Source organism: Cheilinus undulatus, linkage group 5 (assembly GCF_018320785.1).
Source record: "Cheilinus undulatus linkage group 5, ASM1832078v1, whole genome shotgun sequence".
Taxonomy (NCBI): domain Eukaryota; kingdom Metazoa; phylum Chordata; class Actinopteri; order Labriformes; family Labridae; genus Cheilinus; species Cheilinus undulatus.
This window is the reverse complement of record NC_054869.1, coordinates 16,823,748-17,067,540: the sequence shown is the minus strand read 5'-3', so window position 1 is coordinate 17,067,540 and position 243,793 is coordinate 16,823,748. Positions and strand designations below refer to the sequence as shown.

The following is a 243,793-nucleotide window of genomic DNA, read 5'->3' as shown; positions in this document are numbered from 1 at the left end:
TAAAATATGTGTGTCAGAGAAGATATAAATCAACCGAATTACCTCTTCAGAGCAGTTCCGTTTACGTTAGATGGCTTACGTTAGCTAGTTGGCGTTAGCTAACGTTAACTACCTAGTTAGTATTATTAGCTAATGATTCAGTCGGACACAAACAAAGTCATGACGTGTTTTTGCCAAGTGGTTTTGAGTGAAATCATTAACTTTGGATTTCAAAAAAGAATAAACCTTTCAGGCCATTTTAACGAGGAAATCTTATCAAAACTGTATTTAAATACAATGATGATAAGTTAGCTATTAGTAGGCTAAACTAGCTAACCTAAAAGTAGTGCGCTCAAGTTAAACTTCTTTAATTGTGGCTTTATTGTTTACTTTATTCGACGATTACTCATGTGTAAATTAAAGAAATATCAAACTTGTCCTCCATAAATTTTAAAAACAGCAGTTTAATGCGTGACAATACATTAATCTCGATTAAATAAATTGATATTTTAAATGATGAATTGTTAAGGAACTAGCAGTTATACTGTTTTAAATAGAGTGAACTTGCCAAGTACTTAGGGGTATTCTCATTGATTTCACAATTTCAGTATTACTCATAACAGTTATAATTTACCTTGCATACTTATGAGTCTAATACTTACATGCTGTAGATGATACAGTAATTCCAGTCTAATACCGTAACTCCATTTATTATGGATGAATTTGTGTTTTCTCAGCTTGCTGCCACTACTGTGAACCCAATTATTTATCAAACTCAGCATAAACACATGGTTTAATTGCAATGCAGACAGAAGTGAGCGCACTTTGCAGTAATGGATTTTATTGGATCTGACCTCACTTTTATTTGTGTCCGTAAATTCCTTTAAATCAGATTAAGTGGGGCAGTATACATTGGGTTTAGACTCAGCACACAGCCTTGAGCTGAGCGTCAGCATCTACGGAGGAGGAAACAATGACATCAGATAGAGAAGGAGAGGGAGTTGGGGGAGGGAAGGAGACAGAGTGAGAAAACTGCTGTATTCCAGCAGGCTCACTAGGTACAAATGGAAACAGACTTATATAACTCCATCCTGAGCATTTCTTCTTTTCTCATAGTAGGTGTGTTGATGCCTAGACAGTCCAGAAGGATAATGGATATATAACTGATGTCTGTTAATTATATTATGAACTCTTTTAGGGCCCCCTGAGTGATATAAGATTTGTACTCCACTAAAACCACACCTACATTTAAGAATGCAGTTAGCAGCATAGACAGCACAGCAAAATACCAGCAGATAGGAAAAATGGCTCTCTGAGCAGTGACTTTGATTCAGATTAGAGATAAAAATGTTGGCTGAAATAATTTTCCATCCTCTGTGTGTGTGCTATGATTCAGCAGGTCCACCACAGCTCAGTCATCTGGCACTTTTGGACTGGAGCCACTGGTCTGATTGAGCACAGATGTAGAAACATGCAGCACCAAGATTCTTTTGGAGGCATCCTAACTTTATTGACCCAGAACTAAAATCCCCAATCTTTGATTACCAAACAATATTTCATTAATGCACTCTTGACTTGTGTTATAGTAACACAATTTAAGGGAAGCAGATTATGTTTCATGACATGTATTTTGTGTCTCTGATTACAGTTGAAGCAGACTGTGGATACCTAATCTGCAACTAGTCTTTCAAAAGCATCTATGCAGCTTGCCAATATTGGTTCCCACCCCAGATAATGAAGCAAGAGGGGGCCTTTGAGGGCCATATAAAACTAAAAAACAATAAAGAATTAATTCAAATTCCTTAGGGCTTTGTAAATTGAAACGGGATTGTAATCTAAAAGCAACAGATAGCTGGAAGTGTTTTCTAAAATGTTACAAAACTGATTAGTCGTTGTCAGGTTCAATTCCACACGATATGATCCACCTTATAAATATTGTAGCACTTGCACACTAAATTCATGCTTTGTGATAGCGCTGGTCCTGTTAGTCAGAGATGTGTCAAAGTGCGCACTCTAGTGGTGGAATCGGAGAAAAAAAGGAAAAACCGAAGGCCCAGTCGATTCAGAACCTCAAACTGTATTGACATAATTTTTTAGCTCTCTAAAATGGCAATAAAACCCATATCTACACCATTTCTTACAGTCCTAAAAGAGGAAACCCACACAGCCCCAAGCTGCTGAATAAAAGGAAATCAAACAGAATTTAGATTAGTTAGAAAGATATGACTAATAACTTCTGTTGGCTTCATATAATTTTGGACATTTTAAATAACCAAAAACAATATTTAATGGGTAAATAGAAACACATATAACAATAAGTTGGCCAAGATACATGTGTGTTTTTTCTCCATTAAATTGAATTAACTGAAGAAGTTGAACTGTATATCAGAATGGGATCAAATTTAAACAGAACGGTCATGAAATCATGAGTGACGTTGTGCTCATAGCGTTTTGTTTATTTTGAATCCCGCATTTCTGTTACATTGTTTTGCTATCTCTTGTGTACTTGCTGATTTTTATGTGTGTTAAATACAATAAAAGGACAGACATTGCAGATGGCTTGGCTGTTAGGTGCTGCAGTGCACAGCACTGGTTTGCTTGCACTAAAATCTAAAAAAGGGCATTTTTAAGCTTTCCCAGCCCCTTACAGCTGCGGTATAATACATTTTTTAGACAAATGCCCTTAAAAACAACCTTAAAACTCAAGGATTTCCAGCATCCATGCCAACACTGTAGAATTCTCTTCACAAATAAAAAAAATGGCAATTAGGAAAGCTCAGCTTAATAAGAGAATCCTCCCAGGTTAAGTCTGATAAACATCAGTACACAGAAATGTTTCATCTTTACATTATATTTACAGTATACCTCTAATGTTACATTTTAAAAGTGAAATAAGGTTTCATAATTATGAACTTGATTCAGTAAGAAAAAAAAAGTTCGGTGATACCACAAAAGAGATCCATTAGCTTTTAAACAGTATTTATTTAGCTTTCTCCATACAATACATTTAATGTACAACAGCACATACTGTATTCTGAAATTACTCTCAGTATAAAATAGGGCTTCTACAATCAAGGTACAGTCATAAAATGCTCTGAGGGACATGATGCAACGGCGACAGTAAAACACCTTTATATAAAGCGCAGGATCTTGAGAGAAGTGATTGTATTTGCAGAGCTGCTGAACTTCACACCACACCTCTCAGAGCATCCGACATCCTGCAAGAACCCGTCTTCGTGTTATTTTTTTCTCTTGGTTCTGGTTTTATAACTGAGGAGATTCTAAATGATGATCAGCGCATAAGAAAGAGATCTATAAGATCCGCAGGAAATATAACTTTTGGTAATATGAGAGGAACAAATCAATTTGGATAATGATTATATACTAAGGTCAAAGCATACACCGCATTATGACTGCTAATCAAGCCTATTTCTTTACAATCATATATGAAACTGTTTGTTTGTGACTGTAGCTGTAAAGATTGGATTGTTTCTCAGGGTTTTCCTGGACATCAAACACTTAAACACAGCAAAAGTATACTGTACTATCACTGAAGCCACATGAAAACCAGCTTATCCAAACATCAGCCAATTAAAGATCATTTGAAAAAGGACGTTTTTAATCTGCAGATGTGCATCAGAGCGCATGTGGGCATATATAGTATCTATAAATGTGTCTTTAAATAGAGTACATTTAACATTGACCAGCTTTTGTGTTAGTTTGCCATTACATAGTGCTTTGGGTGTTGAATATACATTACATAACATGTCCAATTAGTATGAGAGAAGGCCTAGGTAGAAGGAAACATAGAAAGAGTCTGACTGAGAGGAGAGAGAAAGAAGAGATTTGTCTCAAGTTTTGAGGTAAGCAATGTGTTTCAGTATAATGCCCTACAGACAATCATACAGTTACAATCATTAATTCTCTATATACAAACTTCCTGATTTACATACACTGTACTGCTCCTCAGTTTAAAATTTCAGAAAACTAAATGTAAGATCATATCCATGGTGCAATTTATCTTTTCAGAGCAAGGAGGGGACTTAATGAAGCGAGCTTAATGAGGCAGGGTTAATGAACGTTATGGCTATTGAAGATGGCCTGTTTCCTCTTGCATACGTCACACATACTATCAAATATCTACAACAGTGCAAATTTTTCTGTTTAGTCAAAACACTTGCAAACAATCAGCTAAACTACATCAGCTCACTGAAGTAATGTTGGAGAAGGAAATGGCAGAGTACAACTAGATGCTGACATAGAAAATGTACATGCCTGGGGATTTGTATGTGTATATCCATGAGAGCATGTTTTCAGGGGTCACATCTATTCTGTTTACATGAATGGAGGAAGTTGATCGTGGCACGGTGCCTGAAATGACAAAAATAAAAAAGAAGCTTGGACCAACTAGCACTCTCTTTTAACATGGCTCCACTGGATGTAGGCACCGTTTTGACCAATACCTTCTCAGAATACAAACTGAATTCAAAAAGACATCAAGCTCATCCCACATCTCTCCAAACAAACGCTGCGCCACCTTACTGTGTCTACGGAAGGAGACTTAATGCAAATAGGAAATAAATGTGCTATAGTAGTAACAGTTTGCGCACTCGTCAACACTACGGACTGTAACTGAGACATGACATCAACAAGCTTTACGAAGAGGAGGAGGCTATAAGATGCTACAGTACTAGTGCTACCTGAACATGCTACAGATTGAGACTACGACGATGGGAGACGGTTTCACATTAGCACAGTGCAGGAACCAGCTTTGCTGAGGAGCTCTACCCATTCTGAAACCAGCTGTGTGTGTTTTTTTTAAAGCAAACCAAAGAGTGTGTTCCTTCACAAGAAATCTTTAGAAATGTTATGTACCATTTTTAAATGACTGAAGTACCGCCTGTGCAGCTTGATGGATCAAGTACTTAGTAAAGCTGGCTTATTGTGTGCAGAGGAAAGCACCCCATCTGTAGTCAGTTCCTGTCATACAACACACACACACACACACACACAAACACGCACTCACACTCACACCCAAACACATTCATTTACACAAGCGCACAAACCCTGAAGTTAGGAACGATTTCTATCGTCACACAGCACTATTGTTTTGATTATCATTGAGTAGGAGCTGGGATTGCATACTGTACCATACATCTCCGAGGAGAGGCACCCTTCATCAATTTCAACTCATTCATTTAATTTCACACACACTCACACACACACTGGAATAAATCTGAACTGGTCAAAAAAACGTACAATCACATGCTTTATAACGGAATGTAGAGAAAGCTCATACCAGACCTTCAACTTTAGCCGGGATCAAACAGACGCACGCTCTGTTCAAAAGCATCCGCTCGTCTCTTAACACAAAAATTACGAAGTCAGACGATTTTCAGAAGTTATTTTGTAACAATCCACCTCACAGGCACCCACCAATCAGCTTTACAACTATCATCTGAAGTGCTTTGACACATAACTGTTGAGTTATCTCTGCTTCAGAATAGACTAAAATAGTTATTTTTAAATTATTCAAAATATAATCCCCCACGTAGGAGCTCTGAACCTAATCTATCTGACACCATGAGTACACCAACACTTGGCTACATTTCCATGCATCTGAACTGAGTGTCCTTTCAACTTTCACAATAATATAAATCATTCAGCCTCTAAAAGAGAATGCAAAGAGATCAGACCTTTAAAGAAAGCTGTATTCAAAGTCTTCTGTGTAAGGACTTTAAGATCTACCTCAAGGAGCAGTTTCTGCTCCCTGCTCAAAATATTCAGCGGGTTATCTATCCATCACTCATGCTAATAGCAAATATGCTCCTGTGTAGCTTAAACCAGCTTAATTTCTCACATCAACACAAAGTCAACACAGCGTTTAACAATAAGTCTGACAAGGCAGCCCTTAGCTTGCATTATGAGCCGTTAGCACTCACATGTAAATTAGCTGTATCATGAGAAAGAGACAAAACATTGAGCAAATTGAGAAGCTTCACCATGCCGCGTTCCCACCACTACAACGCTAACACACTCACAAAGAGATCATAGGGACACAAGCATGTGTGTTTTGGACTTCTAGGCAGGTAGAGTTTGACCACAAGAATTTGGCAGCTATTGATTTGGCTACTAAATCCAGAGAAAAGTGCAAACATTCACTTTCTTGCTGTTTTTGTGACATCTTGTGTTTCTGACCTGCACTACATCTTTATATCTGAATGGTCTTTGTTTAAAAAAAATCATTGAATTAAAATTAAAAAAAAGAAACACAAAACAAATAGAACTCTGAGATACCCCTTAGCTTAATCTGATCAAAGTGCAGCACTCCAGCATCAGTGGAAGGAGTGGAAGTGTTCAAACAGGTTCAGATAGCAGATCCTGGATCAGGGTCTGTTGGGGTTTTATGTCTCTGAGAGTAAGCCACGCACTCATACTGTAATACGTATACTCAAAAACAGGATTTCTAGCACACAGACACTCATACATACACACGCACTCATACAGAGTCTAGCTTAGATGAGTCTGGCCTCTCCCTCCATGTCTGGCGGTAGATCACACACTCCTGTGAAGTGCATCTCCTTCCCCTTGCTTCCCGTCCCAGCTCTTGCCCCTCGTTCCCCCAGGCTGGGAGACGACTGCTGGGCCTGAGGATCTGGAGACGTCCCACGGGGGATTCCACCTGCCCGCCTCTCTTTCAGGAAGACCTCTAGTCGGCGCAGCATCTGTTTGGGGTTCTTTTTGGCAAACAGCTCCACCTCTGAGGGGTTAGAAAAAACAGAAACTGTGGGACTCGTGCCGGGACGACAATCTGTGTGTAAGTCTGTTTATGCAATTTGACCATTGAGGTAACAAACAGTGACTCATTTTTTTAAAGGAATAGTACCTCTTTCTGAAATATACATTTTCCTGCTCTGTGTAAGCTGAAAACGGACCCTTCTCTACGCTCGGCCTCCTTTGGTTACTATTGCCTGTCTAGCTTTCACATCTGACATATTGAATATGGAGTTTTCCAATGTATAAAGTAAGGAGTATTCTGAAGAAAAAAAAAAACATCACATTTCTATAAAAACAGTGTTTGGAAATATCAGAGAAGTAGTGTGAGCAGAGTTTACGTTAGCCAGTATTTAGCTGGAGGACTACAGACAGCTTAGCAACAGAAACATGAAGCAGCAGCCGTGAGCTGGTGTTCAGCTGCCTGAAGACCCATCGACTAGAGCAATGGTTCTCAACAGGTGGGTTGGGACCCAAAGATGGGTTTGCATAGCTCTTTCAAGTGGGTCACGAAATATGTGCCAGAAAAAAACGTGATAAAAATTCTATGTATGGAAACCCTCAGTGGACATACGGTAAAATCAGACATGTATTCTGTAGGCTTTTCCATAGCAATGGCCACAATTTTCGTTAAAGGGGCTCTATGTAAGATTTTTGCTTTAAAATGTCCCACTTTTGAGTATATAATGGGGTGTACTTTATCCCGATGTGAAGAATGAGGCTCTTTATGTCTTCCTTGTTTGCCTGTATAAGCCTGTGGAGTCATTTCTCTGTGAAGAACTCGGGCCGAATTTTCCGCGAAATCTCAACAGAAGTGATGTCGGGTACTACATAATGCGCGCACCCCCTTGCTCTGTTTATACCTGACAACGGCGTGTTGAATGGAGAAGAGAGAAACGGAATGGAGAAGGCTGCTTCCACGAGTAAACGACCGGCTAGCTCAGCACAAACACCCACACAAACTCTGTGAAAACATAAAAAACTGAGATAGTTTTATCTGCTGAAGCCCATCAAGCTAAAAGAGAGTGTGACTGACACAGGAGGAAATCGAGGGTAAATATTGGTGGAGCATTTGAGAAATGGAGGGAGCATCACTCGGCGCTTGGGATAAGTACAGATCCAGAGATGGCTGTCTTTCTGTTAAAAAGGTTAGGCATCACTCCGGACCATGAAATACAATGTAGTGTTTTATGTTCTATAAACCATATGCTACATCATGTTAGCTTGCTTACGAAGATGCTATCCAAACAACAAGAACATCACATTGCTCATTTAGTGTTTTCCGAATAATATTGCATCTTTTTCTTGCTTCCTGGCACTGGACTCAACTTACTGAGTTTATGTTTTGATACTTAGTTCATAAAATATCTTCAAAACATAATTTCAGCCAACTGATATCCTCAATCGAGGCACCATTATCAGAGCTAAGCAATGTTAGCCCTGTTGCTTCTGCTCAACACCTCAACTTCACTTAGCTCCTCTGTATACATGATGCAGGTAAATCACCTTGGTCTGCATGTGTATCAGCTGATAAACAGGAGGCTCGTTCATGAGCAAGGAGCACGCTGTCGTGGACAAGCAACACAATATTGTTGTAATTTGCCTAATGGCTGGCGGTGTTGCTAACGCTGACATTTTTCTAAATCTTGCATAGAGCCCCTTTAAATAAATTCAAGTGGTTGAAATTTGTACAAAACTTGGGTTGCGATTTCTTTTAAGGAGGTGGTGGGTCCTGATGCTCCACCAGTTGAGAGCCTGGTGGAGAAGAGCACAGCACCGGTCTATCCACAGTGGACGGGTTAGGGTTAGGGTTAGGGTTTATTTGAAATGCTGAGTTTTAACGTTGTGTCTAACATGTCAGAAAAGTGAAAAAAATCAACACCCCTCTCTAAACAATCGGAGTATCAGCTGGCAGATTTGCCAGTCTCGTAAACACACCACTTCAGCAGACTAGCTTCTGCTAAAAGCTTGATATCCTCCATGCTTGTTTATGGTTGCTAACATAGGATTAGACAGTGGCCGTAGTAGTAGCAGACTTAGCAAAGGGCCAGTTGTCCGTTGTCTACCTTTCAAGCATGAAAAAAACACTGAATATTGGCGTGCAGATGGCCTGGTAGTGAGGTCACACGCCATGTACATGGGCGGCCCAGGCTCAAGTCAGGGCTGAGGCTCTTTTACTGCATGTCATTCCCCACTCTCTCATCCCTGTTTCCAGCTCTATCCTCTGTCCTATCTCTCAAATAAAGGCAAGAAGATCCCAATTTTTTTTTAATCCCCCAAATTTTTCCAGTCTTAGAGGTGAGCTGTCTCTGAATTTCTCACACTGATGTTACCATGAATTTTTCCTGCCAGCTCCTGAGTAAAATTTCCCTGTGAACTTGGGGTCTTATACAGACTGCCTGTTCAATATATTTACAACCCTTTGACTTTTTGCCTTCACTATAATTAGAACTGAGGTCTCAATATAAACGCAAAAACTGTCACTATTGAGACTGATTCTGTCTAGGGCTGGGCAATTAATCGAAAATGAGATTAAATCGCAATATGGCCTGCTGTAATTTTCAAATCACAGAAAGTGCAATATTTCTTTGACCTGAAATTTGAGTCAAAATACTAGTTTTAACTTTTCATTTCAGCAGAGATGTTATGCATGACATATCATGCAATCATTCAGGTGCCATTTTTTTTAGAGTAGTCTGCAAAAAATCCTAACCCCCTCATTTTTGTACTTTTTTCTTATTAAATATAATAATGACAAGGTTGACTTAACTAAACTAAAAGACAGATAAAAGGCTAACCCTGCTACAATGGGGGGTGGATCCTTTGACTGCTTAAAAAATAAAACAAACTGTAGGTTTTTTTTTTCACCTTTTAGTACAAAGCCAGAGTCAACAATGGTCTTCTGTTGGGTCTTCCACAGTTGGTACAGGTGCAGATACGTGGCAACATAGAACTCATTCAGCACACCAACCACTTGCTGACGACGATTGCACTCCCTTATCAGACAGAAGACAAATAGAAATGTTTGGATTAGAAAACACAAACATATGACCTCAAGAAGGTGCTGTAAAATAGAGTAAAAAAACATGAGTGACTCACTTGGACAAGGCTTCCTCTCTGAGTACTTGCAGAGCGATGCGGGTCATGTTGATTGACATCACACTGAAAGGAAAGTTCTGAAACAGAAAAAAAAGAGGATATTTAGGTCCATGAGGATCACCTAAACAGGCTACGAGAACATGTCCTGAAACATGCTCGCCTTGTAGTCGACCTTATTAATCCCTGGGGGGAAATTCTCTTTTTGCTCTAGTTCCCTCTGCAGGGAGGATGGAGGTCAGGGTCAACTACAAAGCAGCACGCCTGGAGAGGGAGGGGGTTTCAGTTGCTCTTTGAAAGATCAGTGAAATCTGAGCCTTGGCTCTGTTGTCCAAAATTACCCTAAACATAAAACACACCTCCAAAACACAGGCATGCAGGCACATTTTTGCTCTTTTTAGTCAAACCTGCGTTGGGTGTTGTGATAACTTGTAGATGTCTCTGGCCAGCGGCAAAGTCTCTGGGTCCATGACAAAGTAAAGAGTGTGCATCAGTCCCAGGAAACCAGTGCCACGTAGGTCAGTGGCTGGATCTGTACCTGTAGAGCACAAAACAAAACAACACAAAGGGTAAATGTCTTTCACTGGTTTTGGTGGTCTCACAGAATCTAAGAACTTGTTTTCCTTTCAAACAATTATTTCTGATATATCTATGGCACAGAGGGGCTTTAGGAAAGTTTGTTTTAATACGTGTTTTGCTTTTTTTCCTTTTGTTCTAAGAAGCCAGCAATAGCAGATAAACAACACATACAGCATTGACATTAGCTAGTGAACTTAACAGTAAAATCTGCTATTTGTGGACTTAAGAGAGCTGTAGTTCGGCATATTAATACCAACAGATCATAAACACTGTATGAAAATAGTGTGGTAGTATACAGGAGTCTCACCCTGAAAGCCGATGTTTTCCCAGTGTGTCCCGAAGCGAGGACAATCCAGCCTGCTGCCAATCAGCCTCTTGTAAATGGTCTGGAGGACACGCATGTGGATTGACTGACTGTTGTCCACATGGCCTATGGAAACACACATAAATACTCAAGTTAAAGTCATTGATCTATTTGTGAGTTTCACACCTGGTGCTATGATTCCAAACTAACACATACACTGTGCGATAGCAAAGACCAGATCCCTCTCCTCCAGGAGCTCCCTGTGCAGTCGTGGAGGTCCAAACAGGAAGTGTGTGATGGCAGCGAGACCTGTCCTGCGTATGGTTGGCTGGATGTTCTTCTACAGATGGATGTGGAAATGGAAAACAATGTGGTGTCAAAATGATAGAACACATGGCCAGTACAACTGTAATGCTAATACACTTAAACTGATGGTTTCAAAACTTGATTAAATATATGTTGATGAGAACACACGATTATTGCAGTTAAAGGGATACTTCAACATTTTGGCAAATTTGCCCATTGCCATAATTTCTATAGTCTTAGTAATAGGTTTTTTTTGTTGGTTGTCGGTGCAAGCTGTTTCTAGATCTGGGGGGACCGATATACCAGCTACAAAGCTAACACTATGGAAGCAGGTATTTTATGCTTTCCCTCATCAAACTCATCAAATACACAATCCAACAACTCCAAAACTCTCTGCTGGACAAGTAGTGACCTGTACATTCACCACGCTATGAAATAATAACGTATAATTATGTAACATTACGACACATGAAGCAAATACTCTGAACTATTTCTTAGTAAACCACTGGGCGGAGTGACACAGTGCAGCAGCCATGTCTGGAGTGTAGTTCCGGCTTTGCATTCAACGTTCCATGATTATTTCATAGCGTGGTGAATGTGCAGGTCACAACTTGTCCACGAGAGAGTTTTGGAGTTGTGATTGTGTATTTGATGAGTTTGATGAGGGAAAGCAAAAAACACCGTCTGCTTCCATAGCGTCAGCTGTGCAGCTGGTATATCGGTCCCCCAAGATCTAGAAACAGCTTGCACCGACAACTAACGGAAACGAACCTCTTACTAAGACTATAGGAATTATGGCAATAGGCGAATTTGCCAAAATGTTGAAGTATCCCTTTAATCTGTTATTTATGTCTGGACTAAGCAAAAGGGCCTTTGAGGATTTTATTCAATGTATATTCCTGCCTTTTGAGCCCCTTATTCACTCTTGGCTTCACTGTCAAGTGACCTTACTTAACATCCTGCATCTGTTTCACAATAAAATGCTGAAATATTCCCTTCCTATGGCTCTCAAGTCTTGCCTATGTTCCTTATGTTAAAACACAAAGAACAGCAGCAAGATACATTACTTATGCACATGTCAAGACAGCCAAGATTTTTTTTAATCGAATGGCATCAAATAGTCTAAAAGTTCGCTGAAAGCTTTAGTTTTATTTAACTGCATCAAAAAGATGTGGACTCAAGCCTTTAGAAGTAGGTAAAATTTACAACAAATACATGCACAATGAAATACTTTTGCTTTTTTACATAAAATGTTTGTTCCGATCTTTTGTGATGAATTCATCATATGTATTGTGTTCATTGAAACTGGTCATATAATAGCTAGGAGTTTTCAACTAACTCTGCAATCTACAGTTTAAATTACATAAAACATCAGAGGATGTGTATTTTTTCTAAATTCCTCATGCGAATACAAATATCCAGCAAATTGCCCCCTCTGCTCTTATATGAGACCCTGCCATTATTGAAATATGAGCTTTGATTTGAGAATTATTGGTTTGCTGCATTCCATACCAGCAAGTCCCCGAGGTCTGTGGTCTGAAAGTACTGCAGGGCTTCATTGAAGGAGATGAGCTGTGTTGGGTTTGAATCCTCAGTGAGAGCTGGGATATGTACAAAAAAACCCCAAAACAAAACAAGTAAGCAACTTGGGTTAAAGAAAAACTCTAGTTTTGATGCAAACAGGGGAAACAGAGTGTCCCATCTGACCTGGTTGAACATTCTCCAGAGCCTCCCACTCCTGTCTGGCCTTTTCCAAATCCTCGTCTTCCTCTATGGGGAAAAGTTGAAAAAATACAATAAGAAAGTCAAACACTTTACAGCAGTTGCCCCAGAAGCACTGACAGGGGATGAGAAGCTACTTAGCCATAAGTGCAATGGCGGACACTCTTTCTGTGCATCCTGTCATAAATCATCCCTGTCTAACAGACCTGCTCAGTGCCACTGAGACCCTGTGCATCCTCCAAGCATGCAACTTGCACTCCTGAGGGAGGATTTATCTGCAACAGTCGCCTGGTATCTAGGATATAACCTCAAACTCCTAGGGGATGAGTGTGTGGGAGAAATAAGGGGTTGTATGACAGTATGTGTGCATTACCTTCAGGCTTAGGCTGGTCACCTCCAGCTGCCAGGGTCTGCAGGAGACCGTTCTGCTTCAGTGCTGAAATCTGGACAGTGAACAAATTATTATAGTAGCATACTAAATTCAAGCAGCGGCATGTTGGCTTAAATAAACTTAAAAAATGAAATAACCGGCAGGGATCTGAGTGGTGCGCTGCCGTTGGTGTGATCCTTGACATTATGACTGGGTATCAGTCCGTTCATGAGCTAAGAAGTTAAAAGATTAAAAAAACAAGAGTTATATCTTCATAACTGTCCAGAAAAAACAAATGGCTCTAGATCAGGAAGAGTTATTTTTAGCTGTACTCACAGGCTTATGGTTGGAGTGTCCATTGGTGATTTCCTCTAATGGTTTACATTCATGAGACAAACCGTTCAGGCCCTAAAAGGACAACAGAAACACAGAGCAGATGTTTCAGATATGTACAGAATGTGCAATGCTTGAGTTATAATCATTTTGTTAGTTCTGGCATCAGAGAAATCTAAACTCATATTATAAAGCCAAAGCCAAAGAAATCTGAGAGTTTTCCCTGGAGTTGCATCCTTGCAAATCACTTCACTTTTTCAAACTTAGTAGGATACTTCCTGTGTGGGTTTTGCAGACTTGCCCCCAGTTGAGGATAATTGAGTCTGCCATGTTATGTTGCATCCAGCTAGGAAAGGGGACATACTTATCCAACTGTTTACAAAAGAAGCAAAACACAAGGCTAAAGGCCAGAGAGAAGAAGTAATGTTGCGGCTAGAGGACCAAGCCAGGGATAAGGGAAGTGCCCTGTCAGCTGCCACCATGGCAACATCCCAAGCAAGCCAGAGCAGAGATTACAGCTAAAGCAGAGGCAGCACGGTTGACCTTAGGCCTTAAGTTAAACACATGTGACAGGACTGCTTACACAAATAAGCTCTTAAATGTTAAATATTGTACCACAGGGTGAAAAAGGAAGGGAAAAGTCCCCACCTTTATGTTTAGACAGCACCTAGTTTCATTTTGTTGAACAACACAGCAGGGCTCACTTTGTTTTAATGGTGTTAAGTTGCTGTAAACCAAAACACTCGAATGAGATTACGAATTAGAAACTTAAAAGACCAAAGGTGAAAAAGTGTTACCTCAGTGTGAGCTGGGACATCAATGTCTTCCTCCATTGCATATGAGTGTTGGCTGGCGAAGGGTGTTCCTTATCCTGGCCTCTAAAGGCTTCTGTAGTCACCCACTGAGACGGGCTGAGGAGCTGATGCAAGGGTCATCATGATGTCTGTAGTGCACATTTGTAGTGACTGCAAGTTTCTTTGCCTCCCTTCTTTTCTCTTCATATAAACAGAGAAATCAGTTTCCACAGTCACCAGCAGGATTTCACTAAACTGTCATTCGATCTAGCTGTACAGACCATATTCCTCTTTTTGTGTAATAGCGATGATTCTGTGACTTTGTCGGCAGCCCAGTTGTATAGCTTCTTAAAAGTCAAGCAAAGCGTGTACAATGACGGGAATATGCAGGTATCAGTCTACAAGAGCTGACAGGAGGAAACTACTATCCATCAACACACAGGTTCCTTGGAAACCTGCCTCCCTCCTCTTCTCCACGGATCTGCTTGGCTGTTGATTTCACCCCTCAGCCCCGTCAAAAAAGCACAGAAGCTGGATAAGGACATTGCTTTTCAGGGCTGGGCTCTCCTTGTACGAGACAAATCATCACTTTGGCACTCAAAACAAACCCAGTACAGTTGTTGTTGAATTTACACGCACCACAGCTTTGTTATGTCTTCAGCCTCACGTGAAACAGATGTACATGTGTAGAGTGAAAAGTGGAGGTGTGCAATGAGATGTGGGTCATAGATGAAGTTCTTGTACAGCCAGGGTCTTGGGAAGGGGCTGTTCATATGTACACAATATCTGCAAACATAAGAAAGACATTTTTAAATTTCACATGGCTGACAAAAATATCACAAGATTTTCTTGTAAGTTTATAATTACATAGATTGTAACCTGACTGCAAAATGAGGGTATATACAGAAAATATGACATTACATTTAATACTATATATGACCTTTATAAAGACCCTCTAACATTTTAAGACCCTATACCATCTTCAATTTCTATTCCATTACATCAACAACACAGTTATGTATTTGTATTGTGCTAAGGGTTGGATAAAAATGTGACAACATAAAACAAGTTATAGCTCACTATAGTTAAGTTACATTAATTTTGATAATTTAACTCTGTAAGTCTGGGTGCACTGGGAATTTACCCAGTGTATAAGCTTTATAAGCTAAAACAAAATATAAGGGAGATATCTGTAAACTTTCCACTGACAGAATTAATGCCTCATAGTCTTGCATTTAAGACTCTTTATTACTTTTTAAAAGCCTTAATTTTCGCTTAATTGATTTATCAACGTTGAACACTTTTTAAGACACCATGAAAATGTTACACCTTGTCTTAGTGCTGGGCAATTATCTGGTTTCAGGTTCTATTATTATTTTGGCATCCCATGATCATTAAATTTATGATAATCATGATTAAACAATAACTGTGCCACATGCTGTGCCAAAGTCTTTTGCCCACTGTTTCTGTGTGGTTAATGTTTCAGTGCATGTTGATGTATTTTAGCCACACGAGTGCACTGGCATTACTCCAAAATCGTTAATTGAATCAATTTGTTATTACTAAATAAAATTATGTCAATTGATTTATACTATTTTGACAAATTTATTTTCATGTATTTTTTAATTTATATATGCAAGGAATGCAAGATGTTGTAAACTCCATATGTAATGCTTAAGGATGCAAAATTATGTTTTCTTAGGCTGGCATCTGATGAGCTGGTATTTACAGATTCATTTTTGCCCATACAAATATATAAATGTAGTTCAGACCTAAAACTTCAGTCCTTAAAAAACGCACAGTTTAAAGCATGAGGCTGAACAAAGAAAGACTTCAGCTGACATGGGTCTGTTGGTCCTGCCTAAAACTGTTACTGTGTGGTTAATGTGTCAGTGTATGTTGTTGTATTTTAGCCACAAGAGAGCATTGGCACTGCATCAGAATCATTCATTTAATGAGTTTGATATTTCTAAATAACATTATTTCTACAGATTTATACTCTGGACAAATTTATATTCTCGTATTGCTCATTTATGTATGCAAAGGTTGCAAATGTTGTAAGCTCCATAAGTAATGGTTAAGGATGCATGATAAAGTTTTTAGGCCGGTATGTGACATGCCAATATTTAGAAATTAATTTTTGTAGAAACTGATATCTACACCTATACATAAATATAGTTCGGACCTAAAACTTCAGTGCTCAAAAACACACTTTCAAGTTTACAGCATTAGGCTAAACAAAGAAAAAAAGACTCCAGCTGTCATGGGTCTGTAGTTCCTGCCTAAGACTCCACAAATGTATTATTACAGATGACCCATATTTGCAGCTTATGTAGACCAGCATTTATAGCTGATTTATCAGCTGTAAATATCAGCAGAAATCTTCATATCTGCCAAAACGGATGATAAACTTTCAAGCTCATTTCTAACAAAACTGACAACTGAAATATCATGCATCCCTGTTAACTGTGTTTAATTACAGTCATTTTCATATTAATCAAAATAATAATGATTACTATTGTTTGCCATGATGGAGCAAGAGTCCCTTGTGTTGCCTTTGCATATTACTTTTTGCAGAACCAAAACTCAGCAGTATAGAAAATTAGTACCAGTATGTTTTACTTTAAAAAAGTATTTTGTACTTTAAACACATTAAAATTGACATTGTAGATATTCGTATTCATTTTTTCAGATACACAATTTTAAATTAAGTTTCATTATCATTCATAGAGTAACTGAGTTTGGACCGTCTCATTCATTGGTATATTTTTGAGTAAAAAATAGTACAAGAAATTGCACGAAAAGGAGCTCCATTAATGAATAGTTTCCTGCAGATTTCTTGCAATTTGTTAAAACGCATACATCTGACTTTTAGGGGTTAGTCCACTGTGAATAGAGTACTGTTTAAGGACTATTTGATGGCGTCGTTAAAAAAAACCCATTACGATTTATGACTTTTACTTGTAATTAAGTGCTTTTACACAGCAGTGTGGGTACTTATCCTCAAGTAACCCACATTAAATAACAATGTTATAGTCAACAGAACATAAAACAATTAAAATACCACGACTATTTTACAGAATCTTTCGAGAGAGTGTTTTCTTTCTGATGACAGCTTTCGCCTGTAACATAGCGCCGCTGTGACAGCTACAGTAGCAGCTAGCCAACATTATCTGTAGCAACCGACAGGCTAGCAATATGTCAGCTAGCAACCCCGCAGGCACAAAGACGCAGCTTCAGCTTGTCCTCAAACTGACAATGCAACGTCCACGTATTTTACATGCAAGGCAGACAAGATTCACCGCAAACACCGAAACTATTTGTGTCAAAAGTATCGTGAGCAATCAAAGAGTTAAGACCAAGCCAACAAGAGAAAAGCCAGCTGTCAGGCTAACTAACGGGCTAGCAGTAGCTCTATTGAACTGTAACGGGGATGGAGTCGGTGCCCAAATCCGACAGCTCCACACGGACTAATCTGCTTCTGTCAGTGCGATTTCATAAAAACACTATGAAACGTGGCGTGCTGTGGCCTGTCCAATAATATAATTCGATATAAAGCGTTTTTAAAAAGTACCTCAGTTTCTGACTGTTTCTCCCTCCAATCTCAGCTTCCCTTCCCCCGTCCAGTGGCCACGGTAATTTTCAAGTGCATCTTGGGAATTGTGGTTTCCTGTCAGACCTTAGCTTCATTACGTCATTGCATTCAGATATTGTAGGCTGAGAGAGCAGGGAGCCTGTGTGACCTCCTTTTGTGCATCTCCCATCAACAAAGACTCTGTTCTTTTCCTGACAAGAAAAATAGGCTACTTTACATCCTTTTCCCTAAACCAGATCATGCATTATATTTGATAAAATGGTCTGAAGCCTATATAAAGATTTTATTTGGACCTTTAATGTGTTTGGTGGCCCCTGCAAACTGCAAGAATCTGCCTGCTTTTTTTTCCCAGACAAAAAGAGGCTGATGTTTGGAGTTGAATTTCATTCAAGGACACACGGTTGGATATTGGATGGAAAAAAGAAACACAAATGTAATCAAGTCTGTCATCAGTGCCAGGGATTCAATATGACTGCCAGATAGTTTGTTTTGTCTTCCTGGATAATTTTCCATGTCCCAACCCCAAATTTCTCCGCTCCTCACTTTAGACAAATAATGAAACTAGATCTCCAAGTGGCTATGACCCTCCTCACATCTGCTTATGTTCAGATTTTTAGGGATTTCAAGCAGATGTCAATTATTACCCACCAGAACATTCTTTAACGGAAGAAAAATGTTTGTTTTGTGTTACACAAACCAGGACTTGGAGCTATTCTGCTGAAGCTTGTTTTATTTCGAGAACACTGGAGTCAGAATCAACAAAACTGGGCATGGCTTTCATAGGCCTAAACTCTCAAAATGCTGATTAGAAACAGTGGAAAACAGCTTCTGCGGGTCTCTACTTCTTGTTTTCCTTCCAAAATCTTTTTTCAGGTCTGATGTGTGCTTTAATAACAAGATTCTGCAGTTGTGCTGGCGAGTATCTTGAAGCCTAGTTAACCAAGTCAAACAGAGAGAGAAAACTGCAGTGCATCCAAGAAAACGAGCTGTTACAAAACCTTTTGGATCGATTAAATCCACACAAGATAGGAAAAAATGTTACACAACTCAATAATGGAGGACAGATTTCCTGTTTGGGATGAAATCCATCGTTACTTGATCTTAGGGAATGTGCTGCTGGCTCACACTGAGCTGCCTCGCTCACTGCTGGGCTGCTCACACATCTGAATGGCCAAACACCTGCTCGCCCTGGCAAAGTTTCAGTCCGAAAACCCATCAAGGAGGAGAAAGACATTTTTTATGAACGACAGCTTTCATGGTTTCAAAAAAAGAACCTTATAATTTTCCCTTCCCTTCCTCCATTATGAATGGGAAACATTGTAGGCCTATTTACAAGATAAGTTTGAGCTTTTGAGTTTGTAAAATGTGTTGTGACTGAGTCAAAATGAGCCAAAAATATTTTTGAAAGCTTTTATTTGAGTTCTTATTCTTCAGGAAAAAGACAGAGTAATCATTCTCCTAACTAACAGAACATTATACTTATCGAGACATAAATAAATGACAATCATGAACTATTTTGGCAGTCATTGAAATGTAATGCATGTGCACGACGTCAATAAATAAAACAGAAATAAAAGTGCTATCTCACAGCAGAGGGAGAGAGACAATAAAGGGGCTGTTATCAGAAGGAAACAATGTGCAGTTTGTTACGTTTGTTTACTACTCACACTAACTCAGCATGTCCGGAGTGATCTGGATGAATGTTTGTAATAAAAACTCTAATTTTCTAATCAAAGGGGTAATATTAATACGGTTCTGACAATAGAAACCTACATCAGGTTTTCCTGAAATCTCAGACAAGCTCAAACATCTGATCTACGTCATACTCTCCATCTTTTTGATTTTTTTCTTAAGTAGGGGTTGCTTGTCTGCCACCATTGAGCCAAAGCTCAAGAACCATTTTGTGTCAGCAGGCATGAGCCATCTCCATGGAAACGGTATTAGCCATCCTTTGCCTTAGGTGGTTGGCAAAGTCTACCTGCGTCTGAGAGAGGACTTTATTTATGATCGTCTTTGGGATCCAGCCCTGCAGAGGACAAAACTGATTACATAAAATTCATTTTTAAGCAGTTTTAATGTCAACTTTCTGAGTCAGAGCATGCATTTACCTTTAGATCTATATTTAGCAACCAGGTGAACTTGGTCTTATTCGGATCATCGGCACAGGGTTTCATTACTATACAGGTGGGCCCATTCTCCGCTCTGAAGAATGTAAGAATCAGAGTACATCAGCATTAGACTGGAGGTTACACAAGTAACTAACTGCTATATGTCCATAATTTCACTCTTAACATAAACACATGCAAAAAAAAAATCACAACTATTTTAGCTTCCTTCAGGGGTGTCACTGGGATTGAGAGACAGGGGGGGCTTAGCCCCAAGGGTTGCAGGTGATGTGCAGTTTTGTTTATCACAAAATCAGACCACTGGAGACCACACACTTGCCGACCTGCCAACGACCTCATGTGATCACGTGACTTCAAAAGAAAAACACAGATGTCTGTCGATAACCTCTTGCTGTCCCTCCACAGTAACCTGTCCTGGTATGTGTTACAGTTGCTGCCAAAAACATCAAACTAGGAAAAGAACCAGGATGAAATCCTAGCTGAAAACATATCGTTGTGTTCAGTTTGAGAGAAAAGTATATACTATTTGGCTGCTTGCACTCAGTGGTGTTGTGGGTATTCTGTTGGGGGCATTACAACCTAGAATTCTACATATCAAATATGTGGGATTTTTCTGATTTTAGGTTTGGGAGGTTAGAATTTCAAAACCCCTCTCTGTCTTCTTTCAGGCTGTTCATGCTTTCTAAATAAAACTGCTTTAGTTCTGCCTGCCACTGAAGTTTGTCTATGTGTCTGAAGACAGTCTTCATTGAACATAAAGTAACATAATGGTATGGTCCATTACTTTATTAATTTATTCACTGTTTTTACTATCAGTATTGTTGTGTTGGGGGGGCCTTGGGAACAGTTTCAGCTGCTTTAGCTGCCCCAAAAAAAGGCCTAACAACGTCCATGGTTTTTGTTCTGACTCACCTGACCACCCCTCTCTGCTCGGGCATCTTTGGATGCTGTGTGGACATCCCAGCCAGGAAGCAGGCAGAGCCTCGTCGCTTGGCACAGCGGACGCTTACGAAGTCCCTCGGTCCCACCACGTTGCCAGGGGTCTCTGCAGACACCTCATGGGTAACCATAGTGTCTGTGCCGATCTTTTGTAGGATCTGTGGGCTCAAAATTGTTCAGTTTTACCAGCATGCTTTACATGTTTTTCTTCTGCGGTGTAAATTTTCAAAAAGCAGGGTCAAAAGGGCCTTGTTACACGACTGATGCTGTGTCTGTCTCACCTTAACCTGTTTGACGTTAGGGTTCCACTCGCCCATCTGTTCCATATTTCCCACCAGCTCTTGGTAAAGGTTGTCAGGATGCTGCTCCAGCATCACTTCCAGCTTGAAAACCTTCCCGATGTCAGGCAGCGTCTTACTCAGGACTTTGTCTCCATTTGCCTGAGAACAGGTGTAAAGAAGCACAAATTTACTTCAAACTTTTGATCAATTATACACAAATAAAACACATTAGTTGCAACTTTTCAGTTACTCACAGCCACAGTTTCGATGGTCCAGCCATCCTGATTGCTGAGGATGCTGATGGCTTTCTGCAGAGCATTCTCACCCTGCTTCACATAAGACATCTCTTCCTCGTTGTACCCCTGCTCCTCTTCAATACGAGAACCTAAAGAAAAGGAGCACAAGTAGCAAAATAACTAGACAGTTTCTTCTTTCTTCTGTGCAGTTTAAACTACCAAATTGTGTTTCTACTTCATCTTTATGCATAAGGCTTAAACGATCTTGTTCTTACTGAGGAGGGAGCTTCGTCTGCGGACTTGGCTGATCCAGTTACTGGGGCCTGGACCTGCCAGTCTGTTCAGCTCATGGTGAATGGCCACCAAGGCGTTCTTTCTCAAACCTGGAAACACAAAGCACACATCAACAACAAATCCATTTAATGCATAAACAGTTATTCAGTTTCATTTTTTAATAATTCATGCAACTACTTAAACGTAGGCTTCCATAAAGAAAATGTGATTTTTCAAGCATTAAGTCAAGCAGGGAGAAAATTAGGCCAAGCGAGAGAGCTCAATGTAAGTGGAAACAGGACTCACTCACCTGTCATGTTCCTCATGTGCCGGTAGGAGATGCCAGCGCACAGTTTGAAGGTTGCAGGCAGCATTTTTTTTCTATTGAGGGAGATTTAGAGAGAAATAAGACTGTAGAAGAAAGTCAATCACAGATGTTAAGAATCTTGGCTGAGCTGTAGATCTTTTAGGAAGACGAGGATAAGAACGGCTTTAGAGCGCAGTGCTGTGGAGAGGACTTTGGTTTTCTTTCTGAGGATGCCTGAAAGCATCTGTAAATATATAAGAGCTCTGCCTACAAGGCCGCAGCGATATCACCTACTAGATAAACACACACACATCGCCTCACTCATCCAAAGGCCATGTTGCCAAGGTTGCCTGGCGGACATGGCGAGCATGTCTCAGACTCTCACAAACACTGTGTCAGATAACGTTCAGTGCCTGAGCCCCCCCCTACACACACACACACTATTAAACACTTAAAAACACACACTTACACAAACTTTCCCATCCCAGTGATGTTCAGTGATGACAGCAGCCATCAGAGAGGTCAATGGGAAAGACCCTGAGTGATTCACCCAGTTTATCACGGTCGCAAAAAGGAGGTCAAACATTTCACACTGTTAAGCTTGTTTCTTCCGTTTTGACTGTTATAGTAGTATGGTGTAGAGCACTGGTTTCCAACTGGTGGGTCGGGACCCAAAAGTGGGCCACTGAGCCCTTTCAGTGGGTCCCGTATGTGTTCCTGGAAAAATGCACCATGAATCTGTTTTAAAACGTTGCTTTTCTTGTCATGTCTCTTTTATTTGCCAAATTTTCTACTATATGAAGTCAAAATTGTAGTATTTTTTATTAAATACAGCTAATTAGTTGAAAAATAACAGAAATTATGGTCCAAATTTCTGACTGTGTGGCGATGCAACAAATTTCCTGTTTTAGATTTAATTTTTTTTAAATTCGACTTTGATAAACAAAATACGGCATTCGTAAAATAACCACATCACAAAAAAATACTAAGCAACATTTCAAAAATAAAACAGAATAAAGGGCCAGAAGTCTATTCCAAATAATATAATGTAAAGCCCTTTTTCAAGAATTGGTTATGCAAACAGTGGCTAGCTTTAGCTTCATTATCTTGAACTAAAGCTAACCTAGCTGCGCTGGTTATGTAGTTAATATTACTATGCAAGCATATGTAGCTATGTTACCTTTGGCAAATGTCACCAATGCTAATGTAGCTACTTCAGCTACATAGGTAATGTAGCTATGTAGCTACCATAGCTCATTACCTCCGCCAAGGGGGTTATGTGATCGGCAGGGTTTGTTAGTTTGTTAGCAACATAACTCAAAAAGTCATGGATGGATTTTGATGAAATTTTCAGGAAATTTCAGAAATGGCATAAGGAAAAACTGATTAGATTTTGGGAGTGATCCGGATCACCGTCTGGATCCAGGAATTTTTTAAAGGATTCTTCACTATTGGGAGATTGGCGGAGGTCTGCGCTCTCCAAGTGCTTTTCTAGTTTAGCTGTATCTTTTTTCTGTCTGTGTTTAGAGAGGTGGACAGTGCATAGAATTCGAAACAGAGATGAGAGAGTGGGGAGAGACATGCAGGAAAGAAGCCATAGACTCAAACTTGGGCCACCCACATATGTGAGACACATCTTAAACCACTAGGCCATCTGTGCCCTGGCTTGTTTAGTTTTAGCAAAGGAAACATAAGCTAACATAGCTTCGATAACTAGCTAAAATGTGGGTTTATGAGATTTGCAAACCTGTAAAAGGTGTACAGTCTTAAGCTACATTACTAAGGTAAGGTAACTTTGTTGGCTACAAGAAGTGTTCCTTTAAGCACACTGTTTATTCGGCTTGATTAAATGTTTTGTGGGTCAGGTTTTTTACTTTAACTTTTGGTGCCATGACCCTTTCCTTAACCCTTACTCCTAACCCTGACCGGAAGTTTCATCTGGTTTTATTTTGAATATTTCAGTGAGTATTTCCTGACAGAGGCGGAGTCTCACAGTAGTGGTCAGCAAAACACAGCATCTGAGACCTCTGTCAGCAGCCAGACTGTCTTTTTTTATGAACTTTCTTGGGACTCTCACTTTGATTTCCAATAGAGGGGTTAATTTCAGCTGTTCAACATTAAAGGACTGTTAATTTTTTTTTTTTTAATTATTTTACTGTTGCTCTTTGTTTAGGGTGTTGGCTTTAGTTATCACCTAATCACAATGCTTTGGCATGCTGTAAATTTTGTGAGTCAATAACAGCTGTTAGACACAAGAGACAGCATCGTAACAAAAACTGCATTAAAATTGTTCTTCCCTGATTGGTCATTTACAGCAGCTGTTAGGAGTTGAATGCTTTCCTGGAGTTATTGACCATTTGTACAGTGCCCTTGTCAAACAAACTTCATACAGAAACCTGCATAGAACACATTTTGAACAAGAACGCTTGAAATGTAAGAATCAGATGCCTGAAAATAATTTTATAAAGTGTAAAACAGCACTTTCCATAACAGTGTCTTCTTGTGACAAAAGCACAAAAGCACAGCATGGGCTAACACAAACACTGGTGTTACAGTTTAAAATGTGACTCAGTTTATGTGTGACTTTTAACTGAATGAGATGCTGAAAACAGAAAGAGTTCTGAATGCCTCTTTGTGTAGATTTCCATTACACCGCTTTCCACATCATTAAGCAAATGACATTTTTCTCTTATTTTCCTAAATATCAATGCAAATGTCAGTCAGAGTATTTTTCAAGTCATCAGCCGTTAGAGCATAATACAGATGTTTTTGAACAAACTTCATAATGATAACCGTTTTCTTTTTAAAAATAAAAACCTCAAAATGCATTGTTCCACATTATTAAGCACGACAGAGTTTGAAAACATTTTATGGGTTAAAAAGAACTGAAAATGGTCATTTTTTTTTAATTTACAGCATTAGGAGGTCATATTTACTGAAATCAAAATCTATTTCAATCAAAAACATCTTAACAGGCCAATTTTCATGTTAACATAGGAGCCCTTCTTTTATATCACCCTCACTATTCTTGCATCCATTGAACTTGTGAGTTTTTTGAGAGTTTCTGCTTGAATTTCTTTGCAAGATGTCAGAATATCCTCCCAGAGCTGCTGTTTTGATGTGAACTGCCTCCCACCCTCATAGATCTTTAGCTTGAGGATGCTCCAAAGGTTCTCAATAGGGTTGAGGTCAGGGGAGGATGGGGGCCACACCATGAGTTTCTCCCCTTTTATGCCCATAGCAGCCAATGACACAGAGGTATTCTTTGCAGCATGAGATGTAGCATTGTCATGCATGAAGAAAATTTTGATACAGAAGGAACTGCTCTTCTTTTTTACCATGGAAGAAAGTGGTCAGTAAGAACTCTATATACTTTGCAGAGGTCATTTTCACACCTTCAGGGACCCTAAAGGGGCCTACAAGCCCTCTCCTCATGAATCCGGCCCAAAACAGGACTCCACCCCCTCCTTGCTGACGTCGCAGCCTTTTTGGGACATGGTGGCCATCCACCAACCATCCACTACTCCTTCATCTGGACCATCCAGGGTGGCATGGCACTCATCAGTCAACAAGACTGTTTGAAAATGAGTCTTCATGTGTTTCTGGGCCAACTGCAACCGTTTCTGCTTGTGAGCACTGGATCGGGCGGGGGAATAGTTGATTTATGCACGACTTCAAGCCTCTGGAGGATCCTACACCTTGAGGTTGGTGGGACTCCAGAGGCACCAGAAGCTTCAAATACCTGTTTGCTGCTTTGTAATGGCAATTTAGCATCTGCTCTCTTAATCTGATGAATTTGTCTGTCAGAAACCTTCCTCATTATGCCTTTATCTGCAGGAACCCATCTGTAATCTGAATCAGCCACAAATTCCTTCACAGTGTGATGATCATGATTAATCTTTCATGAAATATCTAGTGTTTTTATTCCTTGTCCAAGGCATTACACTATTTGACAGTTTTTGGCAGCAGAGATCCTTTTTCTTTCCTATATTGCTTGAAATCTGTGGCCTGCTTAATAATGTGGAACATGTGGAACAGTGCATTTTGAGATTTTTATAAAAAAAAAAAACAGTTATCATTATGAAGTTTGTTCAAAAACATTTGAATTATGCTCTAACGGCTGATGACTTGAAAAATACTCTGACTGTCATTTGCATTAACATTTAGGAAAATAAGAGAAAAATGTCGTTTGCTTAACAATGTGGAAAGCAAATGAGCCCAACTATTGAAATCATTTAAATAGCTGAGCTCACTGCCTTAATGGGAAAAAAATCAATTAAAAACGTTTTATCATTTTGAATTAGTGTTTGATATTTCGATGTTTTCTTGATACATTAAAACAGATAGAAAACAGGGCTTTGCAATAGAATTAAGATATAAAAAAAATGTACCCTTCAGTGCTTTAATATTGTTCTAAAGCAGCGCCATAATATTTTCCACTGCGGTCAGACTTGTCAAACACATCAAAATTCATAAACCCAACATCCAAACATCGGCCTCCTGACTCTGCTTCAGCTCCTCTGTCAGTGACATTGAGTCACACTCTGTAGTTTTTCCTAAAGGTTTACTTCACTGTCAAACGGCACACTGTTTTATCAAGTCACCAACATGTTTTAACAACCTTGCCTAGAGTGTTCAAGCAAAATCCAAACTATCTAAGAGCAATATTGCCTCAGTGAGTTACATGTCAGACGGGCTCACCGAGTCAACACTGCTCATGGAAAGAGTCAGCGGGCCATCTGATATCTGCTCCCTGAGAAAACAGGAACAGATGAATAATTCCCAAAGTAACACTGAAGTTACCTTAACCTGCAACCTTGTGGTACTCCAGCCCTCTACAAGGTGAGTCCACTCATAATATATGAGAACACACAGACCCAGTACTATCTGACCCATTACTCAGCCACAGTGGAAGGACCACACGCCCACATCTCATACGCTCTGACACGCTCCTTTTTATGAGACGAAAAATCAGGAGCCAAAGTGGGTCATATGTCTGTTTCTAATGACTCCCATTTGACAAAAGCAGCTTCATGCTTTAATGAACCACAGTCCTCTGGCGTTTCTCATGCTGATCCTGGACTGGTCTGGGTTTAATGTTTCAAGAATGTACTTTTTTTTTAAAGCTTCTGGAAAGTAAAGTTGTTCTGTACAAGAACTGTGCTTTTGATTTCACTCAAAAGGATTAACCGCTACAAGCTGATGTGTATCGTTATTATACAATTCTAGGTTTGTTTGTTGATTTGATTTTGATGAAATATAATGTAGTTGCTACTGAGCTGGATGTGAAAAGAAGTTTGACTCAAGCAATAGAAGTTTATGTCCATAGCTTCTTTTCAGATGCTCCTGTTGCAGTGGTCACATTTTCTCCAGATTTTTTTGCCAGAGACATTTTTGTTCCATGATGTGAATCCAACTTTTTTTAGGCATTCATGGCCTTTATTGCTTAATAGTCATGTCCCATCCATTAACTATCTTTAATGCTTATCCTGTGCAGGGTCATATTCACCCACATACTCACAACTCTGGGCAAATTTAAGGGTCGTCAGTTAACCTAGCAAGCATGTCTTTGGACTGGGAGAGGAAGCTCAGGTGTGCAAAAGGAGAACATGACAACTCTGCACAGAGAGGTCATGTTTGGATGGCCAAGCTAAATGAATACTCTTGTCCATAAATTCTCTGCAGTAATCTTGGTAGTGCACATTTTGTACAGGGAAGTTTATAAAGTGTGTTTGGAAAGTGTTATGGTGTAAAACACGACCAAGTTTAAGCGGTGACTTTCAAATGAATGTTGATAGCTTATGAATGCCTTCTTGTGGAGTTTTCCAGTAAATGCATGTCTGATGAGTGTATTTTGATACTTTAATAAAAAAAAAAAAAAACTTCTTGCTGTTCTAAAATAATAATGATAGGAATTGCATGTAACTCTTCGTTTCTTGGTGCTTATCTCAATCAGAATTTGAAACAATGTTTTCTTGGTTCTATGGGTTGGGCAATGGAAATAATGTCATGGAATCCTTATCTTTTTACTAATTATATTCAGTTTTATGCAGAATTTCTGCCATATAAGTAATGTTCTACATGTTGTTTGCATTTGTTGTTTGTACGGGCTTATTAATTAGCAGGTGGATGATTGTTCACTTTATTTTTTTTATCTATTTATACCAGCATTTCTTAACCTTTTATCAGTCATGGCATTCTTAAAAATTCTGAAAAATCTCATGTAACCCTTGTCTAACTGTAGTGATAGAAATGAGCTTCATACATCCCTATGATTGCCAAAGGATTCATGTAGTAATAGAGTTAACCAAAAGTCGTGTACTGACATGCCTTTAGTTGCCATAGTTCACATTATTCCTCAGTAGCTGCACATGTGCACCTCAGTCGCTGTGACAGACAGAACAAAGGCTCTGCCCTTTCCCAAACACTTAGTATGGAAGGTTTTCCAGATGGATGTGTGAAACAAATCCATCTGGTGTGCTCTTTCTTTAGCATGCAACTCTAAAACAACAAATGAATATGAATGCAATCATTCCTTCACTACTTCCTGACCTCTGCAAGCCAAACAACTGATCAGCTTAATGATGTAGACAGATTTCCTCTTTTTGCCATCCAGTTTTTATGTGTTTACTCAGTTATGGATGCTACGTTAAATGAAGTGAATTGCAATTACACCCTTAAAATACACTCAAAAGAAAAATTACTGATACTGAACACACGAAACAAAGCTACAGTATGGCTGCTAAATGTATTTTAACTCCTGGCACACTCTGGTTTTGTTTTTAACTTGTCTTGTGTTTTTTTTTTTATTTTAAGGGTTTTAGTAAAGTTCTAGTTTATAGCATTTAAAAATGCTGTTAAACTTGGAAATATCCTCTTGACTTTAGAATGCAATTTACACAAGTTTGTTTTAATCAGGTTTCACAGATTTTTTTTTCCATACAGTAAACTGTGAATTTGATCTCATTAGTAACATTAGAGCCATATTAAATGTCTCTTCAGGACCATTTTTAGAACCTGTGAAGTTTTAAAATGCCTGTATAACTTGACTAATGAGTAATAACACTACTCATACATAAAGATGAGGTGTTTTCCTAAAATAATTTATTCAAAATAACCAGCACTACAGCCTGACAGTTACATGTACAGTGCCCTTAAAGGGACACTGGTGGAAAAATATATATTCTGGTAGGCATGCAAGACTTTTTCATGCTTATGAGATACTGTATGTGGGCTCACCAGAAAGTTTGCTCCCAAGAAATGTTCTCATGCTCACCAGAAATGATCTTGTGAGTACAAGACAGTTTCCTGTAAGTGTGTCACAGTTTTGCACGTGCACCAGAAAATTATATTTTTACTATTTTCAGCTCATGTCCCTTATGGGGCCCTGCATGTATGCCTCCGCAACTTACAGAAAATGGATGAGTCCAGTGATGGATAATGGTTAAAAGTTGGGCTGTTTCTGTGGTAGTGTGATTCGTAGTGATCTTAAAGGCAAGCAGTAAAAGTGAGGCCCAATGACCTTGACCTTTGACCCTCAAAATCTAGTCAGATCCTCCCAAAGTCAAAGTGGACATTTGTGCAAAGTCACAAGCAAGCAGTCTTATGACCTTGACCTTACATCTATTCAGACCATTTGTGCAAAGTTGAAGAATATCTCCTAAAGCATTCTTGAGTTGGATGTACAATCCAAAAACATGCAGTAAAGCTTACGGCCTCAGCTACAGCTAGCACATAGGCATACACATCTACTAAAAATCTGTCTTCATGTACTTTTATTTCAAGCTGCTTTTTGTGGTTTATCATTCTGTATCTGATATCTGTAACAGTGGTGAGAATAAAAAAGATCTCAATCATTTCCATAAACAGAAAGTGCTCTGTGGACCGATGAGGCGTAAATAAAGAGACAGTCATACTGTGGAGTACTCAAACTATAGCACAGAGTTTATTGGGACTTGAAAGACACAGTGGGTCTGGCTTTCACATGCACTCAGCACTTTTCTGTACATCACATTAAGAAGGAGAATTCCCCTAATTGACCCTCTCCTCACCATCATTTACCATCCTTCCCCTCATTTCCCTTCCAACAAACTGTGCGAGACTGTGTGTGTCTGTGTTGATGTGTTCCCCGGCGAAACAAACAGAGCATGACAGTCAGAGAATAAACAAAGTGCTGATGTCTGTGTGAGCATTGTCTGGGAGATCGTACTAACAAGGAGGCACTTCAGTCTGATTCAGTTTTTTTTCCTTTTTCATATTAGTACATACAGAAAGAAAAAAAAAACAGGCTTAATGTGAGATTTGTGAGGATGATTAAAATTACTGCATGGACTAACTCAGAAACAGAAAATGTCACATTCTTGAAACAAGCGAAGAAGACTGAGCTCTTCTTCCCTTTAGACTGGCTGTGCTGCGAGAAGGCCACGTCTCTTTGTGGTGTTTCTCCCGCTTCCTCCTCGCTCTCTCCTACATGATGTGGATTAAAAAAGATTCAGAAAACATCCACTTTAGATACCCTGTGTCTTTGATAACTGTTGAGGAAGACCCTTTAGGTTTGTGAGGCATTTTGAAGAGCAGAGTAACTGTAAAGGGGGCAACATAGAAAAGACAACCATGGCTATGCAGCAATATCTTTTACATGGAAAAGGCATTTTGGGAGAACAAGACCACTTTAGTTAGGGATGTAGAAAACAAGAGGCGTTTGACAATACAGTTACAATAATGTGCCTTAAAGATCAGAGGTAAAAACATTTCTCATTTGGTGAAGAAACAGCAAGACAGCATTTGAAATTGTGCAACTTGTAAGTCAGGCTGAGTGCATGTGTTCTCCACTATCCATCCACTGTATTCGTGCGGCGGCCATTTTCCTCCAGCACTGAGGGCGTGAAGCTCAAAGGCTGTAGCAATGTTAGAATAAATAAAAAAAGTGAATCTGGGGGGAGAAATGTTGCCACTGGTAGTTTTCTAACTGATCAGCGACTGAAAAGACAACGTTCTGTGATTATCCAGAGGGACATGAAGCAAAATAATACAACTAGCCTACAATAGCATTCAACAAATCCCTAGCTAGCTTATCCACAAAGTAGCTAATGTTAAAAAATGCACGAGGGTTTAAGCTCAAAACCTCATGCTGTCTGATACTGTGACGGTATTTCCAGGTTTGAAAACTGTGAACACATAAAACCCATTCTAGAGAAATATGTCAGATCAGCTAGCATTAGCATAATAACTTCCTAGCTTCCTTTAAGATGACCTCAGTAGCCTTTACTACTGTATCACATAGTGCTTTTAAATGTTAATTTTACACCTGTTTTTTTATTAAATGAAAAGCCAAAGTAGTGAACATAATGAGGGATTTTGAATCATATTTCAGGGTTAGCCAACAAAAAACTCAGGTAGCAGCTAAGTCAAGCAGCTTAGCATGCAGCCACTTCAGCTAATGTAATGTAAGCTAGCTAACAAAAAGGAATGGTTCCTGAATCTTTTAGTGTATTCCTGGTTTGCAAATGCAAATAACTGAGTAAAAGTTGAAATATTGCGGACATTAAGAGCTTTTTGATTGAGTTAAAAAATAATCAGCACTTCATATTAAGAATCAGCTACAATAGCTGTTTACCAATACCTGATTAATGTTACAGTTAGCTTGCTAACCTCAAGCAGACGTAACTGTTAACCACAAATGATCACTTTTATCTTAAAATGTGGTTGTTTTATTCACCTTATCCCTAGCCTCCATGATACTCTGCGTGGTGCGACTTCTAATCCTTTCTCTCTAAACAGGACTTTGCTTTGTAACATATGCTATTCCTGGTTGTTGGAGCATTTTAGAGATTAAAACATAAATGTCATCTCTTACTACTCAAACAGGATATTATTCTCCAACTTCTACTGGAGAGAGAAAAATGGAGAAAATACCTCAGATAACATACACAAGAATATTTAGCTAGCTTTATTAGCTGTGTAACAGTATTTGCACGGTAATGGGGCATGATCATGTTGCACTCCATGTTAAAAGAGTTGCAACATGACCATTATACTATAAAGATGCTGTAGAGCCCAGCAAGACATTTAACATTTCTCCCTTTAGGAAGCAGAGTTTTCTGAGATTCTTATTTCACCAACCAGTTCCTCTTAAAACAAATGAATGATACCAATATCCTTGATTCACTTGGTCATCTCCTCAGTTCAGTAAATTTCAGCTTCAGTATAAAGAATTTATATTAAACCAATATTGACAGAATCAAATCTCGATGACTGTCAGCTGTTGGTGACAAAACATGTTGCCGTTGTATGAAGCTATATGAAACTACAATGCATTTTTAACAATATCGTTTCAAATGTGAACAGTAAAAAGGTACATATAAGGTACATAAGTGTCTATATCAGTTTGGAAGATTTAAATGGGAAATTTACTTTCAGAACCAGAGCTGCCAAAAAAAGTGGGCAGGCACTGTTGAGCTCCATGATCACCAATGCTCCCATACTGCTCCAATTTGCAAAGACGTTCCTGTACATGATTTCCCTAATTCTCATTTTAAGGCAGCATTACTCTCCACGACTCCTTCAGTTCTTGACCAGTCAAAAAGCAGCTGAATGATTTTCATATTAATGTCAATTTATAGGGTTTTAAACCTGCAATTAAGCAGTGCAACATAACATTTGAGCTTCCTACCCTGACTTTGACTCAAGGAAAATGGTGGCCATGGGATTAATGTGAATGGAGGCTGTGCGGTAAAACTGAGCAAATAAACAAAAGAAGAGATTTCTGGTTCTGTACAGCATATTACAATTTTTTCCCCACATAATGTCAAATATAAAGTTACACTGTAAACTGAGGGAGACTGGGAGTCTGTGTGTTGTATACAATGATGATGTAGATGGAATAAGGTATGCAGAAGCTATTAGGGATACAGCTGTCCATACTTACACTTGTCCATGCAATGATAACACAATACAATTCTCACAATTCTGTCTGAGCATGTCTATCTGAGTGTGTAATGAATGTGTGCTTTAAGCAGTATGACGTGTCTGCAGGCTCATATAAAGAGAAAGGATCACACACTCTGACCCTCCTGTGGTTCTAAACAACAGCCTTCAAAAACCAAGAAATCAACATGACAATAGTATCACAAAAACTAAGCTGTAATCTTTGGCCTGAGTGTTCGCAAGGCAATGTATATAATGTGTTGAGGTTGTCGAGGTGATTTGTTTTGAATGTTTAGGAGTGATCTGAGGTATGGGAGGTGGAAATATAGAGAAAGAAAAAGTATAAGGAAGAGTTGTAGACACTTGTAGAAGATGTGGATGTACAGATGAAGAGATACTGGTAGAAGATAAAGGCCAGAAAGTAAGAAGGACTGGAAAACAGTGGAAAAGAAATTCCTTGTCTGGCAAAAAAAGAAAAAATCGCCAAGACTCCATCTTCCATTCCCTGTGGTGGTCTTCATTTTACAGTGGATCCCCTGAATATTAGCTTGTTTTCTATCCTTTTCCTGTTTTCTTCAACGTCAGTGGCTCTGTTCTGAAGTCCAACGATCCTGAGGGTAAGTAAAGTTTGTCCAAATATTTCCAAACGTCTCTGCAACATTGATCATCCCAATACAAATGTCCAAGGTCTCAGGGCCCGGTCACCCCCCCACCCCCCCGGGGCTGACCATTTAGGCTCTTAGACAGGCTGTCTCCGGCTGCTGCTCAGGTCCCAGCTGTGAACCAATCAGCAGCGGGGAAGCCCCTTGGAGTTCCTTCCCTTTGTGTGTGTGTGTGGCTCCCACGCTGTCACTGTGCCACTAGGGGGCAGAGTTGGACATGGAGTCCACAGAGTTTACACTGGAAGACTGCACGCGGCTGTGGGAAATAGACACCTCTGGGTGCTGAAAGAGAGGAGAGGATTTTTAAGAATTTATCTTATTCATACATGGATGTAGGGGTGTAGAGGCATGTTTGTCTGTTCACTTACATGCCTCCTGAAAATCCTGTCCAGCAGGCTGCGTCTGGGCGGCTCTGGTGGCTGATTCCAGTCCAGATCCGGAGGTCTCGTCCCAGGAGGCCCAAATACATTCAAATCTCTGAAGCACTCAGTTTCTATCATCTAGATGTGAGGAGAGGGGAGAACGAGAGATGAAAGGAAAGGAAAGGAAAGGAAAAGAAAGGAAAGGGAAAGGAAAAAGAGAAGGGAAAAGGAGATAATATAAGATTAATATGAGGAGTGGAGAGAAATGGTGGAAAGGAAAGAAGAGGACAAAAAGAGATGTGTTACAATACATCAAGGAAAGAGATTGAGGGAGGAAGATTGAATAATAAGACAAAGGAAGAGGAAGGAAAAAGACAAAATAACAAAGGAGGAGATTTAAAAGGAAAGAAAAGAAAGGGAGACAAAATAAAAAAGGAAAGGAAATTAAATCACAGGAAAGAAATGAGGATAGCAGGGATTAGAAGAGAAGAGAGATAGAGGAGATAAAAAATAAGAAGAGGAATAGAGGAAAGGAGAAGACAGGAAAGAGATGAGTTACAAGAAATTTCAGCAGATGATTGAATTTGAAAAAAAAGGAGAGGAGAAGAGGAAAAAGGAAGAGCAGGAAATACAAGAGAAATTGGAATACGCTCAGAAGAAGAAGGAAAAAGAGGAAATAAAATAGGAGATAAATTACAATTAAAAAAATTAGAGGAGATAAAGTAAATAGAAAAAAGAAGGAATGAAAGGGAGATAGGAGGAATAAAAGGAAAGAGATTAAATAAGAGGGAAAAAGAGAAGGTAAAAAAGAAAAAAAACATGAAAAAGAGAGCAGATTTGGTGAACTTTGGTGAGCCAGTTCTCCCAGCAGTTAAACAAACTGCACCGGGCGTTTAAAAATGTCATATTAAGTGCACATGATTACCTCATTCTGCCATGGGATGGAAACACTGCCTGTAGCAAATTTGGAGTAGAAGTCATTGTCAGTTTGGTCCAAATTGACTCCCTTGACTGTGGAGAACTGCTCTATGTCCAAAACGTCCTTACAGTACACGGCCCGAGGCTAGGAGAGGGCAGAGAAGAAGGAATTAGAGGAAAATAGTGATGGGAGTTCAGTTTGTCTTAATGGTGAATTTATAATCATGGAGCTGCAGTTGCTGTTCTTGATAAGCATATTTTTTCTGCATAACCCATTTTGAAAGACTGGTTGGCATAAAAGATTGAAACAAAAGGATTTTTAGAAGACTTTCAGAGCATGTTTTTGCAGAGGGATTGATTTTTCAGGAGTATAAATTACTCACATCAGGCACAAAGGGAGGCTTCACTATTCCAGCCTCCAGCCTCTTGAAGTTGATGTTTTTGAAGAACGAGTGGGCCTTGACGCCCGCTGCTCCGTCCGCATGGCACCCCAGCCTCTGCTTCGGGTCTTTGGTCAGCAGCTGGGTGAGCAGCAGCAGAGATGAGTCATCAAATTATTCATCATTCCTCCATCTCTCCCCATCCACACACACATACACCTTTTTATTTTTCCATCAAACAATCACCATTCTGCAGATGGCCTTTGTGTCCTCTGTAAACTTGTCGTTGTACTCCTCCTCCTCTTCCTGCACCCTCCTCTCTACCTCCTCCCGCTTAACTCGCTCTTTGCGGGCGCGGAAGGGCGATCGTCCAGCAGTCATCTCGTAAACGAGGCAGCCCAGCCCCCACCAGTCAGGACTCATGGCATACTTTTCATTGTTTATCACCTCTGGAGCTGGAGAGAGAAACAATGAAAGTGCGTTCATAAATAGCTGATTGTAATGAGAAATTCACTCATGATAATGTTTATTGAAGTTTTTCTTACCCATGTAGCCCACAGTCCCCACTCTGCCTCTGATGAGCTCTCCTTCAGGCACCTTGATGGCCAGGCCCAGGTCAGAGATACGGATGTGTCCTGCAGCGTACCAGTGGAGAACATGTTAGCATGAGACATTAAAATTATTCAAATTTCACCAGATTTTAAAGTCGTGTGAAGAACGAAAATTAAAATGTTGCAAAGCATGAAAGAGAAACATGAGTCGAATGCTCACCATTGTCATCTAATAGGATATTCTCTGGTTTTAGATCCCTACAAAAACACAGCAAAAAGTCAAACAAGTCTTTCATATTGAAAATTTAAAACCTGATTAAATGCAATAAAATACAATAAGAAGTCTGATTACATGCAGCTAGAAAAAAACATATATTGTATTCGTTCTACTAAAATTTGACTGTTTAAATGCACATAAACACGTTAGTTCAACTGAAACTGTATGAAAATGAATTTCTCAAAGTGGGACTTACACACATAGATAATGCAATTGCAAAGTGATTTAGTCTTGTATCTATACATCTCAGTCAGACTGGACTGGACTAGTTCTGCACATGAGCAACAGTTTTTGCACAGAGTTTGACCCGGAAGATCAACAGCAATAAATGCTCAATGTAGTAGGAGTCGTGTTATCATCTACCTTTGCTGTCTGAATATTATCAGACACTAGAATATGGCATTCATCTCATTTTGTGCCAAAAGTGAAGACGAGAGTGTGTACAAAATGCAAAGTTTGTTCAGGTTTTCAACATACAACCAGTTAGCTGCTTGCTAACTTGATAGCAAGGTCAACTGGAAGATGTTCTGTGCATGCTCTTTAGTCTTCTTGTGCGATTTGACCTGAAAGTTTTATAGAATAAATGCTATGCGTCACAAAAGCTGAACTGCTGTCTGTTGTCAGATATCACCAATAGTTGTAGGGACAGTGTGCATTGCATTTGTGCAAAAAGCAGTGAGTAAAAGCAGTACATTTTGTCCATAACTTGTCTAGTTGACATAAAACATTAGCTGCTTGCCAAGTGGAGGAAAATCCATAGTAGCTAGCTAAAATTGAGCATGACAGGAGTTGGACATGCTCCTATCATGCTCAATCTTGCTGTGCATGTTCAACAAGAACAAGGACAGCAGTCTGGTTACATCGCCTAAGGCCAGTCACACACTACATGATTTTTAAATGTGAAATGGTTTTAAAACCGTGGGAGAACACAGATATAAGGACAATTTCAAAAGACTTTCCATCTTTAATCCTCTGAACGCACACACTAGACGACTCAGCCAGACTGTCAGATCACTAGGGACGACACACCTGCCGACATGCCAACGACCTCGATGATCATGTGACTTCAGAAAAAAAACAAAGATGTCTGTCGATACCCTCTTGCTGTTCCTCCACAACAGGCTGCCCTGGCATGTGTTACAGGTGAAGCAAAAATCATTAAACATGGGAAAGATGGGATGAAATCCTGGCTGGAATTAAGTTAAATCTGTGTTTATGGTTGTGAGTGGTGAAAGTACGTATGATATGGTTATGATGCCACCCCATCTGCTCACTCTCATCGGTTGTTGTGGGTACTCTGTCAGAGGCACTACAACCTAGAATCATAAATATTAAATGTGTTTGATATTTACGATTCAGGGTTTTGGAGGCTACGATTTGATTTGGAGCGGTAAAACAATCGTGTTGACACCACACACAAGGATTTATCCGGCAAACAGTCGTTTGCAACAAGGCTCCTCTCAGGATGCACCCCCATGATCGTTGGGGGAGGAAAACCTTGCCCCAAATCGGGCTTAAAATCCTGTAGTGTGTGGCCGGCCTAACTCAGCTATAACCCTCAAATTCCACATATTCAGTCTCTCAGCTATCTGCAGGCAAACTGCACTCTGGAGCAAACGGCTTTTTCTCTAGTCAGTCTTTGCAGTTCTACTGAATACAATCTGGTCCATCTGTAGCGCTTGCCACAAATGCCACTCTGCTCGGAGGCTGCTGCAAAAACGTGTTGATCCACACAGAGCAGATCGACCCAAACAAGAGGAAGAATGTGCAAAGCATCCTGTCAACTTCAAAATACAACACAATGCACAAGCTTCTGAATGTAAAGCTCATCACTATATCATCATTACATCCCGCACAGGCCATTAGCTAGTCAGAGGGTCAAAGAAGAAAAACAAGTGAAGTGAACAATAACATCATACAGGCAAAGTAATCTGTTGTTTAAATGCTATACCCTTGCAAACTCATAGTTTTCCTATTATCGTCTCCTGATGCTCAGGGCACCTTGAGCTCTTCAGATACGCATCCATCCAGGGTGTGCCATTTGTCACAGAAAACACTGAACAGAAAGTACTGCAGACAGAGTTTGTAGAATTTGCAGGCAACTATAGCCTGACTATCCCATGCATGTAGCCAGTCTTACCTGTAGACGATGGACTCCATGTGCAAATGCTCGAGTCCACAGCAGATCTGAGCAGCGTAAAATTGGACTCGGTCCTTCTCGAAGCCTGGTGTTCCCATGTTGTAGATGTGAAACTTCAGGTCTCCGCCATTCATGATGGTCAGCACCAGACACAGAGCGTCTTTGGTCTCATATGCATACGCTAAGCTCACCTGGCAGAAGAGAACATAGCAGAAGGTGTTAGTGGAGAATCAGACATGAGAGCTGATTAAACTCTTTACATTATGTGAACTCACAACAAATCTACTGTTGACTTTCTCTAAAATCTGCTTCTCGTTGAGAGCCATGGACTCTCCTTTCCTCTTCTTTATCCGCTTCTTCTCCAGCTTCTTGCAGGCGTACATCTTCCCCGTAGCTCGGACCTGGCAGGCACACACCTGAGAGGAAAAACAAAGGCTTATTTTTAAATATATCTGTTCATTCAAGGCACAATTCTTCAATCATTATCAAAAACGGCATCTCTCACCTCTCCGAATCCCCCTTTCCCTAGTACTCGGTACTGTCTGAACGTGTCCTTTGTGACTGGTTGCCTGACAGAACACAGACACAGCAGATCCCATTAATAGATGCTCATGTAGTATCGATTAGGATGGAGATATTATCTGCAGAACTCAATACCATCCTGAGTCTGTTTCCTGTACAGAGGGTGGGGCCTTTTGTAAGCAATTTTACTTTCCAGACACGGATACAATCAGGGCTGCTCTGAAACTGCTCTGAAAGCCTGCTGTTTACTTCCAGCTGACTCTGTGCACTCTGCATAAAATATGTTCCTGTCTGCAGCCATCAGGAGCCTCTTAGGAAAGTCTGATCCTTTAAAGTCAAGTTTCTCATCTGTATATTGATTTGTATCTTTTTAAACGCTTTAATTTTTCTACATTCAGTTTAACACTACTATTACTATGTACTTCCTAGATAAAACGTGTCTTTCTCTTCACTACATCATCGCCATTTATGCAATAAAATAATATATAATCATTTATCTGACAAGCAAGGCATTCAAAGCAGTCTCTCAGCTATTTTCATTTATTCAATATGCATACAGTGGCTATAAAAAAGTCTACACACCCCTGTTGAAATGCCACGTTTTTGTGATTTAAAAAAATAATAATAAAATACCTTTTCCACCCTTAATTTGACCATGCAATGGTCAGTTTAAAGGTGAATTGCATAATTTGACATGCAATTCAGTTGCAAACAAAATCATTTAGGGGGAACTAGTAAAATAAAAAAGTAATAATACTTTATTAACGCACCTTATTATTTCTTTACAGCATTTGTTCTTTTTGGAGATCTGGCTGGGCCATCCCAAATCTTTTATCTTCTTCTGGTCAGAAGAAGATAAAAGATTTCCAGATTTGGATTTACGCCTTGGGTCATTGTTACACAATGAGGTGAAACTCCTGTAGTACATCATCAGCTTTCTAGCAGAAACCTGAATGTTTTGTGCCAAAACTGACGGGTTTTTGTAACTGTTCATAAATCCTTCCACCTGAACTAAAACCCCAGCTCTAGCTGAAAAAAGACAGCCCTGAGTGTAAATGAAAACGTAACAAAAAAGGTAGAATTTCAGGTAAACCGCTGTTTTGAACAGACATGGTTTTTAACCACTTGATTTAGCAAAACTTGAAGTCAGAATGGAAAATGTCTTCAAAGGTTGAAGAATTCCAGGAATAAAAAGAAATGAATCTATTCTATGAATCTCAACTGAAATCAGGACAGAAAAAAAATCAAAATCACAGAGAAACATCTTACATAAAATTCCACTGACACAACTCATGTTCGTACCTCTCCAGCACCTTCCACTGCAGGAATCGGTCATAGTACATGCTCTTCTGGTAGTCTGAGAATGGATCTCCACTCAGGTAGTCATGTACAGCTCTGCTCCCACACACAGCACACAAAAATACACACAACACACACACACAATCAAAACGCCAGGCACAGAGAGTTAACAGCTGATACAAGATAAAAATCACATAACAATATCTGTGCTTATGCAATATGTAAAAAGAAGAAAGTTCAGGCAAAGAGAGAGCAGGGGGGTTGTACCGCAAGGCGAGCTCAGCATACCCAGCTGTCTTTGGGTCCGTGGGCTCAGCAAAGCTCTAGTTAAAGGTATTGGTGCTGTAAAGCTGGATATGAACTTTGTTAATTCAGGCTTTCTGCTTGAGGCTGTCTGTGCGTGCCAAAATCAAAGTGGAACTTAAACACATTTTTTGACGCTTCCAGAAAGAGGAAAAATAACCAAACAAATAACCAGACAAAAATTATCAATATATTTAAAATAAAATCAGCAATGGTTCAAGCATTAAGTAATTCCTGATATAATTCTTGCAATGTTGATCATTTTGAGTTTGGTTTAATAAATAACCCCCATAAACCAAAAACATATTTTTTTACCTCACATTTTATGAATTTAATCATCGTTCGTGGGCCAGATTGGGAGCTTTGGGGGGGCCGGATTTGGCCCCTGGGCCGTCAGTTGATGATCACTGTCCTGCGCTGATTTTAAAACATGAATCTGACTCTTTTCACTCACTTACCATGGTGATGTAGCCAGATTAAAAGACACAGAAAACTCTGACTCTAAACAACAGTCCAGGCTTTTCCCCCCCAAAAAAAGGTGAGCATCCAACAGACAGGTAAGAGGACATTAAAAATTAATAGAGAACTCACTTAGAGCAGTTGCTGAAGATCTCCTTACATGGACTGAGCTTGAGGTTCTCTCTGCACTGGTCTGCAAAAGCCTCCGCTATGTCGACATGCTGAGGTGACTACATCAACACATGTAAACACAGTGACATATGTGCACACGCGCATCAATACATTTCTTTTTATTATACACATCAGGCTACAGAGAAGCATACATCCGTGCTCATAGAGTCATAGATACACAGCATTAGTGAAGGGTGTAACATTACTGTCTATGTGTAACATTTCAACATAAATATAAAGACTAAATGTTTTCAGCTACACGCTTGAGAAGAGCTGTAATTCAATTTTAGAAATAAATAAATAAGAATGAATCTCACTTGTTTTGAGAGAAAGGTCTGGATGATCTCTTCCCCTCTGCTTTTTCTTTTTTCATCGGGTGTCACCTCATAGTCTTCCTATACAACAAAATAAATCACATCATTAACAACATCCCACACAGTGTTATCATTATCAACAGATGACTTTGGCGCTCTGTGTTTAACTCATCAGGATCACAGATAGTATCAGAGGAAGGATTTATCCTCCTAGTTTCAAACACTAGCCAAGCCAGGGGGCGGCAGTACTGGATGCAAAAAAGCACAGTCATGTAAATAAGATGTTTTATACAATTTTGTATATAATCTTAGTTGATTTATGCCCTCACTCAACATTTTTAATAGTTTACATGCTGAGTAGCCAAATTACAGTCTTCTGCCATACAATGTTTTTTTGTGTCTTGTGATTAACTTCAGTGCATGGGCTATATGTGACTGAAAATTCAATCAGCATTTTTACATGCAGTAATAAAAAGTTACTTATCGTCTTAGGCTGGCTAGAACTGGACTTTTAAAATACATGTAAACATGTTAGTCCTGCTGAAATGGTACTAAATTGTATTTCTTGGAGTCAGACTAACATATCTACATAATGGGGTTAGAGGACTGGCCTCAGTATTCTGTGCATGCTCCACAGCCTCTGTGCTGGGCTCTGACCCAGAAGTCAAACAGAATAAATGCCAAGCGTATCAGAAGTTGTGTTGTTGTCTGCCTTCAAATATCACCATGAGACAGAAGGATAACACGAACTCCCTTTTGATAGAAAAGTAAAGCTTGGGGCATGTACAAAATTTGAAAGCTACAAAGTTGTTCCATATTTTCACTATCTGCCTTACTAGACAGCTAAGCTACTTGCCAACTTGTGAGCATGATTATTCTGAAGAAAGTCCGATGGTAACTACACTATACTGACAAAAGTATTACTGAATTCAGGTGTTTCAATCAGACCTGTTGCCACTGGTGTATAAAATCAAGCACCTAGCTATGCAGACTCCATCCTGAAGAGCCCAGTGACTTCAAGGCTGGTCCTGTGATGGATGCCACCTTTGCAATAAGATGTTTCATGAAATTTCCTCCCTGCTGGATATTCCACAGTCAAGACATTTTGGTGTAATGGTCAGGGATACCAATACTTTTGTCCATGTGATGGACAAAAGTAATGTGGCTAAAAATAGATTTTCCCTGGTGTTTGCAAATACGGAACGTGGTCTTGTTGAAGATCCTAATGAAGTCATGATGGTAGGAAGGCATAACTGTTATGTAAACGTACTGATAATGACCGGTCAGCCTGGATAAAAATGGAGCATTGTGAATGGAGGCTGTCTATTAACAAAGAAACACACAAAAAACAAACAAAATATGACATAACCAATATGATAAACAGCAAATGCCTCTCCAGGCCTTCAAAGCAGTAGTCTGCTGACCAATAGGTGATGTTACTGTTGCTGCTTTCACTTCTTTTATACAGTCTTTGGTAACAATCCAGATGAACTCTAGTAAAACATGGCTATGTATTTGTGGGTGCAACATTTTCTCTGGAAGAGCTTGTGCATCTCTACCAAAATTATGTAATGAAAAAGTTGAATTACAATGAACTGACCTTTAAAGTAAATAGGAGAATTTGCATCATAAAAACTAAGAAAAAAAAAAAAAACAACACAACATTTTGGTGACCTAGCGCTTAAGTCCGCATTAGTCCTCCAAGCAGGGGGTTGAGGTTTAAATTTGACTGCTCTTTTTCCTCCTTTCCCTTTCTTTTATTCTCAATTTCTGATTTCCTGCCCTGTTCTCCATCCGATACAACTAAAGCCTGATTTATGCTTCTGTGTCGCGTCGATGGCGTAGCTACGCGTAGCCCTCTGGACCCCTATGCCATAGCCTGACGCACACCTCAAAAAAATCCTAACTATGTGTCACGGCGACGCGGACCGCAAGGGCTGTGATTGGTCCGCTCAAAATGTCATTTCCAACAGTTGCTTTTTCTGGTCCTGCAACACCGCCATTTTTAAAGTTTTTGTGGAGCGGTGCGAGTGTTTAAACGACGGATGAAGTCGAAGAGAGAATAATCAAGGAGATTAGGAAATATGACCACCTTTACAACTCCTCCTCCTCCACCTCGGTCGCCATTGTTTACTGTGACCGTAAGATAAACAAGGATTCGGATGTGACCCTTCTGAAACCGCATACACACACAGCCACACCCCCCTAGCAGCATGGCGGTGAAATGCAGAGCAACGTGTTCCCTCGACAGAGAACTTCGAATACGCCGTTGACGTGACGAAGAAGCATAAATCAGGCTTAAGGCCAGTCTTACACCACACAGCTTTTCCTCCAATTTCAAAGTCAAATGTATTCGATATTGTCGTAAGTCTTAAGTCTGGTCGTAAGCAAATAGTGTTTCTCAGTGACACGACTGTCGTCCACGACCAATTGGAGCCAGTGTTGTGCGTAACCACATTAATTCACTTAATTCTTTAAAATATGAATGTGAGATCAGTCTAGAGCCGGTGAATGTTCACGCCGAAGTCAAGAGATTGAAACATTTTTCTGCTCAGAGCTGCAGTCAGATCTCTGCACCTGTGTGTTTCTGTGCCTTGTCTGTCAATTCATTCCAGGCTGACATGACAGATACAGTAAACCGCCAGTGGGATTTTCGAGTAAAAGCCTAATCAGTTTGTGTCTGTGGTGAGACAACTTGGGTTTTTTTACAGTACTTTTATTCTGAAGTGTTTCCGGGATAGTTCCTCAGTTATTGCAGTGACATGCAAAGTTGCTTCAGTGTTTAACTTTCCTTTGTTTCTACTCGGTGTTAATATTTAAACACATTGGATTATAAGAGATATTAACTCTAATGCGATCGCTTTCTACATCTTGTTCTTTGCTCAAAAAATGTTGTGAATTTCCACTAGATGCATGATGGGAAATAAACTCAAAAGGAATTCTATTCTCATCTTGTAGTTATTGACCACCAGTCTTTGCAAAATCTTAGTCTGAGACTAAAAACTCAATGGCTTGCGGACAAATTGTCTTTAGATTTGCGAGGGTCTCGGGTGTCAGTCTTTTTAGAGTCTTTCAAGAGTTTTTGCAAAGTCCTCTGGTGTAAGGCTGACATAAGGTATGATAGCCCAAAAATTTGAAATTTTTAGGTTTGTTGTCTATCAAACTAAGGCATTATAGTCCCAAGTGGAATGGATTATGTTTTGCCACTAGCTTGCTAACTAAAGCTAGCTGCTTTGTGCGGGGCTGTCAACCAATGGCAGGTTGGTTCGTCATCACGTCGGTCTTAGTAGCGCATGGAGAGAAAAAGAGCCTGTGATGTGGCCCTCTGTGTCACAGTTATTTCGATATTTATCAGTAAAACTCATAATAATTAGCAGGAAAAACAACTTCAATGTCACAGGGAGGCTGTACATTATGATTCTATTTGTTGAGCCTTGTTCAGAATTCACTGTGGGGCTTCAAGAGTGGGCAAGTTTTCCATTGCACAGTCAGTCCAGAAAGTTTACACTGGTACTGGATCAGTAATCCGTATCGGCTGATACCCAATGCTTTGGTTATCAGAATCGGTAAGGAAAAATGGTACCATCTCTACAGTATAAATGATACAATATAGAATATGGTAAGAATGATATGATACGCGATGAATTATATGATACAGTAATATGACAAAATACAATGTGAATGACATGATATAATACACCATTATGCTATATTGTCATTATACTTTAGTGCACTATAACAATACGATAAAATTAAAATGTCTTTCTCCCAAAAAACATGAAAAAACAAAGCCCTGTGTCTTACTCCCATTTTAACGATAAAGTAAGATCCAAAATGTTTGTTTCTCTGAAGATTTCTTTTTTAGTCTGTAAAGTTAAAAACAGAAATAAAGATTTGCCTCACAGGGTTTTTACAATCAGTACACATCATCCTCCACAGGAAGTGTGAAAAGATAAAAGAAACAATACCAACTTAATAAATCAGTCAAGAGACTGCCTTTATTTAGATAGGATAGCTGAAGAGAGACAGTAAATATGGGGAAAGACAGCGGGGAAGACATGCACTAAACAGTGCCAAGACTGGGAATCCATCCCGTGACCAGTATGTGGAGGACTACCACTATGTATATGGATGCCTGTTCTACCCACTGAGCTAAACTGACGCCCCTCCTTCTGCTTTACAACTAAAAAAAAATCTGAATTCCTAATTATATCAGAGTCTGTCACTGAAAAGAAAAAAAATCAGACTTTCTCGTATGATTTTGCTGATGGAGTAGCTCTTGTGTAGTGTCAGCGTGGAAACACACATTCTGTCACTCTCTCACTCACACATATGCCGCTCCTGGCTCCGTGTCTGAATGCACATCAACACAAACAGGTTTGGCTGTTAAACACTGGACATATTGGACATCTCTCTGACAGCGCTCTGACGCATTTCATATCCAGCACTTTTAACTTCTCACAGAATTAAAGAAAAAAAAAAAAAAAAAAAAGAAAAAGAGGGGGGTGGCAACATGGCGCCCAGGCTGCACGCTGGCTCTACTCTTTCTATCAGCAGCCTTTTTCCAGCATGGTCCTGGGTTGCCTGGCAGCAGCACAGTAAACACGGTGGGATTCCTTGAGGTCCTGGAGTGTCACAGTGTGTCACACCAGCGTCACCAGATTTCCACTACAAAACACACACAGACACTCTCATGTATGTATACAGTACATACACACAAACATAAGTCAGGAGATTAGGGGAACATAAAAAGCCACAGCGTCATGGACTCTACAGAACAAAGGCTGAAGAAGTGCAGGGATAAATGTACTCATAAAGTGTGGGATCATGTCAGTGTATAAAACAGGAGGAAAATAGCAGAGTTCATTTAACTAAGACTATAAATGTTAATCAACTACCTTTTTCAATAAGGAATTAGAGAGTAAGACTCACTTAAAATAGATCTTTGATTATAAAATTGATGAAGCTAAGTTTAGTTTTTTGTTAGCATGATTAAAATGTTAGTGCTGGACTATTAGATGTTGAAAATCCATTATATTTTCTGAACTGTGAATATAATCTGTAAAAAACAGAACAGGGGTTGGATAAAGAGCATTTATACACTCATTGATCTACACTCAGTATCCCATCATGACAAAATGAAAACAGAATTTAACATTTTTTTCAAATTTCTTAAAGATAAAAACTTAAATATCACATTTACAAAAGTATTCAGACCATTTGCAGAAACATTTTCAAAACTCGCCCCCCATTTCTGCCCATCTTTGCTGAGACGTTTCTACACCTCTATTGGAGTCAACCTTTAGTAAATCAGATTTACTGGACATCATTTTGAAAGACACAGCTCTCAAAGAAGGCCTCAAAGCTGAGAATGCGTATCAGAGCAAAAACCAAGCCATGAGGTCAAAGGAACTGCCTGCAGAGCTCAGAGACAAGATTGCTGCAAGGGACGGATCTTGTAACCTTGCAAAGCGGATGTATCTGCCGGCCTCCATCTCTTTCATCAACAAATCCATCTTGAAAAACTCCAATCTGCACCGTTTCTGCTGAACTGAACACTGTTTGCACCAACAGCTCAAATTTTCATAGCAAAGAATACCACTGAAAGTTATTCATGACAGAAAAGATGTTTTTGCTCTTCTCCCGACCTGCCTTGGCATGAGTTTGCGATTGTCACTGGTGGGTTGAGTTGTTCTGTAAGCAGGTTTATACAGTGGCTGCTACCGCTGAAGCATTTAGCTCAATGCAGCAGTATAAAAGCGCCTGTTTTATCAGAATTAATCCACATTACTTCATGAAAACAAGAGCAAAGAGTCACACTCAAAGCTTCTCCTGACGGAGAAGACATTTTCACTCTTCTCCTGACTGGCTTTGGCATAGGTTTTATCCACACTACAACCCACTGTTCATTTACTACGGCAGGGTTTGCCGTCAGTTTGTTGCAGAGCTGCTCATTCCTTTAACGTCATTTTGTCTTATTGCTCTGATTGGCTGGCCATAAATGTGACAGACAGAAAAATTGTCCAATCACCTTCTGAGAATTTTTTCAAGAACTCCTGCCCTTCCCAAACACTTTGTTTGGGATGAATGTGAAATGTATCCATGCTATGGATATATAAATCCCTTTATCTGGTGTGTCAGGTTACATATCTGGGGAAAGCTTAAAAAAATCTGCTGCACTTAATGAGAATACAAATGAATTTTTTCGACTGCAGCATCAGGCTGCAACATCAGAATATTGAAAAAAGTGAAGGGAGTCTGAATACCTTGTTTTTTCTTCTGTTTATTTTTAAGTGATTAAAGTATTGATGGTGCATTAATATAAATGTTTTACATTTGTATTCATTTTACAAAATAGCTTATTAAAATAGTTCAAAGAATTGTTTTGACTAAAAGTAAAGACTAAAATGTCAGAACTTTTTTTGACTAAAACTGGACTAAAACTTTAACGTGTGAAAATGACTTAAATCTGACTTACACTAAAAGGCATATTAATATAAAGACTTACAGATATAGTTAAAATCAGCATGTACATTTTATTTATTCCTTAGATATTTAGATCTATAGGGGTTTAACAGAGAACATAGACAGAAAAAAGATAAATTGTGACTGCTGCCAAGTGTTGATTAACTGAGCCTTTGTTGTGAGGGGCTCTGGAGAAATTACACACAAACACACACATGCAGTAAATGAGCTGTCTGAATCCCACCCTTTGCCGGTGGGGGGTCAGCCAAAGGGGAAAAGAAGACGCCCTCTTAGCCTTTCGGACGCAGCAGGGATCCAACTCACAAATTCACACAAAATCATATGCGCACACACACACCGTTTAATGATGTAAGAGGAACCACTTGAACCCTGAGCACATTCTCCCTCTCAAACGCACCAAAACATAACGGTCTTGCTCATGCTGCTTAGTTTTCTTTGACATAAAACTGAGTTTCCTGTTTCACCAGAAATTAAACATTGTGACTTCAGAGTTTCTTTTGGCCTCGTAACGTCGCAGGACTCACATGTTATTTAATCACTTGAAATATAAGCACCTGCCTGCCTGTAATCAGCCTCTGGCCTGCTTTATTGTCAGTACAGTGGCGAGTGTAAAGCTCAACGCCGAGTGTGGCCTCACACTTTGTCACATGGATCCCAGAATTACCGCCAACATGTGTTTGGGATGAACGCGTGTGGGTGATTTTTGGTCACTTTTGGGGCTGGGTGGCTGAAGGGGGGGTGAAAAAGGGAGGGAAGGGGGGTGTTGGGATTGGAGGGGTTTGCTGTGGGAAACAATGCTGTCCTTTCTGCTCCGTCACATGCCCCCACAGATATTCTGGGCATAGATAAAGACTTAAATGTGTCATGTGGGAGGTATTCGTCTAGACTCAGAGAGAAAGATTGGAAAGGGGGGGGACAACCAGCCAGGGTGGGGGGTTGGGGGTAGGATCTGGCTGTTGAATAATCACTACTCAGTTTAATTGTCTCCTCTGGCTGCATGACCTAGCAGCACCCGGGTACATTCAAACTATGCTGTAATGAAAGTGAGTGCTGCAGAAAAGGGGATGACTGTTGTCTAAAGCAGCATTTTTCCAGGGGAAGAAAATACACAGGGTTTGAATCAGAGGTGTAAAGTTAAAAGGTATTAATGCTCTGTTATAGTACTAAAGTAAAGTTTTACTCCAAAAGAGCCTAGTTTTGACAGTCAGTCCTTTTTGATCCATCATTTTAAATTATGTTATTTATAAATTTCCCATCCACTGTGGTTGTAATCAGTGGCTAGTATTAGATTATGTTGTTTGTAGTAAAAATCAAGACCAGAACATTTATTTCAGTCACTGCCGGAGGGATGACATACAGATACCAGGTTACTGTGCTCAAGTAGATTCTTCATTCTAGTCTTCTGTGTTTTGCTTGAGTATTTCTAAATTTCGATTTTCATACACTACATTTTAACACAAATGTCTGCTATAACTCCTTACATTTTCTAAACAGGCTGGTCATCAGTCATTCCATCCAGGCAGGTTTATTTTAGTACATCTGAAGAAACAAGGTATTATTTTTCATAGGGATGCCTTTGTTATTTTTTTTGCAGCTGATATCAGTTATCACCTATAAGTGAGATTGGCTGATACCGATTGCTGTATTTGCAATTGTCCTGTACCGCCACACTTCGGTGCATGCAGTCACATGATGAATGGAACTGTACAACTTTTAATATGCTGTTTACCAACAACTATGCGACAGTGTCACAGCACACTACATTAAACATAAATATGATACCTTAAAAGTTTCTAAGATGCATGTATTTTATTCTCATTTTTACATTCTATCAATTCATTCTGAAGATATCAGACTATTCATTACTGTGTTGCTTTTAATGTTGCATCTTTTTATCTGGTTGTCCTCTTTCCTCAATAACAAGAAGGATCAAACTGTAAGCGCCTTACACATGGAGTAGAAGCTCATAAAGCTCACATTGTTGCAAGATTGGTTCATGTGAAAATAAAACCTCATGACATACTTGTGTTTACTGCTTTAAACGCATCAAAACTTTTACTCCTGTTTTTATGTTACAATAAAATATTTAATTTTATCTAAATCACTTAATTTTTAGTTGAAACATTGTTTAAATGAATCTCAACTGTACAGGAAAACAGATGCAGTTAGAAATAGGAAAAAAAGTACCCAGCTGTGATTAAGTGACTAGTTAGCTCTTTGGCTGACAGCTGATGCTTATGGAAAACCCGGCTTATGCAGTCCACAACAGCCTTTTACCGACTTTAACAGAGCAAAAGCTATTGAATTGTTTATAAAGCCTATTTCGCACATAAGCTATCATTAAGGCTACAATTCAGCACCATTTATTGTATGAATTAGCCTTTAATAGGAGGGTGTCTATCCAAATGTATAACCAAATCTATAAGAATTTTTAAATTTGCTGAAAAGAAAATGCAATTTTGTACTGCAGCAGAAGAAAAGGTTTCAATGCTATGTTGCAATATGGCCAATGGCCTTTATTGTAGAAGCCATTGCAGAAATCAAACAAACTGCAGAAATGGTGACTTTTGGAAAAGTACTAGTAACAGCCCAGCTGTATCGTTAATTTCGTAGACTAAATCTATGAGTAAAACTATTCGTCAGCCACTTTTTATACCAAGAGAAAGACGAAACTAACACTAGCTAAAAATAGATCTTTGATGACTCTAAGTTTGACTACAAGTAAGTTTAGTTTTTGTCAAGGAGATTAAAAACAGTTTTAATTTTCATGTGACATTCAAAATCCATGATATTTCTCCACCAATGGTAAAGCCATCAATACACGACATATCTGTAGCTCTTCTGCCTCTGCATAGATGACACTATTATGATTTGGCACCAAATTCAGTTAAATAAAATAGAAAGAAAAAAACTGTTAGACATCACTAAAATGCAGCTAAAACTAAAGAACAGGTTAATCTAGAGAGTGAGACTAAGACTAAAAATAAAAACAGCTGTCAAAATTAACACAGCCCAGCTGCTAATTTAAGTGTTAATCCAAGGATGTTACTGTTTTTCTACTAAATGTATATTCCCAACATGCAGCATTTCTAGAAAGTTTTTATGTGCCAAGTAAAAATGTCTATGGTGGATGAAAACCCCACTTAAGCATTTAAGGGAAAACATAATTTTCCGACAAGGTCAAATGTAACATCATATAATGACATTTCTGTGAAGTTATGGAGGTCTTAACTTCCTCAAACCTCATAAATAGCTTTACAGGGTCACTGTTTTATCCACTGTAATAGCTTTTTACCATCCACAGTGCTTCTCTTCCTTGTAAGGGTTGATGTCATAATACCGAGTGAACAACAGAGCAGTTATATTCAGACACAAACACTGGGCTCTCTACTTCTTATATGACTCAGCCAGAGAAATCAAAAGATTAACAGACCAACTGTTCATAAGTGTCGGTGAATGCTCAATTAGGGCTAAAGTGCTTTGATCATAAAGAATAACATGACTTAAAATAGTGATTAAGGTGTATTAAAGGAGGAAAGGGGGGTTATTGATCACTTTAATGGGGAGATATTCCAGGATACTGAACTGAAAACTTCTGATAAAGGATGCACAATCATGTGCATGTGTTTGTTTGCTTACCATTGCGTCCAGCAGCTGGATGCATCGCTGCAGTTTGATTCTCGTCTCACAGAAAAGACGAAAGAGAAGCTGTCCAATTGGCTGTTTCTCACAGATGCTGACATAATCCTTCTCTGCAGAAATAAAAGCACACAAACTTTAAAACGTGCTCCTTTTTTTAACATCTGCAGACATACAGATGAGAACACAGAGATACGTACCGATGCAGTTTCCCACCTCAGTGCACTGGCTTATGTGGGGGAACCGGAGGATCTCTTTCCATTTCTTACTCCTTCCTTTTCGCTTTCCTCCTCCACCTGTGGCCACAGAGACAAACCAGATGGTGAAAATGTCATGAAAAAAACTCAAAGTTGTCAAAGTTTATTTTCATCAGACAGGAGTAAATGGAGGCCTAACGGCTAAAAGGGGTTGTAGCAAAGGGGGGGTTGTGAGTGGGCTCCCCCTGAATGAAATGATAGTCTCCATGTGTATATATAATTCATAGATTACGTCTCACTTCCTCTGTAAAAACTTCCTCTCTCTTCTCACTGAGGAGCTTTCTTGAAAGTGGAACAGTGTGTGTGTTTGTGTCCACACAGACAGAAAGCCTATTCTGACCCGATCGGTTCCCATCAGAACCCGGGATTTTGCCAGACTGGATTCCTCAACTCTGAATAATTGTGCATCAGCTCCCTGCAGCAACACCATTATACACAAAAATCACTTCAACTATTTTATATTCCTAAAAACTCTCTTCTATTTGACCAGATTTCCAGCCTAACTTAAATCAAAAATCCTCTCTTTCCTCTGTTCACCAGATAAAATTTAACGCAACAGTTAAAGCATATTTCTCTGTTTTTCCTCCTTCTAGGGTTGCTGCTCTCTACGTCATGTTCGTCCTGGTTTGATTTTTTTTTCCTCAAATGCGAGGACTGCTCTAATGAACTGACAGGGATTTCCTTTAACCACTCTCTGCGGTGGAAACATGCTGCAAGCGGCTCACCCCATGTGAGAGGCAACATTGAGAGCATGAGAGCGGGAGCAGCAATGACAAGCAGACATCTTTAAGTAATAACCCAGGAATGCGAGAGGCACTACGTCATGCTGGCGCCTGTGAGTGAAAGCTTTAACAGTTTTCCCATCAATCCTCCTGCATCACTCCCTCGCTCTTCACTCCCCTGAAATATATATCTTAATCTTAAAATAATGTCTCCTTTGTAATCTTTAACGACACACTTCCAGACACTTTCTGAGCGTACAGATCAAAGTCTCAAACTGGCACCTTTTGTGGGATATTAGACGTCATACAGAGTGAATTTATTACTCATAATGATATCATGACAAAAGGCCAGGGTGAAGCAGCTGCATCAAAGTTATTGTCACGAATGATGAATATGGGGACTGTTTTTTTTTTTTCTCATTTTCAAAGACCATTGCTTTGGCAAACTGCCAGCTCTTTCTTGTGGTGAACACTTGGACATTAACTTTGTTGAATATGCTGACTGTGCCAAAGTCCCACGAGCTTCATCTTTTTCTTTTAGATCTTTGCCACCAGAGCCAACGGCAGACACATTTACAGACACAAGTGAATGTCTTTTTATTTTTTTACTCTTTTATTGGTTCCATTTGCATGGACAGGTAGATAGGTAGCACAAGGTCATACAGTATTTTACTGTAAGTAAATTATTATTTGTTTTACTTTCTTGTCATTGACCAAAGGGTGACAGTAATGAAAAACAGTGTCTTTAAACTGAAACAAAGCCCCCTCAAACTGATCATGTAGTCAAGTCAGACTTTGCCAACCAAAGTGAAGTTGCCTCTTAAATGGATGTGGTATCAGATTTCGGTCAACTTACAAAGTAGAGCTTTTTCTTTAAGTTGGCTAAAAACACCATCAGCTACAGTTTGACTTTTTCTAAAGCTAATTTTAAAAAATGTAACGTTGCATTTAACATACTCTAGATCAGTGGTTTTCACATGCGTTGCCCACTGGGCTCTGGGCACCCGGTATGCAGTGAACTGGATCAGGTGTGGGAAAGCGCACCAGGTACTCGTAAAAGTGCAGCTGCTGCTCCCATCCTTACTCTCCTGTGCACCTCTGCATTAGATACACAATCTTGCCAACGATACCCACAGATGTACCAAAGAGAAGTTGCCACAAAGGGGCCGGTCGTCGCCTCTGGCCGTCAGTCAAAATCCAGGCATCAGTCGAGTATAGTAAGACTGGAAGGACCAAGGACCCAAAGACTGACTTTTGTCCACATGCCTAGATGCTGGGAACACCACACTGTCTTGCTTAGTGAACCCATCACCCAATGAGCGAATACGGGTCCGCGGTTGATCTCAGCCTCACAGTCAGCGGATCGATGGATTACACCACCAAGGTAGGGGAACTGCTCTACAGCTTCCATGCTCTTATCATTCACAAACACAAATTCAATGGCAGCATCAAAGGCAAATGGCCCAGGAGATGTGAATTCCCAATGCTTCAGCCTCCTCACTAAAGCAAGTTAAGATCTATAGTCACCACGAATATCATACCATCATCAGTAAAGTCCAGATAAGTGATCTGAACATTGCCAAATGACCCTCCACAGTCAGCTGCCTGCCCCATTACTGATACAGGTGCCACATAATATGTACAATCCATACAAAGAGACCTTTGCAATACCCTTTGCTGTAAATCAGCACACTCTTTGTCGAGAGCACCCCTTGTCCCAGGTGGGAAGTTACTAACTATGAGGATAACTTCACTAATGGTACAGAAGTGTCTAAAGTAAAAAAACCAACAATAATCCATCAGATGCATAAGCAAAGGACTCAAAGCAGTGATCACTCTACATTTGGGAAAATGATCTAGTTGTGATTTTTTTCCCCAGTATTGCAATTGCAATTTGATATGCAATTATTTCTTAAATTCCTTATATTATGTTTTTTTTCCCCAACAAACACAAGCAATAAATCATTCGATATTTTAACCAACACAATATTAGATAAAACTAGAGCCTAACAATTTTGAAAAATATCTGTGATGATTTTGACTCATATTGCAAATTGGAAGGGAATTGATGTTTTGAAGGGAGTTATAATCATTATGTCATTCTCATATTTAATAAGACAAACATACAAAAAAGTAGGATTTTTTTAGACTATTCTAAAAAATAACCTTGGAATGACTGCAAGATCTGTAATGCATAACATCTCTGCTGCAAAAAAAGCTTTAAACTGCTATTTGACACAAATTTCAGGTTACAGGAATATTGTACCTTTTGCGATTTGATAATTGCAGCAGGCTATATTGTGATTTAATCTAATTTTCGATTAATTACCCAGCCCTACTAAAAAGGGCAGAACTTACATAAATTGACAGTTGCTTTGCACTGTTGTATGGTTTCCCAAACTCTCCAATACTTTTTAGTAGCATCTTGTCTCCCTGCTTACAACTGTCTCTGGATTACAACTTCTCTCCTTGTTTTGACAAAAAGCCACAGACAAAGAAGCAGGTACACAATCGCCTTGAAATCCTCCATTGATGTTGTATTTGGCCTCAGTTATTTCATACAGCATTGCTTTGACGACCCCGATTATACTGGGGAGGTTCTACCAAAGTACTCACTATAATGGAAAATGCAGTGCCTGGTATTAAAACCAAGAAGAGCTGAGCCAGTACCACATATGAAACCAAAACCTTTCTGCCTAGTTTGGCAGAAATGCTAAAGAGTGTAAACTTGTAAAAACGAACACAAGGAAGCACATAGCTGATAATGTTAGCTGTAACCATCATATAGTGCTGTGGATGTGCTTGGCCCAATGTGGCTTTTCAGCCTAAATTTATTTAATAATTAGTAAAACATGCCAATAACTGTATCTGACTTTAGAGTTTGCAGGAGGCTTTATTGTAACTCCAGGCCTGGTATGTTTTTAGATAAAGGCCCCTGCGTCACACAGCAGACCCACACTGCCTGGTAGACATATCAGCGCAGACAAACGCAAAGCATGAATGTATTAATAACTCAAGTCAAAATATCCCCTAAGAGAATCATTAGCTCCCAGCACCTGCTCCTCATCAACATTACTGTAGACCAAACAAGCTATTAAGAGGCACACTTCCTTATTTAAGCACCAGTTGTTCTATGAAAACACTTAATATGTAGAGTTTTTCTCCACAACAAAACGTCAGTGTGTCTCTGTGTGGTCCAACGTTTTTAATCTCTTTTTCATACAAACATGACGTCTGCCAAAAACCACAGAGAGCGCAGAAGGTCATTCCCCAGGGGTCCATCGTGCTAAAAATGAACGTTACAGTAAGGCGTTTGTGGATAAAAGCGCCCACCAAATGGCACAGATTTCCTGTGAAGGGTCAACTTCATGTCAGATAATTGTACCAAACTTCGTCACTCCACCCAGGCATTCAACTTCTACACAATGAGACAACCACAAATAATGAAGTTCCTTATTTTTTCTTTTGTGTCCTGTTTTCTTTCCTTCCCTCTGCTTTCAACGTATTTATTTTTCATTTTCTCTGAATCCGCGTCTCCCCCTTCCCGCGCCTTCTTGTAACTCATCTCCCCCGCCATCACCTTCCCCTCTGACTCCATTTCCTGTAATCAAGCATGTTTTTTTTTTTTTTTTTGACTTAGTTGAGGATTTTCTGTCACCATCACCTACATCATCATGACTCAACCCTCTTTGTTTTAGGGTTGCATAAGGTCACAGTGTCACAGCATTAGAGAACACTGTCGTAGATCCATGGGTCCTTCCAATCTGGGTTTGACACCTGAAACAAAGTTACACTATATCTTCTTTTCTTTATTGGAGATAGTTTTAAAACATCTTTATTTTATACTTTCTTATCCAATTATCAATCTCACAAATGCTCAGTTTTTTCTAACAGTAAAGACTGTTTCATTAAAGGTCCTGTTTGGAACTTTTGCTTGGGTAATGCGTTATCTCGTTGCTGATTTTTTCAGGTACATGTGTAAGTTGTATTTTTTCAAAATGCAAATGAATCACTCAATAAGAAAGCTTGTGCCAGAAGAAGTCTAAAGGCTTCGCTTTGGCTGTTTGACTACCCTGTGACTTCACATCGAGTATGCAGTGTGATCCAAATCAGAGTAAACAATTTAATGTGTGGATGAAATCCCAGAATTAATGCCAGATTAGCGAGGACTTTTAAATGTGAAAAAGAGCACACTAGTCATTCTGGCTCCCAGAGGAGCTCGCCAGCCAGCCATCACGCTTCAAGAAATAAGAAAACCCACACTGATGCACTTAAAAAAATATATTATTTATATATGTATAAATAACTAAATGGATGTATTAAAGATTAAACATATTCATTCTTACTGTTGTTTAAATTTTACTTACAGTCTGCAAATTATTTTATCGGAATATGTCAATGCAGAGATGACAGGCTTTTTAGTAGTAAATCCCATACCAACTTTGCTTAGTATGCAGTATATACAGGTGCATCTCAAAAAATTGGATAATCATGTAAAAGTTCATTCTTCCCTATGAATTACTTCAAAATTTTAAAACTGCATTAATGGCATATTTTACTCGTACAAAGTAAACACATCACAGACTTTTTAGTTTTAATCTTGATGATAACAGCTTACAGCTCATAAAAAAATCCCTTATCTCATAATATTATAATACAGTGAAAAAGTCTAATTTGCAAAGGTTTCCAGAGCCTTCATTTTCTCACTCTGGTTTAGTACACACAACCACAATCATGGAGGAGACTGATGACCTGGCAAATGTCCAGAAGAAAATCACCGGCGCGCTCCACAAGGAGAGTGAGCCACAGAAGGCCACTGCTGGAAGAGCAGGCTGTTCATAGAGTTGACTGGAAGAGAACAACGTGGAAAGAAAAGATGCACAAGCAACAAGGTTGAGCTCAGCCCTCAGACGGTTGTCAAACAAAGCAGATTCAAGAACTAAAGTGAGCTTCACAAGGAGAGCTGAGGTTGGAGTCAGTGGATCAAGAGCCTCCACACCGGCAGGCCCAGGAAACAGACTACAAGTATTGCGTTTCTAGTGTCGAGCCAATCCTGAACCACAGATAATGTAAGAACTTCTCACCTGGGCTTAGGAGAAAATGAACTGAACTGCTGCTCAGTGGTCCAAAGTCCTGTTTTGAGATGAATGTAAATTTTTAATTTCTTTTGGAAATCAAGGTCCCAGAGTCTGGAGGAAGATCAGAGAGGCACAGAGTCCACATTGCTTGAAGCTCACTGTTTCAGTTTCCATAGTCAGTGATGGTTTGGGGAGAACCAGAAACTGGTTTGCTGACCATGGTGTTACTGTCTTTGGTTGACAAGCCAACTGGTCTGACCTGAACCCCGTAGATAATGTCTGGGGGAATGTGAAGAGGAAGATGAAAGACACCAGACTCAACAATACAGACAGGCTGAAGGCTGCTATCAGAGCAACATGGGCTGCATAACACCCCAGCAGTGCCACAGCCTGATTGGCTCCATGCCACATCACATTGATGCAAAAATTGGTGCAAAATGAGCTCCACCAATTACTGAGTTTATAACTGTGCTTAATTTTCCAGAAGGTCAACATTTCCTTATAATAGATAATTTTTTGGACTGATGTTTTGTGATATTCTAATATTTTGAGATGGTGGATTTTTGGGAGCTGCAAGCCGTAATCATCAAGATTAAAAATTTCTTGAAACATTTATCTTTTTATGTGATTAATCTAGAATTTATGGAAGTTTCACTTCTTGAATTAAATCACAGAAAAAAATAACTTCTATCATGATCAGTTTTTTTAGATGCATCTGTAAGTAGTATTTGGTCTTGGGCGCAGCCTTCTCTCGACACCTACTCTGCAGCAGCTTTAACAGGCACATTAAGAATCAATCAATCATGTTGCTGGTTATATTGTTTGCTTTAGGTAGGTCATATAGAGACATCAGTTTCAGCCTGTTTCACAACCAGTCAAAAACTCTCCACAGGAACTTTAAGAGTTTAAGAGTAAGACCTGAATTGGCCAAATATATCATAGTGTGATTGTGTGAAAAATTAGTGAAGATAAAGAAACTGCCTTATGATCTCTGACCAGTAGCCCTGGCAATGTGTTTAATTTGTCCAGCTGTAACTAACAGGACTGTTTACAGGCAGGAGACTGAGTAATAGCAGAGGCCTGCTGGCTGCAGAGACCTTAACATCCATACACGAACACACCCTGCTGCTTTGACAAACATGCAAATATTATGCAGAAATTATCTTCACAAAAAACACTTATTTATCTAGATGAACTGAGATATCTCCTGTGTGGTTTCAGTGTTTTTGATATGTCTGATTTCTGTGACCTCAAATACAGCCTAAAATACCGTGGTGCTGTTGCTGATGTTGTTTTTGACTGGGTATGTTTCCGTCATGAGAGGAAATATAAAAACTTGACGTTCTTATTATCATGATAGCAATATTTTTTCATTACCATTTTGTCTTATTTTTCTTCTATTTCTTTTTTTCCTGTGATAACGAGTATATTACAGTGGAGACAGCAGTCTGCAGTAGGCCTACTCCACTCTTTTAGGTTGGTATGCTTAGTACCCCTAAAAAAGAGCGCCATAAAATAGGAAGGTACAAATCAGTTATTTTGGTACCTTACCTGACTTTGACAATGGAAATAAATAATTGTGTACCCAATTGAACCAGACCACTTGGTGGAAATACAGCTTAAATCTACTCAGGGCTGGTTATCCCAGTTCCTTTTACTCAAAATTGTGTGGTTTAAGCCATTGTTACAGTCGTTAATAAAGTTTTTATAATCAGAATTAAACACTGAAATAGCTCAGTGTAGCCCAGACAGATGTTAAAACAAACTTTAATGATCCCGTCTGACATTTGTCTGGTTAATACAAACACAGTAATATTTATTTTACCTTATTATAGCACTACGTTTTCACAGTCCACAATCTTCTGTGAAGATTAAACCTGATTATTAGCAGAAAGAGTAGACTCTGACTGACCAGCAGACAGTTGCATTGCTGGTGACCGTTGTGCATCTGCTCTCTGAGGGGGAAATCTTCTGCCAGGATGTAGCAAACTAGGCTGAGGGGAAGTTTATATAAGGATTGTAAATATCAACATAAAAGGAAGCAGAGCAGTTTTGGAGTCATGATATAAAGCTGCAGGACATTTGTTTTATGTCACATCTCTGACTCTTGGTTCCTGTTTAACAAATCCGTGATTCTAAAAGCATGAAAAGGCTCATAAATGCTGTCCATGAATGTTCCTGTCCTTCCTCTCTCATGTTTTTATTTCTCTGTCTCTCATGGTCTGTCACTTACACATGAGTAGAAGTATGCACTGCTCTGTGGAGCACGCTGCACACAGGAACTTGTCAGTCTAATTTGTTCCATGAGGGTGGTGTGATTGCCGCCCTTTATTTATGGTTCTGCTAAGCAGCTCTGACATCATCAAGGCATGTCAAGTGAAGCAAAAATAAGGTCAAGGGGGGGAATGACATCCGTCTGGCGTGGCACCAGGGGGTTACCAGCATCCCACACCTCTGTGTATGCTAGTGGGCTCTGCAGTGACCTCTCTCTAGTAATGTCCTCATGCTCAATTTAACCGACTTGGGGCTGCTCTGCAGGGCTTGTCCATCCGCACATTCAGAACAGCCCTGCTTAGCTGACACACACAGAAGGATCCAAGTCTTTAACCAGTTTGTAGCTCTCTCACACACATTAACACTCTTTGGTTTTGAACACCTCCACTTACACTGTCACTCCAGACATGCTTTCAGAGCTGCTGTGGACAACCAGTCGAAACCACATCCTGAATCTCACGCTGTGCATCTGGCATGTATGTAACAAGAACATCTGCAGCAGAAAGAGAGATGTGAGTGCTGGAGCAGGCGAGAGCTGTGAGTTTGTGCTATTGTCTACACCTACACGCTGCAAAATGTGAGATTTTTTTTTTTTGGTCCATTTCTGTGACTCTTAACACTCATACACCTCCCTGTGCCAGAAAAAATATCATGCCTGTTCACAAACAACCGATTATTTCTTTGTGATTATCCAACTCTCGCTTATTCTCACATCACCTCCTTTGTCTGATGTGTTAAATGTCGGGATCACGGTTGAGTCACACCGCGGTGGTCAGCGAGGTATCAACACAAACAAGCCAAATGATGATACAAATGCCTTTCTTCTTCTTCCTTTGCTCTCACAATGCCAAACTGTTCAATACTTCACATTTATTTGCATCAGAGATGCAGATATGGGCTGGTGTTTCTGCATATGCAAAGCACAAGCCTTGAATACATAGTAAAATTACCAAAGACAAGAAGTTTGCATTGGCTCTGTCAGTAAAATCCTGCCTGTCTGCTGCCATTCTTAATGGCACATCGCCTTGATTCATGACAAGAACCGCAAAGTAATGGAGACTATAAACAAATAAACCTCATAAACACAAAGAAGTGCCATCCAACTCCTTGGACAATGTTAACTGATTTTCATTTTAGCCCTAATTGTGAATATTTCCAATGTAAATATTTCTCAAAGACCCCTATTTTCTTTTTTGTCTTTTATTTACATTTCCCTTTTTGAAGCCTCCCAGCAAAACAATTTCCAGTGTTTGTGCCTGTAAAATTGAACTGAATCGCCAAAAGATGTCATTAAACATCTATGGAAATATATCAGAACTTTTCAGATTACCCTTTAGCTTTGTAACCTTACAGGGCCAATGGGTTGTCCAGATACCATGTCTGCCATGCCGGCCTGATCTTAGGATTGATGGATCAGTTAGGGTCATTTGAGGGTAAAGTAGAAGTAGCTACAATTGTGGTTTGGTTGTACTGCAAGTCGGTAAACACAGGCTGCTGGTGAGGGGACTAGCTTAGATGGTTTTTTATTTTATCAGAACTAGACAATATTTCTTTATTAACTCCTTGAGTCCTATGCTATTTCTTAACCATTTCATCTTACCTGGTCTTATCGTCTTACAAAAGCTTTTAAAACATCAGCCTTGTAGTGCACAGTCAATCTCTAAACCAGTGGTTTTCTGACTATTTTTGTCCAAGGCACACCTGAGATTGAGCCAAAATCTCAAAGCACCCCATATGCATGTCCATGCAAATGGCCTCTCTAAACTTGGTATGGTATCTTCAGTTGCTGTATAGTTGTAGTAGTGCTGCATGGCTGTACAAATTCCCAAGAAACACCTAGACTTGTCTCTTGCCACACCATTTGAGAACCATGCTCTAAACAGCCTTTTTTCAGGACAACCTGGGCTTTAAGTATGAGCAATACCACCTGGATTTTTTAAAAGTTATGGGACTATAAAGACAAAAGAAAAAAACTAAACAGAAACTCAAAGATTTTGTGTGTGACACACAGTAAACAAAACTGACTGAAGCTTTTATGCAAAAACTTGTTCCCCCATATCTTTGAGACCAAAGGAAAAAATAATCATTCTATGAAAAAGTCTACGCCCCAGAAAGTTGCCCAAGTTCCAGTCTTGCTAGAAAAACCTCTCTAAGCGCTACAAAGGCATGGATGGCACCATTAGAACAGCCCAACGGTAGGCTGCAAGAGGAATAAAAAAGTGGCGATGATTTATGGTTCAAAGGTTATTGAACTTAATGCAACCTGTGTCCATTAAGGTAAGACAACCCTTTATTTATTCCACAATGGGGAAATTTGCAGTGTTACAGCAGCAAGGAGGATAGAAGCACACAACACACCATGCACACAGTGCACACTAGGTTATAAACAATAAGTCATATACGACAACTTCAGTCTCAGAGGGTAAAATGAAAATCAAAGAACCACAATGAAAGTTTTTTTAGAAAGTATGTTTTTTGCTCTTCTCCTACTGGCCTCAGCATGAGTTTGATTCACCAATTGGCTCCACTGATAGGGAACAATGATACTTGCTTACCAGTGCTGAGCATGCCCACTATGTTGTGAGTCTTGTCACTCTGATTGGCTTGTTACAAATGTGAAAGACAGATCCTTTGTTAAATCAATTCTGACATTTTTTTCCAAAGGCTCTACCTTTCTTAAACACCGTATGGACTGCTGCCCACATGGGATGTGAAATATACAATACAATGGGTATATGAAACAACCTATCTTGCATGTCAAGTTATTGGCTTCAGTTGTAAGTCAAGACGAAAAATAGGTAGCTTAACACAAATTATATTAACTGCATCTAACAGCAATATTACTATACTGCCATATTTGTTAATAATAGTTTTCTCGGTTTTAACTTAATCCTAGCTGCAAATACTAATACTGCATTGTTCTGTTTTCTATCAGTCATAGCAGTTGCTAATTTTGGACATACTGTTGCCCTCATCAATAAAGTTATAGCAATGTCCAACAAAAAAGGAGCTAGGTTTATGGTTTATAAATTTGTCTTTCATCTGGTGTTTTGTTGTTTCTCTTGTCGCTCTCCTCTTCTTGCTTCACTCCACCCCTACCCCTCCTTCTAGCTCTTTCCAACCCCAGTGTAGCCTCAGCAGAGATCTGTCAACATGAGTCTGGTCTGTTTACAGTCCTGCCTTAAATTAACAATGGTTTATTATAACAGGGCATATTCATTTATGTAATATTAATGATTAACACTGATCTAATACAATAGGCCACGACAGAGAGTACTTTCTGGACCTGCCCTCTTTGTAAAGTGTCTTGAGATAACTTTGGTTATGGTTTGGTGCTATACAAACAAAGATTGATTGATATTTCTTAAGCTTAAAATGTATTTATGTACAAGATCAGTACTGAAGCACTGACACAAATACTACAAGTTGCTTCATAAAGTTTCTTTTGAAGCTTATTAAGAAGGGGCACTGTTTTACCTGCACGTGAAACACTTGTTATTCTAAGGAGGCCATTTAAGGGTAAGCCTCGAGGTTCTCCGTGTCTGTGCGTGTGGTCGTGTGCCACAGGAAGTCTTGGGAAATACTGCCCAGTCCTGAGCAGACGGGAGGACTATAGCAGGAAGAAGCTCTTTGTTGCCCTGTTCCATCATGATGTCATGTCGCTCTCTCTGCTTCCAGCCTAGGGCTGGGCAATTAATCGCAATATGGCCTGCTGCAATTTTTAAATAGCAGTTTAATATTTCTTTAACCTGAAATTTGACAGAATGCCAGTTTGAAACATCTTTTTGCAGCAGCAGCATGCAGAGACTTTATGCATGACACATTATGCATACATTGAAGTTTCTTTTTTGGATTTTTTTTTTTTATGTATGCATTTTTCTTTTTCAAAACAAGAATAACAAAGAAATTATCATCCCCTTCTATATAACAATTGATATCAGGCTTAAATTGTGTGAGCCAAAATCACAATTAGATTGTTTTTTGACATTGTTTATCCCTAGTTTAATTAATCTAATATTTCACTGGTTATAATAAAATATGATTGACTGTGTTTCTTGAACAACACATAAGATGAGGAACCTAAAAATAACTGCATAATAAATTGCAATCACAGTATTGGGGGAAAAATGGCATTAAGATTATTTTTGAAAATCGTTCAGCCCTAGTCCAGCCACCTTTTTACTGTCCTGAGCGAGCCTCCCCGTCCACGTATCATAACGGGATGATCCGCCTGTAACATCTGCTATCTTACTCAGAGCAAACATGTGTGACGTATGCCTCTTACCTGGCTGAACTCAGCTATTCTTTTGGCTTCTGGAGGGGATGCCACATGTTAAAGCACTTAATGAGGGGTCATAAACTTCAAATCAGTCATAGACAATAAAAAGGAGATCTTATCAGGCTTATTGATGCTGAAGCACAGCTGTGAGGGCGCTTGTCCACAATAACAACTGCATGGCATGGTTGTTTTTAGCATAAAATATATATACAATAATGTGTTTAGACTAAAACAGTCGCTCACGGCTAATTTAGCAGAAAGCAGAAAGAAGAAATACACAAGTGTGAGTATTTTCCTGTCTTTATGTCCTTGTAAACATTACTGCTATAAATAGCACCTAACCCAAGGGCAAGAGCGATGTGTTGATACAAAGTGAGGTGGTCAAACCGGTCCATGACCTCAGAGCTGGGGAGCTGAGACAGTCGTCACCAGCGTAACTGTCTCTTCATAAATGAACAGCTGTGTGCAGGAAGACACTCGCATGAGAGGGCAGAAGTCTCTCAACAGCAGGGTACACTCCTTGTCCGGGAAGAGTCATGTGCCACAAGTTTCCTGTGCTATAAATATATAAAATAAGGAATGTGAGAGGGGGAAACATTCAATAGAGCGAAATTATATAACCAGGCTGTCTGATCAAAGCGCACACACAGATAAACAGAGAGCACGCTGGGTAATATGGGCTGTTTGTTCATCCATAAAGATCCAGGAGGACAGAGCATAGTCCACATAAGGCTTTCTGTAATAGGACGCTCCGGCATGGTGTTAGCGTGTTTGTTCACCTCCATAAATGTTTTGATAGGGCGAACATTATGGCAATGTAATCCTCAATCTCCGTGGGGGTGATTATATTCCTTCTAGCTCACAGTGAAACTGCAGCTACGTCACCAGTGAGCAAACATGGAGGGAAGCGCCTCCAATGAAAACAAGAGGTCCAACTGATCAGGCTGATGGAGCACATGGACAGTATTGAACTCTCACACATACACACAGCACAGAAGGTTATCCAGTAAATTGGGCTAAAGTGATTACATTGCCTTTCTCAAGCTGTTTCGATGCTCTCTGGCTGAGCTCCATTTCCTTTTTGTCCTCAAACACACACTCTCTTCATGAAGATGTTTGTTCCACGTCTTGCTCCTGTGCTGACATTCCCCACGCCTTTGTCCCGGTTGTGGCAACATCCCTTGAAAGACAAAAAAAAGTACTGGAGAGCTCTTACGTGAGCTGAAGTGCTCAGGGAAAGCTGCTGTTTCAGCTTTTACCCTATTTGTTGTGTTTTCTGGGCAACTTTGATCTTAATCCGGGGAACATTTTGTTTTAGTTTTTGTCCCGCTCTAGACACTTTGAAAGAAGGCCTCAAGAAACAGAAGCTGTTGTTTTAGTTTTATACTTATCTAAATATTTGATATCACGCGGTCTTTGTTTACTCTCAAGATTCAGTTTCTTCAAGCTACAGTACACTGCCATTAAGATGTTATGGTGGCCTGTGTAGGACAAGTCCTACAATTAAAAACACAACAGTTGTTGTGAAGCAAGTATATTTTAATGGGCAAAGGGCCTTCTATCAATGCTAAGTAACATATCTTTTAACATCATTGTGGGATTTTCCTGTCAGCAGTGAACTGTTTCACTGGTTACATGAAAAAAACTTAATCCTGAAGATAAATCTATGTTGAATTGATGAGCTGTTGTAGCAGGTAGACATACAAAAAGTAGCAACTTTCGGTTCCTGTATTTTAAGTTGTGGAACTAGTTGTGTTGGCAGAGACAACTAGCCTAATTGTTTAAATATCAAAAAACGATCTCTCTTTACAAGATGTCGTCTACAAATGAATTCTGGACTCTTTTTTAAAATGTTTTTTAAAGTAATGTTGCTGCTGTGCTATGTTTTAGAATCCTGTGATCATCTTGTAGGGTTGCAGACAGCCATGCTGATATCAAGTACAGTAGCACTCCCTCTCGTGTAATTAATAAAGTAAATCATTAATATTTTAAAAAGTATTTTTTTTTTCACTTTATCCATTTTATTTTTTTTTAATTTGGTGATCACTTTTAGCACAAGGCCACAAGGAACATCAGCACACTCCCTCTTGTGTGATATTACTTAAATGAAGTACAAATAAGATTTATTCAAGTTTTTCTTTCTTAGTCTTGTTGATTTTGTTATTTTTGTGATCCACTTTAGCACAGGACCAGAGAAACATCACAGCTATGCTGATATTCAGTACAGTAGCACTCTCTCTCATGTAATATTGCATAAATATGACAAAAAAGGTATATTTTATGAAACCCATATTTTTTTCTTTTGTTAATACTATTGAAATTGTATATATTTTTAAATAGGAAGAGGCCAGAAAAAGAAATAGACTAATTTTGAGTGGTTTTTGTTTTTTTTCGTGTGCATATCATTAAATTTACAAATATTTGAATGCATCTGTATATGCATGCAGACTGGAGATGGTTGCTTTTTCTTTATTCATCATCATTTCTTACACTTTAAAGTATTTCAGGGACTGAAATTTTGTGATTTTTTCATCCTCAAACTTAAAATTGTGTTTTAAGGACTTATGTTGTAGTTTCCGAACAAAATTTGAATATCGCTAGCTGCTAGAATAAATTTGTAAATATCAGTGTATCAGACATTGTAAATTCTTCTCTGTCTGCGATAAAAAAATTAGAAATCTCAGGTGCAATAACAATGTAAAAAATAGTTTTCATGCTAGCAGAATAATTTTGTGCAATAACAAGCGAAAAACATCTCATGAGTTGAAAATATATCATGTTTACAGCAATATTTTTCTGTATTTAAAAGTATGGGTCTTTTTGTACAGTGTAAATTCCTGACTGTACATTTGTTCAATTGTAAAGACATCTATTCATGAACTTGCAGCTTCTGCCAAAAATTATAATTCACACTTAGCTTTGCTTATTCAAAATAATTAATTCTTTTGTCTTTGTCCAGTTATGCTTTATTTGTTAATGAGCAAATAAAATAAGTGAAAATGTACATTTACATAACATTGATTTTAAAATATATTCAATGAGCTTGTTTGAGTGTGCATGAGTTTGTGTATATGTGCTGAAAAACTGCACAGTCTCACATTTAGCTCCTCATACAGCAGGCATCATGAGAGAACTTTACAAGACGTAGTATTGATTATTCCATGATTAATGCACATCAAATATTCATTGTTCCATTAAAAAAAGGAATGACTGTAAGTCAAAGCTCCTGAAGCACATCTCAGGCCTTAAAGTGCATCAAGACACAATAAAACCCTGCTTAAGTAATCACCTTTATGTCTGACATGCTGGAAAAAAAAGAGATCATCAGTTTGGCTTCAACTGCATTCCCGGAGTGCTTTACTGACAGCCGTTTCAAATGCACATTATTCTGCTTCCACTTTCCCTCAGCCCACCTTGTCTACTTCTACTTCAGATAATTATCTCCTATATATCCCAGAATTCCACTCGACAGCCCCCAGAGAACAGGCGTGAACTTGTTGCATCCAGCTGAGTTATGTATACTGTATGTGTGGGTAGAAGCAGCAATAACAATAGAGATAGTAAGAGCCAGAGAGCTGAATTTTTCCACTCAAGAAAAAATGAGTCACACTCCCACTCAAAACACAGTGAGCCTTGTGGCGCGTTGTCGATGGAGAAATTGGTATCTCAGCTTTTCTTTGCTTTATTCGTCCATGTATATCTGCTGATAGAAGATGAGGAATCAAATAAAACGATTTTATTTTCACATTTAATAGAAGACGATAAGTAGGAAGGTGCTAATCTTATTTTTAACTCCTGGGCATGCCAACATATGCGGCTTTTTTTTAAAATATTACTTAAGATATTTCATTTGAAGTTGTTTAATTGAAAATATAACACAAACAATCAGGTCTGTTTAAGTCAGGCAAATCAAAACCATTACTATTTAAGAAGATTTAAGAAAGCTTTTCATACATCACTATGATGACAAGGAACAGTCTGCGTGCATCTGTTCTGTGCCCGAGAACATTTGACCTTTGACCCCACAGACACCAACCTGAGGAATTTCATTTTTCAATCTCCGCTTGAACCCACAATCTCATTCTTTCAGTCATTATACTGAGTTCATGATCATAGGTGAGGGTTGGACCAAAGATCGACTGGTAAATCGAAAGCTTTGCCTTCTGGCTTAGCTCCCCCTTTACCAGGGGTGGACTGGCCATCTGGCATACCGGGCATCGCCCCGCTGGGCCGTCAACCCAACGTGGGCCGGTCCGGTCTGCTACAAATTTTTTTTTTTTTTTTTTTGACATGGCCTATCAGGCGGCCTATGTGTGGCGGTGCAAGTTTCTTCTGTTTGCTAACTTTGCTAACTAGCCAGGAAAAATCCAAATGGACAGGAAGAAAAAACGCCCGGATGGCACTGAGAAACAGCGGACCAAAAAGCTAAAATCTCTTGAGGTTGAGGCTGCTAAATGTGCAAAATTGACAGACCTATTTGGTGCCGTTGTCAACAACCCAGCAGCAGCGGGTGCAGCTGTGCCAGGAGACGAGTGAGGAGGGGGTCAGACTCAGCAGTGGGAGCTGGTGGTGATAAAGTCCGTGATCGGTGATGATGAGCGAGTGGAGGCAGACATGGTAAGTAACGTTAGCCTGGGGCTGACACAAATAATCGACCAAATGCCTGATGTTGGCCAATGCCTGATAATCAGCCGGACCAATAATTGGTCGACCTCTAATTTCACTATATTTGTCTGTGTCCTCACCTCTTCCAAAGGGAAGAGGTGAGTAACTTTTTTCTGATTATTAATCCTATAAATCCATCAGGTTAATCATCATAAACTGCATATATTTTCGTTCCATACAACATTTCAGTGTCTTTTGCCATCTGTTGATGCATAGATTTAATAAATAGTTGCTTTTATTGTAGTTCACTTAACTTTATGAAAAGTAAAGCTAACTTGGTGTTGTTGGTTTTCTGTTTTTTAACCAGAGTAAAAGGTGATCAACAAGACGGAGTATCTCACCGTCGCTGCATCATTCATCCTTATCAAAAGAGGACCCAGAATCCTGCTGGTTACACAAACGCTAATATCTACCTGCTGAAATTCTGTCAAATTCAGACCTAAAGAAGGGACACTGCACTTAAGGTGGTATAAAATGCTTAGTAAAATGTTTTCTGTTGTAAACCAATAAACTAGACAGAGTAAAATGTTGAGCTTTATTGGTAAACATACATTATGCAAGGAATCCCCACATTTATTTAAACTTCCCTATGTAAAACACAAATGTCCATGCAAAAATGAATGGAAATTAATCCAATAGTTGTACAGATGGTTCCTGAATGATTTTCAATTTTCAGTGAAACTCAATGAGCTTAAAGTCACTGGAATGGAAATGCTTTTTCAGCAACCCAGACTACAGGCTCTTGCAGACTTAGAAAGAACACCTGCTTTTAAAATCGAAGTGAATCACCTCAAATAAAAGCGTTTAATATGAGATTTTTAAGAGATGTTCCTGAAAAGAAGACATGCAGCAGGCTTTGATGGCAGAATTTCTTTCCCTTACTCTCATTTTTGGTACCCTGTAGACAAGAGGGCTATTTCCCTCTGGAGTATTTTACTTTCCCTCCATTATGGCTCTTCACACAACAACAGTCTGCAGCATTATGTCATGGCCCCGTCCTTTCAGAGGGGTCCTGAGGGGAGGAGCTCTACAGGTTTCCGTTTTTGTTTGAGCAGAAATGAGAGAGAAAGAGAAAGTCTGGTGTGTGACACCAGAATCAAAGGGTCTACTGTAGAAAATTCACAGTGGCATTAGCATTAGCTGACAGCTGGAGGACCAGGCAGAACAACAAAGACCTTTGTAGTTTAGCAAACAGGTTATTCGGTGCATTTCACTTAAATGTTGTTACTTCTCTTTACAGCAGCTCCTCAGACCTGCTGAGACTTGCTGTGGCATCACATGACAAAGAAGCTCCCCCCTCCTCTCTGCATGGGAAGACACTGTGCACAGTCAGAGCTGACACCAATCACTTCTGCTGACAAATACCTTACCCCTGTTATTGCCAGCTGTTACCTTGTATCATGCACAGCTTATAGCTGATCAGTTAGGCTGTAGTGTTTTATGTATCAAAACATCTTCAGATATCTACAAGTCTGGTCTGAACATAACATGACCCAGTCGTGTCTTGATATAATCTAAATCAGGGTCTCTGTCATGGCTGCTGCAGTTTGAATGATCACAAATGATTTGATTCCTCATGTTTTAGTATAAGTCTTGTCAGGCTTTCTATGTGGATTCTCACCTTTAGGTTTAAAAGCACTAAAACAGGACCAGTGTTTATGAAAAGCCATATAATTCTGAGAATGTGAGATTACTGCACAGCACAAACCTATTTTAATATTGACAAAAAAACAGAGGCCCAGTAAATGACTGCTTTGTGAGTCGTTACACTATGCAGCTGACACTAACAACTATTTTTAGGATTCGATTTATGACAGTTTACTCAACCTGTCAATCAGGAGTTTGAGGTCTAGTCCTCACATAGGTGGATGTATCTTTTGGCCCTCTGTACACACTCAGGCTGAGTTCAGTGAGGACCACTTTGTTAAGAAACAGATGCGATTTGAGGCTATAAATATTTATCTATTAGCAGTTATTAATTAGCACTTATGCTGTTACTGTTTTTTGGAGGTGTGGCTGTTCTAGGATCCCCCTGCCCTTCAACAAGCCTACATGGAAAGCATTAAGAAGGAGGAGCACACATGCGTAATATTCCTATGGTGGTAAGGAAAGTCTGAGGCAGGGAGAGAAGGAGCAAAACTCAGAGCAGGGCAGGCATCATTGTAAACAGCATGACAATGATCAAGCCAGGTGTAGAAAAAAGGAGTAGCTGGGGTGGAGGAGGGTTGCAAGAGGAGCCTGCAGAGAGAGCAGCTGAGCGTAACCATGCAAAAGCAGCATGAGAGTGATTAGCCAATAGTATGGTTAGAGCAAATCAGCTGGCCGTCAGCTGATGAAGGCTTGTGTTATTATGGCAGCGCTTGACTCCGTGGCCTCACGGAAGTAATGCTATATGCTCAATTTTTGGTCACTAAAACGCATTTTTTGGAAAACTCCTGCCAGGGTGAAAGATTGTAGAACATCTCTGCATATTGTTTATAGCTAGATGGGGGAACAGAAATCTTCTGTGCACAAAGTGTGCACTGAGTTATTTTGTGATGTGTAGTGTTATTGCTTTCCTTAACATAGCAATGGCAGACATAGCTAAACCTGTGCTGGTGTTAATGTTGAAGACTTTTTACTTGCTTACACATAAACACACAGTTACTCTCCGACTATGTCGAGGAAGACAGACACCTGAATGGACTACAGATTCACTGCTGTTCCATACAACACTTCAAAGACACAAACCCCAACCCCAACTTTGGGGTTATGGACAAGATCTGGTTTGGGTGGGTGGGACAACTTTGAATGGCAAGAACATTTTTGCATGTCAAGGACATTGTTGCTGTCTGAATAAGCTGATTCGTCCACACAGTTGAAAGAAAAGGACAGACAACTGTCTACATTACATGTAACAATGTAATGCAGTGAACTAGGAGCAGGTGAAGTCACCTAAGATTCAACAATATGGTTGCTGTTCAAGTCAAAGACACTGTCTGCATTTTGGATTGGAGTTGAAAAGGAGTAACCACTTCTGGCAGGAGAGCCCTGGCCACACTCGGCCTTTTGGCAACATCCTACCTGCATGAGATAGGATGTTCTGCTGTTGCCTCAATCAGACAAAATACAGATCTAACCTGGACATTGAAAATGAACTGGGAGTGGCACCCTGACAGCTGATCTGACTCGAGAAGATCTATAGCACACAAGCCCACAATAGTCACAGGAATGACTGCAGGAATTCAGCGTAGAAATCTTACCATACCTTCAAACAGGCTCTTGGCTATTTATAATTTATCTGAAGTAGATGAGGTGTGAATCCTGTTGAGGATTCTTTAAACAAGCCTGGCCCTTTATTGCCATAAAGCTTTTGTAGTGACAACATAAACATCAAATTATGGGATCTGCCAAAGTACCAATGCGGCAGTTAATTTTCATCCTGATCTGGTCAATACGATTCCTAGATCCCTAGTGCCAAATATTGATATTCTAATTTTAAAAAATAAATATGATGCTCTGCACAGATTGCCCTGCCAATATGACTCACTGTGTCACTACTTCATGACTTCTCATGGTGGTTTTTAGGGCATGAATGAAAGTTACATGAACTGAAGTTAAATAGCCAAAGAAGAGGAAGACAGAGGTAAGAGTAGAAGTGAGATCATGCCAGAAAGTGGTAAATGTACTTGGACTTGACTCTGAGCTTGTATAGCACTTTTTCTCGTTGTCTGACTACTCAAAGTGGTTTTCACAACCTCTGTCAACATGTGACCGTAGGAGCTGGGGATGGAACCCACAACCTTTCTTTTAAGAGACGACAGACTCTTCCTACCGAGCCACTGTAAAAGGCATATACAGTTGCAAGAAAAAGTATGTGAACCCTTTGGGATGTCTTGGATTTCTGCATAAATTGGTCAGAAAATGTGTTCTGATCTTCATCTAAGCCAGAACAATAGACAAACAGTATGCTTAAACTAATACCGCACAAAAAATGATATGATTTAATGTTTTTATTGAACAAAATGTAAACATTCACGGTGCAGGGTGGAAAAAGTATGTGAACCATTTGATTTAATAACTGGTTGACCCTCCTTTGGCAGCAATAACCTCAACCAAACGTTTCCTGTATTTGCAGATCAGACCTGCACAATGGCATCTCAATGGGGTTGAGGTCAGGACTCTGACTGGGCCACTCCAGAAGGCGTATTTTCTTCTGTTGAAGCCATTCTGTTGTTGATTTACTTCTATGCTTTGGGTTGTTGTCCTGTTGCATCACCCATCCTTTGTTGAGCTTCAGTTGGTGGACAGATGGTCTTAAGTTTTCCTGCAAAATGTTGTGATAAACTCAGGAATTCATTTTTCTGTCAATGACAGCAATCCGTCCAGGCCCTAAGGCAGCAAAGCAGCCCCAAACCATGATGGCTCCTCCACCATATTTCACAGTTGGGATGAGGTTTTGATGTTGGTGTGCTGTGGCTTTTTTTCTCTACACATAGCTAACGTGTGTTCCTTCCAACCAACTCAATTTTGGTTTCATCTGTCTACAGAATATTTTGCCAGTAGTGCTGTGGAACATCCAGGTGCACTTGTGCAAACTTCAAACGTGCAGCAATGTTTTTTTGGACAGCAGTGGCTTCCTCAGTGGTGTCCTCCCATGAACTCCATTCTTGTTTAATGTTTTACTTATTGTAGATTTGTCAACACAAATGTTAGCATGTGCCAGAGATTTCTGTAAGTCTTTAGCTGACACTCTAGGATTCTTCTTCACCTCATTGAGCATTCTGCGCTGTGCTCTTGCAGTCATCTTTACAGGACGATCACGCCTAGGGAGAGTAGCAACAGCGCTGAACTTTCTCCATTTGTAGACAGTCTGTCTTGCCATGGACACATGAACATCAAGGCTTTTAGAGATACTTTTGTAACCCTTTCCAGCTTCATGCAAGTCAACAATTCTTGATCGCAGGTCTTCTGAGAGCTCTTTTTGTGCAAGGCATGGTTCACACCAGGCAATGCTTCTTGAGAACAGCAAACTCAAAACTGGTGTGTGTTTTTTATAGGGCAGGGTATCTTTAACCAACACATCCAACCTCATCACATTGACTGGACTCCAGGTTGGCTGACTCCTGGCTCCAATTAGCTCTTGGAGAAGTCATTAGCCTAGGGGTTCAAATACTTTATCCACCCTGCACTGTGAATGTTTACATGTTTTGTTCAATAAAAACATTGAAACATACAATATTTTGTGTGGTATTAGTTTAAGCAGACTGTTTGTCTATTGTTGTAATTGTTGTGACTTAGATGAAGATCAGAACACAATTTATGACCAATTTATGCAGAAATCCAAGACATCCCAAAGGGTTCACGTACTTTTTCTTGCAACTGTACATGGAATTTACACAAAATTGTAGTGAATAAAAACAATTACTCTGTACTTTACCTTTATAGGGGAGTTTTAAATCTTTCAGATAATCAGATATTGTGATGTGTCATCAAATGACTGTTTCAGTGTATCAATTATAAAAGGAAATGGGCTATTATTTTGGGTATTAATTGGGTGTAGGTTTTTTGTAACCCTGTGATTCCCACCCTTTTGACTAAACAAAAGGCCATCTTCCAATAGTTATCATCAGTTAGCTGGAAAAATACATCCATTAGTACTCAGGTCACCCTACAGTTCTGCAGTATATATTTCAGTGTCATTTATAATGTCCTGTTTGAACTGTAGGAACACTTCCTTGTGCTGATTTTTACACCCAACTGTGACAAAAGGGGCTTTCTAATGTTTTTTTTTCTTGCGCAACTACAACCTGCAAAAACACGACAGGCTGAAAGTGAAAGCCAGCGGGCATCGGGGTGGAATTCAGGCTAGTAGCCCAAACTAAATACCCCGGCTCTGGTACCGCAATTCAAGAAAGGCATCTGGATGCAGCGATGCAGTTTTTCCCCCTTACTCTCATTCACTTGGACAGCCGATGACGTTCGCTCGCCTGGCTTGGAATCTGCAACTGCTGCCAGAAAGAGTTGTGAATGGGGAGGCAGTTAGACACACACATTTAACAAGCTCAGGGTCTACTGCACTGATGTTGCTCTCGTCATCGTGGCTGGGTTCAGGTTACACTTAAACAAAGGAATTCACCCCCCACCCCTCATCTGCTATACACACATGAATCTACAGAGTGCCCTGGTATTACATATGCTCACTTACTCAACCTATAAGTTAGATAATGTTAAAAAAAAACTGCTAATAACAAATTCTACTCAAACAAGCAGCCACATCAGGCAAGAATAAGTTGGTGGAGCTTCTTCTTGATCTGTTGATTTACCCCTGATTTCCTCTGCTGACATGCTGATAAGACAGCAGAGCTTTTAACATCGGCATTTCCTGCTGCTTGGACGCTGCTAACAGGACTGTAGAGCTGTCAGATGATACTCAGATGACCACGCTGGAGATCAGGGTGTTTCATTTCACCACATACTCATCATCCATAAAGTATCTTCTGCAGAGAGCAGCTCCACAGGAAGATAGAGCTCGGATGGCAGGAGCCCACTCAGTTTGTTATGTAACGATCAATTTGATTAAATAGCTTATGGGCTGCATCTGACTGAAAGTGTATAATACCATTTGGCTTTATGTAAGACAGCGGTCACACAAGGATATGGTTCAATATGATCAGAGCAGCTTCTTTTTTTTTCTACAGGACTAAAGGTGATTGGTATTTTCCACTCTGTGATTAAAATGAAACAGCAAATTGGTAGTCAATCCTTTTTGAGCCACATAATTGTATAGTCTCTATCTCTTCTCTCAATCAATGGCTATTTTTAATAAGATATTTACTGCAGTAAAACCTCAGATGAGTAGTGTCTGATCAGTATGCACAGAGGTAAGACGGACAAATGCTTGGTTACTGTAAAGTAGATTCTCTCAAATATCAACCATTTGAATGATAGTGACTGTTTCTCAACAGATTTCCTCTGCCATTTGACTCACAGCATCACCTCTTCATGATTTGTCTTGGTGGTGCTTGGGGTATGATTTAAGGAAACAAACTCAGGGTAATTGAACAAAGAAGTTGCAAGCTTGCAAGAAGTTGCAAGAAGAAGTTGCAGAAGTTGAGGTGTGATAGCAGTAAAACTGACACTAAAGGCACACTCATTTAAACAGCGGTGCAGTGTTATCCAACCCAAACTACGTAAAATAAGCCACAATGAGAGTAAAGTTGCTGTCATGTTGTCTGTACATTTCTCCATTGATGTGCCTCTTCTGGGGCTTTTCCACTACGGCTTTTGGCCGAGCCAAACCAAGCCGTGCTGATTTGCACTTCCATCACCAGTTCGGCCGCGCCGAGCCACGTTCAAATGGCCCTGCTCATGAGTAGGGCCAAAGAAGGCCAGCCTCACCTTCTAGTGCGCCACGCTGATGTCAAAGCGCTTGACGGGGTCTGATTTGCTGGGGAGATTTACCCCCTCTGTTACTGATAACCTCTCCATGATAACTTTTCTCCCCACGGGAGAAACGTTTTATCCCTGCCTCTGTCCACAACTCTGTTACAGCGCTGTCAGCATTCACTGTATGACTTAAATATTTATGACACAATACAGTGCTCATACTACAGTCGGATAGTTGTGCATGGCTTCTCACACTTATGAGTGAAATCAGGAAGGACCAGGCGCAGATCCAGGAATACACCTTTTTCTGCACCTACTAATAACCAAAGTTTGACCCTGTCCCCTTCTTATAGACGATACTAGACTTGAAAAATAAAATGCTGGAGATGTAAAAAACGTAAAAACAATGTAAAGTCATTCAGATCAGACAGTGTAGAGAGATTGAGGAGGGCTCAAAGCACTTCGTCATCAGCTCTAGATGTGCCCTCAAACGGGTAGCTCGGCTGTTGTGGAAAAGCAAACCCCCTGCTGCGCTGGGCTGCCATGCCGAGTCAAACCAAGTCGAGCCGAGCCGCGCCACGTAATGGAAAAGTCCCATTTAAGAATGTACTTTTTGTAAACTGTGTGTCATATTACGACGTGATGACAAATCTGTGCTGAGGCCAAGTTTGGCTTGGAGTACTGAGCGTATGCTTCAGTACGGTCCAGGGCAACTGGCTCTAGTGTGCCCTTTAATTTCCATATACTCCGTCTGCAGTAATCTACATTTCAAGCACTACCTGAATGAAATCTCTCCCTTTCCAGTCCATCTTTTGCAGTTCCCCTACATCACTCCACTCTGCTTCATTCATGGAACAGATTACCAGCACATATCAGAGACAGTAAAAAATATGTAACATTTAAAAAGAAACGTAAACTTTGGTTGAAAACAAACCAGTCATGTAATCATTCATAATGTACGTCCCCTCTTCTACTGCTTGCTTCTGAGGGCTTTGATGTATCCTGCTTTTAGATAACTTTCTTTTTGTGAGTTATTTGTTACATCCATCTTGTTTGTTAAAACTGTCTGTTTTCTGTGTATGGTCTTGTGAATTGTGCAGTGAGATGTCCCGTTATTTTGATCTGTTTTCTGCTTCTTTTGTAATAACCTGCCTTAGGACAATGGAAGAAATTTAGCTATTGTGCTAATTCCAGCATATTTACATTGACGTGTATTGCAAAAATGTTGATTGATGTGCACTGTCCTAATAAATGAATAAGTAAATAAATAATAAGCAATCGAGATACATGCTTGGTCTATTTGTGGCAGTGGCTGCCAATTTAACCATTGGCATCCCTAATTTGACACCCCACATCCTTTCTAGAAGACATAAACCTTTGATAGAAGTCGAACTATTATTGGCATTGCCGATTATTGAGACCAGTCTTTGGAAATATTGATTATCAGTTTTTGTTTCACCGATAATCAATGACTTTAATTTATGCAAGGTGTGTCTTCCCAACTGCTTTACGTTCACTCTCCACAGTCTCACCGAATGTCCTGCATACAACACACTCTGACCAGCGAGATGTCACAGGAGTACTGAGCAATCAACACTTTAGCTTGGGTGCCAATGACACAGCCATCGTATGGCATCACTTCCTGTTTTCCTGCTACTGCTGTGTTGCTTTGAGCTGTTTCTCATGCTAACAGAGCTAAGGCAAACATTTTTATTTTCCTTAATTTTTTCCTGATCATGCCATTTTACTTTTGCCACATAATATACATTGTAGGACAAAATAAATGCATATCTGTTCAAAAGATCAGTCTCATGAAATACTGATAATTGCCATCCGTATTGACTCTGAAAAAACAATATCAGTAAACCCTTACTTTCTCATGCACTCATCAATGCAAGAAATGCAAGAAAAATAAATCAACAGCACATCAACCTCATAAAGGCAAAGTAATCAGTTGTTTATATATTATTTCTCATAGTTCTCCCATGATCTTATGATCTTTCCAGCTGCTGCACATCCCTCGAGAATCAAATCCAGTGGGCGAGGGCACGCAACACTGCAAGCCCAGAATGCAGCACAGGAGGTGAATGTGGAGTTTGGCGATTAGAGCGCCCTAAAGCTCTTTTCACACATGCTATTCTGGAACTTACCTCAAATTCTTAGGGTGATCTAGCCAGAAAATTTCCTGACTAGATATTTCACTTTCCCCCTCCCACCAGGAAATTTTCCTGCCTGTCAGGAAATGGGAGGTTAAAAAATAAAAGGGTGCTGGCAGGAAAATTCTAGGGTAGAATTTGGGTGAGATTTTTAGCTTTTAGTCTTCACACTTGGAGCTAACTCAGGTACATTTCCAGGAGTTTTGTAAAAGTATGAATAGGGCTAGCAGTGAAAAGATGCATCAATCATACACTTTACCTACTTTAGGGCATTTATTATATATTGGATGATTTTCTGGCAATATATCAATGATCACAGAATTGCTAAATTGTGATATCATTATTAAGGGCCGCATATCATATCTTACGCTACCGTACAGTATAGCATTGAATCGTATTTCTCAACATATTGTAAGTTACTCTTTGATTCCCTCCCTGAATTCTGTTCTATTAAGTTGCTATTTTTTATTGTCAGACCATTTTATTACTCCTACCCACTACTTTGGAAATATGTCAATGCATTTGAGGAGTATTATTGATCTCACTCATTTGTATCATTGTGTGACTCTGCATCATTAAGACTAATTATAGCATAAAGAGGAGAACTACTTGGGGTTTCCATCTGTGCACATCTAGCAGAACAGACGAGACAAAAGAACTGCATTTTGAAGACTTATCAAGACAAAATACACTGGAAAGAAACTTGAGAAATGGCTTTGAGTTGATGTGATGTTTGCAACCAGAAGGGAGAACTTGTAGCGGCATGCAGAGTGAAACAGCAAACCAGTTTTCTGATAGCAGCCTTTTCTTCTCTGTTCTTTTTTTTTTTGTATTTAGCAAAAAAAGGGACAAGTTTCACAATTAATTATTTTTACTGTTATACTATGAACCACTTGTTATTAAAGCAGATGAATTACTACTGCTGCTTTTACTGGAGCCTTTTCACAAAATATTTTCCACTACATCTTGAGAAAAAAAATATTTGTTCTTTTGCCACCTCTGCAGATCACTCACGGCTGACACAAAAGGCTCGGAGTGCGATATAAGGTTGGCATCAGTGGTTTAGGTCCTGGCTCAGCGATATCAACAGCTTTTTATTTCTAAAATTCCTTGACATTCATTTTTTTCCTGATCCAGTGCGTGTGAAGACACTGGCATAAAACATGGCAAAGATCTTTGTGTAAACTGGGCCTTCCTGTTGTGTGTTTTGGGAGCGTTGGACAGAGGATCCATCCCTTTTGCTTCAGCTGCAGCTTGAGACACACTTGCATAAACAAACAGGAATAAACACTCTTAATTTGCTCCATTCACGTTCTCTCCCTTTGGTAGTGACCTAAAATGAGCCCTTGTGTACTATCCTGTACTCCTCTATACATGTGAGTGAGAAGCAGCACACGGGGATCTGAACAGTCTCTGGCACGGGGCCTGTAAGATAAAACCCCATGATCAAGTCGGCTGAAAGAACACAAAACCAGTAACACACTCACAACAATCTGAAACATGTTCCAACGTGTGCGGGGCAACAACTCGACTGTTGCTCTGCTGTCTGGGTTTGTAGGGCCATTTATCAGGCTGCTGAGAAAGTTGTGCCTTAGCCATCAACTCAAAGAGCCATCTCATCCTTTAATGTGAGGCTGTAAAAGGCCCTTTTCTCTCCCACACACAGTCGGTGCAGGCCCTGGATGAGCACCAATAGAGCAGCTGGGACAAGCAAGATCTGTCATGGGTCATTAGTTGCTCTTATTAATTCATGAGGCTTAATTCAGCTGGCCCAGTCGTGCTCTGCTCACATAAAACAAGCATCCAGATTGACCCACAGGCGAGTGCGTCTTGCGTACAGGGCTTGACAGCATATCAGCTTCCTGGTTCACTTGGTTATTCCATTAATTCCCATTAAAGCTCTCTGCAGCTTGTTTCATAAAGTATGTCATCATTGTGAGATAAATGGAAGGAGCTGCCAGTCTTCTCCTGCGTCACTCTGCAACTCCACCGAGACACATGAAACCACGCACTCCCTGCAATCAAACATGTGGATTCAATTGTGAGTGTGTACATGTTTGACACACCACAAGACTGGAGCTACCTAGAATTAGAGCTTGTTAAAATTACACCATTCATCCTGGGAAACCCAAGCTTGGCATGGGAACAGCTTTTCAAGGAAATATGCAGGTGGAGAATTTGGTACCTAAACCTGCCCAGGATCCCTCAGAAGACATGAAGAGAAGAGGTCTAACTGTGTTTTATGTACCTGTAGGCCCTTAAAAAGCTGTTAATGACACTTTCCAGCCATTTATTTCAAACTATGCAGCCTAACCGCATCTGGCCTCCCAGACACAGCACCGTTTCTGCACTGATAGCAGTCTCTCTGTGTACAGGCCTCTTACATTGATTTCAACACTAGTCACGTCATCAGATCACCGTGTAAATGCCAGCCAGCCTACACTCATTTATTGCCTCTGTGAAAAGAGTTATCCCCTGTCTCAGTGTGTGCCTCAGCATGTATAATGTTGCGAAAGAGCGCATTCATTTGCACAGACAGCGAAAGCGGATGTAGGAGGCAGATACCCCCACCACCTCTTGCATATGTGGGGGGGAACGCGTCTGATCTGTCAAAATCAGCGACAATCTACTGATCCTAAAGATCAAATTGAGGTTGATTGAATCACGCTCATTGAGACGTGTTCATGTAGGCTGTGATATTGCATAAGACCCTCCTGCTCTGTTGCATCTGTAGGGTTTACCTGCTGAGACGTACAGTCCGCAGGCTACCTACTGCCGTCATCACTACGATTATTCCCACCTCTTCTGCATTTCGAGCGCAAAATGTGTCACATCCAAGCCCACGTCTTGTTCACTTTAAGCATCTTTATGTGTCAACTTACCCTCTCTTGCTTTGAGCAGTACAGTGTTGGCTACAATGTTCTCCAGCTCCATCAAAAAATCCTAAAAACAGAGGTTTTCGGTACACAAGCGCCCGCAGCAGGAACGTCCGTCGGCTTGTTCGGTGGGGTTTCTCTTCACTCCTCGTCGCTGTGCGAGCGGTTTTCACTCACATCAAAGTCGCGTTGGATAAAACAGGATGTCATAGGTTGTCTTGCAATGTAAGCTGGGCATGGTTCTTGTTGTGAGCTGGAAGTGCAGCGCTGCATTTCTACTCCAGTCCCCCCATAACCGTTCCATGCGTAATTAGGCTGCGGGTTTCCTCCGATGCAGTAAAATATTCAAGTCACAGGGCAGCGATGTTTTCAAACCGGGTCCTTTCAACGGATTCTTTACAGCGGAACACCAGGATACTACCAGCTTTACATTACAGCAGCAGGGGTTGGCTGAGCGCACCAGAGAGGACATCAGCGCGCCCCCCTCCCCGGTTGGTGCGTAATCAAAATGGGCTGGGCCTCTCTGGCACATCTGCGTCAAGCACGCGACACACGCAACTCCACCGGAAATGAGCTGAAGCTTTCAGCAAAGTAAAAGCAAACTGCTAGCATTTTTCCTGCAGCGCCTGTTGCACAATAGAAATACTCATGCACCAGCTAGTCTAGACATATTATATTTCTGTGTCCTTTTGTTGAAGCTGTTATTGCTCCTGAAAGGTCTTCCTATGTTCATGTTTATACATAGCTGAAAGATTAGATTTAGAGGCAGATTACTGAACGGGCCAACCAGGCAACACTCCAGAGGCTCAAGGGATCAGGAGTCATCTTGTCCAAAACCTCTGGTTTGTGTGCCTGTTTTTTTAGGCTAAATAATATACATTAAAGATCTACAGTAAACACAACATACTCATTCTCCAGTGAGGAAGTGCTCAGTGTAGATACCCCTAAGTCCTTCATACTGTCACCACACAAACACCACAAGGGCTGCTGGAGTATGGCAATCATAATTCCAGTTATTTTGCCTGGTACTAAGATCATGACTATAAAACACAAGTGCTGGTTGATTTTATAACATCTGCATCACATGCACTTACTGAACTAGGATACTCTTAACCCTTGAAAAAAGCAATACATTTAAATAAATAAACTAAATTTAATAATAACAACGATGTATTTAATAACAGTTAATCTACAAAAATAATTACTTTAATGGTCAAAGTTTAACAGAAAATGCTGAAACTCTACCACAAGACAAAAACTATATGGACACACTGCATGTAGCAAGGTTATCATTTAATCATGATTATCTTGTTTTCATGATAGTGGAAAGCTAAAACTCAAACTTAATTAATTGCTCCGCATTACACACAAGTCAACCACACAGACCGATGGATGGGCAGCAAGAAGCCAGGGTTGACAAGTGGGAACCTCTCTGTGCTAGGGTTGGGTTCTTTCTGATACTGGTGCTAAATCGATACTTTTTATACCATGCCAGTACCTAAATGGTGCCTGAATCGATACTTTTAGGTGAAAAATGTTTGTTGGAATTTAGCAGGAGAATAAAAGCTGTCTGGGCATCATAAATGATTTGCAGAATCTTTATAAGTCAAACATGGGATACAAAAGAAAACTGGCGTAACTTAACACATTAATCACACATATTCCATAATCATTTCTTGCCTTTCATTGGGTGGCAGGGTATCAAAATAAAGTATTGTTATCTGTGTTGTAATTTGGTCCAGAAGGTATTGGATGTATTGGTACGGGTACCATGTCGGTACTGGTTTTCAATACCCCTTCAATGCTCAAACAGCACTGCCACCTTCGACAGGCCAAGGCTCTGTACCTACAAGCTGTAGAAGTGCCAATGCTGATACTACCTACCCTAGCACGACTCATAGTTACCAACCACATAAAGACAGCTATTTCTGGAGCTGACTTTACATGTGAATCTGCAAAGAGAACGCGTGAGAAAATAGAAAGACAGATTAAAGTGTGAAAAGAGAGGAAGAGGAAAGCAGAGATAGATAATGTACATCAGAACAAGCACTGGAGATGAAGAACAAAAAGAGATGTAATACTAGAACTACCTCTTGGCAGATACAGGTGCATCTAAAAACAACAGAATATCAAGTAGAAGTTCATTTTGCACCATTTTAATGGAGAAAGCTAATTTTCCATATATATTAGATTCATCTGAAATAAAAAGAAACATTTCAAGCCAGTTTTTCTGTTTAAATCTTGATAATTATGGCTCACAGCTCATAAAAATCAAAAATCCACTATCTCAAAATATCAGAATATTGTGGAAATGTCTAATTTGAAAAGGTTTCCTGAGCCTTCATTCTCTTACTCTGGTTCAGTGCGAACAACCACAATCATTGGGAAGACTGTTGACTTGACAAATGTCCAGAAGACTATCATTGTCATCCTCCACAAGGAGGGTAAACCACAGAAGGTCAAAAGGTCAAGGCAGATACAAGGAGCGGACCGAGGCTGGAGCTGTTGTATCAAGAGCCACCACACAGACAAGTCCAGGAAATGGGCTACAAACTAAATTTTGCATTTCATTGGAAAATTGAGGTCCCAGAGTCTGGAGGAAGATCAGAGAGGCACAGAATCCAAGGTGATTGAAATACAATGTGAAGTTCTTACAGTCAGTGATAGTTTGGCTGCTATCAGAGCAAACTGGGCTTCCTACCAACCAAGCAGTGCCACAGACTGATTGGCTCCATGCCATGTGCATAGATGCAGTAATTTATGCAAAAGACGCCCCAATCAATTTCTGAGTGCATAAATGAGCCGAGTTTTCCAGAGGTCAAACTTTCTGTGATATAAATCCTGATTAAACTGATGTTTTGTGATGGTTCTGCTTTAACTTTGTTTTTTGTTGTGTTGTTTCTGTTGTTCAGCTCATCTTCTCTGACATAAAAGCCTGGTCTTCACTCCACTACTCTGCCAGATATATCCATCTTGTTCGGCAGTGCGCTCTACACTAGCAAGTGTTTTTGCTTATTGAAACCTTGTTAATTCTCACCAGTGTATCTCCTTGTTTTAGGCCTGGTGTGCCTTGCTGCTGGCTCTTTTTTTTCCAGTGTTTTCCTCAAGTTCTTTGTCTTCGAGCTTCTATGAGCCAGCCTGCTCCCTGTCTCTGCTGTCTCCTTTTTTGTTGTCTTTTTGAAAATAAACCTTCTTACCGTTTTTTTAATTGGAGTCAAGTTTCTGCTTTTTGGGATCCAGTTTACCATAACTTATAAGTTTTGTGATATCCTAATATTTTGAGATAGTGGATTTTTCTGTAAATTATTTTATGAGCTGTAAGCCGTAATGATCAAAATTCAAACAAAATAAGACTTTCATTTTGTATGTGATGAATCTAGGATATATAGAAGTTTCCCATATTGAATTAAACCACAGGGAAAAAAATCATGATATTGTAAATGTTTTCGATGCACCTGTATGTGCCTCTGCGGTGCAGATACATGCTGGATGGTGAAAGTTCAGTGGTGGTGGGCCTAAAAGAAGGAATGGGGTTGTTTATATGGCAGTTTAATTCTATGTTCTTCAGATATCAAATTCACAAACAAGGTGTACTTACATGGACCGAAAGGAATGACCTGTGACCTCTAAAGTTCATCTTGAGTCTGAGTCGACATTTGTAAAAACTGAAGAGAATACCTCTGAGAATATTTTACCTTCTCAAGCAAGGATTAACATGAGACCCATTGACCTTGGCCTCTCCACTCCAAATTCTTAATGGTCCATCCTTGAATCAAGTATTTATTCAATGTTTGATGAAAATCTCCCAAGCCTTTTCATGTTTGCAAGAATGGCCTGGTGAACAAAGTAAGGCCAACAGACAACCTAAAAACACGCAAAAGTCAGGTAGCCTTTACCTAAGCCTCAAATATCAGAGTTGCTAAAAAGTGCTGCAATTCAATGACTGTAAAAGCACAGAAATTATGCAAGTGTGTATACATAAATAATATAGAGATACACACAAAAGCTACTACTAGATTAGCCTAAAGATACAAGAGGACCCCCCACCACCACCAAAAAAAACCCAAAAAAACAAAACCAAAACATGACCCTAAAGGACCACTGAGATAGATAAAATCACAATAATGGGATTTAAAATGCGTACAAATAACGCTTTTTTTGGCACTTACCCACATTGTTGCCACCCTCCTGTCTAGGCCTCAGCATGCATGCTAATGTAGCCTACCTCGTTTATGACATGTGCAAGTGGTGACTAAATTAAAATGTAAACGCGTAAATGTAGTTTCTCTGATGAAGCAGAGGTTATGGGACTCATTTAACCGTCAAACAAATGCATTGTGGTGTCTCTGATAAAGTGTCTTGTCCCGACTTTCACAAAAACGTATTTCATTGTTTCATTATCCAGTCACAAACTGGACATAACTGTGGGTCTAATTAAGCGGACAATTAATAACACCTGTGGGGTATCTTGCATTGGATGATAATAGGCCTAAAAGTGGATGTCAAAACCTATTCTAGGTATCGTGCAAATGCTTGATTTCTTCTTTATATTTTCACAGAACATACGTAAGCGATAATATCAATCATGTTGAAATCAAATGCAGAGTAAAATAATAATATGTAGAGCAGGGAAAACATCGCCCTCTGGTGGTATAGCTTTCTTATTAACAATGTAGGTATTCAAATATGAGTATTATTATACATTGAATAAATCAGTAACTCTCTTTAGACAAAACGTATTCCATTCCCTTTGTCTTTAAAAAAGAATGCTCCATCACATTCACTTGCCACAAAAAAATAAATAAATAAATAAAATCCCAGATGAGGATCTGTAACACTGGACTTTACCCATACCCATGATTTTAAACTGCTGTAATAAATATGTATTGCTATACTTTTTTATTCCAGCAGTGTTTTTTCCTACCTGGAGCATATGCAGATCAGAAAGTGTTCTTCATGGTGGATGAAAAATTAATATGGAAGCATCATATTGATTTTGTGTGCGAATAAAAATGAAGTCCATTGGTATTATGAGTAGAGTTCGTTCACTGATAAATCACTCTTGTATTTTAACATTTCATTACAGTTTAATTTATCCATATCTTATGTTCTGTAATGCTGTGCCACTTGTCCCACTTATTTACAGAAGATTTTATTAATTCAGATGAAATTTTTAAGACTTATCATTTTTACTAAAAGATGTGACTCATCTGCCCCTCTTTTTAGAAAATACAAACTCTTATCCAATTCTAATTTGAACAAATTTCAAACCTGTTTATGTATAGATATGTACACTTGAATCAAGATCTACCCAGCACTTTTCCAAATTTTTTTTCAAGTCCACCTCAGAGATTAATTCACATTATACAAGACATTCAAAGGACTTTCACCTTCCTTTCTGTCGGACATCCCTTAACCAATCCACATTAAAATACAGAGGACCATCTCTTTTGAACAAACTATCACTCTACAGTCAGCATCTACATTAACATCATTCAAAAAACAATTAAAGAGCTCTTTACTGTGATGGTTTTGTGCAACAGATCTTAGATCTGATTTAATTATTTCATACCATGTAATTGTATACTTCCTTGTTATTGTTTGTTTGTTTTTGTTTTTTATTGTTTTGTTTTTCTTTAGCTAACCTGCATTGCTGCCTAGAGTAACTATTGTTATATCAGGGGGAGGTTTCTTGTCAAGTCTTTTTAGCTTCTAACCTCCCCTGCATGATACTTCCTTTAATTATTTTGTCATTGTTCTTATGCACAGCTACAGAAGCCCTGTGTGGACAAACAACTTTAAATCCTTTCTTTTCCCTGTTTTCCCACGATAAAATGTAATTTTTTTTTGTTGCTATCTGGATAAAAAAGGTTAGCTCATCTTGGGATAGAAAAGCTGGTTTCCCCGTGATGATAATTTCTCAGGATTTTGAAAAAACAATTTCAAATGACTATCACAGACAACATGCTTACAACAACAGAAATGGCCTCATTATCTCAAGATAATGCCTATCCAATCTATGGATTCATGTCAACTCAGGGCTGTAGCCTACATATCATTTGACAATTATAGACTTGCAGTGGAGGCTAATGCATTTAGAGTGTCCATTATTATTATTTACATTTATAGTAATAGCTAGACGTCCGCGTAGAAACAATATGATTACCTGTAGGGTAAATGTGGCTCATTTATTAATGAGAAAGTGACGTATTTAAAATGTTTCTCCTGTTGTTGTAACATTGATTTTGTGGCTGCTTTTATTTTGAAAATTACCCGGAAGTTTCACTTCCGCAACTTTCCAGTATTCGACATTTTACTGGGAACCGTTTTCCCCCTTTTGCAGGTTGCTGTAGTTTTATCTGAAAAAATAATCATGTATTGAATCTGTGCTGTGGGCTGGTGCACATCATAGCTCATTAAAGAGTCTAACAACATCCAGCTGAGCTGCAGAGGTTGTAAAGGACGGACTGAAGCATCACCCAGCCGCCTGTTGAGCAGCTGTTTAACATTAACTCACTGTATCCAGCCAAACGATTACCAACCAGCGAGTGACTGACCGATGGAGCATTTAGGATCGAGGACTGCGGAGTACTCTTCATCTTTATAAACAGCACACGAGATAAGCTCATACTCTGCCCAAATTATATCACGTAGATTAATTTGATCACATATTGCATTAAACAATCAAGTTTGATGTGAAAAGGAAAAAAGGAAATAGTTGCAGATATTCCAGCCTTTAATACATTAAACAGAAAAGCAGTTAATAAAAACAGAACTGTCATGTAGTAATGGAAAACTAAACTCTTTAATAGAGCTATTGTTTACAATAGCAGGCTCACATATTTCCATATCATAAGACTTGCCATATTAGTAGAAAGTGCTTCTGTAAAATAAATGCTAACTTGTTTGATCTCATATAAATTCTTTTGTCGTCATTTTGCTGTCATGTTCTGCAAAACTGAGAGTGACAATCATTTCTTTTCTTCTTAAAGTTCAAATTAAATTTGTACAGTAAGTTACAGTATTCAGGCTAAACATGATGTAGCCTTTAACCAATAAAAAAATTAAACACACTCATGTTCTCTCAAACTCATCTCCAAAATAAAACATCCCAGTCCCAAAAACAAAACAAAACAGAGGCCTCATGGCGTTAGTACTCGTCTAAATTATCAGCTTTGGGGATGGAAAGGCCTCGGTCCTTCAGGACCTGCATTTTCACTTTCTCCGTCTCCTGTTTGGCTTGCTGCTGCAACCGTTGCTCCTCCAGAATCTCTTCAATAGAAACCTGCTGCAGAAGAGTGTCGCAGGGCTTATCCACATCCTACAGAGATAGGAAGATTAAAATTTAACTAGTCTCCAGTTTTTAAAACTCATGTTTGTTAATAATCAGTGATACACTTTAAATTTGTAGCCTATAAGGAGCACAAATAGGTATTTTTACTCTAACCAAACTGCTTACACTGCTGATGAACTGTAAATTTTCAGCGTCGGACACTTTCAATATAAGCATTAAATTTAAATATTTTCATGTAGTGATCTTATCAATGGCTTAATGTTGTGTTTGATTTGAAAATCAGTAACAATCAGCTGCTATTGGGTCTAGATCTATGCATCCTTTCTTATGTTATATGACATAACCTGCTCACTCAGCATGTTGTATTGCCTTTGGCTGTCGAGGCTGCACTGCTGTCAAAATACGGCTTTGTACGTAACTGCATGACGCTAACTCGTGGAGGGAGATGCAGCCTGGGTGTGTGGGTTATGTTTGCCTTGAGTACAAATCTACAGGGGCATTTAAAAAAATAGAATATAATATAAAAGTAATTTTCCTGTGATTGACTTAAGAAAGTTAAATTTTCAATATATTCAAGATTAATCTCAAACAAACTGAAATATTTCAAGATTTTTTTTCATTTTAATATTGATGAATACAGCTTACAGTGCCAAAAAAAAAAAAAAAAAAAAAAAAAAAAAAAAAATCCACCACCTCAAAATATTAGAAAATTGTAGAAAACTCCAATCTTACAAATGTTTCCTGAGCCTTCATTCTCTCACTTTGTTTCAGTATACACAACTACAATCATGGGGAAGACTGCTGACTTGAAGAATGTCCAGAAGACTATAATCATCATCCTCCACAAGGAGAAGAAGCCGCAGAGGGCCTTTTGAAAGAGCAGGCTGTTCTTGGAGGCTGTATCAAAGCATATTCATAGAAAGTTGACTGGAAGGGAAAAGTGAGGTAAGAAATGTGCACAAGCAACCGGAATGAGTATAACCTTTAGAGGAATGTTGGATTCAAAAACTTAGAGGAGCTTCACAAGAAGTGCAAGAAGTGGACTGAGGCTGATGACCACAGATGTCATCAGCTCACCTGAGCTAAGGAGAAAAAGAAATTGACTGTTGCTATGGTCCAAAGTCCTGTTGTCAGATGAAAGTACATTTTGCATTTCATTGGAAAATTGAGGTCCCACAGTCTGGAGGAAGATCAGAGAGGCACAGAATCCAATGTGCTTGACGTCCAGTGCAAAGTGATGGTTTGGGTACCATGCTATCTGCTGGTGTTGGTCCAGAGTCAGTGCTGTCAGTCGTCTACCAGGAGATTTTAGAGCCCCTCATGCTTCCACCTGCTGAGAAGCTTTATGGAGAAACTGATTTCCTTTTCCAGCAGCACTACCAGAAACTGTTGTGCTGACCATGTTATTACTGTGACTGGCCAGTCAACTGGCCTGACCTGAACCCTGTAGAGAACCTCTGGGGAGTTGCCAAGAGGAAGATGAGAGACACCATAAATAAGAATAAAGATGAACTGAAGGCTGCTATCAGAGCAACCTGGGCTTCACAACATCCCAGCAGTGTCACATATTGTTTGGCTCCATACCACGTGCACAGTTGCAGTAATTTGTGAAAAAAGGAGTTCCGACCAATGACCAAGTGCAGAAATGAGCATACTTTTCCAGAAGGTTAACATTTCTCTTTAGTGATCCTTTTTTGGATTGATGTTTTGTGATATTCTAATTTTTTGAGATTGCAATTTTTTTGTGAGCTGTAAGCTGTAATAATCAAGATTTGAACAAAAAAAGTCTTGAAATATTTCACTTTGTATGAGATCATTGTAGAATATATGGAAATTGAACATTCTGATGTAAATCACAGGACAACTTTTAAATGATATTCTAATATTTTGAGATGCAATCGTCCAAGGTCCAATATTGTCTTAGCCATGGCACAAAATATACAGGATGAAGAAAATTAAATCACCAAATTGACAAGATACACTCACTCTGCATAACAGCTGTGAATTAATCAATATCACACTCAAGATTAAGATGTTGTGATTTGGTCAAAGGCATGAAGCCACAGGCAGAGAGCCACACATAATCACAGCACTGTCGATATTTAGTAGTGGCACAACTTAACTCAAACACACCTGCTTGTGTCAGTGGTTACCACAGACGAGCTGCTTAGTTTGAATAATATTTATTTGTATATTTTAATCTATAGTAGAGCGAGTTATACAAGGGCTTGTTTTGTGATGTGCAGTGTTAACTCTCTGTATTCACCTGGCTAGGGCATAGTGGCACACTTTGTGTAAAGTTATATTGGTGCTGTTCTGTATTCATTGGATAACATCTTGTCCAAACCTAAAGTATACAGCTTTAAATTATTTTCTTTAATCAACTTAGAATAATTATTATAGGGACCAGAGAATTATGTGAATAATGAGAGTAACTTAATATTTATAGCGGTAATGATCATCAAGTGTTCCTAAAGCCTTAATATGCATCATCTCAGCTACTCATATCATTCAGTACATCATTGAGAGGACATTTTTACTTACTATCTCTCCAAGTAGAACCACATTCTCTCCTCTCACAATAAATATTCCTCTGGGGATGTCACCAAATTTTTTCCCGACGTGGATGCGTTCAACTGTCTGATGGAAAACTAAATTGGCTGCAGGAAAAAGAGAACCAGGTTAGATCAAAAACATATGTAGTGTCGCACTGTAAAATCAAAGAAAATAATCGGGTGGTTGGATAGTATAGATTTTAACTAAGCCACAGCTGACTTGGCTGAATATTAGGCTTGGGTTTTGCATCCTAGTGAGTAAGAAAGTGGTAGGTAAATTAAATCAGATATACCAAACTGATCAATGCTTCTGAGGAAACCGATCAATGTTCTGCCATCTCGGAGCAGGACCAGGTGCTTCTCTGCATGACACAATCAACATAGAGACGTTGAATTACAATATTGATCGATATAGAGTTAGTCAGACACCATGCCGCATCTTGACACGATTTTCCCCCTCTTTATAAGAGACACGATGCTTCTTTCATACTCACTGTCGATATCGTCAATGAGGCTCGCCGTTCCTGGTACGTAGTTCATCTTGGATTGCTGTTTATTTGCTTAGTGTATATTAATGTAACGTCACGCCATGAATGTTTCAAAAATTGTTTCTTGTAAGAAGAACACAGGAAGCGTCTTTATACACGCCACGGGTAAACTTCCTGTGAACGTTTAACCCTTTGAGCACCACACTGTAATTTAACTTTTTATCAGTGATTTTTTATTTTTACAACTGCTGCACGAAGAATGTATCTTTATTCATTTTAAGATCAAAGACGTATAGTGCCTTAAAAATACAATTTTCGTTCATATTAAAATCATTAGATATTTGATGACGCTTTCTTAGACGCGACTATTGCTCTGACGCACATGCGACACCAAAGATCGTATATATACAAGACAATGACAGGTTCTTCAAAATACAGCTCTTTTGCTAGTCCCATAAATAAAATTCCCAAATGAATTGTTTTAATTAAACTGAAAAACAGCTATACATTCTCACTCCCAGTTGGTATATGTATTTCCTTCAATAGTCATCCAAATACCTCCAGGTAGAAGTTTTCCTCGAGCCATAAAATGACCTTTTCGGTGTCAGAAAACAGTGTCAGAGTGATACCTCTGTATTTCTACGCTGGTGTCTCATTAAAGAGGCAGCACAAGTTTCCTCAGCGCTATGTCATTCAAACATTTCCTGATTCCTATCAGGCGATCTCCACTACTGCATATAAAGCTACATTGTTGATAACGGTTCAACCTACAGCTCCAACAGACATCGTTTGGTTTGTGAGACGTTTTTTGTGTTGTTATGGCAGACGATAGGATGGTCGCCGGGAATCGCGTTTAGCTGATGTATCTCCATTAAACGCAGTCAAACCTGAAATCTGGCTGGCCCTCGACTTGAAAATATTAACGGGGACTGGGAAAACACCATGGTAAGTGTTAGGATACAGCTCAGACAAATCCCAAGGGTCTCTCCAATGTCTCAAAATGTGTGTTGAGTTATAAAAAGAGACCCAAGGTTTAATAAGAGATCATTGTTTCTTAGTTAGCTTGCGTAACATCAGAGATGTGTCTGTGCTAGCTAGATGGCTAACGAAGCTAACGGGTATTATGTAATAGTTGCCGCTACACTGCTGGTTCAGCTGTTGCCTGATTTGTCACGTTTATTTTGACGTGACAACACTGCTTATTGTTCTGTAGTACATTGATATAGTCATTGATAAAAGATGTCTCCTCCGAATTGTGAATTGCACAGTCCCGGTAAGCTATAAGCAGTTTTTACGTACTATGGACAAAACAGGTTCCGCAAGCGATGCATGAGTCAGTGCAGCTATTTACTTGGTTACTGTGTGTTCTAGGATGGGCTATGATGTCGAAACAAAAAGTTTTGTGTCTGCAGTGTGAGCTTATACCAATGATAGAGCAGATTATAAATAGTAGTGCTCTTTGTACTTGAAGATAGGGATTTTCACTTTGTATAACTCCTTTGTGATACTTTGTGTTTACAGGACGCTCCCCAGTATCCAGGCTACCCTTCACACTACTGGTATCCCCAGTCTCATTCAACAGGACACTATGCAAACTCATACCCCTCGGGATCAGATGTTCAGCCACAGTACAGCCCACAGGTAAAGATAATGATGCAACAACCTGACTCTCTAAATCCCAGTGTGTACAGGAGAACTAAATCTAACCTTAAGTCTCTTAAGCACTGTCACCTTTCCCACTCATTTTATAACTGTCTGCTAGGACTGTACAGTTACATCATTCCTATATTTAACTTTACACCCAGGTTGGTGACACCATTATAATGATCTTTTACACAGCCTTTTATTGTGAAGGGAAAGGTAAAAATTGTTTCTGACAAGTTCTGTGACGTTAGAGAGTCTCTCTGAGCTTGTGCAAGGAGATTTCCTGTGTGATCATCAGGACAAAAGCTTGTTTGGAGGCGCAAACTTTTTAACTCCCAGTTGTCGATGTAGTGCACAGTTAAGCTGAGATAGAAAATTTACAAGGGTTGTGTCTTTGGTGATATGTTGTCTTACTTCCACTATAATCTCTTTGCATTTGTAATTTTTTTTGTTGTATGGGATTGGTTTGGCAAACGAGGAAGCAAGGGTCATTTGCTTTGAGGCTGGTTCCTTAGATGTTTTATTTGGTGTGGGTAGAGATGTGAACATGCAGAGTTTAAGGCAGTCTTCATTTTGTAGTGGATGGCATTTCAGGTGGTAAAACAAATTTGTGGCACTACTACCTTTTTTAGCAATAATCTTGCAGCATATTTTACAGATTACTGCATTGTTGTTGTTTTTTTTAACATCCTCCTTTTGAAATTTGCACCACTGCCAGATGACAGATCCAGTGCTGTTTTCCTCAGAGCCCAATCGTCCATCTGGATCTCAAACTCCTGACTGTTCACACGCGCTAACTCGCCTTTACTGTTTGTTTCCTTTCAATACTTTCCTCCCTCCTCTTCTGATAGAGAAATGTGCATGCACAATTGCACGGAGGAGAGTTTTCTGGATTAGTAGGGAAGTGTGCCACCTGCTGTGAGAGATGCATTAGGAGACAGTGGGAGAAGTGAAACTCCAGAGAGAACTGCATACTGAGGGCTTAAAACTTCTATGTAATTTGTTCTTGACGGATGTGATGTTGTCATTTTATACATTTTATGTAGCAAAAGCCACAATGCATCAGGGACACTCAATATATTGGCCAACCCTAGTGTATCATATAGTTGATCCTTCTTTTGTGTTTTGCTTGTAGGTAATGCCTGGAGGTTATCCAAATGGCCACGGCGTCTACAGCCCAGCGCAGAATCAATACTCTACAAGTGGTTTCCACCCATCCAACCCTTTCTACTGTGCTGACCCTCAGAGACCAGCTCCAGGCCCTTATCCTAACCAGGGCTGTCCAGCTGAACAGAGCAGTGGGCCATCTGGACAGCCACATTCTCAACACCAACATCATCACTATCCTGGGCCACACTGTCAAGGGGTGGGTTCATTAAAATACACATGTACAACTATCATTAGGACTGGGTATTGCCAATGATTTTCTGAATCGATTTGATTTCGATTCACAAGGTCTCAATTGGATTCGATTTCCAATTTGATTCAATATCGATTCATTGAGGGATATTTCAGCTACAGTACCTGTTTTGCTTGAATATGCAAGGGAGTCTTATAGGTTGTTTCCACCAATCGGTCCGGCTCAGTTTGGCGTGGTACGGCGCTTTTTTTTTTTGGCGTTTTCATAGAGAAAGGGTCCCAAAAAACCGACCCGTACTGTCCCACTTTTCGGCACCCTTCCGTAGGGGTGCCAATCTCAAGTCTGCTGTGAGAAGCGGGCGAAACGGGAGAAAAACAGACTAATATCTGCCTAAATGGGAAATATTTGGACTCGACGGAGATCCAAACTGTTTCCTAGTCTATGGATATTGGTATCTGGCCACAAATCAAGTTTCCTGACATTTATCTGGATGATTTTAAGAACACAAAGCAGAACCTGAAGGCTCACATCAGCCTGATCCATCTGCGATGGATGAGAAACTAAATTAATGCAGAAGTTTTGTGAATACGAAGCCTTTGAACAGTTCATTCTCATCTGTAACTAGTTATTAATCTATGTCTTACGTTAGATAACCTGTGAAAACATCGCTCTGTGGTTGTTTAATGGGCTTGTAAAACTTCAGGCTGCAGACTATTTTAAAATGAGATCAGCGCACTCCGGATTTGTGACTTAATCTAGCTTGATTTTAACACCAGCTGAACTTTAACGTTATTTTCAATGCGGTGAATTCTCACAGTACAGCTCTAAACTTTCATATTTTGTCATATAAACTGTTCTAGACTAGATGTATTCATATATTAATGTAGCGTTACAACTCAAACTGTCTCTGTACACGTATTCCATCAGCTGAGGATCTGTACTGACAGCGGTTAACATCATTAAAATGTAGTTATTTTTTTAAAAGCACTTTCAGCCGAAATAAAGCTGTTTACTGCTTATTCCCGACTGATTTCGGTCACTCATCCTTTCGATATCTCTGCAGCTGGAACAGCTGACTCACACTGTCTGTGACTTAACATGCATGCTTTCACAGCCCCGCCCACCCAAGTGAGTGCACGGGTGTCTGTGGAAACACAAACTATTTTGGGGTTTAGCGTACCAAACCATACCAAACCAAACTGAATCAAACCGGACCCTCGATGGAAACACGGCTTTAGAGAACTAATGGCAGAAATTATACTTTCATTTGAATTATTAATAAGAAGCCTTCTAACTAGGCACAATATTTAAAATATTAAAGTTCACACTAAAAACTGACCTCAAACTGATTTCCTGAAAATACTTTTTATTGACCAACACATTTTATCAATCAACATAATAAAGTGCAACATAGACTTAACAGTCAGTAATAAAAGATCGGTCTTTGAATAAAATGAATTGATTTCCAAAATTGAAATAAAAAATCGATCTGAATCGGAAAATCAATTTTTTGAACCCAGCCCTAACTATCATAAAATAAAGTTAAAACAGCAACAAACTGCAGAAATACAGTAAAATATTCTTGCTGGGAAAGTAAAATAAGTTGATATTTTTAAAGTACAACTTGTGTCTATGCTTCGTTTACCCTCAGGGTGCTGGGTATCCTGGACCGTACACTCACTACAGTGAAGGTGGTCATGCAATGCCTCCAAATCCCCCCTACCCCACTGGTCAGCCTCTTCACCCGAGCCCCCAGAGTGATGGATGGACACACTCTGGTGCGTATGCCCCCCCTTCACAGCAGCAGTGGCAACCAGGCCAGCAGCCTCCACAAAACCACTACGGGAACCCCGTACGCCCAGCTCACCCTCCAGCATGGCCTGGGACTGGGAGTGGGGCCCCACCACCTTATCAGCCCAAGGTAGGAGTGTGCAGCTGTTTCACTGTAGATTTAAGGTGTCCAACACAGGAGCAAAGCTGTTATGTGACTGAAGTTAACACACAAAATCTTTGGAAGATGACACTCTCTTGAATTGAGAAAACTGTAACTTTGACTGCAATTTAATGCTTTTTTTTTCATAATGTTATTATTTGGAAAATATTGGAAAAAACATCTGGTGAACATTTGTACACCTGTATGTTTAGAATCTCAAAACTGGAACCTTGGATAGATAGGATAACAGTTTGAGCCTCTTTGATACAGAAATTTTGAGACTGATACATATATTTACAGCTAGGCTGTTGGCATCCCAAAATAAACACTCTTTGCATGACCAAATATACCAAACACACACTGCTAGAAGGTTAAAATGAATGATTTGCCAGAATCCCCAGAACGCAGATCAGAAATGGAGGCAGATGTGTTTTTTATGTACATGACTAGTTTCTTTTGAACCAGTTTCATGTTTTAGATCTGAAAAACAAAACAAAAAAACAAATATAAAGTTGATTGATGATTCTCACTCTAACGTGGATTTGGTACATAATTAAATGTATAAACGGTGTGCTTCTGTGTTATTGTTTTTTTAAAAGAACCACAAACATAACTATTGTTTGTGTTACTTTAGGACCAACAGCACCAGCGTCCTCCACCAGTGGGGCCTAAACCCAGACCACCCCCACCCTCAAATCAACCTAACGGAAAGCCTGCTGAAATAAGTTCACCTCCCCAAATGTACAACAGAACGGGACGGGGCGAGCCTAATCCTTCACAGGCAGAACCCCCTCCCTCAGCCCCATCCCAGGCTCCTGCTGCAGCTCCAGTCACGGCTCCTGCCCCGTCTCAGCCCCAGAGCCAGAACCCTGGCCTAGCCAAGGTCCAGCAGGTAATGTCCAGAGTTCTGCTGCTTCAGGAAGATGTGGACGAGTTTGTGGGGAAAAAGACGGACAAGAGTTATCGTTGTCTGGAGGAACTGCTGACCAAAGAGCTGCTGGAACTGGACTCTGTGGAGACTCAGGGACAGGAGAACGTTCGGCTAGCCCGGAAGGAGGCTGTTCAGAGGATCCAGGCCATCCTGGACCAGCTGGAGAAGAAAGCTTTCTGAACTTAACTGGACTTATGTATTGTTTTGTGGGTCACTAAGTCTCTGTTTCTTCTCCAGATCTTCCATGAACATAAGGGTCTAAGTGTTGTTCCTCAGAGCGTTGTTCTCTTTAGGTTTTTTTTCCATCAACATATAAACCATCTGAAGTAGATACCTAGGAACAAAACCAAGGAATTACTGTAACCTGTAACCTTTTGAAGCCTAATTTTGCTGGTATGAATAATTTGCTAGAATTAGAAGCGCAGACTGGTGGTTGGACATATCAAACATGACTCAGCCTCAGTAAGTGACTGTGCTGGAGATACAACCTGACACTTTAGCTCAGTTCATCTTTTATGTCATGCCTTTACCAGCATAAAGCCGGGAAGAGTCTATGGAAGATGGACTTATTTAGTGCCACATTACAACCAGTCGTGGTCTCAAACAGATCCAGTATACCTTCATGCTGTCCCTCAGGATTGTAGGTTGGTTTCAGGCTGATCCTACATCTTAACCTGTGCACTTCGTTAGCTGTCTACTAACATATTTCAGTCCATCTGCATGAACGCCATGTTGTTCAATAGGCCCCATAAGTCACATCCGGTTCTTTGCAGGAATAGGTGCAATTCTTTTCCTTTAAAATGTGCTTCACGCCCCGCATGCACTAATGTCAGACAAGAAGCGAGTACAGTGGTGACATTTCTGAGCTCATAATTGGGCCGAGAACGTAGCAGATTAGTGAAAACCCCTGAAGATTGCTGTCCCATTTCTTCCATCTTTTGGATGAAATTACCTCCTAAGTGAAGACCTAGAATCAGACCTACATATGAATGCTGTGTATTTCTTAATAGAAACTACTGTTATTACAGGTATATAGGTAGAAGTTTTAAAGGAAATGAAACGCTGTTAAATTAAGTTCTTTCTATCCCTTTTGAAAACTTAGAATATATCTATGATTAAGCAAGAGAACTGTATTTTTCAGGATTACGTGTTCAATCAGTTGTTGTTAATGTTAAAGGAAAAGATGCTCTTTAATGTTTTCATTTATGTATGTAGGTTGCAGCACGTGGAACAATTGTTTGATTTGGTTCTGTTTACTTTAGCTCTAATGTTTCTTGTTATATCAATCCTATATTTGCATCACAATCCATTTTCTTGTGTAGAGCAAGTCTTTTTTTTTTCAATCATTCTTGATGTGTTGATTAAGAAAAAAGAGTGCCATATTTCAGGGGATGGTTTTATATTATTAGAAGAAAAAAATAAAAAGAAGAACATAAGCTTTGCATGAAAAAAATCATCTGTCATATGTGTTCATTTTCCTGTGCTGCCATGTTTCTGTTTGGATGGAGCACAACTGTACAGTTTAACATGTTATGCATGTTTCCAAGTCAAGATGGGAGTCTCTGCCTGGAAAATATTGAAATGATTACATGAGAAAATAGAAGAGAAAATGATTAAATGTCAGTATATTTTTTAACATGGGATCACATGGATTTTATTTGGTTTTTCACTCACTGATTTCACTGTGTGTAGCAGTAGAAGATCAGATTCAGTGTGAAGAGAGTTGATGCAGATTAATATTCATAGAAAAAAACAGAAATAGAAAAACTGTTTGCAGTTTGGAGATTAAGAAATTGCTTCTTTTCTGTCCTTTGGAAACTTCTGCATGGGCCAACACTCCCTACATCAGTCAGCCAGCATTCAGATCTTTAAATAGACAGCTATTTTGATGCAGAAGCATAACACAGGCCACTGAGGGCTTGAGGCACACAGGCTCAATTTAATTGAGGGGTCGCATGGCCTGACAACACTTGGGACACCCTGTGGGGAGTAAATCTGAGGTGAAGAAGCCTGAGACTGAGGCTCATTTTACCAAGTTCAACTCAGGGGTTCAAGACTAACTAGGATCTCTCTTCCTACCTGATATCTTCTGGGAGGTTAACTTTTTACAAGGCAGAACAAACTGATGCTATCTCGTAGTTTTTGACCTTTTCTACATCCATCTTTCAATGGACTTTATTTTCCTTGTAATTTAGGAAAGCTGCAGTCATCTCATTCTACCAGAGCTCCAACAGTAAAAACAATGTCTTATAAATCTAAACTTCCTGCGTCCTGGAACGACAAACCTCCTGCTCGGAAAGTGGAAATTGACCTGAGCTCACCTGGTTTAGCTGTGTTTGAGTTGGAACGCCTCTTGTTTACTGGCAAAGCCATCATCAGCCATGCAGACGAAGTGTGGCCGAGGCTTTACATTGGTGATCAGTAAGTGACTCAGTTCTTTCTCTTGGCAAAGCCCACACACCAGCTGACTCGACTACTGCATGGCCTTGTAACTCTGCTTTGTGTGGTACTTCACAAATGTTCTTGTTTGGAGACGGAGAAAGAGGACTGATCCATATTTACAAGTACTTCTTAAGTCTAGACTTGGACTTAGTCCACATGTGTGAAAGAGGAACAGATCATAAATCAACTTTAAATGCAGGGTAACTTAAGATCCCTGAAGTCACATTCCACATTAGGAACTTGAGTAAACTACAGCCCTGCTATCTGAGAGTTTCCATGTATAAAACATGCCTCAGGTCTCCTGATTTGTGCCAGCTTACATGTCTGACACTGTCTTCTATCCACCTCTAGGAAATAGGCTTTGGCATCTTATATATGGTTTGCACAGTATTGTCTAATACTGTGACCTTTATATCAACCTTATATCAGAGATTACCAACCATTTTTCCTCAAAGCTCCCCTGACTTGTATCAAAGAGAAGCTGAACCTCCCCCAGAACCCCACAACTTGTTGACATATTGCTGCCAAAAATCAATATCTGTGGAGTTGTTTGATTGTGGAATTGTATCATACAGTTTTGTGTAATTTGAAGTAAATCCACAACGTGTGTGCCCTACAGTAAAGGTAAGCGCTACACCTCTACACCACAGGCTCTTATTATTGGCCCCTACGGGTCAACTTGTGGGCTGCAAAAAGCAACACTTCTCCAGAGTTGTAAATCATATTGTGCTGTTTGGTCCTGTCTTATCAGCACATCTTATCTTCTCAACATTTCTTATGTTTACACATCTTATCCACTGGTGTATCATATCGAATCGTATTGCATTGTATTCTACTGAATCGTAATCAATCACATCGTATTGTATTGTATGGTATCATATTGTATCGCATTGCATTGTATTGTTTAGTATCGCATGACATGGCATCGTATTGCATCACATCACATTGTATTGTTTTATACCATATCTTATCATATTGTATGGCATGGTATTGTATGATATGGTACCATGTTGTTTCACTTCGTATCATAACGTATCGTATTGCATCCTATCCTATCATACTGTATTGTATCACATTGCATCATATTGTTTTGTATTCTGTTGCACTGTATCACATTAGATGTTTTGCATCATAGTAATAGTATTGCATCTAACCTTGTAGTGTCATATCTAATTGCACCATATCATATATTATATACAACATCTTATTGTGTATAATCCATTTTGTGCTATAACATAGTGCATCACATTATATAACATTGCATCATATCCTATTCATGATCATCTTTTCTTATTATATTTGCTAACATACCATCATACAATGTTGTATTGCATTCTATCTCATAATATTGTATAGTCATTATCATAACATAGTGTACCATATCGTATCGAATTGTCTCATATTGAACTGTACTGTATCGCATTGCATGGTATTGCATCGTGTCGTATCATATTGTGTTGTGTTGTATTGTATCGTATCGTATTGCATGACATTGCATTGCATTGCATTCTAACACAACCTAATGTATCGTTTTGTCTCATATTGAACTGTATCGTATAGTACAGTGTTGTGTCGTATCATATCGTATTGTGTCGTGTCGCATTGTATTCGGTATTTTATGGCATCCTATTGTACTGTATTTCGTGGTGTAGTGGTATGTTCTTTATTGAAAACTGAGTATATTGTATTGAGACAAAACAAGTGGGTAAACATGCACACATAAACCTTTCACTCCACCACTGATTGTATTTTTTCACATTGCATCTTTCATATCACATCGCATCACATCTCGTATTGTATCACATCTTGTATTGTGTCCTATCATATTGTAGTTATGTATAATAGACATCTGATTGTGCATCCTATTGTCATGCATGGTATCATACAGCAGAGCACCTTTTGTCTTACACTGCAAAATATACCATAGCATTATTATATTGTATTGTATGATATAAAATATTGTATAGTATTGTATAGAATCATATTGTCATGTTGTATTGTATGGTATGTATACTGTCAGTGAACATGGAGTGTTGTGCTTTGCAGGGATAGTGCAGAGAACAGGAATGATCTAGCCTTGAATCGAGTCACTCACATCCTGAATGCTGCTCACAGTAACCGCAGAGGACAACCGGAGATGTATAAGGCAATGGATATCACCTACATGGGCATCGAGGCCCATGACTCCTGCAACTTTGACATGAGTGTCAACTTCCAGGCAGCAGCAGACTTCATCCACAGGGCTCTGAGCCGAGGAGGTGAGAGGATCAGGAACTTGACAAAATTATAACTGACAGGTGTTTATGTTTCTGTGTAATGTTTCTTTTATTCTCAGGCAAAGTGTTGGTGCATTGTCATGTAGGAGTGAGTCGCTCTGCCACCCTGGTCCTGGCTTACCTGATGCTGAAGCAGAACCTGACCCTGGTGGAGGCTATTTGTGCGGTGAAAGATAACCGGGGTGTGATTCCTAATCGAGGCTTCCTGCGACAGCTCATCGAGCTGGATGGCCAGCTCTTCGGCCGGCACTGAACCTTGATAGCGTTGCTGATAGGCTTTCCTGGGTCCAGAGCATATGGAAACTAAGCTAAAGAAACTCGATTATGCTCTATAAAGATAACATTCTTTCATGTGCACAACAATGGCTGGTTTAGATGTGTTTTAATTTCTCTGTGCAGTAGAGGGATGGTCTCAGGGAGCTGTAGAAAATCAAATGTTCAAAAGGACAATTACTACAGGGATCCCTATAGTGAGACTGCAAATCTGTGATCAGCACCTACAAAATTCAAAGAAGAACAGTGGTGCTCTAAAACAACAAGGCTGTCTAAATGAATCTTAAAGTGTACAACTGAACCACAATTAAGCCAGTTATTACCACATTCAACAAATGAAGAGTTACTGCCATGATATTGTCCGCTCTGAGGCTGCTTTCAGCTCCAGCCTACCATGACGCAGAAGAGACCAGCTGAGGATGAAATTATTAGCCCTCCAATGAAAATTTCTTAAAAAAAAAAAATTCCCAAGTGCTGTTAAACAGAGCAAGGAATTTTTAACACTGCATTTTTCAAAATCCTAGTTTATTTTACTTTGCATTTAGAAACAAAAATATTTAGCAACAAAACCAAAAACTACCAGGGTCAAAATGATGATCCCTTTTAGAGCTGATCTTGTTTTTTGCTTAGCCATAGCACAAACCATTGTTGTAAAAAGATTTAACTGTCATGCTCAAAACTGTAAAATCAAGTCAAAACTGAAGGTTATCTTCCAATTGTCACATAGTATAAAACTTCAGTGAGGGGTTGAGCTGTCACTGGAGTAAGCATCGTGAAGACACTCATTAGAGACTTACACAGGAATGGACTGAGAGGTTGCAGGCCAAGAAGAACTACCCCCAGAAGACCAAAGTCATTGACTGGCCTGCACAAAGCCCTGACTTGAATCCCATTGAAAATATATGTGGTGAACAGAAGACCGTCAAACCTGGAGGAGCTTGAGAGATTCACCAAAGAAGAATGGGCTGGGATTCCTCAGGAGACGTGTCTGAAACTTGCTGAAAACTACAACACTAACTGCAGGCTGTTATCCAGCAAAAAGGAGATACAACTGACTATCGGCATCAGAGGGACTGATCATTTTGACCCTGGTAGTTTTTGTTTTTTGTGAAATAATTTTGTTTCTGTGTGCAAATTAAAAGAATGTCAGTATTAAATAAAACTATGATGTCTGGGAAAGCTGTGTTCAAAATTCTTTGCTATGTTTAACAGCACGTGGGAAACACTTTTTAATAAATGCCCTTTTCATAGGGGGGCTAAAATTTCATCCTCATCTGTGGATAAGGTATGGATGGACTAAGGCTGCATAGGCCTTTTTCTTTTTAGTGCCACAGATATTGTTTAGAAGACACTTTCATCGTATCCTTTTGTGGATCATTTTAAAATGGATGTGAACCCTAAAGTATAAATGGTTAATTTTGTCAATTGTGCCTGTTGAAACTAGTGGACTGTTTACATTAAATCAGATGCAGCTTTTAGTGAATCAGTTCATTTGTAAATGTTTGCCTCAGATTATTTTCCCACTGTCAGCAAACATATCTTATCTCATACATTTCAAATTGCAAACTCCTTTTCCTAAAACAAAATTAACTTTTATTTGTAATGTCAACAATGTAGATGGGCACACTGATTAAACTATTTGGAAAGTAATGCCAGACCTAAAATCTAAGCTGTAATGTGAACAAACATCAGGGTGCCAGAGAGTAAAGTAGAAGGAACTGAAACAGCATTATGGGGAAAATAATAATTGCAAAATAAAGGTGAAAATGAGTAAAATATGTTAGAAGTGGCAAAATTGGCAGAAATAAGAGGTGAAATGTGGTTAAATAGTGTCAAAAATGGGTTCAAATGGGCAAAAATAATTTTCAAGAGGCAAAGGTGGAATAAAAGCAGCAAATGTGGTTTACAAAAGGGGCAAATAAAGGCATAAAATGTTGAAAAGCGGTAAAAAAGCAGATTAATTGATGAAACATATTTAGCAGAAACAGTGATGAAAGGGAGTAAAAAGGTGTCACTAAATAACAAATCTTACCTCTGTAAAATTATGTGAAATCAGAACATCCCCTGAACATCCAGTTTATTTCAGAACAACTTGCAACAGCTTTTGGTCTTAAATTTCAGCAGTCTGCCATAAAAAGAGAAAGGTCTCTGTGTATCAGACAAATGAGCTTGTTTGAATACTCAGTCCCCCATGTGTAATGTTTCTGCAAGTTTGTTGAAATCATGTGTTTCAACTTGTTAAAAAAGTCTGAAAATTTTGTTCCATCTCTCTTCTACTGCTGATTTGCCTGTTAAGCAATAGTTGAACCAGCAATAGTTAAAAAGCTGAATTTGTGTGCTCTATCTTTCTTGAGTTTAAGACTGGTATGATGGCCACATACAAGAAACATCTTTATGTTTTTGCACATGCATTGCTTATGCAAACAGTCACAATTTGCTTTTATTATTTTACATCTCAGTTTGTTGACATGGTTTGGTAGTAATCATTACACAGAGCAAATGCAGAGGCAGAACAAACAGGAGATTGAGCTGAAGGACAAACAAAGACAAAGTTCAGTTCCCCTGGTCAAAGCTTAAAACATCCATCTCCCTCTGTGCTGCCTCTGCTTCACTGCCTGCAGACAACGAGCTACTGTAGGCTGCACCCAGGAAAAGGTAAGATTTAAAGAAGATTTTATGGATTATAGTCAACATTTGAATTTGAAATACTATGCCAGGGTTAAGCTGTGTTTGACATCTTGAGGTTTAACTGCACACTTGTAGTTCAACATTTTAAACATGGAGGCTGGAAATATAAACGTAGTGTTAATGACTGTGAGTCAGTCCCCTTGGTTTAATGTCAGATGTTAAACAACCACATTCACAGTAGACTTTATTAACATGTATTAACATGTGTGTAGGAAGGGCAGGACGGGACGGGACAGGATGAACGTCCTGTCTGTCATGTTCATTGCAGTCCAATCAGAGCGACAAGACAAAATGAGGTAGTAGACACCTGCTGCTCCAGTGCTAACCTGACTATACAGGCTAGCGCTGCAGTACTGTTTAAATGCAGAAGCGTGCCAAAGCCTATGAGGAGGCGTGCAAAAACATCTTCTCTGCTAAGAGAAGCTTTCAGTGTGGCTCTTCGCTCTTGTTTAAACAAAGTTATGTGGTGGAGTTCTGATTAAACTAAAACAGTCTGGCTGCAGACTGTTCATCTCTGCTGGCCACCCTCACAGATGGTTCATCTGAGACACCGTATATCTCAGAACAGAATTACACCCAAACTTTCAAAATAACATTGGATTAAATTTATTTTTAGGGTTAAGGTAACAGTTAGGATACCAAAAGTTAAAAATTAAAAATCCAGCCTGCTAAGCCTTATTACAAGACGTTTAATAAAGCAGAGTAAACAGTCTGCTTACAGGAAACAAGCTCATCCTCCATGAAAACGTTGTAACACAGCACAGTAAGCTACATATAAAAAGGAGCTATGTAGCTAAAGCTAAGCTAAAAAACATGGTTATGTAAGCAACACAACTAAGTTATCTACATATCTACATATCTTAAGCTATGTTTGCTAAAGCTCACATTGCTAAAGCTAAACTTAGCTCCACTGGCTTATGTAGTAACGTTAACTACGTAGCGTTGCTGTGTAACCCTTAGCCAAAGCTACAAAGCTAAGGTGAGCTACCATTTATGTAAACAGGTCTGTGCATAGTTTAATCCCGGATTAGACCTCTGACCATTTTCTCGGTTTTATTTATGAAATGCTGCTTGGTCTGTATTTGCAATGTAAAAAAAGGCATTCCTTGACTTAGAAGCTGTTTAAACCATAACACCTGTCTTCCGGTGCACTTTAAATCATTGAATTTATCAGTTCAGGTTGAAATATATTTTTCTATAAAATCCTGTTTTCAGTGCCACCAGGCAATAGTGCAGTTCATATTTTTATATAAAGGATAATTACCAAAAATCCTGTCAGCAATACAAAGTCAGTTCAGAGCCATTGTTACAGCCATTTTTTTTCCCCCCAACTGATTTAGGGAGGACTTGATGGTTTGACCAGTTTTTGTTGACGCAATCAAACAGCAAACCATCTACCCCTGCAGGGGTGTAGTGGTGTTTGCAGTGGTGGATATGCTCTTAATTTATGCTCGGTATTTGGTCATGTGACCCATCCAGTAAAGGCTGTTTTATTGGCTGCTCTTGCATATGTAGTACACTTTAAAATAGGCCTTTTGTATTTATATGTTGACCGCCAACTTCTGCAGCTAGACTTCAAATAGTAGCACTCATCATTTTAGGGGATGATAGATGATAGAGAGCAGCATTGTATGATCATTTTGCATTGCCTGATGTCCCAGAGAACCACAACATATAACGAATCTTACTCTGCCTCTGATTGGTTTGTCCTGATATTCTGAACCAATCATATAATCAAGGCAATAATGCAGTTTAAGGTAGAAAAAACATGTACTGAAGCATTCAAAAATCTAAAAGCCACTTGCATTTTTAACCCTAGCACTGAAAATGAGAAGGGGTATAGCATAAAAAGCAATCATCATAGTATTTAAGTGATAGGCTATTTAATTAAGGGAAAAGTTCCAACTATTTAAGAAAATACAGACATGCATTTCATCTTGTTCATATTGTTTTGAGGCTAGTTTGAGTCTCCATTGCAGCCAGGTCATAAAAATTTAGATTTAACTGCAATTAAGCCTCAACTGAGCCTCAAGATAATCAGTTTGCTATGAGCTCATATTAAGAGTTATCACAGTCATTACACTTATGCTGGAAAGTGTGAGTGTTGTTGCTCATTTCAAACCACATTTTTGACCAGTTTGTCCTGTGCGCAACTTTACAAATGTGCTTTGTGGCAAATGGGGCACTTGAAATTCATTGGGCGTTTTTCTGCTCTGAGTGCAAGACTTGTGATTAGGTATTTTGTGCACAGTTCTTGCAATCTCATGCTGGAATTCAGGCCTTGTTTAACTGACTTGGAATTAAAACAAGCAAAACATTGATTAAAGACTTTTAGCAGGTAAACCAGCTGCAGCTCTACTAATATGATTCTGATTCAAATCATCCAAGCACACAGCCGACTGCAGGATGTTAAATCAACATTTGTTGTACCTTTCACTGCATGGGTATTTGCAAAGAGAACATTGTGTAATCCTATTGACCAATGCTGTACTTTTGAACTTCTGTCTTAGATCACAATGATGCATGCAGCCCTGGTTATCTGGACCCTATCAGCAGTGGTCTGCATGGGGAGAGGCCATCACCACAGCGGTCATAATGAAGCCACAGATCAAACAGACCAGGAAACTGCACCTGAAAACAGCTTCTCATTGGTGGCTTCAGAGAACAAAAACTTCGCCTTCCGTCTTTATAAGCATTTAGCAGCACACCCTGACAATCAAGGCAAGAACATCTTCTTCTCCCCTGCTAGTGTGTCTCTTGCCTTGGCTGCCTTGTCTGTAGGGACCAGAGGGGAGACCCATGAGCAAATTTTCAGGGGTCTGGGTTTCAACAACCCCCTCCTGACACAGGAAAATGTAGACCAGGCCTTTCAGATGCTCCTGGATAAGGCAAACAAGACATTAAGTGAAGATGTCAGTCAAGGGACCGCTGTATTCATGGACCACCGCTTCAAGGTGCGGCCTGAATTCCTGGAAACCTTGCAGCAGTCCTACTTTGCAGATGGATTCCAAGTTGACTTCACTAAAACCAAAGAGAGTGCTGATACCATCAACACATATGTAGCAGACAAGACCAATGGGAAGATAGATGAGCTGGTTGCCAACTTGGATCCAAGCACAGTCATGTATCTCATCAGCTACATTTACTACAAAGGTAGGACTAGAGGAAATTATAGCTGATTCTGGGTTCTGATGAGTTTATGTATTAATCTGAACTTGTTTTTCTTTTCTTAATGTTATCATCAATCAGGGAAGTGGGAAACTCCATTTGAACCTCGGCATACCATGGAGGATAACTTCATGGTGGATGCAAACACTCAGGTTTGAAGTTGCTACACTCCTCAGAAAGGGTTTAAAATACAGTGGATCATCTTGCATCCTGCAGAGATTTTAGTTTCATTTTTCAAATTTCATTCTTTTAATTTTTTTCCAGGTTCCGGTCCAGATGATGAACATGGAGAAACTTCTTTATGCCTATCATGACCAAGGAGTTAACACATCAGTGCTCCACCTACCCTTCAACAATTCATACTCCATGCTGCTGATGTTGCCTGATGATATGGCGACCCTCGAGCAGGCCATTTGCCCCAACCATATCACTAAATGGCTTAAATGGATGAGGGACATGTATGGTGACACCTAATTTATCCCAGCATTGTTGGTCTCAGTTTTGTCCTTCCATCTTTGTTATTGCCATGAGATTAGTCACTGTTTGTATTTCTATTCCATAATATTTTAGGAGGTATGACATCTATGTTCCAAAGTTCTCCATCAAAACCTCCTACTCACTGAAGGAAGTGCTGACTGACATGGGAATGGCTGACATGTTTGGTGACCGTGCAAATCTGAGTGGCATTGCAGAGGGACAAAAACTGGCAGTTTCAGAGGTGACAACAAAGAGTACATACACAGCTAATGCACAGATGTCTTAGTTCTCTATGTTTTAACTCCACTCTGCCCACAGGTTGTGCACAAAGCCACCCTGGATGTTGATGAGGCTGGAGCCACCGCTGCAGCTGCCACAGGCATTGGCATCATGCTTATGTCCTTCAGGAACGTTCCCATCCTGAAATTTAACCGTCCGTTTATGGTAGCCATCATTGAACGCAACACAGAAAACATCCTTTTCATGGGAAAGATTGTTAACCCCAACATCTGATGGAATAAAATCCCTCATGTAGATGCTGCTGCATCAAAAATAAACCACTCAGAGAAAGGTTTGTCTTGTGGTGTCTTACTGAAATTTGTAGCAAGGAGTTTGAATTTTCTAAGGGCTTGTGTTCATAAAATGCATAACTATAAGTGCCAGGACAAAAATAAAGTCTACAACAAATACATTTACTTGAGGAGCTTTATTGAATCAGTCTGAAAACTTTTGTCCCCCTTAAGTTCTAGCCCATTACTTGTCTGATCAAGCATTTTGCAATCTGTAGAAAAAGGGGAAAATAAATCTCAAGAAAACACATTTATATTTCCTTAGATGTACCATGTGTGAGATTTTTTCTTTATGATAAAGAGCAACATGTCTCTGCAATAAAGCCCTCATTACTTTGCTGTTTATCACATGTCAAGATTTGCTTGACAGCTAATGGACCAAGTACAGGAAAATCAGAATGGCTGGTAGTGTCTGAGCTTTAGCCCCTCAAATAAAGGGACTGTTTTATTACACTAAACACCATTTTAATCAGTTGACTGTGAAACTGAATTGGGGTAAATAAAAAAGTCAAAATATAAATCTAACAACAAAAAACTTTTTAAGTCTTTTTTCTGCAATGTTTGTTTGAATAAATTTTTTTCATCACCTGACATTACTTATTTTCTTTCATACTGATTTAATTGTTGGTACTGTTACCATGAAATCACCAATCGAAATTTCTATTAAAACTTTACAGTTGATTATTACTACAATGTATTTCAAATTATTGATGCACATACAGTTTTTGTTCATTTTTTCCTAAATAGTCTAAATAATTGGCAGTCAATAAGATTTTTCATTCCTCAACAGTTATATGGTAATCTGGATTTTATTTGACAAAATTACCAAAGATGACATTGGCAGGTCTTTTTTTGTAAAATAACTTAAAATGTTCCAAATTAGTTTGCAAAACAGATTTTCAACACACTTAATAGTTTCTAAAGGATTGAAATCAGAAATCTTTTTTGTAAAAGGGGTACACATCAAAGCTATTTCAATTAAAAAGACCTTTACAGCTCAAGTTACACATTGACATAGGAGCCCTTCTTTGAGATCACTTTGATAACTCCATCATTCATTGAACTTGCGCCCATGTATAAATTCTGCATGTATTTCCTTCCTGTATTTCCAGAGCTGCTCTTTTGAGGTAAACTGCCGTCCTCCCTCATGCTTCCAAAATATCTTTAGAAACTGTCTGTAGTCCTATCAACCTACTGTAGGTGGCAGCACTAGCTCATGGCTCGAGCTCTACTGATTCTGCAAAGTTCCAAGAAGAAGAAATTTGTTGCAATCTGATTGGATGGATATACTCTAGTCTCAGACATGGCCGAAAAACAAGGAGAGGGAGCCGTAGGAGGACCATATTTCCACAAAGAGAGAATAAAATACAGCCCCGAAGAGGAGGCCAAGCTGGAAAGACAACATTTCTGGAGGATAATTGATGCTTTTAGATTCTATAGGTAAAATGGCAATGTTTAGAATAAGTAAAAGAAGGTATTTTATGTCATAAGACGATGTTTTGAGACAATCAACGCTAGGTTTGGAGGGAAAACCATTAATTGACACTGTAAATATTTATTTAAACGTTATCTTGTGACTCCAAAGGCTTTGTCAACGTGTTTTAAACCAGCTTTCGGTTTTTTCTTTTTTAATCATTTGTTTAATGTTCTATACAATATAATGTCACCACCAACTGACCCCATAGTATACCCTTCTCCCATTGACAAGCTCACAAACCTAAGAGAGAGTAATTTAGTGTTGTAACGGTTTCACTTGAAGATGAGAAATAGACTTAAAAACACAAGAACCAATTGTATATAACAGTAAGACTCACAGCTCAGTCCCTTGACGGCAGACTTGTAACATCCACCTGAAGATACATGACATGCCAAGGTTTGTTTACCCTCGTTCGTATTTGTGTCCTGTCTCGTCAGGGTCCATGTTGGGGAGCAGGTCAGACGTGCAGAGCGTCAGTTTCTTAGCCTACCAAAGCACCACCAGAACATGCTGCCAAATACTTTGTCCAACCTGGCCCGGATCAGTCGGTGTGCAGAACACAACCAGCAGGTGCTGCAGGCCATTGTTGACAACAGCCTCCACATGTTTGAGAACATTGACTACGGGGAGAGGGTATGTCGTTTTTATTTTTGATCAAAGATTATCAGTACACAGATGCCATGGTACATTTTGGTCCTTGCTTTTGGAGGTTTGGGTTGGGCACAGCAGGAAAAAGCAGCAGGTTTTTACTATTTTAAACCGTCAAAGGTGCAGTTTGTACCAGATAATGTCAGCTTGGAGCAACATTTTGAACTAGTTGTGTAGCCTATAGTGTGTTCAAAAATAAGGTGTACAACAAAACGTGATGCAAAATGAAAAGCAATACTGAAATGAAAAATATCAGCTGTTTCCATACTATATAGAGTATAAAACCAGGGGCAGAGCCAGATGTTTTAATCCAATTGTACAAAAAAAAAGACACTATTGTTCTAAAATCATACGTCAACCTCTAAAAAAACGGTCTGATGTTTATTTTTTAAGTTATGTTATTTAGGTAGGGTAGGAATTTGGTGTAAAGGTTTAGAATTGCAACTTCATTTTTAAAGAAAGAACACTTCAAGCAGATATGGGGTTACAAATACTGATTAATTCAGAAAATTGCTTAAAAAAATATTATTTTTAGAGCAATGTTAGAAGTACTTTTTATACTTCACTGTTCTGCAAAAAGATATGAAATTTTATGAATATTATCAAGTTTGGCTTTAAGAATTTAATTTCCATGTAATCAGTAAGGTCCAATTGTTTATGACTTTTTGCATTTATCCATCATAAAATCTATAAGCAACGTACTTTTAACCACCCTAAAAGACGGGGTTTCTGGGAAAACATTCGGAGCTTGAGCCCCATAAGCCACCCCCTCTCCTCGCCTATGTGTAAAACTATAAGATAAGATCTAATACCTACTTTTAAGAGAAGTGTATCATATTTATGGCTAACCTATGAGCCTGGGAGGTTATACATTTGCATATCAAATATTAGAACATCACGAAAACGTTCATTTTTTTCCTGTGATTTAATCCAAGAAGTGAAACTTCTATATATAGTCTAGATTCATCATTACAAAGGGAAATATTTCAAGGCTTTTTTTGTTTTAATGCTGATGATTATTACTTACAGCTCACAAAAATCAAAAATCCACTATTTTAAAATATTAGAATTTCACAAAACATAAGCCCAAAAATGATTTATAAAACAGATATATTGAAGTTCTGGAAAATTATGCTAATTTATGCACTTAGTAATTGATTGGCGCTCCTTTACACAAATCACTGCATCTATGCAATGACATGGGACCAATCAGTCTGTAGCACTGCTGGGGTGTTATGAAGCCCAGGTTGCTCTGGTAGCAGCCCTCAGCTTGTCTGTATTGTGGAGTCTGGTGTCTCTCATCTTCCTCTTGACATTTCCCCAGAGATTCTCTACAGGGTCCAGGTCAGGCAAGTTGGCTGGCCAATCAAACACAGTAACACCATTGTCAGCAAACCAGTTTCTGGTACTTTTGGCTTCACTGTTAGCAGGTGCAAAGTCCTGCTGGAAAAGGAAATCGTTATATCCATAAAGCTTCTTAGCAGATGGAAGCATGAATTGCTGTATTAAATGGCTGACAGTGCTGACTCTGGACTTGATAGAGCACATTGGGCCAACATCCACCAATAACATGGCTCCCCAAATCATCACTGACTATGGAGACTGAAAATACTGGACGTCAAGCATCTTGGATTCTGTGCCTCTCTGATCTTCCTCCAGACTTTGGGGCCTTGATTTTGACATATAATTCAAAATTTACTTTCATATGATAACAGGACTTTGGACCATCGAGCAATGGTCCAGTTCTTTTTCTCCTTAGCCCAGGTGAGACACTGATGAGGTTGCCTGTGGTTCAGTAGTGGCTTGACACAAGGAACATGACACTTGTTGCACATGTCTGTGTGTGATGGCTCTTGATCCACCGACTCCGGCCCCAGTCCACTCTTTGTGAAGTACCCCTAAATTCTTGAATCTGCACATTTTTTTGAGACCTGTTTTGCCTAGTTTTGGTTATTGTTACTTCTAATAGTCATTAGCATGTTATACATGCTTCCATTTAAACACTATGCTAGGAACCCAAATTTTCTCCATGCAGCATGTTTAAAGAAGGAAGCCATTTAGAGTATTTTGGCCCCGTCATGCCATCCTGCTACTATATATAACCCCTCTTTGAGTGCCTTGTTGTGTCTGCTTCTTCTACATTGCTTTTGTTTTATTATTGCCACCTAGATTAGGGTATGAATTCTGCAATATGTGATTGCCTTTTTTCTCAATTTAGAAGTATTCATTATATGCACTCCGCTCACCAGACTGTGATGGTGTGAGACAAATTTTTGTACTTTGGTACGGTTTACCTCAGTAAAATTGATTTTCTCTTCATTGCAATCCCAGCAGGATCCACGAAAGGCACGCCCATCCACAACATTTGACATGGACAAGCTTAAGTCAACAATAAAGCAGTTTGTCAGAGACTGGAGTGAAGCAGGCCGAGCTGAGAGGGATTCCTGCTACAAGCCCATCATCCAGGAGATCCAAAGACTCTTCCCAAGTGATCAATAGTAGGGAGCATGTACTCACTCACACCCACCACCAGTAAAAATCCTGCTTGCATGCAAAGAAAACCACAGACATAATAATGTGTAGATACTTAGTGATATAAGCAAACAACATATCCATATGCTTTGGTATCACAGTACCTTTCAGTCATGTTGTTGATGTAACTTACTCCCTGTTTTCGATGTGAAATGTGCGTTTTGTACATTTTATTATGTCAGTGATGTGTCTAAGGTGAGCGTGCTGGTGCCAGGTGCCGGGCTTGGCCGTCTAGCCTGGGAGATTGCTCAACTGGGTTATACCTGCCAGGGCAATGAATGGAGCTTTTTCATGCTCTTCTCTTCCAACTTTGTTCTCAACAGGTACTGCACAAAGTGACACTCTTATACAATACTTAGAGACTATCACTTTCATTTGAAAACATTCATGCAGGATACATCTGCTTGTGACTTTTAATGTTAGCTGGACAAAGCACTGTGTTTAAGGCCTATACATTTTAACCGGTTATGATAAAATCAGATCAAACATTTAACTCCATTTGCTCCATTTAGGTGTGAAAACGTGAACTCTTTGACCCTGTACCCGTGGATCCACCAGTTTAGCAACAACAAGAAATCCACCGACCAAACACGAGGAATCACATTCCCTGATGTCAACCCACAGAGCTTACCTTTGACCTCAGACTTCTCCATGGTAGCAGGCGACTTTGTGGAAGTCTACAGTGACCCAGGTAAGTAAAAACTGTAGGTGTTTTTTGTGGTACCAAATAAGATGAGATGTGTAACATTAGCACAATGATGTGAAAAGGGAGGACATTAAAGAGGCACTGAGATACAGAAACAAGTGTGAATCTTTTAATAAATAAAAGAATAGGATGTTTTTGTAAATACAAGATGAAGTGAGTAAAAGTCACTGTCAGCTAGACTGCTAGGAACAGAAATTTCCGTCATTGAAATGTTGCAGGCAAGGCTGCATTAAAAATGAACGGATTTGAAGTAAACTGACTGAAATATCTTATCAGAGGAAAAAACAGCATTTATTAAAAACCATATGCTGTTAAAGAAAAGTCTGATAACAGTATACAAGATTCTGTGAAAGTCCCGTCCAGTTACCACAAAACTTTTTAAATCATAATTCGAATAAATCCTGACTAAAGTATTTTTTGTGTTGTAATGTGGAGTCCCCTCCTTAATAGCCTTATGTAAATGTCATTCCTTCAGAATGTTCAAACAACTTTATTTCTCTCAGGATGCTCTGAAAAATGACTTTACTTCTTCTAACAGTAATTCAGTTTTTAAATATGGACATGCCGCAAAATCAATTGAAATTTAATGAGTTGGCTTCAAGGATTATGTTGTTTTTTAATTTTAATGTCGACATAAACTATGATATATAAAAATTAGTTTTCCAATTAAATGCAAGTTGAAGGTATAACTCTAAAATATCCAAGTTTAAAATTTAATTATGTATTTAACAAGATCTGGTCTCTGTTGGCTGAAAAGTATAGAAAAACTACACTATATTGCCAAAAGTATTCACTCATCTGTCCAAATAATTGAAATCAGGTGTTCCAATAACTTCCATGGCCACAGGTGTATAAAATCAAGCACCTAGGCATGTAGACTGTTTCTACAAACATTTGTGAAAGAATGGGTCGCTCTCAGGAGCTCAGTGAATTCCAGCGTGGTAGTGTGATAGGATGCCACCTGTGCAACAAGTCCAGCGGTGAAATTTCCTCACTCCTAAATATTCCCCAGTCAACTGTCAGTGGTATTATAACAAAGTGGAAGTGACTGGGAACATTAAATGATGGAGTGGGGTCAGCCAAACTTCATGTGGCCTTCAGATTAGCTCAAGAACAGTTCATAGAGAGCTTCATGGAATGGGTTTCCATGGCTGAGCAGCTGCATCCAAGCAATACATCACCAAGTGCAATGCAAAGCGTCGGATGCAGTTGTTTAAAGCGAGCCGCCACTGGACTGAAGAGCAGTGGAGACGTGTTCTCTGGAGAGACAAATTGTGCTTCTCCATCTGGCAATCTGATGGACGAGTCTGGGTTTGGCGGTTGCCAGGGTAATGGTACTTGTCTGACTGCATTGTACCGAGAGTAAAGTTTGGTGGGGGGGCGATTATGGTGTGGGGTTGTTTTTCAGGAGCTGGGCTTGGCCCCTTAGTTCCAGTGAAAGGAACTCTGAATGCTTCAGCATACCAAGAAATTTTGGACAAATTCATGCTTCCAACTTCGTGGGAACAGTTTGGGGATGGCCCCTTCCTGTTCCAACATGACTGTGCACCAGTGCACAAAGCAAGGTCCATAAAGACATGGATGAGAGAGTTTGGTGTGGATGAACTTGACTGGCCTGCACAGAGTCCTGACCTCAACCCAATAGAACACCTTTGGGATGAATTAGAACGGAGACTGAGAGCCAGGCCTTCTTGTCCAACATCAGAGTGTGACCTCACAAACGCGCTTCTGGAAGAATGGCCAAAAATTCCCATAAACACACTCCTAAACCTTGTCGAAAGCCTTCCCAGAAGACTTGAATCTCTTATAGCTGAAAAGGGTGGACCGATGTCATATTGAGCCCAATGGATTAAGAATGAGATGTTGCTTAAGTTTTTATGCAAGTCAAGGCAGGTGAGCAAATACTTTTGGCAATATAGGGTATTCAAATAACCTAAAATATGATGACTAATTTTGATATGAGTGTACTGCAAATTGGTCAGTGTTGACTTGAACTGAGAAGTGTTCTTTCATGTTCTAATGTTTTATCTGTCAGATTCCTGGGACTGCGTGGCTACCTGCTTCTTCATAGACACAGCTCATAATGTCATTGAATATGTGGAAACGATCTGGAAGATTCTTAAACCAGGTGGAGTGTGGATAAACCTAGGTGAGTCAGCTTTTGTTAGAAAACATTTGCTTTTGTTTTTCGTTTGGATGCACCAAATGTGAAATTTAGGGCTGATACAGACGTTGAAAAATAACAATTGAGCCAATTAGTGATTTTAACACCAATCCTTTTTTACTACTTCTCTGTGATTTTTGAGTCTGTTTTATGATATAATTAAATATTTGTTTTCCTTTCTCTTGAAATATTACTGAAACAATTCTTATGAACTGCATGTCACAGAAACCTTCTCAGAAACGGTGATAAACTCCTACATTGTTGACAGTTTCTCTTACATTTGACCTTAAAGAACAAGTTTGCACAACAGGTGACGACTTCTGCCAAATAAGGAGAGACATCTCCATGTTAGGAAGGAAGTAAAATATGTCTTTAGGCATGCCCAAAAATTAGACTGTTTGCGTATAATGATGTGGATTATGGAATAAAGTTTTGTATTACGTGAAATTATTTCAGATGCATTATCAAACAAACTGGCTTCAATTCACCACCTCACTGTGTGTCACCAGTGTCCCTCTGCCTCCAAAACATTCCTGTCTATCGGTCAGATTTTGCTTACAGGTGTGCACGTTTTACAGTCAGATCTGTTTTTCAGGTAACATACTTTGCGTGGAAAAATGTGCACACCAACTTCATCAACTTCATGCCCCATTTTGTATGTACGCAACGTTTATAAATGAGACTCCAGTGCTGCCCAGCTCCTCCCATCTCAGCTTTAATTAAGGACTCCTCAATAAAGCAGCACCTCATAAGGCATACTTATTAAACAGAAAACCAACATTTCTTTTAATTCGTACATTTCTCACAATGCGGGAGAAATGCACTTGGAAGTGCATGTCCATGTTCACACTGGAAGTGTTTTAGAATGCTCATGTACCCTAGGATCTCTTTCAGGATGTGCATTCTGGGATCACTTTAGTGTGAACACAAAAGTGCACCTTTAAGTGAATGTAAACAAAAAGTTTGTTTTCTGTTTACTAAATAAGCCTTATGAGGTGCTGTTTTATTGAACAGAGTCCTCAATTCAACACGAGAAAAAGTATTGAGAAGACAGCTGAGGAGGTGGGAGATGCAGAGCAGTGCTGGTCTCTACTCACTGGAAATAAATAGTGTGTGTGTGGGGGGTCCATGTTACGGAGGTGAGTTTGGGTGATTAAACTCACAACCAATGGCAGCCTTTGTAACAACACAAGTCCCGTGACAGTTAAAAAAATTAAGAATTTCTCTGGCTTTGAGAACTTGGAAATTTTGAGATACTGTAAGACCTCAATTGAAAATATATACCATAGCAATGGTAACTTTTTAACTAATATGGATATTTCAGGGCAAAAAATGTACATATTGTATTTTTAAAGAACTGTTTTGGGGTCAACTTTGTGCAATTAATTCAAAGTTGAACTCTGTCACCATTTTTCAGGTCCGCTGCTTTACCACTTTGAGAACATGGCCAATGAGCTGTCAGTTGAACTCAGCTATGAAGACATCAGGACAGCGATTGTTAGTTTTGGCTTCCACATTGAAGTAAGGGAAATACTTTGTTTTATTCTTGTGGCTTTACATCACATTTGTCTTCAGGGGTCTTGTTCCAGAAGTTCATCAGTATGTGTAAATGTTTCTTCTGCAGGTGGAGAAAGAGTCAGTGCAGACCACCTACACGGAGAACGAGCGCTCTATGTTGAGATATGTTTACGACTGTGTCTTCTTTGTGGCACGAAAACCTGCAGACCTAAAGTACAATGGACAAGAAGAAGACGACCGGTGGCAGAGTTTTCCACCGGCCGCCAAGTCACCTCGCAGAGAAGGTACGGACAGCCTGACGTGACAGAGGGCCCTCTGACAAAAACTTAAACATGGAAGAATATTAACTAAGCAAAGGTGAGACTGAGAAATGAAAGAAAATTGTAACACTGAGAAGAAAATCAGAGGAAACAAATTTTCTGTCTTTTTTTTTATTTTTATGATGCACCTCATGAAGAGATGAACCCAGCACCACAGATTCTGTTTCTCTAAGGGCAGCCTAAAATTACAATACTCTATATTATGGAAAATGCCTAATAACAGTAGAAACTCTTTATCTGTTGATGCCTGAGTTTCAGAGAAGTCTGGTGATATTTTTATGTGTCAGCTACAATCAATGACAAATGGATTTATTTTAACTGCTTGCTGGACTGCTACAGATCTTCCCATTTCTCAACTCCATTAACTTTAACTGCCTGAGTGTGTGTGTGACTGTGTTTGTGTATGATAGGAGAGAATGATGTGAACGTTTGCTATCAAAGTCATATTTATTTTTTTTTCAATTATGTGCCAATAACTGCCTTTATACTGAAATTGTTAGAAAATATCTTCAACTTTTAAGGATTTCAATGGTTTTTAAGTTGAGGACATTCATTCATGTTCCTGGTTTCTAATCACACTTTGAAATAAAGACAAAAACTCTGAAAACTGCAGTCTGTGGTAATTCAATGTTATTTTTGATATAATTATAAGTACCAGCTTTCTGAAGCAGACACCATGATAAGTTGTTGGACTAGCAAAGTAAAATACTTAACCAAGGATGAAAGACTGATTCATTTAAACTGTAATGGAGTACACAATCAGTCTCTCCCATCTCTGCTGCTGAAGCATGTAACTCTTTCAGAGTAGTCAGAGGTGTCTTGGTTGCCTCTCTTATCTTACAAACAGGTGTCTTGATACTGCAATCACTTTAGACACATTCGTTGCACTCAGGTGATCCCCATTTCACTAACTGTGAGACTACTAGCACCCGTTAGCTGGACCTCTGTTGAATTAGGCCAGTCACTTTAAAAGGGGTAAATACTTATGCAATCTTTTATTTTATAGTACACATTTTGTTAAGTTGACATTACATTGTAGAAATCTGTTTTCATCTAGATATTTAAGATGTTTTTTTGGGTCAGAAAAGTCAAATTATATTGACCATGATTGATTTATGAAATCAATAAAAATGTTAAACATCCAGGGGGATGAATACTTTTGAAAGGCACAGTATTAGTCTCATCTAGATCTCTGGAGTTCCAGTATACATTTTTAAAAGTGCCTCTTGTGCAAAGAGAGGCTGAGTCACGCAAAACTGATGAGCAGGCTAGTAGACAGTGGTAGTTATCCAAGGCTCACAGTGGGCCCTCTTGAGCTTGGCAACCACCTATTCCTGATGGTACAGTTGTATTTTTTTTGCAGATATTTAAGGCAAAACATGATTTATGTTGCTGATATGTACGGCCGACAGAAATGTTCGTATCCATACTTAATTTTTTATGCTATATCCTATATGAATATCATGTCGATAATATTGTGCATCCGTAGTCTCATCAGATTATAGATCAAAATGCATCTAACAACACTTGAAGCAGCAAAAACTAGAGCACCAAATGCTAGCTGAATTATTCACTTCAGAAGTTCCTATTGTGAATTGTTTTGTAAAAATGGAGGAGGAAACACAGCAGTACTTCTGAACATTTTATTATGTTCAGTTATATTTCCCTTATATGCTTTGGCGACGTTAGCAAATTTGTCTTTCCCCCCTTTTTTGTTCATTTGGTTTTAGGGTTTTCTTCGTTCATTAATTTTTTTTGGGGAAATAGTTACAAAGCTTAATGTAAAAAATATCAAAAGCGGTTTAATTCAAGAATAATTATGACCGCTGTATTTTTTTCATAAACACTTAAAACGTCGGACTTTTCTGTTAACCAAGGTAAATTGGGTGATTTTAAATTTGACCAAAAAGGAGAATCATCCCAAAGGCAATCAAATATCAAATCAAAAATTGAACTTTTACCATGATTACTTCCTTTAAGAATTTAAGATTTTGTTTCATGCACGTCGATAATAATTTTATGACATGTAGGCTATTTTACAGTAAGTACTAGAAAGGAAGTTGGAACACTTTGGGCGGGGCTAGAGAGCGCTACTCCTTTCTGATTGGTCATCGGGGCTGAGTCATTAACTTTACTACCGGAGCACAGGTTTTTAACACAACATTGGACTCCAGCGTAGAAATAAGGCTTATAATTGTGTGAAATCTATACAGTCTATAGTGAAACTAATAGCTTTTAGGTTAACGCTGTCGACCAATGCGCTGACAGAGCTAACGGTCATGGCGAAGAGGCGTGCTGAGAACACTCTGCTGCACGACTCACCCTCCAAGAGATGTTGCCGCTCTCTGTACAGTATTGACATGCAGCTGGGAAGCATGGCTCCCTCCGGGGGTTTGAACCCGCCGTCCCTGTTGGCTTTGCTGGGCAGCCGCGGCAGAAAGAGACCACACTATTTCGAGGACCCGGAGAACCAAGACGACGAAGAAGCAGCTCTGTATCTCAAAACCACGCACTGCGACGTCAGGAAGCACGCGGCTCATGTTTTGACTGTGCAGACTTCTGGAAGTTTCCAGGAACGTCACACCTCCAGCACGCTCACGAGCTCCAAAAAACGTGCTCGAGAAGACTACAGGGGGCCAGAGATCAGTTGCTCTAATAATAATGTGAAGGTAAGTCATGTAAAATGTACAAACAGGAGATTTTCACTGGTTGCACGCAGTATGAGCAAAAGCAAGTAGCTGCTATGGCAGTAATCGTCCACAAGATGTCGCTCTATAACTGTTTTGTAGCGCTCAATTTCCTCCTGACTGCCATTTCCCTTTATAGGAAAATAGCTACCGCTCGGGGATGTCCAGTCTAAAACTAGGATTTGTTGCATAAAGCCAGAAGTACACAGAGGGTATCTGTCATTTTGGAGACATTAATTATTGAAACATAAAGTCTTGCAGAAAGTTCAGAGGACTCTGACTTTCTTTGCATACGTACCCTCTGGAACAAAACTACAATTTAATTAAAATTTAGGACTGTAATCATTAAAACTCTAGAGCAATGTTGGTCTTTTTAGAAGTCTAACTTAAAATGCAAGTCTTTTTGTAAGCTGAATTTGTATTACAATCAGTGGCCGAGATGGACTTGTAAACTCCATTTACAGCCTTTTTGAGTAGTATTATAGTCTAACCTTGTATTTTGCTATTTTTTTAAATATTCCAAATTTTGTGTATGCTCCATACTCAGTTGTCATGGTTCCCAGCCATGCAAACACAATAACATGAAAATGAAATAACCCATTTCACCTTTTGTCATTGTGTTCAGGTGGATGAAGACACCAAGGCTGAAGACTGCACCTACAACTCCTTCCAGTACTGGAGGATCCCCTTACCTGAACTTGATCTTTCACTGTTAGAGGAAGATAATGATAATTTGCTCACACAAGAGAAGTCAAAAGTCAAAGACTCCTTTTCTGATGCCATGGAGACCTGAAAAAGTTAGGAGTAGATAGTCTGTACTACTCTACCCTGATATCAGCAGGCAACATGCAACATGTGACAACATACTTTTAGCAAAAAGACCCATCACATGAACATTAAGTTTGCTGGGAAATCTTCCATCTGCAATGCAACAAGCTGATGTGCCCATGACAGGCTGGTGTGCACTGCAGAAAATGAGCTTTGTGCTGGTGTAAGATCTCAGTGAAGTAGGTGAGGCAACTCTGAGATCTGTACTGCAACAACACTGTTCCTACAGTGTGGTCAGAAGAACTGTTATGTAGTTCATTTAAGCTCTGTGAGGGGTAGCCTACCATCTGAGTAAATATCTACATTAAAAACAATTTGGTTAAAAATATTTTAGACAAACTTTTCTATAAAAGTGGCTGATACTCTTTGTTAAGTCCAGAAAACAAGTTAGTATTTTATAAACATGTAATGTGTAAAGAAATCTGGTGTTTTTAAAGTTTGGCCTGCACATAAAACTGCAGTATATATTCATTGTGCTTGGTTACTCATTCCAGATATGATGTTTAAAACCATTGTTCTCAACAGTTGGGTCAGGACCCAAGAAAAGATCACAGAGCTGCTTTTAGTGGGTTGCAAATGTGTGCATAAGAAAAGCCTTTGCAACAAAAAGTCTGAAGTGGATGTTCATCCATTGATTTCATTTTACTCCATTTTGGTGTGACAACAAGTCCATTTTGGTTGTTTTCTTGAGATCTCAGCTTACGCGTGTCCGTATAGGGTCGCTGCAATGATGCGCTTTTTCACATTTAGTTCTCTCTCTTCTTTCAATAATAGGCCAATTTTTTGTTCTGAGGTCCAAAATGCACTAATTTTGACTGAATAAACTTGAGTTGTTGAACATTTTTAAAATTTGCATGACCATTTTTCATTTTGGAGGTGGTGAGTCCAGAGGTCAGACCAGTTGATAGACTGGTGTCAGAAATAGAGATGCTGAGGCATGTTTTTATTTTTAGTTATTGATATCAACGTTAAATAGCACCTGCATTTTTATTGCAATGGATCATCTTAGCTGTCAGTTTTTATCGTGAACAGGACAGATTATTTGTTTTGGTTGATTATTTTTCTCCTTGGAAATGTGTTTGTGTGTTTTTTTCCCCAAAAATATATATATATTTTTGTTGCAGTGTTATTTTTTCAAAAAATTTGGGTACTGTAAAAGCCTTAACTTAAAATTTTGTTTCACATTTTTCAAAAGTTATCAAGAAATTTGGTGTCTTATTGCATGCATAAAAATCTGTGATTAATTATACAAGCCCCTCTCTTAACACATACAACGCTGGTGTAGTAACTCTTAGTGCTCTTGTGCCTATGTTTCAACCCATCACAGCCCCTTTAACTTTAGTCCCTCTTTTCTGTGTGAGGAACAGGGGATGCATTAAGAGCAACTATGAGAAAGCCATTACTAGCCATTTTTGTCGCCACTAAAGTGAGCTTCAGGTATTTCCACATATTCATGCTGCGAAATAGCAGCAGGATGGAGAACACAGCAACACCTCCGCCTGCATGTATTGACAGCTCAGGAGGAGCAGTCTTGAGTGTGTTTGAAGGAGGGGGTCATGAACTCCTCAAGGCTGCAAGGAAAGACTCTCTCTGCCCTTTGGACCTGCGGCTGATAAAAGGGTAATCCGTCTTTTACATGGGGAATGATGGGATGGTGGGATTTGAATCAAGATTCATGGAGACAAACACAGGCTATTACACGTTTTTAACTGGAGGCTACAAACATGGTAAGTTATGGAAAACTAATATCCTTTCTCAATGACAATGCAACCTTCTTTCTACAGTATGTAAGCCAAAAACAGGTGTTATTCATTTAACGCCAAACATTAGCTTTCTTTAGCATAGCTCAAGTTAGCAAAGTTCCAATGTGATTTCATCATTAGCTAACTCTGCATTCATGTGCTTTTCGGATGCTCGGAGTTTCCAATGCTTTGAGTCGTCCCGAGGAGAAGGGGCGTAAGTGTACTACAGTCATTCGTTCTGCTTTGTACAGTTGTAGTGTGTTTAATATATTAGTTAAGGAATTGACCATCGAAAGAAACATTCTGTAAACTCTGCAACTTTGTTTATTATTTCCCTCGTATTCAACTGTTGAGACTTGGGGGTGCCTCCGTGTAAAATGGTCCAGTTGGAAAGGCAGTTTTCCAACATTACGCAAACATGTCAATTAAATGTTTCTTTTCGTGAAACTCTTAACGGTTGGATTTAGAAGTCATCTCCGGCATAACCCAGACATAAACTGCATACCATTTTTACATAGTTGTCTGTGTTTGTACGAGTAGGTCACCCCTTAGGCGTTAAAGTAGGAAACGAGTACGGACTTAATGGAGAATTTAGACATCGCTACCACAGATTGGTAAGGTAAAGCAGACTGTAAAGTACGGTTGTTACTATTACATGAAGCTACCATATCAACTTTTACGGTAAAAGAACTCCGAAAACATTCCTACCGGTAAAGCCCTGCAAGCTATGTCAAATTACTGTACAATGTGTTATGTAAATACAGCCCAACCCAACTGCATAAGTTAAAGTTTTGATATCTTATGTCCCATTTCTTAAAATGAATGTTTTGTCTGAAACAGTTGTATAACCTGTTAACGGTGTATGAGAGCATCATCATTGTCTCTGTTGGTATTTTTGTTTCATTGTTTGCCATGTGGAAAATCCTACAGAGACAAGAAAAATATGGTAACGTACATGTGAAACCTATTAGTGTTTACACAGACCAACTCAGTGAAGGAGCCAACAGCTCTCAGCCATGTGTATTAATCTCAGGAAGGGGATGTGTGTATGTTTCCTACCAACAGTACTCTCCAGTCAGTGAGCCATTGTTAAAATTTGCAGGGAGCAAAGGGAGCAGACCAGACCTTGGAGACCAGGGGAAGAGAGAGACTGTGAGGCTAAAAGACTGACTGTTGGACATCTCATCCTGTCAGCGGTTTTAAGAGTACCGTTCAACTTCTGTAACAGGATATAACCAGCCTACCAGCATTGCAATGAACTTCACTGAGAAGGTCTCTGATTTTCTGTGGCTATAGGACTAGTGAGACAACAAGAGAATGAAGCACTTATCAGCTCCACTCTCTGATAACGTATGTAAATGTTTTCCTTTCTTATTCCAGCCACGGAGGTCTTGGATTGAGGAAACCTTCTTCAAGAGAGAGTGTTTGAAGTTTATCCCTTTCTCTCGGGACGTTCACAGGTAAACTGATTTCACTGATGAGATTCCAAAAACCAAAACAAGTGTAGGTTTTTATAATTCTCAGATGTAAAACAGGAGGATTTATTCATATTGTACTCAGTGTAATTCTTGCCGCACTATTTGGAAACATATTTTTTTGTGAAAGCAAAACTATTTGGCACTCAACCCTTCCTTCCAGGAATAGAGCCCATGTGGATTCTTTGATAATGTGTTTTTTCCTGTTTGTTACAGATGTATCCCAGTATGTCAAGTATGCCAAAGCTTGATCAGGTATCATCTAATAATCATATATTTCTGTGAGTCTTTATACTTCAAAACAGCTACTGTCTTTTCCTACACTATGCTGTCAATTCAAAAGAAGTGAAAGATAACATCAAGTGATGATATCATTGTGGTATTTCTGTTAAATTTTTCCCCACCCCCTCATTTCATCATTTCCTCTCTTTGCTTTCAGTTTTATTCACTCTTATCTCTTTACAGTTTTAATAATTTTGAATATTGCATGTGCTCTAAAAGTCTCACAAGACGGCTTGTGAAAAGTAATATTTCCAGCACCTTTGAATTTTTTTAGAATATGACATTTGACAACAAACATAGGACATAAAAGTTAGTGATACAGACAGTGAAGAAGATTTCAGAAGTTATAGGTGTGAATTTAGAAGGCTGAGAGAGGTGAAGAGAAAGGCAGTGAGCCAGGAAAAGGAATTGCTCATATCTTGACCTAAATACTCATAGTGGAAGCATATAAGGACCCTGTAAATTAAAACCAACAGCTCTTCTTTGATAATGGGCGCCCTATAATAAACAACCACATCTTTAAAGCTCTTTAAAACTATTTGTCTTATTTCTTGAAATGGATTCCAGTCTTAAAATTACTACTGAACTTCACATGTATAGCACATATGGTACAAAATTGCATATCAAAGTGTGTCACTGAATAAATTCTTATGAAAATCGACAGAAGGAACATAATGATCTGGAAAGATTATACACCACAGGAACAAAAATAGGGGTCTTAGGCACCCATCAGACTAAATTGCACAAACACAGTGCTTAACAAATTTATTAGACCACCTGTCATACAAACAAGAAAACATAAATATTTTAGAAGTCTTTCAAAAAACTTGTTTAAAACTAAAACTAAAAATGTTGTACCAATTTGAACAGTAATGAGGAATTTCAAACTAAATTCACCTTTTTATACCCAAATTTGAGCCGGCTCACTGGGCTTCTCTGAGAAGTCAGAAATTAATCAAGCATAACATTCAACCACTAAAACTCATTTTTCTGTTCAGGAATGCAAGTAAATAACTATATTTTGACCTGTTAATCAAGAAATTATAATGTGCTTTACATTTTTTTCAGTTTTTTGTAAATCAGTAAATTTGAAAATTCATGGATAACAATAATAATTATATTTTAGCATTAAAAATATCATTTGGGTTAAAGAGCTTCTACATATTGGTGTATTAAACATTGCAGAAACATAAAAAAAGATTTTGGTAATTATCAATACTATCAATTTAGGGCAGCTGTGGCATAAACCTTAATTTGGGTGGTGGTCTAATAAATTTATTAAGCACTGTATGTAGGCAGTGTTTTGGTGCAGAGACACTGCCAGCACATTTGTTCATCTGTTGTCCCTTTAATGCTTCAGTACTCCTCAATACTAAAAGTTTTTCCACTTGATAGATGCTGTTGTGGCCGCCTGATAGGGGAGCACTCACGGGAAGAGTCCTCTCGCCCCATATCCCTCCACCCTGATCCTGGACAGGACTTTGAAGAGGACTGGTCCATAGAGCTCCACACCAAAGCCAGTCCCACAAATGCCTATGGGACTGTAGACTTTCAGGACACTGCCACACGTGTCTGCCGGGCCAAGGTCTGTGAGTCTACAAACTGTTCAGAGTTTCTAGGCCAAAGAAAAAAATATTCATTACCAAATAAGTGAAAAGGGGAGTGAGCAAGATACACATTTGGCTTCTGTTACATAAACAAGCTTTAGTTTTGCCTTCATGGAAGATAATATCTACTTCAAGTGTTAGTAACATAACAGCCAAACTAGGAACATTTATGACAAGCAACAGTCCCTAGCAGTCCTCTATGTTTTCTCTGCAGTATGTTCGTCTGGCTGTGGACTCAAAGCCAGAGCTGTTGCTCCAGCTGATGCTGAAGGAATGGCAGATGGAGAGACCCAAACTACTACTGACTGTCCAGGGAGGAACAGAAAACTTTACCCTGCCTCCTAAAGTGAAGCAAGCCTTCAGCAAAGGTCTGATCACTGCTGCTCTGAGCACAGGGGCGTGGATATTCACCGATGGCTTTAATACAGGTCGGTGGCGCAACTGTTTTTGGAGCAATCTTTCCTTTTACTCTTGAACAGAACTGGATCACAATCCAGTGTCTGATACTTATCCAGGTAAATGACATGATGAGACTGAAGACTTTTCTCACACATGCACAAAGAAAATTTCAGCTCAGGCTGCTCTATAATCCTCCTGACTAGCCTGTTAACAAATGTATGTTTGTTTCTCTAATGTCCTTACATAGTTTTAGCATGTTTTATAATTTTTGAAAGGATTTTAAATGTCCTCATTGTCAATTTGTTTTTTCTTATTTTCTCTTAAATCTTTTTACTTTTGCATTTTGATTGAAAGTGCTTTATGTATATATGTAATATTTATCATATTCACCTTGTAGAGAAAGACTATCACCGTTGGACTGGTGGGAGTTAAAGGCTTGTAAAAAACAGTGACGAAAAGGCGGGTGAAATAAAGAAAAACCTGGGTGGTCTGAGGGGTGCAAACATGTTCTGCTAAATTGTCTGCAGTTTTAAGGAATGCAACTGATACTCACCTGTGTGTTATTGATGCCTTTCTTAAGTGCATGAAGTATATATTTGCTGTGCATTCATTCACCCTCTAGGTGTGTCAAAATATGTTGGTGAGGCAGTGCAAACATTTGGGGGTCCCGACTTGAGGAAGAGAAACACAATCGGAATCACACCATGGGGAGTCATTGAAAACAACACAGACCTCATAGGCAGAGATGTAAGAACTATGATCATATGCATTTTTTTTTTTTTTTTTAAAGATTTATTTTTGGCCTTTTTGCCTTTATTTGATAGGACAGTGGATAGAGCCGGAAACAGGGGAGAGAGCGGGGAGAGACATGCAGGAAATAGCGCCACGGGCCGGACCCCAACCCGGGTCGCCTGCGTATATGGCATGCGCCTTAACCACTCGACTACCGGCGTGCCAAATATGCATTTTTTTTATGAGTGTAGACAAATTTGACAGCAAAATACGCTGTAAAAATACAAATACAAGCAAGTGTATTTGTATATGCATCTAATTTCTAACACATATATTCTACATCTCATTTCAAGACAGTCAAGTAAAATATGCCTGCCCCATTGGCAGATACTTTTACATTTTCAAATAATGCAGACTTGTCTTTACTTGGCCTGGGAATTTGACTAGAAGTTAGTGTAAATAGATATTTTTTACTTCAAATTACTTAGAAACACTTCTATAGATTTGAACTTTTGCAGTGTACCTGTTCATCTAAGTTTTCCTTCTGTTTTGTTTAAAAAAAGAAAAAGAAAAAAATCCGGCCCTATGTAATTAACGAAATGCAATGCTTTGCAAATCTCATAAGCCCATATTTATTCGCTATAAAACAAAAACAACATATCCGATGTTGAAAGTGAGACATTTTACTGTTTCATGAAAAATATTTGCTCATTTTGAATTTAATGGCAGCAACCCATCTCAAAAAGTAGGGACAGGGCAACAAAAGGCTGATAAAGTAAGTGTACTAGTGAAACAGCTGGTGGAGCATTCTTCAACTGATTAGGTGAATTGGCAACTGGCTAGTAATATGACTGTGTATCAAAGGATCATTTTAGAGAGGCAGAGTCTCTCAGATATAAAGGTTGGCGGAGGTTCACCAATCTACAAAAAAGCTGCATCTAAAAATTGTGGAACAGTTTCAGAAAAAGTGTTCCTCAACGTCAAATTGCACTTTGAAAATCCAACTAACTACAGTAGATACTATCAACAAGAGCCTGGAGAATTCTCTGTGTGTGAGGGACAAGGCTGAAGGTCAGTATTGGATGCTTGTGATCTTTGGTCCCCATGCGGCATTACATTAAAAACTGACATGAGTCTGTACTGGAAATCACTGCATGGGCTCAGGAACACTTCCAGAAATCATTGTCTGTCAACACAGTTCGCTGTGCCAGCTATGAATGCAAGTTAAAGCTGTATCATACAAAGAAGAAGCCATTTGTGAACAGGATCCAGAAACACTGCTGTCTTGTCTGGGCCTAAGCTCATTCAAAACAATCTGAGGTACAATGGAGAACTGTTCTGTTGTCAGATGAATCAAAATGTAATATTCTTTTTGGAGACCATGGATGCTGTGTCCTGCAAACTAAAGAGGAGAGGGACCATCCAGCTTGTTTACAGCACACAGTTCAAAAGCCTGCATGCCTGGTGGTATAGTGTTGCATTAGTGCCTATGGCATGAGCAGCTTACACATCTGGAAAGGTACTTTCAGTGCTCAAAGTATGTAGAGGCTTGACAGCAACATATGCTCCTATCCAGACATAGTGTCTTTCTGGGAAGTCCTTGCATATTCCAGCAAGACAGCGCTAAACCACATACCGCAACCATGACAACAGCATGGATTTGCAGTAGAAGAGTCTGGGTGCTGAACTGGCCTGCCAGTCAAGAATGGGACAACATTCCTCTCCCAAATTACAGCAAGTAGTCTTCTCCCTTCCCAGACATTTACAGACTGTTGTCAAAAGAAGAGGGGATGCGAAACAATGATAAACATTGCCCTGTCCCTACTTTTTTAAATGTGTTGCTGTTGGGCTCATATTTTTCATAAAATGGTAAAATGTCTCAGTTTTAACATCTGATATGTTGTTATTGTTCTATTGTGAATGAAACCTTTTATGAGATTTGCAAATTATCACATTTTTGTTTTTATTTACATTTAACACAGCATCCCATCTTTTTCAGAATTGGTGTTGTAACTGCAGCCTGCATCTGGTTGTTGTTTTTTTCCTGTAACTTAAATGTTCCCTGCTTCAGGTTTTCAGGCCCTACCAGCCAGTGGGGAATCCTTTAAGTAAGAGGGTCTGTCTCAACCGTTTCCACTCCCACTTTCTGTTTGTGGATGATGGAACGCTGGGAAAACATGGCTGCCAGCAAGGCCTGAGGAAGAAGCTGGAGAAACACATCCAACAACAGAAGATACACCCTCGTGAGTAGTGGCTGAGTTTATCCTTTTCAGGGGTGCACTGCAGCAGTACAAGTAAAAATATTTAAATTGTAAAAATATTCATAAGCATGTTTATACTTGCAAACTCATTACCCTTTTTAAAAACTCATATTTAAAAAAACAGTTGCAGACCTTTAGCATTTAGGACTTTAGCTCTTTAAAATACCATCTGATAGCATAGAGGGAGACTTGCCTTTCAAACTCTTTGCTCCTGAACCTTGGTATGTTTAAAGTTAAGTGGTGCCGGGATCAAGAGAGGGGTTTGATGTGATTGTGACCTGGTGGAAAAAACTGTTTATTTCTTCTTTGTAGGACTGAACCAAGGAGTGCCTGTGGTTTGTGTGGTGGTGGAGGGAGGTCCTGCCATTGTGTCCACAGTGTTGGACTATGTTAGCAATGCACCGCCAGTACCGGTGTTTGTGTTTGAGGGATCGGGCGGGGCTGCTGACCTGCTTGCCTTTTTACACAAACAAACGTCTGTTGACAGGTACACATGCCTACCTTTGTGGATTTACAGAACCAGATATAAATGATTTACTTACCTGCATGTGATAGTTTTATTAAAAGCAGTAATAAGCTGGCAAATCTTAAATGAAATGTATTAATTCTTATAGACAATTGGATGCTGACATTAGAGAGGACTTCCTAGTCAGGATTGGAGATGTGTTTGGGGTGGAAGAACCAGAAGCCTCACAGCTCTTTAGTCTTCTCCTGCAGTGTATGGATCACAGACAGTCTGTAAGTGAAACACTGTTTGGAAATGACTCATAATGCAACACAAAGTACTCACACTTTTTCCATTTGTGTTTGAACAATAGATTACTATCTTTGACTCAGAGTCAGAAGACCAGATGGTTCCTGATGCAGCCATTTTGACAGCTACTCTCAAAGGTACTCTTTTTTTTTTTTTTTTTTTTACCTTGTTTGTGGCAGTGGATGTTTTTCCACAGCAGACATACAGCAGGACGACCAATGGTTTAAAACAATTCTGGATGTTTTTTTGGGACTTTCTTTGCTCTGACAAGTCAAACTTCTTTTTCATGTGACAGAGGTCTTAGTCTAAAGGCTGGTTTATACTTCTGTGTCATTTCTACTCTGTAGCTATGCTGTAGTGGCCTACACTGTTGTGAGCACTACATACTTCTGCACTGGTGTGCCCATGTCGCTCTGTAATTCTTCACCCCAACACTACTTGGTAGTGCAATATTTATGCCAGTTCCTGGTTCTGCTGGCACATGCCCTGCTTTTTATGAGACCATTGGAGACCATGGTAACTGAAACCAAATGAGTTATGCCTGAATTAATGCTGATAAATACTGAGCAGCAGTTGATCATGCTGCAAACAAGAAAAGAGAGGAGACTTTGGAGGAGATGGAAAGTCCAGTTGCTAAATCAGCTGGTGCAGAGGACCTAATTTTTACACACAGTATGTTTATGGTAATTCTCAGGGACTGACAGTTACCCAGTGCCATCTAACAGACCAATCACAGGGCTCGTCCTCTGCATCATTTCCACACTTGGTTGCTCATTAGAGGAGGTGGACATCGACTTATTGTGTAGACCTCTGTGTGTGCTTCAGGGCTTGCCAGAACCATGGTGCATGCCATAGTGTAGATTTGATGCAGAAGTACAAATCAGGCATTTGTGTGTGATAAACAGGGGCAAAGGTCAGTCCTGCAGAGCAGCTGAGTATGGCCCTGGCGTGGAACCGGGCTGACATTGCCCAGAAAGATGTCCTGGTGTTCAGACAGCATTGGCAGGTGAGAATGTAGACTGAGTCTATTGATTGAAAAAATACAGCCCATTGTCTAAATCTTTGTTGTTGTTCATTAATTGTCATAACTATGTGCTGTATGTAGGTGGGTTCTTTGGAGCAGGCTATGCTGGACGCTCTGGTGATGGACCGAGTCAGTTTTGTCAAACTGCTGATTGACAATGGCATGACCATGAAACGCTTCTTGACTGTCGATCGCCTTGAGGATCTCTACAACACGGTTACTTTCACATTTTTAAATATAAAAGCCCAACAGTTACATGACTTTATAGAGTCCGATACGACACTGGATTAGAATGGACCATTAAATAAAAACCTATAGGGACGATTTAGGGATTTAAAAAACTAGTACATAGTTTGTTCACCAAAATTTCACTGAAGTAGCTTGGCAAAGGTGAAAGTTTTTGATATATTAGTACCACTTGTTTTAAAACTATACAATCACTGCTATTTTAATGATCATAGCACTAAAAAGTAAAGACGCCTTAAACATTCAAAGGAAGGTGGCATTGCTGTTTGGGCTGTGAAGACTGTTTGGTAAGGCAGGAAGATGTCTCCATGTTGGCAGACTGGGAGGTGAGAGCTGGCATGGTGGGGTTTGCTGGAGATCGCTGTTCAGTCTTCTGGAGGTGTTTTGGGACTAACTGACCAAATCACTGATGAAGGAGGGTTCCCGCTTGACAAGCCTGGCAAGGTGCTGGCATTTTGCAGGGTTTTGAATTTCTTTGCTGAACACTTCTTCCTTCCGTAAGGCACAAGTATATTGTGTTAGTTCAAAAAATTAATAAAGATAGGAACATAGAAATTCCCCAAAACATTAGTGATGTTTCAACATCAGGATATTGCATTTTTTGCACTTTTAACCAAGTGCTGGAGTTTACCTGCATTTTTTTAAATGAACAAGATATTACCCAGTGTCAAGTTTTGTTGGACTTGTATTTTTTGTGGCAGTGGTATCCAAACAGGCACCAGTATTATTAGAATTTTGCTGGAACCATAATCACCGGTTGCCCGGTGACTATGTCCACCCTCATGTACATAGGCTATTGTCCTGAAAGGGACCAGCCTGGGATAGGATCTTTCCTGAGGCTCTTTCCCACAAGCCATGTTCGTTTCCTCTCCAGTTTCTGATTGTCCACTCCCTGCCTGAATGAAAGCATAAATAGGTTTAAAAATCTGGTATCATGACAACCCTATTCTTGTTTTTGGGGCATGCTTTGCTAAACAATCTACACGTTGACACTATTTCTAAACACCATTCACATTCATTGGTACCAACATATATCTCTGTTTACTCCATATCAAGCTGATAATATCGACCAACACATATATCAGTCAGGCTCCAAGAAGCATTCCCTTTAAAATTTCCTTTTTCACTTGTCCTCTTGGTCAGGAATAGAAAACAGTTTTGATGCAAATCAATTTTATAACTGTATTTTTTCAGAAAATATTCATCCCTCCCAGGAAAATCCTTTTTGTCCTTATCTTTTGTTCACCCTCTGCTCACACTTAGCTACATAAACAGAAGGCAAACAAATCATTTGTTTTTGTCATTTAAAGTGCAAACCCAAAAGTAACTGCTTTGATTGAAATCACAATAATGCGCTGTAAGTGTTTTAAACCAGTAATATCTGCTTTCCTCGGTCAACTGCATTCAGTGTGTAATCCCAGTTGTTGTTTTAGGATTCCTCTGAGATTTCAAAAAGGCTCTTAATCATCAGTAAACTCACACTTGGCTTTCTCCACACTGCCTTTGTCTTTTGAGTTATAAAGCCTCTTTACTTATTCATTACTCTTGGATAATAAGTCCCCCTAAGAAAGTAGCCAAGGGTCCCAGAGCTGTTTCTGAATATGAAATATGCAGCTCTGTTCAAAAGCATTGTTTTCCTTCTTATTTGGTCTTTTTGTATTTACTTTTATTTTCTGTCAAGATTGTAATACAAATGTCTTTCCACAGCCTCAGGGACAGACAGACCGTTTCCTCCATCACCTTGTTGAGGACGCAAAACAGGTCAGAAGGGATGAAATCAGCTCTAATCAAATATAATACAGCAGATGTTATAAGATTTTACAAAGAATATCTGCATTTATTTGCATAGCAGTGGGAAGTGATTTTCACTGACTGTATCTGTGTGTTTGTATGTGCGTAGACCTCCCTCCCCATAGGTTACCGTCTTTCTATCATTGATATGGGCCTTGTGATCGAGTACCTGATAGGAGGAGCGTACCGTAGCACGTACACAAGAAAGCACTTCAGAGCCGCCTACAACCGCCTGCAGGACAAAGTGAGCAGCACAATTACAGCTCTTTTGTTTTCTACAAAGTATTTCAGTTTTCAAATTGGCATGACTTGTGTTCTATTTATGTTTTCTGGATGGGTGTAGGAGGGTAGACGGGACAGCTCCAGCTCCCTGTCCAGACAGAGAAGAGGATTAATAACAAACTCTAAACTGAGCAGGAGTGTCCAGGATCTGCATTTCTTCAGAACTGCCCAGCCCTACAAACCAAAGGTTGGTGTGATCTTTTCCTAAAAAGTGTTACAAACTGTCTGAAAAAGTTTACTGTCTCTTTTAAGCTGTCCTATCTGAGGAAAGGAAAAAAAGCCACAAAATAATCTCTTAAATAAAAAAATAGGCTTCATGCAAGCAGCTCTAGTTTGACATATGAGATTTTCTGTATGAGAAGATATGTTTGTTATTAGGGCTGTAACAGTTAAAGAAATTAATTGTGATTAATTCTCAGAATTTCTGTAGTAAATAACAGTTAATCTCCCCTTTGTGTCATATTTGAAATTCCTTTAGAACTGTTTTTGCCTTAAACTAAGGGTAATTGACTTCCTGTTAGGATATAGGCTGCTTTTACTTTGAAAGAAAACAAGGAACTTTGGGTATATAAAAGAATATGATGTGAAATTAATCACAGAAAAAGGAACTTGTTTGTGGATTTAAAAGGAATAATGGAAATGGTAAAAAGTGAAATGTTCGTTGATATCACAAGGTTCAGATGGCTTTTGACTTCTTCACTGAGCTGTCTGAGTTTTTTTTAAAGAGAAATGAGACCGTGAGCAGTAGTGGACTTATTTTACATCACTGTGGCTGCAGGGAAGACACTGCAGTGGTTTAACAAAAGTGTGTTGAAAGGGACAATAAAGCATGTGATTGGTGGTGATTTAAAACTCCATTCTGTAATTAAGAACCTAAATTAATTGTGATTAATGCTGACAACCCTAATTTTTATCATTATTATGACCACCATTTTAGGTAAGAAGTTCAACAATACTTTCATCAGCTCCTTGTTTTTTACATAGCCAATTTTCTATTTTTTTATAGAAAATGTGAGGAACAATTGGGTTGTAAATGCCCAAACCATTATTGTAACATAATTATACTAATTAGTTTAAATCTTATACAGCTACAGGTGTATTTGAATCATTCTATAATCATTTTATAAGCTTGTAAGAACTCATGATTGTAGCCACAGATTGCACATCTGTTGAATCAGATTCCCATAGAAAGGAACATATTTACTTGTCACACCAGGTTGTCACTGAAAAAGTCCTGACAAATGAATTCCTTGCTCTGTTGTGACCTCTTCTGTTTGTCCTTTTCCATCCAGGAGAAAGACACATCACCTGGGAGCAGTTCAGATAGCACGTCAAGCCCCAGCCACAGTGACCCTCCACTTCTGGTTCCCTTCAACTTCAATGACCTCTTTGTGTGGGCTGTGCTTCAGCAGCGCCAGCAGATGGCGCTGTTCCTGTGGCAGCATGGTGAGGAGGCACTCGCACGTGCCACAGTGGCCTGCAAGCTGTATCGCTCCATGGCGTTTGAGGCTCGGCAGAGCAGCATGGACGACAACATTGCAGACAGACTGAAGACATACTCCCTGTGAGTGTATATATGTTACAATCTTTTATCAAAACAAGGGGACATTTAATGTGACTTTCTAAGATTCTGCGGCACAATTAAAGACCCAGTCAGTAACTCAGACAATTTTTAATAAAAAAAGCTTAAGTCTTTTTAAAGACTCTTTCCCATCAGTTTGTTACTAAAGCCTGGTTTGTTTCCTGTGTTTTCTGATTGCGCTTGTGTTGTTTCTGTGTGTCTAAGTGAGTTTGGTCAGCTGGCGGTTGATGTGTTGGACTGTGCGTTTCGTCAGAACGAGCAGATGGCCATGAAGCTGCTGACTTCAGAGATGGAGGCATGGAGCCACTTCACCTGTCTGCAGATGGCTGTCTCCTCGTGTCACAGACCATTCGTCTCACACTCGTGCACTCAGACCCTCCTCACAGATCTCTGGACAGGCCCGCTTAACATGAGGAAGAACTCCTGTTTAAAGGTGAGCATTGTATACACTGCCACTGTTATTGGTAAAACAGGATAAAATTAAATTTGGTTTTCATTTATTTCTCTCATAAAGTCTCTTACTGTTAGTGTGATGAGAAGTCTTATATTAAAAACGATATTGAAAACAATGCTGTTTTTTATGTTATGGGTAACCGATGTTCATGTTAAATGTAAGCCACTTGTTCACTCTTTACCTCAGATCATTTTGAGTCTTCTCCTGCCCCCCACAATCTTGTTACTGGAGTTTAAAAGCAAAGCTGAAATGTGCCATGTACCACAATCCCAGGAGGCAATGCTGTTTGGACTTGACTCTATGAAATCAGAACCAGCTGATGAAGGAAATGATCATACGGTAAAGCAGATGTCAAAATTTTCAAACACAGGCCTCACAGGCTGCGAGGTCCCTAACTTTGGTCACTGGAGAACATTTCAATAGTCCATGTACAAGATTAATTTAAAACAAAATTAGGAAATTTGATGTATTTTACTTTACACAGCACACATTTTTGAGTCTTTTATGTATTTTTTGCCATTATTTATTTACAAAAATAAGACATTAAAGAGAGATTGAACACACTTGAAGAGAGTTGGGGGGATAACATGCAGCACATGCTGAGGCTGAAACTCAAACCCTGAGTGGCTGCGAGGACTGTAGCCTCTGCATGTTGGGTGCATACCCTAACCACGAGGCTAAACCTGCACCCTTAGTAAAACATATTTATGCTTTAGTACTTTCATCCTTGGAGCAATTTAGATGCTCTTCCTGTCATAAAGATAAAAAATGCCTGTTAATCTATGAGTGTGCTTTGAAGATACTTGTAGTAGTAGTGGCAAAAATGTGCCAGCTGAATGGGGCATTAAGTGGCTGCACATTTGATTTTTGTGACCAGCTGTATAAAGCCATTAATATTGTCTCATTCTGCTATTTATCCATTTTCTCCACTCCTCCTCCTCTTCTTCCTAGGATGCAGAGCAAGGTCTGTCTCTTCATGACAGGTGTCTTGGTCCTGTGTCAGAAACAGTTTCCTCTGTGACCATGCAGTGCCTATCCTGGATTAAGACAGTCTGTGAGTTCTACACAGCACCAGTTGTCAAGTTCTGGTTTCACACGGTAGGTTGTGTGCATGTTGCTATACCTGAGAATAAACCGGCTCCTTGAAACACATCACCTGGAACCACTTTATTTTTTGCAGCATATCGGTTAGTTCATGTATAATTTTCATCTCTCTTGTTGCTCTCTAATTTTTGTGTTTTTTTTTCGACTTGAAGATTTCCTACTTGGCCTTTCTGATGTTGTTCTCCTATGTCATCCTGGTGAAGATGGAGGATCAACCCAGTGCTCAGGAGTGGATAGTAATATCATACATTTTGTCAACTGCTGTGGAGAAAACCAGAGAGGTGAGAGATCTGGTAAAAAGACACATCGTGGTCTTTAATTCTCTTCAGTATTTTTCCCAAATAATAAGATATCAAGGGATCTGTTTTGACATCCAACCTTATAGCCCTTTACTGCAAAACAACAAAATCCATGCTCTTACCTCTTGATTAGGTGCTGATGTCTGAGCCGAGGAAGCTGAGCCAGAAGCTGAAGATCTGGTTCTCAGAGTACTGGAACATATCAGATTTCATTGCCATCCTCCTCTTCCTCATCGGACTAGTGATGCGTTTGCTTCCTGATCCTTATCACACAGCAGGCCGCATCAGTTACTGTCTGGACATCATCTTCTGGTTTGTCAGGGTGATGGATCTGCTTGCAGTCAATCAGCATGCTGGCCCATACCTCACCATGATCACTAAGATGGTGGGTACAGCCTGTTCACTATTACTAGAAGAAAAAAGGTGGAGATGCTAATTTTATGTCCTCTCTGTATCTGTTCAGACCAGTAACATGTTCTTCATTGTGGTGATGATGGCGATAGTGCTGCTGAGCTTCGGAGTGTCCAGGAAGGCCATTCTATCTCCTGATGAGGAGCCATCCTGGAGCTTAGCCCGAGATGTTGTCTTTCAGCCCTATTGGATGATCTATGGAGAGGTCTACGCAGACAAGATAGAGGGTCCGCATTCATGATAAGACCTGGTTTCATATTAGATAGTTTTGATTTTATGCAGTAGAATAGTTTGGTCGACATGAATCTATATGAACAAAATTATTTGGCATCACCTGTTAATTATTGAATTCAGGTGTTCAATCAGACCCATTGCCACTGGTGTGTAAAACAAAGCACATAGCAATGTAGTCGCCATTTGCTAACATTTGTGATACAAAATGAGTCATTCTGAAGAGCTCAGGGACTCAAGCGTGGTCCTGTGGTGGATGCCACCTTTGCAATAAGATGGTTTGTGAAATGCCATCCCTCCTGGATATTCCACAGTCAACTGTAACTGATATTATTAGAAAGTGGAAGCATTTAGGGATAACTGCATCTTGAAGCAGAAGACCACATAAAATCACAGAGCGTGGTCATTGACTGCTAAGGCACATAGAGTGTAAAAGTGGCCAACATAGTTGAAGAGTTCTGAACTCCACTGTCATTAATGTAAGCACAAAAATTTTGTGGGGGGGGCTTCATGGAATGAATTTCCATGGCTAAGCAGACGCATGCAAGCCTCACATCATTCTTTTTCAGTATAATGGTTCTATTTCTAACAATCTACTGTACAAAGATTCTCTAAAACTGATCTGGTCATTGTGAGGGTCCACACCATGTTTTAGCATACTGTCACTTGCCACACTAATGAGCTGAATTACACTAGTTTCTATTGTAGAAATAGGTTTTCAACTAATAGACCAGTTAGTATTCTACAGACAAAAATTGAGCTCTTGACAGACAGTTGTGCCTGTCATTTAATCTTAAACTTATTTTGGACAAAGCTTAAGTCAAAGACATACATGTGCTACAAAATGAAGGAAATGCAATTTATTTATCCTTCACCTCATAAAATATCAGGACAGACAGAAATCACTAATCATTGCACATCACACAACAAACAAGCACACATTATACTAAACTCATTGTTAATGTTGTAAGGTATTCATTCTTACTAATGTGAATTCTGTTTGTGTGTTTACAGCATGTCCTGCTGGCCAGCCCTGTCCCCCTGCCTTCTTTCTCACTCCATTCCTCCAGGCTGTTTACATGTTCTTTCAGTACATCATCATGGTCAATATTCTCATTGCATTTTTTAAGTAAGAACCATATTTTACAAAATCTGATTTAATATCTGCAGAAGAGGAAGGAATTGTTTAAACTGAATCGTGTCTTTCTCATAACAGCAACATCTACTTTGACATGGAGTCAATATCCAGTAAGCTGTGGAAGTACAACCGTTATCGCTACATCATGACCTATCAGGAGAGGCCGTGGCTGCCTCCGCCGCTCATCCTCCTCAGTCATATGACCCTTGGATTAAGAGCCATCTTCGGGAGATGCTGTAGAGGAAATGCTGAGCAGGAAGAGAGAGGTTCAGGACTTAGTGAGTACCACAGTTTGCATGTGTGTGAATGGAAAACTCATACATCAGTTTTATACCACTGTGGACATTTTCTAATATAACTCACAGCGAGTGTCTCACCTGTTGTCCCCAGAGCTTCTCCTGAGCCATGAAGGTCGTAAGAAGCTTCATGAGTTTGAAGAGAAATGTGTTCAAGCTTACTTCCATGAAAAAAGTGAAGATCTCAATGGAAGCCAGGTTAACAGGATCAGAGCCACAGCAGAGAGGTTGGATTTACATTCTCGTAGATTAATCATGCTGAATCAAATTAGTCTGTTTTAGCCTTTTTTTTGTCTAGGAGAAAAGTCCCTCCTGCTTTTTATGTTTTCGTAATAGGCACTGGCTTGTTGACTCTTCTGAAAAATCCCAGGTAGTGGCTACTTACTGTCCTTTTAGATTTCATTTTGGACCATGGGTAAAAGTAAACTGTTACTTCATACCACTAAAAGATTCAGTGCCAGTACACAGTAGAGAAGAGCAGCTACTTGCTTAAACCCTCATTCAGATCCAGTCACAGCTGCACTTTGAGCAAGAAAAGACACCGGCTAAAATTGTGCAAGTGTAGCAAAAAGTATGACAGTTTCATTTAAAAATATACATATCTATATTGTTATTTGTTCCACCAGAGCTGAGGAGATGTGCATGATGGTGGGGGAGGTCACAGAGAAAGTTAGCTTTGTTCAAAACAGCCTGTCTGAGTTGGACTCTCAGCTGGGTCACCTCCAGGACCTGTCTGCGCTGGCTGTGGACACCCTCACCCTGCTCTCTGCCTCTGATAGCCTGCATCAGGAGGAGGCACGCCTTGCTCAGTGTGGACCAGTCATAGCATCCCAGCATATTCTTCCTCAAAGCTTGACCCTCCAGCAAAAGAATGGAGCAGAATGTGGTGTCCTTAGCATGCGGCGAGCAATAGCCAAGTCTTGTAAAAGTACCCCGCCTTCTTTACTGAAGGGTTTCACTCTACCAGTGAGCAAACTGGCATCACAGGAGCGTCATGTAGGAGTCCGAGGGAGCAGAGGACAACAGGGACACACTGAGGAGGGAGAACAAGTGGCAAAGGAGGTATTTGGTGTTTTAAAGTTTTCATTCCATTGTGACATTGGGCTAATGTAAAAACTGAAAGAACATAAACACAGTTAGTACATGATGAATAATTACTTGTATCATCCAGATTATTTTGTTTTGGCTGTGCTTTTCCCACAAGGACTCACATCGTGCTGCTGTTGAACATTACACTGACAACTGGCAGGGCAGCTCTAGACCTGCATCTCATACCTCCCTTTTTCTTCATGGAGGTAGAGTTCATCCTATTGTTGTCAGGGGTCAGACTCCCTGTGAGTCTTGTGGACCGTCCCTCTGTGGGCCTCCTTTTCCTTCCAGAAGCTTGGAGTCACCACATCACAAACCCTGGACGTGTGACACCCACCTGCATCCCAGTCAGGAGGAAACTTCTGTGGAGGAGGAGAAAGAACAAAATGAAGAAGAGGAAACGCAAGAGGAAGAGAGGGGACAGCTGTCCAGCAGAGAAGCATCAGAGGCCTCTAGCAATGCTCTCCCTTTGTCTGACCCTCAGAACATGTCTGAGGGTTCGGTGAAACCCAGCTTTTCTCCAGAGGATGTCAGACCAAGTTCCCGGTCTAAACTTATGAAGTTGCCCAGGCGGGCGTGTCTGTCCAGAGAACGTCCCTATGGCTACTGCAGGTCCCTGTCCTCCAGTGTGGAGAACATGACTTTCTCAGGGGCTCCACTAAGGGGATCGTTTTCCTCTCTGAATGAACCAGTGAACAAAGAGGACATATCTGGTGGGACGATTTTTAGAGATGACACATCGCTACGATGCAGCAGGGGCAAAGGTATTGCTGTGCTTTAAATTGATAAAACCAGCAATATAAATAAACCAGAAGTGTATGTCTTAGTTGAATTTATATTTTTTTGTATTTTGCATTTAATGCATCACAGAAAATTATGTTTATCATTTCTGCAGAGTGGTCCAGGTCTTCAGACTTCACACAAATTGATGGCAGAGAAAAAACTCAAAGCAGGAAGACAGTGAAGATACAAGGGAGCTGTCCAGATCCTGTAATGTAACATGTCTTTCTTCAGTGAATGCTGTTAAGATTTAACCTTGAAAAACAGATGGATTGGCGAAATTCTATGTCTGTGATCTGGCCGATCCATCTTGCAAAGCTCCTGAAAGGATTTTGCCATACAGCGTCATATGAGGAGAATAAGGCGGTAGCTCTGGGTGTGGTGTAGTTGTACTAAGAGCTGGTAGCAACGGCTGCCACGGGTGTAGCGATTAGCTCAGATGCAGCTATAATATAGTGATAGGTTTTTCAAAATTGGACCACATGTTTTCATTAAAAAAGAGCAAAGAACCACACTGAAAGCTTTTTATGGTGGGAAAATTTTTTGAGCAGGATTAAGTTGCATTTGAAGCCCTGTGAGACTGTTAGCTTGGATGAAGTTGTAGCGACAGTCTATCAGATCAGGACAGCATTTCTTTATTAAAAGAGGAGAAATGAACCACACTGAGAGCCTTTCTTGGCAGATATGTTTTTGCACTTCTCCTGACTTTCCCCTTGAGTTTTATCCACCAGCAACCTTCACCTTTAGCCCTTTCCAAAAATTTTGTTTAGGAGGAAACAGTCTATCTGGCAGCCAGGTTAACCACGCAACAATTATTCAGCAATGAATTAATTGTTGCGTGGTTCATTGAAATTAAACCTTTGTGAAAGCTGTGTTTTATTCATTTGAATGTCTGCCATGTCTTGATGTGTAATGAAAATAGGCAACTATGCAGTCCCACCTGTCTGATGCCTGCTGGAGAAGGCTCAAGAGACTGAGAGGAGAACCTACATGTTGGTCGGCTTCAACCAGCCTCAGCCAGCTGAGTAAGTACTTATAGTGCAATTTCAATCAAGAACATAGTCTTGTTAAAATTAAAAATGAGGGGCAGCTGGCGGTTTAGTGGTGATGTCTGTGTGCACCATTTTTGGAAGCTGTTGTCTCCAAGGCAGGTGGCCTGGGTTCTGTTCAGGCTTGAGGCTTCTTTCCCAAAAGTCATTCCCTACTCTCTCTCCACAATCTCTAAAAGAAATAGAAATTGCCAAACTAGAATAAAAAAAAATGACAGTGGATTCGCATGAAAAGCCTGTTATACTTCCCTGATTTATAATGAAATCTACTTAGAATTGATGATAAAAGACAAAAAAAGTGACTTGTGCAGTTCATGTATTAATTATGATTAAATTTTGTTTTCAATATTTGAAAGAATGTTGAGATTCTTGTTTTTGTTTTAGATTTTGAACCAATGGATCTGTTGCAGAAACAAGTGTTTTCCTATCAGGTAAATCTGCTTAATTGGAGAAAATGCAATGTTAGTCATGCAATTAAAATATAAAAGCTATATCTAATTTGTAAGATTATGTTTGCTTTGGCCTTCAGGATATGTGGAGCCCCACTCATTCAGCATGGAACAGCGTGGCCAGATCAATGAGCCGTAGGTCTTCGTAAGTCTGTTTTTCTTCTGGTCTACCATTACTTAATCAACTTTTAAACACTTTCAGACTTTAGTCATTAAAATTCAATACATTTCTTTATGTTTCTTTTGTAGTTTACAGAGTGGGATTGCTCCTGAAGGTACTTCTTAACAAAGTTTGGATATTTTCCTTTCTTTTTTCAACCCCTTGTTTAATTATTTATTAAAGTGTAAGAGTTTTGTGTTTTAATTCGTCCATTATTCACTCCGCAGTGAAAAGCTCTTCGTTCCAGTCCACAAACAGTCTATATCCACATTATTCAGGTATTATGATAGTTTGCAGAAGTAAGATTTACTGTAGTAGGAAAGACATTTAGTGCATTAAATAATAAAAGTGAGAACACTGGTGTTTTAGCTCATGTCTTCTGTTTGTGTTTAAACAGCTATGGAAAAAAACAACCTGATGAGACTGGCTCACACCATTCCCTTTACTCCTGTTTCCATGCTGGGTAATTCTATTTGGTGTTTCTTGTTTGTTACCTTTTTTTTTTTTTTTTTTTTTTTTTTAATGTCCATTATTTCATGGGTGTCTCCAATTGACCCCCACATTGTGTAGGAGGAGAAGAGGTGAGCATCTACTCTCTGGAAGAAATGGCCTCTGATTCAAACCCTGAATCCAGTACGATCTCGTCCTGGTCATCAAAGGGTCTGTCTGCTTTACTGCAGCCCCTTTCCAGTGAGGAGGGCTCTTTGGATGGAGGTCTGAGGAAGGGCTGTAGGGTGTTGTGTACCTGGGCGGAACAGGAAGTGATTAGACCTGGGCTGGTGTACGTGGTAAAAGCCTTTAAGCCAGAGGTGGTTTGTGCCTGGCAGAGGTACTTCCATGGTAGCACGGCACTGCAGCTTTGTTTGAGGGTGAGTGTACCTGAAAGGTGAATGTATGAAACAAGTTTACTCAATGACATTTACGTATCAGCTGTATGATGCCTGTCTGTTTGACACACTTCCAGGAGATCCAACAGCAGAGAGCAGCCCAGAAGATGATGCAAATATTCAACCAGGTCAAACCTGATGATATTCACCACTCTCCAAGGTATGTGTGTTTTTGTATTCTGCACAATTAGGAGTTTTTTCTTGTACTTAACTGTCTTGCTTTAATAAAGGTTTCTAGATGTTTCTCTGGTCCTCTGGCATTCAAATGGCCAGTGGTTGACCATTGAGAGGAACATGTCCGGTGACTTTAGGAAGTACAACAACAACACAGGAGAGGAGATCGCCCCCTGCTGTTCACTGGAAGAAATTCTGCTCGCATTCTCCCACTGGACATATGAGTACTCCTGCAGAGAGCTTCTGGTGCTGGACATGCAAGGTGATTTCTTTATTGTATGTTTGAATGCAGTGGTGGTAAGTTTTCTTCCAAATATCTGCTTTTATCTTGTTTTATTATTCAAAGGTGTTGGAGAGGTGCTGACTGATCCAACAGTCATCATGGCAGACAATCAAAGGTACAGTAACATCATGGATGTTTATTACATCTAGTTTCCGAGCACTTTTCTCTGGTTTTGAAACTTAAAATGAAAATGTTTACGGATGAGTCTGTGTTCTGACTGTGTTGCAGTGGTACCAGGGGTGAGATGCTTTTTGGGCCAGATAACCTCGGAGCTGCTGCCATCAGTGGTTTCCTGCAGAAACACTCTTGTAGTGCATGCTGCCGCAGACTGGGCCTATCAGGTCAGAAATGTTGAGAGCTGGCACTTTTGTATGTCTGTTTGTGTGGCTGTGCATGCACAGAGAGAGAAAAGGTAAGAGGAATGTGTGCATGTTTGTCATTAAACAGTTTTTATACTCAAACAATATGTGACTTCTATTCCTGTGTGTATACACTTGGTTGTCCTTTGTCATTAGTGTTTCTTTTCTCATGCACGTGTGTATACGTTTGTGTATGTCACCTCTGTGTCGTCACTCTGGAGGCCAACGTTGGCTCTGAGATAAATCCCCAACAACTTCAGATGAAGACAGCACACACCAACAGCCAGCTAATTAAGCCGCGAGTGTTCGTTTATTTCTACAACAACAGTAGTGTTTGAGGCATGGGGGTGGGCCCTGCTTTGTGCGTTGTGCTCCACGGCCTTTGATTACGTATTAATCATGTCTTTGTGCTGGCGATGTGCTGCTGAGACATTAGCTTTGATTAGCTATTAATTAACGTCTCTGGGTAGGCACGATACCGGCATCTAGAGGATAACTGCTCGGAAAGAAACTGTGCTCAAAAACAAACAAGCCCGGCAAACAAACACACAAACACAAACACTCAGACACACTTGGTTTGATATTTCAAAGGTGCGTTGTCTTTCCCCTTCCTCATCTTGTGTCCTCTCCAAGATTTCTCCTACAAATCAAACCAAATTATTCATGCTGGATGCGTGGACTTCCTCCCAGGCCTGTCAGTATTCTCTTTCTTGTGGTAATGATTGTGTTATCAGAGCGACACATCGCTAACTGATGTTTCTGTTGTTCAGATTTAAGGAAGCATCCGGACAACTGCGGGGCAGAGCCGGTGTCGGAGAAAGAGGCACAAGAAGACGATGAAACTGGGGTGTAACTTTTCACCCAGGAAGTAGGAAAAACTGGCCCATGCACTTTGACCTGCACATGTACAGAGACAAAGTGGCATTAATGCACTTTGACATATGCTCTTGCAAATACTTCCATGGTTGCCTGTATCAGCTGTGATTTATTACCAGAGAAAACAAGCAGATGGGTTGATAACTAAGACTAAGCAGTCTGTGACTGGATTTGTTCTTTAATTTTAACAAAAGATGCTTAGTATATGGTTTTAATGTACAAAGAAAGCTATCTCAAGGAAGGGTATTTTCATATTTTTATAAATGAAAAGAGGTTTATTAAGAAATTATACATTGTCATATGTGCTTTTACAAGACCTAACATTTCACAGAAGTCCAGTTTTAGCACTTTGTCTCAGAGGTGGAAAAAGTACACAACTCTCACACTCAAGTAAAAGTACAGTTAAGGTCTTTACACACTGGGTCCGTTATTTTCGGATCTATTTCTTTTTTTTTTTTTTTTTTTTTGGATCCGTAATCTGACAAAACATCCCTCACTCTGACCTTGCGCACTGGGCCCAATACGGGTTTTTTTTTGCCTACACTGCGAAAATTCATAGAATGTGGCAAATAGTTTCATACTGCGAGCCTGTGTCTGTGTCAGTCCTTTAAAATCCCGCTGGATCCATTCTGACAGAGAGCTTCATACAGCACATGTCATGCCTCATAGTGCTGATCCATGTTTGAGAAACATAGAGCAATGTTATAATTCAGTCTCTGTTATGACCTGTGAGTAGGTTACAACTTCTGCCTTTATCTGTCATATTTCCATGGCTGACATCCACATAATACACCAGCAAACTACGGTGTTTGAAGTGATGTTTTGTTGAGAGAGAGGAAGGGGTTGGGCGGGGGTGAGCGAGCGAGAGATAATAAAGCAACAGGCGCTGATCCTAACCATCAATCACCCATCTATCTGTTATATTTCCATGGTTGATATCTACATAATAAATGAGTAATATCTGGTGTTTGAAGTGAGGGTTCAGTGCGGGAGAGGGAGGGAGAGAGGAGGGGTCGGGTGAGGTTTAGCAAGCGAGTAGGACGCAGCAGGCACTGTTTTGAATCATCAGTCATCCATTTAAATGACTTGGACAGATGCAAAATTTCGCATAAAATCAAACCTGTTCCAAAAAAAAAATATGACGGACGAAAATTTCTGCGGCAGCGTGCAAACATGATTATGACAACATGAGCTTGATTTTCTTTTTTAACGTGCGAAAACTTAGGATGAAATAAACGGACTGAGTGAGCAAAGGCCTTTACTCTGGTAAAATTTACTCAAGTAAAAGTACTAATCTATAAATCTACTAAAGTAAAAGTAACAAGTATTTGATTTAAAGCAATACATATTGATGAAGAATACACGCTATATGCCCTCAAGGAGCACCCAGAGTCACAGGCATGAATGCTGACTCAGTTGCTAACTTCACCCATGGTGCAAATGTCTCTCACAACCGGTGTTTTTGACGTGACCAACAGCTGTTTTGGGATGTGATGTGGAATCATACTCTCGCTATGTGCTACTGTGTAGTCAACAGAGGTAGAAAAAGTACAAGAGTATTGTACTCTATTAAAAGTACAGTTACTCTGGTTAAAACTTACTGAAGCAGATGGAAAAGCAGTGATTTTGAAATGTACTCAGAAAAGTACAAGTACCCTAAAAAACTCAGTTACAGTATTTTGAGTAAATGTAATTAGTTACTTTCCACCTCTGCTTTGTCTAATATAATTTGATGGATGATAAATATGTGACTGTGAGACCAAAAAACAGACAGAAATGCACCCATAAAATTTCATTTATTTTTTCTTCCCACAACAAAATGTCTACAAAAGCGATAAAATATAGAATTTAACAAAAATCACTTCAGACCTTCACATTGTATGTACATCTCAAAGGAGGACTCAGTAAGGGCCCTGCATAGCTCTGAACTTCAACCCCCTCTGATCCATCACATGTGGGTGTTTCGGTCTCTCTTTAATAAAAATGGACCCATGCACTCTCACACACAAACGCACATACACTCTTTCATTCCCATGTGAAAATACAAAAAAAAAAGAGAAACAGCAGAGCTTGTGAATTTATAGTCGAGTCAGAGTTCAGAGTCAAGCAGAGTCCTCTCTTTCCCACAAAAAAAGCATAAAATGTAAAAATGGTTTGTCAGTGTAATCAAATACACAATTTCCCCCCTTTTTTTCAATTGGTTCCTCAAGTAAACTCACACAGTAAAGCATCTACGTCCCACTCTGCCAATCCTTCCTCTCCTCACTAACTATGGCACTTTGAAAACAAAAAGAAAAAAGTTTCATTTTATTGATTTTTTTTTTTGTTTTGTTTTGTAAGTCTTGTGTAAAAGAGAACCTGTAATCTGAGCACCTTTCAGGTTTCAGCTACAGATTTGCTACATTTTGTTTTATTTGCTCTTGCTGGGATGCAAAGACATTCTAAACAATAAATTAACAATTTTCAACACTACTCCAATTGCACGCGTGTGTAATGCATCAAGAATGTTTACAAAGCATTGGTAGAGCAAACATCATCCCATTCTCTCTTTCTCTGTCTCTCTCTCTAGCACACAAACACACTCACACTCGTAAAGGTTTTCTCATGAAAGGGAGGGGGAGGTTTGGGTCGGAGTGTATTTGACTGAGTGTAAGAAATCAAACCGTTTATTAAAAAAATGTTTGCGCAATTTATTCCAGTTGTCACATAGTATGACAACCAGCATTATTGTGCGCTCTGTGATGTCAGGCGTATGATGCGTTCAGCCCCTCACACTGAACAGGCTTACTCCATAACATTCAGAAGAGATTACCCCTCCCCACATCATTTCCAGGTTAAGGGTCTCTGATCCGGCTCAGTAAGGCCAGATCAGAAAGGGCCATTCACTGACTGGTTATACCAACTCACACATTCAAAGGTTGAGAGAAAAAAAAATCGTTTTGAATGCAACAACAAATTTTAAAATGGTTGTGTATAAATAAGAGCATTTTATTAAAAATTCTTTCAGCTTGTGAAAAAGTCTTGCTTTGAACTGACTGAACTGAGGTTGAATTTGCCCTAAAACCCGTCGCCCACCCTGCCAATAACCCCCTCCCACGAAACTCACAATATCATGAGAAGAGAAAACACAAATAAGCCCCAAATGTTTCATTGTATTGAAACGTCATGCAAATAGAACAGAACAACAATAGGCTAATAGTAATAGAAGAATAGTAGTCATAATAAGAACAATAATAATAGTAAATAGTAATAAAATAAAAAATAATCTTACAATGCAAACATGACAGTAGTAAATGCCTCCAGTTCTTATTGCTACAGTTTCTTACTTACAGTGTTGCGTTGCCACTTTTTCTTGCCAGCACATCCCCTCTTATGACCCGTCCCACCCCTCTGATTCACAGTCTAACAAGGGAAAATAAAACATCACACACAAAAACTTCAGAGTCAGAGTTGGAATTCACTGTCCCAGGGCTCGTGCGTTGGCTCCTGATTCACAGCTTTTACTAGTGGACTTCCCTCACTGTCCCAAAGCAGCAAAATGAGCAGTAAACATGAGCGTACAGTGGTGGCAAAAGCACACTGACATTAAGTATATCTTCTATTTGTTTTCTCTGTGTGCTACGTAAAATTGCTTGTCATACAGTCTGGGCTCTTAAGAGATTTGGACAGTGAATTCATGCTCTATACAAACATACACACAGACACACACTTATCAAAGCCTTGTCTGGGCAGATTTCTTTGCCAGCATATGCTGGCAGCGTATGCCTTTTTTTAATCCTAAAAAGTAGTTCTTTTAAAGTTCTTTTTTTTTGTAAATTTGCAAAAATATTAAACCCTCTTTTAATGCAAAGTCAGAAAAAGAGCTGCTCCCTGAGAGATGCTGTGTAGTGCATCGAGCCTTAATAAGCAAGTGATTGTCTTAAGAGTCACTGGCCTCTGATCTGGGGTTCAGTGTGGGGGGGCGAAGGAAGGGTCCTGTGAATGGATCAGTGGGACACAGCGGGGAACAGATGGCTGTTAGCGTTGCAGCTTGTTCCCCATGCTGTTAACTACCAGGAATGGTTCAAGTCTTTTAATGTGACTGAATGCAAAGCTCATCCAAGCGTGTCCACACTTATGTCAAGTTGAAGATTTGGCCACTGTGCAATGGGGAATTTGCAAGCAATAATAAATAAATTTAGGTCAAAGCTTTACATGAAGTGCATTAGTAACAATCAAGGCTTGTAGTCTTTAAATTTGCGGCAGAGGAATGCAGTTTAGGCAAAATTGTCATTTGTTGAAAAAAAAAAAGTTGCATCAACTTATTTATTGCTTTTTTCCTTTCATCTAGGAACTGGCTGGTTTCTAATTTTGGTGAACAGCTAATTTTAAAGGGTCATCCTTGTTGGGGGGGGCAACAAAATATTCCTGTGGAGTCCTTTTGTTTATATATTTTTTTCATTCATTGTTTCTACTGTAAAGGCAGTTAAATGTGTGCAGCACCTGGAGTCCACAACAAATATCTCCAATGGGATGATAAAGCATTGGGTAGTATGTTGTGGATGGTACTTTAATGATTTTACAATTATTTCAACTAATGGAACACCCAACACACTGACTTGCATCAGGTCTAATCACATCTAACGAACAAAGTGAAGACTGAAACATGTTTCAGTAAAAATCAGCAAAAAGCAAGACCGTGTGTAGGAGCTTTTGAAACTTTTTTTTTTTGAGTTTTTGAAAGCCTTATCCTTCTCCAATGCACCTGTCACACATTCAGGTGTGCAGAGACCTTTTCAACAAAAGCTAATGAACACAAAAACAGTTTAATAAACAGCCAATAAAATAAGAGCGATGTTACGAACAGTATTGTTTTGTATCTATTGTATCATATTCTGTATTGTACTGTATATTGTATTGTTGTCCTATATGGCATTTATAATTTCACATCATTAAAAAAAATCAGTAATGATATAGTAAAACCTTTTAAACAAATGTCTTGGGTTGTTTTACACAGTGGCCAAAACCTAACCAACACAAACGTAAATTCATTTTTGAATAAACAGCAAGAACAAATGACATTCTATAAGTGCCAATGATAACAATAGAATGACTAACAAAACTGATTGTCCATAACAGCCTTTTGTAGGAACTCTCCAAGTGGGTTTAAAGAACATTGGAGGCTAATCTGCATTTCTTTATATTTGTCCAGCAGTGCTTGTGTTGTGTCCTCCCCCAGATCATTTTGTTTCACATTGAACTCTACAGAATCTGTTGTGGAATGAGTGCCATCCATAGAGGTGATTGAAATAATAGATGATCAAGATTCAAATATAGTGCATTCTTGTAAAGTTTTTTACCCTGTTCTTAACAGTAGGAAAAGGAGGAAAAGAGAGGAATAAGATCAACAAGGCAGTGTGAAAAGTTATTGCTCTTTAGAAAAAAGGGTCCTTCATATTCACAGCCTGGAGTGATTGACGTCCATGGACTGGATTGTGCAAATAGTGATGAGAGGGATGAGGGCATACAGCACTCATACAGGGTTTGAAGATTGGAAAGTTTTCAGTTAAATTCAAGTTTTAAACTTTAAGAGGAAATTTCAGTAACATCAATGTGATTCCTGTCTGTGTATGAGCCAAAATCTTAAGTCAGGGCTTTTATATGTTAGAAAAGAGGGGGCAGGGTGAAGGGAATTTGGGAAAGGAGGGATTTATTTATTTATTTATTTATTTTATATGATGAGGTCCTTGTTCCTGATTGGTTGTTCTGGTTGATTGTTCGAAAGCAGTCCAGCTTTTGTTGGACATTATTGCAGCGAGAAAAATATGATTGATAGGACGGCAAATCTGCCAGATTATTTTTTGCAAAATAGAATATTTATGTATACTATATCTTCACCTTGAAAAGTAGTAGCAATTATTTTCTTTTTAAATCCTTCATATGCTCTCTTTACATTTCTATAAGTTCTCATTAGAAGGATGTAGAACCTTCTTTACATATGAACAAAATCCAGACAAGGCTTCTATATATCAACAAATCAACTCCCAGTTTTACCCAATATTCTTTTACAAGTCTCAACTTTACAAATTCTGTACACAAGAAACTATCAAATAAAATAAAAACACATAGACAAGGTATAGCCAGCCACTGCAGACTGCTGTATATTTAAATTAGGACTAACTTATTTTAACAGAACAAGAAGTAATACTGGAATCCGCTCTGTACTAGAAGAATATCTACAATAGCTTCTCTAAATCCACTGTTCCCTCCCCCATCCAGCTTCCTCATCCTCACAATTTCTTCATGTGAAAATAAAAATCAAACAAACAAAAAAGGATTTTTTTTGTCAAAGTTAAAACAAATTAACTTACCCATTTTTTAAAGATTGACAGCTTAAAATTGTTCCTAGATGTTTTAAAGTCTGTACATTTCTGGTCAGTTCAGTTCAGGAGACGGGAGGAAGCCCCACTTAGGTTGTGGCTCGAGGCGCGCTTCATTTTTATATACATTCTTCAGACTGTATCGGTGAACAGGATGGGATAAGTGCTGGACATTCCTAGTATTGTTGGCGATAACTGTAAGTTTCTGGCAGATGAATCCTCACCCTTCAGTCCAAAATGAGGCTGGGGGAGCTCAGTGTTATGTAGTTGCCACAATGATGACAATGTCGACACATCCGCTGGCGTCTCATCAGGCGTGGCGGTTTTCATATCTTCTTGGTCCTCTGCTGTCATTCTTTGTTGAATGGGGACCACCGGCAGTCACTTGGGCATTGTCATGGCAGAGTTGGGGTCTGGGTTGAAAAGTTCTTTGTAGAGCGGAGGGAACAGGACGTTGACTGTTTCTGGGTGGAGCTGCTGGAACGCCTGGAGCTCCTCAGTGTGGAGCGTGCACAATGCTGACAACGTTGGGATTCGGCTAATCAGCTGCCAGAAAAAAGGGAGAAACAGTCAACAAAATTTAGATGGATGAACCACAAACATGGCGCAATTAGAGGCGAGATTAATGGCCAGTGTCTTGAGGGCAGAGGGTGTTCTGTCTGTATTTGACCCATGGTATGAATTGCTTCCAAGACTAGGCTTACCTTGGCTAATGCATCTTCATCCATGTGGTTCTTCTGCATAATATGCTGTAGAGCAAAGTAGATCTTTTCCTGGAGTTTTTGGACTTTTCGAGGCTCCATCAGCCACGGCCGATCTGGATGAAATAAAAGGAGAGAAAGTTGAGTTTGACTCAGTCCAAGCTGTAACTATGCAGCTTGGTACCTACAAATGTTACCAGTACTGTAGGTATCTGGATTTTCAAACTGCAAAAGCACCTTGATACAATGTGCTTGATTGCTGTTTTCTAATAATATAAGAGAATGTGCACTGACCTGTGGAAATTAGTACAGCAGCTGAGAACAGAGCAATCTCCTCCTCTGTCAGCTGCAGGGAACACAAACTCTTGGCAAAGTCAAACACCGCACTCACTAAGTCATCACAACCTTGGAGGGAAACACAGAGGAGGACAGGATAGGGCAGAGAGAAAAGAGATTTTCAATATCCTTATTCTGGTCATGTATGCACAAAAATAGCTCAGTGTAGAATTTTCATTTCATTTAGTTTTAAGCATTCTACTTCCTAGGCAGTAATGTCTTACCCAAAGCTTTGAACATCTGCATGCCCCCGTACTTCCCTTCAAAGAGAACAGTGTTGTTGAGAGGGTTGAATGCCCTGCACATCCGAACTAGGACTACCTCCAAACAACCTGCAAGAATCATGGTGACAGATTGGGATCATTTTCAAGCTGGTACATGGCGCAGAGGCTAAAGATGAAGAAGGCATAGGGCCTTTTTGATTGGTGATGAAGATGAAGAAACCCTTTGCCAGTTTGTTAAATAAACCTACCAGACTTGAGCAGTAGGATCTGGTCATTCTGGCACAGCTCCATGAACCCTGAGATGCGCTTGGCAAACTCCACCACGTACTGGATTGCATGGGTGATCTGGATGGCACACTGCTGCCACAGTACATCCCGGGGCTAAAGCCAAATACACTCAGTTTAGGGTTGCATGAACCTAACTTGGTAGTATTCTGAAACTAGAGTGTGTCAAGTAGTTAGTTCCTATAATAAAACCTCACCTTGCTCTGGTACATCTTGACCTCTTCATAGGAGTGCGTTTGCCAGGCCAGCTGCTGCAGCTCATCTGTTGTGTACTGACACGTCTCCAAGTGGGATTTGATGATATTCTGAGCAATACGGTCTGGAAATGAGTGACACTAGTTATTTCATTTACCACTTTCATGATGGTCATTCATTTAATCTAATTTGACAATTGCTTGCAGCCTGAGCTGTAATACAGTATTACATAGTATCTAAAAAGCAAGCAGTCCAAGCCTGATCTCCTGTTTTGATCTTATATAAGCACTTTATTTCCTGTTTTTATCAGGACTACTTTTTGGTAAGTCTTTTTATCTCCACCTTGATAATCAATAGAGATTTTGAAGATAAAACCTGTAACTGTATCAGTCTTAAAAGCATTGCAAAACCATGCAGTGCTTACCGAGTTCTCCCATGCTGACGTTGTTGGGTCCCAGCTGAGTATCCTGGTAGCCTCCATAGCTGAACAGGTTGGGTACTGGTGTCAGGTCATACACTGGCTCCTGCTTAATGTGCTTCATGCCTGACATGTCCAAACCCGACTGATCAGGAGACGGCTGGGTGGAATCCATCCCATAGTATCCGCCTGGGACTACACCATTACCATGTCCACCCTTGGGCAGTTCAATGACGTGACCATTGGCATAGGTGCCCCCAATCTCGTGGTTAAGGGTGGACAGTCCATTGGTTAGGCTGGATGAGTAAACACGTGCCAAGGCTTCTGCTTCGCCTGTTTGCTGCTGTCGCTGCTCCTGCAACCGTGCCTGGTGCTTCTGGACCTCTGCGTACAGGCTGTCACGTTGCTTTTTGGACATGCGGCCAAACTTAACCGCTGTACAAAGAGACAAAACAGTGTCGTGAGACAAAACTATTACCAAAATGGAAAAATTGTCTGAATAGTTTAAGTTCTAAATGGTAAGATCCATTCTCTCAGATCTACTTGAATTTATTTATGCACTCCTGCTCTCTACTTGACACTTGGTTGGCCATTGGACCTTACCATCTCGGGACATTCCTAGGGCAAGACATTTCTGTAGGCGGCAGTGTTGGCAGCGGTTGCGATTTGTTCTGTCGATGAGGCAATTCCTCTGACGTGGGCAGGAGTACGATGCATTGTTCTGCTGACTTCGCCTGAAGAAACCCTGATGTGTATGACATCAACAAAGAGCATGAATACAAACTTAGGTAACCGAAGAGAGCACAATGTGCATGACTGAGGAGCCTAAGCAAGGTCTCACCTTACATCCCTCACATGTAATGACTCCATAGTGGATACCTGATGATTTGTCTCCGCAGATTTTACAAGGTATTACTTCTATTTGGGCTGCAAGAAAAAGGCAGAGGACAAAAAGGACAACAGTTACAAGACACATTGGGATATTTTGTCAAATCAAGCATTCCTGAACACCTGGTTTAAAACACTGAAAAAGGATGCTCAAAAAATCCCAAAACTCTTCAGGTGCATGACCAAAAAAAGGCTTGGAGGAAAAGTCAGCACATGAAATGTCCATTGAATGTCTTTCTATCTCTGCAGAGTTGCAGCATACAGACCAGCCATGAATGCATTTCAGACAGGTGCCTTCATCAGTGTCGCAGGCGATGATTGGAAATGTATAATGTCTGTGGTCTATTTTTGATATTTTACTGAGTGGTTGCTGACTTCTGTTTTCCAAAATGGTGGATCAGTCAGAACTCAAAGATTTTTAGACCTCAGTTTGCAGCCTAATTTGAAGTCAAAATGGGGCATGACCTTGTTGGCTGAAGGACACTGTGTTAGCAAGTCTGCGTACACTATCTGTCTGATTCAACTTCACAAGGGCAAAGTGACATCTGGATATTCTGTGAGTCCTTGTAGAGGGTTTCTGATGGCTAGGCTTTCCACGCCTTCCACACTCACACAAACATGAAAGGCTAGAGTTAATAATGTAGGCCTTTTTTTGTATTATATTTGAAGGAGAGACCCCAGCAGGTTACAAAGGTTGCCCAGGATGAGGGCACACACTCCCTGTTCTTAAATTGCCTTTACTCTCTCTTCCACACACTACAACCTTTCTGGTAAATCTTTCACTGTTAAGCCTCATTTTAACCTACAACTGTACTACTTGTACTACTTGTCACTGATGTCAAATGTTACTTACTGTGTATTGGCAGCTCCATGCACAGCCACAACCCAAGGCACAGAATACTAACACCCAAGTGTGCTACACAAAAGCATTTGTCACTAGTGTCTCTTAGCTAATTGTCCGGAATAAACGGTCGGAGAGTTCCTGTAAAGAGATATGAGATGGATGTAGAAGTAGTCAGGTGTGTCTGCTGAGATGGCACACCCTCTTTAAAGAGATTAGACAGCCAATTTAATCCGAAATTATTTCCCGACGAGCAGGTTCCCTCCTCTAATGAGCACTGGCTTATAGTGAAAGCTGAAGTAGCCATTCACATTAATCTGCTTGTCACACCTGTATGAACTTTTCAGGAAGTCCATAAACTTATCAAGGAAATAGACAATGCATGTTCTTTAGGTTAGTATTCCATGTTTACACAGAATTTTCTTAATTGCTGTGCTAATTGTTACCAGACTTCAGAGATGGGTTTTGCAGAGTGTGCACAAGCATTTTTTGTGCATTCAAAAAGTCATTAGGGAATGAAAATTTTTATTAACAGAATAAAATGCTTGCATATATTCTGTACAGACAAGTATTGCTCATATGTATGTTCCACTTAATGCCTGTACACTAATGTGTATGCAGTGTATATAATAGGATAATCTCATATCAGGATCAATGCAGACTGTTCTGTCTGTCTAAGCGACTGAGCATGAACAGCTGTCTGTTCACTCACACACTGCACCTCACACTTTAACCATCAACAAAGAATAATGATGTCTTAATATTTTTACCTTTACATGTACAGAAATCTTTAACCTGCCAAAACTAGATCATTTATGTCAACGTCTTTGTATATAAACCTAAACAGCATTTGCAGAGTGTTTGGGAGCACTGACCAAAGACTATATAAAACATCTCAGTGACATCACCTGTTGATTTCTAAAGAGACACTATAAAGAACAAAGATGGGGGGTCGCCATATAGGAAACACATATAAGTTTTATCAGATCTAGTAACAGGCAAAGACGTGAAGCTGCAGTGGGCCTTCGCCTTTCTAGCAACCATTACAATGTGCCCATATGTCAGACAAATCACCCAGGCTACAAGTTGACACTTTAAGAACTGCAGATTTTTGCTCTTCTGCACTTGCTTATCTTTACAGCAGCTGCTTGAAGAAAATGGCCATTTTGAAACACAGAAACAAAGACAAAATACCACAAGACCTGCAGTAACTTGCCCAAAAAGTTAACCATTCTCTCTTTCATTGATTAATTTTCTTATTCAGTTCCTAATTGTATTTTTTCTGGCTTTAAAAACTTTTGCAAAGTTTGCTGCCAGTGTAGCTCAGTTGGTGGAGCAGGTGCCTCTATACATACAGGCTTTTAAAAAGTATTCAAGTCTTGAATGCAAGACCATAAGGTCTTAAATTTTGTAGCTGTTATCATGTTTTCATACTTGTCAAAAGAGGCTGTGGGCTTTTGCTTTTGTTTAATTTTAATAACAAGTGAGAATCTGATGGAACTCCTCCAGATCCGACGCCGATCTGCACACTTGCTTACATTCATGTATGCTGAGCTATCCGTGCATCCCTAAAGCTCCTCTGTGTCCCTAGATAGCAAATTAACAATGTGATCGGTTGATGTGTATATGCAAGTGATAGGTAAATGCAGGTTTTCTGAGGTGTTGGAGCTGAGGCTGGGGCTAATACTTGTAAACATTTTATGGGATTTTGCAAATAAAAAGCTTTACAGCGAAGCTTTTGCCTGGTGTAATAATAGCACAGAGTCTGTTAATGTTAGCACTGCTAGCATCTTAAGAGAAAACTTTATTTCTGTACTACAGTATGAAATACTCTATGCATTTTCTCAGATGTGTTGTCACACTTCTGTCTTACAATCTGCACAAAACATGCATATAACTGTCAGCATGATAATGGGGTATTAAAATATATCAGGAGGATCTTGAAAAGGGTCTTAAAAATAATAAGTTTGATGTCAGATTTTCCATATGTACTCTGACAGAGGCTACAGTTCTTGATGCACTGGTTGCAGGATTGATTCCTGAGCTTGGTTTGGTGCATGTTGTCCTTCATTCTTCCTCCCCATATTTCCTACCTGTCTCTCTTCAGCTGTCCTATTATAATAAAGGCAGAAACCCCAGAAAATATTCTCAAATGAAATAGTTTAACTCCAGTCTAGCATGACCCTGAAATGGCGTTATCTCTATGGACATCCTTCTAACTAAACTTGCCTTCAGCCACTTTGTCCCTCGTGAATTAATTTTTAGTACCTTAAACTCGACAAAAGTTCATTATGCAGTTTGTTGTTATAAATGATGGTAACAACATGCTCTTTAACTGCACATTGAAGTTAGCGTAGCTCATGTTGAGAGTTCTGGTGCAGCTCAAGACGTGACCCATTTCCACCAATTCTCGGCCAACTGGCTCCAAACTGGGTCAGAGCAGAGGACTGGACTGGGACGACACACAGACTACACATACACAGAGCTGTCAATGAATGCAGCCTGTAACACACTATTTATAGCCTGTAAAACAGGTCAGTTGTGCCCCTCGATGGATGCTATCAACACACAGCACATATGAGCAGTAAACGCAGGACGGGACAACGTTTGCATCCCACTATCCTCGTACTCTTTCAAACTCTTTGATTGAATTGAAATAAGTCTTACAGTTTAGGCAGGGTGGACATGTTCAACCCACAGCTTGCATTGCTGCGCCGTGTGGATATAAATATGCATCATTTGTGTAGATTTACAGAAAAGGCTCTTTACATTTCTCCATCTCAGAGGAGTGTGTGTTTACCATTTCTCCAGTGATTATATTATATCTTCACTGTATTTCTTTTTGCCCCATGGGAGATTGTTTTCCTCTTTGTATCACATAATTATTCCCAAAGGAGCACGGGCGTGTGGGCATGTGCATTGTTTAAGTGTGTGTTTCTGAGACTGTTTGAGTGAGCGCTTCACTTATAAAAGAGACACATAGAAAGATAAAGTATGTGTACATGTTGACAAAATGTTTGTGAATATGTTTGTGTATATCTGTGAGTGTTTGTGTGGGTGGGTGTGCGCATTGTTGAGTGTGTGCCGTGCTCATTGCCAGCGGGGACTGTCAGGTAGGATATAGGGAGACGGTCATGACAGCATTGCTGTTGCCAGGGTGACCGCCCACTCGCTGCACTCGTCTGGCTGTCACAGCGATGATGTGCTAAGCTGTCACACTCTTAAAGGAAGTGATGTCATCGCTGTGTGGAGCCAAGTCAGCGTATCATCACTGCTCGTCCTGTCGCCCTCTCTCAGCAGCGCAGGCTTTGTGAATTGTTTACTAAAGGACTCCCACTTCCACATCCAGGCAACAATACATGCCTGCTGCCTTGTTACACTGTAGCTTCAATGGTGGATTACAGCAGAATTAAGACATGTTATCTTCTGGCTGCTCAAAGGAGGCTTTTTATTGTCTTCAAAGTTAGGATAATGCATTTTTTGTTTTTGATTTCATGGCTTCAGAAGTTGATTTCTTAAAGAGAGCGAAACTCCAGAGGAGTTTGACGCAGGACCTTGTTTGGCAGGTTCAAACAGAACCTGAGTGAGGAACAATAAATATGTTTTCAGCTTTTATTCTGCATTCAACTTCATGTCTCTTGGAGGGTGGGAGGGCCTTTTTTTCTTCACTCTGAGCTGAGTGAGTGACAGCGTCCTCTGCAAACAGGAGTGTTATCCCGAGGTTATTATGTAAGAGCGAGACTGCAGCGCTGGCGATTCCTCGGCTAAGAGGAGGATCAGGCCCGAGCAATCTCCTGAGAGAGAAAGACAGAGAGGACTAGCAGGAGATGAATTTAACAAGGAACAGAGTTGTAGAAGTGAGAGTTTCCACACGTGCATGAATATGTGTGAAGCTGATTGTGGCCATGAGGGCTGTGTAGCGCTGGCACGTGTGTTATGATAATTGATTTTTAATGAGGTGAGGATCTCCTGTGTATTTCCTGGGCTGGCCCTCTCTCTCTAAATAGAGTCCTAATTATCTACGCTGCACTGCTGGAAAAAAGCAGCAGCCTAGCACCAATATTTTAACAATACTTCAACGCATAAGTAGATCACACACATGTAAGCGTTACAAAGGGCTGCTCCTGTTGTCTATACTGACAATGCAACAGCAAATTTAAGCCACTAGATGTTGCTATACATGTTAAATTTCTGGGCAGACTGGACATGCATGTTTCATTCATTCAGCCTGCAGGGTACAACAGAAGCAGCACATACACTCAGACACACACTCAGTATTGCAGCTTATAGAATAGTTGAAATCACTTTCTACTCTAACTTTTGCCAATGTGAGGCTCTTCAGAAATGCAAACACGGCTCATACTGTAGTCCCAGGGGTTGATTTGTTGGGGATGAATGTGGGTGGTTTCTCCTCTTCATTAAAAATATGCATAGCTTCTTTTCAGCTAACTAGATATCTTCTGGGAGAAAGGAGGAGATCAGCACTTTACCCCCCACCACTCCTTGTTAAATCTGAGCAGCTCCGGCGCTGCTCTTAGATGTCTATATACAGTGAATTATGCTATCACTGTTCGCCATCCACTCCACTTCAGTCTGTTTGACTTTTTCATTTGAGTCTTCCTCCTCGCTGTAAGTGGCTGTGTGACTGGGAAATCATTTCAGTTTCTCTATTTCATGATCTATTTCCATCTCTTCGGCAGAGCTCTGTCGTCCTAGCCTCGTCTCGTAGAGCTTAGAGACGAACAAGCTTTTTTTTTTTTCCTCCCATCCGCCGATGATGAAAAACAGCAAGAAAAACTTTTGGTGGCGTGATCGCTGAGTGGATTAACACACACAGCTGGGAATAGCTTACAGCAGTGCTGCTTGGGTTATCTCCCTTGTGTCTCCTGTCATGTTTTCACATCATACTGTCCCATTAAAATCAATGAAATTCCGCTACTGCATATTGTTTCCAACAGACTTTTCTCTCTTTGCTGTCTGTTTTTACTGTCTGAAGCATCTAAAAAGTAGATTGAAGAGTGGTGGACCATTTGATTTACTTAAAAAATGAGTCAATTTGAGACACTTTCATCTGTCTTGCATTTTGAATGTACTCTTTTTTTTTTAATTTAGACATGAATACAGTATTAACCATCAATGCTGTTGTTCAGGAGAGCTCACAGAGTCGGGCTTTGGGTCTCATTGAACTTCATACTTTTCTTGCTTTCCTCTTATACTGTCTGTTTTACTAAAAATACTTTAAATCTCCACATATTCAAACATGAGAAATCATTGCCATTATTAAGAAGAGTATCCTCTTTCTCAAAAAAACTGGTACCTGCTCAGTGTTTGAACATGAAGTAAATATAAGCAGCCATGCCTGGACATTGCAGAGGAGCCGACAATAGGGATTAGATACGGTATGCAAATTTATTTGTTCATGCGATCTCCTGCTCAACACTTTCTTAAAGATAAACGTCAGGGTCTCTCTTAATCTTTGAAAAGTCAAAAAACAAAGTCTTAAATTGACTTTGAGAATTCAAGGTCAAAAACATATTAAACGCCTTAATTTTAAATTCAAGAGATCTGAAATTCTGCCTAAAATAGATTTAAATGGCCTGCTGGTTTAAGGTGCATGCACATTGGTGGCCTGGGTTTGGGTCCGGCCTGTGGCTACTCTCCTGCACGTCCTCCAGGAATAAAAGCATAAAAAGCCCCAAAATATATCTTTAAAAAACGAAACAAAAACAAAAACCAAAAAAACAACGGATATTAATCAAAGGGGGCCACAGAGAAAATTCAAAAGTTTTGAGATTATGAAGTCATACATTTTTGAGAAACAAAACTCAAAATTCTCAAGTTCTGAATTTCATATCACATAGATTTAGGGCATTATAATCTAAAAAATCAGATTTATTTCCATCTTATTCATGTAAAGAGCAAATGGAATTCATTAAACTCAGGTGGGATGTCATTCCCAGCTCTGACTCAGGAGGTAAATGGAACGCAGCAGAAGTCCCCGAATAATGACTCTGCAATCATTATGATATTGTATAGAAAAATCTGTTTATACTTGTGATTTTTTCATGGCACCAGTTTCGAACCAGTACACCCAAGAAATCTTCTGAGAGGTATTACGGACAATTGGAGCAACCATGTGGAATGCAAATCAACACAGACAGATGTGCTGTCAATTATAGTAGTATGTTTCAGCCCTCACACCGACGTAGAGACATATCTTCAAACTAACCATGAGATGTATTGTGTCTACTAAGCTTTTATGATCTTTTCATTGCTTCTTTTGTGGACTTGCTCTTTTAAGTAATGATTCATAGCAATAAAAGCATCATTTAGGACAGCATATTACATACGCATTCACAAACTGCTAATGGATGGGAAAAGGAAAGTTGAAGCGCCTCAAGATATTAAAAAGGGAAAGTTAATGAACAACAATATGTAAAAAAGCTTTTAAACTTGGTACAATGGGAATCAAATTTATCATGTCCCAAATAAGAATTAAAATGTTAAAGTTACATGGTGGCCAAATGGTTTAAGTTTTTGTTTAGGTCTTAGAAAAGGTTTCAGACTAGTTAGGGATGCACAATATTACTGGTATGATATTGGTACCAGTGTTAATTTTGGCAGCTATTTTTAATTCTAGTTTTAATCTTAGTCTTTAGATGAACTGTATTTTAGTTTCAGTCACACTTCGGTAATTTCTACCCATTTTAGCTTGTAGCATTTATTCTCTTACCTAAATCTGGTACCAAGTCATGTTGGTGTGTTCTATTCACCCTGCCAAACCTGGGGTCCCTGCTTTCTACAGCTGAGAGGCAGAATAGCTACAAATGTATTGTATTTTGACAGATTTACCCACAAAAGAAATATCACAGATTCTGAGCATCCGACGAAAAACTAATCTACATTTTAGTCTAGTTTTAGTCATCTTGACAAAAACTAAACTAACCTTTTGTTAGTTTTAGTCATCATGGATCTATTTTGTTAGTCATTGTCTAGTTTTTGTAATGGAATAAAAGGCTGTTGACGAATAGTTTTAGTCATAGTTTTAGTCGACAAAATTAACACTGATTGGTACCAGATATCAACTGTAATTATTGGCCTTGTGCACAAACAGTTTTAAGCAGGACCAACATACCTACGTACGCCAGTGAAAGTCTTTTTCTTTGTTCATCATCATTCCTTAGACCAGTGGTTCTCAACAAGTGGGTCAGGACCCAAACATGGGTCACAAAAGTGTTCCCGGAAGCAAAAGTTGTGCCAAAAAGTCCATGAAAATAATTTAAAACACTCTTGTTAAATACTGTCTCTTCGATTTGTTGTTCTATTTGCCATCAAATAAATCAAATTGGATGAAAAATATCAGAAATTTCAGTCGCAATTTCTCAATGAAGAGTTAATGGTGGGTCCTGAGGCTTGACCAGTTGAGAGCCACTGCCTTAGACTTAAAAGTTTATTCTAAAGACTGACGTTTGTTTTTCTGTTAATCCCTAAACTTTAAAGTGTGTTTTAAGGGCTGAAGTTTTGGGCCTGAACTACATTTACATGTCACTATTGATTAAAATGATTTTGTAAATATCAGTAAATTGGATATTGCCAAAAATCCAATATTGGCATTGCTTTGTTACAAAGTGTGCAGCGACTCTGACTGTGATGAACGTTCATTCTTCAGTTTAGCAATGGTGGATGGTTCTTGTGGTTGATGCCATCTTAAAGCATGATCAGCTGTTGTTGTGAAAATGACGTATGAACACAGGCCAAAGACATTAGTCCAACAACAGGAAATGAACTGAAGCATTCTACTGTTTTTATGTCACAAGAAATCAGTTTTCTTCGAGTTTTTGATTCTGGTTGGGCAGTTTGATGGGCAGTTAGTCTATTTTTTGACATTTTTTTGGATGAAACACTCAGTTCATAAATTGAGGAAATGGCTGAAAAATCAATGATGACAAACATTATTGTTGGCAGCTGTAAATGCGATCCATGCTAGCGATCGTCATCCATGACTCATTCATCTTCCTAGAACTTAACGCTGACGTACAAACATGAATCGTGCTTGCTAACATGAGTCGACACCGTCCTGTACTGTTTCTGTCTTTGTTTGTACCGACGCTCTTCTCTGTGTGTTATAGTAATAATCATAATGCCATGCTGCATCCATCTCCCCTCCCCCATCTCCATCCCTCGCTGCCATGCATGTCTTTGTCCACTCTGTGATAGAGACAGTCACACTGTTGCTGCATGAGCATACATAACCCCCCCAACCCACCCACAACCTCCTCTTTTCCCATCAGTCCATCCTCATCGACCCCCATCCCGCACTCTACCAACACACTCGAACAAACAGTCAGAAAAACAGTCTCTCCTGCCCTCCCCCCATGCTGTATGTCAGAGGGCATGAGCTTGTCCAGCTTGCCATGCGGCCCCAAAGCACTCTGGGTAATTGCTCAGATAGCAGGTCTGGGATCAGCTGCGGTTTGCTCATAGAATATTGTGCCGCAGCGTGATTGGACGCCACGGAGAGGGAACAGAAGGGGGCCACTGGCTGTCATCCAGTGCATCGATTCACATGCACAGGCGCACGCACACACATTAACACACACACACACACACACACACACACACACACACACTCGCAGAGACACATTCAGACAGACAGAGGCACATTCAGACATGCCTGAATGCATACATTACTGCAAACTGCCTTTGAAAAAAGCAGATTTCACTGTATAATTTCCGTTTGCGCCTTCTCCCCCTCTACACATATGCACAGACTCACACTCATGCTCAGTCTCTGCTCAGTGCAGCATGTGTTAACTTCGTCCACTAAACCTATGACTTAAAATGTTCATTGACTATCATGCATGAGGAGGACAAGACTGGGACTATCTAAAAATAGATTTTTCATGACAAAAAATAAGTTTAGTTTTTTCAAGGAAACTAAATGAGGCAAAAATGTAATTTAGTTTTTAAAATCCATGATAGGAGAGAGCACAAGCTGTTAGGTAGGAATCTGTAGCTCTTATGCCTCCCAGCTAAAGAAAGCAGGGATACCAGGTTCAAGAGGGTGTACAGAACACAAGAAGTTTTCAGTAGTTTGGGATTTTTCATAAGGTTTTATTTTTATTTCATTTTAATTTCTTAATGTCAATTTCAGTTGAGTTTCTATTTGTTTTTTGCTGCTGTCTGCTAGTCTAGTTTTCATACAAAAACAAAATAAAAATCTTTAGTTTAGTTTGTATAAGTTCAAGTCTTAGTTTTTTTTCTGTAACATTCTATATTTGTAGGAGGCAAGGCCCCAAAGGGCCAGACTCGTCACTTTTCATTTTATCTTTTCAAGTGTGATGTTTGAAATCTGAATCCAACTCAAGGCCTTAAATAACCATTGTATAAAGTCTCAACCAATCAAATCAGGATATTTTACATCCTCCAAACTTGTGTGCACATGTCAGTCAGCATGCTGCTGTCAGAGACCAAAACTAAGGATATTCTGTCCCTAACTTTATTCTATTTTAGTTAGGTTTTTAGGTAATGCTAAATGTTTTTTTTTTTTGTAAAGACCTATTTTTTGTTTAGTTTCCATTATCTAAAATGATTACAACACTTTTTTTGTTATATCTGTAGTTTTAGACAACTACAATAACCTCAGAACGCACCAGTCTGATGTACACCAGGTTTAGGCAAAGAAAATAAATGTTTGGACTAAAAGGTTTGGCTGAAATGTTTGAACTTTTAATGGACTAAAAAGTGGATTCAAGTGTTTTTTTAGCTCTCATGCACTGGATCCAGACTAAAACTATAATGGGTAAAAATAACTATTATGTGACTAAAACTAAAAGCCTTTAAAATCTAAAGACTAAATGTGAAATAGCTGTCCAAATGAACACTTGTTCTCAGATGGATCAGAAGAGATGGAGGCGTGGGAAAAAATCCACAGGGTAAAGCCAACCCCTGCCTGAGCACACACTCACAGTCTGCCCATCTGCCCTCTCAGATCTGCCTCTCATGGTCACTGTACGCACACACTCCCACTCCATCCCCCTGGGTGACCTGTAGGACCCTGCCGGCCTCTGACCTTTCCTTAAGGACTGAGCGAGCGCACCGGAGTGGAAGTAACAAGTCCAAGTGTGAGAGGTCTGCATCTGGTCATTACCGTCTTGAAATCAGCCATGAGAATGCACACATGCTGTGGCAAACATTGCAAAGCAGACACACTGATTACTCGAAGCTCTCTTTTATACAATTTCTCCCCCGACTCCTTCCTTTGCCCCGCTGTCAGCAGACATGCACATGTGCACAGTGAGCTCTAAAAACAACATTGTCTCTTAGTGTTTTGATACTTGTGTGTGTGTTCTAACACATACATTAACCCAGACACTGGCTGAGATCCTGTTGTTTCATTCCTGAGGTGAGAAAATAGCATTTTGTTAGCTTGGGTTGTGTCCTCATCCTCCTTTAACCTCACGCTCCTCCTCCTATGGTGTTTCTCTTGAGCCTAATTGTAGATGACAGTGTGTGTATGTGTGTGTGTATATGAGGGGGAAGGGAGAGCAAAGGTGGCTATCCCGGGGTAAAGAGAGACAGAAAAATAGACAGAGAGTAACATATGGAAAAGTGTGGTCGGAAATACGGGAAATCAGCATTCAGTGGGATTAAACCGAGAACAGAAACATCAGTGAGGTTAGATAAACTTAGAAGGGAAACACCCAGTGTATGGATAGAATAGACTGAAATCACTGAAACTCAGGATGTCTTAAAGTTGATCCAAACTCAGTTCTTGGGGGTGTTAAAGGGTCCCTTTTAGAAACCATTTATTTAACAGCATGATAGCCTTGAAAATGACTATAAGATCCAACACATTATAGAAACTTTTTTTAATATTTTAATGTCTCTTATTGGTTTACTGAATGATTTTTATACTGCTTTATGTATCAGGAGAGCTATAAGGCAGAATATTTCACATTTTGTGGTCAATAAAGATAACGACTACAAATAAAAGACACTGAAAGGTTGTTAAATCAGCAGTACATGAAAGTATTTTTATTTGTTTGACAATAAAATACTGTCACAGCATTAATGACTATCTATTAATTTAAATGAAAGCATAACAGAAACATAACAGCAGGTCTGTATCAAAACTGGAAGTCCTTAGCTTAAGACAGTAGAAAAATCCCAAATGACATTATTTGTATGCACATAATAATGTTAATTAGGTCCCCTTTTATAATTTTCTGCAGTTACTTTCTTCATTTTGCACTGCCTTGTTTAGAAAATCTTATTTAAATGACTGCCAACTATTAATATAATACTACATAACTCTACCACTGTAATAGTGAAATATGAATAATAGTGCAAAACATAAATGAATATTTAATTTTTCAAAAGAGGAAAATATGAGCAGTCCTGCCAACTGTATTTTCATGTTGTTACTGACAACCACCAGGGACATGAGCTGCTTCTTGGACAAATGACACACACAAAAACCCTTACATTTTATGTGATATTTCTATTATTTGGGTAGTCCTTGAGACTTTCATGATGAAGTTAATGCATAATAACAACCACAAAACTTTGTTATTATGTCAGAATGATCTTTGTGAGGGTTTTTCACTGATCTGCCCTTGATCAAATTTATCAAGAATTCAGTGCCTTGTGACAGGAAGTGTAAAGAGACTTCTTTTTCTTTTTTTTCCAAGACTGTTTCCCAGGGTTTCTCTTTGCATGTCATTGATAGAAAAGCATGCATAACATTTAATAATCTACCTATAGAAGGGAAATGACAACCCTGACAATTGGCAACTATTGTTACCAGTGGGCTTAAATGGGTTTATGCAAAATAGTGGAATTTTAGAATGTGATAAAAAGTGTGCAATTAATCATGATTAACTACAGAATCCTTAGATTAATTGTGATTACACACACATCTATATATGTACTTTAATGTTCTAATATAACAACCTTTCAGTGTCATGTTGTGAAAAATTGTTTCCATTTCTTTCAGAAAAATATTTGATTTTTATCCCCCTTGTTATTCATTCATTAAAATCAATATGTCTTTCTTTCGTTACAGTGACCACTTCTAAATTAGAAACTAAGGTATGCTGAACTGTTGTCATATAAAAAGAGCCTTAAGAGTGAGTGATAGTGTCTAAATAGACATTTACATCTCAAGTAACATTATTAGTTGGGTTTCTAATTCATTTTCCCCTTACTTTCCCTGAGACGTCAGATGGCCTCAGGTAAGAGAAAATGTCATTTCAAGCAGTAATTTGTATGTACGACTTTAAATCAGACAAGTATTTCTGTAGATGGAGTCAAACTGGAACTCTTAACAGAGTTGTGTGAACATACACTATATTGCCAAAAGTATTCGCTCAACTGCCTTGACTCACATATGAACTTAAGTGACATCCCATTCTTAATCCATAGGATTTAATATGATCCACCCTTCGGTCCACCCTTTGCAGCTATTATAGCTTCAAGTCTTCTGGGAAGGCTTTTCACAAGGTTTAGGAGTGTTTTTATGGGAAATTTTGACCATTCTTCCAGAAGTGCATTTGTGAGGTCACACACTGTTGTTGGACGAGAAGGCCTGGCTCTCAGTCTCTGCAGTCATGTTGGAACAGGAAGGGGCCATCCCCAAACTGTTACCACAAAGTTGGGAACATGGAATTGTCCAAAATCTCTTGGTATGCTGAAGCATTCAGAGTTCCTTTCACAGGAACTAAGGGGCCAAGCCCAGCTCCTGAAAAACAACCCCACACCATAATCCCCCCTCCACCAAACTTTACACTTGGCATAGTGCAGTCAGACAAGTACCGTTCTCCTGGCAACCACCAAGCCCAAACTCATCCATCAGATTGCCAGATGGAGAAGCGCGATTCGTCACTTCAGAGAATGCATCTCCACTGCTCTAGAGTCCAGTGGTGGCGTGCTTTACACCACTGCATCCAACGCTTTGCATTGCACTTGGTGATGTATGGCTTAGATGCAGCTGCTTGGACATGGAAACCCATTCCATGGAGCTCTCTACGCACTGTTCTTGAGCTCATCTGAAGGCCACATGAAGTTTGGAGGTTTGTAGCGATTAACTCTGCAGAAAGTTGGCGACCTCTGCGCACTATGCACTTCAGCATCCGCTGACCCCACTCCGTCATTTTACGTGGCCTACCACTTTGTGTCTGAGTTGCTGTCATTCCCAATCGCTTCCACTTTGTTATAATACCACTGACAGTTGACTGTGGAATATATTTAGGAGTGAGGAAATTTAACCACTGGACTTGTTGCACAGGTGGCATCCTATCACAGTACCACTGAGTTCATGAGAGTGACCCATTCTTTCACAAATGTTTGTAGAAACAGTCTGCATGCCTAGGTGCTTGATTTTATGCACCTGTGCCCATGGAAGTGATTGGAAAACCTGATTTTAGTTATTTGGATGAGTGATTGAATACTTTTGGCAATATAGTGTATTATGGTTTAGAAGATTGCAACAATGCAGAATTTTTCGACATATGAAACTAGCGGTTAGTGTGTTGTTTTGTTGTCTTATTTTACTATTGAGGAAAACTGGTTCTTTATCTCTCTTAAATGTTACTGTAAGATCAGTTTCTCATCAGTGAAGCAGGTTGTATAATATTTGTCTTCTTCTTTCTGGGCATAGAATGTGATAGAGTTGTGAAGTATTTCAGGAAAAAACATAACTTTACAACTCAAGCAAGACACCTTCAGTCATCATATGTTGAACTTAGTTGTGTAACATAATTTAAAAGTATATATTGGACTGCTGGTGGGAGAGCATCTTTACACTGTAGCATCACGACTCTCAGCCTCACTGCTTGTTGTATGCACTGAATGAAACAGTCTGTGTGTTTAATAGCGAGCATATGAAAGAATTCCCGTTAGTTTATCCGTGTTTCACAAAGGTTTGAACATATCTATGCGTTTCAGCATGTCAGTTTAAGGGAGTGTGTGAGTGTATGTGTGTGTGTTGTCTCTCAGGGATGGCCGCTAATAGCTCGCCTCGGGCAACAATTTAACTCAGCCTAACAAGGTTCTCCCCAAAGTGGCCCCAGGGGCATCTCTCACAGAGTCAAATTGATCACAAAGACTATCACACGGCTCGGCTCGGCTCGGGCCTGCTCTCTCTCTCTCTCTCTGTGTCTCTCTCCAGTGGCATGATTTAACAGAATGCGTCATGAACATTAAATCCGAGTCGAGTGTGAGAGCAAAAAGCAGCGGCAGCAGCAGTCTTGGTTTCATAATTGCTTTGTGAATGACAGCAGACCTCACGCCAGCAGCCGCTGCTTAGGACACACATGAGATCACACTCTCACTCGCACAAGTTAGGAGAGGTGAGTGTAGAGGAGAGAGAGAAAGATAGACCTAATAAGAGTCTCTTCAATGGGATTACAAGCACTAAAAGAGGCTAATCTTTGTCATTAAGAAAAGATGCCGCAGTAGGCTAAGTCATATTAAAGGCTTACTGTTGCTGCTGCGCGCTGTGCACCTGCCAGCACTGAACACCTTCACAGTCTAGAGGCATTCAACAACATTGGCTCACATTTCTAATGTGGATATGCAGAATCCATATGCATGATTATGTATTTTTATAATATCAAGAAGGAAAAAAGCATCCTCTAAAGCCTTAAAATTGTGTTTTTAAAAGTTTTGTACCTTTCTGTATGGAGTAGAAGTGGGAATGTTACACAGACCTATATTATATGGACTAATCTCCTTTGAGTGTTAGTGAAATTCTAACAGTTTGTGTACAAATGTGGACTTTGAACTCTTCTTTTGCAGGTTTTGGTGGGATTTATTCCAGCAACAGCGTGCCAGTGTAATATGAGGACAGGATAGTAAGTATCCTTATGTCCGTGTGCATGTATTTAAACTTATTCTGCTGTTTTTATCCACACTACATGCTGTTCTCCCTTATTTATGCACACTAGGTGCACACACTCCTGCCCAAGCGCACATACACGCACAACAGCACTATTATATAACACTTTAGCCTCTCTTACTTGCTCTCTTTTCTTATCTCACTCATTCACAGCCTCTGTTCCCTTCTTTCTTTTTATCTCATGCATTTCCAGCACCTCTTTAGCTCTCATTTGATATATATTCACTCCATAAAGGCAGGGATAAATCAGACAAGAATCACAGTCATTATGTGAAAATTTTCTGTATTTGCTGATTAAATTAGTGTGTTAATTTTTGACAAATCTTCTGCGTCATAATGGTTCTTGGAAGCAAAGTTTAGAAGTTCAGGTTAACATCCTCTCTGACTTTGGACTGTCAAACATTGCTCCCTCTTTCTCCACAAAACGAAGCTGATTATGATGCAGAGAAACTCAATTCTTCCTCTAATGGCCTCGTTATGAGCACATTTTTATATGAAAGCTACCCAGCCTTCGAATTATATCTGTGCTCCCTCTCTGTGCATACGTCTCTGCTTTTAACAAGCACAGTCACCCTCTTCTCCTGGCTTTTTCTTCAATGCAAATCGAAGTAAAATGTGAATATTGAATGTCATTGTGAGTCCATGGAGACATGCTGGCTTCATGGATGAGTAAAACTGACAAAACAGAAGGAGCTGTCAGAGGACTGTATGACTTCAAGGCAGATTTAGAGTTTAGGAGTGGTTCAGGCTGAAATCCCTCCTGGCTAAGATAAAGTGGAGACACAAACCAAAGCGTGCCGTATAGCCCACGCTTTGTGTGTATAAAGATTAAAAAAAGACGGAGAGAGAGGGAGAATTGAGTGAGGAGGAAAACCGTTTGCCTAGACTCCCCCAGACAGCCGCACAGGGACAAAACCAACAAGGAGTGCACGCTGGGCGCATGCTAAACAAACACAGGCTATGATAGCGGCTCAGTGGGACTACAGAGGTGCCATCCAGGCCACACACACAGGGAGACGGCATGGCGAGATGTTTTTCATAGACAATTTAGCAGACAGGAGAGGAGACTGTGGGTGTCTGAGGACAGGTGCACAGACAGTTGGAAGGTAGTCCAGAATCCAAGCTTTTTGTGCATGCAAGTCTGTGTGTGTTGCGACAGCACCGTGGCGGTGCCTCAGTCAGTCAGTAGGCCTGTGTTGAGGGATTAACAGCGTGGCCTGCATGGGCTTGGGGTAATCTCTCCTCTCTTCTTACATAACATCGGGCCATTAGTCAGCACAAACACACAATAAACAACACAATCAACAACACCAAGTTGGACAGCGCACCACACAGAGACAGAAAGTACTGCAGACCGAAGGTTCAGTCAGCCAGGTGTCCACTATTGTGTTCAATAAGTGATTTTTTTTTTTACAACAATGGAAAATGTGCTCTGACCTGCTGTTGCAGACTGAGGATGGAGCTGCAGGATCCATCATTAACCAGTGGGACATGTGACACTTTATATTTCTGGTTAACTCCTCATTGTTGCTGCTGTTACACAACTTCTGCCTCTTGAAAAGACTCACTAATCATGACTTTAATCATTTTTATAGACTATCACACAATATATGTTTCTCCTCAGTGATGCCTAGGTTGCATTTTAAACGGAGCGCTATAATAGACTTTAGACACTTTAAAGCATCAAATATGAGCACTTTATTAAGATTTAATAATTGTTCTTTTACACTAGATTGTTTGATATGCAAGGGCCATAATCTTGTTAAATAATGGCCCATAGCTCATTTGTATGTAGCATTTATAGGATAAGCCTTTTAATAAGAGTAACTTATACCTCTCTACAATGCAGCATTTGTTAGCACTACATAAGAATTCAATAAGGATTTAAACCTCAATTAATATATTTGAAAGCTGATTCTTTCATTGATTTGAAATGTATTTTCATCACAAACATTAGGACAATATTTCAGAAAGTTGTGCCTATTTCTGTGCTGTCAGCCATCATCTGCTGGTGCGGAGTTTATTCATGGAAACAGTTATAACTGCATATAGCAATGTTGCTCTTTTTTATGTTGAATATGGATGAAAAGAGTGGTGAATGTAAAATCTTATAAACAAAATAAATCAGCACCATCCAAAGTTTAAAAACAGAACAAAAACATGCTAAAAGCAGACTTTTAACACTGGATGTTAAATGAATCCATCCCGTTTTGTGCCATAGATTTATCTAAACAGTCTACTTCCGCTGGCTTTGACTAAAAATTGATCCCGGGATGCTTTAGAATCGGACAAATCGATGATCACACAAGCCTCCAGAGCAAAGCATGATGGGACTAATTCTATTGGCATGTGGCCGTCAAGCGTAGTGCTGCAGCTGTTTGTGAAGATGTGCATGTTTTTGGTGTTTTTATAGTAACTCATAGTGAGTTTATTCATATGATACTAGTATATTAAAGTCACCCCTGGTGTTGTTTTTCCTCTGACGGCTCCTGTCATCTTCTTACTGGTTTGTCTCCCACTTTCTGTCACCCTATCTCCTGCCTCCTCTCCTCAGAGAAAGAAGGAACAGGGAGACAGGGAGGGATTGACACATATCGCTGACAGAGGAGATCAAATGGCGCTGTGAACCCTTCGTCCCCTGTTGTTTCTTCCATCGCTGAACTCTTTGACCTGTCTGACCCGGGTTCATCTACTCAGGCTTACACCAGGCTTAAACCTCTGAGCTGAAATCTCAGTCTAGGCACTCTGATCAGATGAAATCTAATATTCAGAATGTTTATCTCTAAAATTCAGAAATGATTTCTGAGTAATATTTTTTATTTCAAGATATTCTTTAGTAGTATCTTAGAATAAATGCATTGACTGGAATGAGCTATCATTTTAACCCAACTAAAACAGACTGCAACACTGATTTAACTTTTTAAATTATTTTTACATCCCTTCATGAGCGTTAAGCATATTTTTCTTTGCTTTTTCCTCAACTTTTCCCCTCAAAAATGTAATTCTAGTGTAACTGATCTTTTAATTCTTTATGATGTGGCCTTTTATAATTCAGAAATATCAGTTATTCTGTTTCCTTCCTCTCTAAAGTCACAGGATCACACAGGGTGAATTAAAGCTCTGAATAAAGCTCCATTTATTGAGCGTCAGAGAAGGCCCTAATGATACGATTGTGTCTGTTATTTCTCCGGCCACGCGATGGGGTGACATCATCTCCAGTCAGGGCTTCAGGAGTTGTGGCTATTGTTAAATGATAATTACCACGGCTCATGAGGGGCCTCTATTTTTTATAACCTTGTGGTTGTGAGCACATTTCTGTGTAAGGGCAGCCGAGACTCCACGCACACACACAGGTTGAGAGTGGGGGCCGCACGGCCCACACTGATTTAATTCTATCTGACAAAACCCTTTGGGGCGTGCAGAGGGAGAGAGGAAGATGGAGAGAGAGGGAGAGAGAGACGTGGAGAACGAGGGGTGAGAGAGACGCTTCAGGGGCCTCTTCTGCCGGCCACGGCTGTAAAGTGAAAGCAGAAGCTTTTTTCAGTAAACCCCCAAAAACATCCGAGCACGAGAGTGGTCGCAGGGCCCATTAAAAAATGTGGATAAGATACAAGGTGCAGGAGTGAGAGAGAGAGACAGAGGTGGGGGGAGTTTGGCCTTCTCATGTTTTTTCTTGCTGGAGGTTTGATGGCCTGAAGCTGAGGCTGCAAAAAGCTTCATATGACATTCAGACTCTAAAAGGATAGATAGATAGATGATAGATAGATAGATAGATAGATAGATAGATAGATAGATGATAGATAGATAGATAGATAGATAGATGATAGATAGAGACAGACAGACTACGTACATGTTTTTTTTTTTGATGAACACTGAATTTAAGTTGAATAACTTTAAAGGCATAAAATATATTATTATAAATACCATTCCTCTTTATCATTAGTTTTACTGATATAATCAGGAAGAATCTGTTTAATTTAATTTCTAATCTCTGACTAATATTTAACCAACTTTGGGTTACAACAGCTTCAGTGAAAATCATTTAATGTGTGTTTTATAAGCTACTTTTTGATATTTCCTCCTTTTCCAGTGTTTTAATGTTAATGAGGAACTTTGGTATTGTTGGCCAGAGTTTGCCAGCGTGTTTACCTTCTATTTAAACATAAAGCAGGAACATTGGGACATCAGTAAGAATTGTTCTTAATTGTTTAAAATGTTAAAAAGCAGCTTGAGGAGGCTCAGCCACTTACAGACAGATTGACTTATTAATTGGAGTTCAAGATCATCCAGCTGAACGAGTGCTGCAACTTTAGGTCACAGATTATTACACAACATGGATGCAAATCCCAGAACTTTTTTTTAATTTATAGAGAATTTCAACAAAAGTGAAGGAAAAATCCATAAATAGTGAGAGTGGATGGAGTTGTTTTAACCTGCCTGTCTGTGTGTGAACATGTGAGGGTGAAAGATAGAGACAGAAAGAGAGAGAGTGTGTGCGCTAAGGACAACATTGACGTTGATTTTCAACATCCCCGGCGCTGCGCACAGCCTCAGAAATGGGTTAGTGGAGCGCGTGAAAGTATCCCTCACACACATCACAAAGTTTATCACAGGATCACACTAAAGTTGTTAGTTTTCCCCCATTCACCTGATTTCATCTGGTCGCAGCTCGGCCTAACTGTGATTTCCGTGTGCGTAGAGCTGAGCTCCAATGATTAAAAGCTTTATGCGCCACTTTTAATTTGCAATCATGGACTCTTGAAGCTTTGCGCATGCTTTTGCATAAAAAAAAAGAAAAAAAAACTGTAGGCCAATTCTAAACACTCACACAGGGAGAGGGAGAGAGATCCGGATAAACTTTTACGCAAAAAAAAAATCTCGCCCTTTGCTCGGCTGTATGAAAAAACTCAGAATAAACTTTCAAGGCCAAATGTTGGACGAAGCCTGCTGTGTTTGAGATGTTGCGTGATGGTTCTTGGAGAAAGTGCGGCGGTGTCTGGAGCAGTGGGATGGTCTTACCTCGCATGGTGTTGGCGTTGCTGGAGCTGGTGCTGAGGCTTGCTTCCCAAAGCAGCAGTCATGAAGAAACAAACATAAACACTAATAACGGGGGTGGGGGATGCAAATTGGGGGAAAGATCCTCGGTTAAAAATAACAACAACAACGAAAAGAGTGCGGATGATCTGCGTCGACGTCCACTGGCTGCCCTGAGCGGAGGCGACTGTGCGCTAAAAGCATCCCAGAGCGGGGCGCGTGGAGGCGGGCTGAGGTCGGACGGTGCGTCGGTCTGTGCGCTCTGGCCGTGTGGTCGCGTTTCTCATGACATCTGCGCTCTCACCTCTGTGGGAGGGTTTCACTGTTTTCTGCGGGCTGAGGGAGGAGAGAGCGTATAGGAGAGGCTTTACCCGGCGGCCCGGATTGGACTGAAGCACTTTCCGCTCCTCCCACTCTCTCCTGCTCAGCCTCCTCCAGCCCGGAGCCTGCCACACACACCAACACACACACACAGAGCCGGAGCGCACTCTGCCGCTGCGGCACACACACGGGCAGAGCGAAGTTTTAATGTCACCTTCCACGTTGAGTCAGCTTCATGAATTTTAGGCTATTTTCATGCACGGAATAAAAGAGTCTGTCTTTAATCCGGCCTAACATCCAGGAGGCTGCGAAGATCTCCCACTGCCCAGTGGGGGGAGATTATTTATCATTATTCCATTTATTCTGGGGTCTAGTACAGTTTCACTTAAAAAGGCTCCTGTAGAAAAATAAAAGATAAAGTGATCATTGATTAAACACTGTTGAACCAAGTTTTACTGGCAGGAGATAACCAATGCTCTGTGTTCTAATTTCAAAGTCTCTACCCTTTTTCCGATTATTTGATATATTCTTATAGTTTCATTTTCTTCTCTATTCTGTCTCTTCTTATTAACTTGTACACTCCTAAATCTCTGCTCCTTTTGTCTCTGGTTATGTGTTTTGTTTCCTGTGTTGCCTGGGTTCACCCGGGTTCTCTAGTTTATGCCTTTGCTTATTGTCCAACCACTCCCAGTTTACAAGTGCCATATTATTATTATTATTAATACCATTATTATTAATATTTTCACAGTCTTGAAATTCTCCAAAAACTTTGTTCAGTTGTTTTTTTTAGACATACACAGGAGGAGGTTCAAATTTTAAAGATGCTAAAAAGTGACTAAATATTAAAAAATATTCATTTCTGAGACTTTAGATTGATATGATAAAGAAATAAAATACTTTAACTTCTGCTTTTGAACATACATAGGCTGAAACACATGCACAGACGGGATCCTGTGGACGTGCACTAATGGAGAGATGTCAGAGTGAGGGGCTGAAGGAGCGCTGCCTTGAGGGATCGGTGCCTTGCTCAAGCACAGCAAAATCAGCAGTGAGTTGAATCTAACACTTTAAAAGTGTCTACATTAATCCACACTACATATAGTTTAAACAGAGTAAAATCAACTCTGTTGATAGTTGAAATTTAACACTGGCCTGTGCTGATTTTACATAAACACGTGTGGTGTTAAAAGTTTACTCTCTCCCGTGTTATATTTTATCACTAATGAAGAGTTGCATGTAAAAGCACTACACAGCACTAGTGTTAAAAAAATTGGATGTGTCGATTATTTTGAGTGTTAATTTAACACTTTGGAAAGTGTTCATATTTAAACTCTCATGGTGTTCATTTTTAACACTCACAGGGTTGTTTTTTACACTACATTTTATTTCCTTTCATATAGGGTGCAAATGTGATATATATTTTTTATTTCAGCTATTTACCAGTGCAAAGCAAGGCACATTCTAAATGAATATTAATTACCACTTCACATTAAACAACTGTGGCAATGTGAGATGTCTTATGGCAACCTTGGAGCAATGGAATGGATGAAGAGCTTAAATATGCCTTGAGTTGATAGTCTGCATGCTCTTTGTCATTATAGACTGTTAAATACCATATTCAGGAAGTGACCAGCTTAGTAGATAACTTCACTCATGGCACAGAAGTGTTTAACATCAAATAAACATCGCCAAGAATTGTACACCTGTTGCAAAGTCCTACATTTCTGGCAGGGATGGTGCAAAGAGACCTTTGCAACATCCTATGATGTAAATCAGCACATCATTCTTCATTTGAGACCACCACTAGACACTGGCGAGAAGTCACTTACTCAGTGGATAACTTCACTCATGGTGCAGAAGTGTCATTAGAACACATTACCTAGAGTTGAACACCCATTGCAAAGTCATATGTACCTGGTAAGGATGGTGGAAAGACACCTTTTTAACACACTTTTTTGTAAATCAGTACATCACTCTTCATTTGGGACCACACCATGCCACAGACCGTAAGTCACTAACTCAGTGGATAACTTCACTCATGGTGCAGCAGTGTCTGACATCAAAAGCAACAATAATTCACCAGAAAAATGAGCAAAATAAACCCAGCAGTGATCACTGTACAACAGGCAACATCCAAACACATCAAAATACATCTCCAAACACCTAAATGCTAGACAAAGGCATGATGGGCAAAGCTTAGATCTACTGAATCGCTACAGAGTTAAATTAACACTGAATAGATCAACATGGTTAGATAACTCAAACAATGACGGCCATTTACTCTGAATGGAGTTAAAATTGCACTTTGAGTTTTTAAATCACCTCTAAAAAGTTTAATGCTGAGAATTAGATTCTCCAGTTTTTGCTGTGAGGGAACTTCAGCTCTTCCTTGATACTCAGGAAGTGATCAAACACCTCTCCAGCTAGTACAATTTCAAAACTGTCCAACCAGGACTTGGACCAGTGATCTACGGGTTTACAAGTCCATACAGACTGAGCTACTACTTACCCAAACAGAAATAATATGAAGGCACAATAGAAGTAGCATGATATTATGGATTAATAACCACTGTATTTAGTGTAACCTTTATTTATCCAGGAAAACCCCATTGAGATTAAGAATTTATTTTTCAAGCATTTCCAGGCCAAAATAGGCAGCATTACAGTTGGCAAAGTTAGAGAGACAGCACATACTATAAAAACATGAAGTAATCAGTTAAGCAAATATCTGTTGGAATTAGATCACAATCATAAAAACCACATAAATCAGGCAGAACATCGACAAACAGATTTGTCTGCCTCCAAATCATCCAGTATCATCTGAAAAGCATCCAGTGAGACCAAGTCATTAACTTTCAGGTCTTTTTGTAATTCATTCCAGGCAAAGGGAGCAGCACATTTCAATGTTTTCTAAGTTCAGTTCTGACCATTTACAGTATAGGGGTTGTTTAAGAAGCTTGACTGCTTATATTGCATGTTCAGTGTGTTCAAAGCAGTTTAGATCAACATAACAATGGATTCCCTCAGGCTGATTCTTGATTATTGAAAGACGTGTTTAAAAAAACATCCTCCAGATTTGTCCTCAACATGTTATATATGCATATAAGGGTGCTAATAGATCTTATGTCACAGAAAGAAGAGCAGCTCAGGTGACGCGAGCCATCTCAGGTGTCCACAGGATGCTCTGCAGGGTGGGGTCCTCTCCTTCCTCTGAGAGAAACACTGAAATACTGACCTGGAAAATGAAAGAACGCTGTACTGTACAAAGAGTGACCCAGTGAGGGCTGCAGGGTGTTCACATGTACAGAAAGTCTGAACTGCACCTCCTCATTCTCTCAGAAGAACGCATGTTTCTTACTGAATTTAAAGCCTCAGTTTTAAAAGGCATATTACTAAAAGCACAGCAGTATTCACAGTCTGCTGTGATACAGTTTGAGCTGCACAGTTAACTGAAATGTTGCTCAATCTGGATTATGGCTTAGTGTCATCTGTGTAGATATCTTTATAATAACTGCAAGGTTTCTGTAAAGGTAAAATCATGCTGTAGAGATACTGTGGTGGTACTTGTTTTCTTAAGGGTTAAAATGTCACATCAAGATGAATTTATATATTCTTATATATATATCTTATATATTCATTTTATTTTTATACAATAAAAAGAATCACGCAAAAACATCGGACATGTCAATCAGGTTACATTTTTAATTTCTGTCTAATAAGTTTAATTTGGTTGTTTTTGGTCAAAATGATAAACTCATTTTATAGCATTAGTTTTTGCTGTCACTTGTCATGCATTTGATATCTCCTATTTGTTTGGGATTAGTAGGACCTGATGATTGTAATCATCCCTCAATTTTTTCCACAGGAATATGTTTTTGAACACGGTTGTGTAAAAATAAAATGGCAAACAACGCAACATGAAGTGTCTCCATGCTGAGATACCCCTGAGTTCTATTGCATTCATCAGTCTTTCTGCTCCTGGGAGACAAATCTGCCCAGGAATTGTCTCCCATAATAAAAATAAGCATAGGCTGATTTGTACCAAAAGCATTTATACTCAAATTTTTTTAAGATTTACTTTTGGGCCTTTTCATGCCTTTATTAGATAGAGGAAGAACAGTGGATAGACTCGGAAACAGGGAAGAGAGTGGGCAGAGACATGTGGTAAAGGGCCACAGGCCAGATTCAAACCCAGGCCGTCCGTGCACAGGGGTGCGCCTTAAACCACTCAACCATCTGCGCGCCCCTGTGCTCAATTTTTTTGTAAACAGTTGGTTTCTTCCCAAAATCTGCTCAAGCTATATTTCCTGAAAGAAGTCCCAGTGTCCTCATACGAGTACTTCCTGTTTCGCGGTGCTGTAGCTTATAACTGTTGATAAAGCTTGTCAAATTTGCAGCGAATCAACGACAGATGTTACCAAGAATAAATAAACCAGTCTCAATCCTAAAATTTAAAGTGTTTTTGTACCTTGAACAGTTTTGTGTCAAAACCAGCTGTAGAGTCTTTCGTAAGAAGACACTGATAATTGTAATGTGCTTTTGTGACCCAATAATGTCAGATAAAGTGTCCACGAATGAGGCTAACAGGTCTAATTTCAGCAGAATTAAAGAGGCTGAGGTGACGTATATGAAATACAAATAAGGGAATGAAGCCAACGGCGCATTGAATGAATTTGCCTCATACACTTACTAAGTTAGCGCAATACGCTTTGTACACTCGTGGTGTTCGCACTACTGGAGGCAAACTTACATCTACCTGCTTTTTTACATTGACTTGACATGTAATTAACAAATTATTTACTTACTACTGTTGTGAACACATTAGGGCTACTAATGCTTCACTAAGGTCGCACTCACACTTGGCTATCCGTACTGTGCCTGGGCCTGTTTCAGCCTTAAATCCGTTACGTTTGGCCAAGAGGACCCGCTTCAGAGTGCAGAGAGCACACCAGGCAGCAGCTGCATGCTAGAGACAGCAGGATTTTTTTTTCTAGAAAGATAAAGAGATCTATATATTTTGTCTCACTGTATTTCAACAAGTTACAAAGAATTTATTAGAGCAGAAGAATTTAACTTCACACAGCTCCGTATGACCTTATTCTAAGATCCCAGTCCAGTCCACATTTCTGACCAGTTTCTAGCAAAGTCAGGCTTTAACAGCTGTGAAAGTTTTTTTGGTTTGTGAAATAAGGCTTCTTCCCTTGATTGAGTCACAAACAGCATCTCACAGGATAACAAACACCTTTCATCCTTCGTGCCTAAAGGAGAGGGCCAAATACGTGGACAAGTGTGTGTCGGGGTTAATTACATGGCTGATTTAACCTCTTTTATTATAAAATTATAATTCCTTACTATCATCCACTGAATTAATTTACCTTTAATTCTACTTTACTCTACCTTTAATTCTACTTCGAGTCATCAAATAGTGAAACAGTGATCTTGATTGCTGATGTCTGAACGGAGCATCGTTTAGTTATCCTGTGGCGTATTCACTTCCAGCTCTCGTCAGATGGTTCATATTGCTCTTGTCATGGTTAAAAAAATGTTTAAACTGAACTTTAAATCCTGCTCTGGACACAGGCTGTCCTGTGACAGGAGAGTTTGTTTGGCGCAGCACTGACGGGCGTCCAAATATACGCAGAGAGATGGCACAGTTCACGGTGCAAAAAGGAATGCCAGGGGGATTCAGATAGTTTATGAACACGCAGAGGAATGACTGTAGGGGCTCATACGAGTTAAAAAGTCCAGGTTTCATTCAGCAGAAGTGCTTGGAACTCTGATCAGGCTCCAGATTATATGCTGTGAGCGATGACTCTCTGCTATTAACCACTTTCTCTCTCTCTTCACTGGGCTCCGTATAGTTAACGTAGCTACTGATCCCAGGTCAGGTGAAATAACTCCGGTGTCAGATCAGATATCGTATAAATCTGTAGCTATTTTTCAGTCTCAAAACAACAGTTATGTATACTGAGTCATCAACACGTATAAATTCATCAACAGTGCATGCTTCGTTTGATGACGGTGTGTGACGTATCCGTGCCCAGGCCAGTGGGAGTGTGATGCTGACTTTCACTGATTTAGTGCAAATATTAATTGTAATAGATAGCATTTTTTTCATTCCCTGAAAAGTGGTGATCTTGGAGCGTTTTGTAAATTACATGAATATTAGTTTATTCTTATTAAATGATGAGTTAAGTATTTGCCATCATAATGCAAGCAATATAAGAACAATTGCAAAAAAAAAAAAAGGGTGGGGGGTGGGGGGTGGTATGGTCCATGCTGGAGGCTAGTGCCATGTGGGGGTCCTTTGCATGCCAAAGTTTGGAAACCCCTGGTTGAGCACACATTGCCTCCATGGGTGCAGTCTGTTTTATGTGCTCACAGCCCCAAAGAAATGATAATACTGTAATCTTGTAGCCAGTTACAAACCATAATGGGAAAATATGAACACTACACTACACCTTAAATTGTATGCGAGACATTTACACATCATAAATAGAGCCAAAACATGGTGGTTTTTAAGGCAAAGCAGGCAGCCGTCCATTGCTTCAACCACTGATGAAAAATCACAGACTTAAATGAAAGGCATATGCACCAAAGAAATTTGCACTATGCACCAAAATTTCTCAAAGCATTTATTCTGCAGACTGCACATCTTAAAGTCCTCAGCAGCTGGGTGTTTTTCTAAGCTGAGCCTTCAGACTATTTCACAGTGTTCCTGTCTTATCATTACAGTGTCTTACAGATTTATAACCAAAGGCAGGGTGTGGATCCTCACTGACTGAGCAAAAAGGAAACCCCACCAGGTCTTCCTTGACCCAGGACAGCTCCAGCTGACCTCTGCTGCTCTGCTTATGAAATATCAGCGAGATGTAATGACTTATCACATCATGAGTTAGCAGAAGTGAGAGCCGGACCTCGCATTGATGAGAAGAGCCTCTTCTTCCACACATAGCTAGTGTCTCCGCCATCATCTGTCATTAAAGTGTTTTTTTGAGAGAGAATCACTGCTGGAGCTTCTGTGTGAGGAAGAGGAGAGGGGCAGGTGTGGACGAGAGGCACTTTCACCCCCGGTCTCTTTTAGCCTCTTTAGCTGTGGCCCAGGGAGGGAGAGACACGGAGAGAAACAGAGAGAGAAACTGCCCCGAGCACATCTCCACTGACCTACATTTCATCTGTCGCTTTTTTCCACTCTTCCTTTTTTTTCCCCCTATCTCTTATTTCTCCTCTACCAACAGCTCCATAATTGTGATGTAATGACCAAAGCAAGCGTGATAAAATCCCAGACTGGTCAGGATGAAACACTTCTTGGAGACGGGCAGACAGAAGAAAAGAGGAGACGGTGAAAGACAGGCAGGGAGGGGTTTAAAATGAAAGAGGAGGGGTAGTTAGTGCTTCAAAATACAGTGAAGGTTTCATTTCTTTCCGTCAAAGCAATAAAATTGTCCTTACGTGATCTGTATGCTGCGTGGACTCGAATCCATCTGAGGGCTGGGGACTATATTAAGACGGATTACCCTTCATTGCCAATTGTCACTGTTCTCCCAGAGCCACAGAGATAGCAGAGAAATTACTTTAAACATGACCATATAAGTGCATCCTCTGTTGAGCAATGGGGGGAAAAAGAAGAAGATGGAGGTTGTGTTTGATGAGATACACTGCAGTGTAGGCTGCTCCGTCCATATGGTTGGTAAGAGGGAGGAAGGGAGCAGGAGAAGCAGACCGGGCCATGCCTGAGGGCGGCTGAACTTGGAGAAGGAGAAGCAGCACTCAGCGCCGGGATGGGATCTTAGGTCCTTCTGCCTTTATGTTTCACTGTCTGTTCCTGTTGGCTGCCTCGCTACGTCTCTGTGTGTCTGTCTGTCCACCTGTCAGACTGACAGCCCGTGAAGGATGCCAAGTTTATTCTGATTGTCTTCAATTCTGTTTTCTGTCAATCACCTTTTTTTCTCTTTATTTCAATTGTCTCTGTCTCATTTTCTAACTTCCCTCTTTTCTTTCTTTTCTAAAGTCGTGCTAGCGGCATAGCTGTAGGGATGATGATGAAGATCTGTTGGCACTTTCACCTCTTTGGTCCAGTCTGAAATACATCAACAGCTGCTGGTTGGACTGCCATGAATGGAACTGGCACAGACATTCATTGTGCTCAGAGGATGAATCTTAATGACTTTGGGGATCCTTAAATATTTCTAGCAGCACCATGAGGCAAGAATTTAAGTTTGTCCAGTGATTCAGTAAACGAAACGCTCAGACAAGCATGCACTGTCACAGCTTTCTCAGGTTGTCCTATACTAGAATTTAAAAACTGATATGATATCCTTGCAACAAAAACAGTTTTCTGTGCACTGTTTCTTTAATGAAACACTGGTAACGCTGTTCATAAAGTTTAAACAGGATAGTTGAGTTTGCTTGCAATTTCTACTCTCCTAACAACTCTATCATAACCTTCAAGGGAGATGGATTTGCTGGACTCCATGTCTGTCATCAGGCAAATCCATCTTACAAAGATCCAGTCTACAATGTTTGCCAGACCTGAAAATGGTTCAAACCAATCAGCATCATTTTAAGAGAACAAAGCAGTAGCTACGGGTGGGGTTTTGTTGTACTGGAAGCCGGTAGCCATGGCTGCCACCGGTGAAGCAATTAGCTTGCATGTAGCTATAGTGTAGTGGCAGTTTTATCACAACTAGACTCCATTTCTTTATGTAATAAAGAGCAAAGAACCACACTGGACGCGTTGACATTACGGAAAAGGTGTTTTTCCTCTTTTGCTGACCAGCTTCAGCCTTCTGTAGAGCATTTCTGAGGTCACGCACTGATGTTAGAAAAGAAGGCCTGGCTCGCAATCTCCATTCCAGTTCATCCCAAAGGTGCTTAGTGGGGTTTAGATCAGGGCTCTGTGTGATTCAGTCAAGTTCTTCCCCACCAAACTCATCAAACCATGTCTTAAAAGTCCTTTCTTTGTGCGCTCGTGCACAGTTATGTTGGAATAGAACAGGGCCTTCCCCAAACTGTTGCCACAAAGAAGCATAGCATTGTCCAAAATGTCTTGGTAGGCTGAAGCATTAAGATTGGCCTTCACTGGAGATAAAGGGAGAGACAGCAGCGAAAACGAAGCATTTCAGACGGAGGTTAAAATAAGGGTTTTTCAGGATGCCAGTGTGAGAAACATGAGGAGTTTTTTGAGCTTTAAACCACGTAAAGCTACTACGTAAGTATCAGAAAGATGGTGTAAAGCCTTGAAAAAAGGCATAATACCCCCACTTTAATGTAGTCTTCCGCTCCATGGCTGAGTTGCTGTTGTTCCTAAATGCTTCCACTTTCTAATCATATCATTTACAGTTGACTGTGGAATATCTAGCAGGGATGAAATTTTCCGGACTCTAATTGCAAAAGTGGCATCAATCACAGCATCACACTTGAAGTTACTGAGTTCTTCAGAATGACCCATTTTGTTTCACAAATGTTTTCAAATGGAGACCCCATGGCTAGGTGTTAGATTTTATACACCTGTGGCAACGGGTCTGATTGAAACACCTGAACTCAATAAGTAACAGGAGTGGCCAAATACTTTTATCCACATAGTGTACCCATGTATACATGTGCATATGCATATGTGCACTGATAAATATGAAATAGAGATACACCAACAAACGTATCAAGTAAAAATCTGAGCCAGACACTTCATCTAAAATACCTGCACACCAATATTCATGTCAGAACCAGTAGGTAACGCTTCCATGTAGTCAGACAAAGTTACCAGGTCATCACAGTGATTGGCTGAATTTGAGTTAATAGTTATGTTTGTGCATCCCAACTTCCTTGTGGGACAGATTTATTCACACGCTGTTCTTTTTGCTCGCCAAACACTTGAGGCGGTCTTCAATAAAGGAAACTTTGAAAAATGTTCACCCTACATCCCGCTGTGAAATAGTATTTAAACTGCAGACACTTGACACTTTCACTAGTCACCCCCTATTGAGCAGACGATCTGATTAGAGTTTAAAGTACCTTGCTGCATTAATCTGCATCATACGAGTGAGAATGCTGGGGCATAAGTAAATTAAACCCGATAATCTTTGTGGATTGAGCGTGAATTAACCCGCTCTATTAGAGAATTTGTTAATCTTTGGCTTTGGGTGTTATAATTCTTTTTTAAAAATACAATTAAAACATGGCAAAAAGAGCTAGAACCTTCTCTAACAGTAGCGAGATCCCATGTAAACCCCCACATGCTCAATGCATCCACACATTCTGAATAATAAAAGATCTATATAATGGTTGAGCTGCTATTGTGTGTGAGCAGCGCACCAGAGGAGAGGGATGATGAAGTGAGAAGAAAAACAACCAGCCTGAAGACAGCAGGATGTGATGTGATAGCCTTACTTCTTTTAAGGCTGTTCATTCCTATCAGTCAGCGCTGCCCTTGAATCGACCACTAGGAAGTTAACTTATATATAATTAGATAAGTTTCCTCTTGAAAATAAGAAATTAGGCCACAGGTCTCTGAGGAATCTCCCTCTCCGATCTGACGACATGTTCCTCACTGCCTCTTATTTTCCCCTGAAACAAGCAGGTGATTTTTCACTCTCAAACTACGATAGTGAGGGGGGTTTGAGCACATGTGTATGGGACTTTGTGAGCATCTATGCATGTGTCTTTTTATGCTCAAAATATGTACTGCATGAGAGGAGGATGTCCATATAGCTCAAAGAAAGGCTGTTTTTTCTGGTCAAGAAAGAGGTTCATAGATTTATGCTATCATGCACTAAATTGTTTCCCATATTGCTTGGGTGTAATGTGACATTGACACATTGACATGTCAAGTGAGAGCTCAGAGGAGGAAAAAGAAAGAGGTAGAGATGAGAGATGGAGAGACAAGGACAGAGAGAGAGAGAGAGAGAGATTGAAAATACACTGGAGAAATTTGCCGAGAGATACCACAAGTGACATAGGCAATTTCTGCAGAAAAATTACTTCATCATAATTTCAATCCCAAAAAGAATTGAAAGGAAAGCCCTGAAGGAGGAAGGCCAAGTCACCTTGAGAGGCATTAGGGAAGCTCTTACCCACCAAACACACATACACACACACTGACACACGCACATGCTCAGTGAATATGGCTCAGTATAATTTTATGTGGTCATGCAAATCAAAAATCTTATCCTCATGTCTTCCTGTAATGACTCGCTTCATTATTTGTATTCATCCTCTTTGTCCGAGCCTTCTTTTTAATGCTGCTGTGTTTTACATCTGTGTTAAGTGCTCAGAGCCTCAGAGTTAAAAATATACAACCTATTAGTGTGGCTGCTACTATTACCAGCATCATCTAATCAAAAGCTTTATATAGAGCCAGCGGTTCAGACAAACAGTTTCATGTCTCTACCTCACAGTGCCAATCATCAGATTTTAATTGGATTTCTCTATTATCTGTTTTTTTTTGAAACAAAGCCATTAAGACATTAAATCTGGTTTTACTTTGAGTCACTCATATTCCCCTTTTCTCCTTCCTCCTTGTTCCTCTTAATACATATATTTTTTTTTCAGCAGGCATATCGAATATTCCTCCGTAGCCCGAGGCTTTTTCTCAAAATAATTTAGCCTTCGTTGATTTCTTTGGGAGAGCTTAATAAACGTTGACGTTGAAATGGGGAGGAAATTGCAAACTGGGACTGTGCGAGGCTTTCATGTTCAGGGCTACTTGATAGTTCTGTTGATTTTCTGAAGTGGTTCGTAATGATATAAACCAAGGGAGGGTACGGCAACAGCTTTGCAAATCAGCATCTTCATTTAATATTCACTGAGAGTTCGTGGAAGAGGGGTCGGCCTGAGGAGAGATGCTTCCTGACATTAGATTTTATTAAAGAGGACCTCTGAAACCCTGTCTGATTTAAGCGCTCATTCAAGACTAATTAGAGATTATATAATGCCACACTCCTGGACTGTTATTCTGAGGAATGGGAAGTCAGGTTGTCAAAATGTTTGGTATTACTGGACTGTGTTTTGGATACAACACAATCTCCTTTTCTCTAATGATTGAGTATTGAGATGTAAAAAATCTTTAGTTTATATACGTATATGACACATCTTCTGTCCTAAAAAAAGAAAACAACTACTCCTGAAAACTGTTTATATTGTACAAAACAGTGGAAAATTTTCAAAAAGTACCCAACTTTATTGTGCAACAGTATGAAAGAAGAACCACATCTTTAAAAATAGAAAGCAACACATCTTCTATCACAAATAAAGTATAAAAGTCCTCTACACTCTCAAAATTGAAAAAACATTGGCAATAATACAGAAAATTGCTAAATATTTTTGCAACAGTATGAAAGAAGTACCACATTTTTTATAAAGAAAGCAACGCATCTTCATTCATAAATAAACCTTAAAATTGCAGGCAAAGTCCTGCACACTGTCTAAATTGTAGAAAAAGCATTGGCAACATTTCAGAAAAATAGCCAACAATATTGTGAAACAGTATGGAAGAAGTACCACATTAAAAATGCAAGAAAGCAATATATCTTCCATCATAAGTTAACCTTAAAATCACTGGCAAAGTCCTGCATAGAGTCTAAATTGCAGAAAAACATTGACAACATTTTAGTAAATAGCAAAGAATTTTGTGCGACGTATGCAGGAGTACCACTTAAAAAAAAAGGAATTCATTAATTCATTAATAATACTAAAGTTGCAGCAAACTCCTAATCACTGTTTAAATTGAAACATTGCAACATTTTGAAATATTGCCAACTTTCTGTAGAATAGTATCAAAAAGTCCCAATATTTTTTGTTAAAAAAAAAAACATATTCAGTGAGAAATAAACAGAATTGCACAGAGATTTCACCAGTATACTGTCTAATTTGTGCAAAAACACTGGCAACACGTCAAAATGTACTCAACATTTTTTGCACAATTGCACCAAACAGTACCATTAATAAAAAAAATAAAAGAAAACATCTTTAACAATATATGCATATAAAAATGCAGGGTAATTCTGGCCCACAGTCTAAGTTGTGCAAAACATTGGCAGCATTACAAAAAGTTGTCAAGCTTTTTGTGCAATGGTATCAAGAAGTAACAAATATTTATTAATCAAAACAACTTATATTCAGTGATAAATAAACCTAGAATTGTAGGGAGATTCCAGTACACTGTCTAAATTGTGCAAATACACTGGCAGCATTTCAAATTGTTGTCAACAATTGTATGCAATATTATCAAAAAGTGACAGGTCTATACAAGAAAAAAAAGTTAAAGAAACCATCTTCTTTTGTTAATTTAACCAAAATTTTCAGGCAAAATCTTCACATTTTCCAAAAACATTGGTAACATTTCAAAATGGTGTCCACCCTTTTGTGCAATAGTATCAAAAAGGAATAAATCTCTGTTAATGACACATTTTTAGTGATAAATAAGCCAAGAACTGCAGAGAAACTTCAGCACATTGTCCAAATTGTGCAGAATCACTGGCAACATTTGTGTCCTCAATATTTTTGTGCAATTGTATAAAAAAATGTGCCAATTTATTAAAAGGGAAACCAACACAGATTCCGCTATAGAAATTGCAGGGAAACTCCAGCACACCATGGAAGTTGTGCAAAACATTGGCAACATTTTAAGATGTTGTCAACATTTTTATGCAATTGTATCAAAAAGTACCAAATCTGTATTAGAGAAAAAAACAAAAAAGGACAACTGTTCTAACATAAATCAACCAAAAATTGCAGGCAAAATCCTCCACACAAAAATGACAACACCACATGGCAACATTTCCAAATTTAGCCAACATTTCTGAACAATCTGAAGCTTGTTTAAGAGTTTGCTTCACTTTTTAACACTGAAAAACAGAATATTCTCCATCCTTGGTGTCTGTTTAGACTTTTGTTGCCAGGTTAACCAAATAGGTACTGATATTGATAGTTTTTACTTATATCCTATATGTACATTTAAAAAGTCAGGTATTGTGACAACCCCGAAGTAAAATCAATCAGATTCTCATTCCTCTAAAAGCTTTTTGTTGTTGTGGATTCAAGCCTCCTTCATTATTCCCTCGTCACTTCATTTACGGTAATCCTCCTCCTCATCAACACAAACAGATGTATCTTTCATAACCACCTCATCTCACAGCCTTTTACCCCTACCCCTTGACCTCTGACTCCCACCCTTTCAGTAGGTGTCCAGTCTTAGGGAGGGGGGCTTTCTTTAGAGGACCAATAACGCAGCCCTGGGGGACGCCAGCCAGAGATCCTCTTACTGTCTGTCGCACAGGGGCAGCACTAAGCACTATAATCTGAAGGGAGGGGCAATGATCATGAGTGTATGTGTGTATGTGTGATAATGATGAGGTGGGGGTTGGTCCGGGCGGCATGTTTTTAACCCCTCCCTTGCCCACATCCCCATCCCCTCTAGTTAATCTGGAGTCTAGCATGTGGATTAGCGGACACTCTGCAGCACCACTGTTTGACAGAACATTGCGTTTCCTACGGAGCATATAAGATTACGTCTTTAAGCAGTTTACACTCACAGCTCTGTGAGAATATTGGAGTTAGCACGTTGGCTAATGACTTCCTATGCAATCAGACTGGTGGTGCATGCATTAATGCTGTGGTCTGATGTGTATATATATGAATGAAAGAGCATGAACCGATGAGTTTTAACAAAATGTAACATATATGTACTAGATAGATGTTATGCTGACTTATTATTTCGAACAGGTAAATTTCAGCCTTTACTTTTTCATGCAGCAGGATCCAGAGAACTCCAAACATCCCACTCCCCCTTCCCAGAGAAAAACATGTCCACAAACACATTCAGCTTCATCATGTTAATACGATCATCACCTTTAGCGTTGGGTGGATGATTTGACATCTCTCTTTGTTTGGGCTGAGGTAAAATGAGTCTGTTAGTCTGTTAATCCACCGGGATTAAGAAACAACAACAATCCCCCATGGAGTTTGACTGTGTGTATGAGAGAGAGAGAGAGTGCAGAGTAGTTATTAATGGTTGGAAACATGAAAGTTGATCAACACTATGCTGTAAAAACTGGTCAAAATTACAGAGAAATACTTTGATGGCTCAATGTATGGTGGTGATGGTGATGATGATGAGTAGTAGGAGGGGAAGAATGGATGTTTAGGGAGGGGTACAGGGTAGAAGAGTATAGGGATTAGTTGATATTTCTCTGGCATTACGTACGCTTTGGCGAACATCTACTTAAGTCCTGCCTTATGCGCCGCTGTCTGGAACACACACACAAAAAGCCCTCTGTCCCATTCACACACACAAAGACTATTAGTACAGTCCAGCTCATCCTCTCAATGCGCAGAAGAAAAGAGAGAAAAACATGTTAAGTCTTTGTCCTCTTCTGTCTGGGCCCTATTCATTCTCCCATACATGGGAGGAAGAGTAATGGGGAAAAGAGAAAGAAAAAATTGGAAAGACACAGATGATGATTTGCCCATTGAGGTTTATGGTTGAGATGGTAAACACTAAGTTGTTACAGAGCAGCCTCAGTGTGTCTGGATGTGTACAAACCTGAACAAAAGGATGGCTGAGGTGCCTAAAATAATACGTTGCTGTGTTCATAATATTACTGATCACATATTCACAGTAATACGATGCTAAAAGTTAATCAATTTTGTCAGAAACGTTGCTGATTTCAGCACTGATGCAGATATTTACTAAGCACATCAGACAAACATTAAGAAGTACTATCAATACCATAATACGTTTCTTTTTATATCTTTTGGTGTAACTGTATTAACTTAAATAATAAAATGTATTTTTCCTGACAAAATCTAAGTCATGACAATCCATTTGATGTGTCATATATCAACACCTGAGCACTTTTTCTGTTGAAAAGACATTTACTTGTGCAAAAGTGAAAGTTCTTTTACTTTCTGTTTGAAGATTTGAATTTAAAATCTGATTGGACCACGTTTCACCAGGAAATATGCCTTTGTTACAACATCATCACACAATTACAAACAAGGCAATCTTCAGGATGCATTTCTTACTAATTGGGGCTAAAATTATTGATTTACTGAGTTATGGATCTCTTGATACCCACTAAGACCAAAGCATCACAGAGGAGCAGACCTGGTTCCAAACTCACAACCTCCTCCATTCAAGTCCAACTCTCTCCACCATCAGCCATCATCGTTTCTCTGTGAATTAAATAACTGCCTGAGGGGGTTGGTTAGAGATGTTCAGCTTTAAGAAGATGACATCCTTTAGAGCTTATAAAACATTCCATCCTTGCAATTACTGATGATTTCACCCTTTAAAACTTACAATACATTTCATCCTCGCCTTTGAAGATGATGCCATCCAATAAAACATCCAGGACATTCTATTCTTGCATTTAGAGATGATGTCATGATAGCATCCTTTAAAACCAATAAAAAAATCAATCCTTGCTTTCATTCCAACTTTGTCTTTAACGATGATGATAGCAAAGCTTATAAAACATTCCACCCTTGCCTTTGAAGATATTATCCTTTAAAGTTGATCAAACATTTAATTCTTGCTTTTTAAGAAGATGTAATCAAAGCTTATAAAACATTCCTCCTTGCCTTTAATGATTAAGTCATCCATTTAGTATATAAGATATACCATCCTTGCAATTACAAATGATGTCATCCTTTAAAAGTCATCAAACATTTCCCCCTTGCCTTTAAAGATCATGCCATCCAGAACAATATACAGAACATTTAATTCTTGTATTTAGAGATGGTATCATGAAAGCATCCTTGAGGACTAATAAAACATTCCAACCTTGCCTTTAAAGATGATGTCAGCTAAGCTTAGAAAATATTCCATCTATGCCTCTAATGATGATGTCCTCCTTTGCGTTTGAAGATGATGTCATCCTCAAGGTAATAATTATTGAATACCTTCCAAGTATATGAAACACAACTGTTAATGTGAATGAATGACTGTCCCAACCCCCTATCATGGGTGATGTATCCTCCAGGATACAAAGATTTACTGCTTGATTATAAAAACTGAGAAAACCTAAATAACTCTTTCTCACTAATATGAAGTCTTGAATTGCACCCTCATAATGCACATCTCCTCCATAGCCTGTCAAATGATTGTATCCCCCAGGTTACAGACACCATTTAAGGGTTAAAGTTTCCTAAGCCTTCTTGACAATATCCAAAATTTCATAAAGCCCACATTAAGGTTTTTTTAAATGGAAAATAAAATGGGTTGAAATTATGCTTTGCAAAGACAGGATTTTAACATCCGCTGTAAAATGAGTCTGGACAAATGCCACTGCAATCATCACTTGTCATCCTTTCAGTGAAATGAACAAATTTGAAAATAATGAAATGGAACTGTGTTTCAGTCAAGTTCATGTTATAGAACTAGCTTTGCTAGCTGAAAAATGGCTGAAACTAGATTTTGGTCAGTGCCAAATTTCAACCTGATGTCAGTTTGGTAGTGTTAGACTCTGATCATTACTGACCCCGCTTTCTGCTCTCTGTCAGGACGAGCTCTCAGTGTCCTGCTCTGCAGTCAAGGTGATGTCCAGCATATCACACAACAGCTTTTGTGCAAAATCCAACATAATGAATCCCTCTACTCTTAAAGGCATATTATTTATATTTTCCACTGGGACTTCCTTACTTGAAGATGGATTATTTCACATATCCATGGCATGGGATACGAGGTATGTCTATTAAATAATGAGACTACTTATGAGGATAAACCACATTGTTCACTATCACAGTTAGTGTTATATATTAAAGGTTGGGTATTCATGCACAACTTAGTTCCAATAAGTGACGTCTTTAGTTCACTGCTAGCTACTGATTGAGGTGCCCATGACTCCTGATCAAAAGCAAATCTGTGGAGAAATTGAAGGAAACACAAACTTTTTCAGAAGGAGTGATTACATGTGATTAAAACTTGGATCCTCCAATATGCTCCTGAGACAAAAAGGCAGTCAGTGCATTGGAAAACACCATTGTCACCAAGGATGAAGAAAGCACCACAAAGCAAGTCCAAATTTAAGGCCATGTTAATTGTTTTCTTTGACATTAAGGGTATCTTTGGAGACCACAACTGTGGTAAATGGTTTAATTCTTCATCAAGACAACGCACCAGCTCACACTGCTCTCTCGGTAAAGCAGTTTCTGGCCCAAAAACAAATCACAGCACTTGGTCACCCTCCTTTACCTGCTATAGCACCGTGTGACTTTTGCCTTTTTCCCCAGATCAAATGTGTGCTCAAAGGAACACGTTCAGAGTTTGTGTCAGAAGTTAAGATAAAAGTAACAGAGGTTCTGAGACAAATGACTGAAGAAGACCTACTGCACTGCTTTGATGCTTTGAAGACCTGAATGCAGTGGTTTGTTCATGCAGAAGAAGGGTATATTGAAGGAGAAAGACACTTAAAGATGTTTGTGTTCAATGAAATTGAATTACAGAATTAATCTTGTTCTTTAATAGACATACTTTATATATGATGTTAACTTATCTGAGATGGACATCTACAGTGGAACAGCTGGGTGGAGCACAGGCGGAGCAACAACGAAGGAGTTGTGGGGGTTCATGTGGAAAAGCAACCTGTTCTGGAGAAATTTTTGGACATCTAGTCCAAAGTTACGTGTGAGTTTGTGGGCAGTTTAGCACTGATCTATTTTCATATGTAAAAATGAACAGGCCTTTACCCATTCACACCACAGTCACAGTTTCTAGTGGAGGCTGCTAATCCAGTTCATTGTAAACATTCACACATCACTGACGCAGAAGTGGGAGCAAATTTATTCAGACAGGACAGCTGAAGAGAGACAGGAAATTTGGGGAGTGTGGAGGGAAAATATGCACCAAACAGCGCCTGCACCAGGAATCAATCCCACGACCAGTGGGAGTCTGCTTTACCGACACCCAATGTGAGCAGTTTTGACATCCAACTGCAGAAGCTGGGCATTTAACTAAACCACAGCCACTCTGGCTGTTTTGTTTCTGCCCCTTCTCAACATTTCTGCCCAACCTACCTGTTTGAGCTCCAACAAGAGACACTGAATCTATTTAGTGTGTGAGGAAGGGAGGTAACACTGAATTTGACAGCCTAATGGTGGAGATCAACATTTTTCAGAGTAGCTGTTACTTTAGGCTGCCATTCATAATTTTCATGCAGAAATTCCAGCTAGTGTCTACTGGATGGTTTAGAGTAAATTCACATTCAAAGCCGACCTGCTAATAGGCCTTAACTTGTTCTGCAGCTTATTGAATGCTTGTGAACAATTAAATGTTATTTAAGCGTCACAGCTCAGTCTATCAAAAGCTGAACAATAGAACTGTAGGTGATACACCCATGCTGCTGAGTTTAAAAGTTTATAAATGCTTAATTCATGACTGCCCTCCTTCCTTGTGACTGAAACCAACTTAAAATTTAATCACAGACTCCAAACAATGTTGCTATTTACATAAAACATGTGAGATTATCCTGCCATAATGGCGATCAAATGAAGAGGTTTGGATGAAGGTATCTTGAAGCTGGTTTGATGCAGGTCCTCAAGCAGCTCTCTGATATTAAAGAGATAATTTAGTGTGTCTGTGGTCCTCCTCCAGGGAGTCTTTCAACGCTCTCTCCTCTCTTTCTTTTGCTTTACATACTGTACTTAGCCAGCACTCTCTCTTTGCTTTAGAGGCTGCCACTTCCAATCTCTCCTCTCCTCCTATCCCTTCCCCCTTTTAACTCATCCTGAATTATCCATAGCCACATCGCTCCCTCACTTTTCCCCTCGCCATCCCCCTCTTTCCTGTCTGTGTGTTCGCTCGCTCCCCGTCTCTTCCCCCTTCTCTCAATTTGCTCTCTTACTTTATGGCAGCCTTTCACTTTCTGCATCCTCTCTTCTCATCTCTCCCCCCCATCCCGTTTTTTATTCCCTTGCTTTCCCTTCTCTCTCTCTCTCTCTCTGTTTCTCTATGTCTCTCACTTAGTGTAACTGTAGGATATAGGTCAGCAGGGCGGCTTGGCTGACTCGTGTCTAGACTCAGCCTCAGTCTTGGGGGCATGCAGTCACACAGAGCAGCACATTGACCAGCACAATCACTGCAGCACACTGGAGCTCCATTGACTGCCTCACTGTCTATGTGAATGTCTGTAGTAAAAAAAAAAAAAAAAAAAAAAAGGAGACACACACATAGAGGGAAAAAAGCTGAGGGGCAAAGTTCTTCTGAGGAGGCTTCACAGCACGCTGGGCATTACCAAAAACATTAACGCCATCTGTGAAGAGAAAGCGAGTGGTAGAAAATGTCAGAGTAAATGCCATTAGTTAGGAGTTGATATTTACAGCAGGGCAAGCATGACTGCGGGGCTCTCCTTTGAATTGATCTGAAATTTTCAAGCATGCATTAATGCAAATTTCAAGGAGTGTTAACGTGGCTTTCAATAAAAGTTTCCTTTGTTTCCTTTGTGGACGTAAAACCCAAGAATATGAGATGGAAATCAAATTGGACACAGTCTATGTGTGGCTGTTTGGACTTCTCTGTGAATCCAATGCAGCTTTACTATGACTGTGTTTTAAAGGGGGGGTCGGCAGCTGTATGGCAGTGGGTGCTGCAGGGTGCAACATGCTGTGGGGAAGGGTAGATGGGGTGACAGTGCGTGTGTATGCGTGAGTGTGCGTGTGTTAGGGCAATGATTCATTCATCTGAGTCTATGTTCCTCCCCTCCTCCTCCTCCTCCTCTCTCACTCAGTCTGTGGTCCAGATGTGATTCCCCCCCTTCTTTCTCCCTGGATACTGATTCAGTCCCCCCTCACCCAGCCTCCCAGCCCTCAGACTCTGCAGCCAGACCAATGAGGGGCTGGGTGCAGGAGGGGTAGCATGCAGTGGGTGCACATTAGTTGCATTAGTCAGATGTGGCATGCAGCGCCTCAAATAATCACGAGCCCCTAAATATTGCAAAACGAGCAATGACCTGCGTTTAGTCTACATGATGTTTTACAGAGTGCTCTCTGCTCTCAAAAAGCCATGTTACCCTAGTCCAGCATGGCCAGATGCACTTTATTTTAAAGCTGTGCCATTCTGGTGATAAGTCTGCAACTGTATCCTCAATAAGTCCATACAAAGATAACAAAAACACTATATTATTATTCTAAACAATGGCTAATAACTCAAGGCTTTTAGAATCAAGGTGTGATAATGGTATTCTTGTGAAACAGTGTCAAGTGGGGCCTTTTGTTGGCTAACTGTTTGTAATGGAGATGCAGCCTGACATACTGTATAATAGATGTATATCCTTAATCATGTGACATCACCAAATCTTCTCCTTTCAATTTTCCATGGAAAATATTGTGAACTTGGTAAAGAAGCAATGCACAATACAACAAATGAGAGGGACAACTACAGTATGTTTAAAATTTGGTGCTAGTCTGGTGCAGTGTGCATGCTGTTACATTGGTCTGACACATGACACCTCTATAATATCGATCCCTTTATCCAGTGATCCATACATTTGCTAAACTGATTACGAAGATCACTGACCACTTTATTAGGTACACATGTTCAACTGCGTCCTAAAGCAAATATCAGTCAATCACATGGCAGCAACCACTACATTTAGGCATGTAGACATGGTCAAGATAATCCGCGGAAGTGCAAAGGTAAAGGTAATCTAAGTGACAGTGTCTGCAACAGTAACCTCTGCGAGCATCACCATGTTTGCAGTTTCTATCCCACACATCACTTTTTTTTGTCTTTTATATGTTGCAGCCTGATGTTACAGTCGCAAAAAAAAAAATATTCTAATTAATCCTCACTCATTACCCCATCATGGCAAAATGAAAACAGAATTTTAGAAATGAGAAGTTCCTCCTATTTCTCTTGATCTTTGCAAAAATGTTTCTACACCTTGACTGGAGTCCACCTGTGCTAAATGAAATTGACTGGACATGATCTGAAAAGCCACACACCTCTCTATCGAAGGCCTCACAGATGACAATGTATATCCGAGCAAAAAACCAAGCCATGGGGTCAAAGAAACTGCCTGCAGAGTTCAGAGACAGGATTATTACAAGGCACAGATCTGGGGAAGGCTACTAAAAAAGTTCTTCTGCACTGAAGTTTCCCAAGAGTATTCCTGGCTACCATAGTGGCCTCTACAATTCTGAAATGGAAGAAGTTTGGCACAACCAGGACTCTTTCAAGAGCTTCCAAACTGAGCGATAAAGGGAGAAGGGTATTAGTAGGAGAGGTGGCCAAGAAACTGATGGTCACTCTGACTGAGCTCCAGGGATCTTGTGTGGAGATGGGACAAAGTTCCAGAAGGACAACCATCACTGAAGCCTCCTCCCCTTCCACTATGGCAGAGTGGCCCAGCAATTTTTTTTTACACATATTCCTGTTTTTAAATGCCTTTATTAAGAGTGAAGGACAGTGGATAGAGTTGGAAAATAGGGACGAGAGAGTTTGGGATAGACATGCAGGAAAGGAGCCACATGCCAGACTTGATCCTGGGCTGTCTGCAAACATGGGGCATGACCTAACCACTAGGCCATCTGTGCCCCGGCCCAGCCTTTTATGTGGCCTGAGTATGAAGTTTGACTGCCAGCTGGCCATTATTTTGCCCAGCTTGGCTGATGTCCAGTCCTGTGTAACAGAGGTAAACTTTGGCACAGCTAATGGCTAATGCTGCTACAGTGTCACATCCATGCAGGACTACAGGGAGTAGTTAAGAGATAAACAAGATGAAGGAGGATTTTATCAACAGAAAAGGAGAGTTTGAACAACTTTTACTTAACCTCTGTGCTCTTGGAGGAGTCTGAACAGGCTGTTAACACAGAGACATCTTTTTTTTAATATATTTAATGTGTTTTGTTGCAGGAAGCTTCAAACTTCTTTTACCAATACTCCAACTTCTCCACCCTCTTCGAGTGCTAACACTTTTTGTGATATTTTGAGTTTTTTTTTTTTTTTTTACCTTTTTTTTCCCCCAGATTTGCAGCTTTCCAGTTGGGTTTGTATGTACAAATGGAAAATACGTTAAAAAGTGATGGATGAAAACTGTTGTAGACTAGTTAACCATGTGGGTAAAAATGCTCCCTGAAAATGTTGTTTTTGTCCTTTTATGTCTGTTGTGTGTCATGATCACCTGTTAATAATTTCTGGTGCAGGACCTGGGGATAATTTTCACTGAGCACACCTTTTGACCCTGACCCGCACCACATTCACGGAATATTACTATCAGGTACTCCAAAAGGAACGACTAAGTCTACTGACCTGAAGCTCTTCAGTGCCAACGTTATACAACTATGTGTTAATGATATTATGATTTTTAACTCATTGTTCTAAATCTGCCCGGTAACAGAGGGGTCCCTATTCTGCCACGCTGAAATATTGATAGATGAATGGGATCAGAGGTGTGTTAGAGCCCTGCTGTGCGTGCGTGCATGCGTGTTGTCAGCATGTATGAGTGTTTCGGGGTGTTCGCCAGATGTAGAGTAAGAGAAAGTGAGTCTTCACATGGCTTTTAGAAGACTAACCCAATCATGATGTAGCTTCATGTTACCTTACTCCCAGCCCATAAATAATGTTATGTCTACTGTCTGCCCCGTCTGCCTCACTCTGCTCCGACCTCAGCAGTTTTGTTTCTTATTTTAACCGTCTGATTTCACTCCAGTTTTTCTTTTTCTCTTATTTAAACACGTATGTAGTCACTGAGTGAGTCAATCACAGTCTCTTCAACAATAATTCCCCCTTAGCTGCTGTCTGTCATCTTGTCTTTGCCCCTTTATCTTTTCCGTCATGAGGGTTAAAAGTATTTTTCTTACCACTAATGAGAAAATCTAACTGCAACATCAACTCTCACCTAACGTGACAAACACAGGGATGCACAGGTATGCATTCAAACATGCTTAAAAAGGCTCTTGCACAACAAGGTCACACATAAATATGTTTTAGTCATAAATCCAGCTTTAGAATGACTCTTTAATTAGCTAATTACAGCTCTTTAGATCATGATGCCCACCCCCTGTTTTTAAAGAGACAGAAATCATCCAGCTGTGGATTTACACACATTTTGTCACATAATGTAAACACATGCATGCATGCACAGGTGTACACATATGCATGGATGGCTGGGTTTTTACCTCCCATGCATACATGCAGACATTACACATGCTTTTGCAAACATTTTCTCAGCGCAGACCCCCCACAGATTTTGTTATATCATCTCACAGTGCTCCTCCGTCACCTTGATGCTAAAAGACATCACAGAAAATGTTTTTAGAATAACAGCTGGACATCTTTTCTTCTGACTCTTTTTCAGTGCCTCTCAGAGCCAGAAACCAATTTCAGCCTCTTTCTGTGTGAGAGGGAGCAGACGGGATGAAATCAATGGATGTGTGGTTATAAATCTCATTACAGAGCATTATGAGGCAGAGATGTTGTTATGATTACTCTGTGATGTTAGCTCGGCCAGCACATGTAATAATGATGGAGCTGAAGGACGCCGTGCTTCTCAACAGCATGTAATCAATCACACATACGCTCTCCACACAAGAACAAACAACTTGACTTTCAAAGAAGAATATTTATATGTTTTTGTTTTTTTCTGAAGTGTTAATGTCTTTGTGATGAGGCACCAGGTTGTTAGGCTGTGATACTTTTGTTCTGTGGTTGTTTTCTCCTACATGTGACCATTTCTTTTTATTTGCCTGTCTTCTCCTATAACACAAGTTCCCAAAACCAGTGATAGATAGTGTGCTATCAGACCGACCTTTTTTCAACATTTTCCCCCCACAAAGATTCCTGATGAGGTACAGATATGACTATTAAAAGAGAGCAGGGTGAGACATTTTGTTAAAACACTGCTAATGCTAACCTGACACACCAGATACTGTTTCACATAACGTGGTAAATGTTTCACATCAATCTGGGCACTCAGTGGACAGTGCTTAAGGAGTACTTTTTGACCCCCCCCCCCCCCCCAAAAAAAACAACATTAATTTTACCCTCTACCTTTATAAGCCTTTCAGGTCCGGCTGCTAGGAAGCATCCCTACAGCATGATGCTGCCACCACCGTGCTTCACAGAAGGGATGGTATGTTTGTGGTGATGGCAGTGTTTAGTGTCTGCCAAATATAGTGTCTTGTCTGATGGCCAAAAAAAGAACATTTAGGTCTCATCAGCCCAAAGACCTTTCTCCCACTTTACCATGGAGTCTCCCACATGTCTTTTGGGGAACTCAAGTTGAGAATTGATATGTTTCATCAACAATGGCTTTCTCTTTGCCCTCTACCATAAAGCTTTGACTGGTGAAAAACCCATGCAACAGTTGTTGAATGCAGAGTCTCTCCCATCTCAGCTGATGGAGCTTGTAATTCCTTCAGAGTAGTCATAGGTGTCTTTGTGGCCTCTCTCACTAGTCTCCTTTTTGCACAGTCACTCAGTTTGTGAGGACGGCCTGATCTAGACAGATTTACACATGTGCCAAAATACTTTAGATTTCTGATGATGGATTTAACTGAACTCTGGAGATGTTCAGTGCTTTGGAAAGTCTTTGCATCCATCCCCTGACTTATACTTTTCAATAACATATTCTCTGAGTTGCTTGGAGTGTTCATTTTGTCTTCATGGTGTAATGGTAGCCAGGAATACTGATTAACCAGTGACTTAACCTTCAAGACACAGGATACATTGTACTACAATCACTTCAGACATATCCCCCACATTCAGGCGATCCTATTTCACAAATTGTAAAACAACTAGCACCAACTGACTGGATCTCTGTTGAACTAAGTTAGTCACTTTTAAAGGGGCTGAATATTTAAGAAATAGCTCACTTTACCTTATATATTTGTTTAATTGACATTACTTTATAGAAATCTATTTTCACTTTGACATTGAAGTGTTTTGGTGGGGATTTTTTTTGTAAAAAAAAGCCAAATTACATTGACCATGATTGTTTTATAAAGTTAGTAAAAGGGTAAAACATTAAAGGGTGAATATTTACTCTAGGCATTGTATAAAGAGACAGAAACAACTTCATAGGTATAAAGGCCAATGACTCAATCTTAACATATTCAACTCTTTGCTTAATTAGATTGCCTGCTAATGCCTAGAAGCTATCCCTTCTTGAACCTCAATCTATAAAGGGGTGCCCAGATGGATGTGAAGCATATCACATGCCATTGATTGGTGATTTTCAACCATTTATTGCCCAAGACACCAAAATCGCCAAAATCTCAAGGCCCACCATATCCATACAAAACAGCCTCTTTGAAACATATTAAGTATCTTAAGTTGTTGTATAGTTGTAGTAATGATGTGTAGCTACCAGAGGTGGGTAGTAATTCGTTACATTTACTCCGTTACATGTACTTGGGTAGTTTTTTTTTTAAATCCTACTTCTGAGAGTAGTTATTGAGCAGAGTACTTTTTACTCCTACTCCTACTCATTTGTGATTACAAAACCAAACTTCTACTCCGTTACATTGGGCATGCACTGGTTGCTACTTTTACTTGTATATAATTTATTTTCATTAAGTATTTTTTTACACTCAGCTGAGATCTCACAGCAGCGTGAGGTAAAACCCTCAGCACCACAGAGTAAATGGAGGAGTGACCCCCTCTCCCTTAACTATCAATAGTTGGAGATAATGGCTGAAGATGTAATACTTGCATCTCCTTCAGAGGAGCATGTTCATCCCTGGCCCAACATCAAGACTCTTTGCCTTACAAAGGAACAGCCACATAATGCGCTGCCTACTGTGTCTACCTAAAATGATGGAAATCTCAAGCTTCAAAAATAGCACGTCAAATCCAGTGGTGGGTGGAGTACACAGTTACAGTACTCAAGTAAAAGTACTTTTACTTAACAATAATAATTACTCAAGTAGAAGTAAAAGTACTCATAAAGATAAGTACTTGAGTAAGAGTAAATAAGTACATCATTAAAAAAACTTCTCAAGTAGTGAGTAACTTCATGAGTAACTTCATTTTGTTTAATTTATTAAAACAATTTGCATTACAACATATTATTCAGGGGTAGTAATGTAAACTGCACATTTTCACAAATAAAGTAGCATAACTTGCCAAAATGATTACAATAAATAAAAAAAAAGTAACTAAATATTTAAAACAGCAGTCAAGTTATGTTTGTTAATCACAATTATGAGATGAAAAATTCAATATAATGAGAAAAAACAGACTCTTTCTCTCATAATGGTTATCTTATTTCTACATGATGATTTTAATCTCACACACATGAATTCATACCTTGCAGTTCTAACTTTTTAATCACATTATATTTATTTTATCATGTGTTAATGATTTTTGGCTCATATTTTATGAAATCAATCTTATGAACTGGCCTCATTTCTGACTTTGACGTGTTGTGGCAGTTGAAATTATGAGCCATGCAAGAGTACGTAGTGGGGGGAAGTAGAGTGTCAGCCTAGTCTGGTGGGATTGAGTGTTAGCCCCATTCAGGGAAGCTCACCCCAGTTCTGCTTCCCCACCCTCTTGTTAAGCATGGGTCTGATGACACAGCTACACTTGACACAGTTGACTCATGGAGGCAAATAGTAAGGGTTTAACTGGATTAAATACCCTGTAAAGTGAAACCCAAAGATTTTGTCTTAACACACTAGAAATGTTGGAATATGGTAGCTGTAAACATGTGAAAACACTGAGATCTACATGTGACTGAATTCTGGATTTAGACTGTAAGAAAGTTTTTAACCTCTTTCCTGGCTTGGTTTCATGTGGGCGGGGCCAATATGTGGGCTCATGATGTCATGAGCCCACAGTAGGGAATGACCCCGCCCCTCTAACACTACAATATAAAATCCCAGAGCAGTTCATCTCAGTACAGTCTGTTGTTAGCTGATGTCAATGCGTCTACTGAAAGTAAATAGTCAGTGCTGTTTTTCTGTTCATTGTGAGGTAAATTTGCCAAATCCATCAGCTACAATGGTCTATGGATCATTAAAAGCATCATAATAGAGATTTGAGTCAGAAAACAGACTTTGTCTCTTCTCTAGCTTAGAGCCAGGAAGCTGCACTCTGATCATAAGGTCAACATTCAGTATTTCTCCTGAGTGGGCGTGGCTTCAGCTCATTCAACAGACACGCCCACACCATCCTGGAGAAGATTTTAGGGCCTCATTTTTCATGATTCTGAAGTCGTGTTCACACCTGATAGTCTGGGGACTCGGTCCGTTTTGTAACAGAAATGGCAACATTGTTGCACTTTCCTTTGGCTTGGTTTGCATTCACACTGCTCTCTTGGTCAAGCGGACCAAACCATCTTAACACCTACAACCTCTGCCCGCTACGGGCGCTGTCGCCACAAACAAACGGCGACCAAGAAGAAAAGAAGGCATAGAAGAAGATGAAAGTCCTTCCGCCGGTATTTTCTTCCACATAAACAATAAAAAAACACAGAATTTTATGCTGTCTTGTGGTTTCTGCTCTTGCATTTCGGCATTATCAGCAGCCGGCAAGGTGGTGAGCTGTCCAGCTTGTCGTCCTTTACATGAGATGAATAAATCAGCATGGACTACGACGTGTTGCCATGGCTACCCAGACGCCAAGGGAGGTATCGACATGTATTTAAGCATATTAAATCACATACAAATCCGTATATCATTACGGTTTATGCCTCATCCTACCTTTGGTTCACAAGTTGGTCTGCTTTGTGTTCACACCTCCAACGAACCGCACCAGGGTTCGTTAGGGAGCGGACCAAGACCACCTGTTTCAGGCGGTCCAGAGTCCGCTTGTTTGGTCCGCACCAGAGTTCGTGTGAGTGTTCATACCACTCGAAACGAACCGGACTATCCGGGAAAACGGACCAGAGTTCGGTTAAAGCAGACCAAATAGCTCTGGGGTGAACGCACCCTGAAGCTTATTTTCTTATACTTAGAGATGTTTTAGATGACTGCAATTTGATTTAGGGGTTCATAACACAGTGACCTGTCATACAACAAACAAAAACACAGATTAATTTTCACTTTACAGGGTCTTTAAGGGACTTCACTGAGCGCTTATTTTTTTCTGTAGAGCACAAGTATCTTGAGTTTGCTTCAGAAACTTTTAAACAGTTTAACTAGCCTTCAGGTAACATAATGACAGAGCAGGAATTAATAAAAAACAAAACATAAATAGAGGAATAGGAATTCAATACATAAATTTATATACAGGGGCTGTGGGGCAACTGTGGATCATTTGGTAAAATCAGTCATCTCTTAATCAGAAAGTTAGGGGTTCAATCCTGCAATCACATGTCAATGTGTCCTTAGGCAAGACACTTAACCCCAAATAGCCTCAACTGCTTCATCAGTGGCATGTGCAGTGTATGGATGCATATTAATGCGATTAGTAAATATTAATGGTCACTCCACATCTCAGCCTTTGCTATCACTGTGTAAATGTGGAGTGATGGGTTGATGTGACCTGCAGTGTAAAAAGAACTTTAAGTCACACAACTGGAGATATGCTGTACAAGCTCATGTCCATTTACTGTTTAACAAACATAGAAGTTGAAAGTTTATTTAGGAATTGGGATATTTAGCCTTTAGCTATGTAAATCACAAAGGTTTGCTTAGTTTGAACACATTTCATTGCTTTCTTTAAGTTTATTGGCTATTTCATGAAGATTAATGACTGTGGTTTGCTCTCTATAAATATGGAAAAATTGTTTGCTGATGTTTAACAGCCAGCCACTGTACAGCTGTTGAGTTTGTCTGGTTACAGGGCTGGTGCTCAAAAACTCAAGGAGAAGGGCGCGAACAGCTGTTGATGCAAATGGAGAGTCCTCTGTTGGCTAGACTGTCTTGCTCAGACTGAGCGATCGCAAAGGCTTGGTCCTTTTTAGGGTGAAGCCTTTGAATTGAAGTTGTTGAGCAGTTCCCCTACCTTGGCAGTGTAATCCATCGATCCGCTGACTGTGAGGCTGAGATCAACTGCAGGCTTGGACTTATGCATGGGTTGGTAGAGCAAGACAGTGTGGTGAGAGCATGCAGAGGAAAGTCTGAGTCTTTAGGCCCTTGGTTCTTCCACTCTTAAAATATTCTTGTGAGGACTGGACATTGGCAGATGGCCAGAGGCACCGACTGGGCTCATTTGTGACAACTTCTCTTCAGTGAATCTTTGGGTATCCTTTGCAAGACCGCGTGTCCGATACAGGCACCTGGCATGCTTTCCCAGGCCTGATCTAGCTCACTGCATGCTGGGTGCTCAGGACCTGGTGGGCTGGTCCAGATGCCAGGGCCAACTGTGTGCATCGTGGCAGGGGTAGTTGGAAGGATGACTTTCACAATCAGCAGTTTAGCAAGACTATCCTGATTCCTTCAAGTAATGGTTGTTTTAAATGCTTCACAGCACAAGACAAGAATAAAAGCAAAATCCCCATTGAAGGATTTTACACCTCAAACAAGGTTCAAGTCTCTTTCAGTCACTCTTCTATCTTAATGAAATGAAAATGTTGGCTGATAATTTAAAGAATAATTTACAATTTCGAAAAACTGGCTTGTTAGCTTTCTTGCCAAGAGTTAGATAAGAAGATTGACACAACTTTAATGTTTATTGGGGAATTACATTTCTGGTAGAAGTAGCTTAATTTAGCACATAAACAGGAAGAGAGAAAAAGCCACCCTGATTCTGTCTAAAGGTCCTTTAAAGTTCATTAATTAACACGTTATATCTGCTTTCATCACCTTAAAAACACACAGCCTGTGTAAAACACTCATCACTGCTCTGTTACCATGTCTCATATGAGAGGAGGAAATCCGTCGGGCTGCTCCTCTGTCCTTCTAACCTCATTTACTGTTGCAGGATGATTTATATGTGTGCATGGTCATATAGACTGATGTAACAGTACAGCTCGCCCCATCCTCCGCCTCTCATTCCCTCCTCTATCTCTGTCTCCTCTCTTTCACCCATGTTGCCCCAGGCTCCACTGTCACTTCCCATCATGCTTTGCTTTAACAATAAAAGTGACGCTACATGGCTGTATGGTGCATTGCTATGTACATTTTTGCTGCCTGGAAAAAAAAGCAGAATTACCATAGTTTATGTGAATTCTGTATGACATTTTCTATCAAAGTGAAAGTGAAAATGTGTTTGTGGCAGAGCATGTTAATATCACTTTTCCATACATAACCCCCATATACCCATTTTTGTCTCTTTCGCAGTGATCATAATGTAGAGAGCAGACTTATGTTGCATGTGAACTGCATATAATCCACATTAAGGGATACAACAGCAGCTCTATGTTTCACCTTTTACCAAAGCCCATTGATCCCCTCATGCAGTGGCATCATGGGAAAAACCACAGCTGCACACAATCAATGATGGTCAATTTACAATCCAACCATACATCCCAGCTATCCATGCATACAGTCCATGCCCAGTCCCACTCATCTATGCCTCTACAGTTGTGCAATGTACTGAAATGAAATGATAAATCTACCTTTCACCAGGTTATATGCAAACATGCACACTGAAGCAGTCACTGAAGAGATCTGTGCATCTACGGTCAAAAACAGACAAATGTGAGAAACAGTCAACTGTTAATGGTTTTTCTTTCACACCACCAGTAGAGGACATAGAGAGTGACAGTGCTGGTTGAGGTTGTCATTGACATTTACTAACTTAGGAGTGGATAAAGTAAGGCTTCTGGAAATAGGCATAAAATGATGCCTGACAGTGTTAACCCGTTACCATCATGATATGCCATTTTGTGTGTTATGCTGTACCAAGAAAAACACGCTTTAAATCATAGTGGTAACATTCTGTTTCTTAAAGCCTCAGTAAGCTGATGTTAATGACTCGTGTGAATGTCTTACATGCTATTTAATTCTGATTAGGTTGCTTCCCCTCTGTGCTTCCCCTTATATTCTCTTTTGGGTTGTAACTCTGCCTCTTCCTCAGTGTTTTCTCTCAAAAGTGTTTGTGTCAGTGTGAATCAGCCTCTGGACAAACTTCTTGTCAAAGCTGTACTGAAACCAAGGGCAAATATCTCACTTTAGTATTTGGGGGAACAACAAACATGAATGTTTTCTCAAGAGCAATTGCTGAAGATGACACCAAAGTTGCCAGTTAAGCAAAAAGGTGCAAAACACTAGTTTTAGGAGAAAAACACTGTCTCTCAAACTATACTGAACAATCAAAGGTAAACTACTTAAGGGTTGTACCAATTACACAAGTTACCCTCCATATCATAAATCCAAAAAACACTTGAATCCAACAGCCAAAATTCTTTGGCTTAATGTCCTCAAAAGTTAACTTTTACTCGTCAATGGCTCTGTTGTAGCTCTGTGACCCACTGACCTCTCAGTGACCCTTTGCTCTCGCCACAGGATGAGACGTAATGTTGATATAGTGATGATTTGTGACCGGGAGTCTGTGCATTGTGTTGTGTTTTGAAAGAACCTGATATTCTATGCTTGTGACTTCCTTTTTGGGGCTTTCTGATCAATGGGTATTGACTCAGTTTGGCAGTGGCCGGTGCTAAAAATAGACCTGCAGTATGTTGAGCGAAGCCGAGTGGCGCTTCAGGCACGTGCCACTGCTGGACTGGAGCACTGGCTGTGGAAATGCTCTGATGGACTAGAGAGGGAGCAATTTGCTCCACAGTATGATTCGCCGGCGGATTGAGGGAAACCTAGACTTTTTCTCTTTATTTTGTGTTGATGAAACATACTGAACCCTGACCCCAAAACCAAGGTACAAACGAAACTGTGACCTCTACGAACCATTACACCCCTTTATACCACTTTTCCAAGTTTTCCTCCTTTGTGGATAATAGCGCTCTCTGTGGTTCACTGCAGTCTCATATCATTAGAAATGGCTTTGGAAGCATTTCCAGCCTGGTAGATGTCAATGACTTTGTCATCTGTCTTTAAATTTCTTTAGATAGTAGCATGATGTGTTGCTTTTTGAGATCTTTAAGCCTACTACTTGTCAGACAGGTTCTATTCCAATGATTTTTTAATTCAGCAGGTCGGGCAGTAATCAGGCCCGGGTGTGGATAGTGGATTTAAAACTCAGCTTTCCAGAAATGTGGTTGATCACAATTAACTCTTGATTAACTGTGCCACCCTTGTTGCCACCAAGGGGTGCACGACCAATTTGATAGGTTTAAGGGGTAATTACTTTTTCACCTGGGGCCAGGTAGGTTTGGATGGCTTTTTTTCCCTTAAAAATGAAATCATCATGTAATCTGCATTTTGTGTTAACTCAGGTTGTCTTTGTCTATCATTAAAATTTCTATGATGAAGTGCAACATTCAAGTGTGACTTTTTTCACAGCACCATACAGACAGTAACATTGATAAACTAACTGCAAAAATTCCAATTTCCTTGCTCTTCCTTCTGGTTTGTCTTTCCATCCATCCATCCATCCATCCATCCATCTGTGCTTCTTCACTGAGTGTTTGGCAGAGGCCATGTTTCTTTGCCTTCTGCTCCCACAGTCATGGTCGTATGAAACATTAAAGCCAAACTCAGACCATCCATATTTCATACATCATTTTGCAAACAACAGATGAATAAATTATACCGTGAAAGTGGGCATAACCTCTGCATCAGCATATCACCATGGCCTATTTCTCCGCTTTTCTGAATGGTGACTGAGGCTCCCGTGTGTGTCTGTGTGTGAACGCTCTAACCAACAATCACAAAGTACAGTTGTGTGTCACTGTGTCTGTGAGTGTCACTGCCGCACATGTGTGTTTGGTGTCAGCTGGGTCAGGTGTGTACTCTTCAAGGACTAATGAAAGCTCGTCTGTGCTCCCTCTGTGAAAAAGAGCAACACTGATACACTTGGCAGCCCGTCGTCTCCTCTGTCCCCAACCATTATCGCTCCCATAAAGACCCTCTTATATAACATGTCCAACCATTAATGGAAAATAACACTCGGCTCAACAAAGGACAGAAATGTAATTACCGGTCTGAATGGCACTGCTGCTCCTTATTCTTACCCAGAGAGAGAGGAGAGTGAGACGGACAGAGGGATGGAGAGCAGGGACAGAAAACAGAGGGAAGGACTGGGAGGTCTGACGAGTATTTAGAGAGAGAGAGAATAATGAAAAAAGAGAGAGAGAGAGAGTGATATAAGAGGAAAGGTTAAAGAGAAGAAAGGATCATTATTATTTATTTTGTCCTCTCTACATGCATGATTCTGTTTATTTAGTTTTCATCAGCTCTGACTACATTAAGGTGTAGTCCAGTTAAGCCAAATAAAAATACAAACCCCAATTCCAAAATAGTTTGGACGTTGTATAAAATGTCAGTAAAATTAGAATATGGTGATTTTTTTCATCCTTTTCAGCCTAATTTCAATTGATTACAGCATGAAGACAAGATATTCAACATTCAAACTAAAAAACTGCACTGATTTTTTAAAATATATAAAAAAAAAACTTCATCACTGTTTTCTAACAACACTCTGTAAGCATCTAGGGACTGAAAGTGGAACTCTTTCCTGTTTTTGCTTATATAGATAAAAAGTTACTCAACAGTGCAAGGCTTTTATTACATTTTGCCTTCATAATACTCCATACATTATCAATGGGAGAGAGGTCTGGACCGCACGCAGGTCGGTCTACTAACAACAGTCTTTTAATCTCTTTTAAAGCCATGCTGTAGCACCTTGTGCAGAATTGTTGAATTTGCATGGCTGTGTTCAACTGTGGGGGTCCCTGGTCTCTGGCACCTTTATGGATGCCAGAGGGGGTAAATGGTCTAAAACATGGAAAAATCCTAAGTGGAGACATGTCCATACTTTTATGGTACTTAGTTTCCCTTAAATAATGACTAAATATCAGTCATTTACAAAAAAAATCACCTTATTCATCTTCTTTTCTTGGGAAAACAAAGTTGGTTTTCCCAAGACATTGAGGTAATTCCTTGAGGAACTACCAAAATTTCAAATTTATTTTGGCGTAACAAAGAATAAACAGAACTTGACAAGCACTCGGAGAGCACAGACCTCCGCCATTAGCCCTATCTCCCAATAGTACAGAATCCTTTAAAAAATTCCTGAAACCAGACGATGATCCGGATCACTCCCAAAATCTAATCAGTTCTTCCTTATGCCATTTCTGACATTTTCTGAAAATTTCATCAAAATCCATCCACAACTTTTTGAGTTATGTTGCTAACAAACAAACTAACTAAGAAATGAACAAACCCTCCCGATCACCTAACCTCCGTGGCAGACGTAACGAATGCATCCCTTCTGTCATGAAGAGTCCCCCAGACATGCTTGTTTTGTCCTCTTTCTTTGATCATTTTTTGTTCTAAGATCTAATTCCTTAATACATTAGTGATTGTAAATGTTTTAAGGAGGATCCTGATGCCTAACCAGCTGGTAACCACTGATCTAAACTTAGCACAAAATGAAAGGAAATTTGTGTTTGGTAGATCATTTCTCTTTTGTAACAATGCTTCTTGGCAATACATTTTATACCATTGGAAAGCCTGTTTATTGCTCTTTTAAATGTTGCCACATTTGTAAGGAACATGCATTTGTGGGATGAGCAGCAGAGCTGAGTATGTGGGTTGCACCCATGAAAAATTTGCCAAATCTTCTTTGCCAAAGCCAAACAGCTTATGTTGCTGTAGCTAATGACCCTTGTGTTGACACCCCAAGAAGCAAGTTTCCTCACCATGTCAGCACTTAGGGTCTGTAGGCTGTCTTCTACAGATCTGTCAGCCATTACTGCCCTTCACCATCAGGCCTGTTTGTGCTTGTGTCAGCAACACATTCACTGGAACATGAGGAGGAACATTATGTTCAGAGATGATTCCAGACTCTGCCTACAGCAGTTGTATCGTGGGGTCGAGTGTGGAGAAGACATGGAGAACGCTATGCTGATTGCTGAACTGATAGAGTAACATCTTTGGGTGGAGGCAGTGTGATGGTGTGGGGCAGCATTTCGCTCAATCAAAAAACGAGGCTTGTCATCATTGGAGGCAATCTCAATGTAGAGAGATATCAAGACAAGATTTAGCAACCAGTGGCAATCCCATATCTCCACAGTCTGGGACAAAATTCTGTCCTCAAAGATGATAATGCTTGCCCCCACAGAGCGGGGTTTATCAGAGACTACCTCCAGAATTTTGGAGTGGAGGATGGAATGGTCCGCCAGCAGTCCTGACCTCAACCCTATTGAACACTTGAGGGATCAGCTTGGGCGTGCTGTTCATGTCAGAGTGACCAACACAACCACATTGACTGACTTGTGACAAATGCTGGTAGAAGAATGGGATGCCATCTCACAGCAGTGTGTGACCAGGCTGGAGATCAGCATGAGAGGAAGAGGTGCTAGGTTGTTCGTCAAATGAATAATTTGTTAAATTGCCAAAATGTCTTGTTTCTTCTGAACTCAATCATCCAATCCACCAAACATAAAGGAGTCAATGGCAGAATAAGCCGTTGGCAGAGAAGATGTGGCAATTTTTCCTTTGGCATAGCCCACAAACTCAGCTCTGCTGCTCATCCCACAAATGCATGTTCCTTACAAATGAGGCACTATTTAAAAGGGTAATAAACAGGCTTCCAATGGTATAAGATTTATTGCCACGAAACATTGTTACAATAAAGACATGATCTACCAAACAAACTATCAAACACTGTTACAATATGTAAAAAGGCCTTTAGGCTCAAAAATGAGGCAAAAATCCAGAAAAGTGCAGTTCCAGTGATGTTATTTACAGTGAAAAACGTGCATCAATATGTAAGGCGCAGGCCTGGACTTAAAAACTAGTAAAATGTGAAAAACAAGAGTCTGAGCTCAACATAATGCCACTCTGTGGACATGTGATGGTTTCAAATGGTAGGTCTTAAGGGTAAAAGGAGTAGCTTTTTTCTGGAGCAAAGGGAAGTGGGGACTACTGTTACCATCCGCCCTTGCGTATTTTTTTATCCATTGTGCTCAGCTTGCTTGCTTGATCTAACAGCATGAAAATGGTGGATATACTGTGTGTGGCGAGGGAGAGCAGTCTATTGGAAGACCCAAGGGATTTAAGTTTTTGAGACTGTGGAGGCTCCAGTGTTTTAAAAATCTGATGTTTGGAAGGATTTAATTTTCCCGGTGTCAAGAAATGAGGAGGGAGGAAAGGTTACGGACAAACAAAAAACAAAAATGCCGACACTGCAAGACTGCTGTGGCACTCTTGGCAAAACATCACCCCGAAAAGATTTGCAAAGATCCGAGGAGCAGAATCCAGCAAGCCCAAAAGACTCTGAAGGAAACTTTCACAATGCACATCCCCACGACAGTGCGAGGGCTAAACAGATCACAGGGTATATCTGTGAATATATCAGCAAAGTCTACAGCTGTTTTCAGCAATGGACAACCAAGATTTTAGAAGCCAAAGTATAAGTCTCTTCCTGATTTTAAACTGGCAGGTAATACTCTGCATATCTGCAGTGAAGTAAAATATCTTGGTCATGTGATCACAGGTCAGCTGACAGATGACGAAGATATTTATCATCAGTGTCGCATGTTGTATGTACAAGCTAATGTATTGTCATGTAAATTCGGGTGCTGCACCGATGGAGTGAAACTGACTCTGTTCAAAGCGTTTTGCACACCTCTGTACACTGCACATCTGTGGATGAAGTATAAAAAAGTGAGCCTTCAGAGACTACAAGTGGCTTAGAATGATTGTGTTAAAAATGCCTAGAGGGACCAGCACCAGTGAAATGTTTGTGACTGCTCGTGTAAACACTCTTCAAGCTGTACTGAAAAATTTAATGATAGGTTTATCTGTCGGTTGAATGATTCTGATGTAATTGTTCTGGTACTGGTGAACATTGCATACAGTGCCACACGCTGCACATCTCAGCTTTGGAAGTACTGGTACAAGTACCTTTTAAAAACTGGCTGCTAGACTTTGTTTGTTTTAATTTTTTTTTTTTTAATCCCGTCATGTGTTCGTTTGTATGGACCCTGAATCTGAAATAAATCTATCTATGAAAGCTTATTGCATACCTACTGCATTTTTTGCACTTACTGTAATATTTAAAGTGCAATTGTTGTTTAATAAATGAAGATGTCATTGTTTACCCAATCTCTGCTTGTTGTTTTGAATTTTTTTTTAAAACCACAATAAATACTGTACTGTGGACTTGTTACTGAGGTATTATCGTACTGTGAGGTTTTGATACCGTTGCATCCCTTGCACAAACACTTCAATTTAAATATCCAACAAATTGCACCTTTTGTAGTGTTTCATGCATCGTCTGAAAAAGGTTAGTGTAAGCTAAATTAACAATTCCAATAACGTAAACTAATAAAATACAAAATTTAGTTGAAGACTAAAGTAGAGTGCTCTTTTTGCTTTGCATATTATTGTGTAGCTTATTGTGCATCTGTAAAGCTCTCATGGGTTTATTAAAGAAAAGGAAACTGAGGCTTCAGATTTACTGTATTTTGATCGGAAATAGGGACAGTATTTCATTACACACTGTCTATATCCCTCACATCCACTTCCTATGTGGACTCTTCATTTATAGTCAATAATAAAGAGAGTCAGAATCAAGCAATCTTTACTAACACCCACCCATCTCGATTCCTCCGATAGTCAAATTAATGTTACTGTGAGAAACTCAAAGCTAACAAGTATGATATTATTTGGCATAAATGTGTTTTACTGTGAGACATAAAGTCATGTTATCAATGATCCTCCTCATTCTCGTGTCACACATCATGTCAGCCATGTTTATCAAACACTGCGTAAACATGCTGAGGGCAAAGACACACAGAGGCTGCATGTGTGCATCCATGAGTGTGCCTGCCATGTTTCTGCGCACATTTGCGTCTGAGCATTTTATTGAGTGTGTGTGAGTGAGTAAACATGCCTGTGGCAGAGACTAGGGCTTTTAAAACCACAGTTAGCATCTGGACCATAGGCAGACTGATGGAACGTCTCTCTGACTCCCTGCGAAGGGGCAGGTGTGCTTCTGCACATGTGTGGATCTACAGTCGCATAAATGCACAGAGATTTGCACACATGTTTGCTTCTGTGTGTCCTATTGGTTCCAAGTGTGCCTGCATGTGTTAATTTTTTTGCCATGCATCCCACTGCTTGTTATCTTGAACAACAATTTGCATGGCTGCTTTATGAATCATCTGCGTGTTACAAATCACCTCCTGAACGCGTCCAACCTTCATGGGTCACCTTCTGGGTGAGCTCATGTGTTAGTCAACATGCAGATGTGGGCTGCTGACTCTCACAGGCACACATGTTCGTACGGAGGCAGATCCTCTGCAAGAGCACATGTATGACATCAAAAATGAGAGGATTTAATCAGTGCAGCATCTGCTCTGTATCTTCTGCGGATTTTCTGCGACACCAGGAGAATCTTTGGAGAACGATGGAATATGAAAGAGTGGTCAAAATGTGGAGGAAAAAAGGAAAACTTAAAGATAAATCTGGTATAAAGACAGAGGATATAACTGAAATTGCATTGCGTTACGCTAACATCACTTTTACATTCCATTAGTGTCAACATAATATTTTCACTTCTCTCCTCGGACCCATTGTCCCCCTATTTCCTCATTACTTATTGGAAAGAAGAAACACTGACGATTAAAAATTTAAGCCTCTGTTCGTGAATAATTTATCAGTGAGTGGCATATGTTAAATATGTGTTGAAAGCATACATTAGATTTGTTTTGTATACAAATCAGCTCCAGGCATGCACCCTTAGGGGGGAGATTGTAGCCGAGGAGATTTGGCGTATACTGATGGTTGTATTATTTAGATGTGCATAGATTTCTCTCCCATTCCTGCTGTTGCTTTTGTTAACCGCGTCTGATTATACCACACATTATTTCATCTGACGGAGGAGAGCGAGAGTTTATTATGCCAGGAGGGGAGCTTATTGAGATGCACACACGTGTAGAAAACAAGTTTCTTTTTGTTATTCGATATGTACGTGTTTAGTTATCATACAGTTTTGTTTACCATAAAAAAATAATCTGGAGAAGTTATGTTAGGAACTACTTGGATGCCTCAATATGCATTTAGAATATGCAGAACAGAACAATTGCTGCATGCAAAAAGAGTTTAACGTGTTTAGAAGATTAATCTTCTTATTGCAGGAATGGTGATAGCAGAGTGGGGACTTTATAGTGAATGTAGGGTGAGAGAAGGCTGCAGGTGATAATCTGAAGGTGTCAGAGAGCTCATTGAAGGAGAGAAGTGTCCTTTTAACACTGAAAAACAGGAGGAGCTTCTCTTTATTCCTTTTCTTCTGTTAAAGTACAAAGAAAAGGACAGGCTACTGTTTACTGGTCACATTTTCCCATAGCAGTGAGAGGAGCGGTCAGCTGAGGCCGGTAGGGTGACAGCCGGGAGAATCATGCATATTCAAATGGGGGAATTGGATATTTATAGTTTTTCCCCCAAATCATAATATTACACATTCTAAAAAAGTCTGTGTACTATGTAGTGATGAAAAATAATAACTATATGGGTATAGCCCCTATCTTATTCTATCTTATTATACCTTAAATGTAAGCCACACCCCTCCCTGTTGGTTTAATCTAACAATTGCTGCACAAGATCAGCTCATGGGCTACCAGAGACGCCAACGACAGGTACCAATGTGTGGGTGAAGTTATAGAGAAGACTGGAGGAGGGGTTATCAACTGCATTTGTACAAGGGCCTGATTTTAAAGTAAACTCAAATGAAAATATTTGGTATAATTCACGTAGTATTTGTATTTTCTTTTAAAATATGTGATTGTTAACAGTGAGATCACTCCATATGGCCTAAGGCCAGGATGGACAACTTTGGTCACTGAGAGCACCACATAGTTTTTATTCTCACTACTAGAGGGCCAAGTTGCTATAAATTGTAAAGTATTCTCAATAAAACAATTCTAATTACTTTTAATCTAACAAAGGAATAAATACATTACTTACACCGTGCAAATAGTAATGTTTAATTTATTCAGCTTGACACCAAATTTAAACCACTATAAAGTGTTTTTATATAGTGAAATGAACATAAAATTTCATGGTTATTTTAGTGTTTTATTTGCATCTAGATAATACAAATGCATTTACTGATGCATACAAGAAAGACAGTTAAGGCTAATTATATCTCTATTTTTACTAACATACTAGTAATCATAGATAATTATTCAAATGTGTCTACTTTTCATGTTTTCGTCACAGATTGTATCATGTTTTACTCATTTTTACAACTTCAAGATATTTGGAATTAACTTGAGGCCCACACTGGCTGGGGGGCTGCATGTGACCCCTGGGATGCCAGTTGCCCACCACTGGCCTAAAAGCAAAATATTTTCACCACATATTTATAGGACTGCCATGTTTTCCATCACTGCACAGGAAAATCTGGGGAGTCATTCTTCCAGAGTTAAAAATAATTTACTAAAAAATAGTAAAAGTTACTCTTTTTTGAGTGTATTTAATAGAAGCTAACGCCAGAGTTGAAGTTAAACCACAGAGTAAATTCTACTGGAGTGAAACTTTAACCACACCCACTCAAGTTTTAATTCTGCTACCATCACTCATGGATGGTCACAGCTGCAGCTCGGTAGCTGTCACAGCTGCAGCTGACTAGCAATCAAGATCCCCTCACCTGGTGATGAACTGTTAGACTCCCTTATATGCTACAGCTTCTAGTCAGGTAACCTGGCTCCTCTGAAACTTTTGAATCTAGTGATTTTTCAGAGTTTTTTGTCTCGTCTAACTCCATTATGCATCTCCATCTTTCAGCAAAGCAGCCAGTACTCTCACCATGGTTTGCACTAATGCTGTTCTCAAATAAACTTCTTCCATACTATCTCATCTTGTGCTCTGCTCCTGGGTCCTTGTCATATATTCATCACAATTGTATCTTTAATATTAGAACATTAAGTCTAATACCTATAGACAAAAACATCTGTTGTTATTCCTCCATTTCTATGTGGATAGGCATCAAAAGGATATATTCAGATGAAATGTAGCTTTATAAAAAGAGGAAAATTAGTCTATTTAGAGTAGAATATACCTCTATATGAAGTGTTAGCCATTTCTATATGAAGAATAACTGATTCTATAATGAGGAGAAAAAATTCTATAATGAAAACAGCTCTAAAGGATTAAATATAAAACTGTATTGAGTATAAAAACAGCTCTGTAATGAGTGAACTATGTTCAGTATAACTCAGTTGTTGTAGAGTTGAGTTATTTTTTTATCTTGGAGATCATAATCATCATTCAGAGTTAAATAAAAACACTTATTAGGGTAAAAACAACTCTGTAAACATTACTCTGCAAGCAGCGGATTTTACTCCTAAAATTTTTGTTCAATTTGAGTAAAATTTCCTCTGGTAAATTACTGTGTAGATTTGACTCTAATCCTGATAGATGAAAAACAAATGGATGAAAAATGTCTACTTTGTTGATTATCAGGCAGAAAAACACACTCTCCAAGAGCATGAAGTGAAAAGTTGACAGAGAAAACTGCATACTTATTCAGAACTGGACTGATAAATGTGTTTACCATGCATCATATTCTCTTATTACAGATGACAGGTGGATTTCTGTAAAAATAGATCAAACATTAAGTCATTCCTTATAAAACTGTTGCATTCTTTATAATTGTGGGGCTGATTTGATAGCTCAAAAACTTTAAAGACAAAAGATGCCCTAAAAAGCACAAATTCTTTTTTTTTCTCCTCACATTGTTTAATTCAGTCATATTTGGGGGCTGGATAAAAAGCTTTAAGGGGGCCTGGTGTGGCCCCTTGGGCCACCAGTTTATGATCACTGTTGGTAGAGCATCATTTTTTTCTTTAATACATGTAAATATAAAATAATGAGTCATACATCATTATGTGTCTGCTAAAGCTATTTATTTAATTTAATTAACAGCTGATTGAGATTCTGGTTCATAAATGTAGCAACTTGAATCATAAATAACATTTTGTTCATACATTTTAAGAATTGGTTTGTAAATGTCTAAATTTGGTTCATACATTAAAAAAAGTGAAAAGGGCAAAAAACATCTTCGAGCCTTAAATGACATCCTTATTTATGAAGTAGAAACTTAGAAAAATAACAATAAATAAATGATTATTTAAATAATTTGCACACCTTTTTAGATAATCACCTAGGTGATTAACGTTTCAGCTCTATAGTCATGATTTCTTATCCTCACATTTATATTGAAGGAGATAAACAGATATTTGTACATTTTTTTCGTATGAACCCTGACCAAATCTCCCCAGTGTTATCCGCTTTGACACGGCTATGTTGCATTAAAACGTGACTGACTTCATCAAGACATTTTGTGATGTTGAATATTTGGAGTTAAAGTGGATGCGAGACGAGAACAGGAGGAAAAGTGACAGAAACAAGAGTTTTCGGGGGAGGAGAGAGGAGAGGAGTGGGAGAAGAGGGAGGGGGGGTGAAGCGTCTCACGCTAACACAGATCATGATCATCATGTTGGCAGGATCTGAAAGATTAGACACATCAATAAGTTATGAATCTCCACAGAGTTGCGCTCAATTCCCTCTTCTATAAATTACTAAATAAGGGCATTTACATCACAGCAGCTCTGCAAACTTTTTCCTTTTCTCCTCCGCTCCCTTTCATCTTTAGTTCAAACTTGGACACAGTCCATTTGACCCTCATGATCTGCGTGGAAGGAGAGAGAGGAACAGAGGAGGAAATACCAAAGAGGATGTCTTTACTGCTGTTATGAATTCAGAGAAGAAGAGAGCGAGAGGAAGAGAAGGAGGGAGAATAAAAGGGAAAGAAGACGTGGTAAAGACGCAGGCACCTAAAAGACTGACATAATTAATAGATGTGGCCCGCCGATACACATGAATTATGCAACTTTTATATTCAAGAAAATTACAAACACAACCCATTGGGAGAGAATGGAGAGGAATCATTATCTGCAGACTTGAACCTTTGTAAAATGCACCAAATTTTTAATAATTAATCCACATAAACAAATAACACATGAATAAAGAACACTTAAAAAGCCACCCAAGCCACAGGAGTTGTGCGAACTTCCTCTGTAACTTTCTGAGAGTGGAGAGGAGGAGAGAGCAGAGTTAGGAGGAAATCAGGGAAATAATCTTATCATAAAAGTCTAGTTTTCTCAGAAAGATCGATAGTTTAATTGAGATTTTCTTTCTTATAGTTAGCAGGAAACTTGCTCTAACACTATTTAACTGAATGTTATAGTTGAAGGTTAAAAGTATGTACATTTTGGTGTGCGTACCAAGTTCGCCACCTTGAAATTTTTCAGGACAGCAGCACATCAGTGGCACTCTTTAGTGAATCACATTTACAGAAATGCATGTCTGTTGTCTATTTGCAGAGTTACGTTGTGTATATATAGGTTATTTGCAATCACATGATCCTGAATGTCTGCTTGGCAGGCATAAGGAATGATCTTCATTCATTGGAAAAAAATCACTGTACTTTACAAAAATAGTGGTCTTCAACACAGTTTAACCAATTTACCTGGCGGGGTGGAGATGATCAATATCACAAATGACCCAATCCGTCAGACCTTCAAAGCGTTTAGTGCCGTCTGGCCAGATAAGGGGAGACAAGAGTCTCCAGGAGTCTTGTACTGAGCTAAGAGGCTAGTGGAGCTAACCTGACACGCCAGAAGGATTTATTTCACACATCCGTCTGGGAAAGCTTCAATAGGAAACGTTTGAGAAAGGGCAGAGAATTTGAAAAAAAACTTGGAGTGTGATTGGATGAACGTTCTGTCTGTCACATCTCTGCGGGCCAATAAGAGCTACAAAACACGTGACGTCGCAGCTATCGAGCTGTGCATGTGCAGCTACTGAGGATTAACGCAAAACATGGCGACTGTGGACATGTAAGTACTCGACTTTTGTCATTTTTGAAAAGAAAACAACTCACCGCTGTTCTTTGTTCTTCTTTTAACCAAGAAATGTCGTCAGGTTCTGATAAAACTGGCGCTTTTACAGCATTCACGCTAAGCTCTTCCTCCATAACTGCACCAGCTCTTGCTGCTGCTTGTTTATGTCACAACTCTGCTGTGCCTGAAAGTACTGCCCCTCAATGCTGATTGGTCCTGTCACTTTCTAACCGGGCCCAAACGGTTCAGATGGGAGCTTTGCAAGATGGATTCGCCAGTGAGAAACAAGGAAATGGGTGTATCCATCTGCTATGCAAGGTTACAGTGGAGCCCCTTGAACAAAACATCTCAGTGCAGGAAACAGCTCTTTATTGTGAGCCGCAGTAGCTAGCTCAAGTAGTGGGAGTGTCGATATTAAAGTATGGATATATCAAGACTTACAAAGTACTCTTTTGCTATTGATCGTCAATACAAAACGAGTACTTTCAAATGTGCCTTGCCACCACTTTTCCCTGAGTGCTTCCCTCTCTCCTCCATACTGTGTTGCCTTCACTGCTTGTCCAGGTCCAATTGGCAACGTCTATCCTACCATACCATGTGACTTTGGGGATCAAGATAAACATTTCTATGAAAAATTTTTGATGACTTGTATTTCTTGAATTCTGTAATTTACACTGTCTGAATTTTAGAAGAAGAAAAGAGGTGGGGCATTTCTTTATGCTGATATTTTGATTTTATTTTCAATTTTGTGTGCTAATTATTTTTGTCATCTATTTTATTTTTTACCTGCTTGCACAAAAATTTTGATTTAATTGAAGTTTTTAAATTGAAGTTGATTTAAATTGAAGTTATTAAGTTTAAGTGAAACAAAGTGAATATATTTTTGAATGACCTGGACACATGATTTTATTTGCCTGAAATGTGTATCTTTTTTTTTTTTAAAGATTGATAATCCAATATTTAATTCTTTTGTAAAAACTTTGGTATCAGTATATGTAAAATTAAAAAGTATTTGTATCATATTGAATTTTAAAAAATTGTATTGCCCATCCCTAGTTAGCTCCCGTTTGAGTTCCAATTTCCTTTCATCCATCCTTTGCTGTTATTTAATCCACATTTAAAGAGCAAAACTGATACCAAATGAAGAGCCACCTGGGAGCCAAACAAGCAGCTCTGCTGAGCTGAGCAAAATGATCTGGATCTCTTAAGAGATTTCCCATCACAACAGACTAGACTAGAGGTTAGTAAGGACTTCAGCTGAGGAAACAGCGGTAATATCAGAGTTTCATGTGCTAACCTTAGGGCAAAACTGGACTGAATAAGCTGGACTGCTTTGTGGAAACTGACCATCGACGAGCGATGTTTGACACCGCTTTTTTTAAGCCGCCATGTCTCTGTGAGTTTTTAAACTTTTTAAAATTTTTTGTCTTAATATTTCACTACTTTCAGGGCACAAAAGTACCTTAAGAATTACAAATTAATTGTAAAGAGCTCAAAACATTGCTTTTTTGTTAGCATTTCTCTATGCAGAAATCACTACTTGCCCCACAATGGCTTCTCTCCGCTGCTGCGTGACGTCATCTGCAAAAATTTCAAAGTTAGACTAAATCAGTGCAAGACGGCACAACATGCAGAGAGAAAATATTTATAATTTTGTATTTACTTCTAGTGGGAGTAGAACATCTAACAGAGAATTTTAGCCTCAATAATTGTGTCTCTTACAGCAGAGCTTCAGCTACACTCAGTATATATGCAGTCATAAAACACTGTATGTGGTGTTACCAGGATTTGTAGACCCCAAGGAGAATATGTCACCCCACACATACACCAAACCCTGAAATGTTGCTACAACCATGCCTCCATAATACATCCTTCTATCACCTGTTTTGCCGTCACTGGGCTCTGTGTTTCTTTTTTAAACCTTTCATATTTTATTAATTTCTCTTCCTATTCCTTTAATTCTGCTGGTTGTTTGTTCAGGTTAAGGTTGTTTAATAAATGCTTCGATAAGATATATAATGCATCAAACCAGCCCTCACAAGGCAGGAAATTAGAAAATAATCAACCAAAGTTTCTGTTAAATTTTTGAAACGTGAAGGTTTACAGCTGCAGTCATACACATTTTAATACACCAGTTAGATTCAAACATAGTGCTAACTTTAATGCCTAAAGTCAAACATGATCAGTGAAAATACACAGTTATGTGAATGCTTCTCCACCTTTATGTCTGCCCTCCTGCAGTTCGCCTATTAATAAGTAATTCATTCATTAAAACAGCTGATTGATCGTTGCACAAACTGTCAGAAATGTTGAATAATCACACCCATTAGGTATTTTTCCCCAGAATGTCTGACATTGTGGAAAATGATTTAATGATTATCAAGATACATGCAGATTAATTTCCCCGTTCTTTAATTAAAGCTGAAATAACAGAAACTTAGAAAGGCTGTTCAGTGTCTTAACCTGTTTTTTAAGGACTAATTTAAGTCTTGTGCTTTTTAAATAAATACACACATTCACTACAGCCACGCACACACACACAGTCCCATACATCCATGGGAGCTGGACAGTGAGTATGTCAGCTTGTGTTAGGGTGCTGTGGCTGAGGAGAGGGGAGGGCAGGAGGACGCCCTGCAGTGACCACACTGTGATGCCCTCCGGGGGCTCTGACTGGAAATGAGCAAGAGCTGCAACACACACACACACACACACACACAAACACACACATAGAGGCCATAGTCACCTTCAGCACAGCAGCATATGTTTCACAGCCAACAACTCAGTCAGAAAAGCTCACACCACACACCGCTTGAATAAAGTGTCTAAAATCTGAGCCACTATCTCTGTCTCTCTTTAGTTTTTATTTGAAATTAAGCTTTATTTTCTGCCTGGTGATCCTAAAAACAGGAAAGTGGCAGTTTTATTGGAACTGGACAACATTTCTTTTTTAAAAAAGAGCAAAGAGCCACACTGAATGCTTGTTTTGGCAGAGAAGACATTTTTGCATATTTCCCGACTGGCCTTGGCATACATTTTATTCACAGAGAAGCTTTGCTATTAACAAATTTAACATATTAGCTCAAGAGAAGTGCATGCGTCTAGCACAAGCGGCAAGCCCTGCTCCTCAAAAATGAAGCCAATGCAGAAGTGCAAAAAATTGCAATACCACGAGTGTCCACTTGAGGCTGGCTGCAGGAACACCAGAAGTCAAATACAGAACACATGTTAATCTGGTTTAGCGTCTGGTTCAAAAAACCAAACAGGTCTCATTAGCCAATGTCTTCATGTCCTCTCACTGTACAGGGGGGATTCTTTTTTTTTTTTTTTTTTTTTTTTTTTAATTTAACCACAATTGTTTTGATTATACTGAGGAAAAACCTCACTGTGCACTGATTGGAGCATCTCATTTGATTGACAGATAGCTTGACAGGCAGAAGCTAAGTTTCTGTCAACCAGAACGGTAGCTAGCTAGCTGACAGGAAGTCGAGCTCAGTGGGTGGGCTCTTGATGATTTAGCATCATTTTGCCTTGTTGCTCTGACTGGCTGTCATGAATGTGACAGACATAAAGTTCCTACAGTCACCTTCTGAGAATTTTTTTAAAAGTCCTGCCCCTCCTAAACTCTTTCTATGGGAGTTTTCCGAAATGAATGTGATATATATCCATGCAGTGGATATTTGAAACAGTCAATCTGGCGTGTCTGGTTAACTTAGTATAAGAATGATGGCAGAAATGGTTTCCACTAATAATGAGACTGGCAAATAGCATGAAAATCTGAACATGGCAAAATGTGTGCCAAAGTTGGCCCAAAACTTCTGACTCCTGATCAAAAGGAAAACCGTTAACAAATTTGTGGAGATATTTTTGAACAAACTGAAGGAAATCCAAATCTTTTAGGAGTGATTACATGTGATGAAACTTGGATCTTCCAATATGATCCTGAGACAAAACTGCAGTCAATACATTGAAAAACACAATTGTCATCACCAAGGCTGAGAAAAGCACGACAAAGCGAATCCACATTCAAGGCCATGTTGTTTTCTCTGACATTAGGGGTATCATTGTGGAGGATTGGGTTCCAGAAAGGTCAGTGGTGAATCAACACAATTACAAACAGGTTTTAGAAAAGCTGTGAGAAAAAGTCTGAAGAAAGAGACCACAGTTGTGGAGAAAATGGTTTAATTCCTCATCAGCAGTTCCTGGCCCAAAAACAAATCACAGCACTTGGTCACCCTCCCTATTCACCTGGTCTAGAACTGTTTGACTTTTTCCTTGAGTTAAGAAAAGAACAACAGAGGTTCTGAGACAACTGTCTGAGGTAAAACCTACTGCCCTGATTTGATCAGTGGAAGACCTGAATGCAGTGTGTGTTGATGCAGAAGGGGACAATACTGAAGGAGATATACACTGAAAAATGTTGGCAGTAAAATTGTATTTCAGCATTAGTCTCATTTTTGAATAGCCAGACCTTGTATATCCTGTGACAGGTATGCAACCACAGACCGGTGGTTCTCAAATGGTTTGGCAAGGCACAGCCAAGTCTTGGTGTGCTGTGGGAAAATGTACAACCATAAGTAATTCCAACTACACAATAACTTAAGTTCAGTCAGGACAACTTCGTCCAGAAACATATGATGTGTGGTTATAAATAGTTTTTCTTTTTTAGCAGCTATGACACTGATAAAGTCAGAGGCATAATAAAGGAGGAGCTTGGGTGGAGGGGGGCTGTTAAAAAGAGACTTGCAGAGGGAGCAGCAAAGCGTAGCCAGGCAAGAGCAGTTTGAATATTGCAGCATAAGTGGGATTTGCAAATAGCTCGCTTAGAATGAATAAGCTTAGCGTCAGCTGCTGAGGGCTTGTATTAGATAACCTCATCTGTGTTATATGGTAGCGCTTGACTCCATGGCCTGCCTGAACTAATGCTATACACTTGGTTTACTGTAACATATAAGAGGCTATTTTGTATAGATATGGTTTCGGTGTGCCTTGAAATTTTGGCTTGATCCTAGGTGTGCCTTGAGCAAAAAGATATTGAAAACCACTGCCATAGACTGTATGCACACAGCCAGTTCAATGCTGGTACATGTAATGAAACGGCTTCCTTGTGTTTTCTGTTCAGCAGGATGTTTTCTCCTCTCTTTTGTTAATCTTGTGAGTGTGCCAGACTTCATGCAGTATTTGCAAAGAATCTGATTACCATGTTAGACTCTGCTGGAACCACTGTTTTTGTATGTCTTGCCCTCTTAGATTCCCTTTATCCAACTTTGATAGACTCCTGCTATGAGGGCCATGTAAACAAAAAAAAAACAAGGATATTTCAGGGACCGTGCATTTGTGAATGCAGCTACAGAAGCACCTGCTTTAGACTTCACAGTCAGTGTAGGTTGCTCATGTGCTCATGGTCAAAATGGCACATCCATTACCTTTGGGACTGAAGTCATTCCTTTCTTTTTTATTGTAAGGGCATTTTCTTGTATTAATTTATCAAAACCATGATGAAGTGAACGTTTTTGTCTCTCTCTGTTTTCTCGTTCCTCCACGTTTCCCCTCTCCAGAAGCCAGCCAGGGTTCAGTCAGCGTGGCAGAGCAGGAGCGGCGTCTCCAGCTTTTGTCTCAGTGGAGAGCAGGGGTTGTGTGGTTCCTAATTGCTGTGTGCCAAAGAGACCTGGGGAGCCAATCAAAATGGCCGATCTCTAAAGACGAGCCAAAACTAATTTGTTAGTAATATAACGTCCTACACCTCGCACTCTCTCTCTCTCCTCTCTCGGTCTCCTGGTGGCAGTCAAGGGTTCATTCCTGTGCCACCGTGGTCATGACCTCTCCCCCCTTCCCCTCCCCCCTCCCCCATTCGTGGCTGCAGTGGGAGTTCATCATCCGTGATGCCTCTCTGGTTGTGACCCGGCTCTGAATGATGAGAGCTGTGTCACTCGGCTGGCACAGGAAAGCAAATCCCCTGCCCTGTTGTTATTAAATTCTGTGTATTTCTGCATCTTTGGAGGCTTGTAGTGTTTGTGTTTGAGAGAGAGAGTGACACACCTCAGGGAGCGTGAGAGCGGAGCAGCTGTGGTCAGAGCAAGAACACACACGTTAGCTTTGGGTTTCATCCTTGGCTTATTCTGCGGGGAATCTGGCAGCCTGCTGACCGGCTGAAAGTGTGAGTGCGTTTGTTTATGCGTGTATCGGCGATCGCATGTCCGCATGTGTTGCACACCTCATACCTTCTGCTTTGTCACTATCAGTCTTTTGCTCCTTCCCTCTCTGAGGAGCGAAAACTTCAAAAGGCAGCTTAAAAAAGTGTAAATTTCACACAGTAAACAAAAGACACTCACAGCTCTCTCTGAGAACACACCTTGCTCACTATCTCTGCAGGACACAAAGCCTTCAGAGAATCAAAAACAATCACTCCTTTATAATGCAGTGATACTGGCATTTATGGCTGCCAAAGCGCTGAGCGGCTTCCTGGAGGCGAAGTTTAGAGGAGGAAGTGCGGAAGAAAAGAAACTGAGAGTGTTTGAGACGGAGATAAGATTGAAGCCGCGCTCGATTGTTTGATTGAATTCTCTCTCTGAGCTGCAGTGGGAGCATGTTTCTCAGGCAGCGTCTTTGATAGTTGCATTAGCTCAAAGTGAGGAAGCCACGCAAACACAGTTGCAGGTCTGACTGATGCAACCAGAAAGCAACCCTGCTCCCAACTGTAAGCAGGTCACAGTCGCACAGATCGCAGCTCACAGAGGTGATCAGTGGCATCTGCTGATCCCACAGTTTGAAATATGTGGACATAGAGGGGCGGACTGACCATCCGGAGAGAGTTCTTTATGAATAAAACTCCATCAGTGCTTGTCAAGTCAGTGAGAACATTCAGTAATGTCACAGGTAATCTACCAAACACCTGGTCAACAATCTGAGGCATCAACTACCTTCATTTTCTGAATAAACCATTCAAATGCAATCTCATGTCTTTATATGTATAATAATGTGCTATAAAAACAACTCAGTAAATCAAACATTTATCAAGATTCGTTGCCCCAGCTAGAAATAAAATTACAAATCCTGATTATACTCACTGCAAAAAAAAAAAAAAAATACTTCTGCACTTACAGTACCATGCAGAACTTGTAGGCATGTTTGGGCCTAAAATTGAGGCAGAGTAAGGCGTAGATGTGGTGAGGATTCCTAAGGGCACCATTGAGCGGACAGGAGGATTGTGCTCTGTATGTCCTTGCAAGTTATCAGGGGCATAGGAAAATATTCTGTTGAAAAGGTAACAAAGTCCACACTTTTAAGAGGTGGATGTGGCGAGTAAGCACGGCCTTGGGTACGATCTGGACATGAAAGTAGGGTTGCCATGAGCTCCTGGTCTGGCTGTGGATGTCCCAAGGGCCCTCAAACCACCAGGAGTGAAAAGGCCCAAACAATGCATCAAGCTTGACTCTAGTTGCTCTATCCCCCATCTCTAGCCCAGGGTTGTAGCACATCAGGCCTGGATAGTGATAAATCCTTAGCGCCCTACTTGCATAAAACGTATGCACATGATTGTAACACATATGGAGCTACATTTTATCGCACAACAGTTAAGGCCTTTACACACTGAGTCAGATTTGTGGTCTGAAATTGCTGCGTGTTAAAAAAAAAAGAAAAAGGAATACCCCCTTACATTTGGTAAATCATGTTTGTGCACTAAGAGCATCTTAGAGAGGCAGAGTCTCTCCGATATGAAGATGGGCACACCAATCTGTGAAAAACGGTGTCATAAAATTGTCTAACAATTCGAGAAAAATGTTAAACATAAAACTGTGAAGAATTTGACTATCCCACCATCTACAGTAGATAATATCAAGGATTCAGAGAACCTCTAGAAATCTCTGTGTGTAAAGGACACGCTGACAGTCAATATTGGATGCTTGTGATCTTCAGGCCTCAGGTGGCAATGTAATAAAAACAGGCATGATTCTGTACTGGAAATCCCTGCATGGACTCAGGGACACTTCCAGATATCAATGTCAGCATCCACAAATGTAAGGTAAGCTGTATCATGCAAAGATAAAGCCGTATCTTAACACAATCCAAAAAGGCTGCTGTCTTGGAAACCTGTTCTGTAGTCAGATAAATCAAAATGTGAATCTCTGCTTTTAAACTACTGATGCCATGTTCTGAGGATGAAAGAGGAGAGGGATCATTCACCTTACTATCAGCATATCCTTTAAAAGCCTGCATCTCTGGTGGTATGGGGTTACATTAGTTCCTATGGCATGGGCAGCTAACACATCTGGAAAGGCACAATCAATGCTGAAAAGTACAGTATATAGAGGTTTCAGAGCAACATATGCTCTCATCCAGATAAGGTCTTTCAGGGATGCATATTTAAGCTAGACAATGCTAAACCACATACGGCATCCAACACAACAGCATGGATTTGCAGTATAAAAGTCCTAGACTCTATATGTGCTCTTTTTATAGAATGACCAGGCATTGCATTACTAGTTTCCCCTTTAAACACAGATTATTGGCACCTTATTTAATTGCAGAGCTTGTTTTTGTCAGAAATTGCATCTTTAATAGGTAAGTATCATTTCGCTGCAGAAACAGAGATGACTATCAAAGCATAAAGCGAATAACTGTGACTGGTATTGACGCTGATGATGGCGATTTCCTGCCTGTGATTAGAGCGCTTGATATGACAGTAATAGATTAATGAGAAAAAGTGAGATGAAGCATCTTTTAAAGGATCAGTTGAAATTGCCAATCTATTTTAATCTATTGTCACCTTGGGAGAGCAATGCTCCGCTTTTTGTGCACTAATTGGATTTCAAAATGTATATTGAAAAAAAAAAATCTAATTAGATATTCATCACATGGGGAGGTTACACGCTAAAGACTTTCTTTAATGCAGGTACTATTCCGTCACTCTTAACACTCAGCCTCTCCTCCCTCCCTTGTCTCATGTCTCCCTCAGTATGTCTGTAACCTCAGCAGACATCTGAGGGCTGATGTTTGAAAACAGCCTAAGTTAAAGTTAACCCCGATGTTTGGTAAAATAGCACAAAAGAAACTTCCAGTCTAAGGCTTGTTTCACTCCTTGTCACTCACTTTCCTCCCCTTCTTCAGCCCTGAGGGAGAAGCTCCATTGTTTGAAGTCTCAGTGGTCAAGGGTCCTCACAGAGGTCACTAGAGGTCAATGCTGACATCAATGACCTCACGTCAGGTCAATGCCTGTGGAGAAAACCAGAGGGGAGAAAACCAGAGACACTCTGGGATATCCAAACTACAAAAGCTTAAATGGGCTAAGGAACAGAAGCTTTGACTTGTCATGTTGGGTTTTTATTGGCTCTTATATTGATATTAGCAGCCAGTGTTAAGCAGGCACTGAGATTTTCAGCGGATCAGCTCACACTGTGAGACTTAATCATTTACAATGCACAACCATTGAGCACATGTACAGTCCGGTAGAGGTGAGAGACCAGATCGAGTGCTAACACCGTACAAGTGAAGCCAGGATGGACTGTGACAAATGTCAGTAGTTTCCTTTGAAAAGTCTCATAGACATAAGTTGAAGTCACATCATTGTCTTGTCATACTTTCAAACAAGGGCAAGACAACTTGCCCGATCTCTCTCACACGTACATCCAGCAGCTAAATAATAACAAATATTCTGTGTCAGCTGGAGGTCTGCAGATAGACCTACAGTATTTCATTCGTTTCTCTTATGGCAGTCAAGGAAGGCATTTGAAAAGGCTTTCCTGCTGTTTTTATAGTGATTAAAGATGCTGCCCAACAGTGATAACCCAAAGTTGGGGCTGTCCTTCTGGTTCATGTTGTCACTGTGGGAGTCGAACAATTAAAATAGCAAACGTGCCAGAAATCCATCTGACCAGTGTGGAGCAACTTCTCAGGCCGGGGTCGGCCATCCTGTACCCTGCAAGACAAATGATAAAAGATAAGTCTCAAAGATGGCTTGACTTTAGAATGAGCCGTGCAACTCAAAATTTGTACTTTTTTTAAAGATTTATTTCTGGCTTCTTGCCTTTATTTGATAGGACAGTGGATAGAGTTGGAAACAGGGAAGAGAGCAGGGAGAGACATGCAGGAAATGGTGCCATGGGCCGGATTCGAACCCGGATCGCCTGTGTATATGGCGTGCGCCTCAACCACTCGACTACTGGTGCGCCCCTCAAAATTTGTATTTTAATTTTTTGAACAAGCATAGTTATTCAGAAAATCACGTCACTCCCGATGTGCACAGAAGAGTGCATCAAAACTTGCCTCTGAACTGTTTGCACTTTCAAGGCGTTTATTTGCATTGCCCTTTGTGTGAAAAGACCAAAACATTGAGTCCTGCAGCTGGCCACCCTCCGGAAAATTGGCCAATCAGGAAAGCAGGTCCGTGGAGGGGGAGGTGTTAAAGAGACAGCAGCGAAAACGAAGCGTTTCAGACGGAGGTTAAAATAAGGGCTTTTCAGGACGCAAGTATAAGAAACATGAGGAGTTTTTTGAGCTGTAAACCAGCTACTACGTGGGTATCAGAGAGGTGGTGTAAGGCTTTGAAAAAGGCATAATACCCCCACTTTAAGAAAGAGGCCCATGCATGTATCTTTACCTTCACCCCCTCAAAAATCATGTCTGTAGTCTCCTCTCTTTTCTTCTCTGCAGGAATTGCAATATAATCAACTGCTTCCCGTACATAAACAGAGAATGTGGTGAGGCTGGAAACTGCCGATATAAATGGCATTAAAACCACAGACTAGCATTGACACTGATTACTCCAGAACTGTGCAGAGACATCAGTGATCAGGTATGTAGTGCTCATCACAGCTTAGCTACTATGGCATAACTACAGTGTAGAAGTGCAGAAGTGACCTGTAGACAGGTCTCATAGCTCAGACTTTTGGATAGAGCTTGGAATAGAGCTGCTGCTTTTTTTTTTACATTGAAAGGATCTAGTTGAAGTGGTTATGAGTTCAGATCACGATACCTTCTGAGCAACTTCTTCTGAAGGTTTTCTAGGTATATCCAACTGTTAGGAGACCCTGGGGATACTTGAGATGCTGTAGCAAATTATTGTCACATCTGGGAATTTTGGGAATGCCTCAGGATCTTTCAAGAGGAGATGGAAAATGTTTCTGGGTGGAGGAATGTCTTGATTAAATTGCTAAGCCACTGCAACTCAACCTGTATAAATGGTAAAATAAATAGGTGGATGCATGTCCAGAATCAGGGGTGTTCTGGAAGAGGGTTTTGGGTTTGATTTTCTCTCTTTTTTTTTTTTTTTTTTTTTTTTTAAATAGGGTGGATGCATCATCAGAATAAAATCATCATAACTCCAGGTAAGTGAAAAATGAGCCGGTTTTCCACTTATCTGTTGTTCAGTTATCAATCAGATCTCAACTGAATGAATGATGCGTGGATTAAGATTGAGCACAGTTTTTCAATTATTGTCTGCAGATGTAATCTGTAAGGGTATGTTCACAGCTGCCATTTTCATCTGTCATTTTCAATACAAAACCAGTGTTGTCAGGCATTTTCAGCGCTCTGCACCCTTAGTGGAAAAATTACCCTCCTCATCAGCTGTTGTTGTTGTGAGAAGGGTGTGGCTGCAGACTGCAGATCTCAGACGCTCCCTCATACAGACCTCTACTGTCAGATGACGCCTGTGTCAGAACAGAAGTGGCATCATTTTCTAGGTTAACGTTTTAGATATTTTTTTGTTTTTAATTCAACTTATTTCAAGTCTGGTAGTTACATTTATTAAATAACCAAATTGCAAACATTACAGACTAAGCAACATTTCATAAATAAAACAGAAAAAAATCAGAGGTTAAATCCAGGACAATACAATGTATAGCACTGCTTTTATTTATCTATCTATTTATTTATTGTTTTATTCATTACAAGGGACAATGCATATAAAATAACATGGACATGTATATGTGCCAGATTGTAGCCATAGGCTAATTTCCATCTGTAGTCCTCAGCCGGTTGATGGTTTATACAACAAAGAGTACAATAAAAATCTGTATAAAAATCAGACAATACCAAGACACCAGACAACACTGACAAGTATTATTACAAGTATTGTTTTAGAAGTAGTTACATGAATGGTGACTTGCTTTAGCTTGATTAGCTTAAGTTAAAGCTAATGTAGCTATGCTAGCTAAATAGTTAACCTTACTTGGAAGCCAATGTAGCTACATTAGCTTTAGCATGTGAGCTTAAGCAAACTTTGCATTAGGTAACAAAGCTTTGTTAGCTTATGCAACATTAGCTACCATGAGCTATGTGAACTACGTTACCTATGTAGCTAATAAAGCTTTGTCAGCTTCATTTTAGCTACATTAGCTGCTTTAGTATTTTTTCATGGAGGATGAGCAACTGCATAACAGCTTTTTCCATTTGACGAGTATTTGAATCCAAACATTAATTATGAGTCAGCTTACAAGTCGCTTTGGTGCTGACTAGTGAGGCTGATTAAGTTTTTAAAAAATATACAGCACTTTGCAGAAGTTTTAGGCATGTAGAGCGCTAACGGTTCTTCACAGGTCCTGATGTTCCACAACCTGGGCTGAAGAGAGGAGGGAGGGCAACCAGTGTCGACACATTTGACATGTGCGTGTGTCACTCAGCAGCCAAGGTCAAGCTTAACAGCATTTCTTTTGTCTGGGCCTTTGCACCCCTGGTAATACGCCCAGCAATCACCAACAGTTTTCAGGTCCTTAGAACATACACACGGCAACCGGGGGTTGTGGCAACCCATCTTACCCGCCCCAACAGTACCCTAGGCTATGTTTAAGCGCTATATCTACCCATAACTCTGCCCTAAAGCTGTAGTTTATGTTTTGTTTTCATCAGATTATTTTCCCATGCCCTTGGTTATGTACAAAGACATCCAGAGCATGACCTGGGCTGTGTCAATCCTCCTACCCACCCGATTGGGCCCTCAGGCGGGCGTACTTGCCATTACACGCCTTACTTCACCCTCAAATTTCAGCCCAAACATGCCTAAAACTTCTGCACAGTACTGTTTATTTAAATCATAATAATGTGATGCAAAAGCACACAAATGAATACAAGACACATTAAAAACATCAGACAGAAACAAACATAAAAAAAACAATAAAACAACAGAACACAAAAGGTCAGAATAGCAGTAAATGCTCCTAGCAGAGCCAACAAAATAAAATCTTTCATAAAGCCTCCTAATTCAGAAATATTTTGTATCCAATGCACATCACATCAACCATTCTCCTTTCAGGAATACTGCTAAAAAGTGGCCATTCCCTTGAAAAAAATCTCAAGTGTATCTCTGAGCACGTGATAACTTTTCCCAATGGCAAAACTGACATAAGTTTTTCATACCACAGAGTAATGTCAGGTGGCTTTTTGTCTAACCGTTTTTGTAATATTGCAGTGCGTCCAGCCTGTTGACGTTGAATCAAGTAGCTGACTAAATGTGCACATCCTTAGACTTGTACATGACTAAACTGCAGAAACTAGGCACTTGATAATGAACATCACATGATAGTCCATCACATTATGTCTGAGAGGAGCATTTTATTCTGACTTTCTGTACATCAATGAGCTTTTATGCTGATGACATTTGACTTTATTTGAATGCTTACCATACACACTGTCTGCAGTTCCAACTGTTTCCTGTCACTTAATTGTCATATAAAAGAGCTTTAACAAAAGTCATTAGTTGTTTTTAATCCATGATTTCATATCGTCGGCGCTCTCACATGTCCATGTTCACAGTAGATGTGAACATGTTCCTCTAAGAAACAGTACAATGCTCCACATTGCTAATGTGGTGAGTAATGTGTGCACACAGCCTCTCTCCCTCTTTGCAGAATGGCTGTTTAAATGAGATTAGTCTTGACAAGTGAACTTTAGCTGGTAATAAAAACCTCTTTTTATCTGCAAAGCAAACATTAGAGCCGCCCACCAGAATGAATACCTAACTCGAGAATTAGCATAAGAATGGCTCAGCTGAGTACACTCATCATGCTTAAACTAACAGTGCAGAACACACACAACACACACCCGCACACATACGTGCACAGCAGCCACGCTAATGAGAAGTTTGAGATCGCTGCTCTGTTAGGGGTGGCAGCGCGGTGGCAGCGTCGCTGTGACGATGAGCAGGAGGAATGCTGAGAAGCAGACGATATTGTTCTGCAGTGTCCGTCCAACAATCCCACAACCCTTAACCCCCGAGAAAGTTGTTACTCTTGTACAACTCTCCCCACACCCCCCCCCCACTGACAGTCTTTGGACTTCTTTAGATAAGAATTTAGTTTCATCTCTCATGGCATTTTGATTCTTGACAGGAACTTAAACCAGAGACTGTCTGCTGTGTTGTCTCCTTTATCACCTGTACGCTCCACTACTTATTACACAAACTCTCCAAAAACTCAGTCAAACAAACCTGGAAAATCCTCCTCCCAATTACTTCACAAACTTCCCTCTTCTGTCACCCCATCCTGTCGGCCTGGGACCTCCAGACCCCCTACACCCACAGGGGGACCCCAGAACCATCCAATGCCAGACCCCCTTTGTCTCCATCCCTCCTCATAGTCCCCCCTCCTCCTCAAATTCACAGGACCGGGGACCTGGGGCTGACCAGAGTGGGCGACAGGGTGCAGAAAGCAGGCCGTTGGTTCCCAGGACCACCGCGCACTTGTCATGTAAATGAAGAAGTCACAACCAATTAGAGTAATTGCAGCGCATCGCCTCGTCTTCGCCACGGCTGCTGAGCCGAGGAGGGGCATGAGAGAGAGAGAGAGAGAGAGAGAGAGAGAGGAAAGGGGTGGGATGCAGGGAATTGAAATGTGGGAAGGAAGCAGAGGAAGACAAGTTAGGAAGAACTGTAGTGAGTGAAGGTGAAAACAAGGGAAGTCAAAGGAAAGTAGACAATACAGGGCTATGGTTGATGAGCTAAATGAGCACAAGTCTTTAAATTTCAGTCAAATGATTCAAATGTGTCCTACTGCATTGCTGCCAAACTTCTGCATGATTTGCACTGCAGGAATTTACATGCGAACCTCTACATGATGTGAAACTTACATTTACCCAACAGTATGCAGCACCCAGACCAGCAGTATTTAAATTTAACTGGGAGGTAAATGCATCCATAATTCAACGGTAAAAGAGCCATTTTAAGGAGGGATTGTTTGATAGTTTACTCCTGATCTGGTTCTACTTCACTGTGATTTTATAAGAATCTTAAAGCAGAGCATTTTTAAAATGAAATATTTATAAAGAACAGTAAATGTTGCAATGCAAAACAAGTACAGTCAGTGCAGACATTTTGCTGGATTAGTTTTATTCACGTAAGAAAAAGAAAATAGTGAGTCAGTACGAACAGCAGGTTTTTGCAAAAGTGCGTGCAAGTGAGTGTTTGTGTGTGTATGTGTGTAGGCAGAGAGGATGAGTGGGTGTATCACAGCAGGTGGTCGGGGCTAATGGAACCCCCTCTGGCCTATCAGGAGTAGGGGGTGATGGGGCGAGGGAGAGTGTGTGTGTGTGTGTGGTATGATGGTAACCATGTATCTTTGCAGCCAGAGCAGCTACTGAAGCCCACAAGTAGAGATGAACAAAAGCTATACAAAAAATATATAAAACTGTTTTTTATGGCAAAACTATAATGACTCATGACCTGAAATTCAAATAGTTTGGACATTCAGCTCAAGTGAAAAAGACAAAAACTGATTAAATAAAAATGGGCCGAAGAGAATTTGAAGATTGACTAAAAGAAAAAATAAGAATCAGCTCACACACACACACACACACACACCCACACACACACACACACAAACAGGAAGTCCCAATCTCTGTGGTCAACTGGCATCTAATTAAAAATTTCTCATATATCTGTCTGCCCCTCTATCCATCCATTTGTTATCAGCCATCCATCCATTCATTTCATCCATCCATCCAGCATCTGTCCATCCAGCAAACCATCCATCCATTCATCTGTCTGTCCATCTGTCCATCCATCCATCCATATTTCCTATTCTTCCATCCATCTGTCTGTTCGTCCATCCATTCATTCATCCATTCATTCATCCATCCATCCATCCATCCCGCAATCCATCCATCCATCCATCACGCAGTCCATCCATCCATCCATCCATCCATCCATCCATCCATCCATCCATCCATCCATCCATCAGAGCTGTCTCTGCCTGTGGGCTCCAGTATAAAGCATCAGTGCCTGAGGCAGCCTTTGCAGCTTATACAAACACAGCATGGGTATTAAACTCAGAGATTGTGTGTGTGTGCATGGTTGTGTGTGTGTTAACATGTGTATGTCTGAATAAAAGCTACTTGTAATGTTCATTCAGATCCCAAGAGGTCTAGACAGCTCCGCTAAGAGAATGCCACTTTTAAACCCCCCTTCCTCTGAGAGCAACCTATACTTCACTTATACACACACACATGCATGCACACACACACTTACTGTCAGCGCTCATAAAGTAAACACGTTCAAACAAAGCAGAGACTACGAGCTGTAACAAAAAGATGTCTCTCCAGCTGATCTGTTGACTGGGAGATTTTAAAGCTGCTTTAGTATTGGTCAGAGGTTGAACCTCAGTAGTCAGATGTTATATGACACGGCAGACATGAAGATACTTTCAGCAGCATGGTGTAGTCTAGCTGTCTAAAGCTGATGAGGTCAGGAAGATTTGAACACATTCCTTTTTTCCAGTTGAGAACTACATTTGTGGTTTAATGTCTCACACCAGTATTTTTTAGGTTAACTGGTCAGATTTAAATACTGCAAATCCCTAGAGCCTCTGCTGCTATGCTCTTCTGTAAGTCGGATGATTGTAGTTTTATAAGCGTGTTCGTTAAGATCAAAACATGTCCCAAACCAACTAGGTTTTACCTATAGCTCCTTACCTATTTCTGCTGCGTCCATGTCTTGTCCGTGGTCCTTAGCCATCCTTTTGTATTTGATGCCTTTCAACACATTTTAACAACTACAACAAAGACTGATTGTTGAAATGCATTCGTGATTTGTATGCTGCTTGTCTGCCAACAGTTAATTGACTTTTCTGTGCTGGCTGTTCAGTTTATTTTGTATTATCCAACGTCGATTTGCAACCGGACTCCTTTCCGCTGTTTTTAGCACTTTAATTTCTCAACATCCTGGTCAAAAATCAGTGAGACTGTGGAGCATGCCAAGGATGCCTTGGCCAATCTGGTACAATTTGAGGTGTGTACTAGCAAAAGTAGATCAGTCTCCAGCTGCGTTAATTTGGTGCAGGCCTGCCCCTCCCTGTAGGCAGAGTACACATAGCACCAAGGGCCTCATCACCCACATCAGGCCGGTGTTTGTATGATAAATATGATCAAAGTGTGATGTGATACTTGCTGCACAGTTCTTCCTTGTCCTGTAAATTCATCCACTGTTCTGCAACCTCACTTGTCACGCGTCAACTTCTACCCTCATCTAGTTTGTAAATTTATGTTAAAACTCCACAGACTCAAAAGTCCCCACGCTGGTTCTGATCAGGAATTACTTGATGTTGTCGAACCTCCTTGAGCAGATCAACTTCTTTAGAATCAAATCTTTTGTCAAAAAAAGTTTTTTTTTTCATGTGATTTGGGATTTTAGAAATCATTGAGGGGAAAAAAATGGCTGACTATTGACAAAAGGTCATTAAAACCAGCAAACTGGGTATGCATGATGAACAAGAAGTCTGAATAATTACAATAGAATAAAATGCAGTCATTAAAAAGTAAACCAGGTTTCATTTTTTATGCATCAGGATAATCTTTACAATTGGTCTCTACTTCTAGAGATGTAATGGTATTGTTAATTTTGTGGTATCACAGCGACAAACCATCTCAATTTTGTCGTGGTCATGTGACCGTTTTAAACAATAGGTCTTCAGAGCATCAAGGTTTTTAGTGGAGCAGAGTAGTGATGGGAATTTGGCTCTTTTCAGTGATCCGGCTCATTTGGCTTGGCTCAGCAAAATGAATCGGCTCTTTTGGCTCCCAAACGGCTCCTCATTCAGGTACTAGTCTGGCTTCATTTGACCCGCCAATTGATATTTGGGCAGGTATTTTACTCCAACTGTGCTCAATTTTTAAAACTGATGAAAATATCATGTAATTATTTTTCAAACTGTCTCCCCAGAACACCTTGTGGGTCAGATGAAATCTGCTCACTGGCTGGGATGCATGACATACCTGACAAAAAACATTAATATTACAACATCAAACACAAGTCCTTAATGCATGGTGTACCTGTGGTAAAGGGTAAAAGATCATCCCTTCTAATCAATCAAATAACACACAGGCACACATAATCTGTATAAAAATAATAATAGTTCTAAAAATATAAAACAGCTCTCAAACAGGATCCGGTTCTTATCATTCACATAAAAGAGTCAGTTCTTTGAACCAGCTCGTTCATGAACGACCCATCACTAGGGCAGAGCAAAGGGAAGTAGAACATCAGCCTTGCATACCCATCATGCTTTGCAGATCACTTGCTGGCTTGCTCAAACACCGTGAAAATGGTGGATGCTACAAGTGGCGAATGAGAATCAAGCAACAAAGTTTTGAAGATTGTGGAGACTTCAACAACATTTAAACAGACAAACCAGAAACAACATGCAGACATGTTTTTTTTTTAACTGCAAAAAATAACATGTTGCTGGCTTACTGTTACTGAGGTATTATTATTCAGTTCAACTATTATGAAATCCTTCAAATTAAATGCATCATATAATAGGTGTTTCATTACAATGTTGGATTAATTGCATCTGATTATAATAACGGCAATAATCATATTTTTCACATTATTATGAAACAGCTGCAACCAGGGCTGAAAGATTTGGGAAAGTAATCCAACATTCCCCCAACATTTTGACTGCGAATTGATATGCGATTTTTTTAAGTTCCCCATCTTATATACTTTTCTACAAACAAGCATTAATTTTGAAAAAAAATATCAGATTGTGATTATTTTTGACTCATTGCAAATTCAGTATGAATTGTATTGAGGGAAGTGATCATTTTTATGTCATTCTCATTTGATGAAGAAAAACAAAAATGAGAGATGGATTCTTTGTAAACTATTTTATGAAATGACACTCGAATCATTGCATGATGTGTAAAGAATAACATGTAAACTTTTAAGCTGGTATTTTGACACATTCAGGTTAAAGAAATATTGCATCCTCTGCGATTTGAAAATTGCAGCTGGCATTTTGCGACTTAATCTAAATTTCTATTAATTGCCCAGCCCGGGCCTCAACCACACACTCTTGCAGCCACTAACACACTCAGACACGCTCCAGCATACGCAAGGAAGTGCTCTGTGGGAATATTCACACAGTATTAAAAAATAATGGATGGAGAAATTCCAAATATGATGTGTGTATATGTGCTCCATAGGCCTTTTACAGGAAGTGGTGCAGATTCAGTGTGTCTGCCTCCATTTAAGCAATGAAACATTCATGGCACAATGCACAGACATGCATGTGCACACACACCTGTGAGCTAAGACTAGCATAACACTGCTCCTTTTTTGTGTTTTATCAAATCCTAAAAATCAGCTCTCTGAGAGTGAAGCAGGGTATTTTAGCAGCAGAAGGTTTTTTTTTTTTTTGGGCAGAATTTTATTAATTTAATTTTAAAACCAGGCTCTTTACTTTTCTCAACTTTTCCATCTGAAATAGATGTATATCAATGCACTAGCATTCTTCAAATCCTAATATAGGACACTTGCAGCATCTTCATTTGTGCAGCACGCTGGCCCAGCAAGCCGCAGCTACAACTGGAGTGTATATGTTTCTCCTCTTATGAATTATGAACACAGTTAGCTCTTTTGTTTATGAATTATTACTGATGTGCCTCCACAGGATAGTTGCTGGAACAAATGCATTTACACTGTAACCAATAGCATTATTGCCTTTTTATTTTCAAACATATTTGTTTTATCCACAGAAAGTTATTTGGGGTCGAGCCTGAAACAAAACAACTCATTTCAGAAACATGCTTTTCATTAGGAAGAAACAAATGTTTATTTTACCAGCACTTTGTGAGGAGTCATGAATAAATATGCTGTTTGTCTCTGAGGTAAATAAAACAACAATGCAGCAGCAGAAGTGAAGAGACTGAGCTGCAGCAGAGATGTGGTTTGGTTCTCTGTGGACGTCTGGTCACGGCTGAGGAGGAGAGCGCAGGCGTAAAAACTACAGAGCTGTTTTCTTCTGTGAAAACAGCTCCAGGATTGAAAACAAGATGGAGACTGTGACTTTTGTATAATAACAGTCTAAAATGAAGGATTAAAGTGAGAAATGCATGATGGGGGGTGTCTCCAGACGAGTGGAAAAAAAAAAGAAAAAAAGCACAACAAAAACACAGAGGTCATGAATATGGAATGTGTGTTCCCTGTGATTTAAATATTCATGACATGACGATTAGTATGTCATAACGGCATTATCAGCTTCAGCAGCCAAAAGACGAGAAAACTCAGGCTTGATTGATCTCATCAGGACATCATCAATAATGGATAACTCCAATCATTGTAGTGGGAGCTCACACACAGGCATGCATACGCACACACAAACCCTGACACGCACCAACAATTATGACACTGTCAGTAATTTTAACCCGCAGGTAAATCTGACTCTTCAAACACATCAACCCGACATGATTCACCTCCTCTGGTTACTGAGGGAGAAAATGTTTATCACTAAGGATAATTCGACTTAAATCTTTTACTGAACTCTGAATTACTGTGAAGTCTCTTGGAAAGGCCAATGATGACCCAAATAGTAAAAATAGTTCTGATTCTAAACAAATACATTTGGATCTATAATGAAGGACAGGCTGAAATACGTGAAAGAGTCATTCACAATACTCAAAACACAACATGAATTTTTGTCAGAAATGACATGATAATAGGGCCCTGTGATTGGCTGGTGACCAGTCCAGGGTGGACCCTGCCTCTCACCCAGTGACAGCTGGGATTGGCTCCAGCCCCTGCAACCCCGACCAGGATAAGTGGTGTTGAAAATGGATGGTTGCACAGACATTATGTTAACCCTTTACGCTGATGATGTCATTGTGTGTTGATGTGGCTACAAGTGACCCTGCAGCGGTTTCAATCTTTCATCTCCTCCTCCTCCTAAATGCATCATTAAGGAGGAAGGTTTTTGATCCAGTGAGCTTGTATGAGGTACTTCTCAGTAGGTATATTAGCCACAGAAGTTGCCGGTAAGCATGACACCTTTATTGATAAACTGGTAATGTTCCAGTGCTTTACTTTTTCAGCATGAAACGTTCCCACTTTGTTTTAGCACTGCTTTAGCACAGCAAATGTTCTTATGCCTAAAGTGTGCTGACCTGCTGCTTGGGTCTGCAAACTTAGAAAGACACAACAAATACAATCATCACTCTGAATATAACCATCAGTCTAGGGGAGCAGGTGGCCTAGCAGAGGGGCGGAGCCAGACACGTTTAAAATCCGGGGCTAAAGATGGCCGAGGGGTGGGCACTTCCCTAGAATTTATTTATGTATTGGACAGTTCTTGTAAATAAAAAAATTAAATTCAAAATGGCAACAAATCTACACATCATTAAAGCAAAAATAATGTTGCTCAACCTGAAAAAATATTTAAATGATAACATCATTTTTTTTCTTAACCTAACTGTGCTAAAAGTGTCATTATCATTCTAAAATCATGATAAATCATGCTGGAGTAAATAATAATCACTTCTGCCTCCTAAATATGTCTGGAGTTTATATTTTAAGTAACATTGCATAGGCAGGGTAGGAATTTGGTGAAAAAGTTTACAATTAAAGCCCTGCATTTTCAAACAAAGCACATAAAAAGCAACATTTTGAGATAGAGATTTTAATTTATTCATGAAAATGAGGACAATTTTATTTTAGAAGTATGTTAAAAGTATTTTTTACACTGCCATAAAAAAATTGGCATACATTTTTTTTAATTAAAAGAAAAAGTCAAAATTCTGTCATGTTTCTTAGAATAAAAAAAAATGCATACCAGATTTCTTTTGTTAAATGTCCCTAATCCTCCTCCTTGAGTTGCGCATCATGCATGGAGCCAAAGGGCTGATCAGGCTAGGAACATGCAAGTAGCATATAGCAGTTAAACACAGCAGCT

At 39.7% G+C, this 243,793-nt stretch overlaps 11 protein-coding genes across 19 annotated transcripts; 6 read left to right on the top strand and 5 right to left on the bottom strand.

Annotated features, from left to right (window-relative positions):
* Positions 1-2,941: 2,941 nt before the first annotated feature.
* On the bottom strand, positions 2,942-17,894 carry elmod3 (ELMO/CED-12 domain containing 3). The gene is made up of 13 exons (XM_041787502.1): positions 17,832-17,894; positions 14,261-15,043; positions 13,467-13,538; positions 13,289-13,363; positions 13,134-13,203; positions 12,746-12,808; positions 12,551-12,639; positions 10,949-11,072; positions 10,736-10,858; positions 10,257-10,387; positions 9,853-9,929; positions 9,622-9,749; positions 2,942-6,739 (listed from the first exon to the last, which is right to left on the bottom strand). Exons 2-13 carry the CDS (start codon positions 14,294-14,296, stop codon positions 6,495-6,497), a joined length of 1,233 nt encoding a protein of 410 aa, XP_041643436.1. The 5' UTR covers positions 14,297-15,043; positions 17,832-17,894; the 3' UTR covers positions 2,942-6,494.
* A 1,447-nt stretch (positions 17,895-19,341) lies between these two features.
* Positions 19,342-22,096, bottom strand: star (steroidogenic acute regulatory protein). Its single transcript, XM_041787913.1, has 7 exons — positions 22,018-22,096; positions 21,710-21,817; positions 21,453-21,583; positions 21,199-21,357; positions 20,891-21,075; positions 19,961-20,054; positions 19,342-19,878 (listed from the first exon to the last, which is right to left on the bottom strand). Exons 1-7 carry the CDS (start codon positions 22,079-22,081, stop codon positions 19,759-19,761), a joined length of 861 nt encoding a protein of 286 aa, XP_041643847.1. The 5' UTR covers positions 22,082-22,096; the 3' UTR covers positions 19,342-19,758.
* A 7,831-nt stretch (positions 22,097-29,927) lies between these two features.
* Positions 29,928-85,473, bottom strand: grk5l (G protein-coupled receptor kinase 5 like). Of its 2 annotated transcripts, none has more exons than XM_041787213.1 (16): positions 85,268-85,473; positions 51,624-51,719; positions 51,424-51,536; positions 41,302-41,379; positions 40,946-41,043; positions 40,055-40,147; positions 38,736-38,799; positions 38,506-38,646; positions 38,231-38,421; positions 36,034-36,071; positions 35,808-35,897; positions 35,509-35,717; positions 35,266-35,403; positions 34,890-35,027; positions 33,971-34,102; positions 29,928-33,884 (listed from the first exon to the last, which is right to left on the bottom strand). In XM_041787213.1, exons 1-16 carry the CDS (start codon positions 85,302-85,304, stop codon positions 33,801-33,803), a joined length of 1,740 nt encoding a protein of 579 aa, XP_041643147.1. In that variant the 5' UTR covers positions 85,305-85,473; the 3' UTR covers positions 29,928-33,800. The 2 variants fall into 2 exon arrangements, with proteins under 2 accessions (XP_041643147.1, XP_041643145.1); XM_041787211.1 differs by lacking the exon at positions 85,268-85,473 and adding an exon at positions 81,105-81,569.
* Positions 85,474-87,821: 2,348 nt separating this feature from the next.
* lsm1 (LSM1, U6 small nuclear RNA associated) lies at positions 87,822-91,612 on the bottom strand. Its single transcript, XM_041787988.1, has 4 exons — positions 91,442-91,612; positions 91,241-91,309; positions 90,937-91,052; positions 87,822-88,419 (listed from the first exon to the last, which is right to left on the bottom strand). The coding sequence occupies exons 1-4, from the start codon at positions 91,485-91,487 to the stop codon at positions 88,249-88,251; spliced, it is 402 nt and encodes a 133-aa protein (XP_041643922.1). The 5' UTR covers positions 91,488-91,612; the 3' UTR covers positions 87,822-88,248.
* Positions 91,613-92,097: 485 nt separating this feature from the next.
* Positions 92,098-98,939, top strand: bag4 (BCL2 associated athanogene 4). The gene is made up of 5 exons (XM_041787901.1): positions 92,098-92,380; positions 92,957-93,076; positions 94,215-94,445; positions 96,091-96,360; positions 97,007-98,939. The coding sequence occupies exons 1-5, from the start codon at positions 92,378-92,380 to the stop codon at positions 97,481-97,483; spliced, it is 1,101 nt and encodes a 366-aa protein (XP_041643835.1). The 5' UTR covers positions 92,098-92,377; the 3' UTR covers positions 97,484-98,939.
* A 290-nt stretch (positions 98,940-99,229) lies between these two features.
* LOC121510029 (dual specificity protein phosphatase 26-like) lies at positions 99,230-104,475 on the top strand. 3 transcript variants are annotated; one of them, XM_041787902.1, is made up of 4 exons: positions 99,230-99,303; positions 99,499-99,724; positions 101,792-102,003; positions 102,081-104,475. In XM_041787902.1, exons 2-4 carry the CDS (start codon positions 99,546-99,548, stop codon positions 102,272-102,274), a joined length of 585 nt encoding a protein of 194 aa, XP_041643836.1. In that variant the 5' UTR covers positions 99,230-99,303; positions 99,499-99,545; the 3' UTR covers positions 102,275-104,475. The 3 variants fall into 3 exon arrangements, with proteins under 3 accessions (XP_041643836.1, XP_041643838.1, XP_041643837.1); XM_041787904.1 differs by having other exon boundaries at positions 99,233-99,724; positions 102,108-104,475; XM_041787903.1 differs by having other exon boundaries at positions 99,233-99,724; positions 102,087-104,475.
* A 345-nt stretch (positions 104,476-104,820) lies between these two features.
* Positions 104,821-109,197, top strand: LOC121509419 (serine protease inhibitor 2.1-like). The gene is made up of 6 exons (XM_041786785.1): positions 104,821-104,949; positions 107,493-108,135; positions 108,232-108,302; positions 108,415-108,608; positions 108,721-108,868; positions 108,946-109,197. The coding sequence occupies exons 2-6, from the start codon at positions 107,499-107,501 to the stop codon at positions 109,138-109,140; spliced, it is 1,245 nt and encodes a 414-aa protein (XP_041642719.1). The 5' UTR covers positions 104,821-104,949; positions 107,493-107,498; the 3' UTR covers positions 109,141-109,197.
* A 1,296-nt stretch (positions 109,198-110,493) lies between these two features.
* Positions 110,494-119,166, top strand: carnmt1 (carnosine N-methyltransferase 1). Of its 2 annotated transcripts, none has more exons than XM_041788419.1 (8): positions 110,494-110,636; positions 111,111-111,306; positions 113,656-113,819; positions 114,036-114,176; positions 114,366-114,544; positions 116,595-116,708; positions 118,141-118,244; positions 118,348-119,166. In XM_041788419.1, the coding sequence occupies exons 1-8, from the start codon at positions 110,500-110,502 to the stop codon at positions 118,543-118,545; spliced, it is 1,233 nt and encodes a 410-aa protein (XP_041644353.1). In that variant the 5' UTR covers positions 110,494-110,499; the 3' UTR covers positions 118,546-119,166. The 2 variants fall into 2 exon arrangements, with proteins under 2 accessions (XP_041644353.1, XP_041644352.1); XM_041788418.1 differs by having other exon boundaries at positions 113,653-113,819.
* Positions 119,167-120,415: 1,249 nt separating this feature from the next.
* wu:fa19b12 (uncharacterized protein LOC560551 homolog) lies at positions 120,416-122,907 on the top strand. Its single transcript, XM_041788420.1, has 2 exons — positions 120,416-121,230; positions 121,874-122,907. The coding sequence occupies exons 1-2, from the start codon at positions 120,841-120,843 to the stop codon at positions 122,039-122,041; spliced, it is 558 nt and encodes a 185-aa protein (XP_041644354.1). The 5' UTR covers positions 120,416-120,840; the 3' UTR covers positions 122,042-122,907.
* Positions 122,908-123,640: 733 nt separating this feature from the next.
* Positions 123,641-146,316, top strand: trpm6 (transient receptor potential cation channel, subfamily M, member 6). 5 transcript variants are annotated; one of them, XM_041786615.1, is made up of 41 exons: positions 123,641-123,803; positions 124,921-125,090; positions 125,199-125,278; positions 125,510-125,548; positions 126,971-127,160; positions 127,397-127,610; positions 128,204-128,328; positions 130,385-130,556; positions 130,887-131,061; positions 131,189-131,312; positions 131,393-131,465; positions 132,234-132,334; positions 132,434-132,568; positions 134,306-134,359; positions 134,499-134,633; positions 134,733-134,858; positions 135,964-136,235; positions 136,458-136,686; positions 136,894-137,046; positions 137,659-137,805; positions 137,964-138,092; positions 138,244-138,495; positions 138,574-138,748; positions 139,767-139,881; positions 139,969-140,168; positions 140,281-140,413; positions 140,813-141,248; positions 141,391-142,039; positions 142,171-142,265; positions 142,978-143,080; positions 143,489-143,535; positions 143,634-143,698; positions 143,803-143,828; positions 143,941-143,991; positions 144,111-144,176; positions 144,284-144,582; positions 144,678-144,760; positions 144,831-145,036; positions 145,121-145,172; positions 145,286-145,398; positions 146,187-146,316. In XM_041786615.1, exons 2-41 carry the CDS (start codon positions 125,073-125,075, stop codon positions 146,267-146,269), a joined length of 5,940 nt encoding a protein of 1,979 aa, XP_041642549.1. In that variant the 5' UTR covers positions 123,641-123,803; positions 124,921-125,072; the 3' UTR covers positions 146,270-146,316. The 5 variants fall into 5 exon arrangements, 4 of the variants coding, with proteins under 4 accessions (XP_041642549.1, XP_041642551.1, XP_041642550.1 ...); XM_041786616.1 differs by lacking the exon at positions 123,641-123,803 and adding an exon at positions 123,978-124,032; XM_041786617.1 differs by lacking the exon at positions 124,921-125,090.
* Positions 146,317-153,025: 6,709 nt separating this feature from the next.
* On the bottom strand, positions 153,026-176,783 carry rorb (RAR-related orphan receptor B). Its single transcript, XM_041786619.1, has 10 exons — positions 176,458-176,783; positions 155,652-155,737; positions 155,414-155,555; positions 154,817-155,245; positions 154,395-154,516; positions 154,161-154,293; positions 153,913-154,020; positions 153,647-153,757; positions 153,356-153,468; positions 153,026-153,197 (listed from the first exon to the last, which is right to left on the bottom strand). The coding sequence occupies exons 1-10, from the start codon at positions 176,462-176,464 to the stop codon at positions 153,033-153,035; spliced, it is 1,416 nt and encodes a 471-aa protein (XP_041642553.1). The 5' UTR covers positions 176,465-176,783; the 3' UTR covers positions 153,026-153,032.
* Positions 176,784-243,793: the final 67,010 nt, after the last annotated feature.

Bases quoted from the DNA above. Each gene is read 5' to 3' on its own strand.
- elmod3 (XM_041787502.1), bottom strand. From the start codon at position 14,296: ATGGAGGAAGACATTGATGTCCCAGCTCACACTGAG. The intron at 11,073-12,550 runs GTATGGAATGCA...ATCCATCTGTAG, and splicing joins CAGACCTCGGGGACTTGCTG to AAGAACATCCAGCCAACCAT. The intron at 6,740-9,621 runs GTGAAAAAAAAA...CTAACCCCTCAG, and splicing joins CTCTGGCTTTGTACTAAAAG to AGGTGGAGCTGTTTGCCAAA.
- star (XM_041787913.1), bottom strand. From the start codon at position 22,081: ATGCTGCCTGCAACCTTCAAACTGTGCGCTGGCATCTCCTACCGGCAC. The intron at 21,076-21,198 runs GTGAGACAGACA...TTGAGCCCACAG, and splicing joins CTAACGTCAAACAGGTTAAG to ATCCTACAAAAGATCGGCAC. The intron at 19,879-19,960 runs GTAAATGCATGC...TGTCCTCTGCAG, and splicing joins TGCTAAATATAGATCTAAAG to GGCTGGATCCCAAAGACGAT.
- grk5l (XM_041787211.1), bottom strand. From the start codon at position 81,156: ATGGAGCTGGAGAACATTGTAGCCAACACTGTACTGCTCAAAGCAAGA. The intron at 41,044-41,301 runs GTGAGATTCATT...GTGTTGATGTAG, and splicing joins AGACCTTTCTCTCAAAACAA to TCACCTCAGCATGTCGACAT. The intron at 35,718-35,807 runs GTAAGAAAAACT...TTCTCTCTCCAG, and splicing joins GGGGACTGTGGGCTACATGG to CTCCAGAGGTGATAAACAAT.
- lsm1 (XM_041787988.1), bottom strand. From the start codon at position 91,487: ATGAACTACGTACCAGGAACGGCGAGCCTCATTGACGATATCGACA. The intron at 91,310-91,441 runs GTGAGTATGAAA...TGTGTCATGCAG, and splicing joins CCTCATTGACGATATCGACA to AGAAGCACCTGGTCCTGCTC. The intron at 91,053-91,240 runs GTATATCTGATT...TTTTTCCTGCAG, and splicing joins CAGAAGCATTGATCAGTTTG to CCAATTTAGTTTTCCATCAG.
- bag4 (XM_041787901.1), top strand. The intron at 93,077-94,214 runs GTAAAGATAATG...TTTTGCTTGTAG, and splicing joins AGCCACAGTACAGCCCACAG to GTAATGCCTGGAGGTTATCC. The intron at 96,361-97,006 runs GTAGGAGTGTGC...GTGTTACTTTAG, and splicing joins CACCACCTTATCAGCCCAAG to GACCAACAGCACCAGCGTCC.
- LOC121510029 (XM_041787902.1), top strand. From the start codon at position 99,546: ATGTCTTATAAATCTAAACTTCCTGCGTCCTGGAACGACAAACCTCCT. The intron at 99,725-101,791 runs GTAAGTGACTCA...TGTGCTTTGCAG, and splicing joins AGGCTTTACATTGGTGATCA to GGATAGTGCAGAGAACAGGA. The intron at 102,004-102,080 runs GTGAGAGGATCA...TTTTATTCTCAG, and splicing joins CAGGGCTCTGAGCCGAGGAG to GCAAAGTGTTGGTGCATTGT.
- LOC121509419 (XM_041786785.1), top strand. From the start codon at position 107,499: ATGATGCATGCAGCCCTGGTTATCTGGACCCTATCAGCAGTGGTCTGC. The intron at 108,136-108,231 runs GTAGGACTAGAG...ATCATCAATCAG, and splicing joins CAGCTACATTTACTACAAAG to GGAAGTGGGAAACTCCATTT. The intron at 108,869-108,945 runs GTGACAACAAAG...CTCTGCCCACAG, and splicing joins AAAAACTGGCAGTTTCAGAG to GTTGTGCACAAAGCCACCCT.
- carnmt1 (XM_041788418.1), top strand. From the start codon at position 110,500: ATGGCCGAAAAACAAGGAGAGGGAGCCGTAGGAGGACCATATTTCCAC. The intron at 113,820-114,035 runs GTAGGGAGCATG...TTATTATGTCAG, and splicing joins CTCTTCCCAAGTGATCAATA to TGATGTGTCTAAGGTGAGCG. The intron at 114,545-116,594 runs GTAAGTAAAAAC...TTTATCTGTCAG, and splicing joins GGAAGTCTACAGTGACCCAG to ATTCCTGGGACTGCGTGGCT.
- wu:fa19b12 (XM_041788420.1), top strand. From the start codon at position 120,841: ATGGCGAAGAGGCGTGCTGAGAACACTCTGCTGCACGACTCACCCTCC. The intron at 121,231-121,873 runs GTAAGTCATGTA...CATTGTGTTCAG, and splicing joins GCTCTAATAATAATGTGAAG to GTGGATGAAGACACCAAGGC.
- trpm6 (XM_041786615.1), top strand. The intron at 138,749-139,766 runs GTCCGCATTCAT...GTGTGTTTACAG, and splicing joins CTACGCAGACAAGATAGAGG to CATGTCCTGCTGGCCAGCCC. The intron at 144,583-144,677 runs GTGAGTGTACCT...ACACACTTCCAG, and splicing joins CACTGCAGCTTTGTTTGAGG to GAGATCCAACAGCAGAGAGC.
- rorb (XM_041786619.1), bottom strand. The intron at 155,246-155,413 runs GTAAGGTCCAAT...CTCTTTGTACAG, and splicing joins CCTAGGAATGTCCCGAGATG to CGGTTAAGTTTGGCCGCATG. The intron at 153,469-153,646 runs GTCAGTGCACAT...TATTTCATCCAG, and splicing joins TGCTGTACTAATTTCCACAG to ATCGGCCGTGGCTGATGGAG.